Consider the following 235,378-nt stretch of genomic DNA (forward strand, 5'->3'; position numbering starts at 1 on the left):
GACTGCTTCAACAGAAAAGCAATGAGAGTATGAGGGAGTATGAGGTAGAATTATGAAGAGGGAATTTCAAAAGTAGTCGACGGTGAGATCTACAAGGGGCTTCAGAGGAATATAAGAAGGAAAAGCGTTCCCGCAAGTAGGAAGGGTAATTAGGATTAAATAAAACAATGTAAGTTGTAGTGACATTATCTCTTCACATACACATAGACATAATAGACGGATATTTTCATCGGCGTTGTCAAAATATGAATAACCCAGTTGGTTTATGAAGAGATAATGGCTGATTGACTCGAGCGTCTAGAGTTCGAATCCCGCTGGAAGGCGGCCACTTTTTAGTTCGCTATAGGTGTTAGTTTTATTTTTACGAACGCCATTTCGAAGTTTATTTTACAAATTTTTTTCTTACATTCTGCTTGGGGCAAAAAATATTTTTTTTGTATGTATGTTTGTAACGCGATAACTTTTGAAACGTTGGTCCGATTTTGATGAAACTTAAAAGCTATCTAGGATATGCAAATGGAATTTTTAAGTTCGTGGGGCAACAAAATCGGTTAAGCCGTTTTTGAAATATTCACAATTTTGTAAAATCTCATCAAAATTTATTGTATTCGCGCGGTCTACGTTCGCGGCGAACGACTTGTATAGTTGTTTCTCAGTAAGGTCGAGAAACTGACAACATTTAAATAAAACCAAAACACAATTCATTAGTAGAGTGTCGAGAAAACTATAAATAGTTTTCTATAAATAGTTTTCTCGATAAAAAATATCGATAATTCCATACCACACCCCTATTCTATTTTCGCCAAGCTCTCGACACCGTTCAAAAAATGTGTTCCATTCACAAAAAAATATGTATTAATATTTTCTGAACATTTCCCGCGCGCTCCATTCGTTCACAATTAAAGAAAAAAAAAAGCAATTTTCAACAACTCGCCTGCATTCGGTGGTGCTTTTCATGGAAAGCTCAAAAGAAATGCGCTTTTTGCAACACGAATATGTAAGCCAGCTTGTTCAGGTGTTGAGAAGTTGTTAATTTAACCCCCAGATCTAAAAAGAAGAGAGTTATATATTTATTACGAGCGTCACAACAATTAGACAAGTTGTGGTCGATTCTTACTTCAAATCTTAAAATCCTGCCAATATTGTAAATGCCACAGTTTGTCAGGACTATGGACCCTCAGCCATGAGGAAATACGACTTCATAATCGTATTTCCTCATCGCTGAGGATCGTGGTCTTTACGTGGAATTAAAAACACACAACAACTTTATTGGCATTATTAATGGAGTGGTTTGCCATTGCCTTCTCCGTTTCACACACAAGTTAATAATAATCGACCAGTGTTCAAGTTTTCCTCACGATGTTTCCATTCACCGGAAGCAAGTGGTGGTCGATGAAAACTACTATACATGAGTCAGATTGGTATACAAACTCATGTGGCACGAGTAGGATTCGATACTGGGACCTTTCGATCCACAGGCGAGCGCCTTAACCATTACACCACCAACTTCCAACCGCCGTGTCTGTCTGTTATTAAGTTTCTTCGTGCAAATTGGCAATTTCTTATCACACAACGGATTTTGATGCAGTTTTCACTGTTATTTAAACAATTTATTGACGAAAGCACCAGCCTAGTAAACCATGCGATGGCCCAGTAGCTAGTTTATAACATTAGTGGCACAAAAGGATAAACACCATGGATTAATAACAATGCTAGTCTGAAAACTTTCTAAGAATATTATCAAGTTTCAATACATATAATATGTAGATATTGTTAGGGAGTTGGTGGGGTTGTCGCGATGTCGACAATGGGTCCCTGAGCGGACGTTACTAATTGAAGGCCCTGGGCGTTTGGAGTCAGCGGAAGCGGATTTTTATGGACACAAGTGGCACGTGGACGCTGTTGAAACGTAGTAATTTTTATTCTGTTATGCTGTTCGATAAACATAAGTATGTAAGTCGTTTATTGTCCAATACACTAGAATTCATTCATAGTCGTATTCCTCATGGCTGAGGGTCGTGGCCATTACGTGGATTTAAACACACAGAACAACTTTCTTGGCATTTGTAATGGAGTGGTTTGCAGATGGCAATTGCCTTCTCCATTTCACACACAAGTTAATAATCAACCAGTGTGCAGGTTTCCTCACGATGTTTTCCTTCACCGGAGGCAAGTGGTGGTCGATGAAAACTTACTATATAGGATATACTTATCCTAAATATTTGTAAAAATGACACATTTTCACAGGTTACACAAATATTTGTAAATGCGGCGACTCCATACCTTTCCCTGTACTGTCAAAGTTCAGTAAAGTATGTCTCGTTTTCTCAAAAAAATAATGTCTACCAGGCTTCAATAAACATATCGTTGTATACGAGTTGTTTTCGCGCTCTAGATATTTTTGTTAACTATAGGGATGCTTACGTCCGCAGGATTTTATTCAAATAGGACAAAAATTTGCGATTATTCTTACATCCAAATCCTAACTACAACATATACAAAAATAATTTTTTTGTATGTATGTATGTATGTATGTTTGTAACGTGATAACTTTCGAACCGTTTGTCTAATTTTGATGAATTTTTCAAAGGTAGAATCTGTCAATAGAATTTTTAAATTCGTTGGGCATCATAATCAGTTCAGTCGTTTTTAATATATTCACAATTTTGTAAAAAAATACGCGAACGAACGAACGAACGACACAATACATTTTTTATTACGAATATTTCGTTATATTATTGATATTATTGATTATTTCAATACAATTTGTGAATATTAAAAAAACGACTGAATCGATTTTGATGCCCCACGAACTTAAAAATTCTATTGGCATATTCTACATACCTTTAAAATTTCATTAAAATCGGACCAACGTGTGTAAAAAATGTATTTTTGCCCCAAGAATGAATGTGAGATAATAATTTGGGGGTAATTTTTTCAAAACAAAAAGTAGCCTATGTTTGAACTTGGCTATTTAACTAAATGTAAACAAAATTTCATCGAAATCGGTAAGGCGATTTAGCAGCGGAACAGACAGACTTTCGCATTCATAATAATCATACTAAATATTATAAATGCGAAAATTTGTGTGAATGTGTGTATGTTTGTTACTCTTTCACGCAAAATCTACTGGACGGATTGTATGACTCTCCGTACACGGGTAGAACATAACCTTGAATAACACATAGGGTACTTTTTATACCGGAATTCCCACGGGAGCGAAGCCCCGGGGCGCGGCTGTTACTAGTATGGATACTTGGCACAGTCTATCTCACACCTAAAGACTCTCCATACCTGTCCTCATTTAGCACGTCTGTATGCGTGGCCACGACACGCGTGTAGTCACCTACATCAGATGATATCAGATGGCGCGCATGAAAAATTTTACGTGCACGTCAAAATAGGCGAACGAACTATTTGAAATATTGACTATAAGCCTTTCTTTGATGCACCTCATTTATTAACTGAGCGAGCGAAGCGGGCGACGTCTATATTTCGTCTTTGGGCAAAAATAATTTGTTTGTACGTGTGTTCGCAACGCGATAACTTGGTCCGATGGTTCTATGAAATTTAAAAGGTATATAGAATCTGTCAATGGAATTTAAAAGTTCGCGTGGCATCAAAATCTTTTTGTAAAAAAACGTTTTACGTAATATTTCACAATTTTGTAAAAACTCAAATGAAAATTTATTGTGTTCGCGTGGTCTAGGTTCGCGGCGGACAACCAGTTATGGAAATGAGAATAAAAAAAATAAAATTTTCATCTAGATAAAGTATTTTCCAAGATAAAGGTATGCCTATGTATAAAATATTAGTTTCTTCATTAGACATAATAAAAAACTCCCGACTTTCAACATTAATTTCGCTATAACTTTTGGACGGCTGAGCCGATTTGGATCAGACATATCTAAGGACCACCGATCAATAGATCAAATCAAATAAAATAAACCGCATCCAAATCGGTTCACGCGTTGATGAGCTACGGTAGACACTAGGACAGACAGACAGACAGACACACGTTCAAACTTATAACACCCCACTTTTTACGTCGGGGGTAAATAAACTTGAATGTAGTCATTTCGATACGTAGATTAAAAATCAAATATACTTGAGACCTTTCGACTGAAAACATCAATCTTTTGTAGTCGGTCAAATAACAGTACCTCTATTTGTAGTCAGAACCGGTTGCGAATATTTTCTAACAGACGGCTGAAAGAAATCTCAGAGATATGCACATTTTAATCCCAAATTATTGCAATGTGGTATATAACTAGAGATGATAGTACCATTCTGACGACCTCCGTAGAATAACGGTCATCACGCTGCATGTATACACGTACTGCTACGTACGGTTAAGTCGTTTTTGAAATATTCACAATATTGTACAAACTCATCATTAATTTTATGTGTTCGTGTGGTCTAAGTTATACATGCGAAAATCTGTCTGTCTATCTGTCATTCACGCCTAAACCGCTGGACCAATTTTGATGAAATTTGGTATGTAAGTAGTTTAAGACCCTCGTTCAAACATAGGCTTCAAATCAACTTGGGGCAAAAACACATTTTTTGTATGTATGTTTGTAACAGGATAACTTTCGAACCGTTGGTCTGATTTTGATGAAATTTAAAAGGTATGTAGGATCTGTCAATAGAATTTTTAAGTTCGTGGGGCACCAAAATTGGTTAAGTCGTTTTTGAAATATACACAATTTTGTAACAATTTATTGTGTTCGCGAGGGCTAAATTCGCGGCGAACAACTTGTTATTTATACATATTAGGTATACTGTAATTAAACTTTCGCTCTCATTTAAATAGATAATTATTATAAACAAATACTAAAGCATAGTGGTATTATCATCTCTAGACGATATACTAGTATGCGTCGACGCGCGGTCCGCAACATGCCAGTCAGTCTGCAATAAGTCTGGATTTGTGAGGGAAAATCGGGGTCGCTACCACTTGGAGAATATAGGAGCTGTTGAAAATGTCTAGAAATATTACGGTACTGATTAAATGCGTATAGGCGGAGTGGAGAGCGCTCAAGTGGAAATATTGCAGTAGGTAATATTTTTTACAAGCTTTTATTTATAATGCAAAGTATGTCGCTATGTCCCTATGTCTCGGGTGGAATCTTGCTAATCAATTTTAAAGCAGATATCTTCAACCGATTGAGCTGAAATGTTGTACACACGTTTATAGTTTATATTATGATATAAGCATGACCTGACGGTGCACCCAGGAACGGCTCCAGGCAAGTAAACTCCTCAAAGGTTCAATGCACGGACATGAATGTTTTGTCACACATTGAATGCAATAAGATCTCTCTGATAACAGTAAAAGCTTGTGTCAAAAGTGTTTTTTGTGTAAAAAATTATTTCTCACTGGCTGCCAGCCCGTCCAGGTTTCGCACATGTTAATACGTAACAATTGATACGACTAAACCTCTTCCTCTGGAATCACATAATCTATTGGTTTATCGCGAACAGACAGACAGACGCGGCAGTGGACTCTGCTTTATAATATGTAAGGATAAAGATGCTCATAAAGGTAGAGCGTTTGACACTGACGCACGTGGAAACTTCATACAATTTCTACGTTCTTCTGCGTTGATCCGTCGATAGACGTCAACGTGACGGAGGACGATGCAGACTGAGCAATGAAACGCGCTCGAAGTGTATACGCACAAGAAAACTTCGATGGCGCGTTTTAGAAAGTTAGAATGTTGATAGCGCCATCTATTAGACGCTGTAGTGAACCTAATGTAGATATTATTTTTATGATTTATGATTGCGCACTAGTTCGGGTCACTGCATATATACAGGTATTGTACGAAGCAACCAAGAGACAAAGTATAAGGGAGAAGTCTCGAGAAAACGCTAAGGGATGAATTTCACGAGCGTTTGAACGCGGCGTGTAGCGTTACATTAGTGTCCGTCCAATTTTTTAAAATAAAGAATCATTTTTAAAAAATTAAACATTTATTAAATTAACATTCTACCAGTAAGTAGGCACATTACTTATTTATAAAATATAATAATTACATTGATTACTGTGTATGGCACAATTTAATAAACACTAATGACAGCCCGCGGCGGAGTTCAAAACGCACGTTAAATTCATCCTAAGATGATAAAAAGTTTAGTCATTTTTAAACTTTTCTAGATGTGCACTACACCTGCAACATAGTAATACCGCTCATGATCCGGCCACTATTGATATAGACCGTTTTTATCCACGCGATGTGACAATCATTGCTTTCTTCTTCATAGTCGTATTCCTCATGGCTGAGGATCGAGGTCATTGCGTGGAATTCATTCCACGCAATGACCACAACAACTTCTTGGCACTATTAATGGAGTGGTTTGCCATTGCCTCCTCCATTTCACAGACAAGTTAATAATCAACCAGTGTGCAGGTTTCCACACGATGTTTCCCTTCATCGGAAGCAAGTGGTGGTCGATGAAAACTACTATACATAAGACAGATTGATAAACAAACTCATGTGGCCCGAGTAGGATTCGAACCTGGTTCATTTCGTTCCTCGTTTGTATTAGTGATTTTATTTACCGCAATGAAAAACCAGCAATGTATACCGAATCCACCAAAAATCGGCCAACTGTATTGCGATAACAAAAATAAAATATAGATATTTTCAGTATACGGCCATCTATATATCGTTGGCAGAACTAAATGCTAGCTCCAGACTGTCACCGAACTCAATGATAATGTCGACACATTACGCTTTTTGTTTTTCTTAATTAACTACATTTACAATAGATGGCGTTACTTAGTCCTAAAAATACTTAATAGATGGCGCCATATTACATGTTGTTTTTTAAACGCAAAATAAAAAAACTTACATATAAATAAATATTTTAGCATGCCAATTGTGCAGCCCGCAACGCGCCAAAAAGGCTGGCAGCAATGTCAATTTGTACTGTAATTATGAGGCCTGTAGGCACTTTATATACCTATTGAATAAAACAATTAATGGAACCAGTGTTTACATCCTTTGTTGTTATTTGTCATTAAATAAATATTGTTATTTTTTCTAATAGTCTCTAAATTTTATAATAATAATATAATATATAACAAATATAATAAATAATTTATTGCAGGCACTTGTAAAAATTTCTTCATAGTCGTATTCCTCATGGCTGAGGATCGAGGTCATTACATGGAATGAAACACAAGTAAGAACTTTCTTGGCATAATTAATAGAGTGGTTTGCCATTGCCTTCTCCATTTCACACACAAGTTAATAATCAACAAGTGTGCAGGTTTCCTCACGATGATTTCCTTCACCTGAAGCAAGTGGTGGTCGATGAAAACTACTATACATGAGTCAGATTGGTGCACAAACTCGTGTGGCACGAGTAGGATTCGAACCTGGGACCTTTCGATCCACAGACGGGCGTTTTAACCATTACACCATTACCGCTTCACCACTTGTAAAATACATGACCCATATCACACTATAGACTAAAATAAAACAATAAAAATAGTACCTAATAAAATAATATTATTTACTATTACTGTCGCGATGCACGGAGAGCCAATATCTTAAGATAGGGCTACTCAGAGACTCTGATTGATCTTCGAGAAATATCCTTGTCATTGTTTTATTAACATCAACGTTAATGTTTGAATTAGAACAGAAAACTAATAAAAAAAAACATGCTTTTACCTCATTTTTTGTCTACTTATCAGTTCATTCGACTTACTATTTGCTTACCCAAACGTATTTATGTAAATAAGTATTAGCTTTTGTCAGAAACTTCGCCCGCTTTTGTTCCGCGCGTCCAATCATAACATATTATTGTCGATATTTCGGGTTCTAAGCAACGTATTGCGATGATACGTATTTTAAGTTAAGTAGTTTTTGCGCGATAAACGTACGACATGCATACAGACAGAAATTTTAAGAAAATATGTCTCGACTTCTAATTAGTCCCATGATGACCCCCATATATTCTTCTATGTACTTAAAGACAGACAGTCCACTTGGAGTTTTATTATAGATATTAGATGTAGAATAATACGTATCATCGAATATGTTTATAAGAAAACTAGTGGCTTAGTCTATTTATTCTATTCTAGAAAAAAAAACACTATTCTTTGTCAGAGATAAAAACCTATAAAAACATTTTGCCATTCAAAATGAATGATTTTTGGCGCAAGCGTTAGGTATCAATTCATTTTCATTTAATATTTAAATTGGACGATGTTTCTTCTGTATCTTCTGGCTAGTCATTGAGCGACGGAGCCCAGGGTCCACTCGAAATTGGACACAGTTTATCAAACTAAAACCGGGCCAAACGGTTTTTAGAAAATAACAGATTTAAGCGTATAATTATTTTTAAAACTTAGCTTTTATCTGCCACATAATAATTATGACGACCTCCGTGGCTTAATGGTCATCATGCCGGGTTGCTACACTGGAGGTCCCGGGTTCGAATCCCGGTCAGGTCAACATGAAAAATGATCTTTATCAGATTGACCTGGGTCAATCTATTTAATTGGATGTTTATCTATATATGTATTTGTTATAAAATATAGTATCGTTGAGTTAGTATCCCATAACACAAGTCTCGAACTTACTTTGGGGCTAGCTCAATCTGTGTGATTTGTCCCTATTTATTTATTTATTTATTTATTAATAATTGCTTATTATCTTTTTGTTGAAAAAAAAGTTGTTAAATTAATAAATCTCGTGTGCTAATAACAGTTTTGAACATAGGTAATACAATTCGACGACCTCGGTGGCGCAGTGGTAAGGTTCTTGCCACTGAACCGAGAGGTCCCGGGTTCGATCCCCGGTCGGGTCATGATGGAAAATTATCTTTTTCTGATTGGCCCTGGTCTTGGATGTTTATTTATATATGTATTTGTTATAAAATATAGTATCGTTGAGTTAGTATCCCATAACACAAGACTCGAACTTACTTTGGGGCTAGCTCAATCTGTGTGATTTGTCCCTAATATATTTATTAAATTTTCGTTGAAAATAGTTGTTAACACTAAAGTGGTATCAGAATTAAATTGACTGATAATTTTGACAACATTTTCAATTTTTTGAACAATTTCAATAAACTATAATTTCTAATCGAATCAATACTTGGCCGAGTCTTAAAATTTTAAGCGAAAACGTTAACGAAAGTTACTTAAATTAATTAACCTATATTAATTTGATTTTAATTATTGCACATTATTGTGCTTAAATTAAATAATAGTATTATATGCTTGTCGTCCCCCATCTCTACCCACAATCCATTCCCAGTAAAACTGAGTTATAATGTACAAAATATCTGACTAGATAGATAGATAGATAAACTCTTTATTGCACCATTTACAAAGGAGTACAGTTACAACAAGATATTCAAACATAATGAGTGCAAAGGCGGACTTATCGCTAATGCAATTTCTTCCAAAACTACTAGCCGAAACACCAAAAAAATACTGTTTTTATAATCATATATATTTTTTATAAGTATGTTATAATGAATCTTACACGACAACCCTCTTTGGGAATGCTCTTATTGCACATTTGGTGGTGTTCGCAGTTCCATAGTAGCAATTCCTAGGCAATAAGCAGTAAAGTAACAAAAGCCACACAAAAAATCACCTCAATCCAATACTTCGAGACGTGTTATACAGGGTTAATTTACTGGTATCTAACGCATAACCTTCCAAAAGCGCGTAAGGGACATAGAGACTAACATCTTTTGTTCTACGACTTTTGTCTAAACGTAATAAATACAACAATTTTGCTTTTTTTTTAGTTTCAATGTCGTTTCTATAAACGTTAACTCTATGTTCGATTCCGCTACATAACGCTACTGTACTGTCTCGTGTTGCTTGGCTATTACATTGAGTCAAAATGTATAGCAATCGCAAAGTAAATTGTATTTTTTTAAATACGAATACGAATCACGATAAGTCGTAGAATAAAAGTTTGTTTTGATGTACCCAAGTAGTCTTTAGGAGGTTTTGCGTTTGATACCTGTAACCCTGTATATAAAGACAAACAAACACACTTTCACGTTTAAAATAGTAAAATATGAATGTAGACTGTCTTAATTATTAATCAACTTACATTGTCATATTACTGATAAAAAATTATACGTAAATTTATATTTAAAAAATGGTAAGCCCTTCTGGCATGATGGGGACCAACACTGTTTGAATGAGTTTCGATTTCGGCATTTCTTCTCAGCAGTGGTCGTTCCGAAATGCTAGTAGTTTGTAGCTTTGGTAAACATAATTTAATTTAGAATATGACGTGAAAAACGTGCCTGTGAAGGCCTAATTTCTGAATAAATGATTTAATTTTGATTCAACATATTTAATAATTACGTCAAAATCAAAGTCTGCTAGTCTCAGTTCGTTATCGTCAGTTTTATTACATTATAAAATTATGTCATAAATAATAAAATATTAATCAACAATTTTTCATGAGAATCTCCTAATAAAGTTATGATATTACGATCGCTCTGTCACTAAGTTATTTGGGAACTAACGACACTTATATACATACAGACAGACAGACGTGTTATTATAGATAATCTCGTGTGAGGCGATAATTACATGATGCAAGTAGGTACAGTAAGATACATTTTAACGTGCACTTACAAGTATAAAGATTTTAAAATGTCTACTCATGCGTTAAAACGAATGATTAGCTATTTCAGAAATAGTAATGTGTGAATGAATGAATGAATGAATGAATGGGAAATAACAGCGAACGAATGAATAAATTTATGTCGAATGAATGGGAAGAAATAGTGAATGAATGAACTCTATCAAAATCGGCGTAACAATTTAGCCGAGAAATCGAAACAGATAGACTTCCGCATTTATAATACTAGCAGCGCCGCGGGGCTGCGCTCCCGTGAGAATTTCAGGATAAAAAGTACCCTATGTGTTATTCCAGGTTATATTCTACCCGTGCACCAAATTTCATAACATTCCATCCAAATCTTGCGTGAAAGAATAACAGAAATACATTCTCGGAAACTTTCGCATTAATAATATTAGTAGATAGGATTAGCACAGACTAGATGTTGCCCGGGGCTTCGCTCCCGTGGGAATTTTGAGGTATAATATTTTTTAATAAAGTACCTTTTTGATAATGTGCAGTTTTGGATAATGTACCTACGTTTCTAATGGTTAAAAAATTTTGGAAATCGTTTCGGTAGTTTCGTAGATTACCAGCATCAATCATACAAACTCACACACACTTACCTCTTTATAATACTATATATATGTATAAGATCCACATTTGTTAATTGACGTCTTCGGAGAAAAGGCCGCGGTGAAGTTTGTTGCGCCGCTTCTTCTTCACCTACGCTTTGGAAGCCGGCAGTAGACTTAGTTTAAGTAATTTTTGACGTCAATAATTGATGTATATCATCCTAAATTGAATAAAGAATTTTGAATTTGAACGTATAATATAACTAGCAAAAGGCGTAAATATGCATCTCTGGGAGAGCAATTATTTACGCATTTTGCTGTAGAGACCCTGGAACCTTGGGGTGCGGATGTAAAAACCGTTTACAAAGAAATTCCCGCACGCACGGTCGATGTCTCCGGGGACCCAAGGGCTGGTGACTATTTTGGCCAACGTTTGAGTTTGACCATACAATGAGGAGATGTCGCCAGCCTTCTGGGAACTTTACCGCACGACGACGGCGATTTAGTATAAATACGTTTTTTTATTTAAATTAATTTAGTATTTATTATTTTAATTTTTAATTTTAACGTATAGTACTTATGTTGTAAATACTTTTATTCTTTTAGTATATAACTAACTAACTGTAACAATAATATTTTATTCCTGAAGCACGTATGGAACTTTATCGAACTGTACCGCCATTTCTTAACGATTGGTCAATCTGGGAGCGTTGCCCTGTCTGTTTGTCAGCTAGCCAAACTGTTTGAACAGTACTCGACTAGTTTGAGAACCTGTCAACACACCTGTTAGCTTTTACTCTTGACCACTGGTAGGCTGTTGAACCAGTAAGTTCAACCAGCCACGTGGTGCAACCGGTTTTAAATTTTTCTGTCCAGACCATATGTTTATCTGTTATGCTAGTAAAATTTCACCTAATTGAAGTTTTCCACGTCACTGCAGTTTCAAAACATTATTATTATTATTTACTTGATTGTACACCCAGGATCGGACCCCGACGAGAGAACTCTTCGATGGGTTACTGCACGCGGACATTTGTTTTGCCACGCGTTGAATGAAACAAGATCTCTTTGATGATAATGAAAGCTTGTGACAAAAATCATATTTTTGTATAAAAAAATATGTTTATCAGAAGGGGAGACGTGACCTGTGTGATAGATTTTCGGACACCTAGTACAGGCACAAACAGGTTTGCTATTAATTTTATGGAACAACTAGCTGCACCCTGGGGCTTCGCTCCCGCGAGAATTTCGGGATAAAAATTACCCTATGTGTTATTCTAGGTTATATTCTACCCGTGTACCAAATTTCACAACAAACCGTGAGGTAGATTTCGCGTGAAAGAGTAACAAACATTACATACACACATACATTCACACAAACTTTCGAATTTATAATATTAGTGGGATATAAATGCAGCCATGACACACAATCCCACGAAATAAAATCAGTTGGATTTCAAAAAGAGTTCGTTCCATTCTTTTTTATCGATTGATTTTAATTTTATTTATTTTTAATTAATATTTGATAAATGTCTGTGGTTTAATTTAAGAAAAAATAATTTAAAAAAAATTTATTGTACTTAATTTTATTTTTCTAAATTGACGACCACGGTGGCGCAATGGTAAAGTTCTTGCCACTGAACCGAGAAGGCCTGGGTTCGATCCCCAGTCGGGTCATGATGGAAAATGATCTTTTTCTGATTGGTCCGAGTCTTGGATGTTTATTTATATATGTATTTGTTATAAAATATAGTATCGTTGAGTTAGTATCCCGTAACACAAGTCTCGAACTTACTTTGGGGCTAGCTCAATCTGTGTGATTTGTCCTAATATATTTAATTATTTAAATCTACATTATAATTAAATGTAATTGTAACTCTTAAAAAAAGAATCAATATAGGCGTTTTTTTTTTAATATTATGTCAATATCTGTATGATACGTATTTGGCCTAGAAAGTAGTTTATGCGAATTTCATTCCACATTAAACAGAATGAATATAAATATCGTATAGAAAGTTTGATTTATATATATTTGAATGCCAAATTAACCCAATTAATTATTTTATTCATTAAAGGTAAAAACGGAAACCTTATAGGATCACTTCGTTGTCCGTCTGTCTGTCTGTCTGTCTGTCCGTCTCTCCGTCTGTCATGACCCTTTTTCTCAGGAACGCGTAAAGGTATCAAGTTGAAATTTATACCAAATACCCAGGTCTACGGTCTCTTTCAGATGGGAAAAAATCATACTTATACGTTAACGCGATCAAAAAATATGACCGTTTATGTCGCATATTTTGCGATATTTTGCGATTTCAAGGGAATCAAAACCTATAGGGCACTTCCCGTAGACCAAGAATCATGAAATTTGGGATAAACTAAGGGCATACTATGCTGATATAGAAAAAAGTAAAAAAAAATGGTAATTTATACTTACATCAGAGAAAAAGTTATATTTGTAATTCATTTTGTACAAAATAAGTGCGTAAGGAACCCTCGGTGCGCGAATCTAACTCGCACTTGACCGGTTTTTTATTCGTTCGTCAATACGTTAAACATGATAAATACCTACATTAAATGGATGATATACAATAGTTTTAACGTCCACATGCCCTCGTCTTTGTGTCTCTTTTTCCCATATCGCGTAAAAAAGAGAGAGCCAACAAGAGAACTCAAAACGTGCTGTCTTTTGTTTCATGTTTGTAACTCTTTCACGCAAAATCTACTGGACGGATTGCTATGAAATTTGGTACACGGATAGAATATAACCTGGAATAACACATGGAGTACTTGTATCCCGAAATTCCCACGGGAGCGAAGCCCCGGGGCGCAGCTGTAATTTTAATAAAATTGCGAAAGACCACCTATTCAGCTAGATCCTTCAAATGTTTATTTAATGTCTGCAGTATAATATAATATGTTATTTAGAATATTCAATAAAAACCCTAATAGCAAAGCTATAGCAAAAGCTTGGTAGGTATGCCAGTGTTTTATAGAATATATTTTATAGCCTGGGAGACAATGACTCAAAGTTTTGTTTAAAAACCGGGTTGCGCCCCGGGAGCGCCGGCAGAAGTGAAAACTTGAATATTAACGTTGTGCATTTTTGACGTCTTACAAATTTTCGATCAGGGTCACGCGTGTCCTGACGCGAGTTTATTTTTTTTTTTACTTATCGCAAAAAGTGCACAACGCCGCTAAAGAAGTTTACACTTCGAAAGCGTGAGTATTATTTTGTAGGTTAGGATTTTCATTACGACGAACTGAAGCTTTTACTAATTTTAAAGTTTTTAGTAAAATAACAAAATCATAAATATATCTATATATATAAAACTCTTTCATTACTGTAGTGACTGAATGACAGACAACGCACAGCCGAAACTACTGGGCGTAGAAAGCTAGTACAGTGTAGGGCAAGCACTAAGAAGGGATTTCCTGAAATTCTCACGGGAAACGGATTTTTACTCACATTCGAGTTGTGGGCAAGAGCTAGTAAGTATATATATATATATATATATATATATATATATAATTGCAAAAATGTGTCCAAATAAATAAAATTCAACTTAGCTCTATAAACATGATTATTTGTATATTAAGATACCACTATTTTTCTAGATCCCTATATTATATTTATAGAAATCTCACTTTGGCTTCAAAACTGTTTCGTGACAAATATATTCATTTTACATAATTATTATAGGACTAGCTGATGTCTGCCACTTCGTTCGCATGGCCGAACAATTTTTCAATTTTTATATCTCAACAGAAAATGCTCATCAGGCTGAATAACTTTTGTTAAGGCGTCATTTCAATATTTCCTATAGTTTAGCTGTACCATCATTGTTCTTCATCGAGTGTTCCCTTTATGTTGCCCAGGCTTAATAGCTATATAACAAAAAAAGTTTCATTCAAATCCGCACAGTACTTCCGAAGATTAGCGTGTACAAACAGACAGATATACAGACATAAGTACAGACAGACAGACAGATTTTTTTTCTAATACTTACTCTGTCGCTGTGACTCTATCGCCTAGTTTTATTTTTATGCAAATATATTCAATGTACAGGATTTTTTTTTCTACTGTTTTATTATATGTATTAATAGCTAAAGTAAAAAATGTCTATTAATAATAATACGGACAGAGGCGCCAAAAAATTCGCAATACCTGTAGGTGACCAAGTCATAAGCACTATTTGAAGTTACTTTAATTGGCGAATGAAGTTTTCAATTGCTTTTGTACTTTCAAAATTCTTGTATTATATTGTTTTCTATAAAGTATTTCTACTTGCTTACAACATAATATTTCTGGAATAGTAACACTATACTGCCATCAAGCTCCCAGACTAAGCTCGGTCATTGCCAAGGCGACTGGTATATAAACCAGCAAGTTACATAATTACCTGGCTTCCGCCGGACCAGGGCACACGGACAGACGTAAGTACCTATATTTTATTGTAACAACAACATTTTATAGTTTTAGATTAATTAAATTGTTCTGCATTACTACGTAAATTAAAATATTTTTTGTTCCAATTCTGATTTTATTAAGTTTTTTTTTTATTTATCGTATCGTAAAATACGAATTCATTAACACATTTTTTAAATATCTTTTACGATTGATAATTTTAAAAGGTTATATGTTTTTTAACAAAATTTAACAATGTACCTACTCAAAAATAAATAAAAACCCTTTTTTTTAATTAAAAAGGTACACTTTAAGCTAAATTTATGTTTTGTCCCTATCGCGCTTTGTAAAATTTTTACATTGAAACAACTAAACAAAGCCTACTTAAAGCTAAAATTATGTTTTAAGTTTTTTACGAAATAACTTTGGCTCAAAACTTCGTAGGAATTTCAGGAAATCCCTTCTTAGTGCTCCCCTACACTGTCCTAGGACACTATTTCGGATGTGCGTTGTCTGTCTGTCAGTAACGCAAGTGTTATATATATATACAGATAGACTGAAAGAAAATTACTTACCTAAAAGTTAAAAAACAAAAACTGATTTTATTTCTATAGTTATTAGTTTTTATATCTTAAAGTGCTTGTTTCTATATGTTTGTTTAATGCTATAATGTTTGTTTGTTTTTTCTTTTGATATTTTAGAGGATCCGTTTCTCTGATCACCCACAGCTTTTCATTCGTATTCGTATAATTTTCCTTACTCGTCAAAATCTTCGATTTGCCAATTTTTCATTCAGGTCAGGTCATTTTCATTAATTCGTGCCCATATACCTATTATGTTTATTAATCCACCATCATCATCTGCAGCCCTCCGTGACCCACTGCTGGGTATAGCCCTCCATCCGTCTCCGCCAACCATCTCTGTCCTGGGCCATCCCCATCCAGTTGTTGCCAGCAATTCCCTTTACATCATCGACCCATCCAGCTGCCGGATGACCTACACTCCGTTTTCCAGTTCTGGGGTACCACTCGGTTACAGCTTTACTCCACCTTCCATCATTCCTTCTGGCCAGGTGCCCAGCCCAATTCAATTATAATGTCGCGACTCTGGAGACCACGTCTTGAACTATCGTTCGACGACGTATCTCCAGGTTGCGAACTCGATCTTGTAATTTGATGCCGAGCATGGCTCGTTCCATGGCCCTGTGCTGTACATGGTTCCTTTTGTCCATGTCTCGGCACCATAGGTGACAGTAGGGAGGACACACTGGTTGAAGTGGCGGCTTTCTAAGCTTTGTGGTACTTTTCTATTTTTTTTTAAATAGAAAAGTACAACAAACAAGTTTTTTATTAATCCATATTTTTAAGTAATCGTGGAAAGTAAGAAGCTTTGATAAAAATTAAGATATTTACAAATACTTACATTTTCGTTCGCCAAAAACAAAACATAAAACTTGTACATTGAGTCGTTTAAAGCTTAACTAGGCCTAAATTTATATTTAAAAAAAAATGTCATCGAAACTAAACATAATAAAATACTTATATACAAAGTTTCAGCTCAATCGGTTGAATATGTTACAAGATTCCACACTATCAAACATATGCTCATTACTAGTATAATATGCCCGCAGACATACCTACATACACACATTGCAAGATTTGAAAGCGTTCCTACTATAGCCCATAATTTTTTTTTTCCATATCTCCATGCAAAACCAAAAATTTCCTCTATGCTAACGGTATACTGGATTGCATTAGTCTCCGGACGTGGGCGGCCATTCAACGCGATGGTCATAAATAAAAATCTAAATAGTTGTTTATGGTTTTCTTATTTCTAGTAACGGTATAATTATTATTTTTTTTAATATCAAAATTCTCTATTCATCTTAGAATGATAATATAAATCACTAACGACAACTTCTTATTTAAAAAGTAAAATATTTTATGAGATTCCAGTACTCTTTCTCATTAGCAATTGCTTTCCTACATTTTCTTCCCGACTGCTCAATGACTTGACGGCTATATTTAACATCTATCGTAACCTCACAATTTAATAAATAGGGAGTATTACTGCACATTTATCCCGCCAGAGTACAGCACTGTATGTTAGGTACACAAATAGCTTTGCCGCCTTTTGCTATGTCGATTAAAAGTAAAGCTTGGAACACTTCTCACGTGAAGACTTATTAAAATATGGACTTCAAGATCATCAGTTAACATCAAGTTTATGTCAGTTTATGACCACAGTTGACCAAATAATGCAGAACATAACCTAAAATAGTGTTATTTTTTTCAAGATAATCCACTAAATCCTTCCTTTTTCCTTTAAACTCGCACCACGATTGCGTAGAAGGTATTTTTGGTCGTAAATCTGCAACAATATTGAAAATTGGCGCCTCCATTGGCAATGTTTGTGTACCTTAGTTGTACCAAGTCAATTTATTTATTTAAAACATAAAAGATTTTTAATAGATATTCATATGATCACTATAGGACATTTTAGGTTCTATATTAATACGCCAGCATAGAATACGCACAATATAAACAAACATTAATCAATCAAATAACTGTAAGTGACACAAAGTTACGGTTAACATAAACTTGATGCTTAACAATGAATAAGTTCATGTTTTTGCTCGTCAATCAATCTTGAGCCATTGGTGGTCTAGTGGTTAAGACCACCTAAGATTGTATGGTCCCATATACTATTTATCTTATATGACGACCTCAGTGGCGCAGTGGTAAAGTTCTTGCCACTGAACCGAGAGGTCCCGGGTTCGATCCCCGGTCGGGTCATGATGGAAAATGATCTTTTTCTGATTGGCCCGGGTCTTGGATGTTTATCTATATATATGTATTTGTTATAAAAAAATATAGTATCGTTGAGTTAGTATCCCATAACACAAGTCTCGAACTTACTTTGGGGCTAGCTCAATCTGTGATTTGTCCTAATATATATATATATATATATATATATATATATATATATGAGTTTGTATACGAGGTGAGAACCTCGATAGCGCATTGGTAAAGTGCGTGCCTCTGAACCGAGAGGTCCCGGGTTCGATCCCCGGTCGGCTCGTGATGGAAAATGATCTTTTTCTGGATGTTTATCTATATATGTATTTGTTATAAAATATAGTATCGTTCAGTTAGTATCCCATAACACAAGTCTCGAACTTACTTTGGGGCTAGCTCAATCTGTGTGATTTGTCCTAATAATACAAAACAAAACAAAACCAAGACTCGTGTGTGGTTTTCATAGATCACCTGATTCCGGTGAAGGAAAACATTGTGAGAAATATAATAGTAACAGATTCTAACGAGTGTGTATACTGAGGTCCGTCGAAAGCTTCGAACACCCGAATTCTGTAGCGTATTTTCTTTCGAGTATACATAGTTACGTATACGTTTAGTTAGAGTATACGTTTTATGCGACACCTGCATACGTGGATTTTAAGAAAATTATGTATAAAATATATATTTCTAATGCATAAACTAACAACGTCCATCAAATATTCGCAGTATTTAATATTTTTAAAAACGGAATCTAGTTTTACGCCCGTCTGGATTATACTTTAACATTTCAAAATTAATTGTGTTTGGACAATAATGATATGACGTTTATAATTAGGAAGCTTCACATTTACTAACGTCGGGTTATAATTTATATTATTCTTCAAGGGAATAATGGATTTATATAGGTATACAATTTTTCCGGACAGATTTTTTTTTAGACTTCAATTGCGTAGTTTTAAATTGAAACATGATTGTTTTACAACACTGTTCAAATGAGTTTCTTTCGGCATTTCTTCTCAGCAGTGGTCGTTCCGAAATGCCAGTAGTTTGTAGCTTGTGAGAAATAACTATAAATATAAAATTTTACGAGAAAAAGTGCCTGAAAAGGTCTAATTACTGAATAAATGATTTGAATTTGAATTTACAAGCAGTTTCCCTAAACGTTTTAAAACAAATTACATATGTACAGTACCGCTAAGCAAATAGGTAACCGACTAATTAAAACACAAATCTCCTATTAATACATAGCTTTAAAGTGCTAATTTCATTCGACAGTTACAAAATCATTAATTTTATTGTGAGCTCAGCTAGATTTTATACACATTCCAGTGTTGAAAGGCGCTCGTAAAGCTTACTATGAGAATAAATTGTTATGAAGTGAATGCTAATGAAATGTTTTTTTAACCCTCGACGAATGAACACTACAAACTAAAAAATTAATGTAGACTTTAATCTGTTGATCACTGCACTTGCCATAATTTTTGTGTCACTTGTACATGTGATTTTAAAAATTGACGTGGATCTGATTGCCCCTGGGTGAATTTCACGAGCGTTTTGTACTCCGCCGCGGGCTCTCATTAGTGTTTATTAAATTGTGCCATACACAGTAATCAATTCAATTATCCTATTTTATAAATAAGTAAAGTACTGGTACAATGTTAATTTTATAAATGTTTAATTAAAAATGAATGATTCTTTATTTTAAAAAAATGCCGGTCATGAAACGTTACACGCCGCGTTCAATCGCTCGTGAATCAATTCAAATAAATAATTACTACTTACATTTGGTATATACAAAATCTTAATTCGTTAATTTTTAATTACTCTAATTAGCATTTTATAAGAAAACCAGCTGCGCCCTGGTGCTTCGCTGCCGTGGGAATTTCAGGATAAAAATTACCCTATGTGTTCCTCCAGGTTGTATTCTACCCGTGTACCAAATTTCATAACAATCCATCCAGTAGATTTTGCGTAATAGTAACAAACATACAAGAACACATCCTCACAAACTTACTAATTTACAATATTAGTAGGATAGTTTTAATTCTTTAAATATTGGCCACAAATCCTCAAATATCCACTTTCTAAATCCGTGGGAGCGAGTTGGAAATAGTTATTTATAATCACAAACCGTTTAATCTAAACTTTCAAAGTTAAAAATAAACTTTGTAGTTCATTATTATAATATTGATTGGGAAATGTTGACCGTTAATGCCGTTGACCGAACAACCTGTTCTGTGTTGTCTATGACGATGAAAACTGGATAATTTTAAACGCACATTTTAACTGCATTGGGCTAATGGACCATTAAGGGCTAAAACCCAATAGTATAGACAGATAGACTATAGGCATAAAGTGGAATAGTGTTTGTGTGTTTGTTGTCCGTCTTTCACGACAAAACGGAGCAACAGATTGCGGTGATTTCTTCGATTATCAACTTAGTGTGAAAACAAATCATTTATTCAGAAATTAGGCCTTCACAGGCACTTTTTCACGTCATATTCTAAATTAAACTATATTTACACATAGAGAAGGTAACGGCAAACCACAGAAAGTCGTTATGTGTGTTTCATTCCACGTAATAACCACGACCCTCAGCCATGAGGAATACCACTATAAAAAAGAAGAATCACACAATAAATTAGCATTCTGCTGTCTGTCTGTCCCTATATACGCTTAGATCTTTAAGACAACGCAACGGATTTACAATCGAGTTTTCTTATAGATAGAGTGATTCAAAATAAAGGTTTGAGTGTACAATTTACCCTGGTTTTACCCGAGCGAAGCCGGGCCGGGCCGCTTGTAAAGTATATTTGAATAAGACCAATTTCGACCGGACATATTCCCAACGAAATGTAAATATGTGATAGATTAATTATAATGGAAATATGTTTAATGGATTTCATAGCGTGTCGGGTTAGTTGTGGGACTATCAATTATATTAGTCGTCGTGAAATGTCGGAACGTGTATTGATAACTACTTTTACAAGGTACAAGTTTAAAATATAAAATATTTAAGTATACGTATAAAAAGTCTCTATGCTTTCTTTGAAGATTTGGCAAAAAATTTAGCAATTAAATATTAACAGGTTAGGATGAATAATATCTTGTTTCGGTTTCATTTGCAAAGATGACACTTTGAGACCCACGACGTATCTCAATTAATAATATTATAAATGCGAAAGTAAGTTTATTTGTTACGCATTATGTACTGGACTGATTGTTATTACATTTGGTATACGTGTAGGGAATAACCTGGAATAACAGATACTTTTTATCCCGAAATTCCCACGGGAGCGAAGCCCCGGGGCGCAGCTAGTTTTGTTCTAAACTAATATATTATAAAAAATATGTAAGAAACAGTAATGGTAAGCCCTTCTGGCATGATAGGGAGATTAAACACTGTTTAAATTAGTTTCTTCCGCCATTTCTTCTCAGCAGTGGTCGTTGCAAAATGACGACAGATTATAGACGTCTGACTTATAGTAAAATCCACTGTTTCCTTCAAAATTATCGTTGTTAAAAAAAACGCAATAGGTACCTACCATCAAAATTGTAATTTTTACTCTAATCCTGAGCTCCGCGGCATCGCAGCACCGAATGTAACTGGGGAATTGAGACCAGAAAAAAATAAATGCTTACCTTTTGTTACAGTTGAATCAGGATGGCGTTGAACCTGCTCAGCAAAATAGTTTTATTAGCGGCAGCTGTACATCACGCCACGGCATCAGTTCATAGAAGTAAGTTTATGTTTTTCAAGCTTTTGCGCGCGGCCTCGACCGTGTGAATTTCCTTTCCCATGTAACAATTTTGTTACACCAACGATTAACATCACTTGTCGTCAGTATGTACATCACTAATTTCTATGTTTAACCCCCGACGCAAAATATGGGTGTTATAACTTTGACCGCTAAGTCTGCTGAAGCTGTGTCTGCATGTGTACGTGGCACCGTGCTCACCAACAGGTGAATCAATTTGGATGCGGTTATTTTTATTTGATAGCTAATTTTTATGCGGTGGTTCTTAGATACGTTCGATCAAAATGGGTTCAGCCGTTCAAAAGTTGTAGCGAAATGAACATTGAAAGTCGAGGGTTTTTTAATTGGTCTAACAAATAAACTTGCTGTCTCTGCACTTTCCGTCCGACGCCATCAAACAAATTGTCGCGTTCAGTATTTTGTGTACAAATTTATAAGCAAGTAATTAATACCTCAGTTACAGTGTCACTTATAGTTTACATAATAAAGTTAATCGAAAGTGTTCACTAGAATTCGCATAACCGTACAATGCACTTACGAGCTCCGTGGTTATCACGCCGGACCGCCAACTGGAGGTCACGGGTTCGATTCCCGGTCAGCTCAGGATGGAAAATGTTCTTTTTCAGATTGACCTGGCTGAATCTGAATGTTTATCTAGGTATGTACTTTGGGGCTAGCTCAATCTGTGTCGTTTGTCCCTATAATTAATTTTTTAATATTCTACTTGGGGCAAAAATATTGTTTTTGTATGTATGTTTGTAACGCGATAACTTTCTAACTGTTGGTCTGATTTTAATGAAATTTAAAAGGTATGTAGGATCTGTCAATAGAATTTTTATGTTCGTGGGTCATCAAAATCGATTAAATCGATTTCGAAATATTCACAATTTTGAAATATCTCATGTAAATATATTGTATTCGCGAGGTCTTTATTTTAATTGTCTACGCCAGTACACCACAACACTAGGCACGTCCCGCCCGCGACCCCTAGCGCGGCAGCCAATGGCTATCGACACGACAATTTAAATTTTATTCCTGCGCGCGCACTACAGCACTACAAATCTAGTTTTTTCTATTGTTTTTTTTTCCTGTCATTCGATTCGATTTCTGTTTTTCATTATATCAATTTGTAAGAACAAAGAAAAATATAATTATCTAATTCTTAGCTCCAAATATTTTATTTTAACTACCTATTAGTTCCGTAACGAACATTAATTATTCACAATTTTGTTCCGTTCAGCGCCAAGACAAAACGGCCCAGGCAGCATTTTCACCGTCGGCAACGGAGAGCAATGTCTGGGCTCAGACAGGACAACAGGCGGTGTGTGTCTCTCCAGAAACCAGTGCAACACCCAGGGGGGAAAGGCTATAGGCTTCTGCGGAGTCTTCGCCACTTGCTGCTCACGTGAGTGCTATAAGAAAGACACAATATCTCGGTCATTCTTTAAGAAAAATGATGAAGAATATGTTTACCAATTTAGCTAGTCATGGCTGCTGTGGGCAGCTCACGTAATTATCACTTCCGCGTTCACATGATGGAAGGTGACACTTGGAACAGTCAATGGAGGCTAGCTTAAACGAGCTAACCTAACATAACCTTCAATATGGGATGATATACATCACCTATTGACGTCAAAATATACTTTCCCTATCCCCTATATTCTTTATTATATTCACTATATTATATGCTTAGAAATTTTCCCGCTGCCTTTCGCCCGCTTACCGCATCACAGGTTCTGCAGGGCTGGTAAAATTTATCTTATTCGTATGGTTTCCACTCAGTTTTCTTCCATGTGTCTCGTCGCAATTTCTGCAATGTCCCGTACCGATCGTCGCAACGTGTCCCGTCCCGTTTTCCATTCTTACTAACGTGTCTCATCCCGATTCTCGCTACGTGTCTGTTCCTATTTTCTGCAACGTGTTCCACTCCCGTTTCTAACCCTTTTTATTTTCCACGACGTCTTGCGCCCCCTATTGTCATTAACCATAAACGAAATTCAAGAATTTTATGTGTTTTTCTCATTCTGCCATAATGACATTTTTAAGTATTACATTTTATATCTGAAATTTCATGCATCTAATTACTGTTAAGCAGTGAACGCCTGTGACGTCAGAACCAACACAAAAGTGGCTGTCTTCATTAACCCACCGCTCAACAAGGAGTCTTCAGGTTTGGAGTGCTCCTACAACGTGGAGATCAACAATAACAACGTTTGCCAGATGAGGATCGACTTCGAAACCTTCAACCTTGCTCCTCCTACAACTGTGAGTATAATTAACCCAGAAATCACCTAAAACTAAGTCATCTAACTTTATAATTAGAGTTGCGAGACTCGAACGCCACGTTTAGCTGTACGGCGGGCTTATTCATGAAATTGAGATTAAATAATTAAATGTCAGCTCCACACAATCGTCGAACACGCGAATGCAATAGCAAGGGAATGATTGGTTTCTTTGAAATGAATGGCGTCTCGTATGAATTAATCGATCATTTTTCCCCCGTTCGATCTACGTCACGGCAAAATCACGCCAGCGTCGAGACGAGCTAATTTTTATATTGAATAACTCTAATTTTTTCTGCCAGGTGGAGCCAGTGGAGAACGTGACCCAGCGTCCAGGGTACACGTGTAGGAACGACATCTTCCAGGTCACCAACCTGCAAGCTAACTCGGAGTTCTTCCCAGCATTGTGTGGTGACAACAATGGACAACATTGTAAGTCCCTCAGTTTCATTTAGTGGTGTTGGTTGTATACCTGGTTGTGACGCCAGTAAATGAATAAATTCTTCATTGAAGTGACCAAGAAAAAAGCCCGCTCAGTTAGTAAAAAATGTGTTTAAATGGCATTTTCTAGTCAGTTGTTTAGTTACCTTTATACAACGTTTTGTTGTAAGACTGAAGAATTTGGAAGATTTGACTGGTTTTACGACCGGCCGTCTGACGTCAAATCTCTTTGGGAAAACTGGCATTGTCTTATAGATCCAGAGTCCTCGCACCAGTGATGGATTTTCACCAAATATTTTCCCAATCTCTTCCCAAAACGTTTAGCTCAAACACAACTAAAAGATAAATGGATTTTACACAATTTCTCGAAACGATTAATACCTTATTATAATGTTTTCTCTCTCCATCCCAAGCTTTCTTCTCTTTCCCTCAGTATACGTCCGTGTGAACGCGTCAACAAACAGTCGCTCAATTCGCATCAACTTCAAGATCGCTGACAGAAACACACAGCCCAACCTGCCTCAAGCAACGTGGAAGATCAAGGTCACACAGCTTGAGTGCTTCAACACACTGGGGTGAGTTCTATCATCAAAACCTGTGGGACACAGCGGTTTTATGCCAGCCACACAATATCGCCATATACAGACAGATGCCTGACCTGAAATTTATGTCGAATATGCCAAAGTTCGGCGAACTGGCCATTATAGCAATGAAGAGAAGAAACATTCAATTCAGATTCAATTTCAGAAGATCGTTACTTTAGATATTAGCAAAAATATCTGAGAAACCATGGGACAATAGATCTAGTAATATGTCAATCCTTGCCTTGTTGTAATCAAAATTGATTTGCATGCTAACACTGTTTATTTTATGAGACGACGATATGTGAGAGCAAATAAATATATTATTTTAAAATTTGGCTCAACCCGTAGAATTAAAAATCAAGTAAATCCACTACGTATTAGTTTCATTTAATCATAATTCTGAAACTATTTGCACCTGCCATCGATAGTAGATCCAATGGTACCAGTGTTTCGGCGGGAAAGCCAATCAAGGAATGTTAATCACAAATTTTCCTTTACAGCAAATACCGTGATGGTATCCTGGAAGCCATCACGTCGTCGCTCCCATCAACTCCTCTCTCATCCACGGCTGACAGAGACGAATATCTCATTGGTAAGTCTATGCTTTTCTTAGCCTTCATCTTATTTGGAACAATAAAAACTTTAACTTCATTTGCTTGTTCTTTTTTATAAGCTTTCTCATAAGCTTCACCCTGTCCCAACCGATGTCTGTAATCAAATCTTCTAAGCTAAATTTCACCCACTTCCGCTTGTCGTATAGAGTTGAAATTTTCCACGTCGTTTCAGTTTCTATTACAATGCATTATTATGTTAAGCATGAACTGCCCAGGATCAACTCCCAACGAGGAGATTCCTTAACGGTTTGTCACGCGTTGAATGCAACATGATCTCTGACCAAATACAGCTTGCGTTTTTCTGCTTGGTAGTATATTAAAAAATATCTTCTTTCTCAGCACCTCCCGGCTGCCTCCAATACTACCCTGATAGATCAGGCGCCTTCGAATCATTCAATTATAACCGTGGAGCTGGTCCCTACATCGCGAACCTCGCTTACGCGACCTGCTTCAAGAGGACCTCAGATGTTTGTGGTATTAAGTGAGTATGCTTCATGATTTTTAATAGTTTTCTTTAAATTTTCAAGATTAATGTCAAAATAAAAGCAAATATATGACCCTTCTGAATTTTATATTCTCAATTGTTATATAACAATTAATATGCAAAAATATTTTTGAGAATGAATTAAGTTTATCTTATGAATGAAGTATATATATTCTTCTTTTTTCAGATTCACATCAGCAAGCTTCGAGATGGCGTACCGAACTGAAGACAACCTGTACCTGGACACGGACTGTCAGGTCAATCCAGTAACCCAGGGGGTAGCGCAGTCGGAAGACTATCTATTCATACCAGAAGCCGAGACTGCTGATGGTCTTAGAGGATCAAAGTTCTGTGGAGGCAGCGCTTCTAATCAAATTATTGCTTGTAAGTTTCCTAGCTACTATTATTTCATAGTTCTACTACTAAACTAGATTCATTTTCATTAAAGCAGCTAAGTTAAGGCAGCTCTAAAAAAAAGGCTGAGGATAGACAGCCATAGAAATCGCACCATCGATTAATGATTGACTTATTTAAGTCTCCAAGTCAACTGAGACGTAAAATCTCGCAAGGACATTCAAAGATTGAGAAATTGAAGTCAGACTTCAATTTCTCGATCTCTATAAGGCGTTTGACTACATCGATCACTCAATTTTTTTGTCAAAACTTGATCACTATTTTAAATTTGATAAAATTATAAGTGATTTACGTAATTGCCCTGAATCGATTAAGTTTAATTAATTTAAAAGAACACTACTCAATTAACTGAAATGGGATTTACTCCTTGAAGTTCATACGAGAAGATGGTGTTCCACAAGGCTCACTTTTGGGGCCACCGTCATTCTAACATTCCAAATTTAATTAAGTATACTTTTTGGTCAGCTTTTAACCATATTTCTTTCTTTCTCAGCCACACCCCCCGGTCCCCTCTACGTCCACTTCAACAGCGACAACCTGGTCACCGACGACGTCCCTGAAGCTGGCTACAGATTCAATTATAATGTGCTGAACAACTGCTACTTGAGGGTATCAAATTTTTAACTGACTTTCGTATAGTTTTAAGTAGGAATAGAAATAAAAACACTACTAGGAAATTTTATTTTTTGTATAAAAATTGCGTAATTTATAATTTTTAGATTTTTTTTACAGATTAGTTTTGATTTGGTGAAAGAACTCCAAAAGAAGAAAATAAATTAAGAAGAACTGTTTAATACTCATTGGAAGAAATAATTTGCCGATGTAATTTTTCTGCAATAATTTTATTGTATAGAAAAAGTGACCATTGTATTAAAATATATAAATATATTATTTATGTACTTACAACATAACTCTAATTTGTATAATTTTACTTAAGAATATGAATTTAGATCATTTTTATATTGAATAAATGTACTGCCCACAATGTTCTAAGTTTAATTACCAAATTATTTGGTAAAGTCTTAAACTTTGAGATATATTTAAAGAAATATTGGATACATTCGATTGGAACCAATTAATTTAATAATTTACAATTATTAATAAAAGCCAGTTGCATTTATAATTTTAAGCAATTGCGTAAGTTAGTGATAAGTAAACACGGTGCATTGATCGACAAATAAAAACATTTAAAATATAATTTGTCTTTTTTTTTTCTCTAAATAAAAATATTCAATAGAATATTAGGTGAGTTGGGACAATGTTTTTAATAATAGTCTTCAACTATATTGTTATAAAATATATATTTCATTTATACAAATAATATTATTAAATAAACTTTAAATTTAGTAATTTTACAAATTCATCATATTACATATATTTCAGATACAATCCATTCTACATAAATGCACAGTTTTTTGCAAATAATTACTAATTTTACAATGATAAAACAATGACTATGTTACTATAACTGCATAATTATAATCAATAACAGATTAAATTGTAGAATAAAATAAAAATATTTTCAGTACAAAGTGTCGATGGTCGAAAAAGAAAAAAAAAATCATTAAAACAAATGTGTAAAAAATCTCGGATGTAAAAAAACGCTTATAATATTTACATTGTTTTTTTTTTTATAAACTACTTCTTATTTACTTAAGATTATTTTTTAAATAGGTGCATATTTTTTAAGCACATTAAAATAAGCCTACATATTACACTTCAGATTAAAAAAAAAAAGTTTTTTTTTTTTAAATAAAACGCTGCTCTCTTGCATGTCACTGACATTTGAAAATATACATTTTTTTTGTTTTTTAATCTGTGTTGCATTGTTGCCTTATGTTAAAATTCATATATTTGACTTTTAATAAAAATATTTACTCATTTTATACTTATGAATAATTAAAAATATAATTACAATCACATTATATCGTTGAAAGCAGTCTTATTTACATATAAAATTAAGTTTTTTCTTAATTGGCTATTCAACTAGTCAAAAAAACAGCTTTTTATGTCAAAACTAAAATTTTACATTATGGAGCTTGTGTGACAGTAATGTATTGTGACGTCACGGATTTTGGAGTAAAAAAAAAACATTTGTAATATGCTTTAATGAGGCCCCAAAAATATAGTAAACATCGTTATTAATAAAACTGATCAATTAAAGTGACATTTAATTATCGTGTCTGGTTATTTAAATGCCCTATTTTGACGTGACAACGTCTTAAATTAGGTTGCGGCTGGGAGTCACTTATGAAAAAGTGTAACGCCCGGTAACGTTACGATGAGTCACCGAACGAGAGAGAGGCCCGCCGAATGCCTTGCGTCTCTCTCCCACTCAACTATGATCGGTCTGCCGCGCGCGTAAAAAGACGTTGTCACGTAAAATCTTCGCCCGTAAAACCGACTTTACAGGCAACCATTTTTTTTTTTTACCTAGTCGTATAGCCAATTAATAGATATTGTATAAGGAAAGAGTGGTACTGGTTTTGGATACAACACAATATTCATTACAAATTACCTGTATTTCAATAAATTTTACTATATATTTATCTTTTGAAAAGTTTATTTGTTAGACAAATTAAAAAACCCCCGACTTTCAATACTAATTTCGCTACAACTTTTGAACGGCTGAACCGATTATGACCAAACATATCTAAGAACCACCGCATAAAAATTAGCTAATCGGTTCACCCGTTGATGAGCTACGGTGCCACGTACACAGACAGACAGACACACTTAGCGATCAAACTTATAACACCCCTCTACTTAATTTTGATTTTTCAAGCTTTTATTTAGTATCATCTGTGCCGATGTTTGCTTGTCTGTCTGTAATCAAATCTTGCAAGTTTGATTTCACCTACTTCCAATGAAGTTGAAATTTTCCACGTCGTTTCAGTAATATAATATGCATTATTTATTATGATACGGTTGACCTGATGGTGCACCCAGGATCGGCTGCCAACGTGGGAACTCCTCTATAGTTTACAGCACTGGGTTTTTTGTCGTCAAATGCCACTAGATCCCTCTGACGACGATAAAAACTTGTGGCAAAAAATTAATTAGTGTAAAAATATTGTTTATATACAGTTCCCCAGTAAAAAAAACAAGAGTATTTAGCTAGTTGACCACCAACACTCACATATACTATGACCTGTAGAAGGGCGGCCCTCTGCTGATCGTGTAGGTCGAGAGAGGGATACCCTTCGTGCCGTATATACCTTCTGGAGCGTTCTCGTACTCCACGTCGTAGTAAATTCCTGTTTGGTTCTGTGGAAGAGAAGATTTTGTATGTAATTAATAAAAGGAATTATATATTATCTTCTAATTTTATATCAAATAAAATATGTAACTAAAAAGAATCCTAAATAATATTTAAATTTGTTTGTTACCTCGTCACGCTCTATCTACTCGACCAATCTTCTTGAAATTTTTTTTTTTTTTTAGGACAAATCACACAGATTGAGTTAGCCCCAAAGTAAGTTCGAGACTTGTGTCATGGGATACTAACTCAACGATACTATATTTTATAACATATACATATATAGATAAACATCCAAGACCCGGGCCAATCAGAAAAAGATCATTTTCCATCATGACCCGACCGGGGATCGAACCCGGGACCTCTCGGTTCAGTGGCAAGAACCTTGCCACTGCGCCACCGAGGTCGTCAATTTTGCATACATGTAGTTTGAAGTGCGGAGGACATAGGGAATACCTGTTCATCACGGAAAAATAACTGTTCCCGTACAAAATTGACGGTGTCAATATCAATAGAATTTTTAAGTTCGTGGTTCATCGAAATCGGTTGAGTCCTTTTTGAAATATTCACAATTCTGTTAAAACTTGTAAAAAAAAACTCTGCGCTCGCGGCGAACAACTAGTTTACCGCAATGAAAAACCAGCAATGTATATAGCTATACCGAATTCGCCAAAGTTCGGGCGAACTGTTCGACGACAGTGTGGAGCCGGCACATCACCTAGAATATTAATCTATATACTATTATTATAAATAGGTGAAGCGGTGGTGGTGTAATGATTAAGACGTCCGCCTGTGGATCGAAAGGTCCCAGGTTCGAATCCTACTCGTGCCACATGAGTTTTGTATACCATTCTGATTCATGTATAGTAGTTTTCATAGACCACCACTTGCTTCCGATGAGGGGAAACATCGTGAGGAAACCTGCACACTGGTCGATTAATAACTTGTGTGTGAAACGGAGAAGGCAATGGCAAACCACTCCATTAATAATGCCAAGAAATTAGTTGTGTTTGTTTAATTCTACGTAATGACCACGATCCTCAGCCACGAGGAATACGACTATGAAGAAGGAGCGTTTGTGAGTTAGTATGTTTGAGACCGATTTCAAAAACTCTTTCACCATTAGAATGGTACATTATCCAAGATTGCTATAGGCTATATTGTATCTCAAAATTCCCACGGGAGCGAAGCCGCGGGCGACATCTAGTACTTAATACTCACATGCATACTCCTAGCCCTGGACTTGGGTCTGGGCACGAGCAGGTCCGCCCGCTCCTGCACGTGACTCGAGGCCTCGGAGCTCGTGGACTCCGACGCCATGTGGTTCGTGTAGCCTGCGTGGGCGTCGGTAATGTTTGATAACTATATGTTATACAGGGTCACTGGTATCAACACACAAAACCTCCTTATATCACCATATTCTTTGGAATAAATGATTTCTATTCTATTTCTTAAGATTGTCAAGTTTTATATGGTAATCCCAATTAGTATTAGGCCCTTACATATGAAATTGGCGTTTTGTTGTACTGGCCACTTTAATCACAAATTTCTCCTCTTTGGTTAGGAATTCCAAATTCAAATTTATACAGCTATTTTACACATGTATTTGTGTTTCGTTAACCGTCATTCATTTGTTTTTTTTTTCTTCTGATTTTTCTGTTTGCGTCACTCAGTTTACAAAATGGAAAACTTGAAATATCGCGTTATTTAGACAGTGCGTTTTCGATTGGAAGCATAAATACAACCTCCGACACGACACCGTCTGTCGCGTGCGGTGCTCAGGCGCAACACCTAGCCTGGCGGGAAGATCTTCCCTTTGTGGCGGTCGAGCATAATCACCCAGCTCCCGCTACATTATAACCGGGTTATCGTCTGAGGTTTTGACATTGATTTGTTTAATTGTAGTATCCCTAGACTGAGACGTCTTCTAACTTTTTCTTTCCGGTCGATGTGGTTGTTGATCAACAGCAATAATGATAAAAAAGGGAACGTAGACTTATATAACAGCATATAAATCTGTATATTGAGTTTTTTGTTTATATTTCGTTTTTCTTAGAGATAATAATGATAATGTCTTATTCTTACTTTGTTTTTATATGTGAGGAGCTTTAAATGGCCGAATGTTTCTTAAATTTAGTACCTATTGTGTATGTATGGCTGTTTGTCTTCCTAATAAATAAAAACAAAATAAATAAATTAAAATAAAATAATAAACACGATCCTTACCGTAGAGATTGTGATGGGACGCCGCTGTGTTGGCTCTGGATGCCACGGTGTTCAGCGTGCCGGTATGGTGACCGCCGTGAATACCCATTCTGAGAAGAAATATACAGCTACAAATCATGTCTTTAGCTTGGAGAAAATGCTGCGGTGAAGTTTGTCGCGCCGCTTCTTCTTCACCTGCGCTTTGGAAGCCGGCAGTAGACTTATTAAGTAAATTTTTGACGTCAATAAGTGATGTATATCATCCTAAATTTAACAAAGAATTTTGAATTTGGTAATACTATGGAAGATATGAAAAGATTATTAAGACCCCTCATTTTGCATCGTGGGTTAAAAATATATAATCGTACAATATTCTGTGTAGCTCACCTTTAACAGTACCGTTTAAAATTTTTTGGAGTTGAAATTGAATAATTTAAATTAAAATATTACTATTTTTATTTTTGCTTGTTGAATAATTAAAATTAAAATATTATTATTATTTTTTTATTCCATTTTATTCTCGGGTTTTAACCCGGTAATTTTAACGATATATACGGGCCGAAGCCAAGTAAAAACCGTGAAATTTTATTAAAAGTTTGATAGTTGAGAGAGAACATGGTTTGTATGAGACGGAAATGAAGGTGTATGAGTAGCGTCTGTCTGTAGAAACTTTCTGACCAGGCGGCATGTGTTTAATATGACTGCTTTTTGCATTAAGGTATAGATGTAAGGGGACAGATTGAGTGTCTTGAGGGATGTATGCAGTTGCTTGGGTATTACTCCTGTACTTGATAGCACTATTGGAACTATCGTAACTTTTTGAAGATGCCAAAGTCTTACTATTTCATCTTTTAGTTCAGTATACTTTGAAAGTTTCTCTGCTATGGTGCTTTGTAGATTGTGTGTGTTAGGGATGGCTATGTCAATCAAGTATGCGGTTTTATCAGTTTTATTAACTATGGTGATATCTGGTCTATTGTAATGGACAGTGCGGTCAGTAAGAATTGCTCTATCGAAGTAAATTTTGGTTGCGGAGTTTTCTAAAACAGTTTCAGGTATGTACTTATAATAGGGTTTAATAGATTCTACAAATTTAAATTTATATGCAAGGCTTTGGTGGACAATATTGGCTACTTGGTCATGTCTATGCTTGTAGTCTGTTTGGGCTATAGATTTGCAGGCACCAGTGATAATATTATTATTATTTTTGCTATGGAATTAAAGTGGAACAATTTAAATTAATATTTTTTCCTTCGAAGTTGAATTAGAAAGATTTTTGGAGTCTAAACCCGGATTTATTTTCATTTAAAAAAATTCAAATCATTTATTCTGAAATTAGACCTTCACGGGCACTTATTCACGTAAACTTTTATATTACATAGTAAATTCTCACAAGCTACAAACTACTGGCATTTACCTCGGCATGGGAACAGGCGGTAAGGTTGGATATCCACCAAACATGGCTGACGATGGACGTGTAGCCATTGCTGGCTCCGCTTGCTGGAATAAAAATAGAACATATTGTAGGTTTATAACAAAATTTTATTTTAATCACAATACAGAAACATAAAATTATATTAATTTGAACTAAAAACTCAGAAAGACAAAATTATATTAATTTAAACTGAAAACTATCTTACTTATTAATAAATAAATAAATATATTATGACAAATCACACAGATTCAGCTAGCCCCATAGTAAGTTCGAGACTTGTGTTATGGGATACTAACTCAACGATACTATATTTTATAACAAATACATATATAGATAAACATCCAAGACCCGGGCCAATCAGAAAAAGATCATTTTCCATCATGACCCGACCGGGGATCGAACCCGGGACCTCTTGGTTCAGAGGCAAGGACTTTACCACTGCGCCACCGAGGTCGTAAAAAAATAACTTATAAATTAAAAATATCTAAAGAAGGCATTTAATATTTAACAAGAAGAAACACATTTTTGTTTATATTATTATTTATTATATTATTAGTATATTAACTAAATCAATAAGTATTAAGTAATTGGGTCTCTATAGAAGCGGTGGTGGTGTAATGATTAAGACGCCCCGCCTGTGAATCGAAAGGTCCCAGGTTCGAATCCTACTCGTGCCACATGAGTTTGTATACCAATCTGACTCGTGTATAGTAGTTTACATCGACCACCACTTGCTTCCGGTGAAGGGAAACATCGTGAGGAAACCTGCACACTGGTTGATTATTAACTTGTGTGTGAAATGGAGAAGGCAATGGCAAACCACTCCATTAATAATGCCAAGAAAGTTGTTGTGTGTGTTTAATTCCACGACCCTCAGCCATAAGGGATACGACTTTGAAGAAAGAATTGGCTCTAAAATTTTTATTTTGTAAGCTACAGTGCTTATTATGCTGTTGGTTATCCAAATTTGTAAAATAAAACAAACAAACAAACAAACAAACAAACAAACAAACAAACAAACAAACAAACAAACAAACAAACAAACAAACAAACAAACAATGGCACGCAAATCTGTCACTCACCGCATAGTGGTTGCTCTGGGCCATAGCTTCAGCTATCTGCGCCCAACGTAATCGTTCCTCCAAAGATATCTGAAATGGAATTATTGTTAACTAGCGACCAGTCCCCGCTTCGCACAGGTAAAACCTTAATAAATTATACATCTAAACCTTCATCAGGAATCAAACTATATATAAATAAGACCCGCATCAAAATCCGTTGTGCAGTTTTAAAGATTTAAGCATAGGGATATAGGGACAGACAAAGCGACTTTGTTTTATACTATGTAGTGATAGTGATGTAGCGTCATTAATATAAATGTACTAGAGACGCAATGCTGTCTGAGACTGCGATATACGCTTACAAAGGTAAGGTTTAAACCTCGTATAGGTTAACATAAACTCCTATCTCAAGTGCTGGTAAGTACTTATTTAATAATAATCCCACCAATATCATGAATGCGAAAGTTTGTAGGACGCGTATGTGTCTGTATGTTTGTTACTCTTTCACGCAAAGTCTACTGAACGGATTGCTGTGGAATTTGGTGCACGTGTAGAATATAACCTGGAATAAAACACTTGGGTACTTTTTATCCGGAAATTTTCTGACCTTGTCAAATACTCTAGTGGTCCAACTTTAGAAAATATCTGAAGGTTTTACGTTGCGTTCAGTATTGATACGAGAAGACACGAAAAACGAAGTGGGAGAAGGAGGGGAAGAAGGAGAAGATTCTAATTTATTACCTGGTAAGGCGGTTGACCCACAGGTGGGGTTTTAATGGTGCTGGCGGCCATGTAACTGAACACGGGCGAGCCCACGCCGGCCGCCTTCTGTTCGCGGGACCATTTGCGACTGTGAAAATAAAAACATTGTTAATATCTACATATCAACTTGGGGCAAAAATAAATTTTTTGTGAAAAAGTTATTACCATATCAATTTTAAATATCTTTTCGGTTTTAAATAAATAGATCGACTTGGCCATCGCATGATTAGATTGTTTTGTATATATCACACCATACAACACTACGGGACATCAACTCCTTCGAGATGTGGGATGATTTGGATGAGTATCTATAAGAAATTAATGGTCCTGAAAATTGTTTTTAGTTGTGCCCACAGATATATTGTGTGTGTTATGATGAATGTTTTTACCTCCAAGACAGCAAGAAGGCCAGAGTCAGCGCGATGACGACCGCGGCGGCTAAGGAAGCACCCACGGCGACCCCCACCACCTCCCCGTCCACCTCGCACGCGGAGCCGTAGTATCCTGACGAACAACTGCCGGCAGGAAAACATTTTTGGTAATAGTTTATTGAGAGAACTAGCAACGAAGATTTTCTGACTGAACTCAGATCTAAAATATCCGATAATCAATACCAATTTAAATGCTCTACTGCTGGGGCACAGGAATTCCTTACGGATGGTTAAGGAGTTTGTGCCGTGGCCCACCACCACGGGCGTTACGGATTGGCGGGTTTTAACGACTGCAAATACGACCGGGACCGACGGCTTCACGTGCCATCCGAAGCGCGGAGGAGATCGAGATAATGTTGGTCACCCATCCAATGACCGAATATTGTGAGACTCTTAACCGCCACTGACACAGGCCGAGCGCGCTAACCGCTGCGCCATTAAGCTCATCGAAATTGGAAAATAAATTATTCATTTTCCAATTTTCCCCACAATCTGTACACAAACATGATCAATATTTTTTAGTGACAGGTCTCTGAACTAAGCAGTGTTTATATCCCTCCTTGGTATGATATCCCGTAGTCGCTACTAGTGCTGAAAAGTGAATGAAACATTATAATCGGCCATTTTTACGACAGCTTCTACTAGATGGCGCTATCAACATTTTAACTTTCTAAAACGCGCCATCGAAGTTTTCTCGCTTTCGTACGTATCATGGAATTTAGTAAGTACCTATCAATTCCATGGTTCGTATACACTTGGAGCGCGTTTCCATTGCTCATGCAACGTCCGTCACGTTGACATCCGTCGACAGACCAACGCAGAAGGACCAGAGGTAAGGAGGCTGTGCGCGGGGCCCTTCTAAATCTATGAGAAAAACGTAAAATTTGTATGAAGTTTCGACGTACGTTAACTAATGTCAGTGTCAAACAAAGCTACAACGTCAAATTTATACTTCAACTTTTTTCGTCAAATTTTATATTAGTAATTTCTCAAAAGCTACAAACTACTGGCATTTCGGCACGACCACTGTCGAGAGGAAATTTCGAAAGAAACTAATATGAACAGTGTCGGTCCCTGTCATGCCAGAGGGGACGTAGTGCGTCGCCGCAACGGAGCACGACTGAGCAATGAGGACGCGCCCTCACCTGCAATAAGGCTGGTTGTTGTTGTATCTGCACTCTCCTCTGTCGTTGCAGTGCGACGGAGAACACACGCGACATTCTCTTCCGGGACGACCTTGAGGGTTTCCGTCCAATGTCGTGTCCGGACAGGCGCATCTGTTGGTGGAAAATCAACCTTATTACATGCCAAATACGATTTATTATTACTTTATCGAGACCTATTTCAGTAATCAGCGTTTTTGTACTCTCGCTAGTGCATAAAGTATCGCTGAGTTATGACCATTTTGACTGCTGCAGCACACGAATGTTCGTATTGTGCTTTTGGGGATCAAATCATTTATTCAGAAATTAGACCTTCACAGGCACTTTTTCTCGTCAATATTTATAGTTATTTCTCACAAGCTACAAACTACTGGCACAAGCTACAAACTACTGATCTACTGTTCTTTTTATTCTGTTATTTTGTGTCTGTAACAGTTGAATAAACAATTTATCTATCCATATATCTAGCTATCTGTAATGCCAGCTACACACATTAAATAAATAATAAATATATATATTAGGACAAATCACACAGATTGAGCTAGCCCCAAAGTAAGTTCGTCCAAAACCCAGATCGATCTGAAAAAGATCATTTTCCATGTTGAGCTGACCGGGGTTCGAACCCGGGACCTCCAGTGTAGCAGTCAGGAGTGATGACCATTACGCCACGGAGGTCGACAACATTACAAGCCATATTAAGATTACCCCGGGCAACATCTAGTATATATACATACATGTATATTCATTTGGTACATTGCAAAAATAACTTATTACAATCGTGATAAATATACAAAAAGTAATAATTTATAATTATTGTTGAGTGATTGTTAAAAAAAAAACTCACTTGAATCCTCCCCACGTGTTCGTACAGAACGCCAATTGGTGACAATCGTTCAGTTCCGAAGAGGCGCATTCGTCTACATCTGTTGACAATATTAATAAAATTTAAATTTAAACCAACAGCTTTCTGAGGGTTATTGCACGCTTGTTCCAGGGTTCCCTTGCCGGTACACTGGACCAGACTCCATATAAACCCCAAAATAAGCGATTCCCTATTTTTGTGCATACAATTTTAAGTCGTAATTTAAAATGGCATACTTTTACTTATCATAATAATACATACGTATAATATTGATTTGGCATAACGATTTAGGCACATTTTTTTTACGCATACCTACCATAAATATAACAATTTTTAAGACTAATATTCTAAAGCATATTGGCGGCTTGTGGGCGGCCCGAGGGCCACCCCGCCGCACCCTGACCTACTGCTACACTATAGCTTTATGCAAATCAACATTATGGTAAAATACATTAGCCTAAACTAAGTGCTTATTGAAAACGTATGCCAAAAAACAAGTATGTCAAAATATAATTATGTCAAGAAAATATATGCTTAACTCGTTATGCTAAATGAAATTAGGATAAAAAAAATATGCGAAAAAAAGGGATACCAAAACAAACACATATATATATATATATATATATTTGTAATCACTAACACTATTTCTGATGTTTATCTATATATATATAAACATCAGAAATATATATATATATATATATATATATTTCGCATATTTTTTTTATCCTAATTTAATTTAGCATAACAAGTTAGGCATATATTTTCTTGACATAATTATATTTTGACGTACTTGTTTTTTATATATGTTACAGAATATCCTATCGTAATATATTAGGACAAATCACACAGATTGAGCTAGCCCCAAAGTAAGTTCGAGACTTGTGTTATGGGATACTAACTCAACGATACTATTTTATAACAAATACACATATAGATAAACATCCAAGACCCGGGCCAATCAGAAAAAGATCATTTTCCGTCATGACCCAACCGGGGATCGAACCCGGGACCTCTCGGTTCAGAGGCAAGCACTTTACCACTGCGCCACCGAGGTCGTTTAGTACTACTATAAGTACAATGATACAAGAAAGACACATGTACAACGGTGGACTTATCCCATGTAAGGATCTCTTACAGTCAACCGGCAATAGATTGTTTCTCTCCCCCCCAAAGGAAGAGAGAGGAAAAGAGAGAAGGCGACTTCTTTCTTTTCTTCTCTCTCCCTTTCTCTCTCTCCCCGTCTCCCTTTCTCTATCTCTGTCGTTCCCTCTCTCTCTCTCTTTCTACGGACCCATATTACCTCTAAGAGGCAGCACACTTCCAGCAGGAGTATCGACAAACACAGCGGAAGCGCCAACGTTGTTCGACCTCCGTCTGATGACGCCCAGAATGTGTTTCTGTATGTCTGTTGCGATCGCTGGCCGTTGGGTTTCTGGCGTTTCTTGTAGCTGGAATCGAAATTTAAGATTCACCAAATAAATATATATTAGGACAAATCACACAGTTTGAGCTAGCCCCAAATTAACTTCGAGACTTGTGTTATGGGACACTAACTCAACGATACTATCTATACTATTATTATAAAGAGGTAAGCGTTTGTGAGTTTGTATGTTTGAAGCGGGTAATCTCCGAAACTACCGAACCGATTTCAAAAATTCTTTCACCATTAAAAAGGTACATTATCCAAGATTGCTATAGGGTACATTTTATCTCAAAATTCCCGCGGGAGCGAAGCCCCGGGCAACATCTAGTACATATACATATATATGTATACTATATAGATAAACATAAGAAAAAGATCATTTTCCCAGGATCTCTCGGTTAAGAGGCAAGAACTTTAACCACTGCGCCACCGAGGTTGTCAAAAATAAAATTTCACTGTAAAATGAATACAAATGGAATTAGGTCAGTAACGCTTACCAAAATTGTGTAATTGACGAAAACCTCTTGGCGGTTTACGTCGCCGCGCTGGATAGAGTTCACGGAGCCACTCACGAAATCATCCGAGAATGGCGTCATTGAGAACGCAGAGTCGATCTATACAACAAGTTTGTTTTACAAATTAAAAAAATCAAATATTAATTTCGCTACAACTTTTGAGAGGCCGAACTGATTTTCATGAAACATTGCCAAGAACACTCGGGATAGAATTATCTGGGACACACAAAAAAAAAGAAACTAAACGAAAATCGGTTCATCCGTTTGGGAGCTACGATTCCACAGACAGACACGTTAAATATTTCTGCGTCGGGGGTTCACATATAAAACTAAACATGTAAAACAATATTTTTTGTATCCTTATTATGTTTAAATTTAAATAGATGTAGATAATACTTACCGCTCGAATTGCTTCATAGCTGAGCTGTTGGTATGAATCTGATTCTTTGTCTGCCAGTTTAATGTCCCAAACAATCTGCAATATACAAATATGGTAAAAAATACAAATTCTCATCCTTATTAAATACATATATAGCCTGCGCCCCGGGGCTTCGCTCCCGTGGGAATTTCGTGATAAAAAGTACCCTATGTGTTATTCCAGGTTATATTGATACCCGCGTACCAAACTTCATAGCAATCCGTCCAGTAGATTTTGCGTGAAAGAGTTACATATAAATTTTCAAATTTATAATATTAGTAGGACTAACGGTTCGCCCCGCCTTCGCTTGCGTAAAACCAAAACAAAAATTAGCCTATGCCACTATCCTGAAAGTTTCGTCGATCCCTGTGCCAAATTTCATCTAAATCGGCCTAGTGGTTTTTGAGTTTAGTCATTCCAATGAATGAATGAATGGAATGAATGAATGAATGGAATGAATGAATGGAATGAATGAATTGGAATGAATGAATGGAATGAATGAAGGAATGAACCTATGAATGAATGAATGGAATGAACCTATGAATGAATGGAATGAACCTATGAATGAATGGAATGAACCTATGAATGAATGAATGAATGAATGACTGTATTAATGAAATAATGAATCAATGAATGACTTTGATAATGAAATAATGAATGAATTAATGACTGTATTAATGAATGAATGAATAATTTTTATTGCATAAAATGTAGTACATACAATGGTGAAAAAAATCAGCAGTGTTTCAAACATTTAGTAATTACTGACGTGCAACAATGTCATAATTATTAAAAACTAAATTGAAATTAAATTATCATCACTATCACTATATATATATATAGTCACTATCACTACAACACTATACTATCACTAAAACAAAGTCGCTTTCTCTGTCCCTATATCTCTATGTATGCTTAAATCTTTAAAACTACGCATCGGATTTCGATGCGGTTTTTTTTAATAGATAGAGTGATCGAAGAGAAAGGTTTATATGTATAATAACAGCCATTAAATGGTGGAGAAATACTGTTATTTTTGAGGTTTCTATGTGATGTCGTAAATAATTACATTTTTTCCGCTTACATTGCAAACGCAGGCTGAATCCTGCGAGATTTATCAAAGTAATGTACTAAGTATTGTACACATTTACAGCATTTGTAGCATTGCACCAGTGCGAAGCCGGGGCGGGTCGCTAGTTAACTTATAAATTACAAAATATCAAGTCATTTTCTACTAAATATTCCTACTAATTCCATGCTTGACACGCGCTCCTTGACAAGCATATTTAATCTGTACATTTAAAATTTTGTTCATTCGTCCGTTATGTATATTGTATGCTATGAACAAATTTATTTCTATTTCTTCGACAATCTATATCATATAGAAGAGATTTTATGAGTTTGTATGTTTGAGGCGATTAATCTTCGAAACTAGCGAACCGATTTCAAAATTTTTTCCAACATTACAAAGTTACATTATACAAGATTGCTAAGATTGGTATAGGTTATATTTCATCCCAAAATTCCTACGGGAGAGAAGCCCCGGGCAACATCTCAGTAATTGACAATTCGACTTGGGACAAAAATTACATTTTTTTGTGTGTATGTTTGTAACGCGATAACTTTCGAACCGTTGCTCTCCGATTTTGATGAAATTTAAAGAATTTTTAAGTTCGTTGGACAACAAAAACAATCAATCGGTCATCATTGAAATGTTCACAAATTTTCTTCGCAAAAATGTATTGTGTTCGCGAGGTGATAATAGTTCGCGGCGAACGATTATAGCATGAAGCCAAACCTTCCTGTCGTAGAGTCTGTCCACGCGCAGACTGAGCAGCAGCGCGGCCGCGCGCCGGCACGGGCCGCGCGCGCGCCGGGCGAACCCGGGTCGGCAATGACAGCTAGATATACCTATAGGGGGGAAAAACATTATTACAAAATACCGACTCAAGTCATATTATAACAAAAACGCAGCCTGTGTGGCTCTACTCAAGATTTCGTTTCGTCTCTGTGTCTTTTTTTTTTATTTTTCTTTTTCATCAAAATCGGTCTAGTAATGTGTTTATTCATTACAAATAAAAAGACGAGTCTTTATAATATTGACTGGACGTTCACCGCGAACTTAAACCTAACGAACACAGTAAGTTTTTGATGAGTTTATTACGTGATGAATGTCCAATCAATACGAAACCTCGCTCAAATCGCTCGCTCGGTCAATTATAAAACAAAGTCCTCTATCGCGTCTGTCTGTCTGTCTGTTTGTGATAAACTCAAAAACCACTCCACGGATTTTCATGCGGTTTTCACCAATAGATAGTGTTGTTCCTGAGGAAGGTTTAGGAGTATAATTGACATAGGAAGCGAAGCAAGCGAGGTCTAACGTTGTACTTGGAACAAAAATACATTTTTTGTGTATGTATGTTTGTAACGCGATAACTTTCGAACTGCTGGTCTGATTTTGATGAAATTAAAAAGGTATGTAAGTAGAATCTGTCAATAGAATTTATACAACAAAATCGGTTAAGTCGTTTTTGAAATATTCACAATTTTGTAAAAAAATATTGTGTTCGCGATGGTCTAAGTTCGCGGTGAAAAACTGAGGGGTTGGTGCGGGTTGGCGTTTCACTTCTCACCATCGAATCGATTGGAAGTGAGACGCAGCGAACCAATCACATTGCAGTGTGGTTGCCGTTGCGTCACAATGGCGCAATGTGTTTGGTTCGCTGCGTCTCACTTCGAATTGATTCGATGGTGCACTTCTCACCATGAAACCGGCACTTCGCCCACTGTATGTAAGAATTAATTAGAAATTTACATAGGATAATAAGATCTTACCAGCCTCGGTCCTGCACATTTCGTTCTGCGTTTGATCGCATGTGGAATCGTCACCGACAATACATGTGTCGATCCTAAAACAATAAAAATAATCTATACTATTATTATAAAGAGGTAAGCGCTTGTGAGTTTGTATGTTTGTGGCGGGTAATGTCCAAAACTAACGAAACGGTTTTCAAAATTCTTTCACCATTAGAATATGGTACATTATCCAAGATTGCTATAGGATATATTTTATCTCAAACCTCCCAACTGAAAATATACGGGCCCTACTTCACCGCTCGCTGATGAAGAATCTGAAGAATCTGATAGTCTACAATAACATAGCTGAAGAAGCAACAGGATAAACGCTTAGATAAGATAGAATCTATATCGATCAGTCAGATTACAATATTTTTTAAAAGAAAGTGTTGAAACAACAGTTAATAATTATAAATTCATAAAATTTTTGCGGTATTTTCCGGATAAAAAGGAAACAGTTCGGAACTGGACACGGACACGTTCGAGTGGACAAATTATTGAGGAGAATGGTGAAGACTTGCTTTATTGTAAACTCTAGTAGTTAAATACATTAATAAAAAGTACTTGTTGATTTATTTTCAACAGAGACCAGAGAGAATCATCTTTTTTACTTTTGCATCGACATCGCGTCGTAGTCATCGCGTAGGACAAAAAATTTAGAAATTATATAAAAGAAGTACTTTGTAAAAAGGCATATTACAAGTCTGATGACTATGTGAACGACAATAATGTCTGGCCCAAGCATGGTGCAGTATCCTCATAACATATGTAATTGATTTATGACATTATTACGTACGTTTTGTACATTTAACTTTTTATTTATATATATATTTTGTGTGACAATTTTCAATAATTTTATTGGAAATACATATTTTATTTTATTTATTTATTCAAATTTTGACATTTTTAATAATGATGTAAATTCGTCCTATTAATTTTTAATACATATATAAGACCTATATTTGTTAATTGACGTCCTTGGAGAAAAGGCTGCGGTGAAGTTTGTTGCGCCGCTTCTTCTTCACCTGCGCTTTGGAAGCCGGCAGTAGACTTAGTTTAAGTAATTTTTTTGACGTCAATAAGTGATGTAAAGAATTTTGAATTTGAATTTGAATTTGTAGTGATGTTCTTAACACTACCCGTGTACCAAATTTCATAACAATCCGTCCAGTAGATTTTGCGTGAAAGAGTAACAAACATACACACAAACTTTCACAGTTATAATAATAGTAGGACTAGAATATACAATACTAGATATTGCCCGGGCTTCGCTCCCGTGGGAATTTTGAGATAAAATATAGCCTATAGCAATCTTAGATAATGTACCTTTCTAGTGGTGAAAGAATTTTTGAAATCGATTCAGTAGTTTCGGAGATTATCCGCCTCAAACATACAAACTCACAAAGTAACAAAAGCTTACCTATTTATAATAATAGTAAAGATAGAAAGTATACTACCGCGACTTCTATTTTAATGATGAAAAAATTATTCAAACAATAAATAACAAAAACCATTACCTGACAGTAGGCTGTGGTCTTCTATACCCACTGTTGGGTCTGTGTGCTTGTGGAGCTGGCCTCCTGGGCGGTTGTGGGACATCGTCCGTGGGTATAGCTATGCCCGTGCCCAGCGCTGGGCCTAACGGCGGCGGAGTTAGTGGCGGGGCTGGGTATAGAAAAAATATTGTTTAGATCATCCCAGAAAAAACTATTGTTCCCGTGGTATTTGCGAAAAACTTTTATTCTGTTATAGGTGGCGCTAAATGCACGTTTTGTATCTTTGCAATGAAATCACTAGATGGCGCTGTGTGTATTGTAAATGCGCTATGGATATTTTATTCCAATTATCTCAATGCCATTATAATACAAAGACAAATCTATTCCCGAGGGCATTTAAGTGGTCGAATCCGCGGTAAAACAAATAGTGATTAATATTGAATATTAATCACTATTTGCACAGCTTCGTCCGTGTAAATTTTCCACGGAAACATATTTTTTTCCGGAATGAAAGGTGTCCTATGTCCTTCTCCATACTTCAAACTACATATATGCAAAATGTCAAGACGATTGATTGAATAGAGCTACCTGAGTTGTGGAAAATGTATGGATCAACTGTTTTTGACGTGACAACGTCTTAAATTAGGTTGCGGCTGGGAGTCACTTATGAAAAAGTGTAACGCCCGGTAACGTTACGATGAGTCACCGAACGAGAGAGAGGCCCGCCGAATGCCTTGCGTCTCTCTCCCACTCAACTATGATCGGTCTGCCGCGCGCGTAAAAAGACGTTGTCACGTAAAATCTTCGCCCGTAAAACCGACTTTACAGGCAACCATTTTTTTTTTCTTTCGCGAATTCAAGGTTGCTTCCATACGAAAAGTTGTTCAGTACCATTGATTGAGCGCACGTTGATAGATATAATGCCAATGTATAAAAAGTCACCTGTATAAATGCTAAAGTAATTAATACATTACTTACCAGATTGAAGAAGACTTTGAACTGTCGTTGGCCTGATGCTGGCAGTGGCGCTAGTGTCGAACAAATTGAGATACGTCCTCTTGCCGTCGATGGAGACGAAGCCTTGTTCACCCGAAGCCGATACTATGATATCGTCATGCTCTAGGCCTATTGGATTTACGTTGCCAATGTGCACTGGGGAAGATGAGGAATTGAAAAATTACCTATACAAAACTGAACATAAGGTTTTTCTACAAAAAAATTTACATTTTTGCCATAATTTTTGTCATTGTCGTCGTGATCTTTAGATCATGTTGCATTCAACGCGTGACAAAAAAATATTTTTTTTATCCCAATTTAATTTAGCATAACGAGTTAAGCATATATTTTCTTGACATAATTATATTTTGACATACTTGTTTTTTGGCATACGTTTTCAATAAGCACTTAGTTTAGGCTAATGTATTTTACCATAATGTTGATTTGCATAAAGCTATAGTGTAGCAGTAGGTCAGGGTGCGGCGGGGTGGCCCTCGGGCCGCCCACAAGCCGCCAATATGCTTTAGAATATTAGTCTTAAAAATTGTTATGCTTATGGTAGGTATGCGTAAAAAAAATGTACCTAAATCATTATGCGAAATTAATATTGTACGTATGTATTATTATGATAAGTAAAAGTATGCCATATTCCATTCCATTATGACATAAAATTGTATGCATAAAAACAGGGAACCAAAAAAATCACGTCTTTGCAGTAAACTGCAGTAAAAATGAGGATAATGCGCTATCAGGTCATGCTTATCATAAGAAAGCATCGTCATGGAAACTGAAGCTACGTTGACAATTTCAACTCTATAGGACAAGAAAGTAGATGAAATTTAAAATACAAGATTTGATTACAGACAGACACCGGAACATGGTGAAATGTCCGTGTGAAGTTGAAAAGCGGAATCTGGGCTCCGATTTTCAACGGCTGAGGAAGAAATCAGCAATTGCTCAGATGAAAGAGAGAGAGATCGGAACAGATAGAAGCTTGTAATAGACGCGAAAAGGCTGCGGTGAAGTTTGTTCCGCCGCTTCTTCTTCACCTGCGCTTTGACAGTCGGCGGTAGACTTGGTCAAATGGTTGGTTAAATGCGTAAGTTTATGAGGATGTGTGTATGTATGTCGTTAATCTAAAACACGACAATAACGTGTCTATTTTTACTTTATATTTTTTTATCGCGACATTGAATCAAAAATCAATCAAAATCAAATCATTTATTCAGAAATTAGGCACTTTTTCACGTCATGTTCTAAATTAAATGACATTTACCAACGCTACAAACTACTAGCATATCGGAACGACCACTGCTGAGTGGAAATGCCGAAAGAAACTCATTCAAACAGTTTTGGTACCTATATGCCAAAAGGGCTTATTTTTTAAATATAAATTTATGTATATCTTTTTATAATATAATCGTGCGCGCCATCTGTTAAAAAATGAAGCATGAGTTCGTTAATTGTTAAAATCGTTAATGTTAATTGTTAATTCGTTAATTGTTATTGTTCAAAACGTTATCGAAAGATGACGTCGTTTATTGGGATGTGCGCGTGCGTTTCTTAAGTTCACTTCGCTGGACTCCTAAAGCTCCTGAAGTATTTTTTTTACATCAATAAGTGCTGTATATTATCCTGAATTTGAATTTAAACTCACCTATATTTTTCTCCCCGGAGCCCTTCTCACCCTGTATAGCTGTTAATGTGACATCAAATATTTCACCATATCCCGGCAACCTCGTCTCGGCAGCGGTGATGACTGATGCTTCAGGCCTGTACCGGGAGCCGTGGGGTTTGAAGTCTGTGTCGTCAAGGACGATGCCGGGACGAGGCCGATACGGTTGGTACGGGATACCGTGGGACGCTGTGAAATGTGAAATAATATTGGATGATTCGATTAAAATTGTAGTGAGAAATAAACATGTTTTTAACCTATTTTTAACTCGTAAATGGTTATCACTAGTCAAAACTTGTTCTGTCTCTCTCATCTTCGCGTGTTGCATTCGGAGCTGTGACGCCCTAAGCCCAGAGTTAGCGTAAAAAAATTGCCATTGAATTTAGAAGATTTGGCTATGAGTTTAACAACCGGTCGTCTGCCTGAGGTCAACCCTTTTTGGGAATAGTCTGTTAAGGCTTTTAGTCGCCTCGTACATCCACGGTAGGATATAGAGTGGTCCTATTCCAGGACGGAACCACAAGCGGCAAAACTTATTCTGTATATGGCTCAAACATTTGTCGTGTCTAATTCACGGAATTAGTAGGTACTCCGTCGAAGTACTTACTAAATCCATGGTCTAATTTCAATCATCTCGTGTCAATCATAAGGATAGGTTCCGCAAAAATTATAAACGTCAATTAAATATCTCAAATAAAATACTGATAATTACATCTTAACCAAAATTTACATACAAATTTAGCACGACTCGATTTGTGATTATAAAACGATAACGTCTAATTCTTGTCATTTCACTTTCGGGAAAAGACTGACAGATAGACAAAATTGCAAGAGTTCTTGAGCATCAAGTCTCTCATAATATTAGAGAGCTGAAATTTGAACACAAATTTGTAAAATCTCTAAAACAACATGACGAGTATCTTTTTAAAAATGTAAATAATACAATTTTACTTACATGGCAATGGTCGAGAGTTGATCGATGTCGTCGAAATTTCACTCGATGTAGCGGACACATTGACGACTGGAGCGTGTGATATCAACCCTTCAGTTGGTGTTGGAATAGCAATGGATGGAGAAACTGACGCTTTGTTCTCAGTTATAGACGATTCAATGATAGATTCTGTAGTCGTCTCGTTTCTGGTCTTGTTCTGTTGCTTATCTTCGACGATTTTGTATTTGTCTTTATTAAATTTGTCCTTTTCTAATGTATCTTTCTTTTTCTCTTTGTCTGTTTTGACTGGCTTTTCTGTTTTAGCTTTTTCTGTAGTCGAAGAGGTAGTTGTTGCTTTTTCAGTCGTAGTAGTTTTAGGCTTAGGTTTCTCTGTTATTCTTTCAGTGGTTGCCTTTGGTTTTTCTGTCCGTTTTTGTGTTGTCGTTGTCAGTTTTTCTGTTGTCGTTGTTTGCTTTTGCGTTGTAGTTGTTTGTTTTTCTGTGGTTGTTTTTTCTGTAGATGATGTGCTTGTTTCAGTCGTTAACGTAGAAGTATTAGTATCGGCTACTGTTGTAATTTTATCTTCTTGTGTTTCTGGATCTGTATCTTCCTCGTGGTGAATATTATTTTCAGAGTTTTCATTCTCATTAACTGCAACTTCTTCCTCTGGCCTTTTGTCTTCTTCGGGAAGATCTAGAGGTAAAGGTAAGGTAGGCTTGTACATAGGAGGGACAGGATTAGGCCTTTTCATAGGAGGCCTTGGTCTAGGCTTTTGCCACGGAGGCATAGGCCTGTAAATTCCTGGTCTATGATTAAGAGGTGGGACAATTTGTTCAGGCAAATTGACACCTTGATGTGGTGGTCTATCGAAAGGATATGGAGGTGGAGTCCTAGTAGGATGATAAGCGTGAGGAGGTGGAGTAACTTTCTCAAATTCAGGCAAAGGCGGTACATCAGATATTCTTGGTGGACCTCGATTGTTGATTCTAGATGCCATAGGTCTACCTGGCCTTCCGTTCAACAATTGCGAGTTGGCCTGAACGTTGACGTTTCCATTCAACAATTTGACAATACCAGTGATGATGTTCTGTATTTCTGTGTTCTGTCGTCCCTGTTCTCTATAATTTGCTGTCGCAAATATCGGCTGCACTGCAGTAGGCGTGATCCTGGGCCCCGGTATCGGCAATGCGCGACCTATCGGGACCCTTCTCACTTCCCCCGGAAACCTGAATTCCAATCTATCTCCAAAGCCATCTGATGACATAACAATATCATCGTTACTCCTCAAATAATCCATAGTTCTTGTCGGACGAATTTCGTAATATTTCCTCTTGTTGTGCAACTCTAATTCGTTGTCAATTTCATTGTTAGACGTAGGTATTTCGTCCATGTTTATTGATCTAGATAGTCTTGCTTCTCTATTGAAATCAGCCGATCTCTCGACTCTTATATGGTTTTCAGTTTCTTCATCATCGATTATATCTTCTGGTACAAAATCTTCTATGCCTTTGATTTTGGCACTAGGTTCTATGGTAAAGGCTAGGTTTTCTGTCCGACTCGTCTGCAGGACTAGGTCTGGTGAAAGAAGATCTGATGATGATTTTGGTGACAACTGTGATATCGTGTACATTTCCTCGTAACCTGAAACGGGAAAATTGAAGTATTGATAAATGAACATTTTCAATTAATTTATTACATATTGTAAAGGAATAATTTATACACACATTAACTGAAATTACCTAAATTTGAACTTTCGAATGTTAATTTTTGTGATTTATTCTTTTACGTTGACGCCGCCGATCTTCGAGACGTTATTAATGCATCGTCTGAATTCGGCGGCATTATGGAGCTGGCGTAAAACGAAAAATGCATTCTTTCGACACATGACTGATCCGCGGAGCGTAGCGCAACCAATTATATCAAAGACTATAGTCATAATAACAACCATACTAAATAGCAAGGAAATCGAAAGCTGCTTGTCGTGAGTTGGCGAAAGTCATTCCGATAAGACGGGCGGCGGCGGTTCGGTGTGTTTGTCTGTCGCGAATTCAATGCTGTAAGTATGTCAATACTATGTAAATACAAATGGCTCAGGATAGAGACATTTTTAAGACAAAAGGGGAAGCCTCTGCCCAGCAGTGGGACACATAATACAGGCTATTAAAAATATACATATTAATATTAGATTTTGTCACTGATTCGCCCGTGCGCACCACCATTAGTTTTAATCAATTTATTTAATTACCAGATGCTGCCCGGGGCTTCGCCCCCTTGCAAATATAGCCTATAGCAATCTTGGATAATGTACCTTTCTAATGATGAAAGAATTTTTGAAATCGATTCGGTAGTTTCAAAGATTACCCGCATCAAACATACAAACTCACAAAACGGTTACCGCATTATAATTATTTTATTTTATTTATAACCAAAATCTACAAAGTTATCTGTGCGAAATACTACACTTCTTCATAGTCGTGTTCCCTCATGACTGAGGGTCGTAGTCATTACGTGGAATGAAACACAACAACTTTCTTCACAATATTAATGGAGTGGTTTCCCAATGCCTTTTCCATTTCACACACATACTATAATCAAGTTTCCTGACGATGTTTCCCTTCACCGGAAGCAAGTGGTGGTCGATGAAAACTACTATACATGAGTCAGATTGGTATACAAACTCATGTGGCACGAGTAGGATTCAAACCTAGGATCTTTGTTCAGTCCTATCCTGCTACTAATTATAAATGCGAAAGATTGTGAGGATGTGTGCATGTATGTGTGTATGTTTGTTACTCTTTCACACTAAATCTGCTGGACGGATTTTGATGAAATTTGGTACACGGGTAGAATACACATGGAATAACACATGGATACTTTTTATCCCAAAATTCTCATGGGAGCCAAGCCCCGGGGCGCAGCTAGTCATCTATATAGTTTTCTAGTTCTTTCTGACGACCTCGGTGGCGCAGTGGTAAAGTGCTTGCCTCTGAACCGAGAGGTCCCGGGTTCGACCCCCGGTGGGATCGTGATGGAAAATGATCTTTTTCTGATTGGCCCGGGTCTTGGATGTTTATCTATATATGTATTTGTTATAGTATCGTTGAGTTAGTATCCGAACAAGTCTCGAACTTTGGGGCTAGCTCAATCTGTGTGATTTGTCCTAATATATTTATTTCCCTTCTTCTTCAAACCCTTGTTTCTCACGTTCACGAGATCAGCTCAATACAGCCACACCTACAGTTCCACCCAACAGGTTTGGGCCCCGCGATGTAGGTCTGTCCGTTATCTTGTTACTACGGAACGCGTGGGTATTTTTGTAATTGCTCTTTGATTATAATAGAAAGGTTTAAGATTGACTTTGTAATTCCCATTTTATCATAAACGGTTTAATGTATACGAATATTCTCAAATGCGAAAGTTTGTGATGATGTACGACATATTGTGTGTATGTTTGTTTTCTCTCACGCAAAATCTACTGGACAGATTGTTATGAAATCTGGTACACGACTAGAATATTACCTGAAATAACACAAAGGGTACTTTTTATCACGAAATTCCCTCGGGAGCGAAGCCCTGGGGCGCAGCTAGTAATATATATGTTTAAAATGTTCTTATAAACCCCCGACGCAAAAAGAGAGGTGTATAACACCCCTCCCCTCACAGTTTGACCGCTAAGAGTGTCTGTGGCACCGTAGCTAATCAACGGGTTTAATTTGATAGCTAATTTTTATGCAGTGGTTCTTAGATGTATCTGATCAAAGTCGGTTCAGCCGTTGAAAAGTTGTAGCAAAATGAGAATATTGAAAGTCGGGGTTTTTTAATTTGTCTAACAAATAAACTTGTTTTCGTAAAGATATCGGTTCGTTTCCAGTGAAATCAAATCGTGATGTCTATTGGAGCTTCGATCCCGTGGGAATTTCGTGATAAAAGTATCCTATATGTTATTGTAGGTAATATGATACCTAGGCTTGACGTCCCGGAAAATCCGGGACGTCGCGCTTCTGGGTCAAATATGGGGCCGTCCCGCCATGACACCTTGCGGGTCGCCTTTTGTCCCGGAAATCAGTGATCGTTAATATTATTATATATTTTTTTATTAATCAATAATATTAATAATCAAGCACCTACACGTTACGTCTTTCGTTCTAGCTGTACACATAGGTACTTACATTTGTATTGATTATTTTCTATTAAGTATATGATTAAAAAATATGTGTATAAATAGGTAGGTAGTTTTTTTTTTTGTATATGTGTTGGTTGTGTCCCGCGCTCAGGTCCCGCGTAATATACCAAAGTCCCGTATGTCGAGCTGGGAATTCCCTTTTTTCGAGTTGGCAAGCCTAATTCTACCCGTGTACCAAATTTCTGATATTAGTAGGAATGGAATTATTTATATTGTATGTATTGATTATTGTACGTATCGCATAGTTTTGTCTCAATAGCAATAAACTTGTTCTTAAAACACGACTCCGGCGGCATCACGTTTTGTTTATTTTCGTCTATTTATCATAAGACGGAGGTCCGTGAAGCGGAACGGACGAGGCGCGGTCATTTACCCGTGATTTTGGTGGTTCGACTGGGTATTATTTTATAATAGACCAAGACTCCGCCCGCGGTAAAATGTAGCCTATACCAATCTGCATTCTTCAAACTGTTTACAAACAAAATATCACTTCAATTCATTGCTCAGTTTTGACGTGAAATAAGAAGCATCAAAAAGGAAACACATTATCCTTACATAGGTACCTATTATGTCTCGTGTCTGTTCGCGATAAACTCAAAAACTACTGCACGAATTTTCATGCGGTTTTCACCAATAGATAGTGTTTCCTGAGGAAGGTTTACGGTTATGCTACGGGCCGGGTCGTGAGGTTCCCTCTATTATGGTTGAGCTACGCGATGGCTGTCCCATGCGTCAACTCGTGAACGGGTGCTGCCAGAGGGTCTGGTCATCTCGTTTCTCATATATTTTCATGTAAGTTAATTGTGTTTCACATCGATATATATATATATATATATATGTTTCACATAGATATATATATATATATATATATATATATATATATATATATATATATATATATATTATAAAAAAAAAACATTGTAAGAAACAATAATGGTAAGCCGATCTGGCATGATAGGGACCACCACTATTCAAATAAGTTTCTTTCGGCATTTCTTCTCAGCAGTGGTCGAGCGAAATGCCAGTAGTTTGTAGCTTGTGAGAAATAACTATAAATATAAAAATTGACGAGAAAAAGTGCCTGTGAAGGTCTAATTTCTGAATAAATGATTTTAATTTGAATTTGATGATTCTACAGAGTTTCGACATTTCTTCTCAGCAATGGTCATTCCGAAATGACACTAGTCTGTAGTTTTTTGAGAAATCATTACCATCAATCAGTACATAATCGCAGTTAGTATGAAAAAAAGTCGTTTCCCGCTGTCTGTCTGTCTGTCCCTATATATGCGTAGATCTTCTAAACTACGCAGCTGATTACTTTTGCTGTTGTTTGTTGATAAATGTTATTATATATTGAAAGATTTTTTAATGATAGATTTAGATAAAAAAATTGTTAATTTTATTTATTCGATTTTGTTTTGTGGGATGATAGCATGCTCTCCATTTAAATTTGCATCCCCGTGGACGGTGAAACATGTAGGATTAAGATTTTCTTTTAACACCACATTGTAAAAAAATGTAAACTCATTTTTTTTGCAAATAAATAATCTTTGTCTTTGATGCGTGTTTTTAAAATAGATACCTAATGTGATCTTGATCTTTATACCTTAGGAAGGTTAATTAGAATATTTATTATGGTTTTACCAGAGCGAATCCTAGCCGCTAATAATCAATTAATTAATAGGTAGGTATTATACAGATAAATCACACTAATACCAATCAAACCTGGGACCTTACGGATCACAGGGGCGGCGCTTTAAACAATAGCTTCCCACCCACCACAGCTTCAGAAGAATTCTGAGTTCCCAGAAATAGGAGACACCATTGCAATGCATTGATAACGTTTTATAACGAAGACCGTTCTGAAATGGTGACATAACTGAACAATACAGACAGACAGATAGACTTTCACCGCCACGCTTGTTGGTTCCGATTCAGATCTGTTCTCGACATCTGAATCGTCTTGACGATTGAGGTAACATGTGTACCGATTTGAATAATAGATTTGTTGATTGTCAACCCACACGAATCCAGTCTTATTACCTCATGGCTGAGGGTCGTGGTCATTACGTGAAATGAAACGCACACAACTTGGCACTATTTATGGTGGTTCGCCATTGCCTTCTCTATTTCACATACAAGTTAATAATCGCAACCAGTGTGCAGGTTTCCTCACGATGATCCCCTTTACCGGAAACAAGTTGTGGCATATGAAAACTATTATACATGAATTAAATTGGTATACAAACTCATGTGGAACAAGGATTTGAACCTGAGACCTTTCGATCCACAGGCGGGCGCCACCACCATCACATTTTCATCAATTTTTTTGTACATACCTAACCCGTATTGTATGAATGGAGTAGGTAACTATTAACTATTCAACCAGTCATTCAATAAAACAAAGATTCATTATAATTAATACCAACAAAATATGGGTACAGGGCCATCAACTATTACGCAATGATTCAAATGCAGGGCAGTTCAGTTTGGGAATCTAAAATGAATCGCGTTATTTGGCACCACCAATTTATCTTAACAAAGTCTCATTTCAATCGTAAGGAGTGATAGAAATTCTTTAAAAAAGTAAAAATTGTCTCTGAATCGTAAACCCCAGTGACAGCAGCCAAATGTAAGAAAGAGATAAGGCTATACGATCTCTATATATTTTATCTCGTTTCAAGAGTTGCGTTCCGATATCAAATTCTTAACATTTTGAGCAAACAATATGTATTTTTTTGTGTACTTAAAATTAAAATGTATATTATTATCTTTGTCTTAGTTACATAACTAAAGTAAATACAAAACACATTAAAATAAAATATTTCAATTACAATAAATGCAATATAATCTAGACTAACAAATTTGTCGATCATAATCATAACACTAAACACAAATTTCGGAGCATAAAAATTGTACCACGATGGAGTTTCGGTGGCAAAACTAGGAACTATCAATAACCGATAGACCATGTCATTGTTTTCAGCGACAGTAGCGCCACGTCAATCAGAAATAGTAACTTTTTTTTAATCGCGAATTTTGACAGATACGCGATCCAGTTTACGTTCTCAATGCACATCATCATGGTACCGAATTGTATGCAAAATGAGTGAATGAAATCGAAACGGCGTATTGTTTTGGTAACTACCTATGATCTACCTGATCTACCTGATCGTTATGTCAACTTGATGGTACGAATTAGTGATGCAGATCAGTTTAGGTTCTGAACTAGATCGCATTCAGAGATGATGGTAAGCCCCCAGGTCTACCACTTTTATAAGTTACACCGATGTACCTGCGCAGAAGTGTAATTTTTGTACGGCGCGAAAATATTTTAGCTAATCAGAGCGCGCCATGTTTACCCGCGAACAGAGCTGTCCGCTATTGGCTGACGCGTACGCGCCATGTCTGGAGTCCGCGCCGTCGCGTCGTACGCACGAATCATTGATTTTTTTTGGATTTTAAGACTTATGTCCTAGTAATATGGTCGTTATTTTATTGAGTTTGATTCGGCGGTAGGCGCTATTCTGCGCCGTCGAATATTGCCGATGTAACTTATAAACATGGTAGTACTGTACAGTCTGTCAAAAAAGTGATAGAAATAATTAAGAGCGCCCCCTGTTGGCTGGCAACAGTTTATCAGACAATCTTGACACTCTTCTTCGATTTCTTGGCAGACTGTAGCTGTTTAAATAAAAAAGAATACCACACAACAACTTTCTTGGCATTATTAATGGAGTGGTTTGCCATTGCCTTCTCTATTTAACACACAAGTTTGCAGGTTTCCTCACGATGTTTTCCTTCACCGGAATCTGGTGGTGGTGGTCGATGAAAACTACTATACATGAATCAGATTGGTATACAAACTCGTGTGGCACGAGTAGGATTGGAACCTGGGACCTTTCGATCCTAACACTCACCGTTGACAACATGCAGCAACACAACAAACAATATGGCCGCCCGGCGCCATTTTGGTCGCCATTTCACGACGTCCATCTTGTTAACACTAACACACGCTTTGGTCCATCCCATCGCGTCACATTGCGTCACTTCACTGTATGTTCACATTTGGATATCTGAAACAAGGGAGAATAAACTAAAGTATTTAATAACTTATATACCTATCCACTTTATTATACAACTAGTGGCCGGTCCCGGATTCGCTCGGTAAAAACCGTAATGAAATTATCTAAACCCTCCTGAATAATTAACTATCTATTTGTGAAAACCGTACAAAAATTGAGTTTATCGCGTTCATACAGACAGACGCGACAAGGAGACTTATTTTTATATACCTATCTATTATTTGAATGTAGTATCTACAAGTCAACACCGTAACGGACACAAATCGAGTCTGTGCTAATAAAATTGGCACGTAACCAAACACATGCGTATCCAATACATAATTAAATAACTGTATAATACAGCTTTGTGTACGCCTGCCTTGCCTGCGTCCTGAAGCTCATTGATGAGCCACACTTGTCGCCACACTAGCCTGGATCTGATGCGGTTTGAGCATAAAAATGACTGACGCGGTTAAGGCAATGCGTTTGGATAATTCAGCACAATTTGTGGTATTGACAATGACACAATTTTTGAGAAACTACTGTTTCTTGCATGTATAAGTTATCTATTACTTGTCCATTACACACGACAATCTTTCTAATATGTACTTGACTTGCATTCGGGGCTGTGACGTCAAGGAAATAAACTTTAAAATTTTGAAAAATCTTCAAAATTATATATGACAGGCGCCTGATCTCCAAGGAGGGATCATCATCGCATTTCCAAGGAGGGATCTCCTTGGAAATGCGATTGTTGCCCCCTACGACTGAATATCTTAGGGTAGAATATCTCAGCTATAGAATGAAAAAAATAGACAAGTACTTACTAGTACAAGAGTCAAATGAAAAAATACAAAAATAACTGATTAATTATCATATATATCAAAATCGGTGAATTTTCCAAGGTATCTGTACCTATCTTCGGAAAAATATCTTCAAAATATATTTTTTATGACTTTACGTGTAATTTAAAAAAGATCAAAACGAACATTAATCAGTTCGCAACACAACACAAATTGGTTCGTGATACCTATAGGATAGCGATGACTACCGTGCGAAGTGGAGACGATATACCTACCTATACGGAAAGCGGACCCTGTGCTCCGACGCTCAACGTCTGGAAGCAACCAAGAAACGCTCAAATGAGAGATAAATATGCGAATAGGTATATATTTAAGCTTGTCAGAAAGCCGTTCGAAGTCTATTCAGTTTAAACATAAAATTCCACACGGGTCAAAGACCTTATGAGTTTAAAAGATCTCTTCACCCAGTTTATACCAGTTTTGAGCAGAATGACAGTTATCATAACGATTTAGTAATTATGCTAACGAAATTAGTTATTAAATATTACGGTCTCATACGAATGGAGAGTATATATCACTACATACGCGAGCGAAGCCCGGACGGACCGCTAGTAATGATTTACAAGACGCAAAAGGGCCTTTAAAGGTCTGTTTTCAGATTTTTCTGATTAAACGACTTGGCTAATAGCCTCATGGTTAGTTAGTACATAGTTGCGGCCTCAGTCTTAAGCCTTATTTTTTTTATAACTGTCCTCGAAAGTCTATTTTGACGTTTCTTGTGTCACATAATTGCCGCCCTTTTGCACGTCACACACTTTTTTCTACTAAGCAATGTCGTGAACATATTTCTCTTTTAACTATGGTCGTGAAGCAAAATTTTGTATTTCCAGTCTCTTTCTAACGCGTCTCTCTGTCTGTTCGCGATAAACTCAAAAACGGATGTATTGATTTTCATGCGGTTTTCACCAATAGATAGTGTGATTCCAGAGGAAGGTTTAGGAGTATAATTTATTACGTTTTACACAGGCCGCTAGTTATCAAATAAAACACAAGTATTTACCAAGAAAACTGCAAGAATTTCATATGCCAACAACCAGAGTGTACTCTATGATAGAGGATTAGTTGCGAAACCAGGCTTTCCCTGGCGGATCTGACTATCCGTGACTCAGTAGGATGTGTCGCGAGTCGACGCAACTGTACAAGTTACGCAATTCGGTTGCCGTATGCGTCATTATGTGGCGTTTTGCAAGTTTATGAATGAGGTCGCGAACTCGCGAAATGCCTAGGTGTTTCTCAGAGCGTTTCGACCGCTGCGCTCGCGCTTTCATTACAATTTTTCAAATTTTAACAAAGACAATAATTAGTCTTACTGTCCCACTTTAAAATAATTATTCTGTACTGTGGTAATGTAAATCTTTTGATTGATTTTGGCAATGATTCGTTCCTCAAGAATATTGACGGATCGTAATGACAGCGCGGCCGCGGCCACAGCGGTCGAAATGAAACGCTTTGAGAACCACGAATAGGGGCTTTTGAAAATCGGATATATAGGTTTATTACCAAACAGACAAAAGACAATATCTTCTTCTTCATAGTCGTATTCCTCATGGCTGAGGGTCTTGGTCATTACGTTGGATGAAACGCACACAGCTTTCTTGGCACTTGGAGTGGTATGCCATTGCCTTCTCCATTTCACACACAATTTTATATACCATCAAAACCAGTGTGCAGGTTTCCTCACGGTGTTTCCCTTCATCGGAAGCAGATAGGGAGCCGTTATATGTATATGTTAAGTTCGGTCATTGAATGTATTAACAACTTTATTACATCACTTATTGACGTCAAAAAATTACAATTAAACCATGTAATTAGTAGGTACTCAGTACGAAGTACTTATTAAATCCATGCATAAAACTCTACCACCGACTTCCAAGCGCAGGTGAAGAAGAAGCAGCACAACAGCATTATTTGTCCAAATGCCTAGTCTTCCTTCTCATTCCTATGCGTACACACATACATCGTAACGTAACACGCTAACGGTGAGCGAATCTGGCCTACATTCTTACGCAGTGCAGTGGATAGTATTGCGACGCGAACCTGTTGAGTTCCACAATAGATATGTAGTGTAGTTATACCTCGTGTAGTGAGATAAGAATGAAAATTTAGTTTTCATTTTGAGTAGGTACCGCTCAGCGCACAGTGGCGCCACCATCATAGTTTTGTCAATTTCTTTTAAATAAAAGCAAATTTTAAAATCTAGCTTGGACAAATTATGCTATGCTATATAAAGAACTTAATTAATCCTCTCACCGCAATACTTAACAGGATTGATAATATTAGAAATGATTTATTGAAAAAGTAAAAGAACGCATTCTGAACTGCGCAGTGTTGTAAGAGGACAGAGACAAAGTTTTTTTTTTTTTAATTGTGTGGATTATAACTAATACAACAAACTGTGCTCCCAGCTCGAAGCATGGTGAATCTAAAATACATACCTACAAGAAATAGCGATAACAGGGATGTGCATGTGCAACACATTACAGTGATTTTTGGTTGCATATACGAGTATGTACGACGCACGTGAAATGGCCACGAAAGTGTTTGTTGGATTAATCCGACGTTCTTGGAGAAAGATTTAAAAAGTAATATAGTTTTCTATTTTACAATCTTCTTCATAGTCGTATTCATGGCTGAGGGTCGTGGTCATTACGTGGAATGAAACACACACAACAACTTTCTTGGCGTTATTAATGGAGTGGTTTGCCATTGCCTTCTCCATTTCACACACAAGTTTATAAGAATCAACCAGTGTGCAGGTGGACGATGAAAACTAGTATACATGAGTCAGATTGATATACAAACTCATGTGGCACGAGTAGGATTCGAACTTGGGACCTTTCGATCCACAGGCGGGCGTCTCTTCACACCACCACCGCTTCATTGTACAATATGTAGTCACAATTTACTGAAAGGACTTGAGTGGCCACCGTTTTCCGTAGTAGATCGTGGCAACTGTGTCCAATATAAAACTACAATACTTTTTAATGCAGTTCTTTATCTAGGTAAGCATAATTAGTCCGAACCAGATAATTAAAATTTGCCTCTGTTTAAAATAAATTGATAAACATATGACGGTGGCGCTACTCGTATGCATCATACAATTTTCTTTTTCAATTTCTTTTAATTAATTAGCGGAAACTGAACAAAATCAGAGCAGATTATCCTTACATATTATTATAAAACAAACTCCTCTACCGCGTCTGTCTGTCTGTTCGCGATAAACTCAAACAACAGCATGAATTTTCATGCGTTTTTCACCAAGTGATAGTGTGTTTCCTGAGAAAGGTTTGGGGTGGTTTGGGGTGAATTTCACGAGCGTTTTGAACGCCGCCGTGAATTTCATAAATTCTTTCACCATTATAAAGGTACATTATCCATGATTGCTATACGCTATATTTTATCACAAATTCCCACGGGAACGAAGCCCCGGGCAACATCTAGTGTAATGTATATTCTATGTAATTGTTGCTAGTTCAATTTAATGACCGACCTAGGCGTTTGATTGAATGCCGGCGTTTAATGAACGGGCTAGCCTGCCAATTAAACTGCGACAGATATAAAAAATTATTACATTAGTACATATGACCTAGTTTCGAATACTTTTTGGAATTCAAACCGATTTCACTTTTCAAAAAACAATGCGGGCGTAACGAAATCAGTACATAAAGTTATTTTTGTAACGTTTAAAGTTATGTTTACTAGCAATTAACCGCGGATATGCCCGCATCAATTCATGAAGCCAATCATTCGGCATTTCTTCTCAGTACCAAAATGCTTGTAGTACCTATGTAACTTGGGTAAATATTATTTAATTTAGAATATGACGTGAAGTGCCTGTGAAGGCCTAATTTCTGAATAAGTGATTTGTTTTTGTTCTCCACTACCCTTCCATCACCATACACAATATCACAATAAGAGTTTATCGCCGAACAAACAGACAGACGCGGCAGTAAACTGCTTTATAATATGCAAGGATTATAAGTCTTAATTAATAGATACCTAAGTTAGATATTTACCTGAATTTACTGTTACATATGTTTACCTTCTAAGTTTATACCCTCAAACTTATCAGCTTGTTTTATTGCTATCTTTATTCTACAGTGTAAGTACACTCCTATAGTTTATTATTGTATTGTCTTTAACCTTAGTAATAAGTAATGATTTGCTTAATTTTGTTTTTATTAATATAATGGCTTTGTAACATTGTGGTATCAAACCCATGCAGATGTGAGAGCACTGGTGTACTGTGACACAGGCTCGCCTATATCAGGCACCAGTCTCCCGCACGCTGCAGCACACATTACTTCTTTTATTAGTCTCAATGTTATGTTCATTAGCGTTTTGGAGAAAATAAAGCACTTTCTTTACTTTTCTTTTACTTTTACTTTACCTGACTAGGTACCAATTAGTAAACTTTATATTGTTTTGGTTTTGGACATGTCCTTATACTTGTTCTTTTTCGTTAATCAATGCTTATACCGTACTAGCGGCTCGTCCCGGCTTCGCACGAGAAAAACCATAATAAAAAAAGTTGCCTATGTCACTTCTGAAGGTTTCGCTTATCTCTACGCCGAATTTCATCAAAATCGGCCTAGTACTTTTTGAGATTATCCATTACAAATAAAACACTAATCTTTTCTCTTTATAATATTAGTATCGACTAAGCATACATTTAGAAAGGGACGCGCGCGTGTGTGTACTAAGATGACACAGAGACTATTACAGAGACTACAGATATATATATATATATATATATATATATATATATATATATATATATATATATATATTGTTTTCACTGGCATAATGACAATCTGGTGTCCAGAACTTATCACAAAGATGTTTTGTTACCACCAGGAAGAAATAATAACAATTCATGCGAGTGCCGGCTATAATATTATTCAAACCTGACTCGTATATGGACAATTACGGAAATGATTAATGATTTCCTTCCTAATTTTCCGGCTTCCTATGCCGACACGTCATAGCTATCTTTCCGTAAAAAAAAAACCTTTTTAACCTTATCCTTACCTTACATATACTAGTGATCCGCTCCGGATTTGCACGGGTGCGATATTATACATGCCTATTATCTTAATCCTAACTAATATTATAAATGCGAAAGTAAGTCGTTTGTTACCTCTTCACGCTCTATCTACTCGACCAAATCTTCTTTTAATTTTGCATACATGTAGTTTGAAGTACGGAGAAGGACATACGGCACCTTTCATCGTGGAAAAATAACTGTTCCCGTGGGAAATTCACGCGGGCGAAGCACCGGGCAAAAGCCAGTATACATATAAAACTTACACTTGAAACCCTGTTTCTATTAAAATATTCACGGATATAGGTACACTAATGACCTTGTATGTAGTAAAAGAACCCCGTTCAAACAAGGGCTACTTTTTTTCAAAAAATCAACCCCCGAATAATGGGGGGCGAAAGTTTGTGTAAAAATCGTCTGTTCCGCTTTTGCAGATAAATTCACGCGGGCGAAGACGCGGGCAAGAGCTAACTAGTGTATTGATAATTATATTATTGTTCACATCGATATATATTTATATATTTTATAAGCACTCGGATCACAATCATAACCTGTTTTGATATAATTTTGACTATGTACATTATGTGTACTTTTATATATTATTAGAAAAAAAAAAATTAAGAAACAATAATGGTAAACCCTTCTGGCATGATAGGGACCACCACTGTTCAAATGAGTTTCTTTCGGCATTTCTTCTCAGCAGTGGTCGTTCCGAAATGCCAGTAGTTTGTAGCTTGTGAGAAATAACTATAAAAATTGACGAGAAAAAGTGCCTGTGAAGGTCTAATTTCTAAATAAATTATTTGAATTTGTTGGAGCTATTGCAGAAGTAGAATTAGTGAGATTTATTATATTTAAAGGACCGTTTTGCTTGCCCTAATAAGTGCCCGCGTATCCCGCTTAACGTCGTGTCCGGTCTGAACCGGTTTAAGTCGGTCAGTGGCACTCGCCCTTGCAAGTCACAAGTACAAGTTACAACTTGCACGTGATCACTCACGCTCGACTTGATTTTATGGGCATTTCTTCGGAGGAAACTAAAATGTATTTAAATGCCGTCATAGGTATTTTAGCTTCGCTCTAGTGGGAATTTTTAAGATAAAACATAGCCTATAGCAATCGTAGATATTGTAGGTACCTTTCTAGTGGTGAGAAATGTTTTAGTAGTTTCGGAGATTACCCTCCTCAAACATACAAACTCACAAACGCTTACTTACCTCTTTATAATAATAGTACTTATAAGTAGACGTATAGGCCACGTTATGGGTGGTTCGCAGAGCGTTCATTCATTCAGCGGGCATTACAATCCGTCAATTTTCTTGAGGAAGTAATCATTTCCAAAATCAATCATTCATAAATAAAATTGACATTACCACAGTACAGAGTAATTAATGTAAAGTCATATAGTAAAATCTTGTCTTTGTTAAAATTTTTAAAGTGTATATCGCTCTGCGAACCACCCAATACAAGCTTTTATGTAATGAAGTTAAATGCTTCGGGTGGAATCTTGCAAGTCGGTGTAATTTTGTACACGCGTTTAGTTCGGATGACAATAGGTACATTATTGCATGATCGTGATCGTGTACCCAGGATCGATTATCAACGAGGGAACTCCTCAGCGATTCACAACACGGACAGGATTTTTGCCAGGCGTTAAATGCAACAAGTTCTCTGTGACGACAATAACTTATGGCAAAAATTACATTTTTGTAAACAACTCAGAGCCATGCCCCATTGCTCCGTTGCGTCTGCACTTCGATCTTAGGCGGACGGTCTTAACCACTCGACTACCACCTCTTCCTACCTATTTAAAGCTTAAAATGTGAGATTTATATTAGTTTGAATGGTGAGAAAGCAAAGGTGTGTCTCGTAATTACGATCTGTCAATTTTCTTGAGGAAACAATCATTTACAAAATCAATCATTCATAAAATTGACACTAGCACAGTACAGATTAATTATTTAAAAGTGCGATAATAAAACTATGGATTCAGTAAGTACCTACATCGTACGGAGTAGGTACCTACCTACTAATTCAATGAATACAACTAATTCTTGTCTTCGTTGAAAATTTTTAATGACAGCGCGGCGGTCGAAATGCTCTGGGAAACAATAAAATGCGTTTATTAGACAAAAAAAAATGTACACAGTCAATAAAAACATCGACTCCCAACCTAGGGAAACCCTGTATCTTGGGAACCTGGAGTACCGTTCCTGTAAAGGTTTATTGTGGCACAGTGATCATACTACAGTATAATTGATTAGTAATATTATGTTGAGAACAAATTTTAAGTTAGTATCGGTAGCTACATATTAAGACAATTTAACACCACACTCAGAAGTCTAGTGGTAATGCTTCACTTGGTACATATTAAATACCTAGTACCGTTGCATTCACGGCACCACACATATGGGTGGTTGCAAGTGGACCATGTACAAATAACAGACAAATAACATTTAGCTACGACATCAACTGAAGATAGGTACTGAAAAACATTCCGGTTAGATAAGATCTGGCGCGAGTCAACCCCCGAGTTACTGGGGTATTATTTAATCTGTGCCGGAGACAACGCTTGTTCGACCAATCAACGCTTTCAACAAGACCTGCCCAATTAGTGAGGATACATATGTCAAAATCAAATCGAGTAAACATTTAGGAATACCTAACTGATTGTAAAGTTTGAAAGTGTAAATCTCTAGTGATTCGTAGGTACTAACTAGGTATACGAAACGTTCAAGCATTCGCGTTGGCATGTGTCTGAGTTTGGCGACAGTTTGGCAAAATAAGAAATTCATAAACAAAGATTTTACGTGGGTACCTACGTCTAGAGCTTAAAATCTAACTTTAGCGGCTTACGTCCAGTCAAATTTAACAAGCATAAATAATAATAAATAAAAATATAGGTATTAGGACAAATCACACAGATTGAGCTAGCCCCAAAGTAAGTTCGAGACTTGTGTTATGGGATACTAACTCAACGATACTATATTTTATAACATATACATATATAGATAAACATCCAAGACCCGGGCCAATCAGAAAAATATCATTTTCAATCATGACCCGACCGGGGATCGAACCCGGGACCTCTCGGTTCAGTGGCAAGAACTTTACCACTGCGCCACCGAGGTCATAAAATGAAACATGAAGAAAAAGAAATATTTTGATCCCAATAGGTACTACCTAGCTGTTATTACTGAAGCGGTTATAGGGTAACTATACAAAAAATATATGCAAATGTTAGACTCGTGCTATGGCCTATAGGTACCTATACCTACCTGGCTATTATTCCAACATGTATCAATAAAAAAATCACTTCTTTTTTTATGTACGAGACTCTCAATTCCGGTCAAGCAATGGAATCATTTTTATGTGACTTCCTACCTATTTCCTGTAAATCCCAACTACCTAATTCTACCCTACTAGATAATCTATCTATCTAATAATCCGTAGGTAACTATTATAAATGCGAAAGTTTGTGAGGATGTATGTGTGTATGTTTGTTACTCTTTCACGCAAAATCTACTGGACGGATTGTTATGAAATTTGGTACGCGGGTAGAATATAACCTGGAATAACACATAGGGTACTTTTTATCCCGGAATTCCCACGAGAGCGAAGCCCCAGGTCGCAGCTAGGATTATGAATGAGAAAGTAATTTTGTTACCTCTTCACCCATTATCTACTGGACCGATTGTTATAAAATTTGGAACACGGGTAGAAAATAACCTGGAACCTCCACGGGAGCGAAACCCCGGGGCGCAGCTAGTATGAAATATGTCTGTGAATTCTGTAACCCATAAACCCTATTGGTCTAAAATAACAATAGGGTTATGTGTATGTCACTACTGCATAAGTGTATGTAAAGAATATTTCGGCTAAAATACAATTAAAAAGGTATCTGCATAATATTTGGCTTGTAAGATTCTAACTAGAAAGAAAAGCTTCATTTAACAAAAAGTACCGCCAATTTAACAATTAGTTAGTTGATAAATAATGTAAATACTTACAGCGTCCGTTGATACAAACAGCTGGTAAGAAAGTAGAATGCAAAAAAATTGGTCACAATTTACAAAAACTTTCACATTTCCAACATACACTTACTATAACGTCACACATATACAAAAAACACATGCACTGTCAAATAATAAATAAGAGTTTCTGTGTTAAATATTTGACGTTTAAACAGTTTGTGATACTTTAGAAATAAATAAAAGTTTCAATTTGATTTTTCAAAATGGCTAACACACGCTCTTCCGTATAGTATTTTCACCGACTGACGATTCGTTCACAAAATGTTACAACCGGAGCTGTGGGTGAAAGGGACAGCGCATACGAATTCAATACGACAAAGCGGGACAGATATAGGGTGTCATGTAGCGGTAATTTTTTTCTCCTTTCGCGCGTCAACTTTCTAAAACGCCTGAGGAGTTCTATCGAAGTGTTTGGACAATCTCAACTTTGTAAGATTTGGACATTTTGTTGTTTGGAATAGAAATAAAACAAAATTATAATCTAAAAATCGGATTTAAATTTACAAAAAATAACTTTATAAAAGTAGGTGTGACATCATCAATAGTGTCATCCAATCACTAAATTCACCATTGCAAAATATGGCTCGTTGGTCTAGGGGTATGATTCTCGCTTCGGGTGCGAGAGGTCCCGGGTTCAAATCCCGGACGAGCCCGTAGCATTGCTACTTTTTGTTCAGCTTGTGAGAAGGTTTTTTTATTATTTTGGTTTATTATACATTTTTTTAGAAGTATTTTTATACATTTATTTATTGTGCCTAGGGTATGCCTCATAGCCTATTTCCATATTTTTTTTCTTGACTTTTTCCATGCTTGTTCATTGTTCATTTTTACTAGCTATTCTGCAACCAGATGGCGTAACTACGAACAAAAATGTAGTACTTCCTAAATTCATTAGGTGGCGTAAATGGCGTTGTTTATATTTTTTTATTTTGAAATACTTCTCTTCTCAGAAGATTTGTTAGTTTTTTCGGAAAAGTGCAAATATGTATTTTTATATATTTAATAAAATCTAAAATAGTTACCGGTGATTCGTTTCACTGAACAACAAACACAAACAGCTGTTACTTGACATCTGCCGCTTGGAAAGTTCATTGACATTAGAATAGTGATGTACCTGTTTCCGATACGCTTCCAATACTTTTTGTTTCAAGACACCCAGTAATTGTCTACGGAATAATAAATAATAGGTAATTATTTAAGAATACTCCATGTTTATGTCCGTGATATACTTATGTTCGATATTATTTATTGAATATATGTATATATATATATATATATATATATATAATACAATAAAATTAAATAACTATGCTCACTTATAAAAGCAAGCATATTAATAAATTTCAATATTTTTTATCACTTTGAATCAATTATTAAAGTAGCTCATTAAGTACTTTCAATTATGATTTCATTATGATATTGCATATTCTGCCTGGCTGCCCAACCAAGCCACACAAAACACTCCAGAATCCCAAGCCCAAGCGGCATGTATTTGTTTGCACAACACTAGTGTAGGACGTGAAGTAAAAAAAGACGCTTTCTCGTGTTTTGTATTTGTTTTGTTACGATTTTATTTTAATAACTGCTATTTACTCCTAATTAAACGTAATTTTTGCTATACCCTTTAAGTTTTGAAGCAAATAATGCTTGTAAATTAGCAAATACAGTGAAAAAGATTAAAAAAAGTGGCAAAAATGTCTAGTTCTCGGGACATTTCTCATAGTCCGTCGTCTATAGCTTCAGATGTGAGCTCCCTGTTCCAGAACCCGAAGAAATATGAAGAACTCAATGTTATTGGCACCGGTAAGCTCCTATTTCGCCCATGTGCCGGTATTATAACCCTGTTATTTTCGCGGGTGATTTAAATATTTACTAACACATGCTATTTACGATGGAAAATTTCAAATTTTATGTAGTACTAGCATCCCGTCCCGGCTTTGCTCGGGTAAATACATAATAAATTGTACACCTGAACCTTCCTCAAGAACCACATCCATTGGTGAAAACCGCATGAAAATCCGTGCAGAAATTTTTGATTTTTTGAGTTTATAGCGAACCACAGACCATTTAAAATGGTCTGTCTCGCGAACGTACAGACTAACAGACTAACGCGGCAGAGAACTTATAATATGTAAGGATTAACCTGACTAATAATTGGCTTAGCTTTAGAGCAGAATAAAAAGTAGTATTTGTACTATGCCTTCATGTCCTTTAAACCTATTGCTGGTTGATTAAAAGATCCCACATGGGATAAGTCCGCCCTTGTCATTACATGTTGTATTAATTTTAATTGATGTATTTATTTTCGTGCAAAATTATTACAAACAAACATGTCTTTCTTACTGCTTGCCCGGAAGAGATCCCTCCATGGGACAAGTCCGTCATCGCTGTTTCAATTTTAACACTTTGGGTACATTACACTGAAAGAAAGAATAATTAATACTTCCTATATTATTTTAGGTGCATACGGCACGGTCTACAAAGCGAGGGACCTTCACAACGGCGGGCAAGTCGTAGCTATGAAGAAGGTGAAAGTAGCCATAACAGAAGACGGAATACCGCTGTCCACACTCAGAGAAATTGCTTTATTGAGACAGCTCGAGGCTTATAGGCACCCTAATATTGTCAGGTGGGTTTTAAATGTTTTATTTTTGAAGTAGCGGTCCGTCCAGGTTTCGCTAATAGATTATACATATTGGGACAATGAAATCTAGTGCAAAGTGTAGACAAAAAAGTTGGAAAGCAAACCCTATGCTGTAGAAGTATCCGGGAATATGGTCAGATAAGAGAGATTTATTTCCATTTTTTTTTTGTTTTGCCGAGGTTGGAACTAGGGTAAACAGCCAGTCCTCTCAAACTATCGATTGTTGAATGGAAGAGATCCCTTCACGGGATAAGTCCGCCATGGGATGAGACAATAAACACAAAATGTTTATTGTCTTATGTATGTTTGTATTTATTGTCTTATGTTATGTATTGTATGTGTTTTTAACTTGTGCTCTTTGTATAATAAAGATAGTCTTATTAGTTGATGAGTTGATAAAACCAAAAGGAAAGAAGTTTATTTTGTCTGATCTGTTGGTCAAAGGAAGTAGGACCACATGGCCCCAGAAGGATGTTATAAACAAACAAATGTTTATTTATTAGCTGTCTTGCTATGCTGGCTTGATGTCATCAAGGATGATATGCGTGCGAGTGATCTGACAACCGGAGATGCCAATAGCCGACCCTGGGCTCCGACGCTCAAGGGCTGAGGAAGTAAGATGGAAGAGAGAAATATTTATTTTTCTCAGACTGCTGGACGTCTGCCACGGCGCCCCCTCGGTGGAGCGTGACCAGCAGCTGCTTCTGTACCTGGTGTTTGAGCACGTGGAGCAAGACCTGGAGTCGTATTTGAAGAGGGCGCCCGGACCACTCTCTGAGAACAGGATACGAGTGAGTATACACATATGTGGTGATACATAATACTGTGAATCTTTACATATCTAAGGATATCTCCTAACTGACATTGTAAACTGAGATGAAGTTAGTGTGTCACCTCTTCACGCTCTATCTACTCGACCAATCTTCTTGAAATTTTGCATACATGTAGTTTGAAGTGTTGAGAAGGACATAGGGCACTTTCATCCCGGAAAAATAATTGTTCCCGTGGAAAAGTAACACGTGCGAAGGCGCGGGCAACAGCTATTGATGTATAGTAGCGGTGGTTGTGTAATGGTTAGGATGCCTGTGGATCAAAAGGTCCCAGGTTCGAATCCTACTCGTGCCACTTGAGTTTATATACCAATCTGACTCGTGTATAGTAGTTTTCATCGACCACCACTTGCTTCCGGTGAAGGAAACTTACACACTTGTTGATTATTAACTTGTGTTTGAAATGGAGAAGGCAATAGCAAACCACTCCATTAATAGTGCCAAGAAAGTTGTGTGTGTCCTGACGTCAACCCTTGGAAATGCTATTGTAGCCTATCAGCTGCTGAGGCTTAGTCCCCTTGTACAATATCCACGGGAGGATATAGTGGTCACATTCTAATGCGGAACCACACCCCATAAGGTACAATTTAATAAATGTACCTAAACGCAAATATTATCTGTATATGTCTATTATCTGTATTGCCTATTATCTGTATACGCCAGTTACTTCGTAGCTGTCACTTTTTTGACGTAAAATGCTGAAGTATGGCAACAATTTTGTATGGAATATGTTTAGTTTCACATTAATTGCGATTTGCGATTTATCTATTTACCAGCGGCCCTCGCTCGGGCAAAAACATAATAAATTACACCCCTAAACCTTCCTCAGGAACCACACTATATATTGGTGAAAACCGCATGAAAATCCATGCAGTAGTTTTTGAGTTCATCGCGAACATACAGACGCGTTAGAGGACTTTGTTTAATTATATGTAAAGAAGGATGCAAGCCTAAAATTAAGCAAAATATGATGTCTCCCAGTGCATGTCGCACGATATCCTGTCGGGCATCGACTTCCTGCACGCGCACCGCATCGTGCACCGCGACCTGAAGCCCCACAACCTGCTGGTGACCGCCTCCGGCCGAGTCAAACTGGCCGACTTCGGACTGGCCAAGACTTACGATACTGAAATGAAGTTGACCAGTGTGGTAAGAAGTGTTTTTTTTCTTCTGTTTTTCTGTCTCTCCTCGTGAAATTCAAATTCAAATAATTTATACAGAAATCAGACCTTCACAGGCACTTTTTCACAAGCTACAAACTACTGGCATTTCGGAACGACCACTGCTGAGAAGAAATGTCGAAAGAAACTCATTTGAACAGTGTTGGTCCCTATCATGCCAGAAGGGCTTACCATTATTGTTTTATACATTTTTTTTTCTAATAATATATAAAAGTACATAATGTACATAGTCAAAATTATATCAAAACAGGTTATGATTGTGAACCGAGTGCTGATAAAAAATATATATGATGTGAAACACAATTAATTACACAAAAATATATGAGAAATTAGATGACCATTTCCCTCTGGCAGCACCCGTTCACGAGTTGACGCATGGGTCAGCCAGCGAGTGCGTCTAACGTAATGACGTGAAGTGCCTATGAAGGTCTAATCCTAGCTATTATTGTAAACTAGCCTTCGCCTGCGGCTCCGCCCACGCGTATTTCGCACGGGACAGTTTTCGGGATGAAAAGAATATAGAACATGTATGCATAATTTCAAGAAAATTGATCACACTTAGTTGAACAAACTTAGTTTCACATTTATAATATTAGTTAGGATGAAAAAGTATGTTTGTTTGTTACCTCTTCACGCTCTATCCAATCATCTTATTGAAATTTTGCATACATGTAAAGTATACAGAAGGGTACCTTTTATCCCGGAAAATAATCGTTCGCGTGGGAAATTTACGCGGGCGTAGCCGCGGGCATAAGCAAGCTTCTGAACAAACGTTTTTACTTTAACTGTCCATTTATATATTGCAAGTTAAAGGTTAATAAGATATAGGATTCGAATTCAGTTCAGAACCAGATTAACTCTCGTTTCAGGTGGTAACACTATGGTATCGCCCACCGGAAGTCCTTCTCGGTGTATCATACAACACAGCGGTGGACGTTTGGTCGTGCGGCTGTGTACTCGCCCAACTTCACACCAGATCTCCATTGCTGCCGGGAACATCGGATTCCGATCAACTTCACTGCATATTCAGGTTTGTGTGTACTGGTTTCTTAGGCGATGTTGTTAGTATAACTATAAAAATGGTAGTAGAAATGTTTTGTTAGATGAGCAACGACCACAAACTTATTACGGCTTAGAATTGACAGTAGTGACTGATTTGGGTCTACTGGTTTCTTAGACCAAAATTGCGATATAACTATAGAACTTATGTAGACATGATGTATACATCAGGCAACGACCACAAACCAAATATTGGGCTTGAATAAGCAAGTTTTTTTTTATTGTTCAGACTAATTGGACGTCCGTCCCGCCGCGAGTGGCCGGACGCGGCGTCAGTGATGCCGGACAGCTTCCCGGACTATCCTCCAACTGATTTTGCCGATATATTCCCTAACATACACCCACACGCATTGGAACTTATACGGGTAAGTTTATTTACACTACAGTTTTTTTATAAAATTCAAATTCAAATCATTTATTCAGAAATTAGACCTTCACAGGCACTTTTTCTCGTCAATATTTATAGTTATTTCTCACAAGCTACAAACTACTGGCATTTCGGAACGACCACTGCTGAGAAGAAATGCCGAAAGAAACTCATTTGAACAGTGTTGGTCCCTATCATGCCAGATCGGCTTACCATTATTGTTTCTTACAATGTTTTTTTTTTCTTTCTAATAATATATAAAAGTACATAATGTACATAGTCAAAAGGTATATCAAAACAGGTTATGATTGTGATCCGAGTGCTGATTATAATATATATAGTTACTCGTAGGTAATTTTGAGAATTAATATTTCCATACTCGACTCTACCAATTCGCCTTGGGGCAAAAATACATATTTGTATTGTAACGCGGTAACTTTCCGTTACCGTTGGTCCGACTTTGATGAAATTTAAAAGGTATGTAGGATGTGCCAATAATTTTTTTGCCGTTTTTGTAATATTTACATTTTTTACAAATACAATTTGTAATATTTACTTACAAATGTGAACATGTTTGTTTGATCTTCTTTCACGTCAAAGTGGAGGTTTTTTGCCGCCATTTTGATTATGATTTGTGTGAAGATGAATGGAGGTATTTGAAGACCTCGGCGGCGCAGTGGTAAAGTGCTTGCCTCTGAACCGAGAGGTCCCGGGTTCGATCCCCGGTCGGGTCATGATGGAAAATGATCTTTTTCTGATTGGCCCGGGTCTTGGATGTTTATCTATATATGTATTTGTTATAAAATATAGTATCGTTGAGTTAGTATCCCATAACACAAGTCTTGAACTTACTTTGGGGCTAGCTCACTCTGTGTGATTTCTAATATATTTATTTATATCAAATAGCATTCCCTAGCAGGATTGTAATTGATGTCACCAATTGCAACACAGCCGAGTCTTAAAAATTGTAATATTCTTTACGTTGTCCCCGGGTTTCGCGGCGTCACAGTCTCTAATGCAACAAATAAAGCCAGCCAGTAATAGAAAAATCTTTGGTAGGACTTCAATAGGATAATTTATCCAACTGGCCTAATACGCAAACTTAAATTTATTTCATTTTTATTTACTACTAACTAGATTTTGCCCGCGGATTCGCCTGCATAAATTTTCCGTGATGAAAGGTATTCCCTATGTCCTCCGCACTTCAAAATACATATATGCAAAATTACAAGAAGATTGGTCGAGTAGATAGAGCGTGGAGGGGTAACAAAACTAACAAACAAAATTACTCTCGCATTTATAATACTAGCTGCGACCCGGGGCTTCGCTCCTAGTACCCTATGTGTTGTTCCAGGTTATATTCTACCCGTGTACCAAATTTCATAACAATCCGTCCAGTAGATTTCACGTGAATGAGTAACAAACATACATCCTCACAAACTTTCGCATTTATAATATTAGTAGAATTTGTTGTCCATCTAACAATTTAAGTCTTTTAGGTCTTAAGTCCACCTAGAGAAGCGGTGGTGGTGTAATGGTTAAGACGCCTGCCTGTGGATCGAAAGGTTTCAGGTTCGAATCCTACTCGTGCCACATGAGTTTGTAGTATAACAATCTGACTCATGTATAATAGTTTTAACCATCACTTGCTTCTGGTGAAGGGAAACATCGTGCGGAAACCTGCACACCGGTTGATTATTAACTTGTGTGTGAAATGGAGAAGGCAATGGCAAACCACTCCATTACTAATGCCAGGAAAGTTGTTGTGTGTGTTTAATTCCACGTAATGACCACGACCCTCAGCCATGAGGAATACGACTATGAAAAATATAGATTTTTTTTATGTAACATGGTGTGATTATGTGTTTTCTCCTCAGGGCATGTTAATATTCGACCCGACCAAACGACTCACCGCGTTAGATTGCCTCGAACACCCATACTTCACCGACGAGCCGTTGACGTAAGCCCACGGCGCCCACTGTTGGGATTAAGTTAAGCTCAGAGATTCTCAATATGTAATTAATATGATGCTACCGCGGGCGGACAAGCTTCATTAAATACTATAAATCAAAGTCACGTCAGATCTTTAAAATTACGCAACGAATTTTGTTGCGGCTTTTTTAATAGTTAAGAGTGATTCCAGTGTTTTAGTAATTTATTATGGTTTCACCCGAACGATGTCGAGGAAGAGCCATGCCCCATTGCTCAGTCGCGCTCCGTCGTTTTGGCGTCCGTCGACACACAACGCAGAAATTGTATGGAGATTCGACAAAATTCATAGAACATAAAAAGAGTTACAAAGTGCTCCGTCATTAATTCTGGTAAATCTGATCTTTTGTGATTAAAATAGGCTAGTACATATGTTCCTAAATGCCACCCATCTTTATAGGTTAAGTAAGAGTCATGTCCCATTGCTCCGTTGCGCCCCGTCACGTTGGCGTTCGTCGAGAGACAACGCAGGTATTGCATGAAAATTCTACGTACGTCAACACATGTCAATGTTAAAACCTGAAGAAAACAACGGAACCGCGACTACTGAGCAATGGGGCATGGCTCTCATAGTCTTAGTGCCTTTCTAGTGTCTTCAAATTGAATAATCGTTTTGTTGTAACAAAAAATGCAAGTTCGTATCTCATTATACTGCCATCTATCCAAGTCTTTCTGAACTAACACTAGTGTCTCATAAGTTCAATATATAAGCAATAGATGGCGTTGTTGAATATTGTTGATTATTATCAACAAATTATTTTTATAATTAATTAAGTACACACACTGTTTCGTGATTGTTATTAGATATTAATGATAAGTACCTACATATATTTTTGTACGGTTTATTAAGTATTTTTTCAATGTTATTGTGTAAAAATTAAGTATTTTTGTATGATGGAAATATACAATATTCACTAAATTATCTTGTTTTTCTTCTTATTAAATAACCAAGTATCCGTTGCCCGCGACTCCTTTCGTAACAAAAAAACAGCATATTTTTATTTATGTACACAAACTTATGCCGACGATATGAATTACATATTAAATCACTCCCCAAATATCTCAAAAACTACAACAGAAGTTGCTTTTTTTTAAAAATTTTATCATGTCTGTGTATCTGTATGTTTGTCCGCGGCATCGTAACAGCCAAACGGCTCAACCGATTTTGATCTCCTTTCTTTTATCTGTAAGAGAATTTAATCGAGAGTGTCCCTAGCTATGTCTGCAAAATGTATGTTCGTTCAGGCGTTTGAAAACCGTCAGATCTTTTCTAGCTAATGAGATTATGCCAGCAACGTCGACGTCGAGTATATCTTACTTTTTTTGAATTCAAATTCAAATCATTAAGAAATTAGAACTTCTCACTGAAATAGAAATATATATTAGGACAAATCACACAGATTGAGCTAGCCCCAAAGTAAGTTCGAGTCTTGTGTTATGGGATACTAACTCAACGATACTATATTTTATAACAAATTCATATATAGATAAACATCAAAGACCCGGGCCAATCAGAAAAAGATCATTTTCCATCATGACCCGACCGGGGATCGAACCCGGGACCTCTCGGTTCAGAGGCAAGCACTTTACCACTGCGCCACCGAGGTCGTCACTGGCATTTTTTCACGTCAATTTTTATATTAAATAGTAATTTCTCACAAGCTACAATCTACTGGCATTTCGGAACGCCCACTGCTGAGAAGAAATGCCGAAAGAAACTCATTTGAACAGTGTTGGTCCCTATCATGCCAGATCGGCTTACCATTATTGTTTCTTACATATTTTTTTCTAATAATATATAAAAGTACGTAATGTACATAGTCAAAAGTATATCAAAACAGGTTATGATTGTGATCTGAGTGCTAATAAAATATATAAATATATATCGATGTAAAACACAACTTAAACAAAAATATATGTGAGAAACGAGTTTGTTTTTATTTACTCTGTTATTAATTGCAAGGATCTGTAATTGGTTTATCCAGCTTTTTAATCATCCAAATAAATAAAAATGACTACTAATTTAAATAAATGAATTATTGTGAGAATCAATGTAAACAAAAACCCGAGAATGAAGGAGAAAGCTCGACAATAAACTACACGCAACCGTTTCGCCTGTCTACACAGAGTCATTATGCAGATCGGACTAAGATTGTATCGGAGCAATATAGATAGATTACAAATCTCCTTTTTATATCTAATTAGATTTTGCCCGCGGAAATTTCCCGGGAACAGTTATTTTTCCGGGATGAAAAGTATCCTATGCCCTTCTCCGTACTTCAAACTACATGTATGCAAAATTTCAAGAAGATTGGTTGAGTAGATAGAGCGTGAAGAGGTAACAAACTTACTTTCGCATTTGTAATACTATCTGCGCCCGGGGCTTCGCTCCCGTGGGAGTTTCGGGATAAAAAGTACCCTATGAGTTATTCCAGGTTATATTCTACCCGCGTACCAAATTTCGTAACAATCCGTCCAGTAGATTCTGCGTGAAAGAGTAACAAACATACATACGCACATGCAGCCTAACAATCTTTCGCAATAATATTAGTATGATAAAGTCCATTTTAGATACTTACGATATGACCTCAGCCTTCTCCCTTTTTAGGTTTATGCCCGTAATAAACGTGTAGTACAAGGATATACATATACATATGCATAATTTACTTGCATTCTTCTTATAAACCTTATATACTCACTTATTTCTTACTAAAAATTATTTTTTACTTTACTTCGACGACCTCTGAACCGAGAGGTTCAATCCCCGGTCGGGTCATGACGGAAAATGATCTTTTTCTGATTGGCCCGGGTCTTGGATGTTTACCTTTATATATGTATTTGTTATAAAATATAGTATCGTTGAGTTAGTATCTCATAACACAAGTCTCGAACTTACCTTGGAGCTCGCTCAATCTGTGTGATTTGAAACCTAATATTTATTTATTTAAAAGTTACTTACGATAACTCGAAACTAGATTTCGCGGGATATATGAAATAGTTATGACAGACACGGCAGTCGTATATTCCTAATACATCCATCATCATCATATCGAGTGTGTTATTGCTAACACTGGTGTCAGATTTTGTTCAAGTCGCCTAAAGGCATCTGACATGACTTACGACACTCATAGTAAATATACGCAGCGTTCACGCATTCGCGTCGGCATGTGTCAGAGTTCGGCAACATTGTGGAGCTGATAGTCACGAGACAAGTTTAAATAACGCTGGTTTTCAAGATCTGATTGGATATGGTGGATGGCACTAAATAATAAACATTAAAAAGCACCACTCAACGGCCCGCACTAACCAATAAGCTTATATATCGCGGATCCGATGGACAAACACAAAAAATACACACCCAGAATCTCAAATACAAATATTTACCCGCGCTGGGAATCGAACCCAGGAGCTACAGATAGCGGACGGGCGTGGTGACGCGTCGTCAAATATATATTTCTACTAAATGCGCCTCGGGGCTTCGCTCCCGCGGGAATTTCGTGATAAAATGTACCCTATGTGTTATTCCAGGTGAATATCTACCCGTATAGGTAGCAAATTTCATAATAATCGCTCCAGTAGATGCGTGAAGAAGTAACAAACTTTCGCATTTATAATATTAGTTGGGATTTCAATCACCTCAACGTAAAATGGATATTTTGTTGTACTTTCGGAGTGCTAAAACTTAGGTAGGTGGCTAACCGGTCGAACCAGCCTGGAGTCTAGACATTCTTACATCCTATATAACTAAGCATAACGCAAAAACAATCCGGTTCTAGTATTGCACGCGCCCCCGGGGCGTGATATCTAAGGCGCCCCCTACTTCTAGGCATTAGGGTCAAGTGTCAGGTCCCTACCTACTTCTCTACAGTTCTTCTGTATTTCAGTCGTGTCGTAAAACGGCACTGTGGAACCATCCTTCAATTCAGCGAACTGTGTCCGCTTTTATGATACGTGACAAAAAATCATGCACGAGCAGTAAAACGTTGAGGAGTTCTCTCGTCGGGAGCCGATCCTGGGTGCACCTTCATGTCACGCATACCATAATCGTGCATTGCCATGGGACATTGAAGTACTTGAAGTGCGGCTACTGCGGCTAGCCCTCGCAAATAACGCGAAAACCCTAGCAATTAAAGGAAGAAGAGCAAAGAGTCGCTGTTCATTCTTTGCTAAGTACAGACATACAAATTTGTACGGAACTCTTAGTACACTAGTCCAAATTGCTAAATAAAATCGTTATTCCGAAATAAATATGATGTTATAATATACCGTATCACAATACCGGTAGATACTACTTTTAGTAAGTACCTACTTAGTAGTAAAGTCTCCAACTGAAAATCAGTGTATTGCTCCTAGAGTAATAACATCACTGAGTTGTGGCCTGTTTAGATTACTGCAGCACACACACCCATAATCACTTTTTGTATTTACCCAGGTTTTTTTTTAAATCTTAATTTTCTTTTTTGGTTATTATGTGTGTGTCTGTAGTTTTTTAATAAACTTATTTCTATTCTCATTCTATTTCTATTATACCGATAATTTTCCGGTCGTATACAGCGCGATCGTTTCTAAAAGCCTGTGGCGCCCTTTTACATCCAACGCCCTGGGTGGTTGCCAACCGCGCCCGACCCTGACGCCGGTACCTGCAAAAACAGGTACAAGTACAGTCTACAACCAAATTTAATAGCAAATTCACGCGAATCATTGATTCTGTACAGCTAAATGATCTGTGGTCAGCATCCAAGGTAATACTCAGAGCGTATCGACCGCTGCAGCCGCGCTATCATTACGATCCGTCAATTTTCCTGAGGAAGAAATCATTTCCAAAAATGAATCATTCATAAAATTTACATTATCAGAGTACCGATTAATGATTTTAAAGTCAGATAGTAAAAGTAATTCTTGTCTTTGTTAAAATTTGAACCATTGTAATGACAGCGCAGCCGCAGCTGTCGAAACGCTCTGCGTACCCTTAAGCGTTGTCCCGTTTCCTCCGCAGCAGTTAGCGTTGGAGCCCAGAATCAGTTTTCTTACTTTTCTCCTCCACTTCACAAACAACTTTGTGTTTGTAACAAACATTTCGATGCAAGGTACATATTGCTATATTATAGTATTTGTTCGCGCATCACGCGAAAATAACTGGATGGAATTTGATGCGGCTTTCACAGCTGTATTGGGGATAGTATAAATTAAAATCTGGTATAGGTTTCATCGCGATACGTTGCTTAGAACCAGAGATATTAACAATGATAAGCTATGAGCGGGACACACGAAATTAAAGCGAGCGAAGCGCGGCCAAAACTAATAAATTAATAATGACGTAATGGCGGCGCTAGTGTGCAACTAAAATAGGGTCTTATCTGCAGTAGACTGTACCCAGCTTATGTAACCAAACCAGTTCTAATAACTGTTTATAAGTACATAGGTACCTACAATAAATTCATGAACTAATTGGGACTAAAAGATGCATATCCTTCTAATAATTTTAATGAAGGTTGCAAAAAAAAAAAACAAATTTTCTCAGTTTTTATATCTGTGGTTCTGTGTCTATTTGTTTTGTAAACTAGCCTTTGCCCGCGGCTTCGCCCGCGTAACGTGTATTTGAAACAACCATGATTTTCGTATACATTACGTATTAACTATGTTAGGTAAGTACTTAAATCATATTTATTTTTATAAAACATTAAAAAATTATATATTTTTTTTTTACAAAATTTACAATTATAAATAATAGAGAGATTCCAGCTCGTCGCCGCTTGGAAGGGTTCCAAGAACGCTGGCAGCATTACCCCTGTGAACCGCTATATGGCAATCCTCTGTGCAAAGTAACTGCCCGCCCTTTACCTCACGGAGACGCGCTGAAATCTCAGACAAAAAGGATTTTGCCTCAGGACCGGCCCACGGGCCCATCGTCTCAACAGCAAAGGGCACAAAAATGTAGCTAGACTCCCAAGTCACCATATTATCTTCTTGCGTATGTACTATAAATAAAATTGTTCAATTAAAACGACATTTGATTATCGACTTTCATTATGTGAATACATTTATACATTTCAGACAGTTACAGAGTAGGTTGGTACCTAATCGATTATTTTACGTTATTGAAAGCAATAGAGACAAGAAGGGGAAAGATGTTTGGCCACCTTATACGACACGACAACTTTATGAAATATCTGATTGAAGGAAAACTCGAAGCAAGAAGAGGAAAAGGAAAGCCGAGAAGGGCATTCCTGGATGAAATAAAAGAGAAGGCGGAGCTCGTGTCGTGTAGGGAGGTGACATCGGTGGCCGAGGACAGAATTAGATGGAAAACGCTCCACCGACAAGAACAAAGTTCTTAAATTAATTGATGATGAGGTACCAGATTGCATTTTTTTTTTTAATTTTAAAGCCAAATTTCTTTTTCGTGTAAATTGCAGAGTAAAAACAAAACGCCAAAAGTGATTATCGATATAATTTAATTTCACTTATATAAGTTAACCAGTCTATGAACTTGACAAATAAATTAAGTAGATACTTAGCTAATTTAATGTATACTATTATTATAAAGAGGTAAGCGTTTGTGAGTTTGTATGTTTGAGGCGGGTAATCTCCGAAACTACCGAATGGATTTCAAAAATTCTTTCACCATTAGGAAGGTACATTATCCAAGATTGCTCTATGGGCTATATTTTTTTCTCAGAATTCTCACGGGAGCGAAGCCCCGGGCAACATGTAGTATATAAGGCACTTACATGAATAGGTAACGTTATATTGGACCTTCACTTGTTATATAATAAGTTTTTTACAAAAATATCATTTCTGACCCAAGCTTTTATTGTCGTCAGTGAGATGTTATTTTCAATGTGTGACAAAACAATGATGTCCGTACGTTAAACCGTTGAGGAGTTCCCACGCCTGGAACCGTTCTTGGATGCACCATCAGGTTATGTTCATCATAATAAAGCATTGTATTCCAAACTAAACGTGACTACAAAATTCCAGCTTAATTGGTTTAAGATATCTGCTTCAAGTTTGACTTGCAAGATTCCACTCGAGACATAGGGACATAGTTACATAGCACGGTTAACAAAAACTTTTAAAATCCCTGGAGTTCCCTATATAGGTACAATATATAGATATAGTTCTTTACCGGAATCTACATTTTTACCAAAAAATACATTTTAAAACTGTGACTAACCTGTGTCGCGTGTTGTTGTAAGTTGCAAGCTTCATAGTTATATTGCAAATTAGATAAAAGCTTTAAAAACGTCAAATATCCCAGGAGTATACATAAGTGTACATAGAAGCGCTGGTGGTGTAATGGTTAAGACGCCCGCCTGTGGATCGAAAGGTCTCAGGTTCGAATCCTCCTAGTGCCACATGAGTTTGTATACCAATCTGACTCATGTATAGTAGTTATCATCGACCACCACTTGCTTCCGGTGAAGGAAAACATCGTGAGGAAACCTGCACACTGGTTGATTATTAACTTGTGTGTGAAATGGAGAAGGCAATGGCAAACCACTCCATTAATAATGACAAGAAAGTTGTTGTGTGTGTTTCATTCCACGTAATGACCACGACCCTCAGCTGTGTAATACGATTATGAAGAAAATACATAGTAGATATATTTAGTTCTTTACTAAAATCTCAATATTTAGGTACCAAAAATATATATAAAACTGTGACTAACCTTAACCCGTGTCGCGTGCTAACACCGGTAAAAAGCAAAAACTAAACCAGTTTACAATATGATCTTGGCTTGATTGAAACGTAACGATTTTGCGCAACGTCTGAAACAATTTATTGGTACACGGCCAAACAATAAAGTTAAGCAAAAAGGTCGAATTAATTAAAGTGAAATTGGTGAAAACGCTCTGTATAGGTATTTTGATTAATTTCTTTCAAGGCGTACTTATTTCTATAATACCCCTGGCCCCTGGCTGCTGGCGCTTGCGTCCCCAACCAGAAAATATATTTATTGGCAAAAATGACATTTTTAACACAAGCAATAATTTTGTCAGTGATGTCCATGCGGTAAACCCGTTGAGGAGTTCCCATGTTCGGAGCCGTTCATGGGTGCATCTTCTGGTCATGACTATCATAATAATGCGCATTATTGACATACAAACTAAAAGTGTGTACAAAAATTTAGCTCAATCGGTTGAAGATATCTGCTTTAAACTTAGTCGCGGGATTCCACCCGAGTCATAGGGGTATACATACATACATACATACATTGTAAGTTAAATGAAAGCTTGTATTAGGTCAGTCGACCCACGCATTACGGGGCTCAGTCGCAAAACGCCCTTTCGCAGAATATCGCGTCAGAGACTTAAAACTAGATTCTCCATTGGCATGATTTTATTGATATTATGCGATTACTTGCCACTAGACGCGGTGGGTAGTCGTAAAAGTCATGTCAGATGCCTTTAGGCGACTTGTACAAAAACTGACACTAGTGTTAGCAATTAACACACTCGAAAATAAGGAAAGATTGATATTATAAGGTGTACACTATAACTTTAGTAAACGTTTTTCCTTTTTTAGTACACTCCCACTACCGGCTTTAAAGCTACCTAGGTATTTAATTCGGATCTGTTATTTTTTCGTTTTTGTCTATGGATTCATAACGAAAAGAAATACTACTATTACTTCTACGATATTCGGTTATATGTATAATGTAACTTAAATAAAATTTAACAGTAAATTGATTATATCTAATCAATACTTAATAGGTATAAATCATTAATTGCCACGAAAATTCGCAATATTAATGAAACCTTATGATGCACCAGGTTTGAATATTTAAAAGAATATCTCAAGGCAAATACGAAGTATATTTTCTATTCAACACATTGAGATTAGTAACACTTCATTAATTTAAAATAGGTATAATTACTTATAGGTACCTATGTCTGTTGCATCTCGTCTAACAAAAATTAATTTTTGAAATAATCTCCACCAAAATTGTTTATAATCTAGATATCTTAATTAGTCCATATTGAGAACCATACACACACAAATAAACAATGCACATTTCTGTCAAGGGTTGATTGATTCGCGCGCTATCCACTCACTAAACAATGCAAATTTTAAAAAAACTAATCACTCTTGATTTTCACTTGTCTCTGGTGTTACGCTCTTGGCAAACTTGAAGATTTTCTCAAAATTAATATTGTTCTGGTTGTAAATTGTATGGTCAGGCGTGTCTCCCCAACTCACGCCTTCTGTTTCATTATACGGCTTTTCTATAGTTATTTCCGGTATTGGATTCAAAATGGCTTCCGATTGGACGCTGGGAGTCCTCATTTCTGTATTCGACATTTCCATAGACGCGCATCGATTCAAAAAATTCATCATCCGCTCTTTATAGAATTCGGAACTTGTGTCTGTGTTTTGCTTCTTATTATTTTCATTTTTTAAGTAAAAACCGTCGTCATTTTGCGCTAAAAATATCCGTTTTATCTTCTTACTCGGATAATGTTCGATTAAGTCTGGTTTTGTGTTGATTTTTGGGTTTCTGGGCATATTTTTCGGATCGTTCCCTTTGATTGTCGTCACAACGGATATACAATTGCCTCTTCTTGTGTTATTGTCATCTTTGTAATTATTTCTCATGCCTTTGTATGATATTTTTATGCTTAGTATCGACCAAAGTAATTCGAGGAATGCCGCTATCAAAATATTTATAGAGAGTACGTGTTTTGTAAACAGATGTGAAGAATCTTCCTCGTTCTCAGTCGAATTTAACGCCACGATCATATGAGAGCTGTTCTTTTCAATAACATCGCTGTGTTTTATAACAACAAAGTCTTTAAACGGCACTTGATCTTTGTAGAACTCGGTTATGTCCCCGTGTGTACTCGTAACAAACCATGTGACGATCATAACGAACGACGAAAATGATATAAGAGTTGATATTATTGATGCGACAAACAGCCATGTTATATTACGGTCAATATACCATCGTACGGAGGCTAAAATCGCAGCTATGCCTGCACACAATCCAAAAATTGTTATCAACCCGGGTGCAAGCACTAAAATATAGTTATTACTTTCCTTATCGTCGATTAAATCTGTTGAATTGTCGTTTTCTACGTTATTTAGCGTTAAATTCACGCTTTCTTCTTTATATGTTGGATTAGATACAGGACTAACTAAAGCAAGGCATGCTAATAAAAATGATGTGGCTGATAGTGCTATGTGGACCCAGGCTAGACCTGAAACCGTTGAAGCTGAATACCTCCTCTCAGAAGGATATAAATTCCTCGTATCAGGTTTAGTTTTCACTTTAATTGTGTACACGTCTTCCATTGTTTATGATTATAAGCAAATTTGACGGTTAATTGCGTCCTTGGCTTATTTCACAAATAAACCGCACTGAACTGTTCATTTGAGGTGAAAAAAAAACTGTTAATTTGTTCACATTATTGTTTAACACTCGCGTAATTTTGAATCGTTATTTTTAAAAATATGTAGTATTTAAGCGCGTACACGCGCGCTCACGGTGCTTGTCAAAATTGTACTGAGTGAAGTTGACGGTTGCGGGTTGCGGGCGGATTGCGCTGCTAACATAACACTGAACTATTTCATGGCATTTTGCATCTTATTACCATAACGTTGCAGATGATTTTGCTGTGTTTAATTTTAATAATGGCTACTGCTAGTTGTGACCTGAGTTTAGGCTATTATGGTACTAACGGTTAACGTCTAGCTATTCAATCAACTGTTTTTGTGGATTTGCAAAAAGTCCTCGAAACACAGATTGTCTAAGATTTTACTAAAACATAGTTATATTTTGTATTATCTATACCTGACTACTAAGTAGGTATAATAAAACTAACAATGTAGGTAGGATATAATGCAATGTTTGATGAGAATTGATGTTTGTCATAAAACAATTTTAGGAGCTTTGTAAATTGGTAAATGTATATCTACATTTACCAATTTACAAAGCTTAAGCTTTATACCTACTTACTAACATTATAAATGCGAAAGTTTGTGAGGATTTATGTGTGTATGTTTGTTTCTCTTTCACGCAAAATCTAGGTACTTACTTGATTGTTATGAAATTTTGTACACAGGTAGAGTATAACCTGGAATAACACATGGTATTTTTTATCCCGAAATTCCCACGAGTAATTTATATATTTTTTATTGTTATTTTTGTGCGGTAGGTACATAATTTTAATTGTAATTTTTAAAAGGAACCTAAATTGAAAACAAATTTTGAGTGAAAATGCATTAGTGTGATGAGCAAAACTTGACTGTGCGCACCCAGTATCGGCTTCCGACGAGGGAACTCCTAAACGGACACGGATATGATTTTTTGTCACATATTGAAGAGGGCTCTAAAACAATAAAAGCTTGTTTCGCTTAAAATAATGTTTACGATTAATTTTATTAAAAAAAAATATCTTAAAAGCTTAATAAAGTCTTTTTTGTAAAAATTCCGAAATTAGACCTTCGCAAGCACTTTTTCACATCAAGTTTTAAATTATATAATATATAGTTTGTAGCTTTTTGAGAAATACTATGTACCTATAGTATTTCTCAAAAAGCTACAAACTACTGGCATATCTCCACCCCGAAGCATGGTAAATTCTCATGAATGAATCATTCATTGTCAATTAAGTATTCTGCCTGTAGGCACACTTATTGTCTTAATGTTACAATGAACAATAGGTTGCGTTTGCGACAACTGTACTCATTTTTAACCCCCGACGCAAAAAGATTGGCGTTGTAAGTTAGACCGCTAAGTGTGTCTGTGTACGTGGCACCGTAGCTCATCAACGCGCGATCCGAATTGGATGCGGACCGAGATATTTTTTTTTACAAAAATGTGAATATTTCTAAAACGACTTAACCGATTTTGATGCCCGACGAACTTAAAAAAAATCTACACAGGATCCTACATACCTTTCAAATTTCATCAAAATCAGACTAACGCATAACGGTTCGAGAGTTATCGCGTTACAAACATACCTACATAGCAAGTTGACTTGTAGACCTCGCTCGCTTCGGTCGATTAAATTTTTTTGTCCAATGCGACCATTAGATTGTTACCAAAAGGTTACTAAAATTTTATAGCTAGGCAAAAATTACATAAAGTGAGTAATTTACCTACATTGTGAATCTCAATTAACAAAAAAAACGTGAGAAGTATTTAACCTTGGTCAGTGATGAGAATTTGTCTTGTGAGATGCTGACTAGAGAGGCTGTGTTCACTTAAAAGTGATTACATATGGCATTGAAAATTACGTCATTTATATATTCAACGACAGGTATTAAACGTGCACCCTTTTTATTTTTATAAGCGGTGGTGTAATGGTTAAGACGCCCGCCTGTGGATCGAAAGGTCTCAGGTCCGAATCCTACTCGTGCCACATGAGTTTGTATACCAATCTGACTCATGTATAGTAGTTTTCATCGTCCACTTGCTACCGATGAAGGGAACCTGCACACTGGTTGATTTTTATTAACTTGTGAAATGGAGAAGGCAATGGCAAACCACTCCATAAATAATGCCAAGAAAGTTGTTGTGTGTTTTTCATACCACATAATAACCACGACCCTCGGCCATGACGACTATGAAGAACAATATTATAAATCATTTAAAATTGCGCGATCACGGACACAAAACTTTTGATTCGATGGACTGACATGTCTTAAAGACAAAAGCCCCAAAATAAATTAAGATAAAAAAAAAAAAAAGAAATCATTTAAAACGACTGGTCTGAGCAATTGCGGGACATGGCTCTTAGTGTATGATGATTTAATTAACTGTTATCATTTTATAATTTCTTTATTAAGTGTTCGCAGAATTGATAGGGTTCGAAACACAGATTTACGTGCAAAACAGCAAGACAGCAACGCTCAATGTTTGCCGAACGCCGCCAGAGAGACGGGCACAGATCACCACAAATTGGGTTCCCGAAGGGCGCAGGCGTCGAGGTAGACCGCGAACAAGATGGCGGGATAATTTGTGACAGATTCCGGCGTGGTAGTGGGGGAGGCCTCAGCCATAAAATAAATTAAATGGACTTTTCAACCAAATTAAAATTTTCGTATAATACTAGTAATTGCCAGCTGCATTGTTACAGTATTTGAATTATAACAATTGATTTCGAATATGTTTAGTTATGTTTAATTAAAAAATCACTTGATTGCCAAACTTTGTATGACATAGTTTATTATAATATTATTTTAGTTTAAGAGACATACTTGGTAATAATAAAATGACAAGGGAATGTCTCAACTTCAGTTTTACCTCAGTCATTGTTTTTTTTTTGGAGACAACGCTGATTTTCAGAGACCCCTGTCCCTGAGATTTCGTGCGGGAGTTAATGTGTAACGAGGGCAAAAATATGTTACAAATTGAACATATTTTGTTACAATTTTCTGACCTTATCATGTACCCAAGGCTATTATTGACATACCTTGTCTGGTTCCTTAATAGCCGAAAGAAGACCGTTATAACGTTGACCCCAAAATGGGGTTATCAAAGCGAACGTTGATAGCTAACGGACGAATTTCAATTCAGACAATGACATGTTTAATAAGGACAATCAATTCACATCTATTTATAGGTATATATTTATATCACGAGTGTTGAGATGTAACTGAAACATCAGGATTTGACATATAAATTACTAGCTTCGCCCCGGGGCTTCGCTCCCATGAGAATTTCTGGACAAAAAGTACCCTATGTGTTATTCCAGGTTATATTCTACCAAATTTCATATAGGTAATCAATAATAAAATAAAGTGTCTTAAATGTGTTTGTTATTCAATCACCTAAAAACTACTACCTACAAAATTTCATTGAAACGTGTGATTCCCGCCCTAAAATAGGACCATCTCGTATCTTCTCACGGATCTAATACGTCGCTACATATATATGTATATATATTATAAATAATTATACTCGTTATTTGACAAAGATTGTTTATTTAGGGCTGGTAAATCACGAGCAATACATTTAAAAGTAACAACAGAGTAAAAAATGGCGGATGCCAGAATTTGTTTTTAAAGAAAAGAAACATCGCGCATGCGCGAGCTCGACGTCACAGCGCATGCGCGTAGACAATATTTTTACAGCTGATAAACAACAACAGCATACTCGAAAAGTGTTGACGGTCGGTCATTAAAACAGAAATCTTTAAAACTTCATTATTTTTCTGAGACCGCAGGCTTCCAGCTTTATATAGCCGCGAATGACGTCGCCGAGGACGAGAGAAAGTTCAAATTCAAATCATTTATTCAGAAATTAGACCTTCACAGGCACTTTTTCTCGTCAATTTTAATATTTATAGTTATTTCTCACAAGCTACAAACTACTGGCATTTCGGAACGCCCACTGCTGAGAAGAAATGCCGAAAGAAACTCATTTGAACAGTGTTGGTCCCTATCATGCCAGATCGGCTTACCATTATTGTTTCTTACAATGTTTTTTTTTCTAATAATATATAAAAGTACATAATTTACATAGTCAAAAGGTATATCAAAACAGGTTATGATTGTGATTCGAGTGCTGATTATAATATATATATATCGATGTGAAACACAAATAACTTACATGAAAATATATGAGAAACGAGATGACCAGTTCCCTCTGGCAGCACCCGTTCACGAGTTGACGCATGGGACAACCATCGCGTAGCTCAACCATAATAGAGGGAACTCACGACCCGGCCCACGACGCCACCACCAGATTGACCATTTGAGTGAGCATGACACACTCGATTCCCATGACTTCATAATTAAAATTCTTATTCGTCGAAATAGAAGTATAATTCAGACACTTGAAGATCACAAATCACGTACATGTTTTACAAATAAAATTTAAATGTCACAATATATGAATTATTATAACAAAAATAAAAATTATGAATAAAATAATAAAAAAACAGTAAAATAAAAATTAGGAGATCATGTGTGGAGTGGCAAAGTTGTCGGGAGGATCCATGCGTTTTTATCAGTCAAATAGGCGTTAATTGTGTAATACGCTTTATCCATTAAATTTTTCTTAACATAAGTTTTAAAGCCTTTGCAGGGAGTTTATAGAATAATTTTACACTTTGACCCACGAAAGACCGCCGAACCTTTTTAAGCCTGAATCTGTTCATACAAAGTTTGTGCTTATTTCTAGTGTGTACACTATTTACTTCGTTTAATTTTTTATATAAATGTAAATTTGATTTGACAAAAATAAGCACATCAAAGATATACTGACATACAACAGTGAGGATGTTAATTGATTTGAAGAGTTCTTGAAGAGAATCTCGAGGTTTTAACCCATAAATAAAACGGGTAGCTCTTTTCTGTAATACAAAATTTTTTCCTATGTCAGCTGCATTACCCCAAACTAATAGTCCGTAGGACATAATGCTATGAAAGTAGCTGAAATACACAAGTCTAGCTGTATCTATGTTCGTACACTGTCTGATCCTTCTCACTGCAAAAGCTGCCGTACTAAGTTTTTTGGCCGTGATTTCAATATGTTTATCCCACTTTAATTTGTCGTCCACAGTGATGCCCAGGAATTTAGTACTATGTACCCATTCCAGAGCTTTACCATTTACTGTTAAAGGTATAACATTGTGCGAGTTATTTAAGAGAGAAAATTTAATACATTTTGTCTTCTCTGTATTTAGAGCTAAGTTGTTGGTTGTAAACCAGTTAAGCACTACCGACATGCTATTACTTATAAAGTTATAGTTTTCACTTTTTCTATCGACTTTAAATAATAAGGATGTATCGTCTGCAAATAGAAAGAAAGAGAACTCATGACCTTCTCCATTCGCAGTCGGTTTAAACTGTGTCAATGACTTTGATATGAATTTTGTCACTTGATTGTAATCAATGACATAATTCTTCTCTAGAAATGTTAAATGTCGCAGTATGAAAATGTTATTGTCATTGCGCTTTTGTGTGAAAAAAAACTGGAAATTCCAAATTAGCTCCATTTATTCCATTTTAAATTAAATTGTTGATATGTGAGTATAATGTATACTTACATATATATATATGTTTTATATGTTTTATATATTTTATCTATACATATAATAATACTATAAGTGGACTAAATAAGTATGTCTGTACATAGAAAATAATAAAGATAAATAATTATTGGATAAATAGAAGCCAAAACATTTTTTTAAAATTCTTATTTGTCTGCCTGTCTGTATGCTTGATCGCGCATCACACAAATTTTATCTATGGACAAATAGACAATATTCAACGGCCCTTATTATGCACTAAGCTTGCATCGCGGGTCCGTTGGACACAACACATTTAGGAATGCAGACAAAATGCAAATACTTTACCAGCGCCGGGAATCGAACCCAGGATCTCCAGATAGCGCAGCGTGGTGACCACCACGCCACAGAGGTTGTGTCTCTATCTATCTATCTATCTAATCTAATTGTTTTTAGGCTAGTATCCCACGGAGATAGTTGGCAAGAATGCTATCAGCCTAACCTCTGTTATTCCGTAATCAGGCTGGTCAGAATGAGTGTAAAGTAAAAGATCTTTATTTATTTACTGGCTGATGCCTGCGGCTTCGTTCGCGGCGAAATTTTTGGTAAGGAGTCAAGAGAAATTTAATTATACAGACAAATGTAATGATACCTATACATACAGAAGATGCTAATCAGACTGAAAAAGTATACTTTCTATAGTTTAGCTGAACTATTATGACTCTTGTTCAGGTGTTCCAGATCTTCGATTTTTATACGTCAACAGAAAATGCTCATCAGGCTGAATAACTTTATTTCCTATAGTTTAGCTGTACCGTCATTGTTCTCCAACAGTGTTCCAGTTTTCAAAAATAATTTATACCCTATATATTGCCCAGGCTTAATAGCTATATAACAGAAAAGTTTCATCCAAATCCGTCCAGTAGTTCCCAAGATTATCGTGTACAAACAAACAAACAGAAAGACATACAGACAGATTTTTTTGTTTCAAATTCTTACTCTGTCGCTGTGTGTGACTCTATCGCCTAATTTTCTTTTTATGTAAATTTATTCAATGTACAGGATTTTTTTCTACTGTTTTATTATATCTAGGTATTGGTTAAGGCGAATTTAGACGTACACTATACATTTAAAAAAAAATGTGTATGTACTTTTGTCCCACGAACTTAAAAGTTCTATTGAAAGATCCCGGGTTCGATCCCCGGTCGGTTTATAATGGAAAATGATCTTTTTCTGATTGGCCCGTGTCTTGGATGTTTATGAACTCATGTGACACGAGTACACGATTGCCTTGCGACACGAGAACCTGGGACCTTTCGGTCCCCAGGCGACTTAACCACTACACCACCACCGCCTCATCTGCTTGTTGACGCATCATCATCTAGTTTTATTCTTCTAGCACATTCCCGCAACAGTAAACAAGATATGCCATGGAGGGGGACGGAGAAGGGATGGTGGCTATCATCAGGGGACTCCAAGATTCAGGGTTGTCAGTCACCCTGACAAGCGGCGAGCTGCCAAGGACTAGTATCTATGGTAATTCACTGCTATTATATTTGCTTACTAGGTACGCCCCGGGGCTTCGCTCCCGTGCGAATTTCGAGATAAAAATTACCCTATGTGTTATTCCAGGTTATATTCTACCCGTGTACCAAATTTCATAACAATCTGTCTAGTAGATTTTGCGTGAAAGAGTAACAAACATACACACATATACACCCTCACAATCTTTCGCGTTTATAATACTAGCTGAGCTCCGGGGCTTCGCTCCCGTGGCAATTTCGGGATAAAAAGTATCCTATGGGTTATTCCAGATTATATTCTACCAGTCTATCAGATTTTATAACAATCCGTCCAGATTTTGCGTGAAAGAGTAACAAACCTACATACCTCCAATTTATTTATTATTGGTAACACTGGTGTCAGATTTTATTCAAATCGTCCAAATGCAGGTGATTTTTACGATTACCTACCGACATCTAGTGGCCATTCAGTTTATTGTCAACCATTTAATATAAACTTTAAGATGCTATATCGTTTTCGCTATTATATGAAAGATATTTAAAAAAATGTGATGGCGGCGCTTTACACAACATCTCTCCAGCAACAAGGAATTACGCGCCTCAGGCGGCTTCCACCAACGAACCATCGAACATCAAGGCGCCTATTAGCACCAACAACAGTGCGCAGGCGTGTGACGACATATACACCAGTACATATCAGGTACGTGTTTCTAAGACACGAGAAAATACGCGACACAATTAATAATCATTTAGCACAATGGACAACAATTACAATCATTTAGCAAAATCGTCTTGTGTTTAAAACTTTGTGTTCGGAAAGCCTATTCAATAATCCACTAAATCCTTCCTTTTTCCTTTAAACTTGGTAGAGGAAGCAAAAAATTTGGGAGTGGTTCTGGATAGCCAGCTACGGTTCGAAAACCATATACTTAATGTCCTCAGAAGCTGCTTCTTTCGTCTTAGGGTGCTTTACAAATATACCACCGCCAATTAGACTCTGTGCCACAATAAATTCATTCAAGCAACAATTAAAGTCTCATTTATTAAATATCCAAAAACGGAACAATCCAACAAGTCTCCGGTAACTGTCGTTGTCTCGAAATCCTTAATAACGAACTATTACTGTATTTATTGCTTTAACTGTATGTATTGTATTAGCGGTTGTAGAATCAAATAAACAGTTTATTTATTTAACTATCTACGTATCTAGTATCGTAGTGTATCGTAGTATCCCAGTATATATTTCACTAGGTACATATTTTAAGCACTATATTACTACACTCATGTTTCGCACCAGCACCTACTTAGTAGTAAAGTCTCCAACTGAAAATCAGTGTATTGCTCCTAGAGTAATAACATCACTGAGTTGTGGCCTGTTTAGATTACTGCAGCGCACACACACGCGCTTTTGTAAAATTATTTTTTTGGCCCTCCTCACACATAATAACTCCCGCACAAAATCTAGGATGTCTGAAAATCAGCGATATCTCCAACTATTTATTGTTGAGGACAATTACAGTAACTGAGACATACCATTGACACCTTAAAACTAATTTTAGTTTATCATATCATAATATTTATTTAAAGTATTGTAATACAGTACATAATTATACTTACTTATGTAAATAGTGTGGTAATAAAGTGCTTTTTTTTATATCTTTCGCTGTGAGCCGGGAAAGTTCGGTGTCTGTTTCGGCCATTTTGTGTCTATCTATACTATTATTATAAAGAGGTAAGCGTTTGTGTGTTTGAATGTTTGAGGCAGGTAATCTCCGAAACTACCGAACCGATTTTAAAATTTCTTTCACCATTAGAAAGGTACATTATCCAAGATCGCTATAGGCTATATTTTATCTCCAAACTCCAACTGAAAATATACGGGCCCTACTTCACCGCTCGCTGATGAAGAATCTGATAGTCTACAATAACATAGCTGAAGAAGCAACAGGATAAACGCTATATCGATCAGTCAGATTACAATATTTTTTAAAAGAAAGTGTTGAAACAGCCCTTAATAATTAATTATAAATTCATAAAAATTTTATCTCCACGGGTAACATCTACTAGACTCTATAGACAAAAAAAAGCCGATCCGTTTAGGCTGGACCGGACACGCAAACGAAAATCCGGTTTTATCCGGACGCTTGGCAACTCCGCCCCCAAAGACAGAAAAGGGGAAGAGTTATAATCACAAGTTACGTGTCTGTGTATCTGTATGTCTATCCGTGGCATCTATGGTAGCGGCCACACCGGCTGAACCGATTTTGACCTACTTTTTATTATTATTTGAAAGAGTGTAATGTGAATTTGTCTGCGAAAGCGGCGAACATACATGATTTTCATACAAACTTTCATCCCTCGTTATAGTCATTTGGGAGTTGATTTTTGGAAAAAAAGCAGCCTTTATTTGAACGGGGATCCTCAACTATATGCACACCAAACTTCATCATAATAGAACCAGTGGTTTAGCCGTGAAAGCGGAACAGGCAGACTTATATGCATTTATGGGTGAATTTCACGACCATTTGAACGCGACGTGCCAATGTGCACAGTACTTTACTTATTTATAAAATAGGATAATTAAATTGATTACTGTGTACGGTACAATTTAATAAACACAATGAGAGCCCGCGGCGGAGTACAAAACGCTCGTGAAATTCACCCTTATAATAAGTAGTAGATTATTTAAATTCTATTTGTATCTTTCAGATGGCGCATTGCAACATGAGGTCGTCTTCTCCACCGATACTTCTTAAAGAGTTTCCGATGAGGAAGAACAGTAGCAACAGTAAATATTAGTTTTAATGCGTGTGGATCCCGCCCTAAAACAGGGCCACTCTATAACTTGCCGTGGATGACGCGACGGCATATAAAGCCTGGAAAGTTGATAGAAAAAACATATTTATTTATGTATTTATTTATTCATGTACACTGAATACCAAAAAAATTAAGTTAAATAATCGTTTACCATAAATTAAATTGAACTAAACAAATTTTATAAAAAATAATATTGATTTGTGATTATTAATCCTTAATTAGGTTGTGCAACTTTAGAATAGAATATAAATATGTTTATTTAAAACGCTACAGACAGACACACACAATACTTTGCCTATAGACATTCGACTAATTTCCTTAATTTTCAGATGACGGTAACTTCCAAGTGGGCTGGGAGCGGAGCGGTAGCGGCGAACTGCCCGCCCGCTCCAACGGCCTCCGGACAGCTGGCACCAGCACGTACAAGGCTAGCTTCCACTTCCCTTATAGAGGTATTCTCAGTCTCCCTCTCTTCTCTCTTATCTGAGTGTTATTCTTTCTTCCTCAACTGCAAAACGACAAAGCTCGCTTCTCTACGAGGTTCGTTCTGAGGGCGAAGTTTGTGAACATTGCGACGCGACGATAACAAAAACGAAATACAAATTCAGTTTGCTGAAAATGCAAAAAATATACAAGTTTCGCTGAATGAATTGACTAAAAGGATAGCTCTAAGTATTATATTGAACAATACAATATATATTTTACATGTAATTTTCGACGCTTGACACGCATATCATCCAACCCTTCAAAATTCTCTGTTCAATTTACGAAGATATTACTTATTGACGTCAAAAATTAAAAACTAAGTCTAGTACCGACTTCCAAAGTGCAGGTGAAGAAGAAGCGGCGCAATACACTTTTTTAAAGGTGTCACAAATCTTCACGGTTTTTACAGTAGTACGGTATAGGTATGGTAATAGGTAGTAATAATTTATTTTAATTACATTAACTTCTATACTAGAAATAACTATATGTACAATAGCGGGGAAAAGTCGCTGTGTTAGGAATACGTGTTCCGTGTACGTACGTGTTTGGATAATGTACAATTAGATTAAAATACTTCCTACAGGCACGCCACGTTCGTATTCCTAAGGTCGCTATAATACTCCCCCCTTTATAAAGAATAAAAAACAAATGAACAACCTAACTAACGACACTATTAACCAATAAATGGTTAGATATTAAATTTTTGTCGTTCGATTTTTTAATTAGCTTCTGGGTTAAAAGGGCTATTGCGGAACTTCTCTATGCCCATTAGCTTAGCAAGCTCTTTGAAAATATCCCTTGATCGGATCTACAATCCATCCTTCGTAGACCGTCATCGCGACACGTTGCTTAGAACTAGAGATGTTGACAATAATATCATATGAGCGGACCCACGAAAAACGCGGGCGAAGTTACTACAGGCGAAAACTAGTTTGCAGGATCAATTCTTTGACTTGGACGCTAATTCCAGGTGCCCTAGATTTCGACAAGCGCTCGTCGGAGGCGTTCGCCGCCTCCCTCAGGAGGTACTCCCTGTCTCCCGTGAGGTCCCCCGGTGCAGAGCTTGTCCAGAAACTTATTTCGTCCACGCTTAATAAGAACGGTAGGTATGTTGAATCCTAACTATGCTAACTTCCTAACTAATATTATAAATGCGAAAGTAAGTTTGTTACCGCTTCACGCTCTATCTACTCGACCAACTTGTTGAAATTTTGCATAAATGTAGTTTGAAGTATGGACAAGGACATAGGGTACCTTTCATCGCGGCAAATTAAAGCGGGCGAAGTCGCGGGCAAAAGCTAGTAATATTATAAACGCGAAAATAACTTTGTTACCTCATTACGCTCTATCTACTCAACCGATCTTCTTGAAATTTTGCATACATGTAGTTTGAAATACGGAGAAGGACGTAGGGTGCCTTTTATCCCGGAAAAATAACTGCTCCTGTGGGAAATACACGCGGGCGAAACCGCGGTACAAAAATAGTTCCTCAGGAATCACACTATCTATTGGTGAAAACCGTGAAAAAATTGACCAGGAAGTTACCTATTGAGTTTATCGCGTTCATACTGACAGATAAACAGACAGACGCGACAGGTGAAGTTCTTCACTACTTATAGTATAAAACAAAGTAGTTTATCCCGCTGTCTGTCTGTCCCCACTTATGCATAGATCTTTAAAATCACGCAACGAATGTTGATGCTGGTTTATTGAAGTGAAAACTTCTTTAGCGGCGCTGTGCACTTTTTGGGTGAAAAATGTTAAACTCGCGGCAGGCAGGACACGTGACCGGATCGAAAATTGGTACGTGATGTCAAAAATGCACAACGTTAATATTCAAGTATTCACTTCTGCCGGCGCTCCCGGAGTGCAACCCGGTTTTTTTTAATAGATAGTGCGATTCAAGAGGAAGTTTCGGGCCGCTGCTTTTATGATATTCAAAGATTGTCCGTTTAATTACAGCAACGACAGCAGCCAGTGCCAAAATGACCCGATCCTCGCTCAAAAAAAGGTCGGACCCTGATAGACAGAAGCTAAAAGACAAAGACATACAGACATATGTTCGTATTAGACGTAAGAACAAGGAGGGCGTTGACAATGCTAAAAGTAATTCTGCCAAACGAATGAGGCTTCATTCTCCGGTCAAAGATGGCAGAGACAAAAGGTAAGATTTTTAATGGTAGTATTGCAATATATATGTGTGAGAGAGGAATTGTAATCACAGGGTACTGTGGCAAAAGATCCCAGACAATAAGCGCCCCGGGCAACAGATAACAACCGTGTGTGAGGGACGTAATAGATGCATGAAATTCAAGGATTATCTCGGGGATTAACAACAGATAAAACAGATCTTATTCAAATTGTCAAAACTTCTGGCAAGATTTTGACGTGACAACGTCTTAAATTAGGTTGCGGCTGGGAGTCACTTATGAAAAAGTGTAACGCCCGGTAACGTTACGATGAGTCACCGAACGAGAGAGAGGCCCGCCGAATGCCTTGCGTCTCTCTCCCACTTAACTATGATCGGTCTGCCGCGCGCGTAAAAAGACGTTGTCACGTAAAATCTTCGCCCGTAAAACCGACTTTACAGGCAACCATTTTTTTACGACTACGTTAATCTTTCTAAATTCCGATATAAATATATTTATAACATTAAAACTAAAATTTAAATTAGAAGTATATCTAAAACTAGATTTAACATTGCATAAAGCTACCGTATTGTATGATTGAAGATCTTGTTAACGTCGATGCGGTTGAGGTAACCGTAAAATCACACAATCTTGAAGTTAATAGTTTATTAGTTAAAAGATAACAAGTTTAAGTTTAGTTAGACGCTTTGTCCGTCGTTGATAATAATGGTCGCGCAGTTTACATAAAAACATATAATTTATATTGTATTAAAAGTAGGGCGACGACGCAGCAAATTTGTACGATGTGCTCGTACACGTATCTTACCATTTCGTATTTATAATATATAAAGGCATAAATGCGTGTTATGTTTGTTTGCAACATTGGTAGAATGTGTGTTATGTTTGTTACTCTTTCACGCAAAATTTACTGGACGGATTGTTATGAAATTTGGTACACGAGTAGAATATAACCCGGAATAACACATAGTGTACTTTTTATCCCGAAATTCCCACGAGAGCGAAGCCCCGGGACGCAGCTAGTTATATATATATTTTTTTTTACGTCATCCAAAGTTGGGCAATTTTGAATGAGAATATGATCAAAAAACAATGTTCAGGTTCAAAGACAACCAGCTGAACGTGAGTTACGATTATCTGAAGTCCACCTCGGGCAACTGCTATAGCAAGTTGGCTGAGGTGAGGTACCTTAGCGACGTCTCCAAATGCATCAGGGAGACTATTAAACAGATCGTCGAAGAACAGTCCAGCCACGCTACGGTAAGTTCATTCATTCATTCATTCGTACAGTAAATCATTCATTCATTCGTTCGTTCGTTCGTCCGTTCGTCCGTTCGTCCGTTCGTCCGTTCGTCCGTTCGTCCGTTCGTCCGTTCGTCCGTTCGTCCGTTCGTCCGTTCGTCCGTTCGTCCGTTCGTCCGTTCGTCCGTTCGTCCGTTCGTCCGTTCGTCCGTTCGTCCGTTCGTCCGTTCGTCCGTTCGTCCGTTCGTCCGTTCGTCCGTTCGTCCGTTCGTCCGTTCGTCCGTTCGTCCGTTCGTCCGTTCGTCCGTTCGTCCGTTCGTCCGTTCGTCCGTTCGTCCGTTCGTCCGTTCGTCCGTTCGTCCGTTCGTCCGTTCGTCCGTTCGTCCGTTCGTCCGTTCGTCCGTTCGTCCGTTCGTCCGTTCGTCCGTTCGTCCGTTCGTCCGTTCGTCCGTTCGTCCGTTCGTCCGTTCGTCCGTTCGTCCGTTCGTCCGTTCGTCCGTTCGTCCGTTCGTCCGTTCGTCCGTTCGTCCGTTCGTCCGTTCGTCCGTTCGTCCGTTCGTCCGTTCGTCCGTTCGTCCGTTCGTCCGTTCGTCCGTTCGTCCGTTCGTCCGTTCGTCCGTTCGTTAATAGTTATTCTGTCAATGATGTAATAAAGATTTATGATCTATCTAACTATATATAATGTCTGTCTCTGTATATATATAATGTCTGTCTGTTACAGACGTGTACCCAAATGCAAAATCGCTATCTCGCGCACAGGAAGAAATGTCAGCACAGAGCTTCGGGCAGTTCTAAACAGGTATCTAAAATAGATAGAATTATATTCAGAATAAATAAACATATTAGGACAAATTACACAGATTGAGTTAGCCCCGAAGTAAGTTCTAGATTTGTGTTGGGACACTAACTCAACGATTATATATTCTATAACATATACATAAATAGATAAACATCCAAGACCCGGGCCAATCAGAAAAAGATCATTTTCCATCATGATCCGACCGGGAATCGAACCCGGGACCTCTCGGTTCAGAGGCAAGCGCTTTACGACTGCGCCACCGAGGTTGTCAATGTTGAATGAATGTTGATAATAACACTAGCGTCTCGCACTGTCTTCGCTCAGATGAAAACATAATAATTTATATACGTAATCCTTACTAATCACGCCATCTATTGGTGAAATCCGCATGAAAATCCGTGCAGCACATTTAGTAATGCAACACCAAAATACGTTCAAACTATGGAGAACTTAATTACAATAGTATTAAGTTACACCGACGCATCTAACTCAGAAATTACTCGCTAAAATCATCTCAATCAGAAATCAGTTGCTAAAATATAGACCATTAACTAACTGCGCCCCCGGGCTTCGCTCCCGTGGGATTTTCGGGATAAAAAGTACCCTATGTATAGGAGTAGGTGTATGTTCCAGGTTATATTCTACCCGTGTGCCAAATTTAATAACAATCGGTCCAGTAGATTTTGCGTGAAACAGTAACAAACATACACCTTCACAAATTTTGGCGTCTATAATATTAGTAGTATTTTCATTTTTTTTTCAGACTGGTGTACAGGCTCAACGTAAGATTTTAATTAATACTTCATTAATAATTCAGTATATTGGAGATTAATTATCACAACCTAAAAATAACTCACGTTAATTAAAATCAATTAAAAATACAAGCGCAGTTTACCGCACCGCTTCCATCTGGCAAATTCTAAAGTCTTTATTCATCTTAGGATTACGTCGCTTAATTAATGATTTCAAAAATTTTCTTATAAATAATTCTACTGCCGACTTCCAAAGCGCATCTGAAGAAGCGGCGCAACAAACTTCACCGCAGCATTTTCTTCAAACACGTCAATTAACAAATGTTAGCTAGAATACGTTTACTGAAAAATGAACTTTATGTAGACATTTTGCGGAGTTTTCGCTGTCAGCTCTCCTTTTGAAAGTAAACCATGGTTGAGAGCTCATTCCACAACCACAGAGTGGCAGGAAGTTCACTGGAGGGCTACCACGAAACATAAAACACGTAGCAAGTCATTACGTCCACAAGTTCTCTTTTTTTACATGATACTTACACGATATGGGAAAATGGTACAGCATGTGGGCGTTAGTAACTTGTTACGTGTGTGTATATTTAGTTATAGGTCTTCTTTACACATATCTTCATAAACTAGTAAATAATCTTCTTTAAATAGGAAAAATATCTTCATAAAGACGGAAAATTAGTTTGTAGCTTGTGAGAAATAACTATAAATATAAAAATTGACGAGAAAAAGTGCCTGTGAAGGTCTAATTTCTGAATAAATGATTTGAATTTGAATTTGAAAACATCTTCATAAACTAGAAAAATATATTCGTAAACTAGGAATTTATGAGTATCTAAAGCTAAATCTAGGGAAATATCTTAATTAACTAAGACATCAAGATTTGATATATTTAATTTTTCGCCAGCGTCGTCACCGGAAGCCAAAAGCACAGAGACTATGGATTCATTACAAGTGAGTCTCTTTATTTATCAAACGCTTTTAATATGAGCTTTTAAGCTTGCAATAAGAGTGTACATATTATTGTTAGGGTGTAACCTTGCAACTCAATTTTGAGCTTCAATTTTCTTCAAGCGATCGAGCTGAATTTTTTTATTTCATTTGAATGACAAAGCATTATTGTGATATGCATTACCCCTGATATCTGAAGGTCTACTGCACGATAAATTTTTTATTTGTCTAATGTGTCTGTTTTATCTTCTGATCAATCTTCTTCACAGACATGCCTCCCCTCGTGTCCATTTTTGGCTCCACGTGTAACCAGTTGCATGTGCAAAAAAGATCTAACCGGCAGAGGCTCGAAGGAAGAATTTGGCCGCCAAGTGTCGGAAAAAATTGCTAAATGGCTGTTAGACGTGCCAGCTTATGCCAATATGAGCGCAGGCGATAAACAAAAGAGAGTTGAAATGGTCGAACAGTTAGCTAATGCTATAGTTGCCCTCAAAGACGATGAAGATATCGAAGAAAAAGCCAATAGGGAGATTGAAAAGATCCTCGAAACTCTTCCCATGTGGCTCCCAAGTACAAAGTCCGAAAGGGATGAATTCAAAAAACAAATCACTGATAATCTAATGAATAAACTAAACAAGGTATTCAAAGGCATAGATAAACTTGATGAAGAAGTTAGTAAATGGATCGATGAAATCCCATTTAAGTATAGAGATAGTCTAGGAGGAGAAGTGGATAAGGACAAAATTGCTAGTATGATTACAGATCGATTGAGACCTTTGAAAATAGATAAACAGGATGATGACGAGGCATTGAGAAATGAAATACTTGATATTCTTAATGAATTACCAATAGATACTGTTGGAAAGAAAGAACAATACTTAGACAATTTAGCTGATAAATTAACAAATGTAATAAAATCAATACCTGTAAGTGAATTAAAGATCTCTTCCGTTAAAGGCGATGAATTTGACAAGAAAATTGCACAATGGATGAAAGAAATTAAGTTTAAAAAAAGAGATAGCCTTGGACAAGAAGTCGATAAACAGAAAATCGCTAAAATTATTGCAGATAGACTTAAATATATAGCTCTTGACAGACCAGAAAAAGATGATGATTATCGCGAGGCATTGAAGAATGAAGTAAAAGATATACTTGATGATCTACCCCTTGAAATTGCTGGTAGTAAAGAGAAACTTATGGAAAAATTGGCTACCAAATTGACAAGTACGCTTGAAACAATTCCTGCAAGTAAAATACAACCAGTTGTTGATAAAATTGATGAAACAATATCACAGTGGATTGCTGGTGTTAAATTTAAGAAACAAGATAGTCAAGGGAATTTAGTTGATAAACACAAAATCGCTCATTCATTAGCTGATAGATTGAAACCATTAGCAATAAACAGACCTGAAGATGAGGACGAGTATCATGAATTACTGAAAAATGAAATTGTCGACATTCTTGACGAGCTGCCCATTGAAATTGCTGGAAACAAGGAACAATTTGTAGAAAAACTCGCTAGTAAATTAACAAATTTGATTAAAAAAATACCCGCTAGTGAAATCAAACCGAAACCCACAGGCGATAAGTTTGATAACAAAATTGCACGGTGGATGGATGATTTAAAATTAAAGAAAAGAGACAGTCAAGGAAATGTTGTTGACAAAAACAAAATTGCTGAGGCATTTTCTGAAAGACTGAAGTCTATAGCTAGTGATAGACCAGAAGATGACGAAGAATATCAAGAAGTATTGAAACAAGAAATTATTGACTTTCTAGATGAATTGCCTATAGAAATTAAAGGAGATAAGGAACAGTTTGTAGAAAAACAAGCTGACAGATTAATTAATAAGATTAAAAAAGTTCCTGTCAGTGAAATCAAACCTAAAAGTGACAAATTTGATGAAACAATTTCACAGTTGATTAAGGATGTTAAGTTTAAAAAAAGAGATAGTCAAGGAAACGTAGTTGATAAAAGAAAAATTGCTGATACTTTTTCTGAAAGATTGAAACCTATTGCTATTGATAGACCTGAGGATGACGAAGAATATGAAGAAGTATTGAGACAAGAAATTGTTGATGCCTTGGATGAATTTCCCATAGAAATCAAAGGAGATAAGGAACAGTTTATAGACAAACTAGCTAGCAAATTCACAAAAGTTATAAAAAAAATTCCTACTACTGACATCAAGCCTAAAGGTGATAAATTTGACGAAAAAATTTCACAATGGATGGGAGATATTAAGTTCAAGAAAAGGGATAGTCAAGGAAATGTAGTTGATAAAAGAAAAATTGCTGATGCATTTTCCGAAAGACTTAAATGTATTGCTGTTGATAGACCGGATGATGATGAAGAATATCACGACGTATTGAAACAAGAAATTGTAGAAGCTCTGGAGGAACTGCCCATAGAAATTAAAGGAAATAAAGAACAGTTTATAGATAAACTTGCCAACAAACTAGCTCATATGGTTAAAAAAATACCTACCGATGAAATCAAACCAAAAAGGGATAAATTTGATGAAACAATTACACAATGGATGGGAGATATCAAGTTCAAGAAAAGGGATAGTAAAGGAAATGTAGTTGACAAAAGAAAAATTGTCGATACATTTTCTGAAAGGTTAAAATCTGTTGCTATTGATAGGCCAGATGATGATGAAGAATATAATGAGATATTAAAAAAGGAAATAATCGATATATTAGATACAATGCCTATAGAAGTTAAGGGAAATAAAGAACAGTTTATAGATAAGCTAGCTAGTAAACTAACAAATACGATTAAGAAAATACCTACCAAAGAAATCAAGCCAAAGCCCATAACGAAAAATAAAATTCAAGAAAAAATCGTAGACTGGTTGAAAGATATACCAGAACTTTCTTCCATAGCAGCTGATATGAAGAACAAAGATAATAAAAAAATGATAGAAAAATTAATAAAAAAAATACAAACATTGCAGTCAAAAGGAGCTGACAGCGAAGACATGGATAATGAAATCCAAAACTGGTTGCAAGATATTTTAGAACAAGAAGGCAGCAACATAGACCCAAAAACCAAAAGTCTTCTATCTGAAAAATTGGTAGAAAATTTGACAGGTAAACCAGCATCTGGGCATAAGCGTAGATCGAATGTTGATTACAAGGACGAGTGTTCTGAAGAAATAAAGAAGTGGTTACAAAATATACCAGAATTGTCTGGAAGTAAAGAAGAAAACAATATTATGGCAGAAATTCTTGCTAAAAGGTTACAAGAACTTCAATCTAGAGGTGTAGATGATATTTACGAAATTCAAGACGAGATTATTGACTGGTTACTTGTTGAGTCTGAAAAAAAAGGTTTAAATTTAGATGTTAGAGCAAAAGACGATCTCATAAATCAACTTGCAAGGAAAATTGCCAAAGTAAAACCAGCAGAACGATTTGGTGCTGAAATTAAAGATACAATTAATGAGGAAATTTGGAGTGGGCTTAAAAATATACTAGGCATCAAAGAATCTGAAAAGCATAAAGATTTAATAAAACAATTACAAGAAAAGGTTATTTCTATGTCAGAAGAGCATGGAGAAGACGTATCAGAAGAAGACATACAAAAAGAAATAACACGTTGGTTAGATAAATTTGTTGATAGATCCGGTTTAGATATTGACTCTGAGGATAGATACAAACTATTGGAAGATTTGACTTCTAAAATGAAGAATATTTTAAAGCCAAATGCCAAATATAATGACTTAAAGCATTCTATTTCAGATAAAATCTCTGATATTTTGGATAACAATACTTCGAAAATGAGTCCAAAACAAAAGAAAAATGTACAGAAAAAAGTTTCAGAATTATTAGCCAGAACTTTGGACAACATTGCTTGGGACGATACTTATAAATTAAAACAAAAACTATTGAAAATTTTGGAACAGGAAACCAAAGTTTCACCTGAACACGCCGACAAGTTAGCTGAAGCTTTCATAAATATAGCGAAAGAAAAATCAAAGAGTGATGGTTCAGTAATTACTGGACGTCGGCAACCGATCAAACTTGAACCCACAATATCTAAGAATGTTGAAGAAGTTATTCAAGATAAACTTAAAAATACTCTTGATGATTTCGAGATCAATAACCCTAAAGAGGTCCAAAACCAATTAGCTAACTTGATGGAAGAACAAATTACAAAGGGTTTGGACACAAAATCAGCAAGGAAACAAATACAGGGTATACTGAAGTCCACGAACCTATCAAAAGACGAAGTCAATGATCTCACTAGAACACTAACTTTACAGACTATAGACTTGTCATCACATGATGATGATGCAATCCTGCCTTCTGAGTTCACATCGGCAGAGAGAGATTTATTTGAAGAGAGTGCTCAAAATGATATAACAGAATTTATTGATGATATGACTGAAAATATGGATCCAAAATACAAACGGAAAGTGGCAGGAGCTGCACAAAAACTGGCTGAAAGATTGGGCAATGTTATTTCAGATCCAAATAAATCAATGGATGATAAAGTCGATATACTTAATGACGAAGTATCTAATTTTTTGAAAAGTTTATCAGTTCCTGAGATGTATGGTCCATTACTTGCTAAACAATTGCAAGAATTAGCTATGAGTTCTACACCACACCGATCAATGCAAAATTTTTCATTTACCCCTAAAAGGACTAGCTCTGCTATAGGTGACAATTTTACATCCACCTTGGAAGATATCGTTCAGAATTGGATTCATGGTCTACCTGTAAACATTGAAGATAGAAGTGATGCACGCCACATAGCCAGAGATTTAGCTAACGACATAGCTGACAGGCAAAAGTATTTGCAAAGCCATCCTGATATAAAACAAAGTGAAGAAGAAAAATTAGAATTTTTAAAATATCAAGTATTTAGGGCATTAGGAAAATTGGTAGAAGGAAAAGAATTAGCAAAAGTTATTAATGAGACTGCATCCTTATTACATCAAGTCAAAGAAATTGGCTCACCATTAGAAACTTCACTAACCGAGGAAGAGCGTGTGAATGAATTCAATAGTGCAATCTCTCAATGGGTCAGCGACATATCTGACGAAATGAAACAAGAATATTTAGACAATAATAAAAAAATTCAAATAGTTAATGATTTGGCTGATAAAATACTAAAAAAGGGGAAATTGGGACAAAATATCGATGATGAAATTATTGGTTGGTTAACATGTATTGTTAGGAATACAAATCAAGCAAATATTAAAAACCTAAGTGATAACCTAAAACAAAGGCTCATAGCCAAAGGATTGATTAAAGAAATCGCTGATGCTACCAGCCAATCAATGAGTGGAATACAGCAAGATACTAATCAATTTCTAGAAGAAAATTTATCCTCTGGTGTTATCGATTGGTTAAAAAGTTTACCTCTGTATCAGCGAAGGACTTCTAATGAAAAACGGATTCAAGAAAGCATTGTCCAGGATATTGTTAAAGACATCCAAAATCTAATTCTTTCACCTTCAGATGAAACGGATTTCGATGTACAAATTCTGCAAATGGTGAAAAAACATATCGAAAAGTTTCCTATGGACAAAGAGCTCAAGTCAGATAACGCTCATATTGAAAAAGTTGCAGCTCAGCTTGTAGACTATTTGAATAATATGCAATTGTTTGATAATATATCTTCAAGACAATCTATTCACCCTCTTGAATATTTAGTTTCAACGGTGAATGATTGGATGAACACCATTCCGATAGATTCTTCAAATTTTGATCCAAAACAAATTGATGAGGTAAAAATGAACTTTTTAAATCGCTTGAATCTTTTGCTAAAAGATTCATCTCAACAAAATGATCAAATAATAAAAGATGAAATAAAAAGAGTTTTAGAAACTTTGCCCATCGCTAGAACTAAGTTTAATGATCCAAAATTTATTAATAGTAAAACTGAAGAATTGTTTAGTAGAATCTTGGGAACGCCTTTTTTATCAAAACCAAGCAGACCAACAATAAATAGAGATTTAGTGGATTCCGCTGTACAAGATTGGTCGACTAAATTACCTTTTCAACCGGGAAAATCTCGCAACAGCGTTACTGATAAAATACAAAATTTTACATCAGATATTTCAAATATGTTACAAAACACGAAGGTTACTGCAGTAGATAATTATAAAGACAATTTGCTAGACAAAACTGTTGATTTCTTGAAGCAGTTGCCAATACAGAATCTTCCACCGGATGAACTAAAGAGTCTTGCTAATGAATTATTGAAAATTATCAAGAACAAAGCAGCTGACTTATCTCCAAAACCAGTTTCAAGAAGTGCTGCAGACACCTTATATGATAATATTGCAACTTGGTGTGATGATCTTCCAATATCTGAAGGCAACACACCAGAAGAAAAGGAAAGAGTAAATACGATAAAGCAAAACCTTGCTAGTAAACTTGTGAATAAAATTGGTGAATTAAATATGAACCCTGAAATATTCAACGACGATTTTCTTTACAACCATTTATTGCAACAGGAAATTGATGATTTATTAAATGATTTGCCACCTAGTCCAGAAATAACAAATAATTTGCCATCTATTAAAGAAAATCTAATGATGAAAATAAGAGAAGCCAAAGAAAAAACTAAAGACGAGTTGGCAGGACAAACTTATAAGCAACAACTACGAGAAACTATATCAAAATCTTTGCCTTATGACGCGAATCTTACTCCGGAAGGGCCTGAATCATTTGAAGCATTAGTGGATAATTTGGCAGATGCGTATGTAGATTTACACTTCATAACAGATAATGAAGAGCAAAAGGCAAAATACAAAAAGAAAATTGCAGATGAAATCACTAAGTACTGTAATGACTATCTCAAGCGGCATCCAGAAACTCCTATAGACCCCACAAAAATAAATCAAGATTTGTATAATGCATTAAAAAGTATTCCGACACCCAAAGATGAAATAATCAGATCTGAAGCAGAACACGTAAGAATGAAGGATGAAATAAATGACTGGATTAAAGATCTTCCTTTAACTGAAGGTTCAGGTCCACAACCAGCACAGAAAAATAAGATGGCATCAGTATTAGCGAAAAAACTACTCGAAGTAGAAAAAGAGAAGGAAGCTAATCCAGACATGGATTATGAAGAAAAAGCGCATAAAGAAATATCAAAATTGTTAAAGAAATTACCAATCAAGCCTGGAAAAGAAGAAGAAGTTGATTTCTTGGTTCGAAAACTGATAGACAAGCTTAAGGATACAGAACAATCTAGAAGGATAAGTGCATCAACTACCAAAAAGTCTATAGATTTGATCCCTGACATATCAGATGTGACAGATACAAGCGGCGCTGGTTCTTCTGCTGAAGATCAACTTTGTCCATGTCATCGCAAATATAAACATAAAATTTCGAGTAAACACATATGTCCCATACATAAATCCCCGATTCCAAAGAGCACCTTGAGTATAGAAGACAAGGCACATCTAGAAAGAATACGTTTGAGGTCTTCATTGCCCACTTGTAGACTTCATCGAGCAGGTAGTTGTAAAGATGCTTCAGTAAATCCCTGCCCAATAGACACAGCAAGCCAAACTGATGTATGTCCGAATGCTTCGAATATTTGCCCAAGATCTATGTCACCTAGAATATCTCCCTGCCCACAAGAAGTATCGCCGCAAGTCATTATCAAAGAATACCTTTGGGATTCTGAGAATTCCAAACTACTTGGCCCTGTGTATAGGTTGCCGTGCTTAGAAGTGGACGGTTCAAGTGCTTCCGTGCCGTCTTTACATAGGCCTTTGCAAAAATGTGTTAGCATCCAACCAAGTCCTTGTGCGACACCTTGTCAGAAAAAGTTTCCTTGTCCTCCAGGCACGACAACCCCCAAACCGTGTATTAATTTACGGTCTCCGTGCATATCACCACGTCAATCGACAGCTCCGAAGCCGTGCATAAATTTGCCAAGAACTGTTATACCGTCGCTATCAAGTCATTGTGAAAATCGCTCAGTTAATACTGTGCCTTGCGAGCCAATTCCTCAATCTCCGTGCCCGGCTCAGGATATCCCTTATTGCTCGACCCCCCGACGCCCAATGTGGCAGAGAACGCCATGTTTCCCGCCAAGTTTCTCCAAACCTTGCAGTCCCAACGACACAGAAAGCGACGCAGGTGCAAGCAGATGTTTCCCTCGAGTTATCAACCTCGGCTCTTTCAACGATGATCCCAAACCAAGACGACGGTCAGATTATAATGATTGTCAAGACTTCAGACGGAGGATATACAGGATGCCAAAGCCATGTGTGGACGTGACAAGATGCTGCAAATGTCAAAACCGTATACAAAGGAACATGTGTAGACAGAGAGTTGGCACGCCGTGCCAGTCGAGTGAAAACGTCAGATTGTGTTCTAAATGCTGCGGGATGCCGTGTCCGCATCCCACAAGATTGTTTTTTAGATGATGTTATATGTTTTGTAATTGTTGTTTGTGGTGTTGTATGATTAAATTGTGAATCATTGCTATCAATGCATTTTTTAGCAATCCACATCTATTGCACATCAACCTACCCAAATTCATTGCAAGTTCGTCGCTATTACCGCGCTATAGAGGTTCATGCAACGTAACTTGACGTGCTGTTGATCGCACATTTATCAACTTTGCTATAAATAAATTGATTTTCTTAATAGACCACGTAGTTGAAAAAGCATTACATTTAAAATTTGCACACGAGTAGATGTGTCACGAACATCATCACGAACGAAATCGAAAGAACATTCAAAATTTTATAAGGTTCGTTCTTTTAGTCATATATCAAAAGGTGACGTGATAAATGACGTGACGTGGACTGGCACGCGCATTGTTAGGGTTAGGGTTCCAAAGTGAAAGTTCCTTATTTACTGGGCTTTTTAGGGTCCAGAAGGGACCCTAAAAAGTCCAACTTCGAGGATCGCTAATGAGTCGCAGCTTGGAAATTAAATGATATAAAGTAATTTTTTTTCATTATTATATTTTGACCACAAAACGCACTGGACCAGCGCGGTGGGCTAAGGTCCAAATTCCCCCTTTTTATGACTTCCACACAGATCTTTGGAAGACCTAAGGGGAGGCCTTTGCCCAGCAGTGGGACACAAAGTACAGGCTATAAAATAAATAAAATTACATTTTGAAAGCAAAAAAAGACAAATACGATCTAATCCAATATCTTGTAATATATTTCCGTATACAACCATTTTTTACTGTTCTTCTTGGAAAAATCTACACGGAAAAGGCATCGGGTGAAACATGAAGGGCCTAAACCGTCTCGCGCACCTTGAAAGTCTTTCTAAACATCTACATCTGTATCCTACGTCTTCGTCATCCGCGTTTGGATCTTCATTTCTTTGGTCAGTTGTTGCTCTAGCTGTAGACGCTGTCGCCCTCGATAATGGTTCTTGGCCAGATGATCCCCGACTAAGTCTTTCCTGCGCAGAAGGTCGTAGACTTTGCTGTAGGGGTCTTCCGTTCGATTGCCGTCCTGATTGATCCATTCGATTATCAATTTCAGGATGGACGCATTCTGATAACATGATATTGTTATTTCGTATGGATTCGTTGACGTTATTGTCTATTCGATTTTGATCTTGATAGGCATTTATGACTGGTGGTGTGCAATTTTGCTGACCAAAAGATACTTTACGATCTCTTTGTAGAATCACGCTGTTGTTCTGATCTAGTGATATTCTGTTTTGTGCGGGGCTGTGGATGTTTGTCGGATTAGCTTGAGGATAATTTGGCATTTGCCTACTTGGACCAGCCACTTGACTTGTACCTAAAATTCCTGGTTGTCTAACATGACACATATTTTCTCTTGCAGTGTGATTTCCTTGATTTTGTACTTCTGGTGCTAATATGGACTTTTCATTAATGTTCTCGTTAAAAATAATATCTTTGGGATCAATTTGAGCTAAAGTAGAGGAAACTGGCTTTTCTTTACTAAACGAATCATATTCTGCCAATTTATTGTCTCTAAGATTCTTTAATCTATTCGCAAGTTCTTCAACCATCAAATTGATGTTCAAATTATCATCTGGACTTAAATTAGCCTTATTGCCTAAAAATAGGGATATTTCTTGCCTCAATTCTCTTTCGGCGTGCGAATCTTCTGTATCGATTCTATTTCTCTCAATTTGATGAATTTTATGTGCTAATACTTCGCACCATCTACGTTTTAGTTCTTCTCTATGTTCATAGTTGGGCATAAAATTTGTAGGCAAGTTTTTGAACCATTGTTCTATTTCTTGGGTGAGTAGTATTTCATCAACTTCATCTTTTAAAATCTCCTTATCAATAGCAGGCATATTTTTCAGAGTTTCGTTAATGTATAGTCGCATGGCTGCTTCATTGATATATTGCGGTTGTGTTGCATTCAGATTTCGTATATAATTTATTAATTCATTTATTACTTTTGATAGCCGCTTTCTATATATATTGGCTTTGACAGGGTCTGTTTCTTTGTAGTTGATAAATAGAAGATGTTCATTAATTATATCTTGAATAAGTAAATGTTTAGTCCAATCTTGATATTCTTGGTATTCTTGTCGGGCTGTTCTTCTATCTAATTTGTATCTAATAAAATTCTTTAACATCGGCGGATCCGTTAATTTGTGGGTAATTTTCAATAAATTGACAACATCGTCTGATATTTTGTTTAAAAACGTTTCTTTGAATTGCACCATTTCGTCAGACTGAGGCAAAATCACATCTAACATTTGCCTAAGTCTTTCTTCAATAAGATATCTAAAATAGTCGTAGTTGTCTGATATTTCTTCGTCTGACTTGAGTGCAAAATAGGCCTTCCAAATGCCATTTCGGAACACTTGACGTGCCATATTGGCCATCGATATCTTTTCATCCGTTGAAATATCTAGAGGAATTTCTTGGCAATAGCGATTAAAAACCTGATCAAACTCTTCGTATATTTGTTCTGTGGTCATCCGTTGGACTGGTATTTTGTCAGATGTAATAGCAGAAGGAGCGCTGACTCTCCTTTGGTTCGTTGGAGAAGCAGAACTAGGATTTGTTAAAGCAGCGGGTGCACTCTTTCTTCTACCATTTCCTTCTGTAATTATATTAAAATTTCCTCCTACATTGCTTGGGTTGGCAGGACTCATATCTTTCAGTGAACTATTGAACGTACCAGAATTTATATTTGGATAATCTCTAGAATGTGTATCATTCAGAGCTTCATTATTGCTAGTAACTTGCTGATTATTTCTAAACATAGAATCATTTTCCGGTCTAGTATGGGAAATGTTATCATCTCTGTACAAACTTATACCTTGCAGAACATTCCAAAGATCTACCATCATGTCACATCTTTGGTCCATTTTAATATCAGGTTTTATAGGAAACTTTTCTACATAATCAAATATTATTTGTTTGATTTCATCCTCATTGTCATCAGCTATACTGTGTTTTGGATGTACAATCAATGAGGCTACATCTCTTACCATTTGATTTACTAAAGACATAAAATCTTCATGATTATAATCAGGTTTCAAAGGTAATTTTGTACTCCAATTTAATATTGCACTGCGAATTATTTCAATACTTTTAGGTGGTGATTTTCTCGTACCATTACGGTATGGCGCATTTTTATATGTCTCTTTATCATCGAGATTAATACTTTTTGATAAATCAGGGTCTAAGTTAGATAGTAAGTAATTTTTGAGCTGCAAACATTGATTATATATGAAATTGTCATCAGTGTTTGTACCTTCATACAACATACGTACATATTTCATCATTACTGCTTCTGTATTTTTACCGGCATATGCAGTTGTAATATATTCTTTAGCAAATTCTTTCATATGTGTTTCTAGTGTTTTTTTATTATGTGTACCACTGTCTCGGTAAAGAGAAGACTTTTTTAACCAGTCTAAAGCTGCAGCTTCTAGCAAACCTGTGTTTAATTCAATATCAGTCATTTTTTCTACACCAAACGATGATTCGTCATTATTGGCTTTTGTATCATTTATTGTTTTGGTTTGAATATCATTTATTAATTTCGCAGCGTATTGATCTCTAAAAGCTTTTCTGTCGCTACGAGGGTGTATTGGTATTTTTTTCAACCAATCTGACGCGACATTTTCGAGTTTTTTAGTGATTTTATCAGAGTCAGTTGGCCCAGTATTTTTTATTACAAACATTTTCTTAGCCAAATCATGAATGGAATCTTCTCGTATTTTCATGAAGTCTAATTCTTTGCGTGGTTCTAGAGGAATAGTATTTAGCCAGTCGTCGATTAGGTCTTCATATTGTCTTATAAATTTTCTTTCCGATTTGTAATCGTACGAAACAGTTCTTCTCTCATATGGCACATTTTTTATTCTTTTCTTTAACTTATTTGTAACAGATTCTTTAGGTTTTCCAACTAAAGCATGCTTTATCCAGTCATTCACTTCGCTATCTATAACTTTTGAACGATTCCCTTTTGCTTCTAGTCCTTTTTCTATGTTACTAGCCAAATCTTTTACTAATTGATTTTCTAAAGTAGCATCTTGAGATGAATGCATATTTGCTGGTAAATCATGAAGCCAAGTATAAATTTCATCAACCAATTTATCTTCGTAGGGTAGTGATGAGTTTTGGTTTGCTGTGTCACTTTTTTTCTTTGAGCTACTCGATTGATAAATTATTAAATTATTTATATGTCCAGGTACTGACAGATCACTAATTTTATCAATCAATTCAGTTATATTATTAAAACCAACATCATGATCGCCAAATTCGTTGTTAAACCACTCAAAAATCTGGAATTTGAGAAGTTGGCCGTCATCTGGGTCTTTGGTTTTGGAAAACAACATGCTTTTAGAAATTATACCGTCAACAAGATCTGTAACTATTCTGTTTTCTGATTTTAGCATACTATTTGTTGGAATCTGAAAGTCCATATCTACCAACCAATCGGTAACGACTTGTGTAAGTTGATCTTTATATATAATTTCAATGTCTACAGATTGACTTAACGTGTTGTCTATATCTTCATATTCCGTCGTTATTTGGTAGCATTTATAACAATCATTACTTGCAGGAGAATCATAGGAGGACGCATGCTGTGTTTCATCTTCTACGTCATTATCGTAACAATCAATATAGTGATTAAAATGCCTCAAAAGAGTATTAACAAAATAATCAGCCTGATGATTCGGCCATTTTCCAATATTCTGAAGTACAGCACTTAAATCTTCTTTTATATGCGTGTTTTCAAAACTATCCAATAACAAAGATTGCTTTAAAATATTCACTAAATACCTTTCACTGTCTCTTATCTCTTTGCTGTAACATAAATTTACCTTTTCAAGAAATTTCAAAATTTCCTCACGAATAAAAATATCAACATTTACGTTTTCACTTTTGTCTTTTAAATCGCAGTCCATATTAAGTATGTCTTCGATCAACATGTTGGCATATCTGTTCAAACTGCTAGTTTTACCATTCCTCTTGGTCACTACAGGCAAATCTTCTAAAACCTCCAATATTTGTATTTTAATATTGTGTTGACGAGATTCCTTACTTTGATATTTGTTTGAAATTATTGGCTTTATTTTATTCAAGATACATTCTAAAATTTCTTGCTTTTCAATCGATACGCCTAATGAATTTCTTCTTTTAATAGGAATTATTTTCAGCCAATCATCTATTTTTGTCCTCAATTCATCATTATTGTCTTTTATAACATAACTTGGAACTTCCACTCTAAATACGGCAACGGGAGAAACGACTCTACTAAATTCTGTATTCAAATATGTTTTAGTCAGTTTCTTAACGAGCATTTTAGTCAAATCTTCTTTCAATTTCTTTTTGTTGTCATCAATTTCTGCCAGTTGACTTGATACCAAATTTAAACATTTGTTTAGTCTCTTTTTAATTTTTTTCTCCTCCTCAGGCGTTATATGGCCAGTCCGTATATTCTTTCTCCACACTTCTCCATTGACATGATATAACTGAAGACAGCTATAAACATTATGGTTTAACTTTTCTTTTGCATCTTCTTGCGACTTGCATTTCTTTATTTTATGATATTTTCTACATTCAGCTTGAATAGATTTATTGATTAAATGTCTTGTTCGTTCATCATTATTCTTGTCATGATCTTTAGACGCCGGATTTACCTGTAACAAAGCAAACTACTTTCATTATTTAAGAATCATGACATGATTTTTGTTTCACCTATTTCACAAAAGTACGTTTTTCAGATGTAGTCTCGATTACAATGCATTATCATGCTAATTATAACCGGATTGTGCACCAAGGAATCAGCCTTCATCGAGGGATTTTCACGAAGAGCAGCTACAAAGAATTGTAATTAATGATTTCGTTACAAGTAACTACTGAAGGCAAGGTCACAAAGCATATTAACACATAGCACGTTACTAACGTCCACAAGCTGTCTCTTTTACCCGTGTACCGTGTAACCATCGTGTAAAAATGATATACTCCGTGTTTAAGGTTTCATGGTAGCATCTGAATAATACAATCAAATACTTACTACTCTATAAACTTGATAATTTTCATCAGCTAATGGCGGTGCCTCTGTGAAATAAATTGTTTTCGTGAAAAATTACACAAAGTAAATAATAGAAATATTTTTTTTACAAACATCATTTTAACATTAACATGATTTAAAATTGCAGTAATATGTTGATCTTTTAGATTGAATCTGCGGCCTTTTAATTAATTGATGGTATAAAGTTTTATTTATAATTTTTTTTGCTGAGAATCTGCGACAATAATCAAAACAAAAAAAGTCTTGCAATCACTTTGCAAGTGAATTTCGCAATTACAAATAAATACAGAGAAATACTACAAACGATTTCTGATACTTTTAATACAGACAAAGATGCCAAAACATAAGTCAAGAAACATACAGTAAGTAAACCATTCACAACCATTTAACATCAGTACATGAATTCAATTAATGACTGTCAAATACACAAAAACAATTAAAAGAAACACGGGAATGGGTACGGGAATGGATAAAAACATGGATAGTCTAAGTCTCCGTAAGGCCTTCGTTTAAAATGTGCCATGCAAGGGCAATCTTCTTCAAAGTCATCAGAATCATTTAAATCAAGCCGCCTTCTAGCAGATCCTTGTCTAAATCTCATGGGATCACGAGTTTTTCTTCCGATTCTTGGAGCAGATCTTTCATTTGTTTCTTGGTTCGGTGTCGAATATCCTTGCGGCTGACCGTAGCTTGAACCGCCGGCTTCTGGCTGATTCTGTTCCTGTTCTTGTGGTCGTGAAAACTGTGGCATATCAGGTACTGGAAGTCGATGTAAATCCAGCGGAGCATTTGTAGGTATATCATTTTGAAAGTTTACATTCAGTTGCGATGGTTGTTTATTTTCACCGCCCATTTCGGATATATTTTGAGCTGATCTTTGACCATATTTTCCTGTTTTTAAAACGGAAGAAGATTCTTCCCGTGTATGATTGCTCAAATTTTGCTGTGTTAATTCTTCAGGTATACCTGAACGTGCATTACGTGCTGTTAAATCAAAACTTACGTTGCTTCTGCGTTTATTTGATTGGTTACATGGCTGATTTGGTTGCATCATACTTTCTCTCATGTTTTCGTTGTCTACACCTCGGTTTGGGCTCGTATTATGAAAGCTTACTCGTGGGCGAGATCTCATACCATCACTAAACTGGATTCGTTCTTCTGGGACCTGATCAGCTTGACTCATATTGGCACATTGATTAGAATTACTAACACGACCAAAAGCAGCATCATTTATTTTTGAAATTTGATCCTGAATTACTTGTGGCAACGATGCATTTTCAGTTCTATTCGCACAACAAGAACCATTATTTTGTTCGCAATGACTAGAATGAGGCATCGATTGGCTGTCAGTATAAACAAATGATTTCACTTGCCTTTGATTAGTTGCATCGGCCTGCAATTGTTTCTTTAATTCATCCGGTATTGGGACTTGTTCTAACGAGACCCAACTGCCACCGGGGTCAGACAGATGAGATACTTCAGAATATGGTTTTGGATATTGATTTTGCCCTTGTACATTCAACCACTGTTCTGAATGTTGGGGAATCGTGTTTCCATATATATTTGGCGGTAATGAGAACATTGATGAACTGAGTGGACGGTTTCCTTCGAAACCATGATAATCATGGGTTTCATCTACTGTGGTGTTCATTGCACGTGTGTTATACATCATTCCACCTCCTGCTAAAGATGAATTGTTCATATTTGGATTTGAATTTGGCGTTGGGTGATATTGGACAGGGTATTTTTCTTCGGGTGTGTTTGGAAATTCTTTACGATATTTAAAGTCTTGATATTGGTGCGTTGGCAGTTGCAATGATATGTTGTTCTGATTAACTGACTGACATTTAGCAGGGGCATATGGGAGACTTTGATATTGTCTAGGTTGATTATTATACGTAGAGTATCGCGGCATTTCTTGATATGATAAATTATTTTGAAACACTACTGACCTTCTCCTACCCTGTTCCCTTTTTTTATTCTTTATCCGGTTCGAAAGTTCGTCAGCAAAAAACTTAATATTTATAACGTCTTCCATTTTCATTGGGAGTTCGTGTAAAAAGTTCTTAATCTCATTTTTTACAGCAGATTCCGCGGCGCACGTACTTAAATTACTTTTTTCAATGTCTGTTATCTTTTTTGTTAAAGATTCCCTTAATCTTCTCCTCTGCAGTTTCTCGAAGTAATCATCATTTGGAATTATAGGGAGATCATCAAACCAATGTTCTATTTCAATTCCTAATATTATTTCATCTGCTTCTTCTTTCAAAGAATCATCGCTGGGTAGAGGCACATTATGCAAAGCCTCCATTATATCATTCATATAAATACCTATATCAATATCTTTAAGTTCCTTTCCGTGTGTCTTTTTTAACTCTTCGACAAATGCTTCAACATGTTTCAACAACTTCCTTCTAAAAGCATTTGCTTTCACTTTATTATCTTCGTCATATTTTGTTAAAAGTATATAATCTTCTACTATGGATAATATTTGCAAATCTTCGTGCAATTTCATCGCATCATTATTGCCATCAATATTACTCCTAGGAACGCGATTTTCTACGTTTTCAACTAAATTTTGTTTAAATGAAGCTGGTTCTGCTAATTTCAACAACTTTCCATTAGTATTAGAGGTGTGTTCTAATAACTGTGCTTTCATGAGATGCTTCCTGGCATCCAGTTCAGGCGATTTTGGCAAGCAATTTAACAACGATTCTATTTCGTCGTCCAAGAGGTCCTGATAATAGAACGTATTGTGAAATGTGACTGGATCAAACTTCAATTTTGTCAATGCTTTCCAAATGCCATTTTGAACACCTAACCTCAATTTTTCAGATAACTCCTTTTCTTGAGGGTTTGATGCAGGGATCGGTATTTGTTGAACCCAATGTTTCACATATTCGTCATATTCTTCATTTATTGACTGAAGTGTAAGACGTGCCGGTGTCTTTTGTGTGCACTCTGAATATGGCTGGTTTTGTTCTGTCACATTTTTTAATGTTTGGTTACTACTATTTGGTTTTAGTATCGAGTGCCTATGTTTCGTGTCATTAGAATTATTCAAAACTATATAACTAGCATTAATCGATTCTCTAAAGCTAGGAAATGTATTGTTTACTTCAACATTCTGAACATTTTGAGTATGTATCTTGAACCGGGGCACCGGAATTTCTCGTATTTTTTCCATCAGATCTGAAGCACATCGAACAACGTTGTTATTTTCTTCCCCCACTACTTTGCTTATCCATTTATATATTTGATATTTGAGATATTCAAGTTCATTTTCATCACTTATTTTCGAAGAATTAAATTCAAGGTAAATCTGTCGATCTACTAATTCTTGAGCTAAATCTTCAATGGCCGTTTCGCGCGCATCAATTGATGGGAATTTGCAAATTTCAACTGGCAAATCTATCAACCATTCATCAATTTGTTCACATAAATCACTTTTATAATATTTAAACTTTTCAGACGCATCGAAATATGACGTTGGACGCTTTTTTACATATGTATTGTAATAAACTATGAAGTTTCTATTTCCGTATTTGGTTTGTGATGACGATCTTTTATTAATTTGATCAAATAGCGCGTTTGCTAAATCCATACTTTGGTCTTCTTTAATGTTATAATCTGATAAATATAACACCATATCTTCTTTCACAACGTTTTCACTAATGTAACTATCACCATATATGAAATTTATTAATGCCTCAATAAGTTCCGTTTTTATTTCTTTTATATCTTTAGCATTCAATTCAATATCATACTTTTTAATAAAATCTGCGATTACAATTGTAACCCAATCTTTAATATCACCTTCCGTCGGATGAATATGCGTTTTACCTAAGCTAAATTTCATTTTCAATCGCTTTTTGAATATATTTGGCGCAACATCTCTTAATTGTGATACAAGCGCATCAGCCAGTGAATGTAATACATTTATTTTCTCTGTAACTTCTATTGGAGTTACACTGATTATGTTAACAATCTTCCTTTTTAACGATTCACAATTAATTTTAGTTTTAGATGTCAGCAGTTTTAATACTTCTCGTAGCAAGTCATCGGACATTTTATTTACATCAATAGATCCATTGCGATATTGAAGTGTTTGAAACGGCAAAGAATTTACCCATTCTTTCACGATATCTTCAATCTTGTCTTCAACACTAGGTGGGATCGGTGGAGTCCCACAGTACACATCCATCTCAGCCCATTTCCTCATTATAGGTCTAGTACAATCTCTGACACTTTCATATCTGACTGGTATATAAATTGGGGTCTTTCTCATTTTCTTGCCCAAATTAATAAGCGCCTTTTCTCTAGAATTTTGTTTCTCGACATTTTCTAATAGTCTGTGTAGTTTTAACCACATGTCTCTTAAGATATTTTCGTTCAGAACGTTATCCTTTACTTTAGATTTGACGGCCATATTGCGTATCAGATCAACGATGCCTTCTTGGAAATATTGCTTCTTAAGATCGTCTTCAGACTTACTTTTTCTTGGGTTAACATTTTTCTGAACACTTGTTATTTCCATAGAACTAGACGTGGTCTGTACGGATTTGAAGCTAATAATTTTTGTGTTTTGGTTCATTTGGGCCAAACTTATTTTTGCCATCTGGTCCATTAGGGACGAACTTGTTTTTGTCATTTGGTCCATTTTAGACGAATTCGTTTTTGTGATCTTGTACATTGGGGAAGAGCTTATTTTTGTGTCACAGTCTATTTGGGACAAACTTTCTTTTATAATTTGATCCGTTTGGGAAGAGCTTATTGCGTCCTTGTGCATTGGGGACGAACTTATTTTTGCATTGTGGTCCATTTGGGACGAACTTGTTTTTGTGATTTGATCCATTTGGGACGAACTTATTTTTGCGTTCTGGTCCATTTGGGTCGAACTGGGAATGACTGATACTGCACCTTCTGGCTGTCCGATGGTACTGACAGACGCTGAGCGGGGGACAGCTACCTGAAACAAATTACGTCCTAAACCACCTTTGCCAAATGAGCAATACAAATGTCTTTCTCAACCTTTCCTTTGGCAAAATCATCGCTTGGCTTGACGATGGAGTCATGAAATTGACAATACAAATCAATACAAATTTGACGACCTCGGTGGCGCAGTGGTAAAGTTCTTGCCACTGAACCGAGAGGTCCCGGTTCGATCCCCGGTGGGGTCATGATTGGAAAATGATCTTTTTCTGATTGACCCGGGGTCTTGGATGTTTATCTATATATATGTATTTGTTTTAAAATATATCCCATAACACAAGTCTCGAACTTACTTTGGGGCTAGCTCAGTCTGTGTGATTTGACTTAATATTATATATATTTTGTATTTATTATATGGCTAGTTTTGCTACTATTATTTTTTACTTATCGTCCCGCAGTTGGGCAGAAATCTCCTTCGCCTCGCAAGCTTTATTTTTCCAAGTAAATGACAACAAACAAATGACAATTTTTTAGCATTTCAAAGTATATTTATACAAGTATATATTTCAAATAATAAAAAAACTTCTCTCAGTGTTGTTCCCTAATAGTTTCGACAAGAAAAGTGTCTATCGCTTTCTCAAAAAGTCGGCAACGCACCGATGACCCGTATCGGGTTGCCGGACTGCGGTGATTGCTTACCATCATGCAACAAAGCTTAGCATCGGGGAAAAATTAAGGGTGTACCGAGCGCACAGTGGCGCCACCATCATGGTTTTATCAATTTCTTTTAACTAAAAGTAAATTTTACAAATCTAGCTTGGACAAATTATGCTATGCTATATAAAGAGTTAATTGAAAAGTAATATAGTTTTCTATTGTACAATATGTAGTCACAATTTACTGAACGGACTTGAGTGGCCACCGTTTTCCGTTTAGCAGATTCTGGCAACTGTGTCCAATATAAAACTACAATACTTTTTATTAAATTCACAACACACTTTACAATACAATATTAGAAACTTAGTCGAAAAGATTGTTAAATATATTATACAAAGCTAAGACAGGCACTTTAATTTGAATACAATAATAAATATTACAAGCTAGGTATATTATGTAGGTACTAAAAATATTACAAATAAAAAACCTCCTCAAACGCGCCGCACCGAGGCAACGTGACCAGAATGCTGGCAGCTTATCCTCGCTGTACTGACAGACTTATACGCTGAGCAAAGAAAATACCTAATCTCGGATCACCAGTTGAGACGCGTTGAAAACTCTTTCAAAAATTTTTTAGCTTCAGGGCCCCAAGGACCCATTGTCTCCACTGCGAAAGGTATATAATACTTTTTAATGCAGTAGACAGTATAATTAGCCCGACTTGAACTTAAAATATATTGAGAAACATATGTTGGTGGCGCTCGTGTGCGCTCGGTACACTCTTAAACCTAAACTTACATTTTTTTTCACAGGCGCTGATCTCGGAACTGTGGTCACTTCCTTTGAGCACATGGAGATTGCTGTTGCAACAAAAAAAAAAAGAACAAAAATCGTAAAATACTTATATCTAAATGTGTAATGATTGTTTTCTCCAGAATACCTATAGGCAAATCGCTGAACTTGGTGGTTTTGATGTGCCTACACTCACTGCAAATCCACTCAACTAACGCAATGTACATTTATTTGCGTCGGCATCTGTTCTAGTTTGGGTCACGTTTTTATATATTACAGGGCAGACAGAGCCAAAACTTGCAGAGCTCAAAGGTCATGTTTTTCTTTCTCTCCTTGTCATCACGTGTTTCCCAATATTTTTCAGACTGTGACAATTTAAAGCCCGTAAAATGGAAAGCAAAAAATTTTGAAGAATCATGGCCGTGATTTTACAACCGCCCGCTGACAAGATTGACTATTGTTTGTTTCCTATCAGCTAAGACTATGTGTCCCTTAGTCGCCTCGTACGACATTCACGGGAGGATTTGGAGTTGTCCTATTCCAGGGCGGAACCATAACTTTGTTCTTCGTTGTGTTTGCAATGAACTGGAACAACATTGTAACAATTGACATTGAATATCAATGCGTACACGATATGGGAAAAAGAGACAGAATTTGGACGTTACTAACGTGCTACGTGTTTGTATATTTCGTGCTAGGCCTTATGATATTGCTTTATTTGAGAGTTCCGCTCTTGTCACTAGGCTACGGAACCCTAAAAATATGCTACATACAGTAGTAGTTGCAATACGGAGTAATACTTACATTGTGTCTCCGTGTGAACAGAAGTGGGCATCTGGAAAAAATTGTCGTCTTAATTGTCATGAGGAATATAACATCTAACTCCTCCAGTATTAGCATACCGAGATAAGAAACAATTGAACTGAAGGCCTACCAATAAACATACAAACAGACGTCCACATGCAGCTGTCTCTTTCACATATCGTGGACGCATCGTATAAAATGAGATAACGTGTGGACGCAATGACGTGCTGCGCGTTTTATGTATCATGGTAGGGGAATTTTGACTGTAAGAGATCCCTACATGGGATAAGTCCTCCGTTATACTTGTATCTCTTTTGTATTCATATTAATTTATTAGTTGCGTCTCGGGGCTTCGCTCCCATGGGAATTTCGGGATAAAAGTGTGTGTTACCTAACTAACCCTATGTGCCATTCCAGGTTATATTCTACCCGTGTACCAAAATTCATAACAACCGGTCCTGTAGGTTTTGCGTGAAAGATGAACAAACATACACACATACATCCTCACAAACTTTCGCATTTGTAATATTAGTAGGATGCCCATAATACCTATTAATTGACATTATACTTGGGGCAAAAATACATTTTTCCTACGTAAGTATGTACGAGTATGTATGATGTTTGTAATGCGATAACTTTCGAACCGTTGGTCCAATTTTGATGAAATTTAAAAGGTATGTAGGATCTGCTAATGGAATTTTTAACTTCGTGGGGCATCAAAATCGGCTAAGTCGTTTTCGAAATATTCACAATTTTGTAATATCTCATCAAAATTTATTGTGTTCGCGAGGTCTACGTTCGCGGCGAACAACTAGTTTTACACTAGTTGTACAAAGTGAAGAAAACTGTTAAATATTACTAATAAATAATAATACATTTTTTGCCGTTGCAATATCAAAATTCAAATTGAATGGTTGATAACACACAGTGTTGCTAGTGACACCGCCCTCAATAATTTTCTTCTGTATTTTGACAGATTGTGTTTTTAAAATTAAAAAGTTTTTATTATTTCCAACATGGCGGCGGCAGAGACACAGAACGGGAACAAGATGGCGCGACGACAACTAGCGCATCTTTGAAAAATGGCGGGAAATCATATTGGATCAAGAGTTATGGAAGCAAAAAGGGGAGACCTTTGCCCCGCAGTGGGACACGTAATTGACTTGGAAAATAAATTGCAAACAAAGAAATCTTACACCGAACTTCCGTGGGTATACAGGCATACTGAAGCCGTCTCTAACATCGTGCTGGTAGAACTCCTGTAAAAACAATGATTTAATAAGACACCTTATAATCTAAGAATTTTCAGGGCATATTTCATTTTCCACATAATTTCTCATCAAATACAAGCATTTCTATGCAATACAAAAGCCGAAAAAACTTATTTATCAAAGGCAAAAGTGTGACCAACATTTTTATAAATTTACTGTTTAATAAAAAATTATTCTCAGTGTACTACTCGAAAATGACAACTTCTCTTTCGATTTAGTAACATCCTGAATTAATGAAATGAATTAATATTTTTTCAAAAGACAAGACAATCACAAAACACATGCAACCTGACCTGAGGCAACTGTGTCCATAAATAAAACCCTGCCGCCCATACAACTGGTGGTATAATGGATCCAATGCCAGGTCCGCCGAACTCAAACAAATTTCGACGCGAATTAAATTTGTATGAGAGCTTTTATTTACCGCAATGAAAATCCAACAACGAATACTGAATCTGCTAAAGTTTGACGAACTATTTGTCGATGCTTATGGCATGAAATTCAACTAACGTTTGGTCTGAAGCTGTCTTTGGTTCTGGGGACTTCTCGGACGCATCTAACGTCATAGGTTCTGTTGTAAATTCTCCTTTCACACTCCTCTTTCCTGGTAAATAAAATATGTAGGTATTATATATATATATATATATATTTCGAGATGAAAAGTATTAACCAAAGTATTAATTAAAGTAAATTAAAAAAGTAAGTACCCTATGCGTCATTCCAGGTTATAATCTACCCGTGTACCAAATTTCATAACAATCCGTCCAGTAGATTTTGAGTGAATGAGTCACAAATGTACACACATACATATACCCTTACAAACTTTCGCATTTATAATATTACTAGACACACAACTAACGGAACATTGTTATCTCAGAGACTTGCAGATCTCTTTTGTGCCACTCGCGCGCCATGCCTTCACAGCCATATAAAAGATACCTCAATGCTAAATCACCTGGGTCGTCCATCCCTGGTAGGGTATTCGTCAATCCTGGTCCTGCTCCTCATCTCCTCCCACCTGTTCCTTCGCGGACTCCTCTCAGCGTACTGGTACACATCAGACTCCGCAGCTGGACAGCGGTTAGGTGAACACCTGCCTTGATATCTTGAGACTGTGAAGAGTTCAATTAATAATTCTTTCCACATGAAAAACAAAGATAAATTATTTTTATAATGTTAATATGGTTTGACTACCTACAGTAAATATTCGGACGGTAGTTTGACGTAACTAGGGTTCTTGCCATTAGAAAAAAAAAACCTATAAAGTGTGCATTACAATCTGTTCCGTGTCAATTTGTAGACTTGTTACTATTAGATATAAAGTTACCAAATTAATTATGCGGGCGTGTTTATACGTTTTGTATGAAATGAGCTATAATTATAAGTTTGTAATGTTTTTCCCTGTGGGGAAAAAACATATAATTAATTTAAATTCGTAAGAAAGTCGTGAAATAGCGACTTATTTTTTCTGGGCACAGGACACTTCAAAATAGGAAATAATCAGGACAATATCAAAATAGGAAAGCGAGTTCCGGCTCCGTCGCTCAATGGCTGTGGAAGAAACCGTGAAAAAGCTCTCAGTTGATAGAGATAGCCGAGAATGCGAGTGATATGTGATAGCAAATCTCACAATTCTTAGCTTGGCTGTTGATATATTATAGCAAATCTCACAATTCTTAGCTTGGCTGTTGATATATTATAGCAAATCTCACAATTCTTAGCTTGGCTGTTGATATATTATAGCAAATCTCACAATTCTTAGCTTGGCTGTAAGTGACCAGCCTCTCCAACAATTCTGAGGACCTGTCCGGAGATGAGGTCGGGTACTTCCTCAGCGAGCTGGCGAAGGCGTCTGATTGCTGCGAACTCCTCGGCGAGAACATTGTACCTGGTGAATGATGGACTTGCATGATATGAATAGTTTTAAGAACGAATGAAATCATTAAACATAAAATCCAAACATAAGAATACAAAACACGACCTCGGCGGCGCAGTGGTAAAGTGCTTGCCTCTGGACCGAGAGGTCCCGGGTTCGATTCCCGGTCGGGTCATGATGGAAAATGATCTTTTTCTGATTGGCCCGGGTCTTCAATATTTATCTAGATAGGCATTTGTTATAAAATATATTGTATCGTTGAGTTAGTATCCCATAACACAAGTCTCGAACTTACTTTGGGGCTAGCTCAATCTCAGTGTGATTTCTCGTAATTAAAACAAATAAAAACAAAGAATAGCGAACAAAATATGTAAGCCGAAATGGCGACCAGCTCAGCATGGTGCCATTTCTGAGACAAGGTGCTGATTTTCAGGTAGAACAAAGTAAAAAACATAGTGTTTGTCGGGTAGAATCTTGCTAATAAATATTGAAGCTAATATCTACGACCGATTGTGCCGTAATTTTGTTGGTAAAGATATTTAGTTCGAATATCAGTGCATTATTATAAGCATGATGTGATGGTGCACCCAGGATCTGCTACCGACGAGGGAACTCCTCAAAGGTTTACTGATTGCATTTCACAAGAACTGCAAGCACAGCAATCAAATCAGGCAGATTTATCTATTTAGTTTTATCTGTCAGATAAAAATATAATATTTTTGTCCTTAAAGCCTGTAAAAATAGGCCTGTCTATCATCAAGCAAAAGCATGCGTTACCTCCGCCCACCCAGCCCGTCCCGCACCGGTATGGTCCCTGCTGCGGCCTGATAGGAATCCGGCAAGTCTCGCCGCTGCCAAGGCCACCCACTTCGAAGTTTTCACGACCTGCACAGCACAAAATTATGACTACGACGACAGAGTGACGTTTTATGCATTCATATTATTTTGTCTATATGCTCAGTCCGTGATGTTGGAGATGTTCTACAGTTCACATAAACACACTTCACCGAAAGCATAAAACTTTCGTTTTGTTCCTCAGAATGATAAATTTTCCTTCAGCTGTTCCTTCTGCTTGACATAGGTTAGGTTAGGTAAGAACACGTTTATAAACCTAAATTAATTGAGGTTGTGTAATGAGTTCCCTGCCGTGGTTTTCCTCAGAAACTACAACATGGAGTTCTTCAAAAAGAACATGAAAGGATTAATTAAGGGCAATGCGCGTATGACGCTCCTGGTGCTGTAGCATCCATACCACAGTCTGCGGTGATCACTTCCCATCAGGTGGACCGCATGCCTGTCTGTTAAGTATACTAGTTGTTCGCCGCGAACCTAGACCTCGCGAACACAATATTTTTTTTTTACAAAATTGTGAACATTTCAAAAACGACTGAATCGATTTTGATGCCCCACGAACTTAAAAATTCTATTGGCATATCCTACATACCTTTTAAATTTCATCAAAATCGGACCAACGGTTCGAAAATTATCGCGTTACAAACATACATACATTCATACATAGAAAAGATGTATTTTTGCCCCAAGTAGAATTTTAGATCTTGCTCGCTTCGCTCGCTCGGTCAATAAAAGCCTAAGTATAAAAGAAGGCTGTATCCAGCAGCAGTGGCTTTGTGGAGCATACCTGGGCAGAGTTCCACGCGCTGTGGTGGAAACTCCGTGACTTCACATGGAGGTGAAGTTGGCTCCACATTGCCGTGGGTCGTCTGCGAACAGGAGATTGTTTATTAAATTTTTTAGACCAACATCTACCTATAAACACGTCAGGAATCTCACTGTCTATTGGTGAAAACCACAAATCCGTGCAGCTGTTTCTGAGTTTCTCGCGAACAGACAGACATATAACAGACAGGACTTTGTATTCAAGGATCAAAATATAACGATAAAAATGTAAGTTTAAGGACGGATAAGAATAAATAGATATATAATGGTTACCAAATAAGCCATTTTTGCAAGCCGAACCTATATCTTCTTTTTCGAGAGTGTGACATGACTTTTACGACTCCCTACCGACATCTATCGGAAAGTAGACACATAGGTACACATTGGAAAACATAAACCGTCAACCAGTATGCATATTTCCTCACGATGTTTTCGTTCGCCGCAAGCAAGTCTTGATTTAATATGAAAACTACTATGAATGAGTCAGATTGGTAAACAAACTCACGTGACACGAGTAGGATACGAACCTGGGACCTTCCGATGACAGGCGGACGGTCTTAACCACTGGACCAACACGGCCTTTGCCTGAAAAATTCAATTACCTGATACATGCTAGCATATCTTCCATCAGTGGCCTGCGCGCTGGAGTCGCACCGCAGGTTCGGCGGATCGGTGGCCGATGACGTATTCTGCTGATACTGGATCTGGTACTTCGAATGATTCTGCGGCTGCATGACACGTTCAGCTGTATAGGAGGAATTTTCCAACGATTTAGTCAAGCATTTAGAAATTGAATCATGGCGTGTCGATGCCACAATCCAAGGATATACATATTATGACGTTGTCAAATTAGTTGCAATCGAAAAAGGCTTTGACAGACCTGTCGATAGCATCAATACATTTTGGAGTAATAATACTATTGATAAAAACAGTACCATCGAATCGGTGATGACGGGTAGACTAAACACAAACTATCGATAGTATTACACCAAAAGCGACTATAGATACGATTGCGACTTCTCCATCTATCGATAGTCTATCGAAACGCCAGTCGATAGATGACATTAGAGCGGCAACACTATTTAAATTGATCCTGAAATTGTTCTGTCATTTTACCGCTTTATTATTCAAAAAGTTGTTCGACGGCCTCGGCTACATTCGCCCGCCAGCGTAGACGATGCAATCAGGATTGCCACAAAATGTAAAAAACGTGATAATGAATTTCTCCAAAAGTTCAAGCAGTTCATTTAGCTTCAAACGATAGAGATCTAACTATAATGGGAGCCCTGACCGGCATGAAATATGTATATCATCATCATCTGCATTCCTCCTCCTATGCTGGGCATAGGCCTCCATCCGTCTCCGCCAACCATATCTGCCCTGAAATATCTGAATACAATTTCTCAACTTGCCAGCATTTGGCACTAGGCTGAACTTGTTCCGGCTGCCGTCCACCACCGTGACAGCTAACCGAGCGTCCCGCAGACTCTGCACGACCGCCACCATCCCTTCCCCCGACATGGCAACTCGTTAACTCCTGTCAATGGGCATATGCTGAAAATAAAGGCAATTGTCATCACGAGCACTTTTCTGCAGTATATACACACACAAAATTTATTTAAAACTAAGTCTACTGTCGACTTTTTCGAGCACAGCTGATGAAGATGATCGATTTTATGCAGTTAAGTGGGTCCAGACAAACCATCCTGGTTTTAGCAAAGCATTTATATGTGATTCTTTAGTAATTTGATTAAATAAAATTTAAAAAGATGCGCCGCAACAAAGTTCCCCGCAGCCTGTTCTTCAAATGTAACGAAATAGTTCGCAGTACTACCAACAGATGGCGCCAATAGTTGGATTGACAGGACTGAATCGTGGTGTTGATATAAGAGACACGGCATTCCACGGCTGTATGATCTCGCTCCCACGACGTCTTTAATACCCCGCACGTTCAAAGCCCTAACGTGGGCACTAGTACAGGGCAAAGGTCCGATATGCGTCAGGTCAGGGATTTATTTATAAATCTATGACTTACAGACATCTTCAGCACCCTTAGAAGTGAGTAGCACAGATCAGGCCTGTAACAGGCTTGCCAGTCGTCAAATTGCGGAGCGGGCCTGGAAATAAAAATGTAAAGTACAGACAGCAAACGGACCCTGGGCTCCAACACATCGGCTGGGGAAACAGCGAAAACCTTCAGATGAGAGAGAGTATAGACAGATGGACAGATTCAGCGTTACTGGGGACAGACAGATAAAAAATCTACAATAGACCTAAGTAACTAATTTTTGTAATTGACACGCAACTTGGGGCAAAAATACATTTCTTGTATATGTACGTTTGTAACGCGATAACTTTCGAACCGTTGTTCTGATTTTGACGTAATTTAAAAGCTATGTAGGATCTGTCAATAGAATTTTTAAGTTCGTGGGGCATCAAAATCGGTCGTTTTTGAAATATTCACAATGAAATTTTGTAAAAACTCATCGAAAATTTATAAGTTCGCGGCGAACAACTAGCATATAATTGTAAGCACACGTTTATTTTTTAATTCTTCAAGCTTTAGCTAATAAAAGCTTTTACTGCTTGCTTTGTATGTGTTTTCTTCGTGCAATAAAGAGTTTACAAACAAACACACAAAAGCTTAAATTATGCAATGATAAATGTAACATCATTTTGGCATATTATAGGTGATAGTATATACTATTTATAGGGCTATTGCAAACATACATTATCGCGTACAGTTCACCAAGACATAGCGGATTCAACATACACTTCTGGTCTTACATGGCGGTAAATAACTCTTATACAAACTAGGTACGCAATGTTCATATATTCGTTAGTATTTTCAAAAATTACACCGACGACAAAGATAAATAAATTTGATCTTAATTTCATATAAATATTTTATAATTTTAACTTACATTTCTTGCAGAAAATTTAGTATCAAGGCCTTACGCTGGTTTAAAAAAACGATAATTTAAAAATGTATTAATTGATTTGCATAAAATTTGGACGGTTAGTGCCAAGTTGTCAACTGAATCTATCAAAAGATGTTAAAGAGAATATACATAGAGGAACAAACTTTCATGGTCTGGTGGTGGCGTCGCTGCTGTTGAACATATTTGACGGGAAATGACATTTCTAAGTTTCCAATTTTGGTTGCCGAGTGAATTACTTTGTCATTCTGTTCACGTGCTTTTCATTCATATATTAATTCACTAAGAAGGACTTAACCATGCTAATTGCTGACCTTCTCTAGTTGGAGAGGCACCCATAGAAGAAGAAGAATTCATAAATTAAATGTCTGTGGTTTAAGTATTGTTTTTATAACTTTTTATAGTGGTGTTGTATGGTTCCGTCCTGTAATAAAAACCCTTCATATATGTGGGAAATGGAACGGAGTGAGTGAGAGAGTGGGATGTGGGAGTGAAAGGGACGGAAGTGGAAATAGAATAATGGCGGATTCGGGCGAAAGCGCTATGACGCGATTCTACGGTGTGTATTTGTTAATAAAAAAGTGCTGCCTAATTGGATTTTTTACTCTGAGCCTCCATCCGACATAATGTCAACCACACCATGGAATTAGTAGGTACGGAAGCGTAAGATATATAAATCTGTAAAAAATTTAGGCCATGTTCATTAATGTAAGTACAAATAACGTGCGCCAGTACTGAAGACGCAATTTTATACTTATCAAGAATTTTTTCGACAAGTCTTATAATAATGATCTAAATCCATCATCAGTACTCCGTAATCTATACTCTCCAAGTGGAGTCACAGAACCTAATATGAACATTATATCTGTGTATGAAACGTATTTTTTGGTACGAAAAAAATAGTTTTCTATTCCCTATAGTCTTGGCAACTGATATGTAAAAACAGCATTCCCTAACAGGGAATCCCTAACAGATCCAAGATCAGATAGGCAGGTAGTCGGTGATAAAATCACAGCCGAGTTTTCAAAATTGTTTTTTTTTTAGGCTGATCTCAGGCTTCGCCGCGACACAGCTCCAAATGGAACCAGGAAGCAAGCGCAGATGACAGAGCGAGAGGTTTCCATCTACCACACAGGTATAATAACACTACATATTATAATCAAAAAATATCATTTTCCTTCATGACCCGACCGGGGATCGAACCCGGGACCTCTCGGTTCAGAGGCAAGCACTTTACCCCACTGCGCCACCGAGGTCGTCAAAACATTACATGTTCTTACTGTGACAAGTTGACCACCGTGTTAAAGTTTATTTATTATTCCGTGAGAACCACACGTCCCCTGCTGAGCGCTGACAATGTTTTTGCCAAAAACAGAAAAGGAAAGAAAATATGTCACTTTATGACAACATAAAAGTCAAACGATCTCTGGATTTGATATCAAAATTACAGCAAAAAAATCAAAACTAAAAAATAAAAATCGAAGTAATAAAATATATTCACTTTACCAAACATAATCTGATGGATTATATACCAAAATATAATAATAATTAAGTATTGATTATAAAATAATAGTCTTTAGGTGAGTATGAAGCCGAACAAGCAGGCTATATGTAGATCTGAGACCGCTACAGTACATCAGGCCTACCATCAACTTTTACAGAACGATTCCAATGCAGTTCAATTTAGGCACCTAAAATGAATCGCATTCATACTAAAAATTAAGTCGATGTTACGAATTTGCGATGCAGTTCAGTTTAGTCGTAATGCGGATCGCGTTAAGAGATGATGGTAAGCCCCCAGATAGACCTATCTGGGGGCTTACCATCATAGCCGGCTAAACCTAGATATAGCCGCACTTCGGAGTTTAGCTGTAACATACAAATTTCGGAGAACAGGCAATGTAGAACGAGAGGACCGACCCAAATTGAATTGAAAAATGGCATTATAGGCTTTTGCCCGAGGCTTCGCCCGCGTGAATTTCCCACGGGAACAGTTATTTTTCCACGGTTGAAAGGTATCCTATGTTCTTCTCCATACTTCAAACTACATGTATCCAAAATTTCAAGAAGATTGGTCGAGTAGATAGAGCGCGAAGGGGTAACAAACTTAGTTACTTTCACATTTATAATATTAATTAGAATTAGGAGAATTATTCAGATAGTTGATATTTTCGGAAGTTGCCATTCTAAAAATTTGTCGTTTTCGGAAGTTGTCGTTATCCGAAGTTGACATTATGGGAAGTTGTCGTTCTCAGCCTGAGGGTTCGCAAGGTATTCGTCATCTATACTTGTCAGACATTAGATTTAACATCTTCATTTGTTAGACAAGTTAAAAAACCCCCGAGTTTCGACATTAATTTCGCTACAACTTTTGAACGGCTGAACCTATTTTGATCAAACATATCTAAGAACCACCGCATGAAAATTATCCATCAAATATAAAAACTCGCATCCAAATCGGTTCATTGGTTGATGAGATACGGTGCCACGTACACAGGCAGACACACTTAGCGGTCAAACTTATAAAACCCCTCTTTATGAGCCGGGGTTTGAAAAAGTTTATAGAGAAACAAGTATTTTTTAGTGGATGCTATTATTATTTTCAGATCTTGCTATAATTAAAGTGACATATCCATCCATCCATCGCATTAACCGACGTGTCTTGTGTGAATAAGTAATGAATTCCAAGACTTACATTGGATTCGTTGCTATTATTTGGAAACCGGCAACGAACTTTATGAAATTGTCATCGATACGCAAGTACGAATCCATTATTATTATTAATGTACATACATATAATAAAACTGTAACTGGGCTATGTTTGTACATACATGTATGTTTGTACTATGTTTGTATATTAAAGTAGATAAAAAATAAAAAATAAAAATCATTTATTGCAGGCATAGCCCATAAAGCGTTAGTAACAGAGGAACTTATAACTATGTTAGTGAATCTACATTAAAGTTTTTTGACAGTGTCTTTGGCTAGATGAACGCGAGTCCAGTGTTTCATAATAGCACTGTCCACGTCCAATCTAGCCGCCCCGTCTTCACCAGAATATAAAAACCCAGATAAAAAAGAAAAAATATTATAGAGGTTCTTTATGGCATAAATAGAAGCTAAAATATTTTTTTACTTTTGTCTGCTGTATGTGTTTTCACGGATCACGCAACAAGTAGTACTTGATAGAATATGATGCGATTTTTACAGTTGTATAGCGGAAAGTCTAACTTAAAATCTGGTATTGGTTTCATCGCGATGCATTGATGCTTAGAACCAGAGATATTTTTGCGCCGCACAACTTTTCTCTGTTTCTCCTAATGGTTAGCCGGGAGAGAATGCTTATAGCATTAATTTCGCCATATGTTTATAAGTATGTTTTTACATGGAACAATAAAGTCTTATAAATAAATAAATATCAATAATAATAACTTAGTACCTTAGTAGCTTCACGTTTATTTTGTACGTTCACAAGAAGCACCGGGTAAAATCTAGTTTAGTTTAGCTACAGTGAAGCAAAAGGCTTCTGTATATTCGCCGATGCTTCAGCGACACGAAAATTGCTACGTTACAAGTCACGGAGATGGATTTGTGGCACGCCTAAGTCTAACCTGGTCAACCTAGATTTAGCCGAAAATAATTAGGCTACACCTGGGCTACAGTAGTACATCTGTGGCCATTGTTGCGATAAAACAATCTATGTCATTTTCATGTAACGTTGTGTCAGCACGTCACGTCCAAGAGACACGCGTGACTACAGGGTCGATGAAACAACGTTCTAATTATTAATAGTATATAAGCTAGAGTTAAATAAAAAAGACTTCGTTTATTCACCGGTCACACTGGTATCATTTACCAAGAACAACTGAGGTTGTGGACACAACAGCCATCATAACAGCTAAACGTAGGTTTAACCATTGCGACCGGCTACAGCTCCGATTAACTTCTAGCCGGCTAAACTTGTGTCTAGTTACATTTGGAGGGTTAGACGTAACATATGATTATTAATAGCTAAATTAATATATGTTACAGCATTATTAAATAATTAGCTGTAACATATATTAATTTAGCTATTAATATTCATATGTTACCTACGGCTAACCCCCCAAATGGTACATTTGGTAGATTTGGTATAAATTTTTTCTTTAAATTAATTTAGTATTTATTATTTTAGTTTTATTTTTATCTCGTAGTAACTAATTATGTTGTAAATACTTTTATTCTTTTAATATATATCGTTGTTTCTAATATATGTATATTTAATTGTTTGTTTAGTTATAGTGTCTGTGCCAATTCAAATTATATGGGTTCCCTATTTTTATGCATATACACTTTTACGTCATAATTTAATATGGCATACTTTTACTTATCATAATAATAGTTACGCACAATGTTAATTTGGCATAATGTTTACGCATAGTTAATAATTTGAACCATAATAAACCTAAACCAACCAAAAAGTTAATTATGCCACATTAACCCGTATGCCAAAAATCAATTATGCCATAGACCTATTATGCCAAAATCATTATGCCAAAGAACAATAGGACAAAATAGTTTATGCGATAAAAATTGGTCCCAATTATATGAGTTCAGTCCGCACCGTCTACATGGGAAAGCACAGACAATAAACTGATCATGATGCCGAGCAAACCGATGAACTTCGACCACATGAAGGGTGACGCGGCCTGTGTCCAGGATTTAGAAGTCCGGTGCATCGTCGAGTTTGAAGACGATGAGACTTTTGTGAGTAATTTACAAGTTTTTTTACAAAGATAACTCATTTTTACACTCTTGATTGAACTGCCGAATTTTGTAAGCAAGTTACTAGTTTTTATTTTTTTTTAAAATTTCACATTTTTTTTACACTATTGGCTCAACTGCCGACTTTCAATGCGCAGAAGAAGCAGGGCAACAAACTTCACCGCAACCTTTTCTCCACAGACCACAATCTGACTGTCGTCTTGTTGTGTTCATCGTGAAACAAAAAATCAGCTATAAACCGAGGATTTCCATCGCTGTGAACTGAACCTAGTTACACCATCAGGTCATGCTTATCATAATAATGCAATGCCATGGAAACTGAAACGTCGTGGGAAATTTCAACTCTGTAAAACAATTTCAAAGTAGGAGAAATCCAACTTGCAAAGTTTGATTACAGACATAAATCGGAGAGGCGAACCACGAAACACACAAACACGTAAACAACGTTATTCCATCTCGTTTTCCCATATAGTGTTCGCTTCGCTTCGTGTAACAAAAAATACCCCGACTTTTAATATTCATTTCGCTATACAACTCTTGAACGGCCGAACAGATTTTCACGGTTAAGAACACTTGGGATAAAATTATCTATGACACATAAAAAACTAAGCGAAAATCGGATCATCCGTTGGGAGCTACGATGCCACATACAGATACACATACAGACACGTTAAACTTGTATCACCCCAGAGAGAACTAGTGGACGCAATGACGTGTTTTATGTTTCATGGTGTTTAGAGTACTTAAGTGAAACTTAATTAGAGCTTGTAAAAATCTAGATATCATACAAAGTGTTAGGTAATTACAAAAAAATATATTAACGGGACTTAGCGCGAACGTTTGCGATTTTAATGTCTTCCCGTACTAATAATAATGACCGTCAGAAGATAAAATCTTTGGCTTGTGAAGTTGTGATGTCTGGCTGCCACTACGGCGACCACAAGGTCGTCGAAACGTCAGCAACATTAAATACAAAAGGTTCGCGTTAATTCCCGTTAATACCAACAAATTTACGTAGTTACGTGTGCAAATTAAAAAAAAAAACACTAAAGTGCTAATTGATACAATTTATCTGCCAGAGACATAGAAACCACAACAAAATGATTGCACTACCCGAATGTCCTGTTATGAGGCAAAGGTTAGCACGACACATGCGCGAGTGTCGCGGCAGGAGACCGCTCAGCGTGGACAGTGGGACGAGGCCATTGGTTGAGGACATTGGGACGGAGCCAGTTAACGTCGAAATCGGGACTTGCTGTTCGGTTAGCTTTATTTTTTTACCTTTTTAGAGTTCCGTACAAAAATTAAAACACGGAAACCTTATAAGAATTCCAATCGTTTATCCAGAAGACTATTAAGACTTCCACAGGCACTTTTTCGCGTCAAATTTTATATTATAGTAATTTCTCCCACTCATATCTCCATAGCAAGTTCTGGTGGAACTCTCAGGTGGAAATTTGTCAATGAGGCATTTGCCCAGCAAATGCCGAAAGAAACTAATTTGAACAGTGTTGGTCCCTATCACGTCTCGGTCACTTATCTGTCCGTCCGTCTGTTATTAATAAAAAGTTTTTGGCGTAATGATGTGTATTGTTCATTATCCTAAGTTAAATATATATATATATATTCTTTGAATTTGAAAGAAAACGGGATCCTGTTAGTAAGACTCCGATGTCAGTCTGTCTATCATCAGGCTACTTCTCATGAACCGTGATAGTTGAAATTCCACATGTGAAGTGAAATATTTCTGTTGCTGCTATAACAAAAGCTGCTATAAAAAAATAGAACAAAATAAAAGTTAAACGGAACTCCTATGTATGTATTGTACACGTAATTTTTTTACCGCATTAATTTATAATGGTAGGGAACTCAACTCGCGCTGGAATCCGACTTATACTTGGCCGTTTTTTTATCTTTTTCAGGAATGTCAAGCAATGAATTTCGACAATTTGAATGTAAAAGGTAAATTCTATATTCGATACTAAGTAAACAACCAATCAATTCAGAAGTAATATAGGTACCTTTGTTACCTCCCTCTTTGTTGAATTCGCGGCTGTGACTCCCCGAATTCGAAGCCCACATGAAATTATTATGCTGAATAGTTTTTTTAACTCTGGTTTATCGGTGTCATCTGCATTTAAGTTCTACTTATAATATAATATCAAATGTTTACAATTACGTCTATGTGTTTTTTTTTTTATAGAAAAAACAAAATCCGTGACCAATCAGGAGGTGTTGACAGATTTTTTTGGAAAATCAGTAAGTACACCCATACATACATTATACTTACATTGTAAAAAATTGTAATTCCGATTGAAGGAAAACATCGCGAGGTAACCTGCACAGCACACTGTTGGTTGACAGTTTAGTTCACTAGTGTGTATGTGACTGCTTGCCACTAGATGGCGGTGAGTAAGCGTAAAAAGCCTAGACGACTTGAATAAAATCTGACACCAGTGTTAGCAATAACACAGTCGATGTGATGAATTGTAATTCTCTTATAGTTATCTTGACGACCTCGGTGGCGCAGTGGTAAAGTTCTTGCCACTGAACCGAGAGGTCCCAGGTACGATCCCCGGTCGGGTCATGATGGAAAATGATCTTTTTCTGATTGGCCCGGGTCTTGGACGTTTATCTATATATGTATTTGTTATAAAATATAGTATCGTTGAGTTAGTATCCCATAACACAAGTCTCGAACTTACTTTGGGGCTAACTCAATCTGTGTGATTTGTCCTAATATATTTATTTATTTATTTATTTATTATCTCTGATAGGCGTCTCTTTCTTGCATGAGCGAAATGGAAGATGTGACAATATACACATTGTCACATCTTCCATCTCGTTCATGCATGTTTGTCAAAAGAAATGTTTTATTTCTTTAACTATATAAATATAAGTTAAACAAATACGCTAGATGACATTTTTTAGGTTTAAAGATCTTTATTGACTCATAAAGAATAAATTCACTTACAATGAGTCTTATAAACTAATACAAATGTTTTTTTTGTTATGATAACTATTCGAAGGCCCTTAAATTAATAGAAACACCAGTGAAAATTATACTATGATAATGACAATGCTTTCAAAGATATGACAACATTAAATATTACGTCTACGATGGCCCTTTTTGAAAGTTGTTACAAAATTTTATTTTTTTATTGGGGTTGAGTTTGTTTTTATCATATCATACTTTTTGTAAATGGGACTTTCCAACTTTATATCAATGAAAAAATCTATAAAATAATAATGATATAAAATAGATCTATTTTACATAGATTATGAATTTTTTTTTAAATTCTCTGACACACTATTGGCAATTAGACTGTTTGTACCCATTCAATCCAAATAAAGACATTCTTATTCTTATAATGAAACTGAATATATAGAAGGAACTCTACCGACAAGGGACTGGCTTATAAATTTTGATGTTGATGATAATTGCAGTATTATAAATTTTCAGATAGCCCTATCGCCATCTATATCCATGGACGACAAGTTAACTGGTGCATTGAGGCAAATAGGTATCAGTAAATCTTTGGCTAGAGAGGCACATATGCGTACAAGACATAATCGCAAGAACAATACACCCGAGACACGAGTAAAGGAAAATTACACTGTAGAAAATAATACAAGTAATGAATATAAACTGAAAAATAGTGAAACTGTTATATTACATCCTAAAGGCCAATACAAAGATCATTTGCAGACTATTATATTACAATGGCTCATGGAAATACCGGTATTTCCGTGTATCGATCAAGCAGCGAAGATATCAAAAGAAAAAGCTATAGAAGAGCTAAATGAAGCGATATGTCGCCTCTCTGGTGACGTCAACGATGATTCTTACGAAGATTACGTTAAATTCCATATCAAAAATTTCATAGACAATTTGCCTATTTGGTTCATGTGCACTATAAAGGAGCAAGACGTTTATAAATCCCATTTAATAAATAATCTATTTCAAAAAATTAAAATATTAAATATGGAATCATTCAATGAAAATTTCGACAAGAACACTTACGTGAGAAAGTGTTCTCACAGAAAAACAGATAGATCCGCTAAAATAGAAGAATTAGTTGTGAATTTCATTAATAGTATCAAGCTTATAGAAAAAGATGATTGGGGGAACACAATAAATATGAAAGAAGTAAAAAAAGTTATACTAAATCGATTAAAACCTGTTGTAAAGGCGATGTCGCAAATGCAAGACAGTAAATCGTATCTGAAAAATGAATTAATAAATATTCTCAAAGATATACCGATTGCATGGCCATATAATACTAATGAAAATCTTGATAAGTATGCTGAAGATTTAGCTGACAATATTCAAGCAGTATGTAAGCATGTTTGCTTTAGAAATAATATGAACAAAACATGCATACAAAATTTGGAAGCTATTTATGATGATCAACGCGATATGGATTTTATCAAATTTAAGACAATCAAAAACACTATACAGTATATGAGCTCTGTTGTCGATGTTGATTTCCTTTGGAATAATGAAGATGAACTAGTCGATATTCTTGGAGACTCATACGACTCAATCCAATCAGGCAACGAAAGTGATGCCAGAAGTGCAATTTACGAATTTTTGAACACCAGTTTCGTTATTACCAAGGAAAATGCTGCATCTTTGGCAAATTTGGCTGTAGAGAAAATGAAAAACGCATCCAAACTTACAACTGACAGATCATGCTCGCCCATATTTTTAAAAGACAACGTGCTGTCGAAAGACGTCATGGTATATTTATCAGATCATGATTTATCTGGAGAAGCTCCTACTAACTATCCAATTACGTCTACACCCAAAAAAGATATACCCAAATTTAACGCAGAAGAACGAAAATATACAGACAATTTATATAAATTCATATCTACTTGGATAGATACTATACCAGAATTTGCTCATGTAAATAACGATAAGAACTATAAAGACGTAATGGTATCTGATTTAGCTGGACATTTGACTGACGAAATAAAACTTGAGCAATATACACCAGACAAAAAATATTATGGCTCTAGAGAAAATATGATAAGTTGTGCAATTAGGAGCTGGATGATCAAGTTTGAAGAAACCGCTTTTAAAATTATCGAAGATATCAAGCCGTACATCGATGATTTTATTAAACAATTTCAAGAAATTCCAATACCTACTTTAACAAGACCTCAACATGGTAATAGAAATGAAATTAACAATTTAGTATTTAGAGAAAATTTCTCCGATGAAAACATTGATTTTGTACCAGATGGTTTGGATATTATTAAAGATGGAATATCTATTTGGATGAACGAACAACCAGATCACATTTACTTAAATGAGAATAGAGATGTCAGAAATGACTTATTAGATGATTTTGCAGTAAAGATTCAACATCAGCTTAAAAATAAAAGACCAAGTGATGAGATCAAACATGAAACTAGGATATGGTTGAAGAAGATATTAAAGCTAAATGAAATGAAAAACTTGGACATTTTAGCTGAAGGTTTAAAGAATAAAATAATTAAAATGCAATTGAGTGACAGTTTCGAAGACAATTTAAAAGATATGGGAAATAATATACAAAAAGAGAATATATTACCCAAACATGCAGATAAGCCAACTGTCAACACTACAGCAGATGGTGAACTAAACAAAACATTGAAACATTTTATAGATAAGTTTATTGAACACAATTGTGAGGAAGACGATTCCCTAGTAAAGGGCGCTTATTGTGAACTGCTAAAGTCTGAATTTAGAAGATATAGTCCAGAATCTAAAGAGGAGCTTTATTCGAAAGGCGGAGAGCCAGAATCAAAAGACAAATTACCACATAAGCTTAAAAGAGAATTGTATTACATAAAAGTAATATCAGATTGGTTGAAAAATATTCCTATTGAAAACTCATTCAATGTTTCAGGTAATAATGATAGGATAGGGTTTATTATGAGCTTAGCTAAAGATATCTGCGAAGTAGAAATGGAGAGAATGCAAGCCCCTGACTTAAAAGATTATGACAAACAGCTATCTGAACTGGTTTATAATAACTATGTAAAAAAAATACCTATATTATCAAACTCTATACAATATGAAGAACAAATAGTTCAAGAACTAATTAATAAGATCGTAAAAAGTCGAAATGAGTTAAATAATATGAAAATAAACAAAACTGCAAACGACAGTTTGTATATTGAAATGCAAGAACAAAATATAGGCGAGTTTATTGATGAATATATTCGCGTCAACGGGAAAGAGATAGCCGATGATCCTGTGAAGTTAGAAGTGTGGAACGCAAGGCTGTTAAAAGAAATAAATAGAATGGTAAATGAATCTGAAACACCATCATCATTAAAAATGAAAGTTTATGATAAAGTAGCTGATATATCAATACCAGGAAAAGATTCTGTTATAGAATTTGACCGAAAGCTCAATTATGCTCATGAAATAGGAGATTGGATAAAAAACATGCCATTAAAACCAGTATTAGACCATACAACTTCAGTAATGATAGCAAGAATGATAAATGATTTGGCGGAAAAATTGACCGAGAAACAATCTATAGATATAAACAATGATCCAGAGTTAACACAATACGTCACGGATTGGATATTAGCTTTACCACTGGAGTATGGGAAAGCAATAGACACGTCAGTTTTGATTCAGCAGTTGTCAAAACGAATCAACAGAGTTAATGAAAGCAAAAATCAAAGTTTAAATATTACTGACGGAAACGGAAATAAAAGCACCACGAAAACAAATCAAAGTAATTCAAAACAATCTATGTCCAAAAGTCAAAAACGCAATTCTTCCACCGGCAAAAGTAAAGTTGGTAGTTCTGGTGAATTGGTTGTAGAAGCTATTCAAGACTGGTGTAACAAGTTACCCATTAAAGAGAAGAAGGATGATGATGAAAAGGTCATAAAAGATAATATAGCAGTGAGACTATTTCAAAAAGTTGGAGATCTAAACTTGGATGCCAGATTCAATGATGATATTTTATATAAAGATCAATTAAACAATGAAATAGATGAAATATTTAAAGATTTACAAAAATATAATGACGTGATTAAGAAAAAGGAAGCCCTTAAAGCAAGTTTGACAGATAATATCGTAAACGCTCGAGGTATAGTAAAAGAACGTACTGCCGGGGATATATACAGGCACAAATTGGAAAACACTATTGAAGCATCAATACCTTCTCCTATAACATATAGCAAAATTTATGACCCAGGTTTTGAATTATACAAAAACAAATTAGCCAATATATTTATATTAGAAAATTTTGATCATGGAGATGATCCAGTGAAGTTTAAATACGAAGTGAAGATAAAAGATGAAATCGATAAATATTTCACTGAGGCTCAGAAAAGGAATGCCGTCCCTTTGAGCAGAGATAATATTTACAATGAACTTTATTCCGCGCTATATAAAGTACCTGTTCCAAATGAGAAATCAGTAATTCAAGAGGTTGAAGAAGTTAAGTTAAGATGTGAAATAGATGGGTGGTTTGAAAGTTTGCCTATCAGAGAAGCAATAAACCTTAATGAGCAACTAGATTGGGATCAAATACTTTCAGTGCTTGTTAAAAGAACTTACGAAATCGAAAGTAATAATCCAAAGGCTGATGATTTAATACAAAAAGAAGTGACTAAATGGTTGATTAAATTTCCAATGTTGCCTGGAGAAGAAAATAATATGGATAAACATGCAAAATCTTTAGTAGATAGATTAAAAGCATCCAAAGATGAAAGAAAATGTACTCCGAAATCAAAAAAAGATAAAGGAAAAGGAAAATCTTCAAAGAAAGCAGCAGCAAAACGCGATAGCTTAAACAAAACCCAAGCCCCTAGTGATACTAGTGTAATGTGGCGTACTAATTCTATGAGAAGAGCTAGCCAACTATCTGGTGCCAGCTTGAATCCGTGTTGTATAGCAGCATCTACACCCAAAAGAAAAACAGCAGATATTATACTAGAAATCGTTGAAAATTGGTGTCAAAATTTACCCCTCTCACCCGAATCAGGTGAAAATGAAAGTACCATTAAGGATGATTTAGTAACCAAAATACTTAGAAAACTCAGTGAACTTAATGCAAATCCAGAAATCTTTGATGATGATTTCCTATATGATGACTACTTGGATGATGAACTTGACCGTCTAATGAAAACGTTTCCGTTGTGTTGTAAGCTTCAACAAAACACGGAGTTTAAAAAGTTTGAATTAATATCTGCTCTTAGGAAAATCAAGCCATTATTAAAAGCAGAAAAAGCGAGACATAAATATAAAAAAGAAATAAGAAGTACAGTGAGAAATATGTTGAGAGGGCCGCTCGATACAACACCTGAAAAGGCGCTATTTGACGATCTAGTCGACGACATAGCAGATAGTTTTGTACAATATAATTACAACGAAAATGATCATGAAGAGAAACATTTATATAGAAACAGGATTCGAGATGCTCTCATAAAGTTTTATTCAGAATTTGATGAAAAAGATAATGAAGATACATTAATAAGACAAAATAAATTTATATGTGAGTTAGGAAAAATTCCCAACCCAGGCGAAGAAGCATTAAAAGAAGAAATAGATGAAATTAGAATGAAAGAAGAGGTTTCAATTTTTCTGGAAGAGGTAATCCCGAACGAATCTACAGAGAAAAAGAAATTAATCAAAACAAATTTATCAAAACGTCTACATGATTTAGAAAGGAGCGGTCACACGTGTGCTACAGATAAATCTATGAGAGAAGTAATAGATACGTCTTTGAAAAAAACAGGTACGGAAGTAGATATGGATAAGATAGAAGACTTTGTAAATACATTAAAAAATAACGAATCAATAAGGAAATCTCCACCAGGAACGAGGTCACATCAAACCAGTGTGAACGTTAGTCAACAGCTCATACAACACGGCTGGAAATCAGGACAATTTGCTGATAGTTCAGCAGAGCCAAACTATGAGTACCAACCGCCAACGCCCCAGCATTACCCGACATTTCCTTCGTCTCCGGGAGGTCATATATCATACGAACCATCTTCGAGTATAAAATATCATACTCTTCCCCCAGAAAATCTGGGCTATAGGCCACCTGGAGCGAAGTCGCCGGGAACTCAAGGGCCGCAAGCGACGCAATGGTTCCAACCAGACGCGTCTCATCTTAAACCGACAGGTAGCCAAGACTGGCACACATTACCTACTCTAAGCCCTGGCCAAAGACAGTCAGAAGTTGCGTTAAGATCCCCCTCTGCATGGCAAACTCTGCCATCACCTAGTCCAGGGTATAAAACAACACGAGAAACGATTCAGAGTTATTTAAGAAGACCAAGTTCAGTTCAAACAACTAACATACGACCAGTGAGTCCAGATAGATCAGTAGACCAACCTAATGTGCCACCGCCAGGTCGTAATTTAGACGAAAGATACCCTAGGCGTCATTCTTTCGAAGTTCAATCCAATCAAAATGACAATAAAGAAAAACGCAGAACATCGCTGCAGATCCCATTGAGCTATGATAGCGATTTGATGCTTGACAAGATTCGATTGGGCATCGCAGATAGAAACGTTCCAAAAAGTTACAAAGAAGTATGTAATGAGTCACAGAGGAACTCCACTCCAAACGCTCCAATAAACGCACACGATTCAGTCGTTTCATCAGCTCAAAGTCCAAAAGCAGCAACCCGTATACCTCGGCCAGTATCATCTCCTCTCCGAAGTTCAATAAGTTCTAAATCTCCCCCAAGAACATCACCACAAAGTCAAACTTCAGTTGTGGAACCAACATTGTCATCCAGACCAGTACAGAGCAATCAAGGCATTCAAGACGCTGAACCAGGTTTAGCGCCTATTCCTATTTCTGCTGTGCCACAGAGTACTAGAAATGCAGCATCTATAAGAGACGACGTTGGGCCTACAGTCTCTAATATACCTCAAGAAACTCCCGAAGCTCCTGAAGGAACTCACAGGATGGCTACAGCACCACATTTGACTAACCCTCCGAGAAAAAGAAGGAGGATCGCTCCCGATGAAGAAGAGAGAGATATCTGTGATTGTTTGCTTCAAACTGGCAGAAAGAGACGGTGTTTGCCGCTTCTTGACGAGTGGGGTGGCTACCCCGTTTGGTGTTACATGCCGGTCCCAGGTTTTTGTTACTTTTAGTTCATTTGTTTCAGTAGAAATTGAAATATATACATTTTATTTTTAAATGTTTTATGTTTTATTTCAAATCACATTAGTACTTCAGTAGGGATGTCGCATATTTGTGTATCATATTATATAGTATGGGGCTAGCTCAATCTATGTAATTTATCCTTATATATTTATTTATTTATATCATGGAGACTGCTCAGAGGTTGTTTGTCAAAGTATGTATTGTAATTTTTTGTGAAATAAACTATTTCGACGACTTCTTGAAAGGACGACAAAGTTCTTCCGGCTGTTCGTTTGCCACAATATTCTATAAAAAAATATTATTTTGCTTAATTGTTAAAATAGCAGCATTTATTTTCTTCTATCTTATTTCAATTTATTCTTGCTTGAAACATTCGATATTTTTTCATTTACCGCCATCTATCATAAAATGAATTAATTTTGATTACTCACTGCGAGATGTCAGACCACTACTGACAAACATAATGAATGAAATAAAGTAAAATCTATAATAAAATATATTTCGTTAAGATAAATGATTTCCACTAGTAATTAAAAGCTATATGGCTCGCTGATACACTCCTGAAAGTTTAATTTGTTTTCACTTGTTGTGGCTTTTTGTAAACATCTTTGCCAGATGAGTGTTAAGAAAACTCTGATCTCTATGACGCCATGACAGGTCACGTGATGTAAATTTTTGTTGGGCATGCGCGATGCTGCTGAATATTTCGTGATTTTTGAACGGTGAGACGTTTTTTCGCGAAATTAAACGTTTACGACGCGTTTATTGTGTTTCTTTACTATTTTTTGAACACTTACGACTCGGTTATTATTGAAAAGTGCTTGTGAGTTGGTGTGAGGAAGTGTTTTCAAAGGTCACACAAATGGATGTCTGATCTTGCGAAGTGATGTTTTTATCACATCCAATATCTGTTTGGTTTCTTTGTTTTACGCACGATCGTGTTACCAGTCGGAAGGTTAATGGTAAAATAATTTTAATTATGTACTTTCTTTGGATTATTTCTTCGAGATAAACCCGAAATTGACGAATTGCAAACAATGATAGTAACTGTCAAACGAATGGACATCTTTGCATTTATCATCGAATATTACATTCTAAAGTCTCTATTTTTGTCATCATCCGCTACTTGGTATATTTAGCAGATGTAAGTCCATTTAGAAACAATATTTAGCGTATTTCGCGTATTTTTGACAACAAAAGCATCAAAACTTCGCATGCAATTGTTAAACCAGTTTAAAATCGTCAATTGATGTGATTGTGGTGACATCATAGCGAGATATACGCTGAATACCCACGTATATAAAGGAAAATATGCGTTAATTCGTCATGGACAATGTTCATGGTCAGAATATAAGGTTATACATTAAAATTTCTCCCACCAATTGTACCTTCTTTTGATTGTATGACGACACAATTTATACATAAATAACTATGCAATTTTCGCTCTCCGTAATTCAGAATATAACAATTTAGTAGCACAATGCCTACAATATAATTATGAATGAGTTCCCAGGTTTAAAGTTATCTAGAATACAGAAAGCTATGGCAATCATCCCCATTAGAAAGAGAAAGTAAAAATAATATGTTAAAATCCTTGAAATATCAATGGCAATAAGGAACAATTAGTGAAAATAACATGAAAATAATAATATTTATGCTAGTTTATAGCATGCGCAATACTGGCGCGTACAACTCATACTAATCAACTGTGCACCCTGATTGAGTGTGACCCCTTAGGAGCGAGGTGCACAGTTAATTCATACGGGTTGTATATTAAAAATGATATATTGGTTGCACATTAAAAATTATCTAAGTCTATTTTTATGTATTTATTTAAGTCATTATCATAATCTCATCGGCAAGTAAACCTAGGATAGGTCAACAAATTCATCAAAAAGGGTGTGAAAAGATTTATTAATAGTCAGTGATATGCGTGTGGTACCGTGGTGTTGCAGGCGTCCATAGCTATGTTGACCATTTACCGTCAGGTGGGCCCCGCATGCCGATTTGCTTGCTAAGTAGTAAAAATTCTAAATTCTTTATGCTATATTTCTTTATTTATATACTTATTATAAATTTAATTTTATAAGCATTCTTTACCAGTTAAACTTTAACAATTGGTCATTTATAATATAATTGTAGCAATACCTAAAAGTATTTAACAATTATATGATTTAAGCAGTTAAATAAACGCATCGTTTCCCTGATGTATTGCGTAAGAAACCGCTCAATGTTTCATAGAGCGGGCAGCGGCCGGATACAAATTCATGCGGACATCAGCAACTTAGTTTATCTTCAATAAATTCTAGTTAATTCAAGTATTTCATAAGTATTTATTGTCTATATCTAATGTTATCTGTTATGATAGCTGTGATAAAAACATAGTTTTGAAAAATGCTATTAATCCAACCGTCTTCCATGGTGGTCTAGGAGTGGAGGGAAAAGAGAATAGAATATGCTATCTGCATTTCTTGCCCAAATCTACATGCCACTAAATGCCGTAGGTAATCCCTAAAAGTCAGGTCTAACATCTAACACCAGTATTTATCACATTTATTGCAGCAATTAACACACATGAAAAGATAACAATCAAATTACTATACTTCACACATTGTAATAAGACATTTAACAATTATGAAGCCTTCCTTTTTGCGCAATCATATCATCCATGTAAACCTGATGTATACATGTGTTAAATTCTACAGCATTTTGATGGCTGGATACGGTCAACCATCGTGATATCCATACAGAAATTGGACCTTCAGAGGCACATTTTCATATCTAATTTAAAAATATAGTACCAGCTTTCGCCCACAACTTCGTACACGAGTAAAAATCTGTTTCCCGTGGGAATTCCAGGAAATCCCTTCTTTGTGCTCCCCTACACTGTCCTAGGAACCTGCACACCAAATTTCAACTTTCTACGCCCAGTAGTTATGGCTGTGCATTGTCTGTCAGTCAAAAACTCAATAACACAAGAGTTTTTATACTTCTCTATACAATCTATAGATTTCTCAAGATACAATGATCAATTGACGACCTCGGTGGCGCAGTGGTAAAGTTCTTGCCACTGAACCGAGAGGTCCCGGGTTCGATCCCCGGTTGGGTCATGATGGAAAATGATCTTTTTCTGATGTGCCCGGGTCTTGGATGTTTATCTATTTATCTATTTGTTATAAAATATAGTATCATTGAGTTAGTATCCCATAACACAAGTCTCGAACTTACTTTGGGGCCAGCTCAATCTGTGTGATTTGTTCTAATATATTTATTATTTATTATCAATAATTATAAACATTGCAGTACGAGGTGCAATGATGACATCAAGGACTATCAACGCATTATATAAACTGTATCGACCTTGTATGTTGTTGTGACAATTAGATAAATAGTGGTCTACATTTTCTTATATCCTTAGCAAGGTTGGCAAAATATATGATTTTTTAAAATTATATAAAGAACTAGATGTTGACTGGGGCTTCGCTCCTGTGGGAATTGCTTCTTGAGATAAAATATAGCCTATAGCAATGTTGGATAATGTACCTTTCTAGTGGTGAAAGAATTTTTGAAGTTGTTTCGATAGTTTTGGAGATTACCCGCCTCAAACAAAAACTCACAAAGTCACAACCTCACAAACACTTTATAATAATAGTATGGATGATTTTTTTTAATGTTCTTATCACTATCAACTTTTCTTGTTATCATACAGTTTAGCTATATTTTTTCATAAAACATAGTGTGGGAAATATACATAGTATCAAACATAGTGGGGTTAATTGCCTGTGACTAATATGTGTAGCCTAAGAGCCACGTTTCGAAAATTTGTCTAATCTAAGGCTAAAATTATCAGAAGGACTTTGGTGAGAAACCAGTTTGATGGCCCGTAGTGCTGTATGGTGTGATACATACAAAACAATCTAATCATGCAATGGCCAAGTCGATCTATTTATTTAAAACCTAAAAGATTTTAAATATGATATATTGATAACTTACATAATAACATAAGACAGAAGGTCTCTTAAGTAGGGCATAAATAAATTAACCGACTTGGTATTAACTGGATCTCACAACTTTTTACAGTAGAAAAACTGAGCTGCGAGACTTGGTATTTTTACAGCATGCTCTTGATAGCAATTATATTTACTCAATAATAATTGGTGATCTAATCATAAATTATTTGGGATTTAAATCATGTTTTATTATTTTTTTTTAATTTTTGTGGCAACTCTGCTTGCAAGCAGCTCTTCAGGCCTCCATTCTATAGGTACTATACTGAAAATCAACTGGACTAATTTTGGTAAAATTTGTTGAATGCTTACTTACCTTTAGGTCAAAATTCCTACAGGACCTGAACTGCAGAGCTTTAGAAATTCATACAAACTTCAATTCATCCTGTTTGATTCAAAGAAACTCTGCCCACTTCCTCTCATATCATATTTTAAACTACTTTCTATGATCAAAATAGATCACTTAACAATTAGGCATCAAAGGCTGATACATCTCATAAATTGTTCGGATTGCCTCTGGTTTACTAAGTGATTGATTAGTTCAATACAGTGGTTCCCAATCACTGTGCCAGTGATTGGGAACCACTGTACTGGACTAACCTGCCTGGTAGTCTTCCTTTAAGTTGGGATTGCACAAGATTTATATCCTTAGATTTTGTAACAACAAGGTCTTCTGCCGTGTCTGTCTGTTCAAGATAAACTCAAAAACTACTGCACGGATTGACGTTGACACAGTCAGTGGCGCCATGTACTTTTAAATATCCTACGGGAATCGAGTACTATTTGGATAAAAACTAGCCTAAAAATTTTATAAAAATTCGCCCAGCCCTTTGAGCGTGAAGAATAACAAACATACTCACAAGCTTGCGCTTTTATAATATTAGTGGTATGGATTGTAATTGATAATGTTTAGTTTTATTAAAATTATATTTATTTATTTATTATTTTTATAACAAGGTTGAAATATTGCGATTCGGTATTTTAAATTGACTGCCTGATACCTTGTCGCGACGACAAACAGTTTGAGAAACGCTGGATTTGGCCCATAAATATCTGTTTGTTTGTGTGTGCTCGTAAAGTATCGAAGACTTTGATAAATTTATTTACTTAAGGGCACTAATATAATAAGCTATGGTTTTTAGACATTAAAATTTGGTAGCTGTAGGTATATGTTTAGGTATGTGTACTTTATGCTAGCTCCACACTGTCGCCGAACTGCCGACGAGAATGAGCGAACATTGCATAGTTAGTATGATTGCTTTCATTTGCCGCAATGAAAAACCAGCAATGTACCTATACAGAATCCGCCGAAGATTGGCTAACCGTTTGACGACAGTGTTGAGCTGGCATAAGGTTCCTTATTGCCATTTCTTTGGTTATTAAATAGTTCAATTTTATTTGAACCACCTTTGAACATTTTTTAAAGCATAAAACACATGTTGACGACAGATAGAAATCAAGGGCAAGTCACAAAATCTTACTACACATCTGTTAAATGTGAACTAACAATATCATAAAGAGAATAATTGTGAAAAAAAAAAAAACAGAGTTACCAACTTAACACTTCCTTACCTAATCCACATCTTTGTGTGACAGCGTGACAAACCAGTGCGCGGCATCCGTGACAAGTAACAAGTGTTAGTGTCAAGTGACAAGTGTTAGTGAGATGAGAGCTCAACGGATTGATCTTAAACTGTGCCAGTTTTCGAACTTGACAGGATAAGAGTTCCGAGATTGAGCGGTGAGTGGATTCATCTTTGTTTTTCAGACCAACATACTATAGAGGTGCGACTTGATACCGGCTCCAGTCTCAACTTTTAGCTTCAGCGTTCAGCTCCCAGGGAGTTTTTTTGTATTCAAGGTTATATATTGCCATCTCTTTCAAAGACCCGACCTCTCTTTCTTATGCATTGAGAGGTTTAAATGTGTGCTCACCGTATAGTATACTTTTCAGTGCGCAACAAGAAATAGTTGGACTATCGAAATCAAAATCAAAATCAAAATCAAATCATTTATTCAGAAATTAGGCCTTCACAGGTACTTTTTCACGTCATAATCTAAATTAAATGATGTTTACCAAAGCTACAAACTACTAGCATTTCGGAACGACCACTGCTGAGAAGAAATGCCGAAAGAAACTCATTCAAACAGTGTTGGTCCCTATTATGCCAGAAGGGCTTACCATTTTTTATATATTATCGAATAAAGGGATTTAACTATACCCGCCCCTGTCTAGTCAAGGACAGTGCTATTTTTGTAAGACAGACACTTTGGATCAAACATCCTTGTTTGATCCAAAGTACTTGGTCCACTCTTTAATATTATAGCTTCATGTTTATAGTTTTTATGTGTGCTTTTATTTACCGCAATGAAAAATCGTCAATGTATACCGAATCAGCTAAAGTTTGGGAAACTGTTCGCGGATAGTGTGGAGCCGGCACAATTACGCACAATCTCATGTGTACGAGCGAAATGGAAGATATGACGAGGTATATCTTGCTCTGTCTAGAGCACACACTACCATTAAATCAACTCCACATCTTCTCCAACAGATGTCGCACTACCCGCAGCTGGCCTCGCTCGAGGCAGCGTTGCCTTTACTCACGAGGCCGGACCTGCGCATGCGCCAGCAACTCGGTGAACAACTGACGGTGCTGGTCCGCAGGGAGCCGGAGTTGACGCCCGACTTGGTCGACCAACTAGTCGACGGACTGGTTGGCTGGCTGAATGGGGGGAACTTTAAGGTGAGTTGAAACTTAATAGTTATTTACAAGACGTGTATATCCTTTTTTGCAAAAAAACTTACATAATAGGACAAGAGGACACTAATTTCAGAGGGGTTAGCCGATTTATAATATGGTCAGATTGTAAATATGTTGCTCTAGATTAAATAGATATAATATTTTTTCAATGGGAGGCGTCTTGTTATTAGCATAGTTTTATACCTATATCGAAACGTGTTAACTTTACCATATATTTCGCTGTAAGACCCCGGAAAATAAAATAAATAAATAAATTTGAGATCATTGTGATAAATGACAGACTGTACGCTGCTGGATTATCATAGGAAGATTAATAAAATTGTTTAAAAAGTCCATTTGAAACATTGTAAACAAAAACTCAATCATCATAAAAAAATCATTTTTTTTATTAAGAAACAACATTTTTTTTAAGGAGTACCTAATCATGTCGATAAAACCCGCGACGAAACGAAGGATCTCGCGTTTCAAAGTTTTGCGAAATTTCAAATTGACTTGATTGGGATGGCAACCGTACTGTTTACCACAAAAAAGTGTTGCAATCGCAGCACGCAGAACCCAATCAGAATGGGATCATTAACTTTTATAAAAACAAGATCACAGCGCCGACGGAAGAGCCTATGTAATTATATAGATCCATTGCTATATGAGAGTCGAGTATGGTCGGCAAAACAAGATGGATATTGTCAGAGATGAGTTTATGCAAGGACACATGTTTTTCCCGGGCAAAAAAACCATATTTGTTTAATGTTGTTAGAAAATTACAATGTTGGAAAGTACCTCTGGACCGAGAGTTCCCGGGTTCGATCCCCGGTCGGGTCAATATTTTTCTGATTGGCTTTGATGTTTATGTTATAGAATATACTTAGTATCGTTGAGTTAATACCCCACAACACAAGTCTCGAAGTTACTTTGGTTTGATTTGTCGAATCGAAAATTTTGAAAATTCCTTTCTTATCTGAGCACTACGTAATAACCTAAAGCTACTGCTCAAATTTCGCGTTTGTAGCTTGTATGGTTTAGGCTGGGCGTTGATTAGTAAAAAACGCTTATACTTTTATATAGATTTATTTATTTACGTCAATATTTTACATAAAACTAAGTCTACCGCCGCGTTTTCCAGTTCATCTGTCTACTCCTAGGAAGAGTTCATTAAAAAATATCATACGATGAAACATATAATCCCACCAAAAACATTTACATATAAAAATATTGCCAAGACGAGTCTAGTTTGCTTCACAAACTCTACACTGATGTATGAAAAAGTGGTTAAATCTCATGTAGAGCCAAGATTCTTGATATATGCGCCCTAACTTTGCCAGACGTAACTTCACATACATGATTCTAGTTAAAACGTGTGGCTTGGCCGTTTCTTTACTTTATAAATAGGATAACGAATGCCTATGAAATCTACGTGACCGTAGCAAAACGCAAAACGACTTTTTACCAGTTACTTTTGCCCAGATGTGGGAACTGACAGCTACATAACAAAAAAAATATAATTTATTTGCCACCAGTACAGCACGCGCCGGTATGATGTATCAAGCATAGTCTGATTCCGTTGCGCGTTCGCGACTCATTGCGTCTGCTATTCTGGGCTGGTCTGCCGAAGTCTCGTGGTTTTATTTCCGTCACCATAGGGTTCCGTACATTGAAAAAGGCTAAAAGTTAAAGGCAAGGCAATCCCTGGAAAGGCTCCTGGTTATTATTTGACCTAAAGATTACTTGGGTATATATCAAAACAAACAACTTTTATTCTACGTCTTCTCGTGATTTGTTTTTTTTTTTTTCATATAAACAAAAATATAATCTAATTTGCGATTCTACACATGTTAAGTGTATTTAATAGCCAAGCGACGCGAGACAGTACAGTAGCGTTATGTAGCGGAATCGAACATAGATTTAACGTTTTATAGAAACAAAAAACTAAAAAAGGTATTTTTTTTTGTATTTATTACGCTTAGACAAAAGTCGTAGAACAAAAGATGTTAGTCTCTATGTACTAAGGTACATTTATGCGCCTTTGGAAGGTTATGCGTTAGATACCAGTAGCCCTGTGTACATTTTGTACTTATTTAACTTATTTGTACACTTAATACACTAAAACCTTATCTGGTTTTTGTGTATTAAGTATAGAACGTAATATTTAACTCCAATTTCCTTTTTAGTGGAGGTCAAATCTAACAAGTTAAATTTGAGACACTTTTGATTGTCCTACACAGGTGATAGTTTCCACGTCGCTTCAGTTACCATTACATTGCATTATTATGAAAAGCTTGACCTAATGGTGTAACCAGGATCTTCTCCTTACGAGGGGAACTCTTCAACCGTTTACGCCGTAACGCCTTTATATTTTATCACGCGTTTTATGTAACAAGATCTTATAACAACAAAGCTTGCGTCAAAAATAAATTTATGTGATAATAAATCCTCTCTCATTAGTGAGTTTTCCTCGACCGTTAAAAAAATTAACTTTTGTATAATAAACTTATTACCGTTTTGACAAAAGTCTCGAGACTTACTATATCTGAGACTATTCATCGCATCACTAACACTGGACTACGTCTATGTGGTGAACATTAGTGCATTCATTGCAGTCGCGCATACTGGTACTGTGTTGTATAGATTTTAGTGTTGTTACACATTTGTTTGTCGTAATACGATAATATTGCTCATTAATAGTAAAGTGTTTAATAATAAGCTTGAAGTATTGTTTTCATGTTCAATTTAGTTGTAACTCGTTCGGATTAAATCATAATAATTTGTAGACTTTAACCTACCTCATGAATCACAGTATCTATTAGTGAAATTCGTTTGAAAATCCGTGCTGTAGTTTATTAGTTATATTAACAGATTGCCGCGCTAGAGGACTTTGTGTTATAGTAAGTATAAAATATAATAACTTGTACACTTAAAATTTCCTCGTGAAACTCAGTATTTTTTGGTTAATACCGAACCAGTCCGGCAGTTTTTGAGTTCACCGCGAACAGACAGACACGGCCAAGGAATAGATAGCGCGATGTGCTCAAGTAACGAACGATTAAAAAATAAAGTTCACTCTAGTGGCAACACCCGCTACCGGCAGTGAAGTGTACAGTTAATTTTTTGAGAATTTAGAATAAATAAATATATTAGGACAAATTACACAGATTGAGCTAGCCCCAAAGTAAGTTCGAGACTTGTGTTATGGGTTACTAACTCAACGGTACTATATTTTATAGCAAATACATATATATTATCAAGACCCGGGCCAATCAGAAAAAGATCATTTTTCCATCATGACCCGACCGGGGATCGAACCCGGGACCTCTTGGTTCAGGGGCAAGCACTTTACCACTGCGCCACCGAGGTCGTCAAATTTATTTCAATATATTGAAAGAAAGAAAAATATATATATAAAAGAGCTTGTCGGGGTTGTATCGTGGGTTGGATATTAAATAGGCACTAGGCAGTAGGTAGTAAAGTATGTTTATTATAAAACTTAAGGTAAGACCCTTATTGGGCCTGTTCCTATTATTTTATTTAATGTTTATAAATTGATCACGGCCACCCTCTTGCCTCGCTAGCGTGATCGTAATGTTTACGCGTCAAAGTGTTCGAGCGGATTTAGAATTTTAAAATTTATGACAGTAGATCCAAATGTGCCAGCGCATGCGAAATACATCGAAAGAGATTCCAAACAAAGCGTAGCTGCGAAAATGATCTTTTTCTGACTGTCCCGGGTCTTGGATGTTTATCTATATATGTATTTGTTATAAAATATAGTATCGTTGAATTAGTATCCCGTAACACAAGTCTCGAACTTACTTTGGGGCTGGCTCAATCTGTGTGATTTGTCCTAATATATTTATTTATTTAATATATATTTATTGATCTTATTTTTTTTAAATTGTCTTGTCCACAGGTAGCACAAAACGGTCTCGAAGTGCTAGCGGCGGTGGCTGAACGTTTAGGAACAGATTTTTCCAATAATGTGCCCACGGTGCTACCACATATTATTGATAGGTGAGTTATTAACCCTACTTCTAATCGCGGCTCGTCCAGTCTTCGCTCGGGTAAAACCATAGTAAAAACACGATAAGCTTCCTCAGGAATCACACTATCTATTGGTTCTTCTTCTTCATAGTCGTATTCCTCATGGCTGAGGGTCGTGGTTATTACGTGGAATTAAATACACGTAACAACTTTCTTGGTATTAGTAATGGAGTGGTTTGCCATTGCCTTCTCCATTTCACACACAAGTTAATAATCAACAAGTGTGCAGGTTTCCTCGCGATGTTTTCCTTCACCGGAAGCAAGTGATGGTCAATGAGAACACATGAGTCAGATTGGTATACAAACTCATGTGGCATGAGTAGGATTCGAACCTGGCACATTTCGATCCTCAGGCCTTAACAGGGTCTTAACCCTTACAACACCACCTTGGTTAAAACCGTACAAAATACGTCCGGTAGATAGAATTTTTCGCGTTCACATATGGCGCGACTGGCGACTGGGGTACTTCTTTTTTATAATATGTAAGGATGAATATCAATACAAACCCACACCCATATTACATAGTATAAAACGTATATATAAATATGGTTGTCATTCGTCCATTGTTCTTCATGAGTCATTAAAGGCGGGATCTGCGTCGAATATAGATTTGTTTGTTTGTGGGTCACTATAGTAATTTCGCTTTTATCTATATACTAGCGACCCGCCCCGGCTTCGCTCGGTTAAAACCATAATTAAATAAGTAGCCTACGTCGCTTCTGAAGGTTTCGTCTGTATCTGTGCCAAATTCCATCAAAATAGTCCTAGTAATTTTTGAGTTTAGAACAAATCTTTTGTCTTTATAATATTAGTATGGTTAAACTTTATCATAGTTATCATCAATTAATTTAAGAACTTGTTCTTGTCGGTGGAGCGTTTTCCATCTAATTCTGTCCTCGGCCACCGATGTCACCTCCCTACACGACACGAGCTCCGCCTTCTCTTTTATTTCATCCAGGAATGCCCTTCTTGGCTTTCCTTTTCCTCTTCTTGCTTCGAGTTTTCCTTCAATCAGATATTTCATAAAGTTGTCGTGACGTATAAGGTGGCCAAACATCTTTCCCCTTCTTGTCTCTTGCTTTCAATAACATTCTTCTCTCTTTGATCTTGTCTAATACTTCTTCATTTGTTTTCTTATCTGTCCAATTAATTCTCTCTTTACGCCTCCAGCACCACATTTCAAAAGCTTGTAAACGCATTCGATTCTTCTTTAGCAATTAAAAATGTTGACAAAACTGTACTGGTCACCTGGCTAGAAGGAATGATGGAAGGTGGAGTAAAGCTGTAACCGAGTGGTACCCCAGGACTGGAAAACTGAGCGTAGGTCATCCGGCAGCTAGATGGGTCGATGATGTAAAGGGAATTGCTGGCAACAACTGTATGGCGATGGCCCAGGACAGAGATGGTTGGCGGAGACGGAAGGAGGCCTATGCCCAGCAGTGGGTTAATGAGGGCTGCAGATGATGATGATAAGGATAATGAAACATATGCTTACTTACTTGCTGTTTTATTCGGCCAGAATGAAAAAAGTTAAGTGAAAGTGTATATATATACACTTTCACTTAACTTATATGCGTTATCCGGCTTATATTCTACCCGTGCACCAAATTTCATAACAATCCGTCATGAGTTTGCGTGGAAGTGTAACAAACATACACACATACATCCTCACAAACTTTCGCATTTATAATATTAGTATGACTAGCTTTTTCCCGCGGTAACGAGTTATTTTTTCCGGGATGAATGGTACCCCATGTCCTTGTGCACACTCGAAACTATCTATATGCGAAATTTGCATGATTGAAATTTAAATATATATCGTTTTTTTCCAGGCTGGCGGACACAAAAGAAGGTGTGCGTCACATGGCACGCATTTGTATCTCGTCACTAGGTGACAGCAAGGCTGTGGCCCCCAGGACTCTGTTGGCGAGGCTCATACCAACATTACAGCATAAGGCACCCCACGCACGCGAGGAGACAGTCAGGTGTATCCAGGCCTTATTGGACGCGTGAGTGTTCAAATTAACAACAAGTTTATTTGTCAGACAAATTGAAAAATCTCCCAATTTTCAATATACGTTTCGCTACAACTTTTGCACGGCTGAATCGATTTTGATCAAACGTATCCAAGAAACGCCGCGTAAAAATTGTCTGTCAAATAAAAAAACAACAGCCATATTGGTTCGCCCATTGATGAGCTATGGTATGGGATTAGCGGTCAAACTTATAACACCCCACTTTTTGCGTCGGGGGTTAAAAATTATTCAACTTAGGATATACATAACTTATGGTTAATGACAGATGCCGACCCCGCCAATAGATTTTTGATTTCGCAAATAGGTACATTTTTTTATACCTGATGGGAAATTGTCACCTCGGCCTATGGATGCTGCAACTCAACAATGCATTATAAGCATGCAATCTGATGATAAGCATGTCCTAATAGGTTCATTTAAGATCGGCTCCCAACGAGGGAACTCATCGGAGTACTGGTATTGTCACATATATTTTTTCTAACGCGTTGAATGCCACTGGTCATAATAAAATCTCGTGTCAAAACGTGACTTTTTTTTTTTCAGACACGGCGTTACAGAATTACAACTGCGCGGCGCTGTGCCGAATTTGGCGGCTCTAGTTGGCGACCCCAACAGTGCAGTGAGAGATGCCGCAATGCAACTATTAGTAGACGTCTACCGGCACGTTGGTGAGTCGAATCCTGAAACGCGCAAGCGAGATTTTCTCGCGCTGTTATACAGGGTTACTGGTATCAAACGCAAAACCTCGTAAAGACTACTTGGGTACATCAAAACAAGCAACTTTTATTTGACGACCTTTCGTGATTCGTAGTTTTTTTTTTTCATATTAAAAAAAAATAAAAAAATACAATCTAATTTGCGATTCTACACATCTTAACTCTATACCAAGCAACACGAGACAGTACAGTACAGCAGAATCGAACATAGAGGTAACGTTTTATAGAAATGACATTAAAACAAAAAAAAGGCAAATTTTTGTATTTATTTCGTTTAGACAAAAGTCGTAGAACAAAAGATGTTAGTCTCTATATACCTTATGCGCCTTTGGAAGGTTATGCGTTAGATACCAGTAGCCCTGTACATAGGCTAGCGCCAATCTTGTTTTACATAGATACATAACATATGTATAACTTAAAAGATCACAAGTTAATGACCTAGTCAATTAAGATAGGACGTTTCTGTACTACTATATTATAAAGTCTGTCTGTCTGTCTGTTCTGCTTTCACGGCTAAACCGATTTTCATGAAATTTTGTATGCATGTAGCTAAAGACCACCGTTCATACATAGCCTACTTTTGAAAGTTTGTATGTAAATCATGTCTATTTCGTTTTCGCTGAGAAATTCACGCGTGCGAAGAGGCGGGCAAAAGCTAGAAAAATACATTTTGGTGTTAGCACATTAGATCGAAGTTTACGGTCAACCAGAGACAGCCTCGTTTAGGAAATACGATATCCATTTGAAGGGCTTCACGATCATTCTCAACACGGAAGAAACGCTTGTGGATAACTTTAAAACTTTATTTATTACTAGCGTCCCGCCCCGGCTTCGCCAGGGTAAAACCATAGTAAAAAGTTGGCCCATGCTACTTCTGAAGGTGTAGTCCCACCTTTGTGCCAAACTTCATCAAAATCGGCCCAGTCGTTTTTGATTTATTTATTACAAACAAAACACTAAAGAAACCAAAATACAAATCTTTCTAAAACAAAAACATTGAAGATTAAACATTTTACATTATATTTTTATTGGTTAAAACGATATCGGTGGACTCTGTCTATTGTAGGTGTAATGTCCTCCGGAACTACTGGTCTACTTTCCCGTTTGGTCTATATTGAACTTTTGGTCCGTTTCCCCAAACTGTAATTTTTTTTTCCCAATCCGACTATACTTTCCTCATTTTCCTCCATCCATCCTCACTTGGTCTACTTTTCTGATTGGTCTAATCTGGGGGCGTGTCATGTCAAATTTAAAAATGTCCAATTTGAAGTGTCAAATTTTAAATGTCAAAATTTAAATTTCAAATGTCAAACATAAAGTGTCAAATTTCAAATGTCAAACATAAAGTGTCAAATTTGAAATGTCAAACATAAAAGTGTCAAATATCAAATGTCTAACGTCATATTCCAAAAAAACGAAAAATACATAACATATTTTTTTTTTTTTACAGGAGAAAGACTGAGACAAGATTTAAAGAAGAAAGAGTTGGTGCCGGCGCAGAAGCTCGCGTTGCTCGAGCAGAAATTTGACGAGGCGAGGGAAGCCGGATTGTTACTGCCTACAGGTATGTGTGGCTTCGCCCCTGTGAAACAATAAATATACACCTTACTTTGTCAGGAATCACTCTATCTATTTAAAAAACCCTCATCAAAATCCGTGGCGTAGTTTTAAAGATCTAAGCATGCATAGTGACAGACAGCGGGAAGCGACTTTGTTTTATACTATGTAGTGATGTTGTACCACCAGCCCGTCCGGGCTTTGCTCGGGTAAAACCAAAATAAAAGTAACCCATGTTACTACTTAAAGTTTCGTTTATCTCTGTTCTAAATCTCATTGAACAAATATAGTAATCTTTTCTCTTTATGTTTTTTTTTAACCTGTCACGTCCCACTGTTGGACAAAGCCCCCCTAAATCTTTCCAAGCCGCTTCGATTCGATGCCAAATCCAGCCATACATTCTTAAGCATCGCAGATCACAACTCCAAAGCTTCCTTGGTCTGCCACGTAGTTGTAATAATATTAGTATGGATATTGATTTCTTAAAAACCTACATAGTATTGGTATATCGGAACGACCACTGCTGAGAAGGACAACAACGAACGGAACTGCTGAGAAGAAATGCCTTAAGAAACTCATTTTAAACAGTTCTATATAACAGTGAATTATTCCTTTCCAACAGCATCGCAAGGCGTGGACGAGGCAGATTTTATAGCCCGATCTGCAAAGAGAACTATGACAATGCCCTCCGCCCGCCGCGACGGTGACTCCGGGGCTTCCACACCAGGTCAGTTACACACTCTTTGTTTCTTCCGCTTCAGCCATTGAGCGTAGCCCAGAGTCCGGTTTGCTACTTTTTAGTCTCCCCTTCGCACGGTCGTCGGCGAACCTGGTTGTCAGGTTGGTACCAGGTCAGTAACATCTACTTACACATGTGTGTTAAGTAGATGTGACTGACCTGGTACCAACATATCAAATAGATGACACACATATCATAGCCCGGTCATACAAGTTTACCTTAGTTATCGTCCACCCGGTTTAAGCGCCATGACTCGACTATCTGTGTCGACGCGGTGAGTTTCTGAATCGCGCAAGAGAGATTTTCTCGCTCGCGTATATAGGTCTCGGAAGAAGATTTTTCAGACATTGTTTACTTACAAATTGGTGTTACTTACACGCTGGCGCATTACACATCATGTGTGAGATAAGACGCCAGGTTTGGCATAAATTCGCAGTGCGTTCGAAAATGTATGAAGCGGTTAGTGCGGTTTAATATTAATCTATCACAGATTATGTTAAACTGTTAATGAGTCCGGACCATTTGGACAAATTGGTCGGAACAACAACGTGCTCGGTCTGTTCTTGATAATTGCACATATTACAAGGGAATTATTTTGTGGTCCTGGACTCTAGTTGTAAATTTTTGTATAGACAGAGAAAACTACAGACATCGTCATACATTTCGTTTCGCTCATAGAAAGAGAAACGCATATTAGAAACAAACGAGAGGAAACTGGACAGAGTGTTAATATATTTGTCGTGGTTTAATAAATCCTGTTGTCGGTTTTACAACGCCTATTAACCATAAGCCGAGAAATGTTTTATTTAATTTGACTACGCTAGCTAGCGTTGTCTTTGGGTGGATCTCCGAGCGTTTCGACCGCTGCGGGCCGTGCCTTTATTGTTATCCGTTAATTTTCTTGAGGAAGCAATCATTTCCAAAATCAATCATTCATAGAATTGGCATTGACCACAATACAGATTAATGATTTTAAAGTAAAATAGTAAAACTGTTTTTGTCTTTGTTAAAACTTGAAAAATAACAATGACGCGCGGCCGCAGCGAAAGTCGAAACGCTCGGAGATCCGAGCTTTGTCATGTATAGGCCCGGCTTCGTTGCACCGTTGCGTCGAGGTATCGCGTTGACGCTCAGATATTTGACAGATCATGCTCAGACATTGATGCACGTCAAAATGACCCGGGACGACGGAGCAACCGGGCCGGAGCCTAGAAACTCATATAAAAATGTGTTCTTTAAATTATATCATTATAACAACTAACATAGTAAATATTCTTTCTTTCTATGCACCCGTTGGCGCCATCGATAACAACCCTAATCTGCCATCTTGGATCTACACATCATGTACATGAAATCTTAAAATAATCTCAAAATCTCACGCACTACTAATTATGTCATACTTTTTAATATTTCCAAAAAAATAATCTTCATTTTGTATAACCAATGTAAACCGAACAATGCGATCACATTTCTATCATAATTCGTCTTTTGTCTAATGACATAAATCATTAATAACCAAAACTATTGTTAAAATTGCTTCGTTGCACAAATTTCGCGACATTTTTACCGAAAAATTAAAATTTCTAAAAACCAACAAATGTAACCTAACAAATTTCCGCAATAATTCCTAATTTTATCCAATGACACTATAAATTACCAAAATTTATTATGAAATTAACCTCATTATATAACTTTAAAATCATCTATAATCTATATAAAAAACACTCATTCACTATTGTAAACATGCATGGTTTTTCAAAAATCATTTGAGTTAAATATGACATGAAATTCTACAAATTATTTTACCGAAATCTTGTCAATATTTTATTTCTTAATACCAATAAATGCTGGCTATAATTATGTCCAATCTTTTTTAATCTCGCTCAATGCCATGAAACTTGTCGGCCCAAATGAATTCCTTTACCACAAAAATTTAAATAAAATATATTATTTACGAATATCTTGACTTAATATCTTAAAAAATATATCTTTTCCATCAAATTGACAAACCTATTAATGGTAAATATTATGTATGTCTTTCTAAAATCACCAACTTATTACGGTCGAATGAGTTGAAATGAATTCGTTTCTATTTCGTGTTTTCTTCACCGCCTATTGACAAACCAATTAATGATAAATATGTTACGGGAAATATTAAATTGTCCTCGAATTCCATATCTCACCCAATACGATATGAATATCATAAACAAATCTTTTCCACATCGAATTAATGAGAAACAAACCTAATGATAACTATATTCCGGCCAATCTATACTTGAAATCGCCAAATAACGCGATACATTTCGGCAAATCTTGTCTAAATTTCGTCCAAAACCAATAAACATTTGGAATTAAATCCTTTACCACCGAATGATAAATGTATTAATGAAAAATTTCCACATCTCACCCAATGCTCAATATGATAAAAATATCATTAAAAAAAAAACGACAAAATTTTCACAAAATCAGCGTGCGAACAACCAAAGAAAACTATTGGAGGGCTATACAGTATGCCTAGCCGGAAGCCGCCGCCACCTGTTAAGCTTTCAGCCGCTAGAAGCGGTACGTATCTTAATTAAAATTAATTAGACTGTATTTAAATAAGTTTTTTACACAAGCTTTTATTATTATCATAGAGATTTTGAATTCAATGCGTGCCAACAAATTATGTTCGTGCAGTAATCCGTTGTGGAGTTCGTGGGTGCACCATCATGACATGTTTATCATAATAATGCATTGTCATCCAAACTGAACGTGTGTACAAAATTTCAGCTCAATCGGTTGAAGATATCTGTTTCACGCGTTATCTACTCAACCAATCTTCGTGAAATTTCTCATATACACCTATTATAGATGGCGCTAAATGCTTATAAACATTAACATTGTAATAAAACACTAGATAGCGATTTCGACTATCCCAATCTCCTTTCAGTAAGAAGAAAAAATTGTAATTGACCGAGCGAGGTCTAACATTTTACTTGGGGCAAAAATAAATTTACACGCGCTAAAAAATACATAGTATGTTTTAACGCGATTACTTTCGAACCGTTGGTCCGATTTTGATGAAATTTAAAAGGCAAATAGGATATGTCAATAGATTTTTTAAGTTCGTGTAGCATCAAAATCGGTTCAGACGTTTTTGAAATATTCACAATGATGTAAAAAAATAATGTGTTCGTGAGGTCTAAGTTCGCGGCGAACAACTGGTTAATCGAATTTCCAGTATCAAGCTCAATAGGCGGCGCGGGCAGCGGCGCGGGCGAGGCGGGCGCGGTGTCGTGCGAGGCGTTCGAGGCCGCGTTCGCGGGCGCCGCGCCCGCCGCCGTGTACGGCGCGCGCGGGCTCGACGACCTGTGCCGACACGCCGCCGCGCTCTTGGGGGACCGCGCCGCCGATTGGGAGAAGAGGGTCGACGCGGTGAGTTTCTGAAACGCGCAAGAGAGATTTTCTCACACGCGTATATAGCTCTGGAAGAATATTTTTTAATTGGCGCGTTGGATCGACGCGCTTGCACTAGATAAAAGCTAGGAACTTGACTAATGAATTATAACACCCTATCCCTATCTATAATTTATAGTTTGATATATAAGTATTATTCTTATGCCGATACAATCTTATTATAGTATTAGGTCCTTACATATGAAATTGGCGTTTTCTTGTACTGGCCACTTTAATCACAAATTTCTCCTCTTTGGTTAGGAATTCCAAATTCAAATTTATACAGCTATTTTACACATGTATTTGTGTTTCGTTAACCGTCATTCAATTATTTTTCTTCTGATTTTTCTGTTTGCGTCACTCAGTTTACAAAATGGAATCTTGAAATATCGCGTTATTTACGAGTACGAGTTCCACCGTGGCACCAGTGCTGCGGAAACGGCTCGAATGGTTAATGATGTGTATGGCGGTCGTGTCGCAAAAGAAAACACGGTGCGTTTTTGGTTCCAACGTTTTCGTTTTGGAAATTTTGATCTGCAGAACAAGCCCCGTGGACGGCCGGAGACCCTAGTTGATAATGAAGAATTGAAGGCTATTTTGGAAGCAGATCCATCGCAAACCATGTCCGACTTAGCTTCAGGCTTCGGTGTTAGTGATAAAACTGTTTTAATAATAATTGTTTAATTCGGCAATAAATAATAATAAATATATTAAGTGTTAGTAACAATGTTCTTAAAACTATGTTAGTTACTTATTTAAGTGGATATGGGTCCTAATCCACTTGAAGCAAATTGGGAAGATTAAGAAACTTGAAAGGTGGGTACCTCACGATTGAGGCAAACGCGTGTCGACTGCTGCGTTACATTACTCAACCGGCACATAATGAAGGGTTTTTAAATGAAATCATTACCTGTGATGAAAAGTGGATTCTCTGCTCCAAAAGATTACCATTTTTTTCGAAATTTGGATAACTATTTTCAAGGGAAAAAATTCAACTCCGATAGGCCAGTCCAAACCGCCTTCAAAGATTTTATTGATTCCCGTCCGAATGATTGTTTTAGTAAAGGGATCAATGAACTACCTATGAGATGGCAAAAGTGCATAGATAATAATGGTTCTTACTTTGATTCAATAAATATATTATATTAAAAAACATTCGACTTTTTGTTCCTCCTATACCAATTTCATATGTAAGGACCTAATAAATTAAATATATTCTTTGTCAAACTTACGTCTTCTATTCAGCCGTGGACTATCCACCAATCACTGCTGTACAGTTCCAAATCAATGTCATGTTTATCCACAGCTCAAGAAAATCCGTTCCCTACTATCAGCCAATGCGCACATACAATATCCAACGGAGTTCTCAGCTAATTTGAAAGATTTGTCTGTGCCGTTCTTAGTCGTTATCAAGGATTTGAGGAGTCAGGTATGATCAAAAACTAATTTAATTTTTATTTTATTGTATTTGATTTTATCTTTTTGTGTTAATATGGGTCATGTAGCTTGAAATAAACTTTTAACCGACAGAATCAGTCAAAAGTACTTTTTTGACTGATTTCGCTCGAAATCGATCAATACTACTAATTTCACAGGTTGTTCGCGAGGCCTGCATTACGATAGCACACATGGCGAAAGTGCTCAAGAACAAATTGGAACAGTTTAGTTTGTACATACTACAGGAATTGATCAATTTGATACAGAACGCTGCTAAGGTGAGCGCTTTCACTATAATCAAAAACGAAATTAAAAGCCTAATTAAACTCAAATATTGTTGGTCATGCATGGGCCCCTTATTGCTTACCATTGTTGTTTTTTTTTTTACATATTTTTCTCTGTCTAATAGTATTAAAAAATACAAAAAAAAACATGTTATGATTGTGATCAAGTGCTAATGAAAAATAGATATAAAACACGAAATGTAATTTTCGAACCGTTGGTCAGATTTGTATGAAATTTAAAAGGTATGTAGGATCTGCCAATAGCATTTTAAAGTTCTTCGGGCAACAGAATCGGTTCAGTCCTTTTTGAAATATTCACAATTCACAATTTTGTAAAAGAACATTGTGTACGCGAGGTATGAGTTCGCGACGATACGACTAGTTATTAGAATTGGATTGGACCTATTTTACGTTTTGTCTGTCAGGTTGTATCCTCGGCCGGCACGGTGTGCGTGCGGTACATAGTGCTGTACGTACACTCGCCAAGGTTGATACCGGTGTTGGCCACCAATTTGACCACGAATAAGTCGAAAGAAATTCGCTCCACGCTCAGGTATTTTGAAAAATGTTATCTTCTACAATCTTTCGTTTTTATTTTACAAGCTTATATTTAACTTGTAATGTAACTATGTATGTATATAAATAAATGAGGTAATAGACTCGGTTGGTTTGGACACGTGATGAGGAGAGAAGAGAATCATTTACTGAGGAAAGCTTCAAGTAGGAAGGTTCACGGGATATAGAGGACGAGGAAGTCCTAGGAAGAGATGGATGGATTGTGTCAGGGAGGATTTGAGGGTGCTGGGGGTGGATCCAAATATGGCAAAAGACAGAATTGTGGAGGGAACAGACATTTTGCGCCGACCCCTGAGGATGGGGCAAGGTAAGGCAAATGATAATGTAACTATGTATGTATGTCCCTATGTCTCTGGTGGGAAGATATATTGAACCGATTGAGCTGAAATTTTGTACACAATTTTAGTTTGGATGACAATGCATTATTATGATAAATTCGACCTGATGGTGTGCCCAGGAACTGCTCCAGTGTTGGGAACTCCTCAACAGTTTGTGTGCTAGTTATTGCCCGGGGCTTAGGAATTTTGAGATAAAATATAGTCTATAGAAATCTTGGACAACGCACCTTTTTAATGGTGAAAGAATTTTGGAAATCGATTCGGTAGTTTCGTACTCACAAAGTTACAAACTCACAAACGCTTACTTCTTCATAATAATTATTGTGTAACAGTTGAATAAAAACGGTTTTATTTATCTGATGTAAAATCTTATCTGTTGCAGCGAGGTGCTAGTTCTACTTCTAGAAAAATGGTCGCCGTCGACGATAGAGAAGCAGCAGGTGAAATTATTATACTATTTTAACTAGCTCTTACCCGCGTCTTCGCCCCAGCCCCGGCTCTTTACCGGACCGGTAACTTTTTCGAACCGGGTAATTTTCGAAAAAAAAATCTTCATTCGTTTGATTTAGAATTCTGGTCTCGAGGATTTGGCGCCCCCGTGAAACTGCCGCCCGGGGCTCGTGCCCTGGTTTTCCCAACAGATCCGGCGCTGCATCGCCCGAGGTCTGAGTAGGTGTAACCTACCTCTAGGTCTAGCCGGCATGATGACTACTGAACCTAGGTCTTACCTACGAAAAGTTATTAACACCTAGGTGTTACCGACGAAAAGTTATTAACACCTAGGTGTTACCTACGAAAAGTTATTAACACCTAGGTGTTACCTACGAAAAGTTATTAACACCTAGGTGTTACCTACGAAAAGTTACCTACACCTAGATGTTACCTACTCAGACCGGCTGCACCTAGGTCTACCGTAACATAATTATATATATATTTTCTGTACCAGACGGTGGTGAGGGACGCTATACGCAAGGCGTGTGTCGACGCGGACAGCAACGCTAGGAATTGTGCGAGAAAGTAAGTTTATTTATACATTACTTGCTTTTGCCTGTGGCTTCGCCCGCGTGAATTTCATAGCAAAATCTCGGTCATTCTTTTATCGCGTATTCTGTAAGACTGGTTAATATATAAATGAAAATCTTGAAAATTGTATTAAGTTCCGTACAATCTATCACCCCTCTTTTGAAGGGGTTGAGGGTTAATTTGCGGAAAAAACTGAAACACATAGTCACTAACTTCAACGGTGTAGAACTTTCATATAAAAGGTTTTCATCCCTTTCACCCCATTCGGGGTGGAATTTCCAAAATTCCTCTCTTAGAGCTCATCTACATTCAAATTCAAATCATTTATTCAGAAATTAGACCTTCACAGGCACTTTCTCGTCGATCTTTATATTTATAGTTATTTCTCACAAGCTACAAACTATGGCATTTCGGAACGACCACTGCTGAGAAGAAATGCCGAAAGAAACTCATTTGAACAGTGTTGGTCCCTATCATGCCAGATCGGCTTACCATTATTGTTTCTTACAATGTTTTTTTTTTCTAATAATATATAAAAGTACATAATGTACCTAATCAAAAGGTATATCAAAACAGGTTATGATTGTGATCCGAGTGCTGATTATAATATATATATATAGATGTGAAACACAATTAAACTCTTCAGGTAGCCCACATGTCGGATCACAATAACCTGTTTTACTATGTACGTATGTGATATGTCCTAATATATTTATTTCTTTATCTCCAACAGAGCGTACTGGGCTTACAAGCGCTATTTCCCCGAAGACGCGGAAGCATTGTTCCAGAGGCTAGACATCGCTGCGCAGAAGCAGATAGAGCGAGAGAAAAATATAGGCAGCGTCGACAGTCTGCATCATATTGGCGCAGGTTGGTGTTTTTGGTGAAGTTCTTTTTTTTATTTGCTCTTTGTTTTTTTTTTTCTTTCGAAATTGGCAAAAAGACGCTTAGGCACTAGGTTAAAAAAATGTTTTTTTTTTTTTTTAATAATTGTTTTCTTTTTTTTTTTCAAAATTGTTTTCAATTTTCTTTCGAAATTGTTTTCAACTTTTTTTACAAAATCAATTTTACGTTTTTCTTTGTCCGCAGAAAGGAGAGCCATCACCAGTCCAAGGAGTCCGTCAGCCAGTGTTTCAGGTAATTGACTTTCCGCCCACCCATCTCTGCTATGACCTGAGTAACATTGCTTGACCTCCGTAGGTATTGACTATGGTATATCACAAACCCCGTGCACGAAACGGTGAGATAAGGTACCTTGGGTAGATTCTCTATGCGAAGTTTCAAGTAAATATTAACATTTCTAAATATTTAATATTAAGATAATAATTATTATATCGGCTGTGAATTGTAGATACCAGGCGTCCATAGCATCAAAATGGTGGAATAATATCAGTTTTTGTCTGTGTGTAAGTGCAAGAGGAACATTGACCTCAAATAGTGATGTTCGATGTTTGTTTACATGTCAAGATTACATATTAATATTTATATTTATCCCCATTTTTGGAAGTGTTGATATTTACTGGGAACTTCGAACATAAAGGAATGGTCACCTCATTTCGTATGTGAACAGGGTCTATTGATATTCCCATAAAATGGTTTCCAATCTGAAGCATGTCCTGATATGTAACTTGTTTTGTATACTCAATTTTCCCTAGTATTTGAAATAATTTTTAATTTATATATATACAAATAATTTAGCTTAAATTTAAGTATATGTTTTGTCCCGTTCTTGCACTGTTAAAGTCCAATTTACCCCTATGTTAGTATAGAATTGTTCATTGTAAAAGTTCAATTATATTGTCAATTCAACTCAAAATACTTTTGTCTCTTTCACACAGGTACAAAATGTTGGAATGTGTGGAAGTGACAAAATATATCGGGCGCGATTTATGAAGTGCAATATATATATATATTTTTTTTTTTGAAATCTTTTACAATGATCATATTGTGCAATTATATTTTATTGTTATATTCTGGAATATAAGATTTATTTTATACAAAGTGTTTTATCTCGTAGACAGAGAAAGGTATAGACTTTCGCATATACAAGAAAGAGAAATGTGATTTTAGAAATATACACGAGAAGAGAAAGCGATAATATACTTTGTATTATTGTTTTGATTTTGTTACATACGAAAAATAATATACTGTTATGTTATTCGCCTTATGTCACTCTAGAATGTTGCCCGCGGCTTCGCTCCCGTGGTAATTTTGAGATAAGATATAGTCTTCGCAGATCACCCGTTCGAAACATACGAAATTCAATAGCGAAGGGAAAATCTTTCGCTCTCCTTTTCTGCGAATCAAATTAACGCTCAACATCGTATTATATTATCATAATTAAAATACGCTGGTACATACGACTTATCGAAGATTTTCTTTCCACGCTACTCCTGGAACTGGTAACAAATTATATAATTTTTAATTCAATATGTATATATATGTCAGCATCTACTGAAAATTTAGTATCGGGCATGAGTCGAAGCGGCTCACTGAGAAGGCGCCGATCTTCTCAGGACAGGCCTCCGATATCGCATATACCTGTCGCTATGCGAGGTACATATGATGGTATATATCATTTCTTATATGTGCTATTTACATCTCAACATCCAATCGCAGTGAGACGCGGCTAACCAATCACAGCGCGCCATTGTGACGCGACGACAACTACACGCCAATGTGATTGGTTCGCTGCGTCTCGTTTCGAATCGATAGTCAGAAGTAAATATAAGAGGTTATATACTCGGCTGTGACGCTACATAAACACAGGGTGTTTTAAAAAATATATCTCAATCGACTATTAACCGGAGCCGACTACTGGAAAAATCTCTATACATTGTAACTTTGAATCTTTGGGATAAAGCTTGATTTTACAACCTGCCTGACGTCCACCCGTCCTGAGAGTACCTACTATTGTTGCCTATTACCAGCCTAGACTATTTGTCCCTTAGTCGCCTCGTACGACATCTACGGGAGGATATGGAGCGAGACCTGTCACACAATATAAGCTGTATCTTTTGACGTGTAAAAATGTTTTATCAACTTCTACAATATAATATCATTTCTCATAATAGTAAAGTTTGACATTATAATAGAATTTAAGCATTAAGACGATACATAACTGCACACTAGCGCCACCAAAACATTTTACCAATTTTTTTTGTTTATTGGCGAAAACTAAAAAAATCCTCTTTCCAAATTATTCCACACAAGACAAAAGTATTTATTGCAAAGTATTACAGTTTTCCATTACACAATGTAGTCACAGTCTACTATATCGAAAACGGTGGCCACCAAAATCTTCATAGTGGACTGATGGTGGCGCTAGTGTGCAGTTATTTATCACCTTGTGTAATGCTGGAATGGACGGGCCATAACTAGGTTTACGCCTAAACCAAAACAAAAGCGGAACATATTTTTATTTTTTCTCTTAATACATTTTATCAATTCATTTTATCAATTACCAATTTGTACGAAAGTCCCGGTGCGCGAGACTCGCTTTTGACCGTTTCTTTTTTTTTTTCTTTTTGTCGATTTATGGATTTGAGCCGTCTTTGATTGTAGCTAAAACTTGTTCAAATCTCTATATAATGTTTGGTTTGCACAACAGTGTAAAATAAAACTTGTACAAAATTAAAATGTTGTAAAACTATATAAAAGTTTCGTCTAATCATCTTATAAGTGACTAGTAACTTGATTGGCCAAGACAATAATTTTACATACAGAATATTATGATTGTTATCTGTACATATAATACATATAATGAAACTGTAAGTAGCCTATGTTTGAACGGGGGTATTTAACTATATTCATACCAAATTACATCAATCGAAATCGGTCCAGCGGAAAACCCGTGAAAGCGGAACAGACAGAGACTTCCGCATTTATAATTTATGATTCTTGCACCAAAGCAAAGAATAGAAATATAGAGAACAAAACACAAATCTATCAAGCAACGTAGCACACCTCCACACAGCAACGATATTGTTATAGCGGAGAGGGCGATGGGTGCCACAGCCAGGTCGGTGTCCTGCGTGGACCCCGCCGCGGCGCAGCGTGCGCGCGCGCGCGCGCTCTACTCCAACATGTGTCGCGGCAAAATGGCGGCGGGGACTGCCAGCTTACGTGAGTTATTCTCTCTCTCTCTCTCTTCCTATCTCTCTCTCTCTCTCTCACTTTCTCTCATTTTTGCGTGTTTCCAGCTCCGTTCGAGATTGAGCCGTAAGAAATAATACACTCTATAAGACAGCGTGAAATATAACCGCAAATATTTTGAAGAATGGTGTGAGTTTGTATGTTCCTTGGGAATGCGTTTGTTGCCTTTGTTGTCTCAGCTGATTGAGTGCCTCTTAGTCGCCTTGTGCGACGTCCATGGGGTGATGTGGAGTGGTGCTATCCTAGGGCGCAATCACTCGCCTCGAAGTCCGCTTGCGTATGTATGAACACAGTTTAATGAGATCCATACAGTCTTGCCAAAGGCGAACCAGCCGCTAGCGTCCACAATTCAGTCAGGGTTTGACAAAATATGTCAGAAAAACATTTATTCAGATTCCTTACATACATATTATAAAAGAAAGTCCCCTATCGCGTCTGTCTGTCTGTACGCGATAAACTCAAAAACCACTGCACGGATTTTCATACGGTTTTGACCGATACATACTGTGGTTCCTTAGGAAGATTTAGGTGTATAGTTTATTATGTGTTTATCCGAGAGAAGCCGGGACAAGACGTTAGTACAAATATAAATTATTTTAAACACATTTTTTTTACTGTTCCATTATATTATGTAATATGGATTGAGATATCAAGGTATAAAAAAATTAACTTTATTGTCATGTTCTTACCTAATTATGTCAAGCAGAACCGAATCTACCTGATTATTTTAATTCAAGCTTATCTCGATTTTGAGAAACCAAAAAAATAATTTTTTTCGACCTAACGTGCTTTCGATAAATAATATTAAATTAATAAATAAATTAATATATTAGGACAAACCACACAGATTGAGTTAGCCCCAAAGTAAGTTCGAGACTTGTGTTATGGGATACTAACTCAACGATACTATATTTTATAACAAATACATATATAGATAAACATCCAAGACCCGGGCCAATCAGAAAAAGATCGTTTTCCATCATGACCCGACCGGGGATCGAACCCGGGACCTCTGGGTCCAGTGGCAAGAACTTTACCACTGCGCCACCCAGGTCGTCAAAAAAGAATGAAGAATGATTCTGAACTGTGGACACCCCCAAAATATGAAAGACCTGATTGCCGCAGACTCGCTGCGGCCGCGCTGTCATTACGATCCGTCAATTTTCAAATGGAATCTATTCCCAAAATCCAACATTTATAAAATTTAAATCACCACAGTACACAGATTAATTATTTTAACGCCAGATAATAAAAATAATTGTCGTCTTTCATGAAAATTTGAATAATTGTAATGGCACTGCGGCCGCATTAGGCGCAACGCTATGAGAAACAACCGACATTGTTTTTGTATTGTAAAGTTACAACCCTTGATGCTCTTAACGTATTCCAATAGCGTAAATGACAAAACTTTACGACACTTTATTACAGTAAAAGTTTATATTAACGGCACGAACCTTTTTTTTTTAAATATTGATGGCCTTGTGGTCGCCGTGGTCGCAGCCAGACTGAAGTATTTACGGTGTGAAGTTAATATAATACAATTTATGTATTTATGTGTTCAAAGCGCGAAAGTTTAAAAAAATTTGAAGGTTTTTAAAAAATAAAATTTTAGACTTAGCTATATCGGAACTTGAGCCGCGTTCTCATTGCTCCGTTATGCTGTGTAGCGTCGACACGGCGTTGCCATTCCGTCGTGTTACATAGGTTAGACATTGACTGATGTGGCATACAATACTGCGTTGATCTGTTGACGCAGCGCAGCGTGACTGAGGCCACGTTTACAAATTTATTACAGCATTTAAACTAAAACAATATACAAATATATAATATTGAATATTTTATTATGTGTATATGCAACAATGAAGAGGGGGAAGTCGCCCAGCAAGGTATTTGGAGCCTTCACTTAGTTGTAATAAAGCACATTTTTATTTGCACCGTGCACACCTTATCATTTGGTTCACATAATAATTTTCTTTGCAATTTGAGCCTTATATCGTTTACGCAAGCTTTATTTTGTTTCGTGTTATGATTTCTGAAATTATTTTAAACACAATTTTTTACTGTTCCATTATATGTAATATGGTATACTGTTCCATTATATATAATTGATATTGTAGAATATTTGTTGTCTCGCCAGCGCGGTCTAAGCGGTCGCCGAGCGGGGCCGCGGTGCCGCCGAGCCCGGAGAGGACGGTGCGCTCGAGGTCTAGGCCTGGAGTCTCACAATCACAACGTAAGTCTATCAAATTATATTTACTTCTAGCTTGAGCGAAGCCCGGGGGCGTGGCTAGTTTTTTCATACATATGCTATACATTGTCACCGATCAAAATCAAATCATTTATTCAGAAATTAGGCCTTCACAGGCACTTTTTCACGTCATATTCTAAATTAAATGATGTTTACCAAAGCTACAAACTACTAGCATTTCGGAACGACCACTGCTGAGAAGAAATACCGAAAGAAACTCATTCAAACAGTGTTGGTCCCTATTATGCCAGAAGGGCTTACCATAACGTAAGGGATCTTGGACATATGCAATGTTTTTAATTGGATTTGTTATAAATGTCACACGTGCTTTTTAACTTTTTTTTGAAAATAATGGATGAAAAAATTCTGGAACCGATTCCAGATTTCATCTCATTATTATTTACATATAATACATAATTAAGATTGTCAATGTCCCTATAATTTTATATAGACACTAATGGATAGAATTTGATGCTGTTTTCACTGTTGTGTAGCAGCTTGTTCTAACATAAAATCTGGAATAGGTTTCACCGCGATACGTTGCTTCGAACCAGAGATATTGACAAAAACAATTTATGAGCAGATGCATATAATATAAATAAATATAAATATATTAGGACAAATCACACAGATTGATCTAGCCCCAAAGTAAGTTCGAGACTTGTGTTATGGGATACTAACTCAACGATACTATATTTTATAACAAATACATATACAGATAAACATCCAAGACCCGGGCCAATCAGAAAAAGATCATTTTCCATCATGACCCGACCGGGGATCGAACCCGGGGCCTCTCGGTTCAGTGGCAAGAACCTTACCACTGCGCCACCGAGGTCGTAATAAATGCGGGTAAAAGCTGGTATGCAATGAAGGTTTATTGTGTATTTTCCTCACAGCGACGTCCAGGTCGTCGTCACCATCGTCCCGCAGCGGGCCGGTGTCCCTCTCCAGCGCCCGACGGCGGCCCTCAGGCATACCCAGGTCTCTCGCCGGCTCCAGGGAAACCAGTCCCACCAGGTAATGCATATTTTTCACGGAGACTACAAATATAAAGACTATAAATCCTTACATATTATAAAACAAGATTAGGTAGTTCTCTGTCGCGTCTGTCTGTCTGTTCGCGATAAACTCTAAAGTACTGCACGGATTTTCATGCGGTTTTCACCAATAGAGTTATTCCTGATGAAGGGTATAATTTATTATATTTTTACTCGAGCGAAGCCGGGGCGGACCGCTAATTAAATATAAAGCTCAAATTCCTAAATTCGTTATTCAATTTTGGATGATAATGATATACATCACTTGTTGATGTCAAAAAATTACTTAAACTAAGTCTACTGCCGGCTTCCAAAGCGCAAGTGAAGAAGAAGCGGCGCAACAAACTTCACCGCAGCCTTTTCTCCAAGGACGTCAATTAACAAATATAGGTCTTATATATCTTATGTTAAAAACTAAAAGGACGAATTTAAATCATTACAAAAATTACAATATTTAAATAAATAAATAAAAAAGTGTTAGTATTTTCAATAAAATTATTAAAAATTAGATGTTGCCCGGGGCTTCGCTCCCGTGGGAATTTTGAGACAAAATATAGCCTAAATCAATCTTGGATAATGCAACTTTATGATAGTGAGAGAATTTTTGATATCAGTTCGGTGTTTTCGGAGATAACCCGCCGCAAACGTACAAACTCACAAACGCTTAGCTCTTTATAATAATAGTATTATATGATTTTTTTCGACAGAAGCGGTCGTTCTAGCAGTGTAGTGGGCGGCATCAGGAGACGGGACTCTGTTGAGAGGACAGCGCCATCTAGGACTCCGGCGGGCACTCTGAGGCTTTTGCAGCAGAGTAGAGACAGAGAGGGAGTTCTGAGAGTGAGTTTATAAACATATATATGAGTAGCTTTAAGATTGTTTGGGTAGATGTAACGTGAAGAAGGTAACAAACAAATATTTGAAGGTGGTGAAGCGCTGGTGGTGTAATGATTAAGACGCCCGCCTGTGGATCGAAAGGTCTCAGGTTTTGTATACCAATCTGACTCATATATAGTAGTTTTCATCGACCACTTGCTTCCGGTGAAGGGAAACATCGTGAGGAAACCTGCACACTGGTTGATTATTAACTTGTGTGTGAAACGGAGAAGGCAATGGCAAACCACTCCATTACTAATGCCAAGAAAGTTGTTGTGTGTGTTTCATTCCACGTAATGACGACGACCCTCAGCCATGAGGAATACGACTATGAAGAAGTTTATAGTTTACTTGGGTAGATGTAACTTCAAGTGATAACAAACAAATATATTAAATTACTCTCGCTTTTATTGACTGAGCGAACGAAGCGAGCGTGGTCTACTAGTCAACTTGGGGCAAAGATACATTTAATGTATGTATGTTTGTAACGCGATAACTTGAGAATGGTTAATATAATATGTCAATAGAATTTTTAAGTTCGTCGCGTATCAAAATAGGTTAAGTCGCTTTTGAAATATTCACAATTTTGTAAAAAAAAAAAAACTCGTTAAAAACGTGTTGTGTTCGCGAGGTTTAAGTTCCCGGCGAACAACTACTATTATTAATCATATTGATACTCCATACATTTAATTATGTATGTATATTATGTTCTACATATTATTTGTATGTATTTATTAACCTACGAAATAAATGCGAAAGTTTGTGAGGACGTATGTTTGTTTGTTACTTTTTCATACAAAATCTACTGGACCCGTGGCGTACTTTTCATCCCTAAATTCCCACAGGAGCGAAGCCCCAGGGCGCTGGTTTATTATAAATAAATATAAATATATTAGGACAAATCACAGAGATTGAGCTAGCCCCAAAGTAAGTTCGAGACTTGTGTTATGGGATACTAACTCAACGATACTATATTTTATAACAAATACATTATATAGATAAACATCCAAGACCCGGGCCAATCAGAAAAATACCATTTTCCATAATGACCCGACCGGGGATCGAACCCGAGACCTCTCGGTTCAGAGGCAAGCACTTTACCACTGCGCCACCGAGGTTGTAATCATTATTACATATTTAACCATTCGTAACCGTTTTCAGAGTCCAGAAGATAGCTCAGGATGCGAAGGGCTCAGAGGGAGGGACGACGACTCAGAAGCCTCCAGCGTCTGCTCTGAGAGGAGCTTCGATTCTTACAGGAGACACGACGTGAGTTTTTCCAAGCTTTTTACTGCTTTTTATCTAGTTTCAACTGTCCCTGTAATCTGTATGTCTGTAATCGAATATTGCAAGTTAGATTTCTCCTACTTCCAGTTGACCTGCACAGTTGAAATTTCTCACACGCCGCTTCAGTTTCCGTGACAATGCGTTATTATTATTAGCATCAACTGATATGGTGCAGCCCGGATCGGCTCCGAACGGGGCAACTCCTCAACCGTTTACGGCACGGGGTTTTTTGTCAGGCGTTGTATGCCATAAGATCTCTCTGACGACAATAAAAGCTTGTTATAGAGTTTAGATACTTTAAGAAAATGCAATGGTATGGATAGTATCCGAACGTCTATCCATATTATCGATAGTGTAATCGTCATCACGGTTCGATACTATCGATAATAATATTCTATATCAATAGTATTGCACCAAAATCGACTATCGATAATTTCTCTTACTATACAGGGTGATTTCTTACACATGTCAATGTGTTCGCAGTGACTTTAGTACGACAAATAAACTCATGTACCTTTGATGTTCTGTTACTGTCTGTAGATAGAATTCCCTGCATATTGTAGAAGTTTTAATACTTAGTATTTTTATAGGCAACAAATTTCGATGAAGCACCTAAATTGAGTTTTTAAACAACTACTTATTAACTGTTGTAAATTGCTATTACGGTTTAAAGCCTAAGGCCTTGAACATAGAAACACCTTTACAAATAGAAGTAATTGAACCTATGGGCCGCATCTCTATTTATTGGAAGCTTTATGATCGTCTTAACCCCTATACTTGTGTTAAAACTAAGATTATTGTGCCAATTTGAACTTTATCGTGCAGGGAATAAGGTTAAAGTATGTTGACTGTTATAATGGTATTATTTTATCTACATGCTCAGTCTCTGGTACTGAACAACCTTGAAATCGCGAAAAAAAAACAATCTTATCCATACATTTTCCACAAGTAGTAGGTATTTAATTTTGTATAGAACAGCTGATTTTTGTTTTCGCGATTCCGGAGTTACTCCCATACTAAAAGTTGCTCAGAATCATGGACTGAGCGTGTAGACAAAATATTGCCAATGTATAAAAAGTTAACCTGTGTATAATGCTAAGTTTCCCTATTTTTGTGAATACAATTTTAAGTCGTAATTTAAAATGGCATACTTTTACTTATCATAATAACAGTTACGCACAATATTAATTTATCATAATGTTTTAGGCACAATAATTTACGCATACCAACCATAAGCATAACAATTTTAAGCATAATATTGAAGCATATTGGCGGCTTGTGGGCGGCCCGAGGGCCACCCCGCCGCACCCTGACCTACTGCTACACTATAGCTTTATGCAAATCAACATTATGGTAAAATACATTAGCCTAAACTATAATTATGCTTATTGAAAAGGTATGTTAAAAAACAAGTATGTCAAAATATAATTATGTCAAGAAAATATATGCTTAACTCGTTATGCTAAATTAAATTGGGATAAAAAAATTATAAATAAGGGATTTATAATATAAAAAAGGGATCCCTGTATAGTATATTAACTTAAGTATGTCGTTGCGTCACAATGGCGCACCCTGATTGGTTCGCGGCGTCTCACTTCGAATCGATTCGAGATTCGATAGTGAGAAGTGTAATGCAAACCCGCTACGCCCCTCAGAATATGTCGTGGTCGGGTGTGAGAGGGATGGAGTGCGGCTCCCCGCCGCCGCCGCCCGACGACATCCTCGCGCTGTGCGCCTGCACACACTGGACCGAGAGGAAAGATGGCCTCACGCACTTGGTAACTACTTCTATTTATTATCCTTACATACGACCTATATATTGACGACCTCGGTGGCGCAGTGGTAAAGTGCTTGCCTCTGACCCGAGAGGTCTCGGATTCGATCCCCGGTCGGGTCATGATGGAAAATGATGATTGATCCGGGTCTTGGATGTTTGTATATATATGTATTTGTTATAAAATATAGTATCGTTGAGTTAGTATCCCATAACACAAGTCTCGAACCTACTTTGGGGCTAGCTCAATCTGTGTGATTTGTCCTAATATATTTATTTATTCTTTATTTTATATGTAATACGTACAAAACAAAAGTCCACTGCCGCGTCTGTCTGTCTACTCTAAAATTGATGTATGGATTTTCATGCGGTTTTCACCAATGGACAGTGTGATTCCAGAGGAAGGTTTAGATGTATAATTTAGTGGTTGTAGATAAAATACATAAACTTTTATTAATTATTATTCTTTGCGTGTCGACAACATCATATGGGACTAATAGAAACCAAATATTTCTTGTTTTGTCTAATCTGTTTGTTTGTATGTTTGTTCAAGCATCACGCAAAAACTACTGGATGGAATTTGACGCGGTGTTCACTAATAATAGCTAACACTGGTGTCGGATGTCATTCAAATCGCCTAAAGGCATCTAACATGACTTTAGCGACTATCTAAATTTACCCCATCTAGTGGCAAGTAATTAAACTGTCCGGAACCGGAAGCAAGCGGTGGTCTATGTAAAGTACTATGCATGAGTTTTGATATGCGAACGAATGTGGCACGAGTAGGATTCGAACCTGGGACCTTTCTAAACCACTTGACCATCACCGCTTCTCTTTTTCAGGCCAACTACCTAAACAGCGGTCGTTTGCTAACCGACGAGCAACTGAAACGCCTGACGGAACTCCTGAATAAAATGTTCGTCGACGCTCACACAAAAGTGTTCTCATTACTGCTGGATGCTGTATGCGAACTCCTATTGGTCCATTGGCAACAGCTGAAGGATTGGCTGTACCAACTTATGTTTAGGTAACACTATAAAAAAATAAATTAAATTAAATAAATTTAGACAATTTTATCTTTCCTTGGTAATTGTGTGTCTATGTTGTAATATATCTGTGGTGATGGCATGTCTATGTTGTAGTGGGTCTATGGTGATGCTGAATCGCGCTAGCGAGATTTTCTTGCCAGGATATATAGGTCTGGAGTGTTAAATAAGAATTTGGCGTGTTGGATCGACATGCTTACATTAGGGCTACTATAAGTCTCACTCTGAGCGTTTTCCCAGTTTCTTCCTTAGCCGCTGGGCGTCGAAGCCCAGAGTCCGACTACTTTGGCCATGTGTAATGAACAGTTTATTCCATGTTTTAATTATTTAAGCATATTTAATACGGAATATTACTGCACATTTATCCCGCCAGAGTACAGCACTGTATGTTAGGTACACAAATAGCTTTGCCGCCTTTTGCTGTGTCGATTAAAACGTTTATTTTAGAGTACTTTATTAATCCTTTCATTATGTAAGCATTCGTTTGTGAAAATGTACAACAATGTAGCATTTTCGGGTGCTGAAATATTGGGAAAAATCGTTTTTCATAAAAAATCTTCGAAAACTATGGGATACTCCTCACGCTGTAAAACTTTTGAGCCAGAACGATCGAAAAGAAGCTCGGAATACTTCACACGTGAAGATTTATTAAAATATGGACTTCATACAGATAAGATCTTCAGTGAAAATCAAGTTTATATCAATTTATGACCACAGTTGACCAAATAATGCAGAACATAACCTAAAATAGTGTTATTACTTTCAGGATAATCCACTAAATCCTTCCTTTTTCCTCTAAACTCGCACCACGATTGCGTAGAAGGTATTTTTTGGTCGTAAATCTGAAGCAATATTGAAAATTGGCGTCTTTTGACTCCATAGGCAATGTTTGTATATACCTTAGTTTTACCAGTAGCGCCATCTGCGCTGAGCTTTGCGCAATATGCCCTATTGTCTATGTTGCTTTTTCAGTTGCATAACTAGTTTCTTTTTTCAGATTGCTAATGAAACTGGGCACAGACATTTTGGGCTCGGTGCAGAGCAAGATAATGAAGACGTTGGACGTCATACACGAGTGCTTCCCGGCTGAGCTGCAGCTGCACAATATATTCAGGTGAATTATTAAACAAAAGAATTGATTTCGATGATAAATCCAAAGATATATTTAAAATAATAAATAAATAAATAAATATATTAGGACAAATCACACAGATTGAGCTAGCCCCAAAGTAAGTTCGAGACTTGTGTCATGGGATACTAACTCAACGATACTATATTTTATAAATAGATACATATATAAATAAACATCCAAGACCCGGGCCAATCAGAAAAAGATCATTTTCCATCATGACCCGACCGGGGATCGAACCCGGGACCTCTCGGTTCAGTGGCAAGAACTTTACCACTGCGCCACCGAGGTCGTCAAAATGTGAATGAATAACCACACTATATAGGCATGTTTTCTCACATTCAGTAGTTTTAGCGTGATACGCACACAAACATACAGTCAGACGAAAATTATATAAAAAAAAATTGTTGTCTTCTATTTGTCTCATAATTTTTACAGTACAGACATAGCCCACTTACGGTTTTAGTATATATATATATATATATATATATCTTATACTTCATATTTCGCGATAAATTGAAAAACTACTGCACGGAATTTCACGCGGTTTTTAACCGATCGACGTTGTGATTCCTGTATGTGTAGAAAACTAGGTGTATAATTTATTACGATTTTACCCGAGCGAAGGCGCTAGTTCGTACGCATTTTTTTTTTAATTTCTTATCTGAGTATATCTACGAATATCCTTGGGGGCAGGTAAAAATCGACTGCCACAGACTACTTTGAATTACGATGTTTTAAGTTAATAAAAACTGTTTTTTTTTCTGTAAACAGGTTCCTGGCAGATGGCGCCACAGCCCCTACAAACAAGACGAAAGTGGCAGCATTAAGATTTTTATCAGATTTAGCTCACGACTACTGCACGCCTTCCAGCTTAGCGGCCGCCTTGCACGGTGAGTTAGATTTTAATACTATATTATCCCAGCTCCTCTCAACTCCAGTCACTGTCGTCGACTCGAACACGCCGACGCGAATGCGTGAACATTCATTGCGTAGTTAGTATGAGTGCTTTCATTTACCGCAATGAAAAACCATCAATGTATTCCGGATACGTCAAAGTTTAGCGAACTGTTCGACGACAGTGTGAAGTCGGCAATATAAATTAGATGAAATTAAAAATACATAGAAAACTATTACGATAGATCGTATCGTAACCAAAAAAAAAAATTTAACTATTATTGTTATTATAAAAAATAAAAACATTGTAACAACTTTTATTAAGAAGCAATCACCATAAACGTAATATTTAATAAAGCCATCGAACATAGTTTTCTCAGCGAACATTTTCGCACGTTGTGACGTCACTTATTCGTGTCATACATAGTACATAGTACGGAGCGTTTGGACGAGTACAAAAATGTGTGATTTTATTTTTATTTTTTTGAAAATAGGAGGCGTTATGTACTTTTATATTATTATTAGATTAGATATTATTATTAGAAAAAAAAACATCGTAAGAAACAATAATGGTAAGCCGATCTGGCATGATAGGGACCAACACTGTTCAAATGAGTTTCTTTCGGCATTTCTTCTCAGCAGTGGTCGTTCCGAAATGCCAGTAGTTTGTAGCTTGTGAGAAATAACTATAAATATAAAAATTGACGAGAAAAAGTGCCTGTGAAGGTCTAATTTCTGAATAAATGATATCAATTTGGCATACATTTTGCCTCTTAGTATATAAAAACAATACGTCTTTTTACAACCCTATTACTCTATGTGTAGACTTTATAATGACCTGGCTCTGCGGGACAGATTTGGTTCTAATATTGGAAGCTTTAGGATTTGTGAGTTACAATGCAAATTTAATTTTTAGTGTGATTAAGTGTAGATTTTATATTCTTGTTGTTTGTTGCTTCTTAATATTGTATTTTCTTTGTTTACGTTTATGATTTATAAGAGTTTGTATATTTTGGGTTACAATGCAGTTCGTAATTATAATGTTTCGTTTTGCGCAATGTAATGGCTGTAACATGTTTTGCGCACCTTACGAAATAAATAAAAATGAAAAAGTATAGTCATCATCATAGTGTAGGGAAAGTGTGAGGCGACAAGGGACATTCAGCGACGAAAAATTAACAAAGTTTATTGCAAGATTTTCCAGTACAGAGTATGAAATATTTCGTAATAAAGAATATCTTTGTTTATGAGTTCGCCGCAGTGCTCCACTATCAGGCTGCGCAGGGCTCCAGCTTAAACAATGATATGAATAGTTTTACTAATATTGGAAAGGTAAAACAATTGGTTCCCTGTGTGAGACCCACAAGTGGATGCCCGGAGGAGACCAACTATTCAGCCCTTTCAAAATATTGAAATTGGTAATAGCCAACTCCCTAATTCCAGATAGGTTCAGCCCTGTGTGGGACCCACAAGTGGATGCCCGGAAGGTTACTGCACCTATATTAGGAATGCCTGGTCCCTAATGGATAAAACAATTCAAAATGCACGCAGCGACTTCATATTCTGGCGTGAGCGTAACCATAGCGCGTTCTAACTTCGCACAGCGCCATCTAGTGCTCGGTGGTGGAACTTCACATGTGGTGTTACAATAGTATTTTTTTTCATTTCTAATAATATAAGGGCCTTCGAATAGTCATCGAAACAAAAGTTGTCAATTAGCCTATTGAAAATGCAGGAGGCGCGACGGGCGCGGGCGCGCGCGCGCTGTCGAAGGTGTCCGCGCTGGCGGCGGACGCGCGCGCCGCGGACGTGCGCGTCGCCGCGCGCAGAGCCTTGGCTTGTCTCTACGACTGTAACCCTGTACCTGTGAGTTGTTTATATATACCCATTTTATTATTCTCCACAGCGTAAACAGGCATGCTTTTCATACAAACTTTCACCCCCCCATTATTGTCATTTAGCGGTTGATTTTTTGAGAAAATAGTATTCTATGTTTGAACAAGGGTCGTTGATTACTTGGGTAACAAATTAAATAAAAATCGATCCAACGGCTTAGCCGTGAATGCGGAACAGACAAGACAGACTTTCGCATTTACAATATTAGTACGTAAACTTGCTACACTCCGGGGCTTCACTGTGGAAATATTTATTATTCCAGGTTATATTCTACCCGTGTACCAAATTTCATTACAATCCGTCTGGTAGATTTCGCGTGAAAGAGTAACAAAATTGGTAGGACTAGCGGCTTCACCCGCGTAAATTTCTCTATATCTAAACAGACATGTAGCGGTGGTGGTGTAACGGTTAAGACGCCCGCCTGTTGATCGAAAGGTCCCAGGTTCGAATCCTACTCGTGCCACATGAACGTGTATTTGGTATATACGTTCATGTGGCACGACTGATTCATGTATAGTAGTTTTCGTCGACCACCACTTGCTTCCGGTGAAGGGAAACATCGTGAGGAAACCTGCACACTAGTTGATTATTAACTTGTGTGTGAAACGGAGAAGGCAATGGCAAACCACTCCATTACTAATGTCAAGAAAGTTGTTATGTGTGTTTCATTCCACGTAATGACCACGACCCTCAGCCATGAGGAATACGACTATGAAGAAGAAACAGACATGTTCTTCATACAAACTTTCACCCCCCATTATTGTCAATTGGGGGTTGATTTTTGGGAAAAAAATCTAAAAATAGAATAGGGATTTTTTCTTTAATATATCATATGTATAATCATAACCCACGTACAGTTTTATTGTGATGGATAACTAGCTTTTCCCGCGTGAATTTTCCACGGGAACAGTTGTTTTTCCGGTATAAATGGTACTCTATCGTATGTCCATCTCCACACTTCAAACTACATGTATGCAATATTTCAAAAGATTGGTTGAGTAGATAGAGCGTGAACAGGTAACAAACAAACTCACTTTCGCATTTATAATATTCATTAGGATTAGGATAATTTAGTTAGAATAATATCTATAATTATATATATATATATATATATATATATATATATATATATATATATATATATATATATATATATACAAAACTCTTGCGTTACTGAGTGACTGACTGACAGACAACGCACAGCCGAAACTACTGGGCGTAGAAAGATGAAATTTGGTGTGTAGATCCCTAGGACAGTGTAGGGGGGCACTAAGAAGGGATTTCCTGAAATTCCACGATAGTTTATTGTAAAGGCTCGTTTCGTCAACAGTTCACGGCGCTGATGAGTGAATTGCCGCCCGAGACCCAGACATTGGTCAACGGCGTGGTGCAGCAACACGTGAGGAGGACCTCCAGCAGTGAGTGCACCCACCCTTTTATGTGTTCCTAGCTGTTTGCCCGCGGCGTCGCCCGCGTAAACTTCCCACGGGAATACTTCAAACTACATGTATGCAATATACTGTGTGTGAAGATGTTTCATTTGAAATAAGTAACACCCTTGTACTAATTTTTATAATGTAATTTATATTTTATGTTTCTCGTGTACATAAATTGATAAATAAATATGAAAAATTTCAAGAAGATTGGTTGAGTAGATGGAGTGGTAATAATCTAACATACTTTCGCATTTATAATATTAGTTAGGACTGTTTGCCCGCGTCTTCGCCCGCGTAAATGCCCTCGGCAGCAGTTTTTCTTCGAAATACAATGGAATTGGGACAGTTGAAATAAAATATCCGTAGCCCATTTACAATACACACAGCGCCATCTAGTGATTTTATTGCAAAGTTATATAACGTGCATTTAGCGCCACCTATAATACAATACAGGTTTTTCGCAAATCCCACGGGAACAATAGGTTTTTTCCGGGATGAATGGTACCCTATGTCCTTCTCCGTACTCCAAACTATATGTATGCATAATTTCAAGAAGATTGGTCGAGTAGATAACGCGTGAAGTGGTAACAAATAAATAAAATTTGCGCATTTATAATATTGGTGGGTTTGGTGTATTATAGTTGGTCGACGGCTGCTAATTCTAGTACCACCGCTTCGAACCGTTAGCAATAAATCACTGAAAACAAAGAGTATAATATATACTGGCAACACTTAACCAATCTTGACCGCATTTTATATGGTATTGCAATGGAAAAAATATTTTGTTCGTCGAAAATCCGTTTTCATCACAGATTGAGTTGATTTATAATCCACGATCCATTCTTCTATAATTTACTTTGATTTGTTTCCTAACAAGCGGGCAGCGACAGTCCGCTGAGGACGGTGAGCAGCGCCAGCAATTCAGCGAACGCCGAAGACGTCTACTCCAGGATACGGAAGACGACATCCGAAATACACAACTATACTGCACAGCATTCTAATGGTAAATTCGCGTCGCTAGCTGTCTCTCTCTCCCTCCCTCTCTTTCTCTCCGTCTCTCACTAGCCCCTCTTCTTTTTCCCTCTCATTTTCTCACCCCTCTCTCCCTTTGTCTCCTAATTTCTCTCTCCCTCTCTTTCTCTCTCTCATTGCCGCATGTTCGAACTCGGGAAAAATCCATAAGATTTTTAAGATCTGACTATAACTTTACAACTATGACGTTAACCCTCATCGGGAAAGCTATTGTTGCCTGTCACGACCGTACGACAACCACAAGAGGATATGTAGTGGTCCTGTTATAGCCCGGAACCACAACCCACACTCTACCAGAATATACCATTCCAATTTTTCAAGTTTTCGGTTAGGCAGAAAGGGCGTACAAATACGATTATGTGATTTTATTGTTTCAGCTGACTGCGGCAACCACACGTCAAGCAAGGACTCGGGTATCAGCCAGATGTCTGACGTCACGCTGTCCAACAAAGGCCATAATGGCGTGCCCAACGGACATTATAATGCGTATGTGTCGTTTATATATATGTATATATACTACTTGTGCCCCGGGGCTTCGGTCTCGTGGGAATTTCGGGAAAAAAGTTATTCCATGTCATAATATAATAATAATCTCTCTTTATACAACATTGATAGGAACAAACATTGAAAGTTTAAACTGTAATGACCAGAGTTCTAGTTAGTAAACACACAATTGTAATTTTCTCACGTCGATTACACATGATTTAGAGACGTTTATCGTATGAAAACGTAGACCTTTGCGTGTTGCATTAAAATCATTTAAAATCGCAAAACGCCAATTTTCCACATGTTTCCACACAATCTCGGATATCTCGGAAACTAGAATCTGCCCAGTGGTAACCTTTTGCTTGCATCGCCACAATTATCAATGTATAGAAAATGATCCTTTATAATATTCAGTGAGGCGATAGCTCGCGCCGCGTCAGCTGATAGCTCCGAGGAGGCGAACAGCACGAAGGAATCATCGCCTGTGCCCGCCCATCATCGGCTGGACTTGTCTCAACACGGGTATGATAGTGTACATTTTTATCAATCAATGGATATTATAGTGTACATCTTAATCAATCAATCAATGGGTATTATAGTGTACATCTTAATCAATCAATCAATGGGTATTATAGTGTACATCTTAATCAATCAATCAATGGGTATTATAGTGTACATCTTAATCAATCAATCAATGGGTATTATAGTGTACATATTAATTAATCAATCAATGGGTAATATAGTGTACATATTAATCAATCAATCAATGGGTTATATAGTGTAAATATTAATCAATCAATCAATGGGTTATATAGTGTACATATTAATCAATCAATCAATGGGTAATATAGTGTACATTTTAATTAATAAACTGCCGTTAGAAAACTCAGAAACCTAGCATTGACCAATTAATCACTCTTATCTCCTATGTACAGACATAGCTCACTACAGTTTTATTATATGTATAATTATATAGATGATATTGGTGTGGTTTCATTTGAAGCGGTGGTGGTGTAATGGTTACGACGCCCGCCTGTGGATCGAAAGGTCTCAGGTTCGTGTCCTACTCGTGCCACATGAGTTTATATACCAATCTGACTTATGTATTTATTTAGACCACCACTTGCTTCCGGTGAAGGTAAACATCGCGAGGAAACCTGCACTCTGGCGGACAGTTTAGTTACACTAGTGTGTATGCGACTACCTGCCACTAGATGGCGGTAAGTAGTCGTAAAAAGTCATATCAGATGCCTTCAATAACACACTCGATATTATGACGATGTGTATGAATTCTAAACTACATTATTTTCTATGACAGGGAATATAATTCTTCACACCTCGGCCGAGACAAAATTAAAGCATATGAAACTGACGAGAACGGATTCATTATAACGAAATGTAAGTGTTTTTTTTATATCTTCTTTATGGTGTACTAGTTGCGCCCCGGGGCTTCGCTCCCTTGGGAATTCCGGGATAAAAAGTACCTTATGTGTTACGCGTGTGCCAAATTTCATCACAATCCGTCCAGTAGATTTCGCGTGAAAGAGTAACAAACATACACACACCCATATATCACCTCACAAACATTCGCATTTATATAATATTAGTAGGATTATTCTTTTTCGCTCGCTAGATGGCGCCACAGCTTGAGTGGCGCAGACGTTGCTCGAAAATAATTTTTTTTTTAAACAAAGTAATGTCCTTCCAGCCGGTCTAAGAGAACAAGAAGTGTTGGAAGCCCTGTGCAAGTTGGACGTTACACAAGCCCCCCCTGAACAATGGGAAAGTTTGTTGCTGGCAACACACGAGTTGCTGAAATATGGCGACTGCAGAAAACCTAACGAGTACTTCAAGTAAGTAAACATATAATAAACATATATTAGGACAAATCACACAGATTGAGCTAGTCCCAAAGTAAGTGAGACTTGTGTTATGGGATACTAACTCAACGATACTATATTTTATAACAAATACATATATAGATAAACATCCAAGACCCGGGCCAATCAGAAAAAGATCATTATCCATCTAGACCTGACCGGGGATTGAACCCGGGACCTCTCGGTTAATATTAATTAATAAAATATTTATTGACAAATCACCTTCAATGTTGGCATAAAGATTATATTTTAAAATTTGTCGCTTTTTGACAATAGTATATTCTCAAATTGTCACTTCCTTGTTGTGTTTTAACACCAAATTGTCACTTTTGAACAGTTTTATATTTGACACAATTCGTAAATATCGATCCAGCCGCCTGCCTGAACCGTGAAGGCGAAACATACAGACATACATTCGCATTTATAATATTAGTGTGGATAATAGGGTATTTCTTTTTCAGAAATATAGTGAGAGTAGCGTTAGCTGCCCTCTCCATAGAAGAGAACTCTGGAGACAAGGAGAATACTGAAAACGTCAGCAACGCCCAACAATCTTCAGGTGGGCATAACTTTACGTGTATTTTTGTAGTACGAAACTAATGTCGTTAGCAAAATTAGGCTTTAATTAAACGAAAAATATCTTCAAATTGCATTTAAGTGATACAGTATCGCGTTTTTAATTCTCACGGGGTGGTCAGAGCCGGGAGTTGCGAAATACGAAGCCACGTTTAGCTGTATGGTAGTGTTGAGATTCAATAGTTACAGGTTTCTAGCCCGTACCGCCTGTGAGAAGAATCTCCAGTTTATAACAATTTCCCTTGATTGATTTTACGACGGGATTATATATATATATATATATATATATATATATATTAATAACTAGCTGTTTACTCGCTTCGCTCCCTCGGGAACAGTACTTTCTTCGTATTAAAATGGGAAATGAAATGAATGAATTAAAATATCCATAGTGCATTTAATATACACACAGCGCCATCTAGTGTTTTTTTTGTATATTTGGCGCCACCTATCATAGAATACAGGTTTTTCGCAAATCCCACGGGAACGATAGTTTTTTCCGGGATGAAAGGTACCCTATGTCCTTCTCCATACTCTTAATTCTTATTTATGCGATATTACAAGAAGATTGGTTGAGTAGATAACGCGTGAAGAGGCAACAAAGAAACAAACAAACTTACTTTCGCATTTATAATATTAATTGGGATTTTTTTCCAACAGGTTGGGGTTCAGCTAACGAAAGGGCGGCGGCGGAAGCGGTCAAGGTTCTAATCTGGCTGTGTCGAAGACCAGAAACAAGACCACAATGGCTGGACTACTTTGATCTAATACTATTGAAGCTCATCAACGCGTACGGAGCTCTGAATAAGGAGGTGATGAGAGCCGTGGACGCGGGAATGCCGCATATAGCTCACGCTTTGCCCGCGCAGCAGGTGAGGAAAATGAGATTTCTGAATCGCGCAAGAGAAATTCTCTCGCCAGAATATATATGTCTCCAAGAAGATTTTTCTTTGGCTCATTGGATCGATGTGCTTACACTTGTAGTTTATGTTGATCAAGTCGCCTAAAGGCATGTGACATGACTTTTAAGACTACTTATCTACATGGTCCTTCCTTATGATAACTCTTTTGTCCACAGGTCCTAGCGCTTCTAAAGCCAGTGATCCGAACGCGTGGTTACCCTACATCTCTATGCGCCTTAAAGCTCGCGGCAGAAGTCGCCAAAGCTCGGAGTTCGGAGCTTACGGACGACATTGTGTCGCAGCTGATGGAGGGGGTCGGACAGGTAAATATTTTAGAAATAAAACTCGTGCTCCGATTTAACCCCACATATATACTTAGCCGCTGCCGGAGATATTTCCCTAAATACTTCTGCGGCAATAACGACGCGAGTGAGCAATTTACACTCGTGCCTTCATATTCTTACTCTCTCTCTCTCTCTCTCTCTCTCTCTCTCTCTCTCTCTCTCTCTCTCTCTCTCTCTCTCTCTCTCTCTCTCTCTCTCTCTCTCTCTCTCTCTTTCTTATCAACTTGCAAATTTTACAAATCAACAGTAATATTACGACAAGATTAAGGGATGCTGTTGGAAGAATATAAACAACGCCTAAGCATTTAAAAAAGTATTTTATAGTTTCATTATGGCCCGCTCGTGGAAACTTTTTGATTGTCTATTGCGCGCTAATGTCACTTTTGCTATTGGACTTACGTTGCACTTTTTCTATAAACTGTTTTACCAAGTATTCTTTTTAAATCGTAGATTCGCTACACATGAGAATTGGATAATCCACGACCAACATTACAACCGGCCGCGTGCCCGACGTTAACCCTCCTTGGTGATGATATTGTTGCTTATCAGTTGCGAAGGCTTCGAGTCCCTTAGACGCCTCGGGTGGATATTGAGTGGTCCTATTCTAGGGCACACGTCACCTGATCAAAGAGATCAAAACTTAATTTACACCATATATTGTTTCAAACAGTTGGCGGACCACCAGAACTCTGCCGTGAGGAAAGCGGCAGTTTTCTGTATGGTAGCTTTCACATTCGCGTTGGGGGAGGCGCGCATGCAGCCGCATCTCAAACATTTATCTGTCAGCAAGTACAGACTGCTGCAGGTCAGTTGCTTTCAGATTTTATTTTGACACAAACATATGTCATATGGAACAATTATTTGAAGCGAACTTAGATTATAATATTTACTAAGTCTACCGCCGACTTCTGAAGCGCTGGTGAGAAGCGGCGCAATACAAACTTTACCGCAGGTATTTCTCCAAAGACGTCAATTGAGAAATCTGGATCTTATACCAATGTATAATACATAAACATATATTTAAAGCGGTGGTGGTGTAATGGTTAAGACGCCCGCCTGTGGATCGAAAGGTCTCAGGTTCGAATCCTACTCGTGCCACGTGAGTTTGTGTACCAATCTGACTCATATATATATAATAAATCTTATAAATGCGATAGTAAGTTTGTGAGGATCTATGTTTGTATGTATGTTTGTTTCACGCGAAATCTACTGTACAGATTGTTGATTATTTGGTACACGGGTAGAATATAATCTGGAATAACACATAGGGTGCTTATTATCACGAAATTCCCACGGGAGCGAAGCCCCGGGTCGGAGCTAGTCCATCATGAGATATTGGCGCTAGTGTGCGTGTTTACAGAATCACAATTGAAATAAGTTTTATTCATCCAAGGTATACATAAGCAAACAGCGCGAGGAATCCGGCCGCAGCGGCGGCACGTAGCGGCGACGGCGACGTGCGCACGTCTCCACACGCAGCACGCAGACTGACGGGTAGGGAGGGGAGGGGAGGGGAGGGGGGGGCTAGGGGGGCGGAGGGGAGGAAGGGTTCGTAGAATGAAACACTGTTTTTATCTCCTTTAGTCCAGTTTCGTGACTGCTTTTTGTCTTAATTACAAAAAAGGAATTTTTGATTTTTTTGTGTTGATTACACACAGATATGTCAACCATTGAGTCATCTAATTACACAATATTAGCGACTTCAGTAGTGGCTTCGGCGCCATGAATACCTGAAAATATGATAATATAACGACCGATAATGCGTAAACTAACTTAAAAAATTGGCTACTTTCCAATGTCTCAGATCAAATACTTTTTATCTAGTGTCATATACAAAAAATTATATGGAGTTTTGTGTGACAGTGGTGTGTTGAAAGGTCACGATTTTTACAGTACAAAAAATGGATTCCTAATTATACTTTAATGAGAACAAAAAAATAGTAAATTACTTACGTTATCAATAAAAGCAATCGATTAAAGTGACATTTATTTATTGTGTTCCGTTATTTAAATACTTTTATAATAACATTGTTTTTTTTTACCCAGTTAAGTAGCCAATTTAAGATGAATAATTAATTTACTACACAACGTCTATTCAAAGTAAACACAGAAATAATTTTGGCGATTTGATAGCACAGAATTAATCAAAATCAAAATCAAATCATTTATTCAGAAATTAGGCCTTCACAGGCACTTTTTCACGTCATATTCTAAATTAAATGATGTTTACCAAAGCTACAAACTACTAGCATTTCGGAACGACCACTGCTGAGAAGAAATGCCGAAAGAAACTCATTCAAACAGTGTTGGTCCCTATTATGCCAGAAGGGCTTACCATTTTCTTAATATAAATTTATGTATAATTTTTTAACATTAATATAACAATGTAAATACACAATAATCATACAATATCAATTGATGTAAGTCTCCCAAACACAATTTCTCTGGAGAGCAAAATGATTTTGACTTTCGAAAATTGTTTCCAATTGATTTTAATGTTTATTGCTAAAATGAATAATTTAAACATAAAATACCAGGAACACTATAAATCTGCAACTGTATTACGAGTGAAAATCAAATAAAATGGACTATTAATAGAACTGAAGTCATGGATATTGTAAACATCAAAATATCACAAAAAAAATTATGATTTAAACAAAAAAATTACTGCGCTCTAAATCCAAAACCTAGCCCTGAAGCCAAGCCCTGTGCCGTATAGTCTGTAAGGTGATATTCCGGAATTATTATGTAGTTTCAAATTAGATTTGAGAGATATAATTTATCTACGCCATTCTATGTTTGTTTTACGATTCTAATTCTATTGAAATATACGTCGAAAAAACATATTTTTCTTCTCCATTTTTTTTAAAGCGCAGGCATAATCAAGAAAGTACGATCGATCGATTCGTTCGATTCATTTTTTTTCGATTGCGATATTATGTCAATGTGGAAAGCTGACTGACAAAAAACATATATACTTTTTTTAGATATATATTTTTGCAAACTTTATTACCAAAATCTATTCTATCTAAAAAAATAAAGTGTTTTATATTAAGTTACACGAACTACAGACCCAAAAATGGTGGGTTTTCGGAGCGTTTTCATCGCTGCGTAGCGCTGTCATTACAATCTTTCAAATTTTAACAAAGACAAGAATTCGTTTTACTGTCTGACTTTAAAATAATTAATCTGTACTGTGGTAATGTAAATTGTATGAATGATTGATTTTGGAAATGATTCCTTGCTCACGAAAATTGACTGATCGTAATGACAGCGCGGCCGCAGCGGTCGAAACGCACTGAGATCCACCCAAAAATATATCTCTCGAAATATAATTTGTTTTTCATGGACTTGCATTTGTGTTATCATTTATTTTAAGTCACGAAAAATTACTAGCGTACAAAAGGTCGCACTCTTCCACCGCACCGCTGCCCCTCGGCACGATGGCGTTTATTGAAAAATGGACTTTACACCGTTCTCTGTAGACATACTTTACATTGGACAACACGAGAGCTGACAGCCGTTCGTTAATTTATTCTATATTTAATTATTTTACCGACGTCAATCAAGAGGAAGTTCTCTATGATATTTTTAATCACTCAGTTTCACGTCTGCGTTTTAAACGGTGTTGACTAAGCCTCGGTCTATGCTTAGTATATTTTCGTGACTTTAAATTGTTGTTTCATTGAACTGAAGAATCGAGCTCATAAAATGATTGTGAATTTTTTTGTTTATGTTGTGTTGTAAAGTTTAATGTTTGAATGTAGCAATACAAATGTCTTTAGACATATCATTTTCAGTTTTTTTCAGATTTTTGTCAAAACAGTGTCCTAAATATATATATCCGTTGATTTGGCAAAGTTAGGTATTATCTTATTGAATTTACCAATAAAATTGCTTGGTCAAAAGTTACATAATTATATTGGTATAATTTGTTCGAAAGTTAGTTTCTAGTCGAGTTCAGTATTTAATACATCAAACGTTAAACTTTGCACGGTATGAGTTTTTGCAACAATGACTTTATTTATAAAAAGGTGGAGTGCGCGCGCGTCGGTTAGTATAAGATTGATAAGGACACTAGAATGCGAGTGAAGGTGTTGAGTCACACAATTTTTTTAAATAATATAATACATCTCTTATATTTTAGACAAGTTGCTTCGTTATCTAAGTCGATTTGAATGTTTTAATTTGAGGTTTGCTTAATTATAAGGGACTCCTTTGACATTTCATTTCCTTTGAAATTTGACGACCTCCGTGGCGCAGTGGTAAAATGCTTTCCTCTGAACCGTGAGGTCCCCGGTTCGATCCCCGGTCGGGTCATGATGGAAAATGATCTTTTTCTGATTGGCCCGGGTCTTGGTTTTTCTATTATAGTATTTATTATAAAATATAGTATCGTTGAGTTAGTATCCCATGACACAAGTCTCGAACTTACTTTGGGGCTAGCTCAATCTGTGTGATTTGTCCTAATATATTTATTTAATCTATAGACGTGAGGTATTTCGTTTCGCTCGTACAAGAAAGAGAAAAGCGTATTAGAAAGACACGAGAAGAAACTATATGGAATCCTAATATAATAATATACTCTGGAATATCACATAGGGTACTTTATATTACAAAATTCCGAAAACCAAAAAACTATATTCCCGTTATTAAGCACACTTGAAGCTAAACTATGTTTTGTCACTATCGCTCTTTATAATATTTGAAACTGTCAGAAAGAAACAAAACGTTCTTTAGCTAAATTTTTTTTTTTATAAATAACAAGGTACTAATCCACATAATCTCGTACATAGTTGCAGATTGTGCCAGACATGTGATGAGGGACAAAAGATGTATCTTTCTTGTATGAGTGGTAGATTCCCAATGAAACCCCGTACTTTTTAAGTCAATCACATTATTGAAAACACGAGGAAAACGCCAAACAGATAATTGTTATATAGAAGTATAGTAAATTAATGATTGTAGAAGAAAAAAATGGTGTGACTCGTTCTTTCTGCTACGAGGCTTGTATATTACGATGTTATCTTGTAAATTATAAAGCTGTATGTATGTATGTACAGAACTTTTGTATCGGTCGCGTTCTTTGTAGATGTTGCAGTGGTGCGACTGGGGAAAACTACCATGGTTTGCCAAAAACTACCAAGGTATATTTACGTCGGTTTAAAAACTACCACATGTTAACAAAAACTAATGAGTATTTTTAACTTAATTTTAAAAACTACTACGGTTATAGGAAAACTACCATAATAAATTGATGTTATTTGTTTAATAAATTAAAATTGTTTTGCCCCAGTCGCAACACCGCTCAGTAGAAATGTGTAGTTTTTCATTAACTAGGAGCACATGAAACGCTATGATTAAGCTTGATTTTCCAATTAAATAAGAATGTAATTGTCAAATCGCAAGTGCTTTCGATTTTATTCGGTTGTAGTCTAAAATCACCTTTACATAAAGCCTTCTTTACATGGATATAAGTGCGTGCAAAAATAAGTCTTGATTATTTGAATTTAATGATCAATTTTCAATATTTCAAAAGATTTTGATAATTAATTAGATGAATTTAGACTATAATACGTATAAATAAAGCTGTGAGGGTCGATGTAGCTTATACTAAATAGAATATCGTTAGTCCGTAGGGTCCATGCGAAATTTCTATAAATTCTCGTAGTTTTTAGCATAAATACATTCCCAAATTTTGTTCCTTTTGTATCGTCGTCGTTGTCATCTTGGCTGTGTGTGTATGGACCCGTTTTTCCTTAAAGTTTACACGGACTTAGTTACTAAACACATAAATAATGACAACTTTCCAAAATGGATGATACATTTTCTCAAAATAGTGTTTTTTCAAGTGTTTAGTTGCAAAATCCGTGTAATTTAAACATAAATTATAAGTGCCCTTGGTAATAGACAGGATTCCAATTTAGATATTAAAGTTTTCTAACATTCATTTCTATCACGAGACGTTGATTTTTGAATTTGTAAAAGTCTACTTTCTTTTGGATGTGCTATTCTGATGTCAGTTTCATTTAAATCTCGTGAATTATAAATAAAAATGTTATTGTAAACATCGTATTTATTTAAAAAAATAATAATAATAGGAAAAACACGCCATAGAAACAATATATCTACGACTGACATCGGAAAACCGGAGTCTAAGGAATAATATGAAATTATATAAATTGTATTTTTTCAATAAATGTGTCGGTTTGGATGACTTTTATTTCGTGTAAAAAAACTAAGTCATGGAAACACAATTAAGTATGAGACAACTTTTTGTTATTTAACCAGTGAATTTATATGGAGAGGAATTAGCTATACCTATTTCACATTGACTAGAAAAAAATATTTCTACAAAAGCGTATTTCCTTACAGTTAGGTATATTAGATGTTTAGCGAACACACATTTGACCATCTGACTGTTTCGCGCTATTCTGAAACTGCATTTCTACTTGCTATTTAGTTGGCGAGTAACTAAGTCCATGTGAAACAGGCATTAATGAGATTTAAAAGAATATGTTGATAACTTTGCGTTTCGTTGTATAATACTCCACGATTGTTCGCTTTGTATGTCATAAACTGACAATGTGTGTCAGAAACTGACAGAATGTTTGTCAGAAACGACAGAATGTTTGTCAGAAACTGACAGAATGTTTGTCAAAAACTGACAGAATGTTTGTCAGAAACGACAGAATGTTTGTCAGAAACGACAGAATGTTTGTCAGAAACTGACAGAATGATTGTCAGAAACGACAGAATGTTTGTCAGAAACTGACAAGGTTGTCAGAAACTGACAAGGTTGTCAGAAACTGACAAGGTTGTCAGTCAGTCATGTTGTATGTTGTAAGTGTTGTACATTGCCTGTATTTGATTTTGTGAAGGTACGAGAAAGGGGGGTGTTTTTTAGATTTATTAATTATGGTATATTAAAAAAAAAACGAACTAATTTAATTTTGTAAGGAGTGTATGACTCGGCCGTTTGTAGAAATGGTAATTTCAGTGGTTATTCTTCTCGCTCGCACAATATTTTCGTGTCTTTCGGATACTACGTTTATTTATCAAATACAACCAAAAATAGCGCAGTTTAATATATATAATATATTTTATTTCTCCTTTTTGGCTCGATTCACGGCACATAGTGAGACTTGCGTGGGGATATAGATCCAACACGTAGATGCCCTTTATATAGGTGTTATGTAAATGATTATTATGATGAAATGAGACTTGCACAGGCGAACCAGCCGCCTGCGTCGACAGCTGAGTCAGGGTTGTCACGAAATACGAAAGACTTCTTTATTATACTGATATTTTATATCTTATAACTTTATTTTCCTAAAGTAACATCCCTTATATTTCGTTTCATCGTCGCGTACAGTGTGCTAGTATATATTCTAAAGGATTTTTCTTCATTTCAATATTGTATTCTTGATTATGTAACAGATATTAGTGTAAACACAGAAATTGCCACTTCGTTCACACGGCCGATATATAAAAACTCTATCACACTACCACTTTTTTTGTTTATTTAACGCTTAACCGTCGGAACTAATTTTAAGATGAGCTAGACGGTTTTTTTTTTAATGCTGTCTCAAAGCTATTGTATTTAACAGGTTTTTTTTTTTTAAATTTTATATACCGATTTCAATGCGTAGGCGATCACAATTTAAGAAAAAAAAAGTCATGCCTTCATTGGTTGTAGAGTTAAAATAGTTTTTATTGTTTTATTTTTTAAGAATCTCATTTTTTTCGCGATTCATATTATAGTAGCCATGTTTGTTAGTAAGTGTATTTATTATACAGATTGAAACACTGTTTTTGACAAGCCAAATATGATGAAAAGTTTTTTTTATTTTAATAAAATGGTGTTTTTGTCTGTAGTTCCTAATTATGTAAGCCGATGTTGTTTTTTTTTTCAATTTTTTTTTCAGACTTTGAAATCGGTATATATATTTTATATTTTGTTACATCGCAAGAAGAAATTAATATATTGCAAGAAATATTTAACTAAAGTATCAACAAATTTTTTGTCAAATATGAAGATTATAAAAAATGTTAGAAAAAAGGGACAAAATGAAACTTTACCTACAAAATAACTTTTTTCAATTGAATTAAATTTTTTAATTGTCTTTTCTCAATATTCTTGCGTATTGTAAAATTATATAAAATATACAATTATATAAACTGCATTTAATATGATATAACGCTTTGGAGTGTCAAATACGTTGGTATTTAAACGGTTAATATTATTATTGATATGATTAATGTACGATAGTTATGAATAAATGATTTTTAAGCCTTTAGTGTTTGTTTTTTATAATTTTTTATACCCCCGCCATCATCGTCATCTGCAGCCATGTCCCCACTGCTGGGGCACTGGCCTTCCTTATGGATGGATAAGGAGTATGGGCAATGACCCACGACATGGGAGTAGAAACTTTTATATAGATACTGACGACCTCGGTGGCGCAGTGGTAAAGTGCTTGCCTCTGAACCGTGAGGTCCCGGGTTCGATCCCCGGTCGGGTCATGACGGAAAATGATCTATTTCTGATTGGCCCGGGTCTTAGATGTTTATCTATATATGTATATGTTATAAAATATAGTATCGTTGAGTTAGTATCCCATGACACAAGTCTAGAACTTACTTTGGGGCTAGCTCAATCTGTGTGGTTTGTCCTTATTATGTTTATATTCATAATTTTACTAACTACAATACTTAATATCCGTAAGAAAGTTCACACTCGACAGTCGCCAGTCGACCCAATAAAAGGCGTTCAAAACAAAACCAGAGACATTTTCGGATGGAAGATTTTGTAGTGTAGGTATACGTCTACGATCAAAGAGTTTGATAAGTGAATTAATATTTTCGACTAGCCTATGGCTGACTGCGTCCATGTGGACGCGGCTACATTGCGGATTGGCGGGTTTTAACGACTGCAAATACAACCGGGACCAACGACTCTACGTGCCTTCCGAAGCACATGCACACCTATGTGCTTCGGAAGGCAATAATATATATAAAAAATACTTTCCAATACTTATACCATTGGGTAAACATTTTTTCATCCTTTATATTGGAATTTGTAGCGCAACACAAGTGCATATTGACATAAAAACATTTTTAATCTGTGACTCACAGAGGCAGGGTATCCAGCTGTCCCAAATAAAATTCTGATGATGCCTGAATAAACACAATATATTATGACGTCAGTACAGTTTAAACAAACTGATAACAAATAAATCGTGGCAGCATTTTGTTTTCAGTTTTTCATTTCTTTGTTATAACTTAAACTTATTTAAAAGCAAACGTAAGATATATTTGCACCTTATGTATATAGATATTAAGACATATTTTCAGTAGACGTAAGAGTTCCGTATTATAAATGCAAAAATTGAAAATCTAACGCTTCATCAACTCAACCAATATTAAATTTATCGTAGATAGGTATAGTTAAGAGTACGGACAAGGACACAGACCTTGAATTCCAGGAAAAAGTATTGGTCCCGTAGGAAGTTCAAGCGGCCGAAGCCGCGGGGAAATGCTATTTTCTATATTAAAAATATACCAATCGTTTTGGAAATAGACGTAGACGAATTGAGAAAAAAATACAATCAGTATGTATGTAAATATAAGTCGACAAGGTCAGAGAATTGGAAAAAATATGAATAATCTAGATAAAATAGATATATTTAGGATCATATGATAATTCATAGACTGTAACAATGCAGCTGGATCTCTAAATACGAAGATTTAAAGTTTGTTGGAAAGTTCATTTTCAAAAAGTATGGAATTATAAAAACAAACTCAACCTTTATAAAAAAAATTGTAACAACTTTTATTAATAACTTATCACCGAAAACGTAATATTTAAAGTAGCCATCGAACAAACATAGCTTTCTTTGGGAACATTTTAGCACGTTGTGACGTCACTTGCTCGTGTCACTCAGTACGGAGCGTTTGGACGAGTAAAAAATATGTGTGATTTTATTTTTGTCATATCTTTGAAAGCATTGTCATTATCACAGTATTTTTTTCACTGGTGTTTCTAATGATATAAGGGCCGTCAAATAGATATCAAAACAAAAATTGCCAACTATTATATTCGGGGCCAGCGACAACAGCTTATTCTGCTAACTCAATTAAATTTATTCGATTTCAAATAATTAATAACGCGTTTTAAAACGTCAATATCATATTTGCTCAGCTGAACCGACCTATAAATTCACTGAGACATCCAGAAGTTTGTTTAGTTAAATAAACACTGTTGATTAATAGTTTTGTTTTTGTGTAGTTTTGTTAAAGAGTTGGAACTGTTAAGTTGTGCCGAAGCTACAAAAATGTTAGCGAAAGTGTTGTGTTTTGCTATCACTGCATCACTCGCATATGCAGGTATATTTATATATATATTTTTAATCTCGAAGATTGTATCTATATAATATATCGCTACCGCGGCCATAGCTGTTGAGTCCAGGGTCCGCTACTTATATTTTCTCCACTAACTGCAACCATCATCATCAAATTCAATTATTATTATTCTTGCTTGTCTTCTTCTTTCCATTGCTGAGAAGAATATAGGCCATCCTACTCGGTTTTGTCCCCCAAACTAAGGCATAACTAAGAACAATAAAAAAATATATTTAGCTCTAATGATCTTTTCATCATGATAGCAATATCTAGTTCTAAATATTTTTTATAATTCCCTTCGTGGTCTTGTACGACATCCACGGGAAGATACAGATTGGTTATGTTCTAGGGCGGAACCACAAAACCACAAATGTTGAAAATTTACGGGGGCGAAGCCGCGGCCAAGAGCTAGTTAACGAATAACAAAAAGAAGATTCTTGAAAATACGGCTATGCAATGCGTGCCGTGTAAATTTGTCCATATTTTTGTAAATTTCTAGGCTCCCAAAACATTGTAAGGCCCTGTCGCCTGAACGACCTCAGGTGCCTCGGAGACAACTTCGCGGCGAACTCGAAATGCAGCCGCAACGTGGCCGGACGCATCTCACCGCAGTACGTGGTCGATGAGTTTGAGTTCGAGACTCCATACTTCAACTCGTCGTATATTGACAAGAATCTGATCGTGAGGAACCATGATAAGTGCTTCGTTTCAGAATTTTTGTGAGTAATTTCTTAAATCTAGCACTTTGTAGCTCCGTTGTGCTCCGGGGTGGTTCGCAGAGCGTGTCGACTGCTTCGGCCGCGCTGTCATTACGATCCGTCAATTTTCTTGAGGAAGAAACATTTCCAAAATGAATCTATACTATTATTATAAAGAGCTAAGTGTTTGTGAGTTTGTATGTTTGAGGCGGGCAATCTCCGAAACTACCGAACCGATTTCAAAAATTCTATTTCACCATTAAAAAGGTACAATTACAAAGTCAGCTGTATTGTACCTAATTATGAAATCTTTTTTTGCCGTTGCAAATTTTACTTTGTGTCCAGCTTCAACATCCAGTCCGACACGTCAGTGATCACCATTGACTGTCCAGGACTCGAACTGCAGACCCAGCGGACGCTGATCCGCCATCAGACCGCGCTGGAGGATGAGTACTTCCACTTCAACTACAGGGCTTCATATCGTAAGTTTTACACCAGATTTTTACTACCACAACATAAAATGATTGAAAATTGTAGCAATATGAATAGTTTTTAATTGAATTTAAGACGCGGATTGAGGCAGACGAATGCGGTAAGCAGCCATATAATAAATAAATTTATAGGAACAAATCACACAGTTTGAATAAGCTATGTATTTTGAGATAATAAATAAATCTTAATAGATTTTTTTTCTAATTTATGGTACTTACCCTAGATAGATCCAGAACTTGATATAGTTGATAACAAGCAATTATGTTTAGAAATGAGTGGTTTATTTATAAATGTTTTCTTGTGTTTTAAAAAATGTAAGCATAACACAGACAATCACAGGGCAGAACTTTTTCACCGTCTGGCGCGAACTCCGCTGTCATATATTTCTTTGACATGACAGTGAAGTTTAGTGTTGTTGATCAATAAATGGCGGTAATAATAACCATAGATTTAGAAGGGCCCCGCGCGCGGGTCCGTTTATAAGTTACCTACATTACGATTAAGTCCACCTGGCACCTGTCAACTTTGACGTTGATTTTAACCTACCCACTCAATAACAAAACAAATATTTGTCCGCAGCACTGGTCCGCCTCACTATGAACATCAAACACGCGGATTCCATGCAAGTATGTTCAGCGTACACGTTCGCTGATGTTACAACCTTGCCCAACATCTTTGTGGAGCCTACTGGTGAGACAAATAAGATTATAAATTAACTTATGCCCGCGATATCGCTCGCGTGATATTCCCACGAGAATAGTTTTTATTCTAGATAAAACCGGAAGAGGTAACAAACAAATGATAAATAAACTTGGCATTTATATTTGTTTTCATCTTGCCTTGAAATCCTGGGGGAATCGCGTACTTTCGGGAATAAAAATAGTACCCCTATGTTTAATCCAAGGTATCAGCTACCTCAATATAAAATTTAATACAAAAATGCCAAACTTTCGCCGTTATAATATTAGGAATTATGGGTTTGAATAACTGTTTTACACTATCTTTATGTCCATTATCTTCCAGACAAACCAACAGAGAGGTTCCTGTCGACTGACCTGTCATATCTGAATATCTATGAACGTGAGAATTTCTTGTACCGCGCCGGTCCCCTCATCAAGATCTTCATTAACTCTTACATTTGCAATTTTGGGTGTATTTAAATGTAAAATGATGAACTTATAATCGTTTTAAAAATCTTTTAATAGTTAAGGCCTGTTTCATTTGTTGAATTTACATCATATTTCATTTATTTTATTTATTTATTTATTAGGTACACATACAGACAAATTACAAAAATGCACTATGAAAAACAAAGTTGCTTATAAAATTAACCTAGTAATTGTCCAAAATTAGTGTACACAGCATGTTTAAAACTTATTAAGCCTTTAACAGTGGTAAAAGAAGAAAAAAAACAAATTAATATAACAAATTCTTAAACAATATCAAGCCTTTAGCAGTATTGTGTTAAAAGAAGAAGAATTTATGTTACATTATTTCGAAATTATGTATAATGTTAGGGCCTTCCTGATAAAATATCATATTGTAATCTGACAGATAAACTAATATCTGTATGATATGTTACATTTAGGCTATCTGATATCAGCATACGTTGAAGCAGGTCTCGAGTCGAATATTTTTCGTTTAATAAATTTTTTGGTTCACTTTTGTATGTGGATTTTGTTTTTACCCTAGAACCTGTAACCTATAAATATTGGTACTTACTTCTAGCTTCAGACGAAATATATATACTGCATGCACTGAAAATGAAACGCTTTGTCGCAAAATATGGGGTATTATGTCCCTTGGGAGAAAAAAAAGCCATTTCGTCATATAAATAACAAAATTGCTGCCTGTGTGATGGGCACCTTGTCTAGGGGGCCTTAATTAGACATTTTTAATTTATAAGTTATTTTTAAGATAGATAATTTATAATAGTTGAATTAATTATAATTTTATGTGTAAGTGTTGTTAATTCTATTTCGTGATTACAAATTTGGCTTTTTTCAATATAATATTTATATTTTATATCATGGAGTACTTAGAAAACCTAAAAAGGCCGAAATATGCATTCTGCTACGCAACGCCATTTTTTACCAGCTGACATTTTGCTAAAGGGACACTATGCCAAGCTATGCTAGCTACCCAAATTCGTTGCAGAGTGGCATTAGAGGTATCTATAAATATACAAAAAAGACTAATTACAAATAAAACAAAAAGTAATTTGCGCAGCGTGTAATTACGATTTCAACACAACAACATTGAAAATAACACAAATCGGTCAGTCTGCAAATCATAGTGTATATTAAATTAGTGTTGCCGAACTATCGATAGTTTAAAAAGCTATAGTTTCAATCGAAATCTGCCATACTATCGACAGTATCACACTGTGATAATGATTAATGCTATCACTTGTATCGATAACTATTGCTTTTCCTCAAACTATCGATAGTTGTCTTACGAGCGGCAACACTATATTAAATCGGGTCTGTAAAACATTCAACAAAAACACATACACATTGTTTTTGAAACATGTCTACTACTGGTCGGTAAACAAAATTTAAATCATAGGTACTTTAAAAGTATGTTTTGTCGGTATTGCAGTTTACAATATTTGACATTGACAGAACAAGACAAAACAATCAACTTTTTTATGAATAAAAGTGTAAGATTTTCTAGCAAATCTGGGTTTATTTTGTATAATTGTTTTACATCGGGCACAGAAAGCAAAACATTGTTGATACAATCGAAAATGTATAAAGACTACTGATTCGTATGTAGACGATTTTGTTGAATGTTGGATTTGTTTTTGTTGATTGTATAGATAGAAACACGCATCGTGGACCCGGCTTTACGAACAAGATAACAGAACAATATTCAACTGCTTCCAGACATAACCAGAGCATCATACCTAGATGTGTGTTGATTTAAAATTCTAGTAATAATTAAGTATTTTTGTAGTAAAAGTACACATTAAATACCTATGTACACTTGCCTATCCTTGTTCTGAGAGCGAAAGAACATAGAATGTGCCAGCTGCTTCTCCTCTCGCGTAGATTGTAAACGTCAATCAAGGGAAAATGCTATGGCCAGTGGTCACACCCTAGCATAGGACCACTACATAACCTAGCGTGGATATTGTACGAGGCCTCGTAAAAGGCCACTAAGGGACTCATGGTTTGGGCGGCCAATAGGCGACAACAACACTTTCAAAGAGGGCTTACGTCTGGCAGGCGGCCAGTTGTGAAATCACAATCGAATTTTAGAAATATTCAGGTTTACTTTTACGCTGACGAGTGAGCTCCGCGGCGTCACAACCCAGAAATCAAAGGTAAGATGCTACAATAAAACGATATTATTTTCACAGGCGAGTTGGCTCCTACAATATTTAATCTCAGTTCCATCAACAAGCCTACAACTAAACATGGAGTTTAGCAATACATAGCTCTGTCGAACGCATATGGATACTGTATATATGTATTACTAGCTCTTGCCCGCGGCTTCGCCCGCGTGAATTAAGAGTAACAGTCGATTTCTATACAAACTTTCACGCCATTATAGTCCCACCAAACATTATAGTCTTAATGACTATTTGAACGGGGGTCTTTAACGGAACAAACGGATAGACTTTCGCATTTATAATATTATATGTATTATTTGCCAAAATTTTAAATCAACACATTTTCTTTAAATACTTCTCTAACCTAGACAAACATTCACATATCTACGCACACTCCAATTATATATAATAATTCATAAGTTTATCTATAACAACAATTTGTCTACTTATATATAATTTTAAAAAGATATTTATAATACAAAAAATACATATAACAAAAATGAGATTTTTTTAAAAAATAGTGATCTATTCAAATGTGCAATATAGCATATTATTTATTGTACTTAATTAATGTTTGGATATGGCTTGTTCACGGAATACAGAAAAAGGTGGAGGTGTTTCAAGATCAACAGCTTACTTACAGTACAGCTGGTCGCCAACTGCGGTCAAATAGCGCACTACAAGTAAACATTCGATTTTATTGGTTGCATATTTTCAACCCCAAAACAAACAGACTGCCAAGCTAAAATACGCCTTCACTCTGTACACAAGAGTTTACTTTGCTGCAGCATCCAAAGTTATCGAAGATTTAACGTGTAACGTGTGAATTTCGATCGCGTCTGTAGATCGATATTGGCTTTGCACGGTTGAGTGTCACTGTCACTTGACAGGTGTCAAGGGCGGTGTTGATATCGTGTATATTAGAAACAAAGCGTAAAACTAGCCTGTTTTACTAAAAAGTTCAGCTACTCCACGCCAGATGGCGGTAGTAACAAAGGAAAAAGAATTTTACGAATTATTTTTGAAATGATTCCTCGAGAAAATTGACGGTTCGTAATGACAGCGCGGCCACAGCGGTCGAAACGCTCTGAAAATCACCCGCCTACTTCACATTTCCATGTGTTGTGTGTACCGTGGGCTTGGTTATATAACAATATAATAAAAATAATTTTTTCCTATGATAAAAGTTACAAAAATAACAATATTTAGGATTTTTTTATATAATTCGAGTAGATTCTCTTTTTTCTTATAATATTGATGAATTTTTTAATATTCAATTTTTTTTTATTCAACTAAAAGTTTAATTTACAAGATTCAATCAAGAAATATGGAGATTCATAATACAATTTTATTTTTTTACAAATAAACAAATATATAAAGACAAATCACACAGATCGAGCTGGCCCCAAAGTAAGTTCGAGACTTGTGTTATGGGATACCAACTCAACGATACTATATTTTATAACAAATACATATATAGATAAACATCCAAGACCCGGGCCATTTTCCATCATGACCCGACCGGGAATCGAACCCGGGCCCTCTCGGTTCAGAGGCGAGCACTTTACCACTGCGCCACCGAGGTCGTCGTAAGATGTATTTTAAAATGTTAAAAGGCTATCATTAAGTATATAAAAACTTATGTGCATTTTTTATTAAAAGTAAAAAAGAAATATTATATATAATAAAAATTACCGTTGAAGTCGAATAATTAACTAAATATCCACTTATTAAATAAATATATCAATTTAACATAAAAAGGAATGCAAAATTTCCCAAGAAAAGGTACACAATACTGGCCTAACTTTATACAGAACATAAATACAGACAGATAAACTATTACGCGTGTAAAATAGATAGTTCCCAACGAGCATTATTATTTTCGTTGTTCCACTTATATTTAATGACTAATAATAAAATATACAGGGCTTTAAATTTACATTACTCGAGTACAGTGAGATGCAGCTGACCAATCACAGTGCGGCGTGGTTGTCGTCGCGTTACAACGCCGCGCTGTGATTGGTTAGTTCGCTGTCGAACCCACACCCCCTCTGCACAAGCTAGCTGCAAATTACGTCTAAATGTTACAATAGCGCAGACATATACCTGGTCCCGACGCTCACTAGTATAATTATATCTGATAAATCTAAGTATAATATATAATTTTGAGTATTATAACGCGAAAATAAATTAATGTTTTTTTTTTTTCGGTGAAAAAAAATGTCATACTGTATCTGGTAGATAAACTAAATGCTAGATAATTCTGTCCGAAATGGCCAGTTAGCCGTGTCAAACACTTGAGACACAATCTGTATGATATGTCTGATACTATCAGATACTTTATCAGCAACCAGTAAAAAATTGGCTGAAGTTATATATATATTTTTCGCGCTATATTACTCTTGTACACATACAGGGTGAATACAATTATTAAAATTATAGTGTCTTCATATTGCTCACGTAACGCCTATCACAGGTGTTTAAAAAAACCGATAAAAAATATTTAAAAAAATCATAACTAGAAAAAATATAGCACCAGTCTCAATACAAATGATTTTTTAGATGAATTTGTACGGTTACGATTGTTGCGGTATGTAAAGAAAGTGAAAAAAAATCGGATATTTTACGAAATACATTTTTGCTACTGCAATACGAAATAGAAGGGTTAAGATTGTTTGATAAACCCAGTGTGGCCAGCCAACAGGGGACTGCAAACTCATTTAGCTTCTTCACTTTCTTAACAGACTGTACATACATTTACAGTGACCACTATAGGCGCAACTGCACTGAAAAGTCAGCGGCAAGTAATTAAAAATCCCATAATTGTATTAATCTATTATATTCAAAAAAGTAAAAAGTCTCATTTTATTGAAAACAATTTAATTAAAATATTATCTCGATAATACTGGCCGATGATAATAAAAGCAACGTAAAGCTGATTAAGGGAATAAAACAGTGTGTTTCAAGCTTAACTTCTATTATCCTAGACTATGCCTACCCCGTACAGAAATTGAAAGTGTAACACGTGACTATTTTTATAGTGATACTTATTTATTATATATTTTAAAGCTTTTTCTTCTTAAATGCTTAATTAGGGGCTGTTTTGAATACTACAGGGATTTTTTTAAAACACCAGAACTATCGCAGGACTAGATACCCGGAACGACGTTTACTCGAAAAGTTTTAATAATATCGCATATTACGCAAAGCTCAGCGCAGATGGCGCTACTGGTACAACTATAAACATTCGTCAATGGAGGCCAAAAGCGTTAATTTTCAATATTGCTTCAGATTTACGACCAAAAAATACCTTCTACGCAATCGTGGTGCGAGTTTAAAGGAAAAAGGAAGGATTTAGTGGATTATCCCGAAAATAATAACACTATTTTAGGTTATGTTCTGCATTATTTGGTCAACTGTGGTCATAAACTGATATAAACTTGATTTTCACTGAATATCTTATCTGTATGAAGTCCATATTTTAATAAATCTTCACGTGTGAAGTATTCCGAGCTTCTTTTCGATCGTTCTGACTCAAAAGTTTTACAGCGTGAGGAGTATCCCATACTTTTCGAAGTTTTTTATGGAAAACGATTGTTCCCAATATTTCAGCACCCGAAAATGCTACATTGTTGTATATTTTCACTAACGAATGTTTACATAATGAAAGGATTAATAAAGTACTCTAAAATAATCGTTTTAATCGACACAGCAAAAGGCGGCAAAGCTTTTGCTGTACTCTGGCGGGATAAATGTGCAGTAATACTCTCTATTAGTTAAGTTAAACTTCCATACAAAATAAATCTTTGTTTAATTATCCGTTCCAATCCTTGGCAATGTGGATCGGGGTCGAGGCTGGCGGGTGAGGTGGGACGGTGCTGAAGCGAACGCGCAAACATAGATATACGAATGTAAGGACAGGACAATAATTAGTTTTAAAATGTTTATCTAATGAGTTATGTGTAACAGATTGTATTGAGTTATAGAAAAGACGTTGGTTTTTATGATGTTAGCTGTCTAGTGTCGCCAAGTTGTTGATGTTTTATAAACAACCCTGTATACATAGATTAGCGTATTCGCTATTATGGAACACCCCTTATATGAGATATTAGTCTCCATTACTCCATGACTGATAAATCTATCTACCTTGCAGTTACAACACACACGGCACAACAAATAGAGTTCTTTAAAACATTACTACTTCCCTTTAAAATATTCGAATACTGTTCATAAGATTCGACGGCAGCCATTTTGTTTTCTTTCACAAAATGGCGGATACAGAAATCATGGCGTGAAATTTGACATTAAAAGGGTATATTGGAAAAAAATTAACTAAAATACGGATGAAAACGAGATCTAACCGAACGATTCGGTCATATTCCTCATGGCAGAGGTCGTGGTCGTTAAGTGGAATGAAATACACACACTCGGCAAGATAAGGTTTGCCATTACCTTCACCAGATATTACCTATACCCTTAAAACGTATAATAACAAATTTCCGCCCTGAAATACTGGAATTCATTAAAAACCATTTGTACTTATCAATTCGCGTTCCAACTAGCGCCACCTATCTCCGGTTCGCGTCAAACTGTTTGACTACGTCTGGTATAGCGTTCGGTTCGACTGGAACCAACCTGTGCAGCTCCTCCAAGCTCCTGACGTAGCTCAGTTTGTGGAAGAATTTCGAGCTGCAATCGTTAAAACAATATCCGCTGATATTATCTCGGCTTGTGCAAAAAAAAAACTTATATATGATGAAAAAATAAGTTAGACTCGAGTGGGAATCGAACCCACGTCCCCTGTTACAGTTAAAATAAAAAATATATTTATTTATTACAATTTATAATAACCAGTGTCTTGGAAGTCGGCGGTAAACTTCGTATTAAATTGAAGTCAATAAGTGATTTATATCATCCTAAATTGAAATGAAGATTTTAGATTTTGTTTAATATAATATGAAAATAAACTCTTTTCATTAGACTGTTGACGTGTCCCACTGCTGGGCAAAGGCCCTAAAATCTCTGTCGAGGGCAGCCCGTCACCCCATGGAGGAAACCGTTATAAGAAAATAAATTTAAATACAATCAAATGTAGAATTAAAATATAAATCGGTTAATAAACGAAGAATTTTTAAGCAATTATAGTCAGTTTCCATCTCTTTTTTCCTTCTCCCTCTGTCTAATCGAAAAGTTAAATATTAGAGCGGGAAATTCATTCTATTCTGAATCTTCAAAATTTAATGGCTAATTTTTTACGCTAACCGTGGCCTTCGGGACGTCACAGCTCCGAAAGTGACCGGGAACTCGCCAAGATGAGAGAGATTCTGGTATAGCAGGATTACAAGGTCAATCGACCCGTACACCATTGTGGCAGTATCAATACTCATTGGAACTTACCTGACAAAAGGTTTGGTAAGAAGAACGAAGGACTTGAGCCAAAATGTCGGATGGACCAAGTATAGGTGCTTCAAGCTTTTGCGTAGTCTAAAACAAAAAAAATATATATATATTCCATCATTACGGGGCCGTCCATTAATCATGTCATGTTTTTTTTTAGCATTTTTAACCCCCTCCCCTATGTCGAGATTACATGGTGAGATTTAAAATTAAATCCCCTGTGTTGTGTGTGTTGTGTGTGTATTTATCAGTAATTATTATCAGTCATAGAGTAATGGAGACTAAAATCTCTTATAAGGGCTGTTCCATAATAGTGAATACGCTAATCTATATATACAGGGTTGGTTATAAAAATATCAACAACTTGGCGACACTAGACAATACTCAATCCAATATGTTATACAAAACTAATTATTGTCCTGTCCCCACATTCGTATATCTATGTTTGCGCGTTCGCTTCAGCACCGTCGCACCTCACCCGCCCCGCCTCGCCCCCGATTTTTAACTACAACGAAAGCTAAAAATTTATAATTTACCTTTAAGCTACGAATACAATTAAATTCAATTAATTTCTTTCCTCGCTTTCATGTGAATCACATTGCTTGTCACAATAATATTTGTTAGTACTCGAACCAGGATTGGGTGTTGCCAATGTTTATCACTACAGCGAATCAGTTAATCAATAAATGTCGAACAGTGAAAACATTTAACCTAATTCCCTATATGCATATCATGAAAATACTTTTTATAAATGTTGGATTAACTGTCTATCAATATGATACACAAGGCATCATTTGACGTGAAACATGTAATTAATCTATCTCACGCATTACCATTGAGTCGAGTGAAATAGCACAAAGTTGAGTCAAACAATTGTAATGAAAAGGAAAGAACAACGAAACGAACGAACGTGTATACGTAGTTTTAAATTACATACATAATAAAATAAATAATAAATAAATAAATATATTACGACAAATCGCACAGATTGAGCTAGCCCCAAAGTAAGTTCGAGACTTGTGTTATGGGATACTAACTCGACGATACTATATTTTATAACAAATACATATATAGATAAACATCCATGACCCGGGCCAATCAGAAAAAGATCATTATCCATCATGACCCGGCCGGGGATCGAACCCGGGACCTCTCGGTTCAGAGGCAAGCACTTTACCACTGCGCCACCGAGGTCATATAATAATAATAATATCATGCCTATTAGTTTATAAATCGGGCTTTTGAAGAAAAAATGAACTTAAGTGACCACACCTGATGATCGATAAGAGTGATGGAATGTACGACATGAGTGATATAATGAATGAAAACAATTAGTGTAGAGTGAGTGAGTGAGTGGGTAAGTAAGTGAGTTATTGAGTGAGTGAGTGAGTTAGTGAGTGGGTGAATGAGTGAGTGATTGAGTTAGAGAGTGGGTAAATGAGTTAGTGAGTGGGTGAATGAGTAAGTGATTGAGTTAGAGAGTGGGTAAATGAGTTAGTGAGTGGGTGAATGAGTGAGTGAGTTAGTGAGTGGGTGAATGAGTGAGTGATTGAGTTAGAGAGTGGGTAAATGAGTTAGTGAGTGGGTGAATGAGTGAGTGATTGAGTTAGAGAGTGGGTAAATGAGTTAGTGAGTGGGTGAATGAGTGAGTGAGTTAGTGAGTGGGTGAATGAGTGAGTGATTGAGTTAGAGAGTGGGTAAATGAGTTAGTGAGTGGGTGAATGAGTGAGTGATTGAGTTAGAGAGTGGGTAAATGAGTTAGTGAGTGGGTGAATGAGTGAGTTAGTGAGTGAGTTAGAGAGTGGGTGAATGAGTGAGTGATTAAGTTAGAGAGTGGGTGAATGAGTGAGTGATTAAGTTAGAGAGTGGGTGAATGAGTGAGTGAGTGAATTAGTGAGTGAGTGAATGAGTTAGAGAGAGGGTAAATGAGTTAGTGAGTGGGTGAATGAGTGAGTGAGTGGATGAAGGACAACCGCACTGACCGCCTGTCGACGAGCTTGTAGCACTCGTGCAGCCAGTGGAAGGAGGGCAAGCGGCGGCCGCGCGCGCTGCCGTGGAGGTACACCAGCACGTACTCGTCCGTCACCAGCCGCTCCAGCGTCCATATCACGTAGCTGGAACAACTTCTTCTTAATGCTTATTCATAATTAGTTGCACCCCGGGCCTTCGCTCCCGTGGGAGTTTCGGGATCAAATGTACCCTATGTGTTGTCCCAGGTTATATTCTACTCGTGTACCAAAATGTTTTGTAACAGTCGGTGCAGTAGGTTTCGCGTGAAAAAGTAACAAACATACATACACACAAACTTTCGCATTTATAATATTATTAGGATTGAATGTTGGCCGTCAGCTACCTAAATGCTTCCTTCTTCCCCTTGCTATTGCTAAGGCTGTGTCCCTTAGTCGCCTTGTACGACATCCACGGGAGTCGTATGACGTGCCAGTACCACAAACAACATTAAAGTTATGGAAAATGCGCCTAGCGTACTGTTACCTTACAGAAATCGCGCCTAGCGTACTCTTACCTTATAGAAAACGCGCCTAGCGTACTGTTACCTTATAGAAAACGCGCCTAGCGTACTGTTACCTTATAGAAAACGCGCCTAGCGTGTTATGAAATAAAATAACTCACAGAAATAAGTTATCCATGACGTATCTGTAGTCGGTGCGCGTGTTGTCGGGCAGATGGCAGGCGCCGAACACGATAACCGCCGCGCCGCGGCCGTCGTAGCCGCCGTGAGATATCACACGCTTGTATGGTTCTATCACCTGGGGACAATATCGTTCATTATACGTTTTATAAATCTACTAGATGTTGCCTGATGAATTTTGGGATAAAACATATCCTGTAGCAATCTTGGATAATGTAACCATTAAAATTGCGATAGAATTTTTGAAATCGGTTCGGTACTTTCGGAGATTATCCGCCTCAAATATCACAAACGCTTACCTCTTTATAATAATAGTATAGATACAATAAATATATTTATAAAACATTGTGGAGTCAATAAGTTCGAAAATCTTATGCACTCATGTGATGATACATATCTGCACACTAGCGCCACCACACTTTTATCAATTTAATTTGTTTATATTAGACAAAGGAATCTTTCTCATAATAGTATAGATTTTTATTATTTATTAAGTTGAGGAGTTTACGTTCATATCGATGATTGCTAACACTGGTGTCCCATGTTATTCAAGTCGCCTAAAGGCATTTGAAATAAGATTTAGTTCAACCAACCTTGACATCGCACGTATGCAGAGCGCCCCCTCGCGGAACGCTTAAGAAACTTCTCTCGTTCGATAGCTCTTCCGCTGCAGAATATTCAGGTATGGGATCGCTGTACGAACTTAATGTTGTTGTAGACTTCGATCTGAAACACAAAAATATTATGTATTTTTATTGGCTCTCCCTATCGTCCGATTGTTTTTCCGGCTTCTTCCTCAGCCGTTGAGCGTCGGAGTCCAGCGTCCGCTTTCCTATATTTCCGTCTCCACTTCGCACGGTCGTTGGCATTCCTAGTTGTCAGACCATTGTCACGCATATAATCCTTGAATCCACATTTTTATTAATAACCAGATGTTGCCCGCGGCTTCGCTCCCGTGGGAATTTTGAGATAAAATATAGCCTATAGCAATTTTGGATAATGTATCTTTCTAAAGATGAAAGAATTTTTGAAATCTTTTCGGTAGTTTCGGAGATTATCCGCCTCAAACATACAAACTCACAAACGCTTACCTCTTTATTTTGTCTAACAAAAGTTTTTTGTTTTAAATTTGTCTAACAAATAAACGTGTTATTTAATTGACAGTCGACCTCGGTGGCGCAGTGGTAAAGTTCTTGCCACTGAACCGAGAGGTCCCGGGTTCGATTCCCGGTCGGGTCATGATGGAAAATGATATTTTTCTGATTGGCCCGGGTCTTTTATGTTTATCTATATATGTATTTGTTATAAAATATAGTATCGTTGAGTTAGTATCCCATAACACAAGTCTCGAACTTACTGGGGCTAGCTCAATCTGTGTGATTCGTCCTTAATATATAATATAATATATAAATATATACTGATGATGTATAATTGTGCAATAAAGTGCTGGAATACTTCATTACAATGGGGTCGAGGTTTTAATAGTTTAAAATTAATTACAGCGCCATCTAGTAACGAAGCAACACACTATTTAGTACCTCTTGGTGTCCTCGTCGTCGGAAGGTGGCGCTACTGCGGGCAAGTCAGGCAAGTCGTCAGACTGCATGGAGCAAGCGCTCACACTGTCCACACTATAGCGATCGTCGTCATCTGGCGGCTGTGGGACCAGAATGCTATATCAATGGCTAAGAACTAGTATGCTAGCTATATATTAACTAGTTGTTCGCCGCGAACTTAAGAGAAGTTGATTTGTGTACATCTCTTGGACAATTATCGTTAAAAAGTTCGCGAAATTTGGCGGATTCGGCATACATAGCTGGGTTTCCATTGCGACATATAATAGCTCTCATACAAACTATGCTATGTTCGCGTCAGCATCTAAATTCGGCGACAGAGTGAGCACCATTGACTGTCAGACTTTGAACTAATCCCACGGGAATCGTGTGCTTTAAGTAAGGGTAAAAAGTACCATATGTGTTAATCCAAGGTAACAGCTACCTCAATACTAAATTTCATATACACCGGTCCAGCCGTCTGAGCGTGAAGAATTACAAATATTCTTTAAATTATGTTATGTATGTTTAAATATTGTTTTGACGACTATTCGAAGGCCCTTATATCATTAGAAACACCAGTGAAAAATTACTGTGATAATGACAATGCTTTCAAAGATGTGACAAAAATAAAATCACACATTTTTGACCCGTCCAAACGCTCCGTACTGAATGACACGAACAAGTGACGTCACTACGTGCGAAAATGTTCGCGAAGAAAGATAGGTATGTTTGTTCGACAGCTACATTAAATATTACGTTTATGGAAATGACTTCTTAATAAAAGTTGTTACAAAAATTTAGTTTTTTTTATGATTTCATAATTTCTGAAAATGGACTTTCTAACTAACTCTAAACCTTCGTATAACGAACCAGCTGCATTGTTACAGTTTATCATCAATATAGCTTCACTGCCGTAAAAAGTACAACTGACGCGGGAGTGGCTCTTGTCAGTCATATTTACAACGCGTGGGAGAACTCACATGATGCCATCGGAGTATTTTGTGATCTTTCTAAAGCATTTGATTGTGTAGATCATGAAACACTTTTGCGAAAGCTTAGTCAGTACGGTTTTGATTCTAAATCAATTGAACTAATAGCTTCTTACTTAAAAGATAGGTTACAAACTGTTAATATTAATAACGCTAAATCAAATGGTTGTAATGTACAAATTGGCGTACCACAAGGCTCAATTCTAGGACCCTTTCTCTTCTTAGTTTACGTCAATGATCTGCCATACGACAATAATTATTTTATTTATTCATTCAAACTTTTAATAATGATGTAAATTCGTCCTCCTAAATGTTAATTGATATTTGTTAATTGACGTCCTTGGAGAAAAGGCTGCGGTGAAGTTTGTTGCGCCGCTTCTTCTTCACCTGCGCTTTGGAAGCCGGCAGTAGACTTAGTTTACGTAATTTTTTTGACGTCAATAAGTGATGTATATCATCCTAAATTGAATAAAGAATTTTGAATTTTAATCTATGAATTATAATAATGATCTTAAATATATCTATTTTACCTAGATTATACATATTTTTTACAATTCTCTGACCTTGTCAACTACCCTATTGTCAGCACTGGTGCCAGATTTTATTCAAGTCGCCTAATGCGCGCCATTTAATCTCGAATGACATACACACAGTGTCGTATGCTACGAAACGTGAAACACATACATGCCATTATAACCTGACCCTATTGCTGCATGTGTGCATGTTTACATGAGTTTTTCTCGTGAACCTACCGCTTGTTTCAAAACATCGCTCGCTGCACGTATCGTTCAACACAATTTGATAAATGTGTTTTCATATTCCACTCGCTTTCGCCCGTGACTTCATTTACGTGGGAATAGCCTATATATGTAGGATGGCAACATTAGGATGAGAGAGCGGGATAAGGTTAGAGAGAGATAAAAGCGTAAGGTTCAAAAATAGGAAAGACGTGTGAAACGACTTGGTGACGAAATTAAATGTAAGGTGGCTCTAAGCTTCTTATTTTTGGATCCCGGTTTCTACACATATATATATATATATATATATATATATATATATATATATATATATATATATATATATATATATACTGATAAGAATATTAAAACAATGGGATATTAAAATATACTTAATCTGAAGACATTTATTCTAAATCAAAATTCTAATACACTTTTAAACCCCGGGCAGTAACCGCGAAAATTATAGGGATGGGACACGTCGCGCGCTGTCTCCACTAGTGCGGTGCGTAACTCGATTGCCAAAATTTAATCGAGATTGTTCCGCCTAACAATATATATATATATATCGCTCAGTTAAAAACCACAAAAAAAATCAATATATATAATAAATACTAAATAAATAAAATAGCTCAATTGGAGTGACATTTGATTATCGTGATTCTTTATGTGAATGTTCATTTATACATTTCATATTACACACAGGCCACTGTCCCGTATAATAATGTTCAACTATTTATCTTATCACAGAGTTATGTAAAATTCAAAAATACATACAAATTTCTTTTCATTCTTCGATAACGGTTTTCTGTGTGTTTATTTATTTTGTGGTTATTTTTGCAATGATATTTGTTAAATTTAAAGGATTCTATATAATATGTGAAACAGGCTTTTGCTTACGGCTTCGCCCGCGTGAATTTCTCGACGAAAGCCGGAAAGCACATGATTTTCAAACTTTCAGCCCGTTATAGTTCATGCATACCTTTGATCAAAATCCGTGAAAGCGGAACATACATACTTTCGCATTTATAATATTACTAAGGATTAAGAATTATTTGATGTAACATACAGTCAAGAGCACATCAACCTACCCAAATTCATTGCAAACTCGCCGCTATCACCGCGCCATTCGAATTCAAATCATTTATTCAGAAATTAGACCTTCACACTGGCACTTTTTCACGTCAATTTTTATATTAAATAGTTATTTCTCACAAGCTACAAACTACTGGCATTTCGGAACGCCCACTGCTGAGAAGAAATGCCGAAAGAAGCTCATTTGAACAGTGAGGGGCAACTTGATGTGCTGTTGACTGTACTGTCTATGAGTATACCTTTTCAAATTAATAAATGTTACTCACCAGCTGTATCTTCCTTCTGGTGTTGGCGGGACTCCGCTGCGGCTTGGGGCGGAGCGCCACGCTGCCGGTGTACGGGTCTAACAGAGCCTCGTACGTCGACCTGTCCTCTTGTGTGGACGACGACAGCAGATCAGGGGAGTCGAGATCCTGGGATAGTATTTGGACGATTTTCATCAGTTTAATTGCAAGAGCGAGAGTAAATATAAATAACTAGATATTGCCCAGTGCTTCGCTCCCTTGGGAATTTTGAGATAAAATATATACTAGATGGCGCTGTGTGTATTTGAAATGCGCTACGGATATTTTAATTTAACTGTCCCAATCCCATTTTAATACGAAAAAAAAAACTGTTCCCGGGGACATTTAAACGGGCGAAGTCGCGGGTGAACAGAATGTAAACGCATGTTTTTTGCAAATAAATGATCTTTGTCTTTGAAAAGTGATAGCGACCTCTACCACGCCACATGCACAACGCCGCAGATGTAAAACAACCGACCAAATGCAACGAATAACAAGCCACACAAGTGATCCACGCCTCTACGGACAGATGGCGCTACGGTCGACTCACTATAGAAAACCAACAAGTCTAGACCGCGCAGACAGTACGTTTACGATTGGAAGCATATATACAAACTCCGACACGACACCGTCTCCCGCGTGCGGTCCCCGGCGCTGTGCCTAGTCTGGCGGGGAGATCTTCCCTCTTCCCTGGCGGTCGAGCATGACAACCTGGCTCCCGCTACAGTAATTATAAATACTCACGTTGTGAACGCCTATACTACTGGACATTTCGATAGGTAGCTCGAAGTTGGGCATCGAGCGGAGGTGAGACGGTGACTCGCACCATTCGGCTACCTAAAAATTATAATTATGTTTGATTCCTCCTCATTATGAGACCTGTGTCAGATTTTAAGTTACACTATCCGCTATACAACTGTGAAAATCGCGTCAAATCCCATCCAGTAGATTTAGAGTGATGCGCAGAAAAACAGAAAAAAAAAATACTAAAAAAATTGTTTTGCCTTCTATCAAGTGCTATAAAGACCCCCACATCAGACATTCATTCAGAAATTAGGCATTCACAGGCACTTTTTAACGTCATATTGTAAATTGAATGATATTTACCAAAGTTAAAAACTACTAGCGTTTCGGAACGATCACTGCTGAGAAGAAATGCCGAAAGAAACTCATTCAAACAGTGTTGGTCCCTATAATTATTTTTCATTAATATCTCCTACGTACAGACATAGCCCACTTACAAATTTATTATATAATGATTAACTATAACATGGTACACTTAATTCAATTTATTTAATCGATTAATTATACTTTATAACTTGCAACACCCTAACTGGGTTCATGTACAGTCAACAGTACATCAAATTACCCTGCATTATTACTATTACAATTAAACTCGCCTCTATTACCGCGCCATGGAAGTCTATGGCGCGGTAATAGAGGCGAGTTTGCAATGAATTTGGGTAGGTTGATGTGCTGTTGTCTGTACTCCCATTAAAGACATGTAAAAACTAATGGACTTACTTAATCAAGAACCGCTGGTCAATACTTTTCTCTGTCTACAATTAGCAATAACCAAAGATCAAGAAAACTATATATACGGACAGGTGGAACCAATTGAGATTTCCATTGGCTAATCTCATACATCATACTCAGCGCTCTGTCTTGTTCCTTCTCGTGTATTTGTAACACATTTATTGTAAGAGCGAAATGGCAGATATGCTTGTCTATAGCTTTCTCTGTCTACGTCAATTGTAAGTTAAAAACACTTACCCTCGAATGCGACTCATCCTTCTCAGATACATCCACTGGTATAGATTTTGGAGTACTCTGTCCCGCCTCCCTCCTTTTCTTCTCAATATATTTCACGACCGCCCCCTCCCTCGCCCTTTTAGGTGGCGTATCTTCTATACTGATCTTCCTACGACTCAAATCTGGCGTATTCGACTCCAAAATTTGACTGTCGGCCGTCACGAAATTCTCAGTGAAATATAGATTGTTTTTCGACGTATTCCTTTCGGGAGAATACAACACGCCATTAGTTTCGACCGGTCTTTCGTCTTCTATGCTCGATAGACTCAGGTCTTTGTCTTCCTCGATTTTTCGCGCCTTTTTCGGCACCACATCTGGATAATTCTCTTCTGGACTACCCAAGCCCATTAGCGGGTGATTTGTGGTCAACGTCAAAGTGGAACTAAACTTTGGTGGGCTCACGCCCAAGTTTTTAGAGCATGGGGAATCTATGTTTAATTTTGACATTTTTGTTAACAGGCTATCATTGAGATCTTTTTTGTTAGGGTCAGATAATCTGAGAACTTCATGGTTTAGACGGAGAATGTTCTCAGTACATTCCTCGAAGTCTGATAGCGAGTTAGGAGTGTCCTGCGAGCGATAGGACTCAGAACCAGTGTCCATCTTTTCGTCTGATGATGGAGAGGTCAAAGCCTCTTCGTCGGTTTGACGGGCAGTTTTGAAATTGCTGTAACAATATATTTTGTGATCAACAGCACATCAAGTTGCCCCACTTGAACTTCTATGGAGCGTTAATAGCAAGTTTGCAATGAATTTGGGTAGGTTGATGTGCTGTTGAGTGTACTGGATTATGATAATAACACACATGCATATACTTGTTACCTATGGTTGAACGTCTGTCTACACGCCAGGACAATCGTGTGGACATTTTAACTTTTGTGCTGCTCCTTCACCTTCGCTTTGGAAGTCGGCAGTAGACTTTATTTTAAGTTAATTTTAGACGTCAAAGTGATGTATATTATCCTATGTTGAATAATTAATTTCGAATTGAAGACCTACCACGAAACATACAAACATGTTACTAGCGGTACTTATAAGTCATGTCAGATGCCTTTAGGCGACTTGAGCAAAATCTGATACCAGTGTTAGCATACACACACACACACGAGATAAGAAAGAATCTTCTATAGATGCTTTCAATTTAAGCGGATTCGAACCTATGTACTTCCGGAATCACAATGTACTCTACACATGAGAGAGAAAGTGAATACTATGAGTAATAAAATAACAAAGACAAGCAATAAACTTCAGTTCATTCACACAAGCATTTGTTGAATGAGTTGCTCAGGGCTTGTGAGTGATATCCTAGGGTTTCGGCCGCGCTGTCAATACAATTTTTCAAATTTTAACAAATACAAGAATCAGTTTTAATATCTGACTTTTAAAATAATTAATCTGTACTGTGGTAATGTCAATTTTATTAATGACTGATTTTGGAAATGATTCCTTCACGGATCTTAAGATTTTTTCATTTATTTATGAAGTCTAAACAAATAAATTGGAGTAGGTATGTAATGTCCATGTTAAAAGGTCACACAATTAGTCTTAAGTAATCCTGCAACCGTATTGTTCAATTTTCTTTATTATCAGCTGGCTCGAAGGGTTAAACTAACTATTGTATGTGAGAAGGTAGTAAACAATAGTGTAGCAAATAAAACATTATTATGAGGAGATTAATGATTGTTAATAATGATATCATCAATATGGTAACAATTATGGAACTTAAAGCTATTTAGATAAAGGAAAAATCATAAATAATACCCGAAACAAATGAAAGAAATTGGCAAAAAAAATTAAAAGGGGGTAGATATGTAGACGCACCAAAAATAGCCCTAGAGCTACTGAAATTAATACGATATACTGCATTCCGATGCAGGATATTAAAAATCGTTATTATACATGCATAAATTCAAGGTTGAAATGCAGATAAAATGAAAAATTTATAGAAATGATGCATATACACGAAATTGTAAAACAGGAACATATTTAAGCTTTGTATCCAATAAACCTTTACGTACTTACCTCATTTGTGCCTAGTATAATCACTACAATAACAATATTCACTGAATTAAACACAAAGTTAACGAAAAATCAAATATTTTTTAGAAAGCGACTGTTTTATGAATTTCTATGTGTATTGAACAAAATAACTGACGTTTGAAGTTTAATTAATGTTGCCATATGCATCTTATTTTTACTACCGTCTAATATTGTAAATTAAAAAATGTTCTTTCAAGTCGGAAAAAACGGAGCAATAGATTTTTATGTAGCTCGCAGGTCCCACTGATAGGCAAAAGCTTCCCCTCTTTGTTTCCAACCACTTCTATTCCCCAATGGAATTATGAATGTGAAAATGTATTTGTTTGTTTCTCTCACAGATTTCTATATTTGTAGTTTGTCTATCTTTTGTGTCAAAAAAATAGCTTATGTCAATATCCAGCTCCAACTATTTTCAAACCAAAAGAAGCATTCAATTAAGGTGATTTTTGGTTTGAAAAGGAGGAAGGAGATTGAAATAGGCTACTTTTTGCTGGGAGCGGAATCGTAAATGAATTAGTAACAGAAATTAGCTTTATATTAATAAAATCTTGAACTATAAATAAGCATAGAAAGAGTAATCTATATACTTCTGAAATATGTTTATATCGTTTGAATGTTATAATTACATGAAAGATGTAAAGTTAATTTAACTTACCTATATTGTCGAATTTGAGATAAATTTTTTTATGAAACTCACGCTTACCACTACACAATACAACTGAAATGGTTTCTGTTTACCTGTGACATAAGCAATGAAAATCATCAAGTTTCAAATTGAGTTTAGGGTTCCCTGTAGAGCTGTAAGTAGATAAGTTTTTTTTTTTGTAATATTTGCAATATAGCTACAAAACAACATACAAAATCATTTTTAGTCTAGCTATGGTAATTTTTTTATTATATTTTATTAAGTAGAAAGAGAAAGATTTTAAGAAAGACTACAATCTTTCTATATTTTTTTATTTTTACTAAATAAATAAAAGTATATTTTCGATCCTCAAGTAAAATAAGAAAATAGAGAAAAACAAGACTTATTTAGAAAACTGTGACAACAAAACCTATTTAGAAAACTGTGACAACAAGACCTATTTAGAAAACTGTGACAACAAGACCTATTTAGAAAACTGTTACAACAAGACCTATTTAGAAAACTGTGACAACAAGACCTATTTAGAAACTTATTATACACATACATGAGATATTGAAAGAAGAAGACTGTTCATTAAAAGTTTCAGGCAACTATTATTACCTCGGGGGATGAGCCCGGAGTATTATCTCCGGGAGTAGTATCTCCGGGAATAGAATGTTTAGCCGGGATCGTTTAGCTTTCCAATAATGTCAATTATTGGAAATTAATTTGTTTGTTTGTTTAATTTTATTAATAAAACTAGTTATTTGATTGGGTAAGATAAGTTAAAATAGAACTAATAAAGAAAAATATCTAAGATGATAATTAATATCTGAGGGAAGAAAAACAGTCATTTATTTGGTATAATGGGAACAAATGAAAATGTAAATGCATGAAAGTTAAAAAAATATCAGTGATGCGACTTACACCTGGTTGTAGATTCGGAGAAATTCAAGCGCTTGCCGAAGCATAATGGTGAACTTCAAGGAATTTACAATTTCAATTCCAAATACGATATTTGAGGCCAGCGCCGTTATGGTTGTTATTTTCCCCTTATCGGATCATTCTCCAATAGGTGCCTAAACGTGTGCCAACTTTACGTAATTTCATTCTTTTATTTCTTTTTAAGTTTACTGAAAGTGTCGTAGGTAGCCGTTCGTTGTTTACCAAACTAAGTGCTCTAAATTCAAAAAGGATTACTATCAAGAATAAGTTAATGGTAAGGAACAAAACTTTTATTAATTATTATTCTTAACTGTGCGAATATCTACATCAATAGGAAGTAGATGTTTGTTGAAATTATTCGCGGAAATCGTCATACAACATTTTTGTGTTTTCGACACCTATTCCCAGTGTCTTCTTTCGAATGTTTTCCAAATAATATACAGATGAAATTGTATTAGTAGCAGCAGAATTCTGAGTTTAAGTCAGAAAACCTTCGGGTTTCATACAAAGAACATTAATTCACTTGAAACATTTGGTTTCAGAGTGATCGTAGGAAGGATTACAATGCAGTTTAACATCAGAATATTAATTTCATTATTATTTGTATTACCAACCATTTTAGCAGAAGATGTGAGCTGTAAGTAATATTTTTTTTATTTGTAATTTCGTTCCAACATAATATCTTTCTAGTGACGTAATGCCTATACATTTCAAGAAATATCCTTGTGCAAATGGCGGTGGTTGAGTAGTAAAGGCTGTAATGTCCCAGGTTTGTAGCAGAACGTGTGTTCTGATCAATTTAACTCATGTAGAGTTGCTGATGGAGAATGTTTATCAGATGGTGTAAGAAAGCATTTGCAATTTTCACGAAAGTCTCCAAGGTAATATTGGGTTTTTTAAATCATTTAATAGATCTGGGAATAACATGATTTATTTTCCACAGATCAAGCATGCGTTGACAAATACTCTCGTAAAGGTTACCAGCCGTGGCAAGAATGGTCTGACCATTACACTTGCCACCGCTATCGTTGTGAAATAAGGGATGGGAAATACTTCATAGCTGCTGTCGGGTAATCATTACATTTTTTCTTTAGAAAAACTCAAATTTTGATAGCATTATTGGCTATATTGTAGAAATAAATAGCTTTTTTTACTTGAGCCATACTATTTGTCATAAACTGGTATGCACAATTAAACATTGATTATTTTTGAATTCATTTTAGATGTCGAAAACCAAAAATTCCTGAAAATGCATTGGAATGTCACGAATACATTGAAGACGAAAACGTTGGCGAGTATCTTGTATAACAAAATTACTTCACTAATAATTTATAAATATATTTATTAAATTTAAAATATTTTTAGAATTCCCAACGTGCTGCGCTCGACTAAGATGCGTTGTTGAAGTTAATGGTGAAAGAATCGTTCAAACCAGAGGCCAGCCTGGAGAACTGTTCCCTGATAAGTAAGTAATTAAATTTAATATAATATGCCAAAAATAACGATTAGGTGCTATTCTAATCTGCCAAGTAATTCATATATAAGTAGAAGGCTTTTAAATCAATAAATAAAGTGACATTAGTGTAGTCACATAAAGTGAAAAAAACAAATGTAATTATTTTTCGTTTACAGGCCCTGGAAAGGACAGCAAAATGAACCCAACCCAGTTGTAGGGATGGGCGCTATTCAGCAAAACACCGTAGGAGGTGAGCCTCAAAGCCAACCATCACCAGGCATCTTCAGTAGCAGAGGAGCAGGCAAGAGTAAACCTGTATTATTATGATGAATGAAAGACCATTTGATATAATCACATCTTACACCAAAGTTCTAATGGAATGAATGAAATATCGTAGAAGCATGTATAAAGCATAAACATATATAAAATCAATTTGTAATGGACATTTTGCTTAGTTCTTTATTAATCACAGTATCGTTTCATTTTATTTCAAAAGGTGCACTGGCATGAAGAAAATGTATTACACATGTAATTTGATTCATTTAAGATTTGAAATTTATTCCTGAACCATTTTTCTTACGTCAAATTGTTTTATTAATAGCCACTAATATCCCCGACAGCGGATGGCAATGATATTAATGGAAGACGATACGTAGATCCCTACCCAAGCCAGCAGATGCAAGAGTCACCACGCAAGAAGAGATCGACCATTTATCCTCTCTTTGATAGAAGTTCAACCCGCGAAAATATCGCACGAGTGCCATATCAAATAAAAATGCCTGGATATTCTCCAGAGAGATATACTTCTTATTTCACTAATGGCGTGAATGGTGACAAGTCCTTGTCCAGTCATAAGTTACATCTTAATTCATCTTAAACAAATTAATAAAAATATATATTACATAATATAATGTGACCAATCATTGCAGTTATTCCAAAGCTTTTTGTTTAAATGATGTTTACCTATGTTGTTAATTTTGTATTGTTATAATGTGCACATTGTGTTTATGTTTTATTCAATAAAATGTTGAATATATAATTATGCTTTTGATTTTGTGATCATTATCGTTTGCTTACTACCTATGTTGTAATGTTATGATTATAAGTCAATAACTATATTATAAGTTATAAGTGTTCACGATATTTTCTATATTCACGATATTTGTTAAAGAACAGTTTATGAAATATGAAAAAATCGTATATCTAATGACGTAGAGATAAAAATAAGAAAAACAACTAAAATTCTACTATTTGTATTTTCTTTATTTATATTGGCAACTTTAGAAAACTAACAGCTGTCAATTTCAATTTGACATTGACAGTCGGACCGACGGGGAATATTGAATTGATTTGGAATTTGATTGTAGTAGGTGAAGATATTTATCAAAATTAAAAATAATTATAACATAAATAAATATGTGAGTAAATACAATTGTAAACGGTATAACTAAATAAAAAAACATTAATTATTATTACACACTACATCGGATAAATCAAAATACGGCATAAAATAATAATTTCAAAACAACAAAGTGTACGTGGTAAAAAATCCCTAAAAACGAAGTGAAAATGGTTGAACCGGAAAAACCTTTCGCGTGTTCAATGCCAGACTGTGGAATGACGTTTACTAACGAGGATCATCTTCACGTACACACAAAAAAGCATGACATGGTTTTGCAATTTGGTTTGGAGCAAAAATCCGCTTTTGTTGGTAAGTCCAGAGGCCTGGAACCTTGTCTTTGGTCTTTTGGTGTGCTTGGTCGATTTAGGAAACCTCCATTTACCTGTAGACGCTAACCCTCTATCCATGAAGAAGTTTTATCCAATTTTATTTACATATTTTGTTCAGTTATATTCACTTGCAAGCAATGATATTAGAAACTTTTTGTTTTATATAATATCATTTCTTGCAAGAAAACAATCTGTTGCTGCAACTTATAAAAAAGTTCCATACATATATAATAAAAAAGGAAATCTTTACTTCTCTTTCTTTTGTATACCTACGTCCCTTTCTGATGCAGCAATACATTGCAAAGCAACATTATCAGAGTAGCAGTAGAGGCAGTAATCAACTTATCACATTCAGATCAATATAATTGCTATCTCTTTTGTATATTTAAGTAAAATTAAACTGATAGTGATAAACAATTATTTTGTACAAACAAAGAATTGGATGAGTGGAAATACACAGTAAGACATTACAGAATTAGTATGTGATTAGGAATATGAGGTTTAATTTACAGAGTTCTTTTTTCCAGAAGTTTCCACAACTTTCCCTAAATATCCACAGATACTCAATTTTTGTCACATATTTCCCAGAATTCCCACCCAATATCCTTACATACTTGAATATACTCTTTGATGGAAGGTCAGACAGTGTTTAAAATCAGTCACAAGTATGATCCAATATGTTCCGATAGTAATCCAAAATTTTTATGTCTAGCGGACCAGACCCCCACGCCGACGCGGTTCATCAGAAACTGTGAGGAAGTCGGACTGTTCCTCGACCTGCCAAATGACAACCCGTTTGAGGAAGGCTTCAAACGGGCCATGGAGACGGCAAAGTTGGTATTTTTATGTTATACCAAAATCCCACTAATAATATAAAAGCAACAGTTTGTATGTTTGTTACTTTATCACGCTCAGATGGCTGGCCACTTATTATGAAATTTGGTATTGCGGTAGCTGATACCTTAACACATAGGGTACTTTTTATCCCAAAAGTGGGCGATTCCCCTAGGATTTCGTCAAAAAGTCTGATATTCAATGGTGCTTAACAAAGTAGATGCCACTACAGTACATATAAAACATATTTTTAAAATAAATATGTGGATAACATTGCGGAGTTGAGCTAGAAAAGAATATTTGAATTTCGATCCCCACAGACACGGCCTGCCCTCGATGGATCACCCACAGCAGAGCACCGAAGACCTCCACACTCCACAGATGTTCCCCGTCATTGACCAGACTGACTCGGCTTTGTACAGTAACCAGAGGAATATAACTATTAGCAGGTGAGCTAATGTGAACTTCTCGTCCATCGAAGGGTAGTTTGTAGCTTCTTAAGAAATTATAATATAAAGCTATATAATTATAAAATTTCATGTGAACAAGTGCCTGTGAAGGTATGATTTCAGAATATATTCTTTGACTTTGAGGAAACCTAACAGCTCAGGAAGTAATTGCATGTGGTGTCTTTTTCTTATTGTATTATTGCTAAAATTGGTGTCAGATTTCAAGTCGCCCAAAGGCATCTGACATGACTTCAATTCCATATATTTTTAAATGTCACGATTATTTGGGTTAAATCATGTTTTTCAATTGAATTTCTATGAAATACTTATTTTTACGTAAATTCTTCCGCAGATCATCAAGCGACGAATCAGGTGCTGTGAAAGAATATGAAACTACCACGATATCAAAATTAACGAACGAAGTCACAACAATTAGTAGAAGAGTAGAAAAACATGACACAGACAAACATACAGACGATACAAGCAAAAATATAGACAGAAACAGAGATATATCAGAAACTTCTGTTTCTTACACAAATAATGTTATAAAAATTAGAAAGGATAACACATTTAATGTTGAATGTAGCAAAAATGGACACAATAACTTTATATCATATTCTGATTCTATAATAAAAGACGTTAACATAGCGAAAGATGTGATTGACTTAGAAAAACTACAAGTACCGCCTATCATGAGTCAAAAATCCATAGACAATGTTGTCGATAGTCTAACATCAGATTTATGCAAGAATGACGAAGTGAAAAAGACAGATAACAAAAGTGATAAAATAGATTTAGAAGAACTTACTGTTACTATAACTTTGCCCACCGGTAAAAAAATAAAAATGAAATCTGTCGAGGAAACTCCCAAAACTATAAATATTAAAACGAAAGAGAAATTGAAAAACACAATCAACAGTAAGGTGCAAACGATACCTGTTATTCAAAATATAGGCACTTTAATACCTGTGACTTTAGTACCTCAAGTTTGTAACAAAATACCTATAATGCCGTTACCCACAGACAAAAGTAAGGAAGTGAGGACGCAAATAAAAAGGAGGAAGGTTAAAAATGTGGCGGGAGAAGATGATGATTGTGTAATGGTTGATGTTCAGGAGAGAGAGAAGAAAACATTGACAAGAGAAGATTTGAATTCGAGGGTAGCAGCGTCTAGAAGATATAGGTAAGGGCATAAAGTAATAAAGTCATTATTAATAAATTATGTTGATCCTTGTAGCCTAATGGTAATCATAATGACGACCTCGGTGGCGCAGTGGTAAAGTGCTTGCCTCTGAACCGAGAGGTCCCAGGTTCGATACCCGGTCGGGTCATGATGGAAAATGGGATAATAACTCAACGATACTATATTTTATAACAAATACACATATAGACAAACATCCAAGACCCGGGCCAATCAGAAAAAGATCATTTTCCATCATGGGTCATGATGGAAAATGATCTTTTCCGGGGATCAAGCCACCGAGGTCGTCAAATAAGGTCGTTTAAGGATATTGTTCAGTTAGTATCTCACAAAGTTTCGAACTTTAGCGGTTTGTTCCCATATATTTAAGTACTTCTTTATTAATTTAGTCATCACAAGGTTTTTGTCATGTTTTTGCCATAAAATGCATGTGACTTTCTTCTAGGTCATCTACGTATGTTAGGAATAATGTCGGTCCCAGTATACTACCTTGGGGAACTCCTATTTATTACTTTTTTAACATTGTTTTATAAGATTCGGTATTAACATTTTTGTTTAAAATTCTTTAACACTTTGTGATTAAATACTACTCATACCAATATAAATAACTGTCCTGGTCCTTTTCCCACGGACTTTCAGGCTATTTTCAATGTCACTTAGATCAAATGCCTATTAGTTTTCTGCCTAACATTTTTGTCGACTGATCTAGAAATATCTTTATATTTTTTTCCTTTTCTGTTTTTTTTTTCTTTGTTATCATAGTACTAACAATCGCTCGCGGCTCCGCCCGCGGAAAAAAGGTATATCACTCTCCAGTTCTCCAATCCACACAAGAATCACCTCAATTCATAGCTCAGTTTTGACAAGAAAGCAAAAAACACATATTTATCACTTTAGTTTGGAAATACGATACAAACTTATATTTCAGGGTACGTCTAAGAGAGACAATGAACCACCAAGTGTCTGAGATTAAACGCCTGAAAGAATCAAACCAGAGACTCATCGCCGAGCTAGCGGCAGTGAAATCTATGCTCACAGACCATATGAAAAGATGTCCCATCGCGAGCGAACTGCGTAAGTAGTTTCAAATCAAATTCAAATCATTTATTCAGAAATTAGACCTTCACAGACACTTTTTCTCGTAAATTTTTATATTTATAGTTATTTCTCACAAGCTACAAACTACTGGCATTTCGGAACGACCACTGCTGAGAAGAAATGCCGAAAGAAACTCATTTGAACAGTGTTGGTCCCTATCATGCCAGATCGGCTTACCATTATTGTTTCTTACAATGTTTTTTTTCTAATAATATATAAAAGTACATAATGTACATAGTCAAAAAGTTCATTAGTGTTCGGTACATCAGAAGGTCTCATGGAAGCTGGTGTCTTCAAGTGTCTGATAACTAAAGAAAGCGAAGACTGCGATGTGAAAGGGGAAAAGTAGGAAAGTGGACTACGTTTTACAGCAGAGAAGAACCGTGATAATTTATGGGATCACTCCGATTTGCCCTTGACCATATTTTACAAGTTTTTTATTCTTACTTGGTGTGGTCACGCGCGTCCGCTATCTGAAAGTCGCAGGTTCGTTTCCCGATGCGGGAAACTAATCTGTACTTGTGTTATCAGATTTGTCTGTGGTTGTGTGTTTTTGTCTATCGGACCCACGATACAAGCTTAGTGTGGGCCGTTGAGTGTTGTCTATATATTCAATTGTTGACGACATAAGGGTTAGCCTTGGTAGCTACCATGAAACATAAAACACGTAGCATGTCTTTGCGTCCACACGTTCTTTTAGAATATAATCTGGAATAACACATAGGGTACTTTTTTGTCCCGAAATTCCCACGGGAGCAAAGCCCCGCATTTTTCGGATAACACAAAACTTTCGTTTTAAAATAGGTCGAATCATTTAGACTCGGATCACCACGCTTACGGGTCGTGAATGACCCGGGGTTACAATAAATGACCGATCGTCTCCATACCTAGTACCCGTAGAGGATGTTCATCCATATACCAGCATATACAAGCTAGTCGTAGGAGATACAATATCAAAATTGGGCAGCGGAGGTCTATAATTTCTTGAGCGACTTGACTGCGCGTTCCAGGGAAATTCGCATCGCCATCTAGTGACGAACCAAGTAAACTGATGTCGGCAGTCGATCCGCGTTATTTAGCCCGTTACGATACCCGTAGCGCCATCTATGATGGAGGGGCGAAAAATTCATTGTTAATACAATTATATTTATTTCTGTTTCATCGTTACAGGAATACAGAAGACGCCACACATTCCAGACACAACCTGATTACCTTAGTTTATTTTTATTTATATAACAGTCCATGCGTAAAGTTTGTGAGGATGTATGTGTGTATGTGTATGTTTGTTAGTCTTTAACGCAAAATCTACTGGACCGAGTGTTATGAAGTTTTTGCCATAGCCTCAAAACGGTCTGTATTATGAAAAAGATAAATTTAAATGATATTGTCAAATATATTTTTATAAGGAATGAATTATTTATTGCATTGAATTTAATAAACATATAAATTGTTAAATGTTTTTTATTATTTATTTTCAATCATTACGCGTTAAATATTTTTTGATTTCTGATTTTATTTTATGTGATAGAAGTAAAAAAATACGAACATAACGTCTCAACTGATCCGGGTTAAGCGGAGTTACAAAATTCTATGACATATTGGGCATAAAAATTGGTTTTATTATTAAATGAAACTAATTTTTTATAACAATATCTCTGTAATTATGGCACTTCAAAATTTGACAAAAACACTTGCTTTTTATAGGTACTTAGTATCGAAGCTATGGAAAATGTGGAATTGACAAATTAATTTCAGGAGAATTATTAATATGACATTATTTTGTTATAAACATTTTAAAATAATATTTTTTTATAGTTTTACAATGCCACATGTTTATTGCTAAATTAATATAATATTCCTGACATACACACCCAAAATATTTATAGTTACTGACCATATTTAAATATATAGAAATGAACTAATGACACATGTTATCCCACTTATATATTTCGTAAATATACATATAAATATATTTACAAAAATGAAACGGGAAGATCCATCAACAGTTCATTTCAAGCCCTTATAACGTAATTAAAATATAATCAGTATTACATAAATTTTCCTTATCATAAAATCCTCGTACTCTGCAAAGATTCACGTAATAAAAAATCACGTAATAAAATTTCTATATTCACGTAACTTTTTGTACAATTAGCTTTAGAAATAATAAAATTAAAACATTTTTTATTATTAAAGAAACGTTACATAATTTTATAATTGCGTTTCTTTTTCGATTTAAACATTTTTCATTACGACTTTGTGAGTAGGAAGTTTTTAATTTAATATAAATATAACACCAACCAACGAATAACATGAGAAAAATAACAAGAGGGCCACGATGTCTTCCATCTCGGAGAGAGCATTAATAAATTGCTTTTTTTTTTTGTTAAAAATATGTAAGTACTAATTTTGTTTATGTACAAAATGGTAATTGTTGAAAAATAACATTTCCAACCATTGAACGATTACAATTTATGTTTTTATATGTATATTCTGTGAATGTTTTTTTTTTTTAATAAAAACTGAAAAGTCGTTAATATATTTTGAAATATTATCATTTTTTTTAAATAAAACAAGTTGTATATATGAAATGATATAATTATGCAATTTAGCGCAATTTTTACTGGTCTCTCCGAGATTTTGATCAAGACGGGGGCAGTAAGACTATCGACAGGTTCGCGAAGCAACAACTGATTAGTATAAAACCAAATGTGCAAGTCGAATGTTTTCGCTCAAACTTTGGGTAAAACTTAGCCTTAATATAATAAAAAATAACAAGCTAATAATTATCTAAACTAGCATTTTCTTTACTTTAAAATGAAAAAATTAATCACGTAAAGACTTTATTTTACCCAAATTAATTATACATGCTCATGACACACGCGGACTGGTTTTTTCATGAAAATCGTGCCAGTGCAACACGCGTAATTACAACCAATAAGATTCAATGACACAACACTGTAATGTCATGCTTTAATGTTCGATAATGATTTCTAAAATTGATAAAATACTTTATCAATTTTATTTTTTGTTTTATCAGATATGGAAAATGAAAAACTGGAGAATATTTATTAGCATAATTAATTATAATAATGCTTTTCTTTTTTTAATATAGCAGTATGTTGATTTTTTTAAAAATATTTTACGACAATCTCATTGGTTCATCTGTTTGCACCAACGAAAAATTTTCACAAACTCGTTGTTAAGCCAGTCAAAGCCCCGAATATTGCGGATATGTCAAAATATATCTAAATTACTAAATAACCGTCTGGGGAACTATATAATCTATTCATCGCGTGATATGCAGTATAAGATAGGTGAAGGAATATTGTATTATCTTATAAATTTGCATATTGGAATATATTTCTGTAAATATTATATATATATTCTGGAAATATATTCCATCAATACATTGCATTCTTATTATTAATCTAAATTAAAGCGAAGATAAAACTTTATTTATATCTTAACAGCATTGTTAATAAATTTTCTAAATACAAGTTTTTGAGTTAGCCGTGACTATCATGAGATTTGGACAAAATAATTGTTTTTGATATGAAATTTTACGTTTTTCGTACTTCCGCAAGAAAATAACAAGTGTTTAATAGAACTTAGTTTATTGTTGTGAGCGTCCATAACGCTATAAAACCCGACAGAAAGTTACTGTACGGTAATTACGCGTCGATGGAAGTCCACTAATTTGTATGTTACGAAGTTCTAAGTAAACTATGCGCTAGTAACAGCTAGCTCAATGTTGAAAGGTGTTCTGGCCAAGTGTTCCCACTTGTGTGCCCACTACAGTGCAGTGCCATGCTGTCCTTCCGTTTTATCACTATGCAAATGTT

The 235,378-nt window shown here is 36.4% G+C and overlaps 12 protein-coding genes and 1 non-coding gene across 38 annotated transcripts; 9 read left to right on the forward strand and 4 right to left on the reverse strand.

The window, feature by feature from the left end:
• The first annotated feature begins 15,541 nt into the window (after positions 1 to 15,541).
• On the forward strand, positions 15,542 to 28,172 carry LOC128681408 (uncharacterized). Its single transcript, XM_053765269.1, has 11 exons — positions 15,542 to 15,628; positions 22,052 to 22,137; positions 23,396 to 23,560; positions 24,251 to 24,420; positions 24,740 to 24,869; positions 25,312 to 25,453; positions 25,963 to 26,054; positions 26,416 to 26,557; positions 26,748 to 26,944; positions 27,468 to 27,583; positions 27,707 to 28,172. Exons 2-11 carry the CDS (start codon positions 22,062 to 22,064, stop codon positions 27,752 to 27,754), a joined length of 1,278 nt encoding a protein of 425 aa, XP_053621244.1. The 5' UTR covers positions 15,542 to 15,628; positions 22,052 to 22,061; the 3' UTR covers positions 27,755 to 28,172.
• Positions 28,173 to 28,349: 177 nt separating this feature from the next.
• pwn (pawn) lies at positions 28,350 to 66,900 on the reverse strand. Its single transcript, XM_053765268.2, has 20 exons — positions 66,624 to 66,900; positions 56,566 to 56,721; positions 48,487 to 50,103; positions 47,514 to 47,720; positions 45,839 to 46,012; positions 44,882 to 45,029; positions 43,344 to 43,417; positions 42,307 to 42,419; positions 40,491 to 40,565; positions 40,073 to 40,189; positions 39,453 to 39,600; positions 38,135 to 38,213; positions 37,273 to 37,404; positions 36,086 to 36,211; positions 35,676 to 35,784; positions 34,956 to 35,024; positions 33,856 to 33,938; positions 32,460 to 32,548; positions 31,455 to 31,567; positions 28,350 to 30,241 (listed from the first exon to the last, which is right to left on the reverse strand). The coding sequence occupies exons 2-20, from the start codon at positions 56,675 to 56,677 to the stop codon at positions 30,119 to 30,121; spliced, it is 3,708 nt and encodes a 1,235-aa protein (XP_053621243.1). The 5' UTR covers positions 56,678 to 56,721; positions 66,624 to 66,900; the 3' UTR covers positions 28,350 to 30,118.
• A 328-nt stretch (positions 66,901 to 67,228) lies between these two features.
• Positions 67,229 to 67,300, forward strand: TRNAP-CGG (transfer RNA proline (anticodon CGG)). The gene has a single exon. It is a non-coding gene; the product is annotated as a tRNA-Pro (tRNA).
• An 841-nt stretch (positions 67,301 to 68,141) lies between these two features.
• On the forward strand, positions 68,142 to 75,631 carry Cdk4 (Cyclin-dependent kinase 4). The gene is made up of 7 exons (XM_053765595.2): positions 68,142 to 68,450; positions 69,108 to 69,276; positions 69,941 to 70,082; positions 71,103 to 71,270; positions 72,172 to 72,332; positions 72,591 to 72,726; positions 74,606 to 75,631. The coding sequence occupies exons 1-7, from the start codon at positions 68,342 to 68,344 to the stop codon at positions 74,690 to 74,692; spliced, it is 972 nt and encodes a 323-aa protein (XP_053621570.1). The 5' UTR covers positions 68,142 to 68,341; the 3' UTR covers positions 74,693 to 75,631.
• A 5,524-nt stretch (positions 75,632 to 81,155) lies between these two features.
• LOC128681508 (uncharacterized) lies at positions 81,156 to 85,236 on the reverse strand. The gene has a single exon (XM_053765456.2). It carries the CDS (start codon positions 85,011 to 85,013, stop codon positions 83,805 to 83,807), a length of 1,209 nt encoding a protein of 402 aa, XP_053621431.1. The 5' UTR covers positions 85,014 to 85,236; the 3' UTR covers positions 81,156 to 83,804.
• Positions 85,237 to 90,606: 5,370 nt separating this feature from the next.
• LOC128681357 (uncharacterized) lies at positions 90,607 to 109,872 on the forward strand. The gene is made up of 13 exons (XM_053765157.1): positions 90,607 to 90,697; positions 91,136 to 91,284; positions 92,079 to 92,215; positions 92,784 to 92,902; positions 94,912 to 94,990; positions 95,349 to 95,471; positions 96,476 to 96,607; positions 97,468 to 97,669; positions 98,753 to 98,912; positions 99,616 to 99,693; positions 100,457 to 100,475; positions 101,356 to 101,402; positions 101,669 to 109,872. Exons 3-13 carry the CDS (start codon positions 92,110 to 92,112, stop codon positions 109,805 to 109,807), a joined length of 9,204 nt encoding a protein of 3,067 aa, XP_053621132.1. The 5' UTR covers positions 90,607 to 90,697; positions 91,136 to 91,284; positions 92,079 to 92,109; the 3' UTR covers positions 109,808 to 109,872.
• A 548-nt stretch (positions 109,873 to 110,420) lies between these two features.
• On the reverse strand, positions 110,421 to 130,988 carry LOC128681552 (uncharacterized). 13 transcript variants are annotated; one of them, XM_053765537.1, is made up of 15 exons: positions 130,828 to 130,988; positions 129,939 to 130,020; positions 129,316 to 129,457; positions 128,506 to 128,648; positions 127,866 to 127,947; positions 127,004 to 127,111; positions 126,104 to 126,238; positions 125,306 to 125,462; positions 124,861 to 124,954; positions 124,276 to 124,338; positions 123,080 to 123,110; positions 122,282 to 122,343; positions 120,815 to 120,863; positions 115,877 to 115,920; positions 110,428 to 115,499 (listed from the first exon to the last, which is right to left on the reverse strand). In XM_053765537.1, exons 3-15 carry the CDS (start codon positions 129,422 to 129,424, stop codon positions 110,580 to 110,582), a joined length of 5,997 nt encoding a protein of 1,998 aa, XP_053621512.1. In that variant the 5' UTR covers positions 129,425 to 129,457; positions 129,939 to 130,020; positions 130,828 to 130,988; the 3' UTR covers positions 110,428 to 110,579. The 13 variants fall into 13 exon arrangements, with proteins under 13 accessions (XP_053621518.1, XP_053621519.1, XP_053621521.1 ...); XM_053765536.2 differs by having other exon boundaries at positions 110,428 to 115,514; XM_053765549.1 differs by having other exon boundaries at positions 115,365 to 115,499; positions 120,815 to 120,859; positions 130,828 to 130,962.
• Positions 130,989 to 132,293: 1,305 nt separating this feature from the next.
• LOC128681592 (uncharacterized) lies at positions 132,294 to 145,782 on the forward strand. The gene is made up of 7 exons (XM_053765606.1): positions 132,294 to 132,422; positions 133,449 to 133,602; positions 135,439 to 135,588; positions 136,686 to 136,868; positions 137,529 to 137,568; positions 137,810 to 137,865; positions 139,070 to 145,782. The coding sequence occupies exons 3-7, from the start codon at positions 135,481 to 135,483 to the stop codon at positions 145,739 to 145,741; spliced, it is 7,059 nt and encodes a 2,352-aa protein (XP_053621581.1). The 5' UTR covers positions 132,294 to 132,422; positions 133,449 to 133,602; positions 135,439 to 135,480; the 3' UTR covers positions 145,742 to 145,782.
• Positions 145,783 to 146,401: 619 nt separating this feature from the next.
• chb (chromosome bows) lies at positions 146,402 to 193,206 on the forward strand. 8 transcript variants are annotated; one of them, XM_053765369.2, is made up of 39 exons: positions 146,402 to 146,476; positions 151,358 to 151,502; positions 152,314 to 152,505; positions 156,425 to 156,525; positions 158,388 to 158,564; positions 159,135 to 159,259; positions 160,758 to 160,871; positions 161,487 to 161,591; positions 164,073 to 164,165; positions 164,827 to 165,020; positions 166,348 to 166,470; positions 166,637 to 166,756; positions 167,188 to 167,315; positions 168,059 to 168,116; positions 168,623 to 168,693; positions 169,433 to 169,569; positions 169,789 to 169,836; positions 172,693 to 172,824; positions 174,720 to 174,740; positions 174,992 to 175,087; positions 176,002 to 176,122; positions 176,850 to 176,982; positions 178,180 to 178,287; positions 179,961 to 180,083; positions 180,922 to 181,106; positions 182,123 to 182,239; positions 183,029 to 183,147; positions 184,887 to 185,017; positions 186,378 to 186,465; positions 187,361 to 187,486; positions 187,893 to 188,001; positions 188,416 to 188,523; positions 189,320 to 189,399; positions 189,710 to 189,854; positions 190,343 to 190,440; positions 191,118 to 191,329; positions 191,536 to 191,682; positions 192,374 to 192,508; positions 193,097 to 193,206. In XM_053765369.2, exons 3-39 carry the CDS (start codon positions 152,314 to 152,316, stop codon positions 193,145 to 193,147), a joined length of 4,371 nt encoding a protein of 1,456 aa, XP_053621344.1. In that variant the 5' UTR covers positions 146,402 to 146,476; positions 151,358 to 151,502; the 3' UTR covers positions 193,148 to 193,206. The 8 variants fall into 8 exon arrangements, with proteins under 8 accessions (XP_053621344.1, XP_053621341.1, XP_053621342.1 ...); XM_053765366.1 differs by having other exon boundaries at positions 146,408 to 146,716; XM_053765367.1 differs by having other exon boundaries at positions 146,408 to 146,709.
• Positions 193,207 to 201,943: 8,737 nt separating this feature from the next.
• Positions 201,944 to 204,964, forward strand: LOC128681658 (fibrohexamerin-like). 2 transcript variants are annotated; one of them, XR_008406036.1, is made up of 6 exons: positions 201,944 to 202,092; positions 202,607 to 202,826; positions 203,151 to 203,287; positions 203,877 to 203,987; positions 204,321 to 204,535; positions 204,789 to 204,964. XR_008406036.1 is itself a non-coding variant. In XM_053765744.1 (5 exons), exons 1-5 carry the CDS (start codon positions 202,041 to 202,043, stop codon positions 204,455 to 204,457), a joined length of 657 nt encoding a protein of 218 aa, XP_053621719.1. In that variant the 5' UTR covers positions 201,944 to 202,040; the 3' UTR covers positions 204,458 to 204,679. The 2 variants fall into 2 exon arrangements, 1 of the variants encoding a protein (XP_053621719.1); XM_053765744.1 differs by lacking the exon at positions 204,789 to 204,964 and having other exon boundaries at positions 204,321 to 204,679.
• A 550-nt stretch (positions 204,965 to 205,514) lies between these two features.
• On the reverse strand, positions 205,515 to 224,913 carry LOC128681654 (uncharacterized protein). Of its 4 annotated transcripts, XM_053765736.2 has the most exons (11): positions 224,747 to 224,913; positions 223,933 to 223,992; positions 221,116 to 221,821; positions 220,087 to 220,179; positions 219,325 to 219,471; positions 216,220 to 216,338; positions 215,275 to 215,407; positions 214,663 to 214,799; positions 214,014 to 214,145; positions 212,032 to 212,118; positions 205,515 to 211,323 (listed from the first exon to the last, which is right to left on the reverse strand). In XM_053765736.2, the coding sequence occupies exons 1-11, from the start codon at positions 224,788 to 224,790 to the stop codon at positions 211,203 to 211,205; spliced, it is 1,779 nt and encodes a 592-aa protein (XP_053621711.1). In that variant the 5' UTR covers positions 224,791 to 224,913; the 3' UTR covers positions 205,515 to 211,202. The 4 variants fall into 4 exon arrangements, with proteins under 4 accessions (XP_053621711.1, XP_053621712.1, XP_053621714.1 ...); XM_053765737.2 differs by lacking the exon at positions 223,933 to 223,992; XM_053765739.2 differs by lacking the exon at positions 224,747 to 224,913 and having other exon boundaries at positions 223,850 to 223,953.
• On the forward strand, positions 224,903 to 227,260 carry LOC128681657 (uncharacterized). Of its 3 annotated transcripts, none has more exons than XM_053765743.1 (7): positions 224,903 to 225,038; positions 225,307 to 225,401; positions 225,708 to 225,834; positions 225,988 to 226,055; positions 226,130 to 226,229; positions 226,397 to 226,470; positions 226,841 to 227,260. In XM_053765743.1, the coding sequence occupies exons 2-7, from the start codon at positions 225,329 to 225,331 to the stop codon at positions 227,095 to 227,097; spliced, it is 699 nt and encodes a 232-aa protein (XP_053621718.1). In that variant the 5' UTR covers positions 224,903 to 225,038; positions 225,307 to 225,328; the 3' UTR covers positions 227,098 to 227,260. The 3 variants fall into 3 exon arrangements, with proteins under 3 accessions (XP_053621718.1, XP_053621716.1, XP_053621717.1); XM_053765741.1 differs by having other exon boundaries at positions 226,397 to 226,521; positions 226,841 to 227,256; XM_053765742.1 differs by lacking the exon at positions 224,903 to 225,038 and having other exon boundaries at positions 225,088 to 225,401; positions 226,397 to 226,521; positions 226,841 to 227,256.
• A 261-nt stretch (positions 227,261 to 227,521) lies between these two features.
• Atf-2 (Activating transcription factor-2) lies at positions 227,522 to 234,046 on the forward strand. Its single transcript, XM_053765740.1, has 6 exons — positions 227,522 to 227,931; positions 228,664 to 228,784; positions 229,106 to 229,234; positions 229,587 to 230,417; positions 231,364 to 231,509; positions 232,704 to 234,046. Exons 1-6 carry the CDS (start codon positions 227,790 to 227,792, stop codon positions 232,739 to 232,741), a joined length of 1,407 nt encoding a protein of 468 aa, XP_053621715.1. The 5' UTR covers positions 227,522 to 227,789; the 3' UTR covers positions 232,742 to 234,046.
• Positions 234,047 to 235,378: the final 1,332 nt, after the last annotated feature.

The sequence above is a fragment of the Plodia interpunctella genome, chromosome 27 (genome assembly GCF_027563975.2).
Source record: "Plodia interpunctella isolate USDA-ARS_2022_Savannah chromosome 27, ilPloInte3.2, whole genome shotgun sequence".
Taxonomy (NCBI): domain Eukaryota; kingdom Metazoa; phylum Arthropoda; class Insecta; order Lepidoptera; family Pyralidae; genus Plodia; species Plodia interpunctella.

What these genes read in the sequence shown, in the direction of transcription:
- LOC128681657 (XM_053765741.1), top strand. Translation starts at nt 225,329, where the DNA reads ATGCAGTTTAACATCAGAATATTAATTTCATTATTATTTGTATTACCA. An exon ending in TTTAGCAGAAGATGTGAGCT is followed by an intron (nt 225,402 to 225,707) that starts GTAAGTAATATT and finishes TATTTTCCACAG; the next exon opens with ATCAAGCATGCGTTGACAAA. An exon ending in CATTGAAGACGAAAACGTTG is followed by an intron (nt 226,056 to 226,129) that starts GCGAGTATCTTG and finishes AAATATTTTTAG; the next exon opens with AATTCCCAACGTGCTGCGCT.
- Atf-2 (XM_053765740.1), top strand. Translation starts at nt 227,790, where the DNA reads ATGGTTGAACCGGAAAAACCTTTCGCGTGTTCAATGCCAGACTGTGGA. An exon ending in CGGGCCATGGAGACGGCAAA is followed by an intron (nt 228,785 to 229,105) that starts GTTGGTATTTTT and finishes CGATCCCCACAG; the next exon opens with ACACGGCCTGCCCTCGATGG. An exon ending in AGGAATATAACTATTAGCAG is followed by an intron (nt 229,235 to 229,586) that starts GTGAGCTAATGT and finishes ATTCTTCCGCAG; the next exon opens with ATCATCAAGCGACGAATCAG.
- Cdk4 (XM_053765595.2), top strand. Translation starts at nt 68,342, where the DNA reads ATGTCTAGTTCTCGGGACATTTCTCATAGTCCGTCGTCTATAGCTTCA. An exon ending in TCTCTGAGAACAGGATACGA is followed by an intron (nt 70,083 to 71,102) that starts GTGAGTATACAC and finishes GATGTCTCCCAG; the next exon opens with TGCATGTCGCACGATATCCT. An exon ending in AAATGAAGTTGACCAGTGTG is followed by an intron (nt 71,271 to 72,171) that starts GTAAGAAGTGTT and finishes CTCTCGTTTCAG; the next exon opens with GTGGTAACACTATGGTATCG.
- LOC128681408 (XM_053765269.1), top strand. Translation starts at nt 22,062, where the DNA reads ATGGCGTTGAACCTGCTCAGCAAAATAGTTTTATTAGCGGCAGCTGTA. An exon ending in CACGGCATCAGTTCATAGAA is followed by an intron (nt 22,138 to 23,395) that starts GTAAGTTTATGT and finishes TGTTCCGTTCAG; the next exon opens with CGCCAAGACAAAACGGCCCA. An exon ending in TTCTAATCAAATTATTGCTT is followed by an intron (nt 26,945 to 27,467) that starts GTAAGTTTCCTA and finishes TTTCTTTCTCAG; the next exon opens with CCACACCCCCCGGTCCCCTC.
- LOC128681658 (XM_053765744.1), top strand. Translation starts at nt 202,041, where the DNA reads ATGTTAGCGAAAGTGTTGTGTTTTGCTATCACTGCATCACTCGCATAT. An exon ending in TGCATCACTCGCATATGCAG is followed by an intron (nt 202,093 to 202,606) that starts GTATATTTATAT and finishes GTAAATTTCTAG; the next exon opens with GCTCCCAAAACATTGTAAGG. An exon ending in CATCTTTGTGGAGCCTACTG is followed by an intron (nt 203,988 to 204,320) that starts GTGAGACAAATA and finishes ATTATCTTCCAG; the next exon opens with ACAAACCAACAGAGAGGTTC.
- LOC128681552 (XM_053765536.2), bottom strand. Translation starts at nt 129,424, where the DNA reads ATGTCGGGGGAAGGGATGGTGGCGGTCGTGCAGAGTCTGCGGGACGCT. An exon ending in ACCAGGGATGGACGACCCAG is followed by an intron (nt 124,955 to 125,305) that starts GTGATTTAGCAT and finishes TTTATTTACCAG; the next exon opens with GAAAGAGGAGTGTGAAAGGA. An exon ending in CAGCGCCTGTGAAAAAAAAT is followed by an intron (nt 120,864 to 122,281) that starts GTAAGTTTAGGT and finishes AATTTGTTTCAG; the next exon opens with GTAGCTGTCCCCCGCTCAGC.
- LOC128681357 (XM_053765157.1), top strand. Translation starts at nt 92,110, where the DNA reads ATGGAGGGGGACGGAGAAGGGATGGTGGCTATCATCAGGGGACTCCAA. An exon ending in GAGGAAGAACAGTAGCAACA is followed by an intron (nt 94,991 to 95,348) that starts GTAAATATTAGT and finishes CTTAATTTTCAG; the next exon opens with ATGACGGTAACTTCCAAGTG. An exon ending in AAAGATGGCAGAGACAAAAG is followed by an intron (nt 97,670 to 98,752) that starts GTAAGATTTTTA and finishes AACAATGTTCAG; the next exon opens with GTTCAAAGACAACCAGCTGA.
- pwn (XM_053765268.2), bottom strand. Translation starts at nt 56,677, where the DNA reads ATGGGATGGACCAAAGCGTGTGTTAGTGTTAACAAGATGGACGTCGTG. An exon ending in CTCCGGGGAGAAAAATATAG is followed by an intron (nt 46,013 to 47,513) that starts GTGAGTTTAAAT and finishes CATCTTCCCCAG; the next exon opens with TGCACATTGGCAACGTAAAT. An exon ending in GCTATGAAGCAATTCGAGCG is followed by an intron (nt 40,190 to 40,490) that starts GTAAGTATTATC and finishes CTTGTTGTATAG; the next exon opens with ATCGACTCTGCGTTCTCAAT.
- LOC128681592 (XM_053765606.1), top strand. Translation starts at nt 135,481, where the DNA reads ATGATGCCGAGCAAACCGATGAACTTCGACCACATGAAGGGTGACGCG. An exon ending in CGACAATTTGAATGTAAAAG is followed by an intron (nt 137,569 to 137,809) that starts GTAAATTCTATA and finishes TTTTTTTTATAG; the next exon opens with AAAAAACAAAATCCGTGACC. An exon ending in CAGATTTTTTTGGAAAATCA is followed by an intron (nt 137,866 to 139,069) that starts GTAAGTACACCC and finishes ATAAATTTTCAG; the next exon opens with ATAGCCCTATCGCCATCTAT.
- LOC128681654 (XM_053765736.2), bottom strand. Translation starts at nt 224,790, where the DNA reads ATGCTTCGGCAAGCGCTTGAATTTCTCCGAATCTACAACCAGGT. An exon ending in TGCATACGTGCGATGTCAAG is followed by an intron (nt 214,800 to 215,274) that starts GTTGGTTGAACT and finishes TATTGTCCCCAG; the next exon opens with GTGATAGAACCATACAAGCG. An exon ending in TACAAGCTCGTCGACAGGCG is followed by an intron (nt 212,119 to 214,013) that starts GTCAGTGCGGTT and finishes TTTTTGTTTTAG; the next exon opens with ACTACGCAAAAGCTTGAAGC.
- chb (XM_053765369.2), top strand. Translation starts at nt 152,314, where the DNA reads ATGTCGCACTACCCGCAGCTGGCCTCGCTCGAGGCAGCGTTGCCTTTA. An exon ending in TGAATGGGGGGAACTTTAAG is followed by an intron (nt 152,506 to 156,424) that starts GTGAGTTGAAAC and finishes TCTTGTCCACAG; the next exon opens with GTAGCACAAAACGGTCTCGA. An exon ending in TGATGGAGGGGGTCGGACAG is followed by an intron (nt 191,683 to 192,373) that starts GTAAATATTTTA and finishes TGTTTCAAACAG; the next exon opens with TTGGCGGACCACCAGAACTC.
- LOC128681508 (XM_053765456.2), bottom strand. Translation starts at nt 85,013, where the DNA reads ATGGAAGACGTGTACACAATTAAAGTGAAAACTAAACCTGATACGAGG.